The sequence below is a fragment of the Bactrocera tryoni genome, chromosome 5, assembly GCF_016617805.1.
Source record: "Bactrocera tryoni isolate S06 chromosome 5, CSIRO_BtryS06_freeze2, whole genome shotgun sequence".
In the NCBI taxonomy this organism is placed as follows: Eukaryota; Metazoa; Arthropoda; class Insecta; order Diptera; family Tephritidae; genus Bactrocera; species Bactrocera tryoni.
Window position 1 is genome coordinate 9281098 of NC_052503.1, and position 274429 is coordinate 9555526.

General features: G+C 39.2%; 4 protein-coding genes across 5 annotated transcripts; all 4 read right to left on the reverse strand.

The window, feature by feature from the left end:
* Nucleotides 1-9416: 9416 nt before the first annotated feature.
* LOC120777731 (solute carrier family 2, facilitated glucose transporter member 1) lies at nt 9417-15905 on the reverse strand. Its single transcript, XM_040109221.1, has 3 exons — nt 15812-15905; nt 15357-15538; nt 9417-10689 (listed from the first exon to the last, which is right to left on the reverse strand). The coding sequence occupies exons 1-3, from the start codon at nt 15903-15905 to the stop codon at nt 9532-9534; spliced, it is 1434 nt and encodes a 477-aa protein (XP_039965155.1). The 3' UTR covers nt 9417-9531.
* Nucleotides 15906-20328: 4423 nt separating this feature from the next.
* Nucleotides 20329-23255, reverse strand: LOC120777941 (facilitated trehalose transporter Tret1-like). Its single transcript, XM_040109543.1, has 3 exons — nt 23000-23255; nt 21621-21793; nt 20329-21560 (listed from the first exon to the last, which is right to left on the reverse strand). Exons 1-3 carry the CDS (start codon nt 23157-23159, stop codon nt 20433-20435), a joined length of 1461 nt encoding a protein of 486 aa, XP_039965477.1. The 5' UTR covers nt 23160-23255; the 3' UTR covers nt 20329-20432.
* A 5715-nt stretch (nt 23256-28970) lies between these two features.
* Nucleotides 28971-207132, reverse strand: LOC120777811. Of its 2 annotated transcripts, XM_040109348.1 has the most exons (8): nt 206176-207132; nt 198418-201828; nt 54391-54602; nt 46060-46270; nt 43689-43826; nt 33773-33900; nt 31555-31723; nt 28971-30476 (listed from the first exon to the last, which is right to left on the reverse strand). In XM_040109348.1, exons 2-8 carry the CDS (start codon nt 198452-198454, stop codon nt 29917-29919), a joined length of 1455 nt encoding a protein of 484 aa, XP_039965282.1. In that variant the 5' UTR covers nt 198455-201828; nt 206176-207132; the 3' UTR covers nt 28971-29916. The 2 variants fall into 2 exon arrangements, with proteins under 2 accessions (XP_039965282.1, XP_039965281.1); XM_040109347.1 differs by lacking the exon at nt 43689-43826.
* A 10749-nt stretch (nt 207133-217881) lies between these two features.
* Nucleotides 217882-230518, reverse strand: LOC120778782 (protein PFC0760c). The gene is made up of 6 exons (XM_040110767.1): nt 230293-230518; nt 229271-229447; nt 228140-229114; nt 219389-219638; nt 218162-218915; nt 217882-218031 (listed from the first exon to the last, which is right to left on the reverse strand). Exons 1-6 carry the CDS (start codon nt 230516-230518, stop codon nt 217882-217884), a joined length of 2532 nt encoding a protein of 843 aa, XP_039966701.1.
* Nucleotides 230519-274429: the final 43911 nt, after the last annotated feature.

The following is a 274429-nucleotide window of genomic DNA, read 5'->3' on the forward strand; positions in this document are numbered from 1 at the left end:
TGTGAATGAAATGGAAGCTCACACCAGATTGCTCTTCGTTCCAAATCCGCCAATTTTGTTTGTTTACATATCTATTGAGCCAGAAATGGGATGAACAAAATTCGGCTCGAAAACATCGGATCTTCTTGGAACATTTCAGCTTTTCAAGAGTTCAAAGAGCGAAGCGATGCCGATTGCTAAGGTCAAGCGACTTCGGTTCTTGCACAAACAGTATTTTGTATGCTGTCAATTTAAGTTCTCGACGTAAAATATCCCATGTTGTTCCATACGTCAGTCCGAGTTGCTACGAAAAGCACCGAAACTAGTCTCTACGGTCTGCTACGGCTGCTATATTTTCTTCACTGTGTGCTGGACGTTGCATATTCGGTCGAATATTATCCAACAATGAATGCTGGGTTTCCAGATGGGTGATGGTATTGTGAATAGTATGATAAGTACGCCGATTATCTGGACCATAAGTTCAGCGAAGCATGCGTTCTTTACAGAACGTGAATTTTCGCAATAAAGTTAAACGATTTGTACGTTGCACGTGTTCAGGTGTAAGAAAATGTCAGTTAGGTGCCATCTACTGGAAATGAGAAACAATAAATTTTAACGAAAAATAGTTTTTCAGAATATAATTATTTTGTTGGCAGAGAATGTAGGTGTTCTTCTCTGTTGTTGGTAGCAAAGAATCAGAGAATGTTAACGCTGTCAGCTATAATTCAGGGCAATGCAGTTTTTCTATTAAGCATCTGCTGGCCAGTAGTGGTAGTACACTTGACTGCTTTACCGACAGAATTTTAAAATGGAAAGTTAGGGAATTACTGGGAACAGAATTGTCAGAACAGAGCATGTTAATGAATATTATAGAATTTGAATTCGAAAATATTAATAAATTGTCATCTCTCTAACACCTATCTGACGATTATCAAGCGCAATCCTTCATTTTTTCATATAATGGGTTGTCAAAAAAGTCTTGCGGTATTTTTATTGATTTTTTTTATTTTATTGAAATTGAAATGAATGTTTGATGACTCATGCCCACCTCTTGACCGATGCTACGACTCCTACTATGCCGGTCTCTTTCGACCATTTCAGCGATTTTATCGCAATTTTCGATGACAGCCCTTCCGGAGCGTGGCGCATCTTCGACCACCTCTACACCAGAACGAAAACGTTGAAACCATCGCTGTGCGGTGGAAATGGAAACATATTTTATTGGCGGCTTGAGATGCATTTTTGCCTTTATCGTAGTAGTACTGTAAAATATGCCGTATTTTCTCTTTATGCTCCATGTTTGCGACGCTATATCGACAATCAATCAAACACGTGTTAGCGCGTGAAATGAGCTTTCCAAAAAGACATAGCATGACCCGATGCGACGAATAAAACTAGAACTACGCGCATTCAGCGCCAACTAGCGAAAATACCGCAAGAATTTTTTTGAAAACCTAATATTTTCGTCGGTTGGCGAGGTCGACCAGAACGAGGCATGTCTTCAACGACCTCTTGACCGCTTTTGAAGGCTTTGTACCACTCGTAGACTTGTGTTTTTGACAAAACTTAATCACCGTAAGCCTTTTACAAAATTCGCACCGATGTCGCAAGCAAAATACAAAATTTGAAACAAAATCTCTATTCGATATTTTTATTTACATATATTTGCAAAATAAATTCTTTTGAAATATCATTTACAAGGGGAATTTATTTACAATTTCCGGGTGCTTTTTTGTCTGTACTAGTGATCTAATTAAAAGGTGAATTTTGTCCATATCATCTCCTTCAAAGTAATCCCCTCCCGCTGCAATACTTATGCCAACGAATTTTCCAGTTATCACAGCACTTGGAAAAATCCTTCGTCGGGATGGCCATCAGAGCCTTCTTTGATTCAGCTTTTGTTCTCGGAGTGGTCATGTGAACAGCCAGAAGTTACATGAAGGTAAATCAGGCGAATGCGGTTGTTGCGACACGATATTAGTTGAAAATGTGGCGAAATGATCACGAATAACCAATAAAATTTATCTCAGAGAAAATCTGGACAATTCGCTCGCGAAACGCATTAACATTTGCGCCTTCTTTATTTATTAACATTCTCTGCTGTTAGCACGAACCTGACAGAATCACATGCAGATGAGTAAGTAAGAGAAGGCTTTTCTAAAGTCGCGCTTAGCGGTCACCGTTACAGTTATACTCATACATTTTGTGCTAATGTCGGCAAAGTATTACTGAAAGATATGAGAAGTGTTCGCGTTTAATGTACGAAAGGAGAGGAAACTCCGTTGAATAATATGCCGCCCACAAGTTGAGAGAAAAGTAGTAAATGTAGAGCTACAAATTAGCTCTTCTTCCTTCAAATTAGCTCTGTTTAGAGCAAAACTAAAGCATAAAGAGCTTGTATGAAGAAAGATGGAGGCAGACGAACAACTAAGATATTAATAAAAATGACAATCAAATGCACATTCATAACAACACCAACTTGCGCTGAGAAGAAAAGTACAGCCTCTGCCGCACGACAAAACAATTTGCTTCCTACTGCGAAACAGCGTAGAGCAACAACAAACAGCAACAACTCGAAATCGCTGCAAAGAAACCAGACAGCAAATGTCGACAATGCTGAACGTAACTGTTGTTTTCACGAAGAGATTCGCATTACGCACCGTCAATGAACACGAAGAGGCAGTTTGCAACTTCTGTAGCAACAACAAACGCGTAACACAGACTTTTGTTATGCCAAAGCGGAAATAAAGCAAAAGCGTTGCGACAAAGTTGATTCGCATTCAAACAGCAACAAGAAGAAAAACGCGACTTCGCGACGTCCTCTTTGGAAGATACAAACTGTAAAGAGGGGAGAGTATTTGTCATGTGCTAAATGTAGGCGAACAAACCACTTTCGGAAAGGTTTATTGTATAATTAGTGGCCTTGTATAACCGGATTCTCCAGCTATGAGACGCTACCACTTTAACACTGTTATCGATGATCAATATTTCTATTGTTGGCTATCGAAAGCATTTTGTGTTACCTTTTCGCGTATTCAATTTTGCTATTTGCTTAATTTAAATTTTGCGAAACTCGAAAACAAATAGCTTTACTGTTTACTGTCGTGCCCCTTGCAACCGGCTCACAAATATGCCTACGTGCTCGACCAAGTCAAAAATTTCAAAATACACACAAACACATGCAAGCGGAATAGCGGAGCTGTTTGCAAGCTGAGTTTAAGACTATGGAAGACCCATTTGTTTCGCAAAAGTAACTTTGCCGCACTTTCCTTGGTTTGGTTTCACAGAATGCATTTGACAGATCACACTGAAATTTGCTATTAAAATGGCGTTTAAAAATAAAATATACATGTATATATAAAATACGAATTTAATTTTTAAATTTTAGCTGCGGCGTTTGCATTGAAGATTTTGTGAACTTCCGCTTCTAATAATTCAATTATTTAGAAAGATTTGTTTATATGCCAGCATTTGAGCTAGCGGCATTTGTCACTACGACCAAAGACTGCAATCCATAAATTGTCCAATAGCTTTTAAATATTTATGCTAAGTGCTTTCTGGGCTTCTGCATGCTTGAAGAGGTTTGCTGTTTACTTTAGTAACTCATACGCCACGGCGCACAATTCAGATAAGTAAATATTGCAATAGCACAATGCGCCATTCTAAGGCGATGCACAAATAGGTGGTGTTTAAGTACAGTTAGGCATATTTGAATTAGCAGTTGACGTGTTGGACTTCAATTACGAAAAAATTTTAGATCGGATTTACAAGTGAGGACTCTTTCCAAAATTTAATAAATTTAAAGCACATAGAAACATTTGACTTGTTTAATTTTCACGCATTTGTAATACAGCACAATCCTTTGTCATTGTTTGATTAGGTGTCCTTCTTTTTCTTTTGGTGGCATCAGTCACCTTTCCAATCAATTAGATAGTGTAGAGAAGTGTGTGTGTGTGTGTGAAAATGGTTAAAACTTCGGCGCTCGATTACAAGCTCCTCAGTGCACCCTACCGCGGCTTCTACTAGCCGTTGTGTGTGGCTCTGCGCGCTCGCGGCGCAAGTAGCATTGCACCAACTTTAAGCGGTTCCCAGAGGTCAACGGCAGGATAAGAGTGACTTTATTTTTGTTTGAACGAAATTAAATTTTGCACGCAGAATTGCAACGGCTACTCTTGGAGCTGCGAGAAGACTAGCACTGACAGAAATAAATATTTGCCCACTTGCAGTTGGTTGGCTGCCTGCAGGCTAGCTGCTTCGCAAGAGCTGCTGTTTCCGTTTGCATTCGCAAATTTTGGCAAAGTTTTGAACGCGTTTGTTTCCTTGCTGTTGTTGTAGTTGGGTTTCGTTTACTTTTCATTAAAGTGTAAATGTGCCATTCCGCTTTGCGTGATGTTTCTCATGAAGTTTCTTAAGCCTTACTGAAATTCGCTTGACTAAAAGTGCCAAAATCCTTGGCAGCATAGATATAAGCACAGAAGTTTCAATTAGTCCTTGCGAACTCATATCTCGTTATTGCTTTCTAAGATGCTCATTGAGATTCAATCATTGTAAGAGTCAGATACTTTTGATAAATGTTGCAAGATTTCTGGAAAATGTCGCTTGATTTAAGCTTTTGTCTCTTTTTATGATATTTTCTTTCCTCTCACATATATATGCACATACACGTATGCCAGTACTCACGAAACACAAACTTAAAGCGGATAAATAAATAATTTATGTCCTCATTTTCCTCCTATTAGTTGCATAGTGGCACCAATTAGAGCACTAACCTCAAATGCATTTATCTCAAAAATGGCGTACAAAAGTTTTCGCTCTGTGAAAGTGTTGCCAGTTTGTGTTAACGCATGGTTATAAATATATTTACAGTCAAAATTAAACTCGTTTGTAATAAAATTAATATTTAAAGTTGTAACTGTCTCAAACAAATTGAATCAAATGATGTAGATTTTCAAAAATAAAATTTTGTCAACACTCTGGCGGGATTCACAGCTTTTTGCCAGTATCATCAATTTGTAAACATAATTTTGTTACCGAAGTTTTGGGCAGCTATGGTGTAGAAACTAAAATTCATTTACTCACGCTTAGCTACTACTTATGCCCGCTTCATCGGCTACCCCCTCAACCTAAAAGGACTCGGAATGCAACTCCAACTTTCAGCATTTTGTTCCAGTCGAGCAATTTGCTTTACTGTGTACTCTAAGGAGGACTTATAAAGTCTGAGATGAGACTTCAGAATTCGGCAGATGTTGTTGTCTGAAGAGATGACTTCAAAATTACGGCAAATTAAAGACGCTTTGAGCTTTGAAAAGTGTGTCAATTAGTTTTTTTCTTAATTCCATGTAAAAATCTTTTACTATAAAAAGTTGTACCAAATAAGACACTGTTTCGGAGCGATTTATGTAGCTATAGTTGACTGATTTGCTAAACTTTGATATCTCAATTCGCTGAAAGCGTACACTCACACCCACACATAACAAGCCACCAAGCCACCTTGGCATTCAAGCGTTTTAATATCGCCATATAACTATTTGCATCCACTTCAAGCGCTGCCACGCCGTCCTTCCATCCGCAAATCGCTAACAACAGACACTCCAATACATATGCACAGGCGTACATATGTCTGCATATCAGCTCATATGAAAATTGGTATCGATATTTTTTAAATTTTCCACATCATTAGATTAACTCACTCGAGTGAATTTTTCATCTTTCGCGAAAGCCACAAGCGCTCGTCTATATATATACTATATATATGTATATATATCTTCAATGTTGAACAAGTTATAAGATTGCAAGAACTTAGAAAATATTTCTTCTTCAGAAAATATAGATTTTACCTTTGTGGATATGAGCTGCCTTTAACATTTTGAAATCCAAAAAAATAAATGCTACCAATGTTTTTCCAAGTCAAAAATATTTTAATTTATGAAAAACGAGAAAATCTTCAATAGTCTTTACAACTTTCTTTTGCGGAGATTTCCAATAATATCAACTAACATTTATAATCTAAATACGATATATTTAAATATAATAACAATAAAGATCTTCTGATATCACAGCTCTAGACTTTTGCTTGTTGGGATATACTATATAAAGTCTAAAGTCTGTGGGATCATTCTGCATCGATTCAGGCCTTCGATCAAAACATCACGCGTGCCATTTACCAGTTACCAGCTGAAATGCTCGAAATAGTCATCATAAATTGGTCTCAATGGATGGTCAATCTGAGCCGTAGCCGCGGCCAACATTTGAAAGAGATAATCTTGAAAAAAAAATTGAATGCCAAAGAATATTCTTTCGAATAATAACAAACATTCCACAATAAATTTGAAGTTTCTGTATATTTTCTTTAGAAAGGTAGAGAACCTCGAATTTGATCACCCTTTATATAGAGACGTAAATCGATAGAGCCATGTTCGTCTGTCTATCTGTCTGCCCCACTGTTTCTATGTGAAGATTTGCACACCTCCATTTCTCTCCAATGAGCATAGCTTCATTTGTTGGAACCGACGATGTCGGACAACTATGGGATATAGCTGCCACACAAATCGTCAGAACAAAATAAAGTCCTAGTGAAGCGTGTTATAGTTTAATGCCTTCGGTTGAACGTTTTTACTTGTTTCAACATTTTTCGCCTCTTTCAAGTTCGTGCACTCCAGTGCCTTATTTAGAACCAAAGCCAGCTTCGATATACAATTCAATTGTGTTTTAGCATGACTCTTTATATCGTTAAGTTATAATTATTACTTTCTTGTAATGTTACTTTGAGTTAACGCGTAATGGAAGAACGGCGTTCCTGGTTGAAATTATTCTTCTAGCTAACCATACCACCTACATATATACAATCGTATGTAGCTAGTTTATTTCGGACTAGTTTATTTGCCATTTGAAAAATTTCCTTGTAAACGAAACTTTTTTGACTAGTTAAACTCTTTGTGGTTTTTTTCTAAACACCAAATATTTACCGCACATACAATATACATATGTAATTAAGCTTGTTAATCCGAAGCCATCGATTGTTTACTGTTCTCAAATATTAACTCATTTCATTTTCCCACTATTTAATTAAGCTTCGATGGAGCTTTTGCTCAAGTCGATACAGAAAAATACCGTTAATTATTCAGTATTCCCAAAGATAAATATTTTTCCCTACTGCTTGTAGGGAGAATTTTTATATTCCTTCGCCAGGCTTACTATTGTGTGCAAAAGATAGTAAGATTTTTTCATTTGAATTTCTGGCGAAAACCCATTCATCGAAATATTGTTTTTCTAGGTTGATATGACTGTCAGTGACAAATGTCACATCAAAATAATAATTAGTGTTTAGTGTACATCTGTCTCTTGTCCTTTGAAGTACATAAAGTGCATTCGGCGGTTTTTCTGATGAGCCAAATTATTCCATAAAGAAGTTCCATTGCAGTTTGTGTGCGGAATCAAATTCTGGTGTCGAAATATTCCAAACGTTGGAAAAGGCATTCAGTGATAATTGTTCGTCGGTAGCAAGTGTTTTTGTTTGGTACAAATTATTCAAAGAGGGTCGAGAACGAACTACGTCCAGAACAGCCATCAACATCAACAGATGATCAACACGTCAATAAAAAAATGGTGTTTAAGAATCGACGATTCTTCTTCTTCTTAATTGGCGTAGACACCGCTTACGCGATTATAGCCGAGTTAACAACAGCGCGCCAGTTGTTTCTCCTTTTCGCTTTCGACGTTTCTTAGAAGGTCCTGAGGTATTTGGAGTGTCTAAGCTGCTAATCATCGGTTCTACTTCTTCCTCAGAATTGAAATTACGATCGTCATCGCTCAAGTAGTCTACCAAATCATCTATGTCAATTCCAGCTCCCAAAGAACTCGCCAAAATCTGGGTCAGACAAACTGTCGTCGTCAATGTCGAGACCATCTTTACTTGCAGTATCATCCTCAAGTGCATGGCTTATCTCGTTGGTTGCCAGAGTCCTTAGTCGCTTGGCCATCCTATAAAGAATAATCTTATGTAAATATTCGCAGTGTTCATACAAAATTGTTCCCATTTCTGTATGATGTAGCCTAGAAGACACAATCTCTAAATACCACCTAATACAAAACTACTTAGAAAATATGAAAAGAGAGAAGTTTTATAGTAAACTTTGAACACTTACCTTTTTGATTTTCATAAAAAGAAGCACAAATAAACGCAAAAACTATTTTTTATTAATTTCTGTACTTCACCACGTGCTCACTGTTTGAAATATTTGACTTCACTGAAGAAAAAGCTTCATTGGAAAAAAGTAACGGAACTTAGTTTGTTTTGCTTATGCTTGATTAGAGGAATGGAGTGTAGACTACATTCTACATTGCTTGACAAGACGAAAAAAATTACTACGAGTAGAATTTGGGAAGGTGAAACGGTTTGTTGCCTGAAGTCTACCATACGTTATAGAGGGTTAACAGCCAGAAATCTTACTGGCATCGTCGAAATATAGGAAGCTAAGTGAAAACCATTTTGAAAGATCGTTTGGGTTTAAGAAAAGTGAAAGCACGGTAGATTCCAAAACCACTACATTTTTTCGAAAAACAGCGTCGCCTTAACATCTGTGAAACAAATCGACTACAAGGATGTTACTAAACGTGTTATTACTGTCAATGAGTATTGGATCTATGCTTACGACCCTGTAACAGATGATCAATCGGCCGAATATCGTGGAAAATGTGAGCCGAAGCCAAAACAACATCAAAGTAAGTCAACATCAAGGTGATGTAGAAAGTTATCTCCAATTATCGAGGTATGGTGTACTCCATATTCCGTAAACAAGGAATACTATTTTAGTGTTATGCGTCGTTTGCGCGAATCTATTTCAAAAAGGGATCGGTTATGGGCTGACAACTCGATGTTGTACCGTCGCATACAGCATTGATTCTTCGTGAAAGCAGAAGTAGGATTTCGATGAAATATTTTCTTTCAGTAAATATATTAATTTATGCAATAAATTATCTGCATACTTGAGCGCGTTTGTAGTACCTGAATTCGATTTATAATCGACATTTTGAGACTCAGAAAAGCATTTAAATTTTTGGTCGAGTTCCTAGTTCTAAATTAATTGTAGACTCCAAGCCTTAAGCTTTATTAAATGGGGGAATTATGGCATTAGAAACAGTTATAGTGTACTAAAAAATATATGTTTATATTTCCTTTCAGACAGTGGTGAACTGAGTCGAATTCGCCCTCAAAAAACGCTTTTGGGAGTGTTGGTCGTGGTGAGTTGAGCGTGCTTTTCACCTACTAGCTTCCTGCTCTTAACGCATTTTTTGGATTAACTTCGACGTTAAGTTACTGGGATTGAAACAACCGTGAAGTTTTGTTTGATTTTTGCTTTTATTTGCAGAACTGTATTTGTTTGCAATAAAAGCATTTCTAAATAATTAAACTAAATTATCTGCTAAAGTTATTAGAAAGCTTATAACCTTGACTATTATGATAGTAATATATTTTATATTTGTATATTGGCATAAGTATGTGGATCTAACTTACATAAATTCGATTTTATGGCTAAGACTAACTTAAATATATTAAGGAACATTGTTGAACTTTAGAAGACATTCATAAAGCGATGTTTTCATAGTTTCAGGCAAAGTGAATAAAGCTAGTATGCCTAGCAGCATGCCCAGCACGCCAACGATAAAGAAGAAGTGCGGTTCATTGAAATCCGTGTAGAAGACTAGCAAAGCCAGCGCTATTTGCACGAATTGTTCGCACACCACCATCACCGCCAAGCAGCAAGCCTTCGCAGACACGGTAAATGCTTCTGACATATACACACTGGAGACCAACGAAACGCCAGCGCATATGAAAGCCTGATAGCACCACATCAGGTAGACGACCAATTCGAATGTCAGGTGCGTCAGTAGAACCAACGAAATTTGCTCGTAGATATACCGCAGCACGCCGGCCAAGAGAAACGCGCAAGTTCCAGAGAAGAGCAGGCAAATAACAGCGATCCTTCGTCGCCCACATTTGTCCACGCACAAAGCGCCCAAAACGCTGCCGAGCACACCGCAAAGAGCCAAGAGATAAACACAGTTTGTGGCACAATTCAAGCCCGTCATACTTGCGGTGACAAATGTGCGATTGACGGGTAACGACAGCGAAACGGTGCCGTAGCAACGCAGTAACAGCATCTTGAGCAACGGCAGTGAGTTGCTCTTGCGCACCGCCCTCCGCGTTGTCTGTCGGCCCGCATCATGCTCCAGCATCTGTTTGCACTCCTCATGCTTTTGTGTCAACTCAGCGCTGGTGCAGCTGGTGCTCTGCAGTCGATTCATTACATATGTGGCGGCTAAGTTGCGCTCTTGCATGTGCAGCAGCAGCGGCGACTCGAAGCGGTAGAGTGTGTTGCAGGCGAGCGCACACAGCGCCACCAAGATTACCACAGTGCCATGTAATTGATTTAGGTGCAGCGGATAGCCCTTTGTGGGTTCGTATAAGAACCACAGTCGCGTGCAAAACAGCTGCAGACAGATGCCCAGCCAAAGGAAAACGCGCTCACTGGAAACCAACAAGCCACGAATGTCTTTGTGTGCCACTTCCCCGGCTGTCACGAGCCCTTGTACTTGATTGATGCCATAAGCGGAGCCTTCCAATAGGCAACTGCACAGTATGCAGGCAAACGAGGAGGGTGCGCAGGCAAAGAGCAGGCCCCCAAGCAGAAGGAGCGTGCCGCTGGTCCACTGAAAAGATAGCAAAAAACGATAAGCGATAAGGTAAACAGTAAATATACAGTTCACAAGCAAATATAGATAACGGTTCATATGCAAATTTCTAGAATGTGAAGGTATTTTGATTAATTTGAAAGCTCTCCCTCCCTGAAGTGCGTGTGTAATCTATGGGCATTAAATTGATTAGGGCCTACTTAGGTAGCATTATTGGTAAGTACTATTTATATCAAGTGGAAAAGTGAAAGAGATAACGCATTCGGTACATTCAGGTAAACGAGTCAGTAAACAAAATAACAATACTCTAATCAAGTAAGGAAGGGCTATGCTCAGGTACAACCGAATATTTTATACTCTTGCAACTAGCAGGAATTATAGCCAGGGAAACAATTTGAGGAGATAAACGACAATCAGATCGGAACCGAAGCATTTTATATGTACACTAGCTGACCCCGCAGCCGTTGTCCTGCGTGAAATTATGTGTTTTGAAATGAAAAAAAGTTGAAATTATATTGTGTCGAATATGATTTATTTTCGGTTTTTCTACATTTTTTTTTTCTAATGTAGCGCAACTTAATAAACATAATTTTTTGATTTCTGCTCTGGTGCGTAAATATACAGAGAAGATGGGTTTCCAACTCGTCAACACGCGACGTATGTATATCTGGCCGTGTGAAAAACATAGCATTTCCCGATTTCCTTGTGTCCTGTTGATTGTCAACGCAAAGGCAATTTTCCCTGGAAATTGATTACGTTTGAACTAAAATGGCTATCCCATGTGTTCGATAACTGCGTCATAATCAGTCGGGTTCCATTACACAGTTTCGGCGCATGAAGATTGTGAAACGTAATAATGACAGATCTAACTGTGAAACGCAATTTGGAAACTCCACTGGATAATTTACGGTTTCGTCTTCCTTGTCAAGACGATCGATCGATTTATAGGAGCGCAAACCTCCCAGAATTTGACTTTGAATCTTCCAGTTTAAGTCATTAACATCGGTATTTTTGGCAGCTAAAATTGAGCGTGCACTCAAGCAATTGCAGTTACGATAATTTGACCAATGTTCGGATAAACATTCGCGATGAGTTCATCTTGCGTTAAAGTGAATTGACAAAAGGAAAAACTGGAAGTATCAACCGAAATTTGCCCATTTCCAATTCTAAGCGAATACAATGTAAAATGTCGTCGGCAATGTAATTTTTTCGTATCCCATAATTAACGCGAATTTGAAGGCTGATATGTCGAAATGATCTTCGCGAAAAGTATGCGAACTTCAGTGGCATGCGAAGTAACTATCGCATTGTCCTTCGTCTGTTTCCAGTGATTATCATATTTCAGCAAATGCAACTGCTGGCATGCTTCTCAAAAAGTTGCACACACTGTACCATTCACAATACGCAATGGCTTAAATGAAGTTGAACCGCGAGACGCACAACAGTCGACAAACTTTCATGAATTGCAAAAGTAAATATCCTACAAAGCGCTTTATTGCAGTTCACACCCATTCGATACTGCTGATCTCATATCGTTCAAGGCCAATAACCGCTATGTTGCTTTCTTTGGAGACGTACTTGCAAACGTATTTGATCGATTTCACCAATCTGCAATATTCAACATTGACATGAGTTTTGAATGTGAATTAGACAAAAGTGGCGAATATGGTACGATCCATGTGTTGTCAGCTTCGATGTGTTGTTAACGTCGATATTCACGCCTCTAAATGCTAAATGTTCTGCCATTGTCGTCTCGTGAGCGACGCCGATACATTGAATATCCATTATTCCCATTTCCGTTTCCGAAAAAAGCACATGAGTAGTGTTTCGTGAATTTATTGTCAAACATACAAACCAAAGTGGGATTGTAAGGTTCGCAAGGTCCATGAACCATATTGGTTTTCACCACTTCGTATAATTCTGGATCTATCTCTGAATCATGAATTTCCGCTGAAGTGATTTCATCAATTTGATCTGGTGTAAACACCATCCGCATCCAAAGAAGAATGCGTGCGTGCGGCAAACATTTTGTTTGCTACTCTACAGAATACATTCAGCATCTAACAGCACCATATATACCATAGGTTGCTTCAAGATAAAGACCATCAAATATCGCAGCTATTGTTTAATAAGTCGTGCTGTGATATCGTTCCGATCGCTAGCTGATTGACCGCGATCCATAATTCCGCACGGACATATGTCATCGCATTTTGGGAGTACTTCTTGCCTTTTCTTGGGCTGCCATACGTTGATGGCAAAAAGAACGCCGACCAATATTAACGCGACCTCTTAGTGGCTTCGTAACAAATTTCAATATGCAATTGTTCACATTGTGTGAAACACACATACATAAAGTTTTCACTGAATAATTTTAAATAATTTTTCCTTTGGATAGCCGGAATAAAAAAAGCAAGCGATCAAAATTGAACAATTCAAATAATTTACAAATCAAAATATTGAAAAACAAAACAAACAAAAATTGAAAAAAAATGTGTATGGAAAATGTTACTTATTGGAATTGTCCAATTACCCGACTTCTCCTCAATAAAAGTATAAGGTATTCTGTTTCTAAACCTTTCCCGATCCACAACAAACAACCTTTCAATTTCAAGATTGGTTCAACCGTTCTCTTAGTTTTACTAACAAACAAACATTAATTTTTATTGTAACGTTTGTATGGGGAAAGGAAAAGGGCTGTTTTTAGGGGTTTTCCGGAAACTATTCGAATTTTTCTCGCCGTAAAAACCATCTTCGAACTTCAACGAACATTTAAGAAAAAGAATTGGCCAAATTGGTCCAGGCGTTATTGAGTTATGAGCGTACATATGTATATGTATTTTGACGATTCATTTTTATTTACTTATATAGGGTAGTCAAAAAATTCTTTTCGCATTTCTAATCAAACTTCAACTTATTTATTTTTTACATATAATGAATTTTAATGAACCAAATATGTACTATTTTGGTTGACCACATTTTGCCATTTTTCCGCTAGAGACATTATTCCATCAGTGTAAAACTTTTCTGGTTTCTCGGCGAAAAACTGCGACAATTCTTCTCTTGAAGCCAACTTTACTCCATTAAGGGAGTTCTGCATTGACCGAAACAAATGGTAGCCCGATGGCGCAAAGTCAAGGCTATATTGCGGACGCATGAAAACTTCCCAGTTAAGCTCTCCCAGTTTTGCAGAGTCATCAAAAATGTGCGTGGTCTAGCGTTATCCTGCCCTTTCTATTGATCAGTTCTGTCCTTTTTTTCGATTGCTTGCTTCAATCTCATCAGTGGTAAAATGTGGATTCAAAATCAATCGTTCGACCAGGCTGGATCAACTAATAGTGGATGATTCCTTTCCAATCTGACCAAACACTCAACATAACCTTTCGAGGCGTGAATCTTGGCTCTGCGTCCATTTGTTGAGCTTCACCACGCTTGGACTATGACCTTTCTCGCACATTATTGTCTTATTTGATCCACTTTTTGTTTCCTGTGACCATTCGCTTCAAAATGGTTCGATTTCGTTTCGCTTTAGCAAGGATCGCAGATGTTAATTCATCCATTAAATTTTTCACAGACAATTCATGTGGTACCCAAACATCGAGCTTCATTTTACAGCCACCCTTTTTTCAATGGTTCAAAACCCTTTTGATGATGAATGTTAAGTTCGTTAGTAATGTCATGGCTGCTTATGTGACGGTCCTGGTCAATCTTTTCCATAATTTCATCGACTTTTTCAACGATAGGTCGACCAGAGCGAGGTGCGTCTTTCATATCGAAATTTCCAGAACGGAAGCGAGCGAACCATTGTTGTGCTACACTTTTTCGACTACCCTATTATTTTATGCAGTAACTATATGGGAGTTGTGGTAGTATCGATCCGGTTTTATATATTAGCTATTATCATCCCACATATTAATACTCATATACTATTAGCAATCCTATGAAGTAAAGTCAGCCGGATGACCCTGATGTTAGTTATATGGAGACGAGGTTAAGTTTTCGCCCGAGCATATCTATTTCAAACACAAAGATATACTGTTATAAGTAAAATATGTTTTCTCATTGTTAGATATGCATATGGGAGCTAAAGGAAGTACTGACACGATTAAAACCATTTTTAACAACCAGGAATACTATCATAAGGGAGGGATTCTCTCTAAATTTCGAATATATATTTCACACTTTGACTGAAATTGTGCTATCTGGAAAGTAGGCCTAGTCGTATCTCACTATTACTAGAGACAGACAGTCACCCGAATTTCGATTCGTCTCGTCATCGTGATCATTTATACGAGTATATACATAACTCTATATCTATGTCGCCTAGTTTTAGGTGATAAATAGACCCGTTCCTCCTTTAAGGAGCAGGAACTATTTTGTAAAGCATTTAAGTTAAATAATAGGACTTTAATACTTTTTTTTAGTTCACAGCTAATAAAGAGAGTTTATTGCTCATTCTATGGTGGATCGCTGATAATGAAGGTTTAACAACTTATTCGTAGAGGTAACTAAATAAACCAATACAAGCTCCCGCATTGAAGCTGAATTTGATAACGCTAGCTTATCGCCAATAAAGTTGCATTTTTCTTAATAAATGGTTGGTATTTCTGATAGACTAGAATTTAATCAGCCCTGGGTCGTCTTCTAAACAAACAATTTGAGTTGTGTAGGTGTATTTAGGTACGTACATGTGATATATTCTTGCTAACGCGGTGTACGAACACGCCTGCCATGATTGCTCCTGCAGCCACGCCCACAAACCATGCGATCGTCAGCAGATGGGTGTCGATGAGCTTTTGGGAACCGCTAACTGGCTTCTCAAATATACACCAAGCCAGCTTCAAGCCACCAGCGAAGTAAATAGTAGACGCTGTAAGATGAATAAAAAAGTTGATGAATGATGATGATTAGTATAAATCATGTTTTTCATCCTTATTTAAGAATTCTTTTGAAGCGCTAGTGTGGTTTGTGGCCCCTATGGATTTTGTGCTGCCACAGGCTGCTTCGAAATGATAGGTTTAGCTCAAAAGGTATAGAGCATCATTACACTTTAATAATTTATCATAATGCCCGAATTTATTGCGAGATCAAAATTTTCTGCCCGACTAGCAATACTAGAAAGGTGCGTGCAGCCAGTACTCACCCGAAGCCATTGCCTGAAATTGAAGTCGATAACGGTAGAGCATACGCAGCCATGATTGTTTGCCCGGCTCTTCGATACTAGGCGGCAAAGGCATCACGTATGAATCGTCTGCGTTGATTTTTGCTAAGCAGTTTAACTTCCAAACACTTTTAACTGCTACTTTGATAGTTCAAGTATTTATTTTGATTAATTAATTTTACGACAACTCCACCGTAGCTTTTTCGAAAACTACCATTCTGGAGACCGCTATTGAACTTGTGACGGATTACTTCGATCTTTTACGATGCACTCACGAAATTAGAGACACTTGAAATACTTACAAATTCTCGTTAAAGTCTGACTTTGCCTATGATAAACACTTAGCGGACGGACGTTTCGTTGGTACAATGCTTGTTCGACTGACTCGCAACTGGTTTGTATTGCCAAAGAAGCGACTGCTGATAACAAAACTCGTTTATGCCAAAATTACTTTCAACAAGGTATGGACGTATGTGTGCATAGCAGTCAATATTATCGAACGTCAATATTTATCAGCGATAAGATAGTAATGCTATATGCTAGAAAATATCATCATTGACAGATTGCAGGCCGGGTATTTGCTTCATATCAATATAGTACTGAAGAGCTTTGCCGCACTTCTGAATAGATCTTTGGTTTTTGTTAGTGTAAAATACCACAGAAATAGCACATTTCGTTAAGTAGTTTGAAAAGTGGAAATCGAACCAATACCAACCATGTTATAGCCACGCGCAGTCGTATTTCTTACACTGTATACGAGCTCATACGTTGATAAAGCGAATGGGAGCTTAAGGTATGCCATATGAGACAAATTAGTATATACAATTGATAGCTGAAATACATCAAAATTAATATTGTTTAAATATTTTCAGCTTTAAGTTCTAATCAAACAAATAATACTGGTGTTTTGGCTAAAAAATGAAGAGTCTATTCGTGGATACACATACATCCATATGACTTTTTGAAGTGGTTTAACTGGAAGCAGCTTAAAATGTGTTAAAGAGCCCATAACTTGTTACATTGTAGAACTCTACTTTTGCACCCACAATCCATTATCTAATATAAAGTGTATTAGGAGATTTTTTTCTGAATTTCCCTCTTAATCTACAGATCCAGAGGATGACTTTTCTGGTGATGCCGAGAAAAAAATAGAGTCTACCTGTTCTAACATACATATTTTCTACAGTACGGGATTCTGAATATTTAAAAACCCAGCAATAAGTGGATTTTCATTGAAGAAAATAATAAGTAAGGCAACCGATCTGGTAACTTTGACAGCCGCTGAATATGTTGCACACAAACATTAACATGGGTACATATAAACATTAATACCCTGAACAGGGTATATTGAAGTTTGTAACGCCTCCAAGAAAACCTTTTAAAGTATATACCATATGTTATGTCAATGATCAGTGTGACAAGCTGAGTCGATTTAGCCATATCCGCCCCTCTAACTGTGGCTCCGCGACTAGTCCGTCAGGTTTTGAATTGTCGATCTGAAATTTGCACACATTCTGTTCTTCTCAAGAAGCTGTTTATCTTAAAAAATCGCCGACATCGAAACACTTCAGTATACGTTGGGGGATGGAGTCATATGTAGAAGTTCACGCAAGTGAGGAAAGTTCTCCGAGTGCCATTCACTTGGGAGTGGCCAGAAACGATTCTTTTACATATGGCTTAAGCAGCTCACGACTTCCGGTCTAAGACCAAGTATCCTCTGGGTAGCCAATGAATTTCCGATTGAATGCGAGCTAAAGTGAGAAGACGAACCATCCCTCTCCAGGGTAGTGCGCTGAGTTTGGTAACCGCTACGTAAAAAAACGCGGACAGTGAAAGTGAAGCAATTGCCTTGGAAGAGAAACTTCCCTTTTCATGACGACCATAGCAGACGTTTATAATTGCCATCTGTTTTTCTTTGTTAAGTAAACTCAACTCGGAAGAAACTAAGCAAAGAACTAGGCCATTTGATTCAAACCATTGACAGGCAATGTTTTCAGACTTAGTTGTACATATAGTGTTTCTAACATTCCCTGCACCTGTCAAGGGTATTATTACTTCGTAGCAACCGCAGTTAACGTGTGTTTATTTGAAAATGGATAAATTAATAAATTTTCTGCAGTGAATAGATTTGGTTTAATATCTGAGATAGCACCTGAGGGTGAGATGTGAGAGTGGCGTGCGTGAACGCCAGTAGTTATCAGCAATTAATGAATAAATTGTACTTGGTGCAAAGATAAGCAGAACAAAGCAAAGGCTTTGATCGATGTTAAGAGCGATTATGTGCTTGTGTGTGTTGTATTTCCGTTGGCTGGAGCAAATTAAATTTGAGTGATGTGGTTTAGTGATAATATACAATGCCGGCAAAAAGAATCAAATATTCGAAAGGATTAAGTAAGGCAACATGAAAAAGAAAACAACAAATTGGAAATAAGCAAACAGCTAAAAATATCCGCTCAATTTTAAATAACTTTAACGGAAATACAAATATTAAAATATTTACCAGGTATTTATATCATATAAATTCTGTTAATCCTTAAGCCAACTCACCGCGAGGAAAACTTGATTTAATGAGCTCGCTTAAACGCATTGCCTGGAGTGAATCCAATAATCCCGATACTCACTATCATTCGTGGCGTCAATTGTATTCTTTCTATACCAAAAAAAATGGTATATTACCCTCGTGGTAAAAGGGTTCATATTTACGTTGCATGATTTTATGTTAACATTTCTCACATTTAGTCTAGTCTTAAGATGTCCCAATTGATGGAGATGCTCCCCTTTATGCGGCTCATTGCTGGTCTTTGTTTACTTCCTGTTGGGGACTAATTGTTGCTGTCACCATTATTGTTTGTATTGGAAACATGCTAAATGTTGACTTTTATATGTCTTTTATTACCAAAAAGAGGAAGAAGTCATGACCATCGTGCCAAATTAGTAAGCTGTGTTTTTTGGAGTTTTGAAGACAATTATTCATTTGTATTTTGTGCCTTTACAGGTAAAAGTTAAAATATTCGTGATTCGCTTTGTAAATAGAAGGTGTCGAAATGTTTTGCATACAACACACCTTAAGTGTGTTTTGAATAAATCGGAAAATAAATAGAAATAATAAGTGTAGGTAAACCAGAGCTGTCAGCTGATATCTAGTAGTAGCAATAAAGTTTGTACTGTCTATATACCTTACCAACTACATTTGTGGACAGAGCTGCACCAAACCAAACATTTGTTTTGTAGGCTAGTGTTGTAAAGGGTGATCTATTTCGAGGTTCCCTATTTTTTTCTCAAAGAAAAATAGACTTAAATTTTATTAAAATTCGGCTCGAAAACGTCGGATCTTCTTGGAACTTTTTATGACCCCATGGAGCGAAGCCATCTCGCTTTGGCAGGTCGAGTGGCTTCAGTTCAGAACGGCGCCGAATCGACTCTCCACGGTCTTCGTGTACACTGTCAGCTATGGCTGCTTAATTTTCTTTACTGCGTGCTGAACGTGATTCTATTCGTTAGAAAATTATCCAATAATATATGCTGGGTCTCAAGATAGGTGATGGTGTTGCGAATAATTTGTCTGTCTTTTCCTTATGCCCACATCAATTTTGGCCCAAATATTATTGTCATCGTAATATAAATGAAAACGAATGTTTATTTCAAAATTAGAATACCCGTGACAGACATGTAGTAACAATACCATAGGTTTAAAAATTTTTTTTTAAATTTGTGGTTGCTTAATTATATGTCAAATGCTGGCGGGAGAGGAAGACCTCCACTCCGTTGGAAGTATCAGGTGGAGAAGGACCCGGCTTCGTTTGGTACATCCAATTGGCGCCAGGTAGCGAAAAGAAGAAACGACTGGCGCGCTGTTGTTAACTCGGCTATAATCGCGTAAACGGTGTCTACGCCAATAAAGAAGAAGAACTATATGTCAAATCTTTTAATACCAAAGCAGCGGTGGGCTAATTCAAATGACCCTAATAATTTACAAAAGTTATAAATTTTGTCGTTAATACAATATAGGCTTCGAGGGGGCGTAGTATTTGGCATTTGCCTAGGGCGGTAAATTGTTTCGGGGCTGCTCTGTTTATATAGCTATATACATACATGATGGAAAGTTTAGGTTTGTGTCTTTTTTGTGAAGCTTTCAAAAGGCTTGCAACCTTTCCCGAAAGATGTCGCCCAACAAACTTGTGCTTGACGGTTTATTTTAAACTCATCCCCGCAGTCGAACCAGAGAACATTCATTAACATTCTGTGATATAAATATATACTTACATATATGTAGCTAAATGACTTTTTAAGCTTATATGTACAGTATATGTATATAAATTATTGATATTAAAAATGGCACAAGACTTGAGTAATTTTAGCGGGTTTCGTGACTTCTGCCTTTGTGGAAATACCATCATGAATGACATTCGGTTATTGGACTCTTTAACTAAAGTTATGCTTGAGTGTGTGCTAAAATGACTTCGTACGATCGAATCTAACCAAAAAAAGAATTGAATATCTTACTATTTCTATGATTTTTTAATCACTCATGTTGAAAAAAAACTTAATAAAAAATCACAAAGTACTTTATTCATAATGAAATAATATCGTGTTTGAATGACATTCATCGGGTTAAAATGCTTCTGAATTTACTTTGAGCTTCTAGCAAAGAAACTTGCTTGGTCTCTGGTAGACAGAACAAGCTTGAAAAGGAGAACGCCAAATAGAAGACACCAAATGTAATAAAATATGCGGCCAAACTGTCTTTGTCTGGCGTACAAACGCCGATAATAAGTAACACGAGCATCTCCACGGTGAAGGATAGAGCAATGTAGTAGGTTTTCAAGTGCAGCGGAAATGCTTCCGTCAAATAGGCTGAGGACGCGCTGTTGACGAAGCTCACCAAAAGCCCCAGCACAAAGAGCATATACAGCACAGATCCCATTTTCGACGGAATGAAATAGTTGACAAAGTCATTGTAAATGGCGCCAATGGCGATCGCCAAGGCACCGCTAAAAAGTGCGCCGATAAGTAGCATCAACTTGCGGCCAACTGAGTCCAGGCAGAAGGCTGCTATGTAGGTGCCTAGCCACAAACACAACCCGTATATTATCCAAGGCCAAGTGACGAATTGTTCTGCATATACTGTAGACGACCATAAAAGTCCTGTCGCAATGGCTGGCGAGAATGACAGAGCAACCAGGCCGCGGAGTAAGCAAAGCTTAACTAGTGCTGGTATACATTTATCGCCATTCGGGTCGCTGGCTTCAATGTAGCGCCTGTGCTCCTCCAAGCGCTGATATGTCTCCTGGGTTACCACGAACGGTTGCTGCAGACGTCGCAGGCAATCGATGGCCTCATGCTCGTTACTAAGCATCAAATGATGAACGGGTGATTCCACTACAAAGAAGTATGACATGAGAAACGCTAGTACGGCATAGATGATAACGATGGTGCCGTGTAGCTGAGTGGTTCCAAAGGAGTTGTTTGAAGTTGATGCGTTATAACTGAATGAGGACGCGAATACAATTTGGAGGCATATTCCGAGCGTTATACTGCCTGATATGAGGATTCCGGCGCCCAAGCCGCGCTGTCCACTGTTTACCTCTTCGCCAATCAGCACAATCATTGGCACGAACACGAGCCCCACAGCGAAGCCATTTAAATAACGTGCGACTGCAATGCCGCCGTATTTATCAGCCAATGCCACGAAGAATACACCTCCGAGCAGAATCAGAAACGCCGAGAATATCTGAAATGTAAAAGAAACAAAGTCAAAATATTCGATTACTTTCGTTTGTGTTGACCTTACATAAATGAGTTTCTTTGATACGCGGTTGGTGATGAATGCTGAGACTGCAGCTCCGATAATTGCGGCGAGATACCAACATATCATGATGTGGGTATTTGTTTTGAAATCCTGCACATTGTCAAAGCCACAGCTCCAAGCGATATTCATGCCGCCCGAAACCAAAACGAACAGAGCTGAAAATGTACGAGACTGGAGTATGTATACCGGTGCACAAGAATGAAAGAAGAGCAAATAAGTCATTTTATCTTAAATGAGCTTTGAAGAAGGTATTAAATCGAAGGCATTATGTTTATGGATCCTTAGTGGTTTTTTAATAAACTATAAATATTGCTTAACAAATAACTCTTTCCTAAAATAATCGAGCCAAACATTTTACAGCGTCTCCAAATGCTATTATTTTGATTTTCCTATCGGTTTCGAGATATCGTCAGTATCAAGAATCAATCTTCGCCTTATCTGGTAGAAACAAAAATTATTTCAAAATAGAACAAGAGTACCCTCTCCTTACCTCTCTTACTTGTTACCTGTGAAATGTTTAAAAAGATTTGGCAAAATCGTGTTTGTATTATTGGCAAAGTTTTCGGTCAAATTATAAATGTAAAACAAAGTAAACAATTTGAAAATTGTTTTTGTTTATTTTTTCTCACACCTTATCACAACTGTGGTGATTTGATGAATATAGTAGGTAGCTTTGAATTTAGCATTAGTCACCAACGCTAATAAGATAAGCGGGTACAGCTGGTTTTGTCCTTCCAGCTGAGAGGTTAGTGGTATTCTTAAAATAGTCGTAACTTTAAGAATTGTTGTGCGTGTTTACTTTCATGCAACCACAAGCGTTCATATGAAACGAATGTCTCTAAAAAATATTATAAAGACATTGATTTTGTTTAAAAAAATGTGAAAATTATTCAAATTTGTTTTCTACGTTCTAAAAATGGTCCAAACAGTCCCTTAAATAATATAAATTCCCTTTCTTAGTTTTCTGCAAATGATATTCTTCGCTTTCACGTTCAACGTAATGGACAACTTTAATGTCAAACAGTTGATCACAGGCATTTGGCGCGATGACCTTCAAGCATTCCAACTCCATAAAAATGCTGACAGAGTTTTTTCGACGAAAGCAACCGACAATACAGCGTCAATGGCAACAACACCAGCCTTGACGAATAGTGGAAAATCAACAATTCGGAGAAAATTCCCCTTTTTACTTTACTTTTCTTTAGAATGTACTAACGACTTTGCATTTCGTTTCTGCTTAGGTATAAATGCTCGCAGACTTATGGATCCCGTTTTTTCACTCAGAATTAGAGAAGCCTCGAAGTGAATTGTCGAAGACGAATTTTCGTTTCTATCAACACCTAATACTAAAAAGTATTTACCTGCTCCGGCGGAGTTAATTTCCGGCTTATTGGCTCGGTTGCGTGCGAACCAACCTGTTGCTGCGAAAGACGCTTCTGAGGGAGTGGTTTGAGTTCCTATTGTGCCATAGGTTGGCTGTCCAGTCGCCTGGACAGGCGGATATGCGCCACGGTTTTCCATATTCACTAAAAGCTTACTGTCGTTCAGTTAAAAATAAACGGATTAACAGGTAATTATTTGCCAACTGCTTTCTCGTTTAGTCGCGCACATACTGAATTCTCGATATGGGCGATCAGTACGTGCATACCGGCTCTGTGGAGTCTCTGCTTGCATGTTTAGGGTATGTGTGCGTTATACATAGTTGGCGTGATTGAGTGATATCAGCTGATATATACTCATATACTGTCCATCACTGCAATAATTTTTATGCATTTTTGTTGTAAATTAATCTCTCCAACATGCCTACTTATCATACTTTCGTGGATCGCAACGAACATGCGAGAGTGCTATATACTAAGTACAATGCTCGCACAAAGAAAGAGTTTTATTGTAAGCGGTTTAACGAACGGTGAGAGTCGTGTGAGAGACGTTCGTCAAACTGGAGTGCAATATTTCTATATCACTTTTAACAACTGGATTTTTCATCTACACACATTCGTACAAATATAAAATGCTGATATGAGACTCTCTAAAAAATTCATCGATTTTTATTTATGACTAACTCTGCAAATTGGCAACGACATTCACATTCACATTCATGCTGATAAATGTAAATATATATAGCTTTGAGGGTAAAGAGTATAGTATAGAGAGAGTTGAGTATATGATTACTTACGTTACTGATACTGATTTTTTTTTTTCAAATGATGATAACTGTAAATAAAGTAAAATATCCCTTATGTGGCCAACATTATCGTTTAGTATCTAATTGTTTCCATTATGACATTACAGTAAACACTAAGAAAGGAATAACCGATTGAAGAGAGTATTGGATTAGAGGATACAAAAAATTATATAAAAACAAGTAAGGAAGGGCTAAGTTCGGTTGCAACTGAACATTTTATACTCTTGCAACTTGCAGCAATAAAAACCACCGTAATGTGTAAAAAGTTAACTTGAGGATCAAATATATTACATATAATATACATATATAATTCATACAGTGACCGACATAAAGGAGTAAAGTCAGCCGGATGTTCGAAAATCCTGATAACAGTTATATAGGTGTAGGCCAAGTTTCCTCCGAATTTTAATTATTTTAGACACATAAGTAGATACACTATTATGTGTAATTTTCATTGAGATAATTCAAATATTATTCGGCCGCGCTTCAAAAAAAATAACCCTGGTCGGTCCAACACTGGGGTGTATAAAATTCTTTTCGCGTAGAACTCCTTTTTGCGCATTAAATCGCCCGGAAGTTCACAAATCTGTATATTAGATATATGCGGGCTCAAAGAAATATTGACCCGATTCAATCAATTTTTGTATATCCCATACATTGACCGATAGTTTTGGCCAAAAGTCAATTATAGATACTGGGGTCCATATATACGGTACCCAGGGGCTTGAAAAATTTTTTATCATAAGGCGACATACCATAAATGATATACAAGGTGCGTTCCAAAGTAAACAGGACTTAAAAAAAAAAACAAAACAAATGGTTTTTCAGCAAAATCAATTTATTTTATTCAAAATAGTCTCCTTCTGCTTCAATACAGTTTTCTGCACCGTCCAAAAGCATGTCGAACGAGTGTTTTAGCTTGTTGGCCGGTGCAATCCTTTTGAATGGCCTCTACGTCTGCATAAGGCTTTCCTTTCGTGGGTAAATGCATTTTTCCGAAAAGAAAGAAGTTGCCCGGTGCCATATCAGCTGAACACGGGGAGTGTTTAATGGTTAAAATGTGATTTTTGGTCGAATAATCGTCCTTAGAATCTTGGATTCTGAGCAATTTTTGGTCGTCAGACAATTTTTGCGGAACACACCTTTCGTAAGCCCAAATGTTCGGTCAAAATGCGATAAATTGATGTTTTGGAGATGTTCAATTCCATTTCTCTGTATTTCAATGATGATTTCGATTGATTTTTGATGAATTTACGCACAGTTTCGATGGAATTTCCGGTGATCACGGATTTTGATTGGTCCACATGTTGATCGTCATTTATGTATGTCCTCGCGACCACTTTGAAAACGTTAAAACCACTCGTGAACTCTGCTACGAGATATGCAATCCTCGCCATAAGCTTCAATCAATTTAAATGTGTCGGTGAAAGTTTTACCAATTTTAAAACAAAATTTAATGTTGGCTCCTTGTTCAAAGCTCATTTTCGCACCGATAACACAAACACACTGACACTTAAAACGCAATAACTTTACTTCCAATCGAAGAAATGTCATGAAATTCTCACTGGATCGATAAAAATAGCCAATTTTAATGCACAAGTCGACATATAGATGGCGCCATCAGGGGGCGCTAGATTCAAAAAGTCCTGTTTACTTTTGAGTCCACCTTGTATTAATGAAAAATTGTATCCCGTTATACCAATAGCTGCTTAATTTTGTAGTGGAAAGTGAGTCTAAAATTTTGCTATTTGGGAAGTAAACGTGATTGGAGTCCGGTTTTGCTCATTTTCACACAGTGACGCAAGAATGTGAGAAAAATGGTCGGGTCCCGAAATATGTGATTTCGCCAAAAAGGTGGGCGCCTGACAAGCCCGTTGTTTTCACACAGATTCCCATAAAGCCCTATAATGCCATCTCGAAGATGGTATTAAATATTATTTCTGCTATGCAAATTTGGTTGTTCAAACTTTAGTGGCTTAGGTGATATGTACATTAAACTTATTAGAGGGCGGGAACACTTTTTCAAAGTTTTTATGTAATACTAAATTAAGACTTGAATAATTAGACGAGAAATGACAGCCCTCTTGGATTGCAGTTACTTCGCGCGCTACATTTGAACGTTGCTCTTGTCAAAGAGTCCGATTTCAACCAAATTGATTTGCGAGGTTAATGAAATATCGTTCTGAAATTTGGAAAGAATTACTTTCTAATAACAGCGTATCGTTTTGCCTTTAATGGGTGCAATTAGGGTGGTATTTTTTCTAGTTTAATATAAAGATTTATCAACACCTGAAGGTGTTTCCCAGGCTTTGTAAATTGCAAGAGCATAAAATATTCGGTTGTGCCCGTTCTTAGTCCTTCCTTTCTTGTGTTTTTTGCTTTTTTTTATTACAAGACCATTTTTATGGAGCAGTAAATTTACTATAAAACTTTGAGTTTTCCGATTTAAATGACGTTTTTCCGTTGAGTTATAAAATTCATAATAAAAAAAATGACTTTAAATAGTAAAACTTCAACCGTTAATAATTTGAAACTGCTTAGACAGAAAAATCGACGAGATTTTTTTGTAGAGCATTCAATTTCTTACTAAATCCAGAACACCAAATATTTTTTAAAGTAGTTGGAGGCGAGATTGATTTGAAATTAATTTTCTGGCAGTAATAAGAAAAAATTTGAAAACTGAAAGCGGGGGACAATTCCGTTACAATAGGTAGTTCCAAGTTGGAGTAACTTCCATAGAGGTGTTTAAGAACCTGTTTTAAGACTACCAAACGGATGAAATATATTGGTTTTTGTTTTTTTTTTGTTGAGAAACCCTTATACATATACAAGTAAATTGTAGAATTTCTCATTTTTATTGATTAATTTTTATTTGAATTCATCATTGCAGTATCTCTTACGGTCTATTCTTAAAACTATGAGACATTTACAGTTAGGTTGTTATATTTCGTTTATTACAATATTGTAGTGAATCTATTATTACTTAACATATACATACATATAAACAGTTCTCCTATACGCCATTCACAAGCATATATTTGCAAGTGAACATGTCTGACTCTTAAATTACAAATCCAGGTCTTAAGTAATAAGTTTTACACCATGTCCTTCTTTTCAATATAGTAGCAACTTTAATTTACCCATATCCTTATAGGTATTTACAGTTAAATACATATACATATATTTGCTTATGTTAAGAAAAAAATTCTGTTTCTGAGTAATACTTTTATATACAGATCCTGCTCAGTGGAGAATACAACTATTTATTAGAATCTAGGAGGATAGTGGCATACTACATGTATAAAAACACTTACAAATATATTTAACCACACTACAATGGATATATGATAACTAGCTTTCAACAGGTTAACGGATTGAATTCATAACATTTTTCAATAAAAATATTTTGTTTTTGAAAACTTACATAAATGCATTTAAAGATAACTGTAAACTTGTCGCTGTAATGAAATGTATTCGGTTGACAAACTCTCATCATTTTCTTAGTTTCTAACATCATGTACCGTTAGTAAACATTGTACAAATACATATATATTGTTGAAAAATATTCCATTTGTTTATCTGGTTCATAAATGTACTGATGGCAGAAGAAGATAAGAAGATTACTGAGAGGACATTTAAGCCAATGTTGGAAAAGGAATAAGCATGTTAATTGTAAAAATTATACAACAACAAAACTGCTTTAATGACTTTCATAACCAACCCTCACGACTACAGCTGTCTCAACTACAACGGGTTTCTCCCTTTATGATCTTTTCACCGAGCATACCGAACACTTCGCTATCGTCAAAGGAACCAGAGGTCCACATCAATGACGAGACCACAACAACTAGGTGAACTAAGAAGAAGAGAATGTTAATTTCTTACAAGAAAAAAAAACGAAAACAAAATTTATGACAGGAGAAAACAATTAACATCGGTTGCACCGAAGCTAGAACACCCTTCTCAATAAATATGTTCTCTTACAAGAACTCGATTCCGATCGATAAGTCCCTAAGCTATAACAACCCTATCAGAACGATTTCTTTGGAGATTGCGTTCTTATTTTTTCTTGGCGTAGACACCGCTTACGTGATTATAGCCGAGTTAACAATAGCGTGCCAGTCGATCTTCCTTTTTGGCGCCAATTGGAGATTCCAACCTGGTCTTTCCTACGGAGTGGAAGTCTTCCTCTTTCTCTGCTTCCCTCGGCGGGTTCTGCGTCGAACACTTTTAGAGCTTGAGCGTTTTTGTCAATTCGGACGACATGACCTATCCAGCGTAGCCGCTGTCCCTTAATTCCCTAAACTAAGTCAATGTCGCCATATAACTCGGACGTCTCATCGCTCCATCGAATGCGATATTCGCCGTTGCCAATGCGCAAAGGACCATAAATCTTCTTTAGAACATTTTCTCGCAAACTCGTAACGTCGACTCATCAGCTGTTGTCATCGTCCAAGCCACTGTACCATATTGCAGGACGGGGAAGATGAGTGACTTATAGAGTATGGTCTTTGTTCGTCGAGAGAAGACTTTACTACTCAATAGCCCTCTCAGTCCGAAGTAGCATCTGTTTGTAAGAGTCATTTTACGTTGGATTTCGTTGTTTTTGGTGTTAATGCTGGTTCCAAGATATGGGAAATTATTTACGACTTATGACTGTCATCAGTGACGTGGGAGCCAAATCCCGAGTGGGACGACTGTTTGTTTGATGACAGGAGATATTTCGTCTGGCCATCGTTCACTAGCAGGTTCATTTGGTTTGCTGCATTAACCAGTCTGGAGAAAACAGAAATAACTGGGCGGTTGTTAGGCCAATGATGTCAATGTCATCGGCGTACGTCAGTCTCTTACAGATAGGGAGTCGCCATTGTCGGAAACCTCGTTTGGTACTCAAAGCACTCGCATAGGTCCTTCCCGATCCTGACAGAGCTTTTGGTATTGCTCAACGTCGGCTTAAACAGCCGTATTAGATTTATTATTATTTGGATTGCATTATTGCCTTATATAATGAGCCATACCAAATTTCATGAAGATATCTTGTCAAATAAATAATATTCCATGCAAGCACTTAATTCCGATTGCTCAGTTTGTATGGCAGCTATATTCTATAGTAGTCTGATATCGGGCATTCCGACAAGTGAGCAGCTTCTTGCTTCAAAAACTGAGGGACTAGTTCGTATATTTACAGACTGACGGACAGACATAGCTAAATCGACTCAACTCATTCATTTACTACAGATACATTTTATAAGGTCTACGATGATTCCTTCTGGTTGTTACAAATTTGGTGGCAAACTTAATGTGCTCTGTTCAGGTAAAAAAGAATAGACTAAAAATTAGTAGGGTGGCGAGGCATGGTGAATCCTTAAAGAGGTTGTTACGAGTTCAAAAACCAAAAATAGAGCCACATTAAGTGAGCTCCGTTATGAAAAAAAACTAAATTTATTTTAATTTTGATTTATGGTTTCTTAAATGTGAATCATTGCATCTTCGGAAGAGCTCGGCCTTCTTACAACCATGAAATCGTACAAATATATACATACTTACAAGCAACAAACGGATATATATACACATTTATCGCTAGTTACTGCTTACTTCGCAACAAATTATAAATAGTTCTCATTCTTGTTTTATACAGATTTAGTTAGATGCTTATTTAAAGGTATTTTATACCTTTCAGAACATTTTTAGTTTGATAACTTTTAATTAAACTATTTCATTACTGGCATTACATCCTAATCACCGCCCGACGTTCGGCTGCTTATTCAAATGCTTATGTTTTATGTTTAGTTTTTGTTTTTGTTTACTTTGAGCTTGGCTGATTCTACTACATAGATAAAATATACGCACATGCGCATACGTACATACTTCGTAATTAGCCGACCAAAGTTTTATAAATTTCACTACTTGAACTGTTTAAAGTACTTGTGGCCGCATTCGCCCAGTCACCATTGCCGTCACGCCAACACGGATACATATGAATGGCTGAGGCTCACGCAGGCCGCTAGTGCCTTCCGCCAGCCGACTGCGTCCAACTCACCCGCTCTAGCGTTTGTGGCGTGCGCTGCTTTGGCCCCCCTGTCGATTAGTTCATCACCGCGCAGTAGATGACGTTTTCGCAAGGGCGTCAAAGTTCACTGCCTGCGCCGTGCTTTGCCGTTGCAATTGGTCTGGTTGTCGGTGGCCAACGCAGGCGGGGCCGCGCTGCGTCAGTTGTTCGGTGGAAGGTGCGGCTATGCTGTCTACGATTGTCACATTGTTGCAACGCAACAACGCCAACGCAAACAGTGCGAGAATGCTGCTGCCAATTTGTGAGCGCTGATATTTTTGTTGTTGGTGCTGTTGTCGATGTCGTGGCTGGGGCCTTTGTTGTTGCCGGAGTGGCAGATGCTGAGCGCTGCTATGCGCACGAGTGGATGTGCGGCTGGGGTTGGGGCCACGGCGTGGGTTCAGCGCTGCTGCACGCGGACGTTGTTTGCTTTGATCGTTGTTGTTGTGCTGGGTTATATGGCCGGCATTCTTGCAGAGAAATGTGTATATTTGCAATAGAACGAAGGCGCCGACTAAAGCGCTGATTAGCTTGTTCGGCTGGGCGGCGGCGCTGTGTCGAGCTGTGGGCGCCGAGTTGGTTTGCATCGCCTCTGGTCGCTCACCTGAAAGAACATAAAATCAGTTAGACGTCTGGCAAATGAAATCAAAGTAGAGTATAGGATAACTTGGTAAAACAATACTTTTTTTTTCTAATTTGGACATGCGACTCCACATTAGCGCGAATGGTTGATAAACTGTTCTTTTCGTAGGAGTAAACAATTCAAGAATCTTCCACGTTGAAACGACACAAGGATTGAGCTAAGCAGGGGCTTAAGTTAAGCCGAGTCTGTCGCCTCTTTGTAAACACAATCACATCTTTACTTATATAAATGCGTACAGCTTGAAGCTAACGGGCTTTGAAGGATGTTAAACGAAACATCAGGCATAATACTCGCATTAACGACGGTAAGCATGTAGAGTAGTAAAGGGGTACGCTCAGTCGGAATATGTGCGCAAATGTGCACACTAATCTGGGAATTATCTGTTAGCTCTTTTATAAATCTTCCAAATTTAGAATTGATTTCGAAGTTAGAAACGATTTAAGAAAATTCGTTAATTAGTTAGCTTTAACCTCACTTTTAGGCGATGTTGAAGATATAACTTGCAAAATAATAATAATAATTGAAATAATAATAAGTACTATGGTATTTCAGGAAGATCAGAAGCTATATGATAGAAGAGACTGTAGGAACATGATCGGTATACTAACTGGTCACTCTCTGGTGGCGACACACGTCCGCAATATGAGGCTGACATATCGAGAAGGCTACAGGAAATGCTCAGAGCAGGGCATCAGGGAAACAATGGAGCCTCTGTTGTGCACTTGTCCCGCATTGGCAAGAATACGCTGCAATCATTTGGGCTCGCTACGGTATGATACACTGGAAAAGAAATCGATACTGAGGCCGTAGAGGCTGTTAAAATTCGCATCAAGCTACGGCATCTTAAAGGATGACTACTCCTCTTGGACCTGGGAAGTGAACTTCATTTAGTATCGCAAAGAACTAAACTGATCTATACGAACTTATTGGCCTACCAGATTAACCTAACCTAGACTAACCAAATACATCATTTAATCATGGATTAATATTTATTTATTCATAGACATTTTTTTACATCTTCACCGTATTGTGTACATACCCTGTAACACGTGGACCCGCAAGCTCGTTATCTCGGTGTTCGATGGGTAGCAAGAATATTTGCCTGAATCTAGTAGATCGGCATCACTGATTAGTAGAATCGATTTCGTTTCCTCAGATTTGATCGTTTTGAATTTTATGCGACCTCCAGACGTCTCTTCCGATAGCACCTGTAAAAGATAAAAGGACGCATAAATAATAAAAAAAAATATGACTTTTTTCAATAACAAATCGTTTTTCCACGAACACGTACATACATATATGCTCCATACAATATATACATATAAATAACTATATTTTTGCTTTGCATTGACACCAGCGTAACCATAAATGCATTTATGTAAATTTGTAAATGTGCAAATCGGTTAGTGAGCTCGCTTTGTCGTTAAAATGAGAAATTCAATTTTCGCATATAAAATTAGCATTCCTTTCCTCTCGCAAAAACATTATCAATACCGTTCGGAAGTACTTCAGCACCTTTACATTCGCTTCCGCATTCTTGCAAGTCTTTTTCTTTCACTCCCTTCATACGCTTATCCGCGCACAGAAGCCTCATTTCCATAGTGGGAGTTTCTTTTACTTACAACAATATACAGTTATCAGAAATCCATTCCAAACACAACTCGCTGCCCAAGTTTTTTCGCCCAACCACTTCTAGGTGTTTGTTTACTAACTGAAAATGGTCTTTCAAACTGTGTGGGAACATTTCGTTTCGCTTTTCCATGATACATTTGGGTGATAACCATGCCTATTCCCTATAAGGAAACAGTTATAGCTACGAAGCGTGATGAATGTCAAAATAATGATATAAGAAAGTAACGGGAATTAAATATGATCTCATGTGTATCTGTTGTAAAATTCGACCAGGGGTTAGGTCCCGCTAAACAGATGTTATATGTCAGAATCACCGATTTGAACTGCATTCGTCTTGTAAAATTTACGCTATTTTCTCTTCACGTAGATTCAAGGGTGAAATTGGACCACGTTTTCCTTTTGACCACAAATATTTGACCTTATACAGCACATATTGGTCCTATTCTTCTGCAAGTTCGTACAAAATTTTGACGTATTCGAACTGAGCCCATCCCTTCTTGTCTTCGTTTACTTTCGACATTTTTTTCTTTTCAATACCTCGTTGTGTATGTTTTATTTCAATTCTCGCCTTTGGTTTAGTCAGCCCAACAAATGCGATAGGATCTGCTTTTAAAGTAGATTTCCTTGATGCTCCCGCAAAGCACTTGCACCCCCTTGCAAGTTTTGGTGCTGCTTCATGTTTTCCATTGCATGTGGCAATTGCAAGTGGCACGCTCGTTAAATCTGAGGCACGCTCCAGGCGTGCAACGTTCATGTCCTGAGCATGCAGGCGTCGCCGCGTATCAATTGCCACGCTGCCACTAATACAATTTTAAACGAAAATCACCGCCAGCTCTCAGGCGACGATTTTCCTGCATTCTTCGCACACGGAAGTGGGCGTTCGTTGAACGAAATATACACACGCTGTCTTCGATGGTAACTGAAGAGTTCGACGGGCACCGTCTGTGCACATTGCATGCTCCTGTCCGCTTCGACGATAACAAATGAACTGGTTATGTGTGTGTGTGATATTCGATAAAGTATTGCCGCGATAAAAGTTCTTAAAACTGGTTACATGTTTGTTCCCACGCAGCCGAGCATGCGCTGCGCCGCGCCGCTCTGCTCCGCTAGGTTTGTAGGGTTTTATTTTAGCGCTCCGCCGGCAGTGCGGTACTTGAACTCGATAATTTATTGGAGAAATTTTTTTGGTAGCGTGCCAACATGAAAACTATGCGTTCGATGTGAGTGAGTGAGCGAAGGGGTGTGTGTGAACAGGCACCGATTCACCACTTTTGGCAAATATTTTGTGTCGAACATAAGACCCCGTCGAATAGTGAGCGTTAAGTAAATATGCGGCAATATGCTTCGCCTTGTCTTGGCTGTGAAGCTCTTTAATTAACTCCGCTGAGTTCGACTTCCGTGAGGTTCATTTGGCTGGTGCAACGTTTTAAGTGCACATGCAAGGCTCACATGTAGCCAATAAATTTGGAATTTTGAAGTTCTTTAATTATGTATTCTTTCATTGTTTAAGCATCCTTTTTAGAGTAGAAATTACAAAAGCTGCAGATAGTCTTCAATTTATGAAATTTCTCCTGCCTGTTTATTAAAAGACAGTTTTATATATAATATATATGCAACGTGCTTACCTTGTCTTGATGATACCAAAAGATGTGCGTCGGTGGCTCGGGGCTGAACTTTATTACACAAGTCAGGTTGATTGTGCTGCCTTTATCCACGTACAGGTCGGGACCACCCAGTATGCTTGCCGTTGGCACTGTTAACGGTCGGGAGGGAGGCGAGCGGGCAGGCGTCATACCATAAAGAGAAAGACAAATTAATATTCGAGTTAGTGATTATTGTGCATTCATGCAAAACACAGGTAGTTTAGTATGTAACGTAGTACTTATAGGCAGCAAGCACTATTTCCGGTTGTATGCCTCGGCACTACAACAGATAAATTCCATTTGGTCTAATAGCTGTACAGTTGCAGCAGCAGCGCCTATTGCCTAGTTTAGTAGAGCAACAACAATTGGCGGATGTTTAGTAAGAGCTCCAACACAACAATAACAAGAGCAATAATAATAACAACAGTAATAATAATAACAACAACAGGAGAGTTTCGATTATTCCTTTAACTGACATTAAGCGCATTACTATTGGAGCCGAGCGAGCAGCATATGTTTCTGGTATTTTATGAAGACATGTGTCTGCCGCTTTCATGCTCTTACTTGTGCATTTAGGGAAAAGCTTTAGTGAAGTTATTGTTAGCTGATATTAGGGGGGATTTCGCATGCAGTTATTTCACTTAATTTAGCAGCTTTTACTTGTTAATATGTGTGTATAAACGTCCAACTCTGCTTATACTGCGGAGCGATGGACATTTAAGGCTTTTCTCAAATTTACTTTCTTTCTGACTTCTACTACTTTTTACATACTACTTGTACTAATTTTTGTTGTTACTAAAATTTTTTTTTACTTTTGTGTAATAAAGAAGTTGTACTTTTGGAATGGGAATCAGGCACAGCAAATTATTTTACTATTTCTAAAGTCCACTTCGATGAGTATAAATTCATTTTTATGCTTCAAGACCAAGTTTGGAACAAGTGCAAATATAAATTATTTGGCTTCAAATAAAATGTATCCTGCAGCCTAACACTATATTTAACTCTGGTTTAAATATAACCACGACACTTTTATCTCAAAGCAAGAAGGATTCTACAGAACCCGCTAAGAAAGTCCTAAAACCAAGCTGTGAATAAGAAATCATGACAGTCACTATTATTATGGCAGCTGGTGTTTGTCAAATCAATGATCGACTGTAACCCAACGTAATTATTAACTGTTTTATTCACATAACTTTGATAGCCAATATCGTAAAGTTAGCATTTCATCTGATATTTTACTATGCCACCAAAACATAGTCTTCGTTTAGTACTTATTTTATGTTTGCACATAGCCACATCTGACACATAAACGTTTTACTGCCAAATTTGATGCTTCACCAGTGACTAAGTCGGACAAGTAGATGCCCTGTACTCTATATTCTTACACTCAAACTGTTTGGCAAAATCAAAACTGAGCTGTTTATGTGTACAAATAATGGATTTTTCAAAAAAGTAGACCGATGCGTACAGCAAATGGCGCCATATTTTTTTTCCTCTCTTTTAACATTTCTCTTCAGAAAAGTTTACAATTTCATCATAGAAAGATATGCGATCCAACAAAGAGTCGAAATTATTAAAATTTACTATCGAAATTCGACCTAAATCAGTCTCACACGTCGTTCTCAAGCGTTGAACATATCTTTTTCTCTGTTGTGGCGAATTTTGTGAAAAGATCTTGACCTACATTCTTAAATGATCAAATAAGAACTAAAGCCGCTTAAGCACCAGAATCATCGTTTTCTTCGAAAAATCATCTTGAGCGATGAGGCTCATTTCTGGCTGAATGGCTTTGTCAATAAGCAAAATATGCCTTATCGGTAAGGCAGCAATCCTCACGTACTCCATGAGTCACCGTTGCATCCCGAAAAAATTACGGCTTGGTGCGGTTTATAGACCGGCGGCGTCATTGGACCGTACTTCTTCCATGATGATCAAGACCGGCACGTTACTGTGAATGGGAATAGCTATCGCGTAATGATAACCGAATATTTTTGGCCCCAATTGAATGATATGCATTTGGACAATACGTGGTTCCAACAGAACGGCGCCACAAGTCATACAGCGAATGTCACAATCGATTTATTGAAAACCAAGTTCGGTGAACGTGTTATCTGACGAAATGGCCAAGTCAATTGACCGCCTCGGTAGTGCGATTTGACGCCGTTAGACTATTTCCTGTGGGGCTACGTCAAGTCTATGATCTATGCCAAGAAGCCAGTGACGATTAATGAACTTCGTACGAATATTGAACGTGAAATTGTAACAGTATCGGCCGATTTATGATTGAAAACCGTCGAAAATTGGGTTTAGCGTCTGGACTTTTTGTAAAAGCAATCGAATTCCATACATAATGGCATTTACTTTCAGAGAAATAAAGAATTTCACTGATATTCCAAACTGTTTCTGTTTTATTTAAACTTTTAAACACTTTTGTTGCGCTCTTATTGAAAAACCCGTTACAAAGAGAACCACATAATTGATGTTTCCTACTAAAATTAAAAAATCAATTGAAATAAATCCACTTACGTGCCTTCCACAAAGAACTAAATATTCATTCACCTATTCTTGTTTATTAAAGGCACTTATTTGCAGACACTTGCAGACCAATTTGCTGGATATCATTTCGAATGACCACACCCACAGTTTAATAACAATTCATCATATATATTTAACGTGCGTTTTCCACCATTATCTATAACTATTATTATTATGATAGCAAACGCATAATTTGTTGACCTAACAGACAGCTTTACGCTTGCTGATATCGATTTAATTAACCTGATATAATTTAATAACATACATTTTATTATACTTAAAAAGCCCCACAAATACCTCCGACCAGCACTGCGGGACTTTGGTTGTGGAGCATTGAAAATTTTGTTGTCTAGAAAACTGTTTCCTACAAAGTAATGCGCAAGCAATATGTTTGTATACTTTTGTGTGTGCCATCGCAAGTAGCCACGTCGTATACGCAACTTTATTTATGTTGCCTGCAAGAGGGCGTTTCTCGATATCTCCTCTGCAACACGGGCTGTTTAATGCTGCAATAGCAATTTTATTTCATTGTTTACACACTCGCTCCAAGCAGTATTTATAGGCAGTTCGTTTTCAGCATTCCTCTTGGCTTCCCTAAACTTTGGTAAAGATATAGGAATACCCGACAGCCACAGATACCGACTGTTGAGCGACGTGACTTGTCGCTGGCTGACGACACCTCACGGACATGAGAGTGGTGGCATGGTCTGGTTTCGTGGCTGATTAGTTGCTGATTACTTCGAAATACATTAGTGTGGTAAATGCAAATAAAATGCGAAACCGTTATTTGTTTGACTTTGTATTCCGGCTTAATTGTTACTTGCTGTATCAGGGGTTGGCTGTTTTCACAAAACTCCAAAAGCATGTGTGCATTTGGCAAGGTCTTCTGCACATTTCCGGGCGTGTATCAAAAACTTGATCAGCTTTTACAGGACAATAAGTGCACGAAATCAAAATAACAATGTTGTTAACTGGGAAAAGGTTGAAAAACAAAGGCAGAACAACAAAATCGGCGATAAAACGCAGCAGCGTTGGCATTGCCACTTGCGAACCGTAACTGCTCAGCGACGGCGGCCGTAAAAAACTTGTAAAATTGTAGTAACTTTTTGCCAACTGCCAACTGCCAGCTGCGGGGCGGCGCACCGTTGCCAACAAAACAACAGAGCAAAGCGAATACGCCTCAGGTTTGACTCGGCTCTGCACAATTTGCAAACAGTGCGCGAAATGCCTGGTTCGGCTGTGTGCTTTATAATTTTCTGCCAGCCACAATAAACACCACCTACAGTGCGGTTGTGCGAAAGGGGCGGGGCGGCTCTGCTGTTATCAAAATGTTTAAATGCTTGTGAACGCACTTTGGCCCAAGGCAACGCTTAACTTGGTGATATGTGCGCCCAGATACTCGTGTACATACAATAGGAACATCGCACACTCATGCTCTGCAAGGCATAGTTGGTGTTATCACTGGCCTTGTTTGTGGCACACTAGACTTTGTGTGGCACGTTATCTAAACGAGCTCCACCGATTTTGTTGGCATTTACATTTGCCATGTGAGAAACTTTTTGCGCCGTTCGCTTGCACTCCTTTTCCACTTCCCGTTGGATGGCCAGTTTAGCGGTGTTCATTTAAGGTGCCGTGAAAAACGCGGCAATTTTGAAGGCAAACCAAATCTCATGGTGACCTTGACTGCACTTTTAAGGAGCGTGAGAGTACAGGGAATACTGCGCGAGAGTTTTTTCTTGATTCGGCAGTTATTTGCATGAACCCAAATATTCTAGAGGCAAATGTTTGTTAGCAGTCTTTGTTAGTGTCTTGATTGTTTCAAATTGTGTCTTAAGTATTACGTCACCTAAAATGCAAAACAACGTATCATGAAAAAATCGAAACTGAGTTTTTTTATTGCTTACTATTCATTACGCATGTAGCATAAAATCTTTAGCTTTTGTTCTCAGATATAACCTATATATAACCAATATATAACCAATATATAACCAAAATATAACCATTTTATAACCGAAACTCAACTTTTATTTCAATATGAGTGGCTTTTATTATAACGTTCTTCCTTCGCCTGCAAACTTATGAAAAGTGATGTTATGTTATTTTGCCTTTTAGGTGACGATATGTACAACTTTTGGTTAGATATTTACATAGTTTTTGAGACTGTAAATCAACCGTAGTTTTTTGGATTTTATTCAAATGATTCTAAAATATTGACTTAGCTAAAATATAGCCATAAGTAATTGCTCCTTCTAGCAAGTAATTGTGCGTTTATCTATAATTAATGCTTAACGGCAGCAATATTGTCGTGTAGTCGTGAAGAACTGAAAAGCCGAACGAAGATCAGAATCAGTCGGTAAACATATAATCTAGCCCACACTCCATTGACTTGTGACTAAGTTACAGTGTTCAGTTACATAATTTTTGAAATAATCAATAATTTTCTCCCGAAAAGCGCTGAATATTTGATGCTAAGCTCCTCTCGAATTCATTACGTCCTTACTTCTTTAAATTTATGTGCTGACAGTTTTTGGTCATTAAAATCTCATTATCTGCGCTTGTTATTGTTTTGAAATGTACGTGTGTGTATATATATGTATATGTATATATATATGGTAGAGCGTGTATTTCATGAAAAGTGTGGATTAAATACATTAAGTTGCAAGAGTATATCTGAAGCGTGAAAAGTATGAGAGTACTGCAGCTGCTGGAGAGCACTTCGCTCCTTTTGCTGAGCAGCTTGGCCATTTCATTACAAATTAATGTGAATTTGCATGTGATTCGGATTGATAACGGAAGCGGTTGTGCCGCCGTTCACACTTCACTGATGTTGCAACAAATTTTGTACAGGATCAAGGCGGTTTTATGCAGTCGACAACACAGTATTATGTATGATTGCAATTGTCTGCCGATTACTCATACTCGACGTACGCCTCGCTGCACAGCTCGCACAGCGCTATGTAGCTGGCAGTCGCCCATGCACCGAGTGCATTGTACCCAGTGGGGCTCTTTCCGTGGGGAATCGGCATAATTAGATGTTAATTTGCTGCCGACTAAGCATTTGCCTACACACATACACACACTTGCACGAGGATCCTCTCAGCAGCACATCCGTTGCAGCTGCCGTGACAATCACTCGCAGCAACGAGCGGCGCACAACAACACCAAACAACAAAAACGCAGCAGCTGTTCGGCGGCACATGTTCGTCCTCATAATTAATTTCTGCTTAACAAGTGGCAGCGGCAGCGCCGGCAGAGCTGCTCAGCATATCAGTTTCAAACTTTGTCCAGCAAGTGACTGCATCTATTGCTGCATTTAAGCGAGTGGCATGAAAATAAGCACTATTTTGCGTCGTTATTAGTTTCCAACGTTTTGTTTAATTTGATTACAAGTGTAAAAAGTTTTAATTCGGTTTTCACAGTGCTCGAACACAGTGAGTGAATAATTTAATTGAAATTGTACAATCCATTTTTTATTGGCTGGCTAATTATAATGCTATAACGGTAATTACGACGAAGTTGAATTACCAGCTGTTTACTGATGTCATCGGAAGTGTTGAGTGTGGGCAAGTACGGCATAATTACAGTTACATTTCTATTGGCAAATACTGCCATTGCTCGCAGCTTATCTCCAGCAAGCACAGTTATCAAAGGTTATGCGGCATCAAATGACTTTTACTCATAAATTCGGCTCACTCATTCGACAAAACTTCGCCTGAACACTAAGGAAATGACAAGTGCAAATGCCTTTGCCAAGCTGAGCTCATACACAAATATCCGTCAGAATTACTGTAATCAAATCTCTTGCAAATGCAAACTTGGAAAGACAAATAATAAGCGACTCTGTTGACTTTCGTGCAACTTGTTAAAGCGCTTAGCATTGTCTAAATTGCCAACTTATGTCGAGCAGTTGCTTACTTACACACATGGCTGCTGAGCAATGACTTCCGTTACTCAACAATGCATTATAATTGTAATGGAAATTTCCTCCTTCAGCTGAAACTATAAATTTAAATAATTATTAATTACATTGTCGCAGGCAAAAGTGGCAGCTTGGTTTCAAGTAGAGAGTGTGCGGAGGTTGAATCGCCTAGCTGTGCCATACAGACATTTATTTGTGTAACTAAGTAGTTGTGGAATTGTACATCCCTTGGAAGACGGACCTTCTGAAGAGTGCTCCATTTGAAGGTTCCTTACTTTTTTAAAGGAAAAGCACAGAAACTTCAAATTTAATGGGGAATGTTTATTATCATTCGAAAGAACATTCTTTGGCATTAACTTTTTGAAGATTATCTCTTTCAAATGTAGGCCGCAGCTCCGTCTCAGATGGGCCATGCGTTGGGTCCAATTTTGGATGACTCGTTCGAGTATTTCGACTGGTAAATGGTGAATGAAGACCTGCATCGAAGCGGGATTTTCCACATAGGCTTTAGTCTTTACATATTTTCACAGGAAAAAGTCTAACGCAACAGCAAGATCTTGGTGACCAATCGACCGCCGCAAAACCTAAGATTATTTGTTTACCGAAGTGTTCTCTCAATAAATCCATTAATTGTTGCAATATGTGGGAAGTGGCGCTGTCTTATTGAAACCAAATGTCGCCGAGATTACGAGTTTCAATTTCAGGCATCAAATAGTCGGTTATCGTGGGACGATAACGGTCGCCATTGAGAGTTACGTTGTTACCGGAATAATTTTTGAAGAAATATGGACCGATGATTCCACTGGCTCACTAACCACACCAAAACGTTGTTTTTTTAGCATGAAATGTCAGCCCCTAAATCTCTTCAGCCTGCTTTTTGGCCCTAATGTGCCAATTTTGCTTTTTTATTGACCCATTGAGACGGAAATGGGTCTCATCGCTGAACAAAATTTGGCTCGAAAACGTCGGGTCTTCTTGGAACTTTTCAAGAGCCCATAGAACGAAGCGATGTCGCTTGAGAAGTTCGAAAGGCTTCAATTTAAGATCTCGACGTATATTGCTCCAATCCGTTCAATACTTCAGTCCGAGGAACAAGGAAAAAGGCGTTCTGGATCACCCATTTATTACATATACGACATGATTTCGGCATTCGTATCTTTTATGCAAATGTGTGTGTTTAAATATGTCTGCTCCTTCGAACTGAAAAACTCGTATGTTAGTGTTCGTGTGTATGTGTTTGCTTTCAATATAATTAGAACTACAAATAAGCACTAGCAGTTTTGCTACTTCGCTTTTGTTGGCGTTGCAAATAAAACGGGAAAATCTAGTCATCTGTGTGCTTACGCGTGAGTGTTTGTGTGTGTCTGTGTGCAATATGGCAGTTCTACAGTTTAACAACTTTAAGTATGACTGCAAATTCAAGTAATGGCGTGAAAGCATACACACACAGACACACCCAGCGGACGTAGGGCAGCATCTAATTCGGCTGGAACCGGGACTGATGCATATAGAGGGCAAGCCGTGGAAGAACTCTATACGGTAAACTTCTATTTGCCGGTATTTAAACCAAATTTCAGGAAGTTCAAACAGATCAAACATTTCATCTTCAAAGGCTCTGTCGAGCAGGAGTTTGCAAATGGAAAACAAATTGTTGTAATGTTTTCATAAAATAATTACAATTTATTGCACTGGTGATCGAATTTTGAGCTCATATCAGCTTTTAGAGAAAATAGTGACCATAAACGAACAACTTTGTCGCTGAATAAAGTTCAAAAGGGTAGAAAACCAAGTCCGAGCAATATGGCATTGTGGTAACTGCTTGCCGTTGCAGGCAGGTTCAAGAAAAACATCATTGGAATTTTTTGAAAGCATATTAGTTGGAGCGGTTTGAAATTTTCATATTGTATCGCTTGGTCGATACATATCGTCACCTAAAATGCAAAATAATGTAAGATAACTTAGCATAAGTTTACAGGCAAAAGAAAGGATATAACAGAAACCACTCAAATCGAAAAAAATTGAGTTTTGGTTACAGAATGGTTATATACTGGTTATGTATTGGTTATATCTGAAAGCTGGAGCTGAAACCACTCATATTGAAACATATTGCAAAAAAATTTGAGTTTTGGTTACATATTGGTGATATTTTGGTTATACATAGGTTATATATTGGTTATATGTTGGTTATATATATATTATATCTGAAAGCGGAAGCTGAATTATGGTACATATGTATATGGGTATGTATATATAATATGATGTAGAGAATCATAAGCAACAAAAAACTCAATTTCGAGTTTTTCAACGTTGTTTTGCATTTTAGGTGACGATATGTATATATTTTTATGTCTTACTATACTCATTTAGTTAAAGAGCTCGAGGGTTTCAACACAGCAGCTCAATAAGTTCTCATGTTAACACTAATAAAACTGGTCTGAATCAATTTGACTTCACTTAATTCGTATATTTTTCCAAAAACAAAAATGTTAACATTATTAAACTAACAAAATTTTTTAAAATTTTAGTTTAAAAAAATTTATAAGAACCGGATGTAGACCTACCCTAAAGAAGCTTCTCGCAGCATCTGTGCTTAGTGCACATACTTGAGGAGTATTTACACAAGAGTGACTCAAACACTCCGAACCCATTGACGCCGGAGCGCCTGCACAAGCTGCAGTGCCGGGAAGCTCCACTCAAATTGAAGATAAGTCAACAAATGCCGCCAGTGCTCCACAAACACACTCCTAAGCACGGATGTTTGCACAAGTGCTCGAATATATGTGTGCGTGTGTGTGTGGTGGCAAATGCAGCACGACATCATTTAGGCGCACCCACACACACACAGCATTTGTGTATGTGTGTTTATGCGCAGCAGCAAATATTATTTCGTTAATGTTCAGGGAAGCCATAAGCATAAACATATCAAAGCAGCGCTCTGTGCTGCAACTTCAATCAACTTCAACCAAGTCAAAGTAAACAGGCAGCAACAAGCTTTCGGCTACATCAGCTGCAGTGTCTTCGTTTCGGCTCTTCGTAGCTAGTTAGGGAAATGTGTTGGTAATATATATTAGCGTAATTTGTGCATTAGTTGCGGCAACAGCTGTGCGCCGACGGCGCTCGATTGCAGCGTGCAACATGCTACACGCCACACGTCGCACGCGCTCTAATCTTAGCGTTGATCGACATGTGTTGCAAGCACTCATATGCGGCGGCGACCCACATTCGCTCAGGGCGCGCTCACACTGAAGCAAGGCCAAATTCTTATATAAATTTCAGCTGCAGGCAGTTAAACGGAATTGGTGCGCGGCGCTCGAGCAGTTAGTTTCGCCTTTTTGGCGTTGAATGGCTAATAATTCTAAGGGTGTTAGTGAGCGCAGGTGTGGCTGCTCTCAAGCCACGACGCTAGAACACATGATGTGTGGGTATGCATGGAGGAGTACCAACCGGCCACTGTTTGTATGTGCCCGAACATGCCCGCAAACTCGTCGTCGCTGGACTGGTAAATACGATCGGAACTTATGTAAAACGCATCGTCGCTGTAGTACTGCTGCAGCAGGCTGCTCGTCTCGTCGTCAATGGTGTCTAAATAAAAACAAAACAGAACAAAATAAACAAAAAAAGTCGTGCATAAAGTGAGTGCTCCGTAATGGTTATGATGATGGCGATGATGATGGTGATGAGGAAACTGTGTTGATGGCTGTGCCGTGAGTGCTTTCATGGCAACATATGTGGAAATTTCGACTAGAAATTGCCAGCTAAAGTACGAAAATATTTCATGGTTTGCGCAAATAAACAATAAATAAAAGTAATGTTGCTTATGAATTTTGAAAATAAAGGATAAGCAAGAATTCTTATATGTGTGTCTTTTCAATAACGTTTAGCTGAACAAGTTTTGTTTATTAACCGATTGAGTTTGCAAATTCTGCCATGGGTTTCAGCATATGCGATCTCCAAGCGGTCCAAAGCGTTCAACATCCTGCTCTCATGTGTGTATTTCCTTTCGAATTTTCGTTCAAATTTCGTTCTTGTGCAAATTGCGCTTCCGAGCTGCCATAAAAGTGTTAATGGCGAAGTTGCTTGTAACTCTGATACACAGACTGACTGCAGTTGCCATAACCGTTGCTGCTCATGTGAAGCATGATCAACATTGTTGCACATACGCATGCAAATACTAATAACTATGGCAAAAACTTTAATTTAGTCGTCGCCTTAGCAGCGCTCCTTGATTGCAGCATAAACAGCATAAACGCTGTACGAGCAGTAATCAAACTTTACACAGCTTCGCCAGCTTGAAAGCAGCGAGCGTAAAAAGTCAGCTATATGAATTCTAGCGATTCACACACACACACTGCGGCACTTGTCATTGTATTGTGACTTCAACATTTCCAAGTTGTTTTCACTTGTAACTTTATGCAAAACACGCGTGGTGCTCATTACAATAACAAAGACCGGGCACGCTAAGTATATAAATATTATTTATGCGACGGCCCACACAAAGTGTGTTTTTCGAGTTTGCATGTGTGTGTTTTTGTGCTCATGTGTTTGTGTGAGTGTGTGCGTGCGTATAAGAGCCTTAGTTGGCAACGAAACTCAGCTTCATTTCCAACTTTTGCTTGTTTTGCGTCACAATTATTACTTTTTATTTTTATTTTTGTTTTTGTTTTTGCTCTGTGCTGCAGTTGGTCTTTTGCAACTTCATCCATCCCACTGATGATGCTATTGTTGAGAAATGTTCGCTGTTCTACGTGCACTCGTGTGCGAGCATTTAAATATGTATATTTTGTTTATTTTATTTACAACTGCTGCTACAGTCGAGCGCAATTTTCATTGTAAATTTTGTTGAAATGTAATTTTATTTACATTGTTGTTGCATGCGCCGTGCGATGCGGGGGCGAAGTCGTCATCTTGTGTTCACAACGCTTTTTATGGTTGTCGCCTCATTAACCTGGAAATAAAAGTTACTCATACGCCACGGTGTTTCGTTGCAGAAAATGCGGTCATCAAAAGTTTGGCTCGAAGTGCTTGCTGCTTGCTGCATGCAAATACAAACAGAAATACAAGTGTGTTGTTTAAAGCGCGATAACTACAAATGTAATATATTTCAAGAGGTACACGATCCTTTGGGCCCACCCACAGCAAGTTGCGGCGACTAGTTTCGTTCACACTTCGTCCTTCGAAAACTCAAAATGGACGAAAAAAGCATGAATTCATAGTTGCAGCATTCGCGCACGATTTTATTAATTCACAAATTAAACTGTTTAACAAAAGCACACGAATATAAGTCGGCGCAGGATCGATTTTTTATGGCACGTTGCGTCTATGTTTGCTAGGAGTGCTACTGTCTTCATATTGAGTTAAGCCTATATGTAGCACATGCTGATATTTGTTGTTGCGTAATTAGTTCATATGCGCGCAGAGAATTCACAATGTTTATCATATAAATTTGTTTTTGTTTGCCGTTTAATTACTGGCGGCTTTAATGTGGTTCATTTAACATAATTGTTCATTATGGTTTCATTCAAAGAGCATATTTTTATTGGCTCTATTAGCCATGGGATTACATTAACGTTTCAAATGTGTATCACACATAAGTTGGTTTTTATTTAAATATAAAACGCAATTGCTTTTATCATTGCATATGGTGGCGGTGCCGCAGAGTGTGAGCAGAGCTCGATTTTTAAAATCGCTACAATAAATTTATACTCTTTCACATATGTATACACATACATATAGTATATAATATAAATGTATAAATATGCGCATTCGCTACTCATATATATGGAATAAGTTCAGGCGCCATTTTATTGCCACTTACCCACAATGTTTAAGTTAACTGAAAAGCTGCGCACCGGTTGGGTCGATATTTGGCACTCGTAGACGCCGGCATCGCGCTGCTGTGCCCATTTTATTTGCAGAGTCCATTCGTCGATATCACGATGGTAGGAAGTTTGAAACCGCTGATCTGTTGTGTATGTGTAGGTGCCCACGGTGAGGATGTGCAGGTCGCGGTGGCGTATCCAGGCAACCTGAAAGTGAATGCAAAGTGAAACAAAGCATTGGCATGAGGACACTTGGAAAAGCCTGAGGTAAAAATGTAGCAATTGATCAAAAAACGCACTCATTTGTCTCACTTAAAAAAAAAATTGTTGCCCCAAATATTCGTTAAAATTCAACACTCTAACCGTTTTACTGTGTTTATCTGCCCCAGAGTAAACAATCTCTCTGTCAATTAATTTGCATAAAAATAAAACGTGTAATCTGCAGGTAACTAATAACATAGAGTAATCAGAAGTACTCATTGCCAAATTAGTTTCTCTTTTTCTCTCTCTACCATACAGGGAAATTGAATTTCACATACATTTTGTTAAACAATTTTGCAGCAAAAATGTAGAACACTTTCATTGCCAACAACTCAACGCCTGTGTGGCAACCTACATTCAAGTTGAGGTTACGAAAACCGCATTTCTTAGAGTGCAAGCTTATGTAATGCTTCTCACATGAGATTCAAAGCACACACACTGATATCATTTAACGTAGATTAATGCAGTAAAATTCATTTTCTTACTAACAGTACTTTACCTACATGTCTATGTGTGCCATTGTAACACTAGGGCAACACTAGGTCGTTACTAGTTTGCACTGAGGGAATCTTAGCGGGGAATATTTAAGTGCGAAGCATAAATAATTGAAAATCAATTATTTATTAAAAAATATGTGTTTGATAAAATAAAAAGTGAGAGATTTCTAAGAAAAAATATACAATACTTTTGCCTTTGCATTGAATGAGCTTTTGTTTCGCGGTGAGTCGTAATCGCTACAAGTTCTGAAGGAAGGTCGTCTTTCTGAACTAAACTAAACGCTTTCAAAGCAAATTTCTCTGCCACTTCTCGAACGGTGGTGCTTTGATTTTTCAACGCTGTCCCCCAACTTTATGGCAAGAACGACCCTTACTGCATGTGTTTTCAACCTTCCACAGTTCTTGCTAGGTGGTTCATATCCCATGGCACTGTATGGAATACGTCATGAGTGACAGAGTTTTTTTAAGGGCTTACATGGACTTGCGCGTTTCAAAAAATCGATTTTTTTATTATCTTATTAAATTCTAAAACACCTCTTGAATATTGCCCAAAATTTTCAAGTTGATCCGTGTAATAGTTTCGTAGATACAGTCTTGAGAGCTTGTGCGCTCGAGGCTACCCAGGCTAAGAGTGCCGTCTTTAGACGCGTTTTTCTCGAAACTGTGTTTTTGAAGTCGGTTGGCAAGATTTTTGGAGAGCTACTCAACCAGTCTTTATGAAATTTTACACAGGTCTTTGAGATACGGTTCTTAAGGCTGGGCGAAGATCTTTTTTTTCAAATGCAACTACTTCGTCCAAGTTCTAAGTTAAGGTTTTAACTAAAACGTCGCAATGGCCGAGTTTAATTTTTTTTTTTCCAAAAATTTCGGAATTTCTTGTTTATAGTGTATGTTTGTAACAATGAAATTATAATAGAATATTTAGTTTTTTATTAAAAAAAAAATATGTTGAAAGAAGGCTGTTTTTTACCCAAAGGAACTCATGCAACCCGTTGAGTCAAAATCTATGAAGATCTTCATTTGCAGAACTAACACAACAGCACTTTATAAAATCCATACAGAATGGAAGCGATCGTGAAACTAACGAAGCAGTGCTCTGCAAATTCAAACTTGGTTCACTCTCTTCCAAGATTCCACAGATACTAAATTGTTTGGAAACTAAATAGAAAACACTCAGACACAACTTCAGGAAGGAGAAATTTCTTGAAATTTGTTCTAACATTAGTTTCCGCTTTCATATATTAACATACAGCTCCTCTCAATGTCTACTCAATTAAGTTAATTGCTTATATTTTTAGTTCTATTATTCTCTAATGTGCTGTTTGAGTCATGCATGAACCACCCTAATGTTACAAACAAGCCCTGCAAATCCACTTCACTTACTAGAGCACAGAGCGTAATTCTCTGAGATAAATGTGCCGGAGAGCTGATGATATTCGGACAATTATTTATAACCCAAAATGTTTCCATTACAAAAACATACATCTTTCGATAATCCACACACACACGCACGCGCATATGGCACAGAAACGATAGCCACATCAGATTAAACATTCAAGCGTGGAGTTGTACAAGGGCACTTGTGTGTGAAGGAACACCTCCCAGGCTCTGCGTGTGTGTGTGTGCTGAAGGTGTGTTGGTGGCTGGCACTTTCGCTTAGCTGGGCAAAAGTACATGGAAATGTATGTCGGTGCAACATATTTCAAGTGTTTAATGTAATTGTTATGCGAAACCACCAATGTAGTTCGAATGAATTCAAAGAGAATTCGAGAAAAACTATTGTGTGTAATACATGGACTAAATTTTTGAGAATTGAACATTTAAACGTTTTGGTGTGAATACGATTTTGATATTAATTTTTGGTTACATGCTTCTGCATATGTGTGTGTGAGAAATGTCTATTGACATTTTTTGGCTTCTTGGAGTAAAATCCTTTCTCAGGTTGGCAAAAAATGGTATGCCCACGTTTTGTCATTTTTCCGCTAGAGACATTATTCCAGCAGTAGTCAAGTAATTTTCACAGGCTTCTCTTGAAGCTAACTTTACTCCATTAAAGGCACTTCTGCATTGACCGAAGTAAATGGCAGTCCGATGGTGCAAGGTCAAAGCTTTACGGTGGATGCTGTAAAACTTCCCAGCCAAGCTCTCCCAGTTTTGCAGAGTCATCAAAAATGTGTTGTCTTTCTGTTGATCAGTTCTAGCCGTCTTTTTCGACTGCTTACTTCAATCTCATAAGTAAAATGTAGAATCAATCGTTTGACCAGCTCGAGCAGCTCATAGTGAATGATGCCTTTCCAATCCCACCAAACACTCAGAACAATCTTTCGAGGCGTCTATCCTGGCCAAATGGTCGCAATTGTTGTGCTTCACCACGCTTGAACCATGATCATTTTCGCACATTATTGTCGTATTTCATCCACTTTTCGTCTCCTGTTACCATTCGCTTCAGAAATAATTCGATTTCATTTCGTTTCAGGAAAGAATCGCTGATGTTAATTCGGTGCATTAAATTTCTCACAGACAATTCATTTGGTACTCAAACATAGAACTTCTTTTCGTAGCCAGCCTTTGTAAATGATTCAAAACCGTTTGATAATGAACGCTAAGTTTTTAGCGATGACATGGCTGCTCATGTGATGTTCGAGGTCAATTTTTTCAATAATTTCATATATGTACTATACCAGAGCGAGGTGCAAATTTCACATCGAAATTTCCAGAACGGAAGCGAGCGAACCATTGTTGTGCTACACGAACTGATACAGCATAGTCTCCGTTAACTTAACAAATTTCGTTGGTGGCTGCGTGACATTCTTCCCTTTTTATACAAAAATTTCAAAGTGTAGCGAATTTCTTCATTATTTTCGCTCATTATTGAACAGCTGTAATTTTTTTTTCACATTTCCCGATTTTAATTTCGAACAATATATGGTATGACACAATGCAATAGGTAGCTGGAGATATACGACTGCATCGACATCTATTGACAAAATACGAAAATACTTTTTCGACTACCCAATATATTGGTTAGCTTAAAAAAAATATTATAAAATATTTAAAAAATAAGTGAAGAAGAACAAAATATTGTATAATGTTACGATGCCATTGAGGAGCTGCCACCCAAGTCAAAAGACCTTACCATTTCTCTTTTCAAAACAGCTAAGCAAAAACATTTAAAAAATGAATGGCGTGCCAACTTTTATGTATAGAGACCGGATAACACGTGTACTTTTAGGACAACTGTGCAATCACGCCTCTCTTACCCATTTCAGCTAGCTAACATATCCTTTACCGCTACTCGAAAAAATAATAAACAGATTTGCCCACTCACTTGGCACTGCAGGCGTAGTCGCTGGAGTTTGCACAGCTTTCGGCTTCAAGCACCACGCACCGGCGACGAAGAGCATTGGTGAAAATGAGCAGTGCAGCTGCTGACCTGCCAGTGAAAGACAAACGCACACACTTACACTTGCATGTAGCCTCGCACACCTTCGCCTAACCCCCCTGCAGCTGCATGCCAAAAGGCTTAAGACACAAGTGCCGCACTTTATGTCACATCATAAATCTTATACAGCATTCGTGCGCACTTAAGTGCTGGCTGGCAGCCACGACGGCGCTCTTGGCGCTGCCACCCCGCACTGGCTGGGTGCAGCATCGGTCCTGAGTCGCCAGAAGCGCGAACTGCCACACACTTGTTTCGGTCGCCGCTTCGGGCGGTGCGGACGGTGGTGAGAACAAACGACGCCAAGAGACTGCGGGGCGTGGATGCATGTATGCAGCTGAGTGCAGGTGCGAGAATGAGTCCGTGGCAGGAAATGAAGGAAAAATTGCTACAGACTCTCGGAAGCTGCTCGCCAGTGGCGGATCTGTTTGAGTATTCAGTCAACTTAAGGTGATCGGTTTAATATGAAAATGTTTTTGCGACGCACATTAAATCAACGAATCAGTCATGATATTGAGGTGTTTGGAAATAGAGCTATTTCTGGTTCATTCTGTCAAGAAAGGATCAAACTTCAATAAATGTTAACAATAATAATATTATGATCCACCCGAAATTAGCTTTAGTCAAATTTCGCTCTTTTCTCACCCTCTGAGTTTGATAGTTTTATTCAACGACGCCTCTTTTTGTAGCTACTTTCTCAGGTGACAATGTCACTGGCAATGCTCCTTTCTTTAATGGCATGAAGAATTGCTCCGAAACAAGTTGTTATTTTTAGCCTTTTGCTCTTTTTGCACAATTTTCCACACAAACTGGTGTTGTTATTGTTGTTGGGTACGTAGTTGGCACATGTGGTGCGACTGTTGTTTACCTTGCTGCTCCATTGTATTACGATTTGGATTTTCGGCTGTCGATTCTTGAAATATTTCGTTGGCGTTTTGGCAAGCAGCACGTTCTGCTCGCAGACGCTCACCGCTCACGCCATTTTGTATTTGCGTAAACGCGAGACGGCACGACGTCGTGTGTTATTTCCCTTATTCGTAGTCACTGCAAGTTCGGTACAATGTAACGATTGTGACAAATGACACAAAGGGCACGTGATTTGGCAGCCGACGGAAGAGTTTCCGATTTATCAGTGTGGGGGCGCCAAGGTCTCTATTTGGTTGTGTTTTCTATTATTGGATGTGGGAGCAAGTGCGAAATCTTGATCGGATTGTGTGTTGATTCTTTAACAATTTTGAAGCAAGCATTCCAATTCTTTTACACGGAAATCAGTTTTACACGAAAAAGACCAGAGAACTCTTTTCTCATACTCTTTTCTGAAAGGGAATACTTTTAAGGAGCTTCAAATCTTCAGGCTGAGAATAGAGAACATTAAACTTAATAGAAGGAGGGGCCACACCCATTTTTTTTTAAATTTTTTTTGCCCATTGGTGCCGTTTGCTACTACGATCCCCTATGCCAGATTAGATTTTTATTTCTTAATTTTGTGTTTGGTCATGGTACTTTATACTTTTTTGGTTAATGGCGTCCTGTGGGCAAGGCAGAGGTCCGAAGAAGCTCATCTAGGTATTCGTTTTTAATTTTTTGACAAGCAAAAGACAAAAGCGCGTACCAAGTTTGATCAAAATATTTCACTTTTTACTCAAGTTACAGCTTGCACGGACGGACGGACAGACAGACACCCGCATTTCAACTCGTCTTTTCATCCTGATCATTTATATATGCAATTTCAGATAAATTTATCCATTGAACCTGAGAGATCGTTGGTGTCGTTTTGAAAAGACAGTTGGCGCCTAACCAATTTGCAAGCCGGTAGAGCAAATATAGGTATATAGGTTTTAAGTTTCGTCCACAGCTCAAACCGATCCAGCTGCTACGACACTAATACGACTACAACTTCGGAAATAATTTGAATTTCGAAAAACCTTTTGTAGGCATATTCTTGAATAATTAAACTTTAAGAACATAATCCATACAGAGTGATTTTTTCTCCTTGTTTTTGCCTCTGCATGCGAAGGTCGTTTTAAGCCACATTAAATTTCAAATACGTCATGCATTTGTTTTTGGAAAATGGGTATAAAGTGAGCGTGGATTAGTTTTAATCTTTTTGCGTTGAACACCGAAAATAACTTTAAATTAGTTTGTTTATTTTCAAACATGTTCGGCTAACCGGAATAAATTAAAAAGTCAACGAGTGAAAGAAGTAAAACCCAAAAGGTAAATTAAATGCAAATGGAAAAGGGCCAAAGGCCAAACGGCAAACAGACTTTGATGCGCACAGTTTGAAGACGAAAAACCGAAAGGAAAAACGCAGACAAAGTTGGCATACATTTGTGAACTCTCCGGAAATATTGTGGCTCACTTGAATTCTGCTGTAGAGAACACTGAAAGTGCACAATATAAGGCAAGCATGTAATTGTGTATGTAAATAACGGACCGCATAGGTTTCCCGGTTGTTTTTCATTTTTAGTTTGTGTGTAGGTGTGCTTTCATAAAAGGGGCTAACAGCCTCGGCAAATTAAAAGATAAACAAACTAACTTTCTACTTTTGAAATCAATAACAGATAAGACAAATAATGCCATTTGTTACACAAAAGAAAAAAGTCGGACTTTTTATCGGCAATTCTTGGGCAATAAAAACTATTTCCAACTCAGTAAACAAATTTTAATTTAGGTCTCACATGTAGACATATGTGTGGAAATGAAATTATTTAGCACGTTTGGTCAGTACTTGGCTCAAATTTGAACACAACATCAATAAGCAGTCAACCTTTTGTGGAAAATCATATGTCAGTTTATATAAGAATGTTTGGGAAAGATAATAACGGTGTAATTGGAGCGTACAAGCAAGTACTATATAAGGTGCAACATTTTGTAAAAGAATTAAGTATATTTTCTTTCAAGAATATCTCCTGTATGATGTTTTAAAAAGACATCTCAGCAGGATATTGATATTGGCCGCTTTAAGAGAACGCGCTGCCGAAGGCCAGCTCCTTCGGCAGTTTATTCTGTATGCATGTGTAACATGAAGCCGCAAAATTTCTTATGAATCAATCAAAATGTCGCATATACATGAGTATACATTTTCGTTAAGGTAGCGAAATGTGGGGAGGTTGTCACCGAACACAGGCACCCTGCTGTCTTTCTTGGTGCCTGCGCATAAATTAGGTTTTAACAACAGCTTGCCGCTTTTCCTGAAATGTGTTCGGCTTGCGGGCTTTGGTTTGTCGCAGACTCAAAATGTTACATATTTTGTTGTTGTAGGTGTGTTTACAATTTGTTTCTGCGGTTTTGAGTCCTCAAGCTACGGCAACGTTGTCATAGAGGCATATGTTTAAGGGGAAGAATTGTTGCCATCTTTGCTGTAATTCATCATATTTTTCTATTTCCTGAATAATTTTACTTCAAGTTTAATTTCCGGAATTTGCTTTGAAGATTTTTAAATACCGCGCAGTATGTGGCACAAATTTAATTCATCTTTCTTAACAAAGACAGTTGAGTTGAAGTAATTTAAAGTGCTCACCCTCCTTCGAATTGCCTCTGGTCAGGGTTAAAGCAATAACTTTTTCATAATTACTAAAGTGTTGGCTGAAGGGTTAAAAAATTAGTGGTTTTGGTTCTACGTGGTATGATACAATGTGATTGATAGCACTGGAGATATACGACATCTATTGACAAAATACGAAAAGACTTTTTCGACTACCCAATAATATTAAAATAAAAAAATTAAAATTCGAAGTTTCCAAATTTCATCCCTGAAATGTTATTGAAGACATTATTATATGCTTACTTCTAATAAAGAATGCTTCTTCCGTTTAATTTTAAGCCTGCTTCGGGCCTCTTCAAATCAGCCCACTACAGCACCAACTGACCGATCAAACGCAGGATAAAGATCTTTTCATAACCTTTTTTGCTATAAGAAATACACCGGTGAAGGGTATTATAGTTTCGGTGCAGTCAATGTTAACGTTTTTTTTTTCTTTTAAGAAAACTTTGAGGTTGTTAAAGTAGCAAACCTTTTCTGTTTGTCCTGTCAGCATCTGTCCATTTAGGAGTTGTTTGGAAGAGCATTTTATCAGGCTAACAGTTGTTTGGTAATAAGGTGAATAAAAATAAACATATGTACTCACTGTCTTGTTCCCCAAATGTTTGACACGACATCCCAAATATGCTGATTTGCCCACGAGCGATGTTATGTTCTTCGGCATCGTCAGATCAAAAAATGGTTCGTTCCATCTGTGGCCATGCGGGTAGTGCAACGGTGGCATGTGTGTTGGTTTTGCGTCTAAATTATTGTGATTGTTGTTGTTAACTGACAATCGTTGATAGCACATTGTCAGACCTGAAACGAAGACATCGAAAATGCGGCGTTTAGTCGAATGAAATAATAACGAAATGACATTTATAAACGGATATAGCGCCTGTATCATCAAAAAAAGCGAATTTGTGGCTTTTATTGCTTATGCATATGTGTATTAATATAGAATAAAATTTTCAGCTTCGGCTTTTAGGTATAACCAATATATAACCCATATATAACTAGAATATAACGTATATATAACCATTTTATAACCAAATTTTATGCTACATATAAAATTTTCAGCTTCCGCTTTCAAATATAACCAATATGATATATAACCAATATATAACCATTGTATAACTGATACATAACCAAAACTCAATTTTTTTTTCAATATGAGTGATTTCTTTTATCGTGTTTCCAGCAGAATACTTTGTATATATGAATATACCGTTGAGCATGCATACACCTACATATATCAGATGTGCGCATGCACTCTGAACCTCGTAGGACTGAATAGTTTAGTGATGGCTCCATTATTAATGCCTCATTAAGGTTTTCGCAATTTATTTTAATTAAAATTTCGTAAAATATAAATTTGTCGCATATAAAATGTACGAAAAGCAATAAATGTGCATTTAATTGCAAGCTGCCTTTAACTATATGCGTTTGCTAAAGGGTGTTCTTTTTGGAGATACAAGAATTTCTGAAAGAAATGAAATAAGAGACTGAAAAATTAATTAATTAAATATTGCCTTATAAGTTCGGAAATATTGTGGGTCCTGAGAAGAGCATATTGTTGGCTTAATTTTGCAGATAAAAAAAGGAAGATCAGCCGAGGGATCAAATCTCATAACTTAAAAAGGCTTTGAAACCCAATTTGCTGCTCTATGTCGAGACACATTAAACCACATTATACAGTTTTTTCGATCGTCCGTCGATGGATTTTGTTGACCAAAACCTGAAGAGAACGCACGCATATGGTTGAGGCCTGCAAACACATGTGCTAACTCTGACAGCTGTTCTGACATCTATACCTCTAGAAAATACTGCACCTTTAATAAAACACCCTTTATGTAGATATATGTTCAGTCCAGCGCCATGCGATGAACGTACCGTTATCCATTGAGCAGATCATTACAGGCTAAGCAGAACTACTGTTAAACGACACTTTGATACACAAACATACGGATTATCTATGCAGTATGTTCACTATGTGAGCGTGTGTGTGTGTGTGACCGATAGAAAAAGTGTAAAATTATCACATGTCGGAAAATATTTGCATAATTAAAAAACTGACACACGAATGGTTTAAAACAAACATGTTGATGCACTATTAAGCACACACATATCGATGCATACTAATTAGTTTGGTTTAAATAGTTAATTGCTATTACGGTTATTGTCCACGGGTTATGTAATCCTTTGAATTTCATCCGATTCAACTAAATACACATGTATGTGTTCATGTTCAGTTACCAACTATAGCAACAAAAACAATACCTGTAGGCAAGGTAAAAATATTTAATTTATTTGAGGTTTTTTGTTTGTTAAGAAATTGAAAATGTTCGTGGACATAGCTAACCTATAAATCAATTGACGTGGTTAACCCAAACTGTAAACAAAATGACGCATTTTAACTTTTATGTAAAATTCTAATAAAATATAAGTAAGTAAGTAAAACATATAATTATTTATAATTGCTCACAGCAAAAACTTTAGAGTGTGTTTTAAACTTCTGCGAATCATAGATGCCCAAATATTTAGGTATCAACAAAGAGCGAGGCCGCCACCATCACTTTATAGAAACCTCTCTTACATAAACTTACAGTACATACGAGATCTCTAAGAACAAAAATTGTCTATAAATCCAAGAGCTAGTGGGATCTACGACCTATTGGGTATATCATTTTGTACAAATCCAGGGAAGAGTTTCATATTAAAAGAGTCAACTGACCAACTTTGCATGTTATATTTCCATTTACACTAAAGTATCCGAAACCCTGAAAATGTTAATAAGATCAAACTTTAAAAAGTCATATTTCTGATCTTTTTTCGAAAAATAAATGTTCAAACAGAGTAAGCCAATTTCTGCTAAATTTCATTTTTCAATTCTGAGCCCTTAAACGCTAATAGTCATGTTCGGCACGTAGCGTGGAAGCGAAATATATGTACACCGAATTGCACCTAATTCAATTGGTGGAAGCGGCTAGCATAGTTTTAGAGAAATAAGTAAATATGTTCGTGCGAACAGTCACGAGCTGCTGAAAAGCTCCCGTCGGAAAATCAAAACTTGAATGGATTTGAGGATTTATTTGCAAAAATGCCTGGCTGATACAATTTAATTTATAAATATGTAAAGTAAATATATATAAAATATTTAATTGAATAACGGTTTTCAAACAAACATGATTTAGTAAAATAAGGGAATTGCCAAATAACGTTTGATCAGAATTCGTCGATGACTAAACTAAACTTGACAGCTTTTCAAGGCGGAATTATTTCAGGGCCCGGCCTTGAATGTTGTTGTTGTAACGGGAAATCAATCCTAGTTAGGATGGTAAGGATTAGATAAGTTGTTATCGACGTCATCCAACGGTAGGCCCAGGAAACAGGGTCGGACCATAGGAAGAACGGTGTCAGATGGGTAGGGCTAGCAGGGCATGCAAAGAGATGGCTAATGTCTTGCGGCGACTCATTGTACGCTGAACATATGTTTAGTATGTCAGGGTCTAGTCTGGATTAGAAGTTTAACCTACTACAATACTACAGTTTCCAGAACGAAGCTGCAACTTGAGCTCTTCGTCTGCAATGGGTGGTGGTTTGAATCCAATTACGCCATTCACTGAGAGTGAGTCGGAGAAGGTGTTAACGGCTCCACTGCGAATGACGGTCGGTGTATGTCTGGTCGGCATAATGCTTCATGTCGTCGACGCAGTTGAGAAAGGGCCTCTTGATGCTCTTAGGAGGCGATTTCGCTCCAAGCAGTTGACTGCAGGGATGATTTCTTCGAAAGCACCTCAGCAGAAACTGCTTGGAGAGGATGCTCCTTAACTGGGAGCATACGCGCCTCACTGTGCAGGTGTTCGATGGTAGACATCAAAAGGCATCCTATCGTAGTCCGGAGTGCAGAATTCTGATATATCTGTAGCTTCCGCGTCTGTGTTTCACTGCAACCAAGCGACCATATTGGTGCGGCATAGAACCGGCCGGTCTATTGCCTCGTGTGTTGCTAACAACGTTTTTTTTTTGCTCTTTCCCCATGTGCTGCCGGCTAGTGACTTGAGGATTTTGTTGCGGCTCTGTACTTTGGCAAAAATCGCGGTCGTCTGAGGAATGAAGTCACACCTAAAATCTAAGAAACATTGACAGTCGCCATCTGAACCCCATCGACTGCAATAGTAAGGTCAAGTGGATGAAGGTGTATCCAGTTTTTGAGTATAGTCGCTGTGTATTTAGTGGGGAAGAGTGTTAGGTTCCTAGCAGCGAGAAAGCGAGAAGCTTCGGAGGAATATCCGTTTACGTTTCGGAGATTTAACCCTGGTAAAATTTTAGTATAAGGGCTAAAATTGAGCCCAATGCTCAAGTGAGCTAATATTTAGCAATTTAAGCGATAATGAGCAGCCAAAGAATTACACGTTTGTATAATCTGTAAAAGCGTATATACATATGTGAATACATACTGCTTCTATTGCATTGTGAAGTATATTACAACAGTAAATATATTCATTTAAAAATGCTTAAATTCGGCTCTGGGCTTACGTACAAACAAGACAGTTTCTCGTTAGTTTCGAGTCAACCAGTGCGAACCAGAAGGCGATGGCGAAAATCAAGTTATTTTCGTATAATTTAATCTCGCATTTATATTTCTATAATAGTGGAAGAGTCGCAAAATGGCATATTGGGTTAAATGAGCGCCCCGTGACAATATTGCAATAAGTCAGCTGTCTTTCATTAATCGTGCTCTTTTTTCTATATGTATTTAAAGAATTCCTCTTAAGATAAAGAAATAAATCAATTTTATACTTAAATGTACTTAATCTTTTCATTTTACAGCGAAACAACCAAAATGCGAGAAAGGAGTAAACAGCTGATTTTTTTTTGTGACAAATTGCCACGATCTCGCATAGTTGCAATTTTTCGCAAAATAAATGGCGTATGAAAAAAGTGTACCTCTGCTGTGTTTGTTGTAAGAGATGTTTTTGTTGTTTTCGATAGTTTTGGGAGCCAAACGGAGATAAGAGAGCTATGCTGTGAGCACCGCTGCTACAGATAACGTTAGAGATTACTTCGAAACTGTAACGTTTTTTTCTGAAATCCATTTAAAGGATTAGGGATGCATGAAACAAATGGGAGATCCTTTTGACAAACCAACTCTAAGTGCATTTTTTGCAGTTGTCTCTTCGACACTTAAGCCACAAAACGAAGTAGCAACCCTCGTATATAGATGCTTTTGTAATAAAAATCTTCTCGCAACATTATATGTATGCGCATGTCTATGTTAGTGTTCGTGTGAAGCGTTCAATAGCATTTAAACTATTTGCTCAGTCAGTTCTAATGGACATCACGTACACTCATGCGATTTTTATACGCTTCATACGTATCATAGGTATCATAGCAACCAATAAATGCAAACAAATAAACAAGCTGGTCCACATGGACGAGTGGCGGGTATGAGCGTGAAAGCTTTTCTTATTTCCCCACACGGCTATGAATTTGAGTGCGTATGCGTGTTTGTAGTTTGGAAACTCGGATGACATTGCGGAATCAGAGTCAATTGATACTTGGGCACGTGCGACGTTCAAATTGCAGAAATTCTATTAAAACGCAAGCAGAGAACGCAAACAGAGAACAGTTGGTCGGATTTTATTGCTTTTGTTTATCTTTTATATTTCTCGGATTGACTCACGGTAAGCCACACAAAAGCGTTTATGCTAAAGGGCTGTGAGAGTGGTTTAAAATAAGTATGTGAATCGTATACAAAATATGAATTTGCGCTCTTGTCTTAATCAGAAATGTAAACACTGTTTGCCCTTAATTTTTGATAATAATAAGTAAACGAAATGTCAGAGACTCGTGGCGGAGTAAATCTGTTATGTGTCAAGTAATTGCTTATATAGGTAATAAATAAATCGATCAAAGCTCTAAATTTGAACCCAACTGCAGTTTTGACTGTTAAAGTGCTTCCAACAGACTTTTGCTAACACATACATTTAACACCGGAAGTCTGAAAATGAGGTCAACCCTTCGTGCTTATTTATGGCCCGAGCTTGCGACTTATGGCCGAAAATGGCTAACTAAGGGATATTGAAATCAATGGCTTGAGTAATACATTATGTAAATAAATAACGGTTGTGCTGAGTAGAACTCTTTTCGAGGTCGCTAACGAAGATTGCGTTTGGTGGCTTGTATGGTGCGTACACAAACAAACGAATAGCAAATAAACTTAGCCAGTAAAGAGTAAAATGAACAGATGTTATTGATTGCTCTTACATATACAGGGTTTTCCAATGATTTCTTAAAAAAAAAAAATACAAATGTTTTTTTTTTTTTTTTTTTATTCAATATGGAAAACAAACTATACTAAAAATTTCTAAATATAACATCATTCGCCTACACGACTTCTTTTTCAGGAACAAATTCAACGAACCTAATTTTGACGACCTTTTTCCACTAAGTCAAGTCGTATGTATGTCATGAATAGCGATTTCAGAATTGACTTCTAAAGCTTAAAGAGAGTCTGCTTCATTGCCAAAGACCCACGACTCCAAATAACCTCTCAAGAAGTAGTCTAATGGTGTTAAATTACAATTTCTTGATAAAATTGAATCTCCAAACCTTTCTTGTCCGGTAATAGCACGCGTTGTGTGGCAGGTAGCCCTGTCTTGTTGGAACCAGTTGTTGTAAGGATCAACTTCTTCCAATTGCGGTCATAAAAAGTTGGTTATCATCCCACAATACCACTCTCCACTGACGGAGACGGTGTCACCCGCTTCCGTATTTTGAACCAAACCAAACTGTCAACTTTGGTGAATATAATGGTTGTTCTTGAACAATTTGTGGATTTTCTTCTCACAGGAATCATCAGTTTTGTTTATTTACCGCGCCACTCAGATGAAAGTGAGATTCATCGGAGGAGATGATTTTCTTAAAAAAATCATTTTCGTTTTCAATTTATTCCAATGGATGCAAGTCCAAATATTTTCTCAAAATATATCAGTTGTTGGGTTGCGAAAGTCTCAATTCTTGAGAATGTTTTGGAAGCGACTAATTGCGGTATTCAGCAACCCTAGCCTGAGCAGTAGCAATACGTTGTAACAAAAAGCTAACACAGTACCATACAAAAAAATACGGAAATTGTAAATAAAAGGCAAAATATTAAATTATTTATCATTATTTATTCTGTGATCTTCAACGATTTTTCCACTGTTAATTTGTTTGCATGTCAAACTCATAAACCCATGCCTCATCGGCAGTTATAATGCTCTCCATCAATGTGAGATCGGAATTCGCACGATAAAGCATGTCCAAAGAGACCTGTTTACGGAACTCTTTTTGAAAAAAAGTCAGCTTTATCGGAACGAGTCAAGCAAGAATGCGTTTAATACCCAATATATCCACAAAAATCATTCCAAAGTACTCGCGAGAGATGTCGAGCTGTCTTTCCAACTCTCTAACACTTGCTTAACGATTTTCTAGCACCATATTCTTCATCGATGGTCGTTCAGAACGAAACATGTCTTCAACGATCTCTCGACCGTTTGTGAAGGCTTTGCACCATTTGTCGGCTAGTGTTTTTGATAAAACTGAATCACTTTTTTAACATTCGAAACGATTCCGCACACAAAACTTGTTTAGAAATATAAAAATTGAGACAAATTCTTTCTTCGAGATTATTATCCTATGTAAAAGTCGCAATGCACTAAGGTGTACCGACTTAAGCAGCTGCTGTAAAGAAATTGCTTTACAGGTGGCACTCTTATTTGGCATAATAATCAAGGACAGACAATTTATTTTCGTTACTTCGAGCGGTTCTTTGCCTTATTGACTCTAAAACATTATGTGAAGAAAAAAACGCTCGAAATTTTCAATAATTAGGCGAATAGCGGGCATAGGAGGACGATTATTTTGATAATAAAATTGAATGATTTGTAAACTTTGCTCTTGTGTATATCTTTCCATTATGAAGTTGTAAACATTGCTGAAAACAATAAAAAACAGGAAAAAACGTTAACTTCGGCTGCACTGAAGCTAATATACCCTTCAAAAGTGCATTTCTTTTAGTAATTATGTGTTCAGTTTATATGGAAGCTATATGCTATAGTAATCCGATCCGAACAATTTTTTCGGAGATAATAATATTACCTTAGGCAGTAATCCATGCCAAATTTCGTAAAGATACCACGTCAAATGCGAAAGTTTTCCATACAAGCCCTTCATTCCAATCGTTCAGTTTGTATGGCAGCTATATGCCTAGTAAGCCGATCTGACCACTTTCCTCGAAGATTCCATTGTTGCCTTAGAAAATAACCTATACCAAATTTCGTGAATATGTCGTGTCAAATGCAAAAATTTTCCATACAAGAACTTTTTTCCGATCGTTCAGTTTGTATGGCAGCTATATGTTATAGTGGTCCGATATCGGCCGTTTGGACAAATGAGCAGCGTTTTGAAGAGAAAATGACGTTTGCAAAATTTCAAAACGATATCTTAAAAAAGGGACTAGTTCGTATATATACAGACACACGGACAGACGGTCAGACAGACGGACATGGCTAAATCGACTCAGCTCCACATACTGATCATTTATATATGTATATACTTTACAGAGTCTCCGACGCTTCCTTCTGGGTGTTACAAACTTCGTGATAAACTTAATATACCCTGTTCAGGGTATAAAAATTAAGTATCATGAAATATTAAGAATGGCTAAAACGACGCTAAGAACTCATATCATCCCTATTGGAAAACCCGGTATATGACGAATGCATTTGCGAAAGTATTTATGTATTTCACATTAGTTCAAATACAATGAAATGAAATTAAAGTCCAATTTATTGTGCAATAATGCCAATTATACTGCTTAAAGTGGATTATTTATGTCTCTTATTTTTCCTGGTTCTAGTGGTTTAATTCGCTCAAAATGAAGGAATTTAAAGTGTTTAATAGTGGCTTAAAGCAACGAATTCATTTGACGCAAAATACGCATTCAAGGACCTCAGGCTAAATTACCGAAGGAAATTCCCCAGCCCCCCTGCAGCCGTGCTGTTTATTTGCTCCAATTTATGGATATTTAAATCTGCATTGCGAACTACCACTTAACGGTCGTAAATTTCATTTAAGGAAGTTTAACGCATTTAAAAGCTATTTAAAGTCTGAATACATTTTAAAAGGCTTAAATGTTGCGTTGACCAGCGGCGAGAGTTGACAGCATTAACTTATTGCACGTAGGTATTTGTTGGGCTGAACAGCACGTCGTCGCTGTTGCGATAGTGTCGACGACACGAAATCTCCACAAGGCCAACATGCGCGACCGTCGACCGCGCTATTGGCCATTACTCATACGCCGAGTGGTACGCAACCAGAATGAATGCACCGCATACACATTGATACGGCGCGTTTTTGTGCGCACATGTGAAATTTGTGTTGACCTCAAGGCCCCTTGCGCAAATTAATTACCGCAGTCATTAACTTATTAACCTTTTTCAACGGCGCACCGGTGTTTGAGCATTATTCGTCGAAATGGAAGACAATAAAAGCCGAAAAGAGCAGAAAGCCGTGCACACCAGCTATTATAATTATGACATGCTACTTTTGTGTACGTATATTTAAGCGTACCGCTTGTGTATGTATCAATTGTATGTGTGCTTATGCTGCTCTGCGAATGCTGGCTTGTTTTCATTGGAGCTCTTGGATTGAGCTTTTCCCCAAAGTACAATAAATTCGCACTTAATTTAGCTGATGCTCTGCCGACATTTGCGGCAGCCAAATAACGCGCATTTTCAGAGCGGATATATTGAAAAATTAATAGCTTTAAGTCGTCTTTTGTACTTTGTGTTATCCACGAATTGTATTAAAGACAAGTATAGCACTGGTCTGCTGATCGCTTTACAATGCAGCCTGCTCTCGGTTTTAGTAAGCTTGTATGTGTTGACTTAGCGTGCACATAATTATGAACTTCGCGACAAATCACGTCATCGCTTCCAATCAGCCGAAGATAAACTGAAAATCAGAAGCTCATAAAATTAGAAAAGAAGAAACAATAACGGTACAGCAATATCTCATCGTGCAAAGGCAATCGGTTTGATTGAGCTGACTGACAAACAATGCAACTTTTGCTACACAACCGAAATAACTACGGCAAGTCAAGCGAAGATTGACGCCATCAAGCTGCGAAGAATTTCAATAAAACGAAATGTAAACGAAAATTTTGTTTAAAATTTCAACTTTGTGGAATAACTTTTGGCAAACTTTTTGCGAATACACACCAATATAAGTATGATAAATATACAAGTACTTGTATATACTTGTATATATGTACATATATATATATATATACATGTAAAGAGGAGAGGGAAAGCTCAGCAAGGGGGCTGCGAGGACGATGAAAAGCGGAAATAAGAAATAAATACAAGAAAACAGCATCGCATTCACAAAAGTTGTCAGAACATCGCAACCGCAAAAACATACACACATACATTTATGGTGTTTGCGGATGCAAGAGAAGGAGCTAAAAGCATGACAAAAATCCGAAAGTTGTTTCGAAGCGTCTCCGCCGCAAATTAGAATAAAACACAAAATGCAAAAAAGAAATCGAAAAAGGGTTGGCAATTTACAATGTTGTCTTTTACTGAAATATTCTGAATTTTTTCAATTGCGCTGCCAGAAAACGCTGCCGCGCTCATAAAAGAAACATCGGCACATTTTAGCGGTCGTGTGTGTGCACGTGTGTGTATGCGCATTAGACATAAGCAAGAATGTCAACGCTTCAGGGCGGAAAAAAGAAAGTTATTAAAAGCACCGTTACAACAAATGCGAAGACAAACAAACTTTGGAAGACCCACGTTCACGTCCATAAAGCGGCACGCATTCAAGGGCAATTTCTCGCGCTGCCAAATGTCGTGAAACGCCGAGAAGCCATCGACTGCGAGATCAAATTAGCTTGAGCATGTGCACGTGTGTGTGTGCGATTGTGAAAAGTTTTATTTTGTGATGCAACGAGCGTAAAAAGGATTATAAAAGTCTTTTCGCTTCGTCGCCGTCCCGCTGATTTATTGCCGGTAGCTGCCGCCATTTGTGCTGCCATTTTATTTGTGGCGAAATTATGGAAATTCAATGGACGTTTATGATCATATTTATGCTGGCATAAACACGGGCAATCTTTGGTGGCCATCGCAAACATAACTGTACATGAGTGGAGTGTCGGTATTCCCAAATAAAACAGCGGTGATGTACGCCGTTCTCGGGCCAAATGGCCATTAAAGGAGGAACGTCATTTGTTTTATTCTTTATTACGCAATTGTTTTTGTTTTTGTATTTACGATTACGCTCATGTGTGTTGTGTAAAAGCCCAGCGGTGTTAGCAGATGCTCACAACTTTATTGAATTGCGCCAGCTTGAGGTGTGAAGCAGTAATAAAAAGTAAGTGTCGTCATAAGGCAAAATGGCCAAACGGAAGGAATTTATTGAAAAAATATGAGAAGCAATTCCTCAAAATAATATGCGCTTCTCAGAAAGGGTTGAGTGAGAGCAGCACATTGTCATTTGTGACACAATTTCGAAAGTGATATTATAAAATTTTTACCTGAAAAAATATATTCCTGTGTAGCAGGTTGTTCAATAAGTTTTGTCGTTTGATAAGAAAAACAGAATTTTATGATTAAAAATACACTTTGTTATTCTGTATAATCTCCCTGAACATTAATAGGCTTGTTCCAACCATTCTCAAATCTGTGGTTCCAATCCCTGAAGTTAGAGTCCGAAAAGTCTGCAAAATACACTTCAACAGCCGTTATGACCTCTTCATTTGATGAAAAACTCTTGCCACGCATAAAGTTTTTGAGTTGTAGAAACAAATGGAAGTCGCTGGGGGCCAAATCTTGTGAATACGGTGAATAATCCAACAATTCGAACTTTAATTCATAGATTTTAGCCATTGTCAAAATGCTCTTGTGACACGGATTTTTTTCTTCTGCAAACCGGATATTTTTTCACGATTTTTTTCCTTCAACAGGTCCAAAAGAGGTTGCAATAATATTCAGAATTAATTGTTTTACCAGTTTGCAAGTAATTCACAAACAAGATTCCTCTCGCATCCCAAGAAACCGATGCCATAATCTTCTTGGCGTATTTCCGGATGAACTCGCTTCGAAGCCAAACAACCAGGTTCACACGACTCTTTAGTCTCTTGTTTTGATTCAGGATCATGGTGATAGACCCACGTTTCATCCACAGTGATGAATCGATGAACAAAATCCACTTTATCCTTTTTAAAACGCCCCAAATGTTAGCGAATACGGCACCCATTGTGCGTACAGCTTTCTAAGACCCAAAATTTCACTTAAAATATGGCTCACGCTGACTAATGAGATTTGTCGAGCTTCTACTAATTCTCTTCCAGTCAATCGACGATCTTCCAAAACCATATCCTGTATTTTGGCTATGATATCTGGTGTTGATGCGCTTTTTGGACGCCCTTCACGTGAGTCGTCTTCCAGGCTTGGCGTTTAAATTCAGCGACCCATCTTTCTACTGTTCTAATTGTAGATAAACAATTATTATATACTTTTAACATTCGTTCGTGAGTTCCTTTTGGTGCTACAGCTTCCAAAAATAAGAATTTTATCACTGCACGATATTAAATTTTTCCATTGTAAAAAATACTGTGACACGCCGACTCGAAATGGCTTGTAAACAAAGAACGAATTGACAGATTGAGGTGAAACTTCACATACGTTCATATGAAGGGTGCACCAACAAAACCAATTTGGGCTGGTAGCATGGCTTTCTCATATCGAACGACAAAACTTATTGGATAACTTGGTAATTAAGAAGTCTTCGATTACACCAGCAGCTAATAGAATGAGACTATTCCTAAGGAACAAGTAATTTCATATGAAAGAGCCACTTCGGTCAGATGTGAGTTTACTGCATTGACTCCGCTTTCCGTCCGTCACTCTTGGCAATGTAGGTCATGGTCTTCCGCCATAAGCGGAAAGCTATAAGGATAATAGAAATATTCAACCTTCAGCCAAGTGAATGTCCAGTCACAAACAGATGTATCCTCTATAATCGGCACAACGGTGATTAATCGCCACTTCAGTGTCGCCTTAATCAAAAGGAGAGCAACGCGTCAATATTTACCCACGCTTAACCGCACTCGAAGGCAGCTGAACAATTTGAAGCAATAAGAGCGTACACGAGTTTTATTTAAAATCTGTCTCTTGAGCAATTTGACCACAACGCATCAAATGAGGCCAATATAATCCGTTAAGCTGTCAACGCGCTGTGAAAACAAGCGCAAACAAAAACAAATTGCGAAAAAGTGGAAAAATGCGGCGCAGCTGACGAGCCTGAGCTGGCCCATCACGAGTGTTATCCCATGAATGGAAAAGCGCATAACTCGATCAATTGCGGTAAAATTGAATTTGACCTTTTTCAATGTGATGGCAGGGGGGCCGGTGCGCTTCGGACAGTGGCGGCGGCGTTAACGTGTTTGTGTAAATAGTCCCTTTTAGTCCTTTTTTGCAGCACTTTTGTTGTTGGCATTACAACCATTTAGCTTTTTGTGCACGCTGTGTGTTGCCGTGGGAGCGTTTTTTTTTGTTTTTTTTTTTGTTTTTTTTTTTGTTGTATGATGGCTAAACTCATTTATATGCGGAAAGTGATACATATTTGAGGCGGCAAAAAGTGGCAAAAATCATTTGAATAGTGAAGCGGCAATGTAAATATGCCTAACCAAAAGAGAAATTCAATAATCTAGTCCGTCTAGCCTGTGTGGAACAGGAAACAAGTCGAGTGAAAGGGTTTTTAATATGAAGAACGCTCGCTTGGCACACACTGGTTTGAGCGCAGGTCTTTAAGCGAGTCACGGCAGCTTACACAAATGCTCTTGGAGCATTTAAATGCTTCAATTTTATTTTCGATCTTTGCCCGGGTATAATGGTTTCAGCTCCGTCACTGCATGTTGCTGGGGAAACAGCCGTGCTGCGACTCAAATGCCCGTGGGTCTTAGAGGGGATTGTATATTTAAAGTTTTTATCTTACAACAAATACGAGTACTTTGAAAAAAAGTTGTTATATTTGTGGTGTCATGGCAGTATTATTATCGAGAGCTTTTTATGATTTTCCATTTGGCTTGATTAAAGTCATCGGTTCGCGTTAATTTGTTTGTTCGAGTGCGCCTAATAAATTCGCGCCGAAAAACGCTGCCGTCGGCTTTTTTGGGTCCACTTATTTGCTTTAATTAATTTGAATGAAGCGTTTAGTGCAAATTGCATGCCATTGATGACTTTCATTGCTGACTTTCATTGCAGCGCCTACACACACACACGCACACGCATGCATCACACAAAAAAGAGTTAAATACGCAGTTTGTAATTTCTCCTGCATTAATTAATTATGATTGCGTTTTTTGCTGTGCGACGGCAAATAAATTGACTCTTTTTTCAGGGTTAAACAGAATCGCTTACAATTGTTTCTTGTACATACAGATGTTATTTCACATTTATGGGCGTGGCAGAAAAAAAACTCCCTCGCTGGCTATCAAAACAGTTATGTAACCTCAAATACTCGACAAATAAATCATAAGCCGTTTAAAAAATTAAATGACATTTGGAAGTAGTTTACGCGCAAAAAATTAAAATTTCATTATCGCTCATTGGAGACTCAGCGATGTGGACCAATATAATTGTGGCGGCTGTATGTACATGCGTGTGTGTGTGAATATGATTGGTTTTATCGCACGTTTTTTGCCATTACTCCCAAGTGGCCTTTGCTATAAAAAATATTGCTAATAAACCACTTCGTTGAATAATGTTTTTGCCATTAATCGATACAGTCATATAAATACAGCTGCGTGCGAGATATTTTCAGCACTCTTACAAAATTTTTTTTTTTTTTTATTTAAATTATCTAAGCGTTTTTGCCTCACTACTGGTCAATAAGCGACTTGGTTCGATTCGGTTGGCAGCATAACGGAATACCGAGCTCTTACTAGACCACAGAGATGTATTCAATTACCTTATCTAAAATTATCTAAAAGATAGACGGATGGGGCGACAGACTGTGAGCAGCATAAAAACATAAGCGCTGGTACCTGGATTTCCGGCAAACAAATCAAAGTTGTCATATGGACGTGTAGGGAAAACGCCTTCCAAGACAAGCCGCTCTTGTGGAAATCCTACTATACGCATTCAAAAATAGGCGGAGGCTATTTCTACAGCTGCTGTCTCCCCCCGAATGTACTATAAGGTGATTATGAAGATATCCACCAACGAACTAGTTCAGGACGCCCTTCCTACCACGCCAAAGTAAGACACGTAAGTAAAGCGTGCGACGAGGGCATGTGTAAAAATTGACAAAACGCATCCCGACGGTCTGCATACTGGTGGAACGAAGAGACTAGCGCTCTAAGAAGAGAGTGTCAAAAGCGGCTAAATTATTGGAGAGGCTGACCTGCACACGTTTGGAACGTCATCTAGAAGGAGAGCTGCCTGGCTTGTCTGAAAACCCATTTGGTTTCAGGAGACATCGATCTATTATGAATGCCGTCGGAAAATTGACGGACATTGCGGCCAAGGCTCTGGAGAGAACCAGATGGATGCATGGCGATAAAAAATGTTGCGCAATGGTCACACTCTGGAGTCAAGAAACCCACCGGCATACCTGCTAACGATAATTAGTAGCTATCTGTTTGACATACTGCTATTGTCAGTTATTTGCCGATACTGATGCTGGTCCAAAAAACTACGTGGTGACAGGTGGAGTACCGCAGGGCTCCGTATTGGGTCAGTTATTATGGAATGCCCTTTATGACGGGATAGGCGTGCTGCAGCCAAAAGAGGCTCAAATAATTGGCCAAGCGGACGACATTGCTGTGATCATTGCGAAAGAACTTTCTTAAGAACTTAATTGAAAACTTCTTGAATGCGACCACAATACAAATTAGGAATTTGCTCACGGAAACTATGCTGCAGATGGCCGAAGAAAAGACGGAAGCGGTGCGCATTAAAAAAAAAAAGCCAATAACGCAAAGGCCTCACATAAAGCGGCCAGTCTCATATATGGTCTTATGCCGCCAGTTTTAATGGTCTCAGAGCTAAGTAGAGCCTACCAAAAATTTAAAACTATGAATAGGCGTCTAACGGCTGACGAGCGAAAAAGGAAAGACAGGCGAGCTTAGAAGAGTGACGAGGACATTGGGACGTAGCAGAAAAAGGAAGATGGACTCGTAGGCTCATTAAGGACGTGCCATGCTGGATCGAAAATGAAAGAGTGGGTCGCAATTGCGATCCAAGAACTCAGGGTAAGAGAACAACAGCGAAGAAGCTTAATACCAGCGGAATAGTCCCGCAGGGAGTTTGCGAAAGGCATTCTTGCCCAGCTTAGTCCTGCGAAATAATAACTAACTTTAACATCAATCGACTAATGGGATGTAGATCCGTGTGTCAAATACACAATGAATACACAGAGTAAACATGAGTGTAAATACTTAGGATTGGTAACGTCTTCAGCTAAAAAGTAAACGAATTTCTAGTGTGTAACAATACCTTGCAATCAGAATTTCATGCAGTTTTATAACAAAATGAACTCTTGAATTCCCTTAAACGCCACAGTGTAAGCAGTATAAAAATCCAAATTAATTATTATCTTCATTCTGTCGTTTTTTGCGGTCGTCACCTGGCCCACATGATCAATCAATAGAAAATCAGTTAACCATGGTGTGCGCCATTGCGCTTGAGTTGCTATGGACAATGGACAATGGCTCAACAACGGAGCAAACATTGTCGTGATTGGCCGGTGACTAATTAATTTTAGTGCAAGCAGAACAGCTTTGAACCGACTGACACAAATTTGAGCCCAAAGTGTTAACGCCAGCGGTTTTTCACATTCGCAGCCGAACACACCAGCAATGACAGTCCAGTCTGCAACCTACGAACTCACAGGCTTACATTCATGCTGGCTGCCCGGCATGCCTGATATGCTCCATCATCCTTTTTGACAGCAGTAACAGCTCCATCAGCACTAAATGTGTCATGTATGGCGTGCACGCACGTGACCAACGCATGAATTGTCGAATAAATGGAACGACGACCGCTTCGATGGATGACCATATTAATGACAGACAGCCGAGCTGACGTCCAGACTTGGTTCGTGCACGGCGGGGTATGTTGTTAGCCGACGGTTGGGTTTTCGGCTTATCGGTCATCTAGTCAGCCAGTGCCGGCTGCCTCTACGTGTTTGTTGCTGCTGAAATCGCTACTGCCTTGTAGTATTTTGTTTTTCTTTAGAGCTTTATAATATCACGTGGTACGTTGCAATTTAAATTATTTGTTCCGCCAATTTGGGGACTGGGGCAAAATTTCTGCTTGTGTTTAACAAACCATATCGAAGCCTATCGCAATACTTACAGATTTGCAGTTATAATTTGTTTCTGCTCTAACATAAGTAGGATTAGGTTCCACTTTGGTTGCTATTTCCCTAGCAAAGCATACAATTTAGCTTGTAGAAGCGTGTGCGTTTTCTAAGTGCTGGCAAATAATTGCTAATTTTAGTGTTATCTTTAAAGTAGCATTGCTGTTCATTAATAGTAATTAATGCAATTTATCAAACATCAATGAAACACCTTAAGCCATTTTACGAACAAAGCAGAATTAGCAATTTAAACATGAAAGCTGTATGTCATTAACTCAGATTAAAGCGCTTGCTTGGCTCTTTGTGTGATTGGCAATTTGAAAGCCAAACCCCGTGGTAATTACGCCTTCGTTGACGTGTTCACACACTCTCGCCTCCTCCATCGTTTTAGGCAATTCGGAAAGTCGCATTATTTCTCTGAATTTACTTGTAAGCCTTTCTGGTATTGATGAGGCGAGGGAGCCACTCTTCCCTCTCATCCTAAGATGGTAAACCGGTTGTGTATTTGTGTTTTCGCCCAATCTTCTTACAACGCATCAGTTCAATAAGCTGTCACCTGCGGCGCATTTACTAAATACTCCTGCTCTTTAATTCATTTTCCCTATTAATTTTTAGTGTCATAGACTGTGCTGATAAGTAAAGACCTGTGTGGATGTGTATGAGGTTGACTACAATGGCAATTGTCAACGCTCTCTTAATGGATATTACACAACAGAAAGATCTATGTATATAAGTTTAATACGTTTGATTTTAATAATAAATTTTGTATAATATTGGGTAGTCGAAAAAGTCCTTTCGTATTTCTGACATTGAACCAAATATGTACCACTTTGAGCGCCCACTTTTTGCCATTGCTTCGCTAGAGACATTATTCCATCAGTGTAAAACATTTCCGGTTTCTCGGCCTAAAACTGCGAAAAGTAATTTTCACAGGCTCTCTTGATGCCAACTTTACTCCGTTAAAAGAGTTTTGCATTGAACGAAAGAAATGGTAGTCCGATGGTGCAAGGTGAGAGATATGTGGTGGATTCATCAAAACTTCCCTGCCAAACTCTCCCAGTTTTCGTCGTGGCATCAAATATGTGTGTGGTCTAGCGTTGTTCTGATAGAAGACGCACCCCTTTCTGTTGATCAGTACTCACCATTATTTTCGATTCCTCACTTCAGTGTCATTGGTTGTTGACAATAAAATGTAGAATCAATCATTCGACCAAGCTGGAGCAGCTCATAGTGGATGATTCCTTTGCAATCCCACCAAATACTCAGCATAAACTTTCGGGGCGTCAATCCTGGCTTTGCGACCATTTGTTGAGCTTCACCAACAAGAGACCATGATCTTTTTCGCGCGTTATTTTTGTATGAGATCCACTTTTCGTCTCCTGTTACCATTCGCTTCAGGAACGGTTAAATTTTGTTTAATTTCAGCAAAGAATCGCAGATGTTAATTCGGTCTATTACATTTTTCAGTACACAATTCATATGGTACCCAAACATTGAGCTTCTTTTCGTAGCCAGCCTTTTTTTAAATGGTTCAAAACCGATTGATGATGAATGTTAAGTTCCTGAGCGATATCATGGCTGCTTATGTGACGGTCCTGGTTAATCTTTCCATAAGTCCAGCGACTTTTTCAACGATTGGTTGACCAGAGCGAGATGCATCTTTCACATCGAAATTTCCAGAACGGAAACGAGCGAACCATTGTTGTGCTACACGAACTGATACAGCATCGTCTCCATAAACTTCACAAATTTCATTGGTGGATTGCGTGGCATTCTTCCCTTTTTTATACAAAAATTTCAAAATATAGCGAATTTCATTATTATTTTCCCTAATTTTTGAACAGATGTAACTTTTTTTCAACTTCACCGGATTTTGTTATATGCTAAATGAAGCTTAAAATCTCACCTTTGCAACAATATATGATATCACACAATGTGATTGGTGGCACTGGAGATACGCGACTGCAACGACATCTATTGACAAAATACGAAAATACTTTTTCGACTACCCAATATTATTCAAAAGAAACACAATGATTAGTTATGAGTTGAATGTGGCCTTTGGTGTTTGTCTCCTAGAGCTTAGCTTGAATTTATTTACAAAACTCACAAAGTATGGAGTTGCAAATTAAATGAAATTTCCAATTTATCTTAAAATGCCTAATTTTGTTTCCTAATAAAAGATAGAAGTTCAAATTAATGAAAATTTCGATTTCCATGCAGCTGTCTATACTTTGCTGGAGAACAGTGCACATATCTAAAGTAAATTTAAAGAGGTTGAACTGCAAGTAAATGCAAATATGTGGCATGGTTGTCCGGAATAACTTCGATGTCGTTATGCAACTATTGCAAATGCACGCAGATATCGCAGCACATCTGTGAGGGCAGACAACAATTCATAAGCAAACCAATATGCCATGTAATTGCATTGAATTGAAATGCTCACGCACACCACTGCATTCTCGGCACTTGTACATGTTAAGCAATTAAAGTCTTGTCACCTTGCATAACATAACATAATTCATGTCCTTTCTGCAAATATTCATGATTACAACTTGCAAGGACTATTATGATTGATTTGTTTTAAGCCTCCGGCCGCACGCAAGTCATACCTGCACACACACACCTATACACACGCACACACTTAATCACATATATATCTACGTCAGTGTAAACCAAAATGCCAATGCACAACATTTTTCATATACATACATACATGGGTGCGTGTGAGTGTATGTGGACATTAGTTTCGGACAAGCCGCAGCCCTGACTCACTGCTATGCGCTCAGATCCATGCGGACAATTGTGTGTTTCCGGCTTTCAAGTCGTCATAACCCATTCGAAATGTGCCCACATGCCACATGCCGCAGTAAACCACATTGATAAGTGCCTTAAATGTCAGCAAATGACAACAACAGCAACAATAACAGCGACAAGGCAAGCTGTAAACCAACAATAGAGCGCTCTGAGCACATGGCATTTGCGTGCATCCACCGCCACCCCCTTGCCTCATCCCCCGCATTCGTTACGCAAACGAACACGTCACCTAAGTGGACAATAGTCCGGTCCTCATAATTCATTCGTTGCTAATACGAATTTGTCCGAATGCCCAACGCCACAAAATATTTCGCTACATCTCCGGCCCCACGTCTGCTTACGGTACAATGCCGCACGAGCCAATATTCTGTGGTGCCTACATGCATATCGGTGCGAGTAGAGCTTTCGTAGTTTGCTTAGCTGGACCCCCGGCCCTTGTCCTGCGCAAACTGTGGCTTATTTGGTGATGCGTAGCGGTACATACATACACACGCATGTTGCACACACATCGAAAAATACTTATTTACTCGTGTAATTTACATACAACTACTGCCACCGCACTGCCTTCATCCCGTCACGCACGTTGCCAGATTTCGCATATTTTATATAATGCCGTCCATATGTGATTTCGGAATTTCTGAAATTGTTCGAAGGCTAAATGCTCGTAGATATACATATTCGGTGGATGAACAAACATATTTATTGTGAAAATATTAACGGACGGATGCGTGAGCAGACTAAGAGCCAACATCCGCATGTTATTCAATTACAGAGTTGCACCCACGGATGTTGCTACATTGTTATTATTCAATCGAACTGATTTATTAAGCCCGTTTACGTGCTGTGGATGTATGTATATATATGGACATACATTTACTAATTCGGTTTGATTTGAATTCTGATTTAGTAAAATCAAGTTAGATCGGTGGCTCTCATCGTGAGAGTACGGTAAAATCTGACGTCGATAACTATTTCGCAACGGAGTGGAGGTCTTTCTCTTCCTCCGCTTCCCCCGGCAGGTGCTGCGTCGAATACTCTCAGAGCTGGAGTTTTTTCATCCATTCGTATGACATGACCAAGCTAGCGTAGCCGCTGTCTTTAAATTCGCTGAACTCCGTCAATGTCGTCGTATAACTTGTTGAGTTCATCGTTCCATCGAATGCGATATTCGCCGTGGCCAATGCGCAAAGGACCACAGATCTTCCGTAGGACGTTTCTCTCGAAAACTCGTAACGTCCACTCATCAGATGTTATGATCCTACATGCTTCTTCAACATATAGTAGGACGGGGATGATAAGTGACTTGCAAAATTCGGTCTTTGTTCGTCGAGAGAGGACTCTACTTCTTAATTGTTTATTCAGTTCGCTAGTTCGTGCTACACATGTTCCAAAGAGTTGCGTTGGATTTCGAGTCTGACATTGTTGTTGGGTTCAATAATGATTCCAAGGTAGACGAAAGAGGATGGAGACATGTGTAGAAGTTCACGCAAGTGAGAAGAGTCTTCTGAGCTCCATTCACTTCGGAGTGGCCAGAAACTATTCTTCTACATATGGCACAAGCAGTTCACGACTTCCGGCCTTAGACCAAGTATCCCCTGGGTAGCCAAAAATTATCCGTTTGCAAGCGACATCCTGTCCCCAGGGTTGTGCGCTGGGTTCGAGACCCGTCACGTAAAAAACACAACCAATGAAAAAAATAAGTGGACAGTGCTTGTCCGGAAACCATCCAGATCCCTTCCGATTACACAAACCATAGTAGAACCCACAATATTTGTAGCTTCCCATTCGTCGAACAAGTTTCCAACTCGTTACTGCTGCATCGAAGCAATCTCAACGGACGATACACAATAATCGTCAAAAGGAACGAAGGACAATTCAAGCCCTAACCATTTGTAAAACGTATAGCTTTATTGTGCAAATTCTATGTACTTATATATTCTGTGATCGCGGTGCCTTCCTAAAGAGTACGGTGAATCCAATTATTTGACAATCGTCGTACACTTCTTTCTGCCAAAGAATTGGTTTAAAAAATATTTGAGTGAACGCATTAAAAACACTCAAAAAGCCACAAAGAGTTAATTGTTGCCTTCCGCAGCTCCAGCGGCTTTAAAATTTAATTTTACGCAGCGCTCAAGGCTGCCATCACACAAGGGTAACGACTGCCAGCGGGACTTTCGCCAGCCAGAAAACAATTCGCTGTTAAGTGTCGGTGGCAGTAATGCTTCGGCAGTGATAAAAGCATTTTGGCATTTTCTTCATTAACAGTGAAGCCGTGAATATTTCCCACAAAACCATGTATGTGGGTCTGTGAGTGGTGGAAAGCATGTGTCATATCATCCCCACGCCCATTAACTGCAAAACTAACTTTTAATTATGCCTGCCAAATGTGTCGGTATTATTTTAAAAGGCACTGTGACCGCAAGATGAGACCCAAGACCGAGCGTTCATATGCGTGAGCAACTTAAACTCAGAAGCGCCCACAATTTCGCCAAGGTACTACACTTCTTTCTACATAAGGCACTGTGCATGTAAAATGCGGACCAAACCAAATGTGTCATCATGATGTTCAACATGAGTGTCAGCTGCTCTGGGGAGTGAGTGTGTCCTTTGCATATTTCCATTCATCTGTACGGGTGTGTGGGTCTGAATGCATGAGCATATGTAAGCACGTCCACTGGCAAAGTGAAAACATTTATTGCGATTACAGCTGACGGCGCACAGGCACTGCCAGGCGTATAAGGATAACTCTTCGTCCCTACACGCCCCCTCCGGTTTAAAGGCGCTATGACAATGGCCTAAATGTGTTGTTAGCATGTACGCGGCCCGCCTTAATAGTCGCACGCATTGCGGAATGAATGTGTGATAAACACTCAGCGTAGAGTCCTTGGAGCTTACGTCATTACGAGAATATACTCGTATTCATTAGCATTTTGCATAGTTTTTTGTAATTTTATTTCACTGCTACTAAAAAATGTTCATTACTTCGGGTGGAATATAATTCACTTAAATGTATATAAAAGCATTGTCAACTCTTCTACTTTGAATATTCTATATATTCATTTTTAAATCTTAATTTTTAGAGAAACTCCAGCGACTTCTTAGCGTAATTAACTGAAGAGTTAAAACAAATTATTGAAGGTGAAAGTATCCTTAAAACAAAGAAAAAAAACGTTACATATGTTAAAACAATACAAATATTTATATTTTTAAACTCTTTTTAATTTTGACTTGCTTTTGGCTTAATTCAACCGTTGTTTTTGTTGTAACAACTGATTGGAATCAGTTGTCATTATATCGTCACTGAGTTGTCATAGATATACACAGCCAACTATGACAAACGAAAAGCAACTCTTCTACTGTCACTGCAAATTGAGAGGGGAGAACAACTTTGCCGACTTTGACAGTTGACTGGTTCGAGTAGATTTGACGTTTGGCAACAAGAAAAACTGGAGCGGCCAGATTGAAGTCCTGCCAAAAACCATGTGAACGGAGGCATTTGCAACCGACATGAAAGATCATTAATAAAAAATGTAAAACACTAACAGAAAAAGAAGAAGGAGCAAGTGAAGGAAATGCGAGATTTAAATATGTGTGATAAATTGTTTTGTAACCTGCTGCCTTGGGGTATGAATTTTTCACTGAAAAGGACAAAGATCTCCATTAACTGGCAGTCAACAAATTCAATTCTCTTCATTTAGTATTGAATATTAAAAAAAGAACATGTTTTTATATATAACAGAGTTTTCAATAAGAACGCTACAAAAGTGGACCAATAGCGACGGTAAATGACGCCATACTTTTCTAGTTCTATTGACATTTCTCTACAGTAGGGTTTCGCATTTCATCACGGAAAGATTTACGGTCCAACAATGAGTTGAAATGCTTAAAATTTACTACTGAAATTCTTACACAACTTAAGATGGTCGTCATAAACATCCTACAAGATCAAATTGACGCAAGAAATGAAGTCGCTTTACCACCAGAATCGTCGTAAGTTCGTGAATTGGACTAAGCATTAACTTGAAAATCATCCGGATTTTCATCGAAACATCATCTTCAGCGATGAGGCTCATTTCTGGCTGAATGGCTTCGTCAATAAGCAAAATATCCGTTTTTGGTCACACGTGCTTCTTGAGTCAACGTTGCATCCCGAAAAAATTACGTGGTTTGATGTGGTTTATGGGCCGGCGGGGTCGTTGAGCCTTGTCATATTCGACTTATTGAAAACCAAATTGTCAATTGTGACCTGTGGGGTTACGTCAAGTCCATGGTCTATACCAACAAGCCAGCGACGATTGATGAACTTGGAGGTTTAGTGGTAGTTTCTACATTTAGTCTAATCTCGACCTTGTGTTCGGTAAGATATAGATATAACGATATATTATGCCATATGGAGCACCCTCTATGCATTTTCTGATGCAAATTAACTAGCGCGACACATATGTTTTCAATGGCGCTGCAAGCGAACCCTTGGCTATAAAGTAAGCGTGAAAGCAGCAAGACATACACGTTGTACATAATACAATAACACAGAAATACATAACAAAGTCACTTATCAAATGCAAACATATAAAGTCACATGCATTTGCAAAGCCGTGTAATTGTGTTTATATTGTATAATTGGCAGATTACGACAGCCACGGCTAATACAATGCAAATTAAAGGGGATATTTGATTTAAGCTGATTAACTCCGCAAGCTGCGTACGGCGCCATACAGTGACAGTCTGTAGGCAAACAAGCAGCCGTTGCACGGTCAGGTGAAAGGAGCGTCTAATAAAGAAATTTAATTAGCCGACCACAACAGGACACAACGAGCGCCTTCACACGAAGAAAAAACTAATTAAAATTAAATGAGTGAAAAATGAAAAAAACCCAAAATGAAAACGAAAACGAAAACCAGAGAAAAACTTTTTTCACTTTCATTCATTGTAAAAGCGCGGGATAGCAGAAAAAATAAACAAGAACAACTAAGAGGACCTTAATAAACTAAAAGCAAAACAAGAGGAAAAAGACTGAAATAATTTGCTTAACAGCGCGTTTGACAATTGTGCACGCGACGGCTAAACGAGTACGCGGCCGGGAGCGGCTGTCGCTTCGAATTGACGTTAAAATAATAGAAAAACACCGCTCGGGCACGAATATTAATTTTCGTGCGGTGCTGAAGCGTTAAGCGGCTGCCACTTTCACAGTCACTTGAAGCATTCACACCCACACATGCTTCAACACACATTACATGTATAAACATACATGCACACGGAGCAGACAAAGCGAACTTTCTAAAAACATCTGTTTGAATGTTTGCACGCTTCTCTATCTCGTTTTCGCCAGCGCCTCCAACATGCCGCAGAACCTCGTTGCCTTTGACAATCAGAGCGTTGGCAAGCGAGGGCGAACACCGCGCAAAGCACAACCGAAACAAAGTAAGTAAACATGGCAGTAGCTCACATGTTGCGGAACAAACGCAGACTGAGGTGCGTTCGTTTCTGAGTTTTGTTGAATTCAACTAGAGAACGTCAGTCCATCTCCGCTGTCAGCTGTCAACGGTGCGCTCAACTGCAAGGGATGCTCGTATGTGTACTGGCCGTACTAGGAGTGTCGGAAAATATACCCTCTGGAAAAACCAATGACAGGATATAGTAAAAGTTATATTTCAGGGGATGTAGACACTCTACCCAGGGTACGCTTTCGCTTTCATTTAGAATGTGTACTGTTCATGTATACGGAGGAGTTCCACTTACGCTTAGGCTAACACAAATAGGTAACGCAAAGAATATTTTCAGGGCTAAATACCTTGCATATATTCTAAGTATATATGGTACCCCGCAAAGCTAGTTATTTTGAATTTCGCTGAAGATGTTGATGTTTTCCAAAAGTTCGTACGTAATCGTTTTACCAGCTGGTATTTGTCGTATCTAACTTTTTGACCATAATCTTGGAACAGAATCTCTTTAAACTACGAAAAAGTAAGTACATGCGATAAGGCATTCGCTCTCAATACTCCATTTTCTAGCGATAAGGACAAAACGTGAAATTATCTGCTCACCGAAGTATTCTATCAATAAGTCCATTGATTGTTACAATATGCGGGAAGTGGCGACGTCAGCTGTCTCCGAGGCCCTGGAGAGCCAGGACAAACATTTTCGCGCGAAGTGTTTCTGTGATCGGTGCAAGCCGAAAGTGCAGCGTTCGTTTGAACAAAGGTACGCGATTAAATTCTGTGTGAAACTCGGTAAATCTGCGACAGAGACGTTTGATATGATGAAGTAGGATTACCTAGATGTTGCTTTAGCAAAAAGTGGTGTGTTTCAGAGGCAATCTTCCGAGTGGTAAATGGCCTCCTCGCCCAAAAAAGGGAAAAAATTAAATCCAAAGTAAAAACGATGCGCATTGTCTTTTTTTACATCAAAGGCATCGTCCATTATGAATTTGTTCCTCCGGGACAAAAAGTCAAGGCCAAGTTTTTCGTGGAAGTTCTCAAGGGACTCAAACGAAGGGTCAATCGGGTCCGACAAGACATCGTAGCCGATTGAAAGTTGCACCACGACAAAGCGCCGGCTCACACCGCCTTTCTTGTGAATAGCTACCTAAAATTACAACTCTTCCGCAGCCGCCCTACAGGCCAGATGTGGCCCCCGGACTTTGTTTGTTTCCTTGCCTGAAAAGGACGATGAAAGGCAAACATTTTGAAGCGACAGAGGGTATCCAGGCTGTTTACATACCCTTTGAGCCAGACTAAAGTTTAGCTCGAAAACGTCGGATCTTCTTGGAGATTTTCAACCCATACAGGGCAGTGATGTTGCTTGGGAAGGTCGAACGTATTCAGTTCTTGCAAAAGCTGATACGACTCGTTCGAGGCCATATTATTATAAATTAGAGATCAATAGAGGACTAAAGAGAGAAGGTTTGGGGTGTTGATTCCTAGCATAACTGCAGTTATTTACCCTAAAGATGAGGCTTTTTAAAAATACCTCTATTTTTGATAAAAACCAAGTTTTTATTGCCTTAAAGCAGTAAAAGGTGTATCCGAGGTATGTGAGGAAAGCAGGAAGTCGCAGAAATTAATGGAGAAATGTGCAAGCTTAAAGAGAAGAAGAATTGCAAGCATAACTTTTATTTAGCAGAATATTAAAAGCAATGGCAAGTAAATCCAAGCGACGCAACCAATTTGTCTTCATGTTAACCCTGCGTTTACCAACTGGCGAAGCATTCGAAAGATTAGCTGCCTTATTACCTCGTATGTAACAGAACTGACAAATTTTATTTCTTTTGCAATTTTTGCAGTCGAATTTGATCATCGACCTTGGTATATTTTGGACAGAACTTGGTTGGGTTTGAACTACGAGTAGATTCATGAATAGAAGTCCAGCTTTTTGGAACATAATTTTCCTCCGTTTTCCAGCGTTCAGATTGAGTCGCTAGAAATTAACGGCGTCGTACCTTAAGTAGTGTACGACGTCGGCGGGTTAAGCGTTTTGCGTTTGCCTGGATTTGAAGCCGCAAATGACTAAATGCGCAGCGACACTTCCTGCGGCGGGGGCCGTGACTGCACTTGCACTACGCCATCATTACAATATCTCTTCACGCGCCCACACACTGACTGCTGCGAACACACACACGAGCATTAAAATGAAATTCGCTCGCTGCAACGAAGAAAAATGGCGGCAATTGTTGGAGCGAAGGAGCGAGTAAATGCGCCAAACCGAATAACGCTGTCATGGCCGGGCTACGGCAGTGAGGAAGAAGTGCCTCTGTGCTTACCAAATCTCCGGTAATTTTTCACTGCCTGCCTCTCTGGCGCGCGTGTTGTATGTGCGGGGTACTTAATTTCATCCGACCTTTTGCGTGGCTGTTTCCGTTTGTCCCACATCCAGAGATTTGAGCCCTCACATGCGTGCTCGCTTACGCAAACATCCTCGAGAATGCCTCCATGAATGTATGAGTGTGTTCGCAGCGCTCTATGCAGCCATTAACGAGGCGAGGGGCGGTGGAATGTGCGAAGCACTGGCACCTGACGGTGGCTTGTAACTAAATGGCCGTTGTTGGCCATTTATATTGGCGCTCGAACACTTCAACAGCAACAGCAACAGCAACAACAGCAAGAAAGATATGTGTGAATGGCGCGCTAGCTGGCTGAGAATGGAGTGCGGCGCAACAATAGCCAGGAAGAAGGAAATAAAGAAGAAAAAGTAATTTACTCAGGGCATTAAATAAGAAAATAGAAAATCCCTATTTTGTTCGCAGTCTAATGTTGACACGTAACGAGATTTACATTTGCGCTAGAAAAACTTTTGCTAACGGTCTTGCCCACTTGCTCCGTCTCGGCATACATGCATGCGCTCGTGTGTTTGATTTCGCAGGCAAGTATGTGTGTGTAAGAAACGGAATTGTGACACTGAGCGAGTGTCAAACTTTATTTGCGTGCCGCAGAAGAAACAGAGGCCGCAAGTTCTACTTACAACTTTTCTTTTGAGTGAAGTTTTTTTGGGTTTTTGAAAAGTTGTCACTGACGATTTTACATAGCTCACTGGCCAGTTCTGTTGTAATGCCGCAACGGTAATTGATTTTACTTAAGCACCTGTTTTTACACGCAATTTACATGGCTTTGCTTTCAAATGTTAATCAATCTAATGTCAGCAAGTGAGATTATCCAATGAATAGAAGTACCAAGGTCCACTGTGTACAACCTTATGACTTTTCTAATCAAGGCAGTCAAGGCAGTCAAGGCAGCCAAGTCAGCTACAATACTGGTTGCTGTATTTAGAGGTGAAATCATCTTGAAGAGACCAGCGCTAACCTTAGAAAGGTGTTCAGTACATTATAATAGTTATAAAGGCTTTGCCCGGAAACTAATAGGACTGATTTGCTTCCGCCGCGACTGTACTTCAGAGCGTAGATTCCGTAGAGAGCGTTCATAGCTAACAAACGAGTGACTGGTCAGTTATTTCCGAGCAACTGGAGAGTCAGGACAAACATTTTCGCGCGACGTGAGCAGCGTCCGTTAGAGTAGAGGTACGCGTTTAAATTCTGTGTGAAACTCGGTAGATCAACAACAGAGACGTTTGTTATGATCGAGCTGGCCTACCCAGATGCTGCTTTGGCAAGAAGTGTGGTGTTTCGGTGCAGCAACCCTTTTTGAGGAAGAGGTCGCTGATAAAGGCCGTGCTGGGAGACCTGTGACTTTTTTCAAATCAAAGGCATCGTACACCATGAACTTGTTTCTCCTGGACAAACCGTCAACGCCAAGTTTTACGTGGAAGTCCTCAAGAGACTCAAACCAAGGGTCAATCGGGTCAGACAAGACATCACAGCCAATTGGAAGATGCACCACGACAAAACCCTGGCTCACACCACCTTTCTTGTGAACAGCTATCTAACCAAGGACGGCATTCCAACGCTTCCGCAGCCGCCCTACAGCCCAGATGTGGACCCCGGACTTTGTTTGTTTCCTTGCCTGAAGAGGCGAATGAAAGCCAAGCATTTTGAGACGACAGAGTGCATCGAAGCATCATGCACCTCGGCTCTTAAGGCTATTCCGGAGAATGCCTTCCGTGACGCCTTCAATGCCTGCCAATCGCGCTGGCCGTGCTGTATCGCCGCAAAAGCAGGCTATTTTGAAAGTTTCTAAATAATTGTAACGATTTGTTCAAATCGCCTCAGTCCTATTACTTTCCGGAAAAACTCTGTAGCCTTACATAAAGTTTAGATTCCGCAACTCGCAAGGGAGTTTCATCACCGCTACTTTACACAAGTCTCTCTGGCTCTACCAATTAAGTATCAACTCTCCTCATGGACAATGTATGCTCATATATTTATCTTACGCTCACGTTACACTATCTCTACAACAACACCTTTAAGTCGTATACATTACTTGAATGAAGTGCTATCTCCGAAATTCGTTTATCTGCAAAGTTGGGAATGCTGGCGAAGCGCAATTAATCTAAGTGTAAAAACATGCACTTTCGTTAAATTATCTGCCGAAAACTAAAAAAATGCGCTGAAAAGGAAGCTGTGCGTGGATGGCCAAAGGCTAGCGCTGCTGACCGTCGCAACGCCATTAGCTAACTAACTTTTTCAGCTTTTCGAATATGACAGCGGCCATCAGGATAATCTCTTAATGAGTTTCCTGCACAGCGTAATAATTTGGTTAATTATAAACGCGCTTTGGTGGCTTTTAAAGATTTCACTGAGCTTGAGTAGTTTTCGCTTCGTTTTTGTACGCGAGACTGGTCCTAACCAAATTGCGCTTGAAAGTGTAAAGGAAAATTTAAACAAAGTTATAGTGGCGTGCGAAGAAAAAATGGAAATAAACGAGAAAAATAAAGGTTCACTTTCATTTTCACACTGTTGCCGAAAGCTTTGCTGCAGACGAAGTGCGAAAAATTAGTTACAAAAATACTCGTATGCTCACAAGAAGGTCGACAATTGAATGTGAACACGATTGGCTGGTTAAAGCCCGACGTTTGACTGCATGCTAATTCATTTTGCAATTTATAGCCTCGAAAATTGCCAGGTGAGCCGCAGTTGTGAGCCAAAAATAATAGTGCGCGCTGGAAGAAAAGTGGCAAGCACCGGCACCGCCTGCCACTTAGCAACATATCGAGGCACTGCACTTGTCGAAACGCCACGACGCTGCGTCACCACCCTACGACTTTCGCTGCAGCACCAGGACTTGGGGGCCAGAGGCAAATTTAGCCATGCCAGTGCATTAAGTGCAGTAGCTAGGCGAGAGAGCAGCTAGCGCACACTGGCTTACCGGCCATTTCGCTACCAAGTGGCCGCTCAAAGCCAAAGGCAGGTGCCACACTAGCTGGTTTTTGCTGCCGACAGCGTAGTCGCTGTCCGGTTAGTTGGCTTCCAATTGTTGCTACACACACACACACACACAAACTTGCACTTGCAGTTGCAGGGGCTGGTGCGCCCACAATTGCTGCGCTCACACCGAAAGTTTTTCGATTTTCTGCTTGAAAGCCTTTTCCGGAATTTAAATTTGCTTACTTAACAAGCACACACAATGCTCAAACGCACAAACGCACAAACGAGCAAAGCGCAAGCGAGCCGGCGAACGGCTAACGGACAGCCAAGCAAATCTGCCAACGCCTGGCCGAACAAGAGTAGGCTTCGTTAAGCCTCGTCCGCTGGGGCTCCACTTACCGTTACTTGCCTTGCACGATTTGTGCTTCGTTTTGCCTTTTTTCGCTGCAGTTGCCTTGTCGGTGAGCCAGCTGCTTGCATCATTATTGCATTTTCGCTCGACTCACATTACCGTAATGCTGGCGCTGTTGTTCTTGCTTAACATTGTTGCTGGCAGTCGTATCGCTTGAACTGATTGTGCCAGCGCTCGAAGGCGTGCCCGGCGGCAGCGGTGATTTAAGCTCGGCTAGGTGATAAATTTCATTAAAATGACCCATACACACACATATACAAGCCACGCATATGTGTGTGCAGCCAAAGGAGTGCGAAACACGCAAAGCTTTTCATTCTTTAAATTTCTGACGCCCAAAAGTGTGTGTGCCACAGATTTCGGCGCAGGCAACTGGGCGGGCGCAAACCACGTCTGTGCATTTTTGCAAACCGTTAAGTGTGCATGTAGATATTTACCCAAAAACATATTCACTTGCATGTGTCATAGTCTATCTTAAACTTTTAAGCACTGAGGATATATGACGATACTTAAATTATGGTGTTGCTAAGTATCAGCAAAGATTTTAAATTATCTAAGCGAGTGTGTCGCTTAGTAGGGTCAATCGGAACCCTAACTTTCCACAAAGGATTGATTGTGGTAACGAAAAATCGATATTGACATTCTTTCTTTTTTTATTTACTTATTTGAAGAGAGAGCTCAAACCTTCAAAGATAAAAAGCATACATAGACATTTATACTTCACTTACTTTCTTCTCGCCCGCCTATTAGCAGATACTCTCTTAACTTTAAAGTGGCTGAGATATTAGCTTAACTATTGTTGTTGCGGCAGAATTCCGCCGAGTTGACAGTCTTTGGCCGGATAAAAATCCGGATCCGTTCCGATTTCGTAGACCCCACTGTCGTGGCAACGGAATAGTCAGGGTTATTCAAATGAGTTGGCTTGGTTATGGGTTAATTTTGGGCACGGTCACAGTTAACTTCGCATCTTTCTTCGCTTATCATTGCTTAGCATCCTAAATAGAACTACCTTCGTATCAGCCATCTATGTGCATGTATGTATGAAGCTCAGCGCAGTCACATTGAAGTGGGCGCTGCGTCGCAGTTTCCATTACAAAAAGGTCTAGCCAGCAATGCTAAAAAGAATTTTCAGACAATTAATAGCCATTAATTGCTTGAAGTTAGACTAGTGTGAAAGCTTTTGGCGAAGAATTTTGATGCTTAACTTCTGTCTTTTCTTCTTTGCGTTTCTTCACTCGTCAAGAGCGCATGAAATGCCGTTAACGGCGCAAGAATTGGACCGTGCCGTTCTGCACTCTTGGTTCAACGAGGCAAACATTGCCTCGCTGAGAGCTTAAAATTGCATGTTCTTTTTGGTTTTGCGCTTCAAGTGCTGACCTTTATCACTTTGACCGGCCACTAAGACAGTCCGATATATATATATTTTTTGCGGAATTTGTTTCCTCTTACTTTAATCCCTTTGTATTTTGGGTCTTGTCCTTGTACGGCTTTCGCTTTGCGCATTCTCCGTCCATCTTCAAGTGATTGCTTGCCTCTTAGTGACGACGTTGCGACAATGCTGGAAACCGCAAGGTTGCCACGATTCAGGCGCGGAGTGAAAGTCGGGCGAATGGGATAAAGAAAGAGCGTGAAATAAGCGATTTGTTACATATGTACATGTGAAAGTATATTCGGCGTATTTATTTTCAAAAGTCCTTTCAACAGCTGGCCCGAAATTGCAATCGCATAGCTTCAAGTGAAGACCACAAAAGAAAAGAGACATAAAATAAACACACTAACAGTATCACTTTTATTGCCTATGTAAGCATTTCATTTCATAATTTTCTCCTCCCAGTTGCCATTTCCCTCACTTGTGGGAATTTTTATTGCTTTCAGTTTCGTGGAATTTTTCTGGGGCCAATTTAATTCCATTTTAGTTTTGTGAACTACCTCCAGGTTGCTGTGTCTTTTTTGTGTTTTTTTTTTACTTATGAATACATACAAACTTAGTTGTACGGAAGTTCTAAAAACTCTCGTGGAAACACTGCCCTTTGAACATCGTAAATTTACGGAGAGTTCTGAGAATTTGTGGTTCGAGAATGGTTTTATAAGCACAGCAGCAACCACAACATGAAACAGTCTTGCTTGAAGAACATAGTTGCCTGCATCTACACAGCCGGCCTGAATGGGGTGGGAACACCAGGTTGTTCAAGAAGTTTTGTCGTTTGATAAGAAAAACACAATTTTGTCTGCAAAATACGCTTCAACAGCCGTTATGACCTCTTCATGTGATGAAAAACGCTTGCCACGCACATTTGTGGAAACAAAGGAAAGTCACTAGAGGCCAAATCTGGCGAATACGGTGGATACTCCAACAATTCGAACTTTAATTCATGGATTTTAGCCGTTGTGAAAATCCTCTTGTGACACGGTGTATTGTCCTGATGAAAAAGGATTTTCTTCTTCCGTAAATCGGGTATTTTTTCACGGTTTTTTTCCTTCAACTGATCCAAAAGGTTGCAATAATATTCAGAATTAATTGTTTCACCAGTTTGCAAGGAATCCACACATAAAATTCCTCTCGCATTCTCAAAAATTGATGGCATAACTTTCTTGGACGATTCCCGAGCACGAAGTCGTTTGGAAGCTGAACAAGCAGGTTCACACCACTCTTAAGCCTCTTGTTTTAATTCAGGATGGTTGTGGACCCAAATCCCATCCATAGTGATGAATCGATGCACAAAATCCACTTTATCCTTTTTAAAACGCTCTAAACGTTGGTGAGAAAGACGCATTCGAATGTGTTTTTGTTCCATTGTTAGCGAATGCGGCACTCATTATGCACACAGCTTTCTAAAACCCAAAATTTCACTTAAAATATGGCTCACACTATCTAATGAGATGTGTAGAGCCTCTACTAAACCTCTCACAGTCGTTGGACGATCTTCCAAACCCATATCCTGAATTTGGACTATGATTTCTGGTGTTGATGCGACAAAACCTTTTGAACAACCTGGTAAGTTTCAATATTTCGTGAAATCTTGAAAAGTGAATGAAAGAGCAATTTTCAGAAAATTTTTCCCAAACAAACTTTTGAAGAAATATATATTTAGCATTGGACCTCATAGGCATCGAATTAATTAAAACCAAAAACTACACAAAACAATGAGTTTAATTTATCCAAAGGTCATTTCGAAGCATTCTGCCACACTTACAGCCAACACTAACACCAACGAAACCTACTAAAAATACAGAAACAGTGAGCTCGCTTGCAAGAAATCAAAAGCAAATGCAAAATTTATGAATATGGTACAAATATATATTTTTTCAAACCGCTGCGATTCAATGCAATGCACATATGAGTGGAGGTGGGTGGGCGCTGTGCAATAACGAAATGAAAATGCTTTCTTTTTTCATATTTTTGTGCTGCTTTTCTCGAAACTTTAACTGCTGCCATAAACAGCCTTGAAAAAAGTTGAATGTGTTTTTGGGTCCCTGTGCACGGTGCATGTGTGTGTGGGTGAGTGCGTTTCATTGAATGCTGAAGAGAGGCTTTGCTGCATACACACATACAGGTACATGTGTGCTGATGTGGCTGTTGCGGCCGCCGCACCAAATGGCCAAGGCTGAGGCCTTTATGCAACAAAAATAATATTTAATGATGAAAAAGCAAACTGATTATGAGACACAGTCGGGTAAATGCACACCTGCGTGCGCGCACATACACACACTCACACACATGTATATATATATAACTGTATGACATGAGTCATAATGAAGTCTCTTTTTATGCGCGGCGTTTTGCACAGTCGCGTGGACATTTGCTGATGCGGCGCCATGTCAAAGCGCGCGTTGATCAATGGCGCGTGTGAAAATAATTGAAAGCCGTTGCTGACACCGTTTTTTTTCGCTGCTTCATGCGGAATAAACATTTACATTGTAATAAATTGATTTCTTTAGCAGAAAAGGTTTATGCTCATTCAAATTTTTTTAGCATATTGCAATGTCATTTGCTCCGAAAAACTGCCGCACACAAATAATTCATTTAAAATTACATGACGACATACTTACTGCAGTTATTGCATATTTATGAGTCTTTGGCTTGATAACTTACCTGCAAAGAGGAGAAAAAATGTTTCAATGTAAATAACAGTAAAATTAATTTTAGCATACAAAAGCGTTGCCTGTGTTATTTTAAAAAATATTATTTTAATTAATGAAAACATTTGTGCTCAGTTGAACATACTGCTGAATGAGTTAGCGTGTGCCACGTCGTTGACTGCTTAGCGCAATAGTATTGTGTGTGTGTGTGTGGGTACCCACTTGGCCTAGAGTTATTGACACAGCATAGCATGCACTGAGCCTTCTAAACAATCTAAATGAGAATCTGCGCTTGTCAACACAGCCTAAGTCCTTTCTTCGTATCTCTGCTCCTTCATCGAATTCCATTCAGCTGCTGCTAAAGCAACGCAAGAAAAGTGGAACGACAGTGGTTGTCTGATTTTACGCAAATAAATATTTACTTTTCAAAATACAGCTCAGCATCTCATACAAACACTTAGCGATAGAAGCCTTTTGTATTGCAGGTCACTCATACGCAACGTACGCCATTGCCACGTCGAACAGCGGCAGGCGAAATTTACTTAAACTAATTTCAATTTTTCATTTGTAAGCTTCAGCAAATATGTGTCACAAATTTGATTCTTAATAAAATCTGCCACAGAGAGTCAACGCTTATGGCTGGCGCTAAAGCAAAGACAGGCTTAATAATATCCGATATTAAGAATTGAAAGTTTTCTGTGCTTTGAATGCAACAAACTCAAACTTTCTACGAGCTGGAAGCAAAAGTATTATAAAGACGTGCTATCAAAGGAAAGCAATAATGGGCCTGACCTATATTAGTAAGCGAAAATACTCCGAAAGTTCCTCGTTGATAGCGCAAAGAAAGAAACTAAGATGTTTTAGTCTTGCATATTTATTCAAGTAACTCTATGAATTTTTTAGTAAATCTAAAATGCGCCATATTTCAGTAAAATCTTTAACGTGAGTACGTTGCTTGTGTTTAGAAACGCCAAAAAGCTCGCTACATGTACATATGCGCGCAGGGGAATATTTATGCCTGCGTGTGTGCCTTTGATGATCTTTTGCATTATTCAGTGGCGAAAATAGTTATTTGACTGACCTTTTGTTCAGTTGAGTTCGTTCCCACTGTTTTCAAAGTCAATTGAGCGTACGTTGCCCGTGATATTCAACTATGAAAGTTTATCAACGAGCGCACACATGCACACATACACACACCGCCGTGTTTATTTCAATGCGCTGCTGTTTATTTTCCTGCTCACGTTCATGCATTTGCGCTCAGCTGAGTGTGTGCTTGCATTTCCATTTTGCAATTCTAAACAATATTGCCCCGCTTACTGGCGAGCACTTGTAAGGCTCACACGCTCCTACGCACACAGGCTTGCATTCGTTGCTTTGAGTGTTTTCAATTTTATTCTTATTCATAACGGTTGCAATAGGTTGAGTCTAGTTGCCTCTTCATGCTCCGCTTATCTCACTAGTCTCCCCAGTTTTTCAGAGTTGATTTCTGCGCTTTCCACTTAATTCTTGCCTCATTTTATGTTTCTTACTTTTGAGGTTATTCTTCAATGCCCTTTTTTTGTCTCGCAGATTTGCATATGAATGGGTGCTGCGTCACTAAATGTTGTCGACTGTTGTTGCTTCTTTGTTTTTATTGCTATTTCATCTAAGGTTTCAGTATTTGCATATCCTTTTCGTTAGTTTTTCTTTGAATTTTGGTGGAAGAAAGGTGTTACTTGAAGTATCTTTGGTTGAGAGTGTTATAGCTCAAAAAAATTGAAAAATTGATGATGTTTGAAACTCTTTTCCAAGTTTCCCAAAAACTGAATATAAACATTAGCGGTTTTTGGACTTAGCTGAGGATAACTATCAGAAGTTTACTGAATATCAAATACTCCTTACATTGTGTAACTGCTTGGAATGGAACAAATCCCTGGATCTGCATCGTAATCTCTATTTCTAGTCATCGTGTAAGTTCCAACACAGCAAACGAGCGCTTCGTGCGAAACTGTAAACTCCACGCCCACTTGCATTTGCTTAATAAGCGTGCATGATTACTTAAAGTTAGAATCGTTTCAACTCCCCTAAGTAAGTAGGAAACTTTCCGTTAAGCCTTGACCCACCTGTAAACCATACTACTAAGGAATCATTGAATGAAAGCGAAGGACAGCAGACTGAGAGGAGAAAATCGCCGAAGCAAAGTGGAAGTATGCGCTGTTAATACAATTTTTAGCAAACAAGCAAGAAATTTCCTCAACATTGACTGAAGGTCGGCATCGGTTTGCTTATTGAACTGTACATGGCGGCCTTTAGTGGATTTCAAGGTATTATGTGCCTGTAAAACAGACCAATACTAATGCAATTGGTGCGAATCACGTGCAAATTGGCAGACGTTATAAACGTGCGTGTGTGTGCCGAGTGGTCTCAGTGGATGCCACGAAGAGTATACAAAAGCGAAAGTAGCGACAAATTACGGCACACAAAAGGTCGCCGAACAACGACGGGTAAAAGACAAGGTTCGCACAAGTTGGTGAGCACCAACCGACGAACCTACGGATGCCGCGTGGGAACACTCCGAGATTTTTTCGCAGCATTTTTGCATTTCCGTTGCCGCTGCCGCTGCCGAAGCAGGTCAATTGTAAGCCGCTGTGCAGACCAAAGCTCACCAAACACAAACGGATTGCGGCGAGGCAGTGGTGCGGCAGACATACCGTGCGAAGGGCAGAGGTGAGACACAAGGCGAAAAATCGGTAAACTGAAACGGCTCCGCTGAGAATACATATTAAACGGATTATTATATTTGATGGCGACCCAACAAACAGAGGAAAAAAGAGATTTCAATTTTTTGCCCGCTGATTGCCCGTGTACGGTACACATATAATTTTAACATTCACTTTCTGTTACATTCTCACACATTTTACTTTTATATGAAGCGCGGGAGGAGAAAATTTGCACGTTTTGCTAATTCTTATGCGAGAGCAGTGATTTCGCGAAAGGGTTAGGCAAAAGCGATACATGCGTTGGAGATGAAATTTTGTTGAATTCTTCAAAGCGGCATGACTCCGAAATGATCCGAATTTATTGGAAAAACCTTAAAATATTTCAAGCATATTTCTCATGTTTTTAGACTCTTTGAATTCTTTCTTATTTTGCATAAAATTTAATGCTTTTGAGTGATGGAAATAGTCGCCGTTTCCGCTTGTGGCAGAATAGTTATTTTCATTTCTTCAAGTTCACTTTTTTCTTCATTTGCCTGCACTTTAACAAAGGTATTAAATATGCGCGTATTATTGCAAATTGGAAATGCAATACACTTGTGCAACAAAGAAGAAATTGTTGCCGTGCAGCACAAAAAACTTCTACTTGATTCAAAGGCTGAATAGAAGAGCGAAGTTGAGATGTGCCACATCAAGGAGATAGTTTTCATTACGGAAAAACATTGACTTTTTAAAATTGACAGTGAAGTTGCCAAGAGTAGCTGTATCTAATACCTGAATTAAGCTTTATGTTTGAAGATCTCTTACCATGATCTGTTTATGTGCTGAGGAGAGGCAGATTATTCAAAACCGATGCAATATTTCGCATTGGGGTGCTGCATAATTCCTGCACTTTTACTCGAACGAACTTTTCCGAAAACACATGAAGAAGTCCCTCCGCTGTGAAATTTCTTTTATGTAATAACGGGTTTTTCAATAAAAACGCTACAAAAGTAGATCGATAGGGACAGCAAACGCCGCTATATTTTTGCCCGCGCTTTTGACATTTCTCTTCAGTAAGGTTTAGCATTTCATCGTGAAAAGATACATAATCCAAAAATGAGTCGAAATTATTAAAATGTACTACCGAAATTCGGAGTCAATTGTCTCAACCTTAAAATCGCTACGTCCAATTTATCGTCGTCATAATCGTCCTGTCAGATCATCAATTAAGCGTCTAGTGGGAAAATTTGAATCCACAAGTACAGTACAAAATGTTCCCGTGTTAGTGAGGCAAAGAAGTGTCCTGCTGCCGCTAGCGCATCAATTGAGGAAGACCCAAATCAGTCTCTCACACGTCCTTCACAAGCTTTGGGCATCTCTGTGAAGTCGTTGTGGCGAATTTTGCGAAAACATCTTGGTTTACATCCTTACAAGATTCAATTGACGCAAGAACGGAAGCCGCTTGACCACCAGAATCAGCGTATATTCGTGAATTGGGATGAGCAACAACTTGAAAATGATCCAGATTTTCATCGAGAAATCATCTTCAGCGATGAGGCTCATTTCTGGCAGAATGGTTTCGTCTATAAGCAAAATATTTGTTATTGGTCAGGCAACAATCCACACGAACTCCATGAGTCACCATTGCATCCCGAAAAAATTACGGTTTGGTTGTTTTATTGGCCGGCGGCGTCATTGTGCCGTACTTCTTCCATGATGATCAAGACTGGCACGTTACTGTGAATGGGAATCGCTACCACTCAATGATAACCGAATATTTTTGGCCCGAATTGAATGACATGGACTATGAAAATATGTGGTTCCAACAGGACCGCGCCACAAGTCATACAGCGAATGTCACAATCGATTTATTGAAAACCAAGTTCGGTAAACGTGTTATCTCACGAAATGGCCAAGTCAATTGGCCGCCTCGCTCGTGCGATTTGACGCCGTTAGACTATTTACTGTGGGGCTATGTCAAGTCTATGGTCTATGCCAAGAAGTCAGCGACGATTGATGAACTTCGTACGAATATCAAACCCGATATTGCAGCAATATTGGCCGATTTATGCTTAAAAACTGTCGAAAATTGTGTTCAGCGTCTGGACTTCTGCATGCGTGCCGGTGGTGGCCATACAAAATGGCATCGAATGCACTTTCATAGGAATAATTTCATTCATATCCTTCTTTTTGTTTTATTTATAAAAACTATTGTAGCGCTCTTATTGAAAAACATGTTATAAGGAAAGATACATATAGAGTAATTATGCTTATTTTGCAACCCCAGTACTTTGTGTGTGGTTAAAATAATTACTAATCGAACTGTCAATCAAAAAACCAGTTAGCTACATGAGCCATGGGAAACTAACATGGGGTCTGAGACAATGACTTAAAGAATCTTTTTAAGCTCTGTCTCTAAAGTCAAGAACTCCCATGTAAATATTTTCTCAGTCATTCGGTGCCCAATACAATTTATGATAAGTCTAGTAAGTACATTAAGTTTACTTTCCTTTGCGCTTACTTCTGGCAGAAAAGGTGTAAAGGATAAATGTTTTAGAGGATATTGAGCAAATAAGCTCCAAGTATATGCTAGCAAAGCAATGAGAATAACTAAAAACGAATTCAATTTTTACGCCTGCGAATAGCATACATTATAGTAGTACCCTCTGCTCTGTTTTATTTCCTGATGCTTCGGCTATTGCTTAGACTGCCGCCTAGCCGCTTTAGTGCTGCGACGATTTAATCGTTTTGCAGCCTTTGGAAAACTTTCACATTTACACTAACACACACACAAACAGCAGGCGTGACTATTTATGCTTAAGATGTGTGCGCTTGTAACATTTTGCAGTCGTTTTTCCTCAACTTATCGAAGCAAACCGCCCAGCACGACGGTGTCTTCATTGACCATGCAGCCTTTGGCACTTTGACGCTGTGGTTCCGACTTTTGCGCCCGCCTGTGTGTGCTTGGTGTGGCATGTTTTCTTGCAACTGTCACCCAACTTTTGACTAAAATTTTCTTTTTTCTTTACTTGTGTTTTTTCGACTTCTTATGAGTGTGCATACATATGTGTACATATGTATGTATGTTTGTGTACCTATGTACATATGTTTATTTGGTGGGCATAGCAGACCATTTCTCTCCTCAAGACTGTCAGTTTGCTATTCTTCTGTGCGGCACAACCCTTTCACTGTTCGTGTGCGAGTTTATTTTGAAAGAAAAAAAGGGAAAGCTCTTACCTACCTCAAAAGCAAATTCTGTGTGTGTGTGTGTATGTGTGGCGCTCAGATAAAAACTGTAGCTGAAAAAGATGATTAAAATTCAATGGAATAGTAAAGAAACTTGCAGAATTTGAGAAATGGCATTTCGATAAAGTATCTTCTCAGTATGATAAAAAATCGTCAGAGGCCGCCCGGAACAAACACCACTGCAATAGGAAAATTCTAAAATTCTTCAACAGCGGAAATCAAAGGAGACCTCAGTGCGTACTCTTTTCTAATTTCATGCTTCCTAAGCTGAGCTGTTCCATCCTAACTTCAAAAGGTAGACTCAAACTTTTACCATTTGTGGAAGGTACATAAGACTCCCTCACTATCTCACTCACTCCCTCTTATCGAAATGAAGCATCTAGTGCTATTTGCTTATGTTTGTTAATTTATGACTTCAGTGATATCTGAGCAATGGTGCTGTTAATAACGGTACCAGCATTTGTCGATGCTTTAAAACTAAATGTTTGTGTTTAAAAAGTGTCTCGTTTTCCCCGCAACCGCCGTTAGTTGTTTGTGCTTGGGAAGACCACATGACAAGCACTCGCTCGGCCGAGAGTACAGTTGCCAAATATTTGCTTACTGCCCACTGGTGTGTACTCAATTGAGTCATCGCTGTGACAAACGTGGGGATAGCGCAACTCATCCGCACAAATCAGGCGCTCATGCACAATATATGTATGTGTGTATGTGTTTATGAATAAAAGTGGAGAAGAGGAGCCCCGAGGCCGTCAATGCTATCGGCGTCCGCAGTCAAATTCAGGCCAATGACGGAAAACGCAATTTCCATTACACATAAAAACAATTTGCTTAACTGATTGTTGGATTTTAATTGGACTTTATTTTATGATTATTTTAACTTGCGCTGAGTTTGTGTGTGTGTGTGTGAGCGCTTGTGGTTCCGCTACAATGCTCGTGGCATCATTTTGTGGCAAAATGTGTAAATAAAGTTGCATGTGCGTTAACATTTATTTGTGTAATAAACCCACACGAAACTAAATGTGCACACAAGCACACAACTCCCTGCAGCGAGGTACAACTAAAAATTCCCAAAATCCAACCAGACAGAAAAACAGCAAACCCTCTGCGATTATTGAACGAATTTGCTGCGAGTTATTTTACTTTTCTAGTCGTTTTGTTAGGCAATCTTTTTTTTACTTTTATGCAAATTAGGAATCAGGACGACATCGGACCATTTGCATCGCGTAGAATAGTTGCTCGTACAAACCGAGTTCATTGTGGGCGAAACAGACAGACAACTGACCAGTTGAGCCTAAGGCATAAACTAGTAGCAAAGTGGCTTATAACTAGTTGCCCTAACTACAGGGTTCATACTTGGCTGCTGCAAGAGTGTATGCAGAAATGCGGTATTTTAAAATTACCGCTCATATATTTTGTCAGAGAAACATTGTTGCATGTGTTTTGTGGCATGTAGCACGTTCCCATTCACAGACGTAATGTCGGGATCAACACATAAACATGTCGGCAATTAAATTTGTCAAACGCGCAAACGCTTCAACTGAGAGCGCACGCACACAGGCACGCTTGCGTCGCTTCACATTCAATTACCACGAAATAAAAGCAACCTTGTTGACTCTTGTCATTTGGCTTGTCTCGCAACTACACAATTCACTACAATTCGCACTGCACCCTTCTCGTTAGTTTTACGCCGTTAGTGCGAGACATTTCGAGGCGAAAGTCGCTTAAGCCAACATTTCTTCGCTGCTGTTTGTTGTTACTGTCGCATTTTGGCGTTTTCCATTCAAATGCACGTAGGATTGTTTACATTTGTGAATTTTAATTAACTTTCCACTTATCATCAAGCTTATTTTCACACGAAGTAGGCGGATTTCATATTCTATAAACAGAATTTCGTATTCCCGGTGTCAATTTTGTGCTTAAGCCTTGATTTAAATCCGTTGGCTGAAATGAGATTGGTGCCAGCATATCATGGCACGTGGGTAAGGAATTGCAAACAGTTATCTCGCATTTAAATTAAGCTCTTATTGAGTTCCACTTAATTTTCGTTGACGACAGCAATTTTAATCTGAATTATTTGTAATAACCTAGCTCAGCTTTAAACTCCCTCACTTGTTAAATGGAGAACAACGAGAGGCACCTCTAATGGGTTTAATGGTCATATCTCGTGGACTATTAAAGCCACATTAGCCAGATTCGTTTAAGAGAATTCATATATAATTTAATAGCGTGAAAATGGCTGAAATCAGATGATAACATCCCCACGCCCCACTTTGAATATATAACATTACCGTTAAAATCTGCCAAAAGCGCCAGAGACATTAAATTTTACCCCGAGATGGTTAGAGAGGGCATCATACGAGCCGCCAATTTTTAGGTAAAATCACATATTTCATGAACTTCTTAACCAATTTCAACCAAATTCGGTATTTAACATTATTTTGACATTCTCTTAGCTACTGTGCAAAAAATGGCGAACTGAGACTTCAACCACGCCTCCCTCCTCTATAAAACAATTTTAATTTCCATTTGATTTCTTCACTTCCTAGAATATAAATATGTGCACATATAGAGCCTTTGAAGTATGCCACCCTAATTCCTGAAATTATCCAAGTCGGACCAAACTTGTTCTAAACCCCTAGGAACCGAATATGTTGGTCTCACTACTTGTAGTTGACTTTATACCGAAAATATCGGTCAGTACGTGAGATAATACGGGTAATCCATTTTGAGGTTCCCAACTTTTTAAAGAAAAGCAAATAAACTTCAAATTTAATGGGGAGTGTGTATTATCATTTGAAATATCATTCTTTCTCATTTATGTTTTGGAAATGAACTCTTTGAAATGTTGGCTGCGGCTACGTCTCAGATGGTCCATCCGTTGAGTCCACTTTTCGATTATTCGTTCGAACATTTCGCCCGGTAACTGACAAATGACACGCGTGATGTTTTTCTCCAAGGCCTGAATCGGACCAGGACGTTATATCTGACCTTGACGCAATGACCTTAGATTTACATATCCCTAGAGGAAAAAGTTTAACGGTGTGATACCATACGATCTTGGCGGCCAATCGACCAACCCAAAACGTGAAATTATTTGCTCACTGAAGTATTCCCTCAATAAATCCATTGATTGATGCGATGTGGTGAAATATGTTTTCGCGCAATTGTATCTATTTTAGGCGCAAAGATACACTGCTATGAGTAAAATATGTTCCGCAATTTCCATTGAGACTTGACCCAAATATTAGCGGATATATCCAACATAAAGTGACCTAGAAGTTCTAAAATCTTTATATTAGGTTTGGAAGGCTGAATGGCCAAATATTATCCTTCTCTGCGTCTTAATGACATTGACTGTTAAGTTAAAGACTTGAATACATATCGACTTTTAAATAAAGCTAATACAGCTTTTTAGTTGTGGAAGCAGAAAGGATTTAAGCCGCTTGTTGAGGAAGAAATGTATTGACACTATTCATTTATACATAAACGTACATATGCTTTTGATAAAGCTTTTGGAAAAAAATATTAAATAATTTCAGAACAAAATTGTGACTTTTACGATTTTTTTATGGTAAATGATCGATTTAATTAATGCTTGTGAATTTTGTTTAGCTCACTTGCATTTAAGTCAAGATATGGCTTCACAAAATGAATGCCAATTAAATAAACCGGTTCACAGAGGGCATTTCACATATCAATTAACAATCGTCTATGTAAATATTATTTGTAACTACACTTGTGCGGAAGAATAAGAGCAATGAAACTCGCATTTGACGCCAAGAGAAGACCGCAAATTGTGCAACAACTCTGTCGGCAAACAAACAATTACAATTCGGCTTAAACAAACAGCTCAATTGCACATTTGCTTGCCAATCTTCAATAAAAAGCTTAGTATGCTCATGGCACACTTGGAGACACACACTAAAGTAAAGATCAGCAATACACATGCTATGTTTCTACAAAATGCAATGGTCTGATACACCGGACGTTCCAAGAGTGAGAGAGAGAGGAAACGACAAATAAATTATGGTTTTATTTCGTGTATCGATAATGACAGTATTTTTGGTACAGGGTCTACATTTTAGACAGCACTTTTCCAGTTTAAATGACGCTATCAAGAGGCTACATGAATTTATGTGCACTCTGAAGAAACAATGAAAGAAAAGTTAGAGAACAGCAGGAAAGTTTGATAATGAAAGTTAGTATCAAAAGCCGACTAAAGAAATATTAGCAGGAGGTTCCATGATCTGTCGGGTTTACCCTGTATTTATCAAAGCCTTAGAGAGGCACATACATACTTACTCAAGTATTTCGCAAGTAAACTCGGATTTGTTTGGAATTTGGCTGGCATTCAACAAATATATAGTACTGGCAAATTGCATACATATGTATATGTATCATATACGTATATACAATATAAGAATGCATATTATTTGTATTTACAAGAACAAATATTTGCAGTGCGTGTGGGCAATAAATGCGAATCTTTCAAGCGAATCTACAGACTTTTTCAAATATTTGCTTTAAGCGAAAATTGACAATAATAAAGCTGTTTGCTTACAATTTGTTGTTGTCAAAATATTTTCTAGAAAAATGAAAACAATTGAATAAGTTGAAGTCATTACTATAAGAGAACACAAATATTACCAATTGGCTAACCACATATTTCTTAAAGCCGTAGTGAAATGGTTAGATTAGTTATTTGCTCATTTGGAAGAACGGTACTTTGCAGCCACTAGTTTTAAACATTTTTCTTGAAGTGTCTTCTTTACTGGTGTAGACATCGCTTACACGGTTAAAGCCGATTTTACAACCGCGCGTCAGTCGTTTTTCCTTTTCGCTGCTTGACGCCAATTGAAGATTCAAAATATAGCCAGGTCCTTCTCCACCTGGTCTTTCCAACGAAGTGGAGGTCTTCTTCTTCCTCTGCGTCGAATTTTCTCAGAGCAGGAGTGTTTTCATCCATTCGGAAGACATGACCTGGCCAGCGTCACTTAATTCGCTGAACTATGTCAATTGCGCCGAATGTTTCATACAGTTCATCGTTCCGTCGAATGCGAAATTCGTCGTGGTCAATGCGCAAAGAACCGTATATTTTCTGAAGAACTCGAATCGTCCGTTCATCAGATGTTGTCATCGTCCAAACCGCTGCACCATATACAGGGCTGGAACAATGAATGACTTGTAGAGTTTTATTTTTGTTCGCCGAGAGAGGAGTGTACTTCTCAATAGCCTGTTGGCAAGAGATATTCTTCGTTGTATTTCGATGCTGACGTTGTTGATGGTGTTGATGTTGGTAGACGAAATTATTTACAATTTCGAAGTTATGAAAGCAGCTTTGGCGCAAGATGAATATCTGGTCAGTTGTTGATTTTCCAGGTCTAATGAGGTCTATTCAGTTTGTTGACGGTGGGCTTTAATCTTTCACAAAATAGGCTCGATAGAACGTTAATGCAATGTTGAGCAGGCTTATTTCACGGTAGTTGGCGTAGATTGTGGGGTCTCCTTTTTTGTGCATTGGGCATAGCATACTTAAATTCCGTTCGTCGGGCATACTCTCGTCCGTCAAAGAAGCTGATGCATGCTCTTTATCAGTTCTTCACCGCCGTGTTTGAATAGCTCGGCCGGCATTGCATCGGCTATTCGGTCATCTTCATGGTCGGGCAATGGATCATCTGATCCATCGTCACCGATTGGAGAATCGGGTTCGCCAACTCCTGATGTTATGTCTTCACTGCTATTCAGCAGGCTGCAGAAGTGTTCCCTCCATAATTTTAGTATGCTCTGGGCATCGGTTACTGGATCACCTTTGGGGAGTATGCTTCGCTCTTGAAACCTTCTGTTAGTCGCTGCATCTTTTTATAGAATTTTCGAGCATTAAATTCATTGCTTTTAACGAAACTGTGTGAAAAAAGACAGACCAACACCAATAAAAAGGCATCTGTCAATGAACATGAATTGCCCAAAGCAGTTTGAGGTTATATTTACCAATTCATCGGCAATTTATTCGTAAGCTCTTCCTGTAGACGGTTATTTGGAAGTGAAGTGTATGAAAGTAAAGAAGCAAAAAATTATAATAATAAACTAAGAAAACTCAAGTAAAACAAAACAAGAAACACTAAGGCTTACACACATTCTCTGCTTTGGGCATATGCTCTTCATTGTTGCCATAGAAGTGCCGAAAGCACTTAATGACACATTCATAGAAATGTTTCCGCTCAAATCTGAGCCTGTGGGAGATGTCTTCGTCGAGTGGACTGATGCTCATCGTCACCCATGCATGCATTGACATATTTACATATATATTCATCTATGCATACATACATATATACTTTTATACATGTAGAACACCTTTGTATAAGTGTTTGTTGCTGAATATGTTTCTAATATATATGTATATGTGCATGCCTTTAAGCGTTTAAGTGGAACACTTATATACAATGCCAAAGGCAGTTATTACGACAACCATAACTGCCAAAGTGGCATTTGATTACACTTACTCTTTGAATGCGGCATAACTGTTAACTCACACACATAAAATATTTACGCCAAACTTCTCGGAAAAAGTATCAGTTTATAACTGGTGTTCTGGCTAAAAACGAACTAGTCAGAAAATCACCAATCGTTTGCTCACTTCCTAGATCAAGCGCTGCAAATAACTGATGTCAGAATTTTTTGTGTTCTAATAAAGTCACGAGACCAAAATAACGATTGAAAAGAACATATCGTCACCTAAAATGCAAAACAATCAAAAGAATCGAAATTGCGTTTTTTATTCCTTACTATTCACTACATCATATTACATACATACAGGATTGGACAAAATTGAAGCAAACCCCTACTTTGTTTTTTAATGTCTAAATTTTTGAAAAAATTAACAAGACTAGTTAGACAATTATTATACGTTACAATTATGTGTATATATTAATTCATAAAAAATAAAACATTAGTTATAAATTTCTTTCTTCTTTCAAGATACAAAATTTTATACGAAAAACTTTTCAAAAGTATTCAAAAGTATAAATCTGAGTGGACTTAACTAAAGCACCTCCAAATATTTGTTAGGAAAAATAGTAACACGCTACTGTAAAAGTACGTTATTCGTTGAAGACGTTAACAATAAAGACAAATATTATTAAGGCATTTTGTCAAGAGAATCAGTTGCGATTTAAAGTTTAAGAGTCAAAATTGGCGGAAAATACTTATTCAGCCGACTTTACAAATAAAAAAATAAGTGATTGCCAAAACGGTTTATTTCAACATAGAATTAGTTAAAAATATTCGGTGAATAGATCAGTGCTGTTCCCGATTAATAAATAAATTTCAGCAAACTGGCAATGTACTTTCTCAGCACAGCTGGGGAAGACAGCAAAAAACTACAAAAGATTCGATTCATTGATCAACCCAAAAAAATTGAAAGACCAAACTCATTTTAGCGACAGTTCATCTCGATTGGAGCATTCAGAAATTGAATACCATTTTATTCTCAGACGAATTGAAATATAATATGACAAATTGTAATATAAAATTAAAATCAAATGGCATAAGATGTCTGAAAAGGCCGAAAGGACAAATACTCAAACCTAAGTATTATATTGCGACCATTAAATATAGCGGTGGTAATGTTATCGTCTGGAGCTCTTTCTCTGGGCACGGGACTGGACCTATTCATATAATAAATAGAATAAGGGACCGGTTTGTTTACACCGACATTTTTAAAAACGGGATGCTACCGTATGCTGAAAAGGATATGCCACTATAATGGTGGTTCCAGCAGGACAAGGATCCTAAGCATAACTCTAGGCATTGAAAAACTTGGTTGTGAAGTTACAGAGTTCACGTTTTAAATTGGCAGGCGTAATCACTCGATGTCAAACTCATCGAGAACTTATGGGACATCGTTAGTTCCAAAATTCATAGGGAAAACTGTAAAACCAAGAATCAACCTTTCGAACCTGAAAAATTGCTTGGAATAGCATACCGCATGATATATAGTAAATATTTTAATTTATTCTATGCCTAAAATATGCGTTTTAGTTACCCAATTTAAGGATTTGCTACTATTTTTTAATTTTCAGATATTTTTTTCAAACCGATGAAAGGGGTGCTCCAGGTTGTCCAGGGAATTTTTAAACCATAAATGTTTTTGTTGATTTAACTTATTTAATTTTGAAAACTGAATATGAAAAGCTTTATTTTAATAAAAAAATAATAAGCAACCCATTGAAAAACGTCAAAATTTTACATTTATTTATTTTTATTGTATGAAAATAGCTTGTTTTTGAATTCACGAACTAGAATATATTGATAAATTGTCGTCAGAAATTATGGTATATACCAATATTCTCTAACGGGTGGCGGCAGCTTCCAATCTTCTCATAAATTTCGTGAAATGATATCCTAATAGCAATTGTCCAGCATTCACAGCCATCCGAGCACCACTCGAGTTTCGCAAGTGTAGTGCTTTTAATAGCCGAGTGCGTTGAAAGGTCTCAAGGTCAGCTCACATGATTTGTTGCTATATTTATGCAATAAACAGGCAAGTGTTGGCGCTTAAACATTGGCATGAAATATAAAAAGTAACTGTATGCACAAGCATGAGTGGGTGTGACTGTGTTATAGCGGTAGTTTATTAACCCACTTGCCGACCACACCTCGGGAGGCAATAATCCGTTGTAATGGAAATGTTTGACGAAGCAAAAAAGTAATGGAAAATCAATAAAGGACATTTATGCAGTAAAAAAACCATCTCAACTCTTTTTTTCGCGCACTAATCTGCAAATATCGTAAAAAACAAACATGGACCAATGGAGAGCACGGCGTTGCTCTGAATATCCGAAATATCCCAAATATCTAATATTGCGATTTTAATTGTAAATACATTCAGAGAAATATTCGTTTGTAGAAACATCTGGCTGCAACACTTTTGTTCCTCTGCGCTCTTCTTATAAGCTCATGTATTAGATTTGATGTGCTAGCGAGAAAGGAGAATATTCCCAAGCATGTGTGTGTGATTTTAATGTACTTACGAATAATCCTTTCCAAACAGCAACTTTTCAACAAATTTACTTGGTTACTCTGGAATAAATTACCATTATAAAGACCGTGTAAATTGCCACTCACCAACTTTTTAGTGTTCTTAGTGTTGGATGTGTGGCAGAGAGGCAAACAAAGTCGAAAGTCGGAGCAGGCACTCTCAATCCCATACTTAGAAACTACGTATGCAGAAGACAATGCATACAAATGTATGTTTCTGCAAGTCTGGATGTGTGTGGGTGTGGGTATGTGCGTATGGCTAAATGTGAACTTAATGCAGAAACGTGCAGCATTTAATAATATTTTCACACACACAGCTTCACATACTATACATCATGGCATACATATGTATATATGTATTGTATAAATTTACCGATATGTGCATGTGTGTACAGCGTGTGAAAAAAGACAAGCAATGGATTAAGTCCGCAAATGAAGCATGTCACGAACGAGTGAATTAAAGTGAAACGGATTGTGCTGCAACAATTTCGACAGTGTCGTGGAATCAGGAGCAGAGTTCGGCTCAATGCGAGTTTATAAGCACACACAGGGTGCTCGCACCTGGCTCTTGTAGTGTTTCGAGTCCTTCAGTTAAGTTGCTGGTTGACACTTTCACGATGTGTGCGTTGCAATGAATCCATGAGTGATTTGAAAAGACTTAACTTGGAATTTCTAATTAGGCAGAGATATTCATCAACAAATACCAAAATTGTCGTCTCAAACAGTAATGAACTTTTGAGTCGCCTAATTTTGAAGTTTATTCTGACGGCTCTGATGATGCACCTAAATTGTGATCAACTATCTGACACACCCTTTATAAAATGGCATATTCCTGCTTATTTATGTACCATAATACTTGTATGTGCGTGCGTATATCTCTTTCCTTATGCACAGACATGCTTGCAAATTTCGTGGAAAGTTTTTGGCGATTTTCGTTGAGCTGAAACGACGACTGAATTTTAATTTGCACTCAAATTCTGCGAGCGAGTTAAGCCATATAGTCAGGCTCTCATACCCGCCCGTATTCGTACACAGTACCCCTGCCTGCATCCCCTGGATTGCATGCATAACTGAGTTTGCCATCCAAAGTCAACCGCCATGCATCTTTGCTATCGATTTTGTCAAGTTCTTATATAATCCTTTTCGGTTCGTCTGAAAGAGTCGAATATGCATTTTTTATACCGGCATTTTTTATGGCAGCCAAAAGTGTCTGAATTCACTAGCGTATTTGAAGAGTGAGGTTAAGTAGCAAGCCAACTTCAGGTGTGCGTCAATGCTTTGAAAATTTGATCTATAATTAATGCAAATCTATTAAGATAAATCCTGTATAGTTTTTTCCTGCTGGGAATACATATGTATGTTCACAAGAAATTATATTTTAGTGAAAGCAAATGTAAATGTTTTTAGTTTTCGTTTTCCTTTCGTGCCTTTCTTTCATATTTTGCATTTTGGTTAGATTCCCCAATGTTGGCTCATGAACAGGCTAAAACAATTACTGCGGAGGTAAAACTTGGGTGAAACCATATGCTTTAGAAAGAGCTAAATGCCCTTTTCTCAATTGTATTTCCTTTTTTATTTAAATTTAAACATTTACTTAAACATACAATAATAATAATGAAATAAACAGTTATTTGAAAAGTTTGGAATTAAATTGCAAAAGTTGTTGTTCTAAATGAAAATAGCACAGGTGGCTGCCAAAGCAAAGTTTTCAATTGGGGCTGAGTTATTTGGCCGCTTTGTTTTTGTTGAAGCGAGTTTTTATGATTTACTCTGTGCTAATTCCAAATATGTCCGTTCAGCTGTGCTGCGGAATGTGGGAATAAGCTGGTGAATATTATTCATATCAATGCACCAAAAGTGGATTAAAGAAGTTTTGAAATATCGTTGGCGCTGGAAATGGTGAGCAAAAGGTAATTTTCTGGTTCTCCATCACACCCAAGCGGCGTTCATGTGAATTACTCTAACGATTGAAATTTCACGACTCTTAAACTACTTCATCGATTTAAACATCGATCCATCCATTACCACTAGCTCCAATTAATCGAATATAATGATTTTGCACGGGCCTAATGCCATCAATATATTGGTCAGAATATGAGATATATTGATAAAATAGCGTGTCTTATAGTTAATTTGTAGTGATTTTACGGTTGGTTAATGAGAAGAATTTTTATATCCAGAAGAGTGTATATAAAGTTTGCCACGAAATATCTAACATCCAGGAGGAAACGTCTCAGACCCTTTAATATATATATATATAAATCATTAGCATGGCAATCTACGTCGGTTTCGCCATGTACGAAATTTTTCAAATTTTTTTTACTGTCCAAAAAGCTGTTCACATGTCGGAATTGCTGTTACCGGTTCACAGTTTGTCCAACCGCAATTACCCACCGAGCTATGCCCGAAGCTTCTATATGTAAGTTCTCCTGCAGCCAGTAGTCGTCCTGCCGATTTTGTTGCGCAGTTATCAGCGAAGAGGTCTATTGGTGGCAGGTTTAGTACAAGTTGAAGAGCCGCCGTTAGAGTTGCTCTTAAAGGTTCCGTTGCGCACAGCGCAGTGAGCCTCTGAACCCTTTCCATTGGCTTCCGGTAGGCGGATTTCCGTACGCCCATGGTGGACAAGCGTCCACCTGCACGGTAGAGTAGAATTGGTCTAACAATAGCTGTGTAGCACCAGTGCATGGGAGAGGCAGAGAGCCCCCAGGTTGTTCGACCATCTGCCTACACGCACATAGAGCATTACTGGCTTTCCTCACTCGTTTTTCCACGTTGTGCTTCCACAACACTGTGCTGTCCAAGACTACCCCAAGGTACTTGGTTGGTGCGGTCCATGAGAGAGAGTTGTGTCCCATTTATCGAAATGAACCTCCACAGAAGAACTTAATAATTTCTTATGAACACCAGCAGATTCGTTTTTCCACCCCTTTAACTCCGGACCCGGTATTGAGAGTGGTCGTCATAATACTGCTAAAGGTTTGTAGACACCTTACCATTATTAAGATGGCAATCTGCATATGCCACTATCTTAGGGGCTTTGCCTTCCAAATTCATTAGCAGTTTATTCACCACTAATGTACATAGATGCGGAGATAGCACTCCACTGACCTTTGATTTTAGTGTCGTTTGATACAGCTCTTATCCGTCTAGAAGTCAAAAGGCTTTTGTTCCAGCGTTGTATACCGGAATCAGCACCCATTGACTGGATACTGTTCAGAATAAATATCGTAGAGACCTTGTTGAACGCTCCAGGAATGCTTCAAGAGAATACTCCTCATTTTCAAGAGCCCTTTTGATATTAAATAATTGTATATAGAGTGCATGAGTGATGCACTTTGAATAAATTTCTAGGAGGCTCTGCGTCCTAGTGCGCATCCAAGATTTTCTCTAGTGTTTTCAGCAGGAAGGAAGTTAAGCTTATATGCCTAAATTCTTTTGAGTAGGTTGTTTCTACCTGCTTTCGGTATGAAAACAACCTTAGCCTTTTTCCATGAGTGCGGTACTTAGCTGAACTTCATGCATCCCCTAAAAATCGCTTTTAGCTATGACATATAAATACCCAAACACTTATTAACTGGGCACCAAGTGGGTAAGAAAAAATCGTCACTCTGGTTCTCAAAGTAAGAGTTAGACAATGTTGTTATAAGAACCGCCAGAAGAGTAATTTTATTCTTATCTACATCATAGCTTTAATACATACACAGACATATGCTCATTAGAGTATGAAGATGTATGTAGGGGAGAGCCGCGGGCCCTGCTGGCCGTGTAACCCCAAGGGGACATTCGCTTGCTAAAATGTTTACTGTTATTTTCTGCACTCGAAATTACGATTTAATTTGAAGGCATTCGGAGCAAGAGCGTTCACGCTGTCTTGATCAAAAACGCCTGCATCTAAGTGAATAATCGCATCAAAGTTTTTCTATGAAAATCTTTAATTTAAATTTAAATTTCATTCACAAATTGCTTGCGGAAAATTCACAAAAGCGAGCGCACAAAAAGTAATGAAATAATTTATTTCTGAGCGGCAGCAACGCGACGCACAAGAGCACAAATCAAATTAAGAGAAAGCTATTTTTATTCGAATCTTCTGCTAGTCTTGCTTGAGATTTCTGGATGTTTTATGTATTTTAGCAGAATAAATTTAAATTTTTGCCTTTTCCTGCCGTCAGATAAGAATCATTTTCTTATTTCAGCATTTCCTTACACGAAAATTGTATGACTTATTGGCATATGCAAGAACACACGCACACACATGCGCTTCATACGTAGTTCGAGGAGAGAGCAGCAAATTTGCATTTGAATAAGTAATGAATTATGCTGGCCTTGGCTTTAGCAACCATCGAAATTTGCCCTATTCAGTGTTTTAAGTGAAAGCAATATAACATTTGGAAGTTCTAATAAATAATTCAATTCTATGTTGATAGCAAGCAATGAGGTTTATAAAAAATATCCCTGACTAAATTGAATCCCCCGCTCACTCCACTCACTACCCGCACCGGGCCGCAACATTTGCTGTAGCAATTTATTTTATTTGCCGCCACGAAGCGTGTGTGCGAGTGTGCGCGGGGTGGAGGACCGTGAAAATCAACTAGCCGCAGCAGAAATGATTTAAACGCCCACTAACGTGGCGGGGTTAATAGGCCCAGTGTGTACGACCAATAATAATGACAAACAGCATTATGGCAATAACAACATGTAGTAAAATGTGAATAACACGCAGTAAGTGTGGCATATAGCATGTTCACGGGAAGCGCACCAAAGCCGAGCCAGCATGACAGCGGATCGCTTACACTCTCTCGCTAGTCTTTCAGCATTATTTATTCATTCGCCAAAAGTCGCCGGAAGTCGGTGACGTGATGAGCCATTGTCCTCGCACAATCGGAGCGACAGCCTGACTGGTCTGACTGGCCGACTAGCTGGCAGGCTGGCAGGCTGGGAGGTTGTTAGGCCCATTGCTCATTGCTCATTGCCTGTCTATTGTGGCCTCTTGGTTGACTGTTTGCGGGATCCGAGTGGAAGTTAACTGTTGAGTTCATCAGCATATTGTTACCGCGCATCAGCACAGCCGTCGGTGCGGTCGCCCTGCACCGGCCTTTTGGCGCTTCCGTTTTGCCCACCATCTTCGTGAACTCGCGCGCATTTGATTTCAGCGCTTCATGGCCACACTTAATGGCGGTCGACCGGCTGGTTGGTCGCTGGCTTGGCGGCTGCGGATTTTCATGTCATTATCCTGCGTAAATGTTGAATCTTTTCCTTTATTTTCCACATATTTTTCTATGCATCGCTGCCTCCACAATGCTTATCTTCGGCGAGATGGTGTCACTTTGTGGCTTAATTTGTGCTGCGCATATTTGTTCTTGCCATTGTCGTGTTCATGTCTGCTTTTTCTTGCGCGCTTTATTCCGACTTTTCCGTCCGTTTTGGACTGGAAGCGAGCCGCGGGGGAATTTATAAATTTGTTGCCGGCCTCGAAACGGTAAGGTATGTTGGCCCGACTGGGGATGCGTTGTTATCATCATTCTGCCTCGCCGCGGCCTGCTTGATTGCAGTCATTTACTTTTCAGCACGTAAATATGTATGTGTGTGTGTGCATGTAAATATTTTCAAATATGAGTAATGACTTGACATCGTTGTTTCCACTTTTTCTTATGTCTTTTATTTATACTTATTTGTGGTACCTTCCCCCTTTCCAACATGCAGCTCCATTTTCGCAAAATGTTGGGCGTAATTGCGTCGTCAGATTTTCGCGACTCGACAATAAATTAATTTTCGAAACATGATTGAAATAAATGAGTGCGGTATGTTGATATATGATTTTCGAAATTTTGCATCAATTGTTAACGCGTCGCTTGTTGGTGGAGTTGGTGAAAGCTTATGCACTGGCAAATGAAATCTGAGCAGCAAAAATAAAAATTACTCCCTGCAGTCCTTTTCAGTGGTCTTCTGGGAGCAATTGGCCAATTGCAAACGGGACCAATGAGAATAGAGCAAGAAAAAACATTAGCTTCGGCAGCACCGTAGCTGTAATACCCTTCAAAAATACAAAATATTCCTTGCACAAGCTTGCTTTCGATCGTTCAGTTTGTATGGCAGTTATATTATATAGTGTCCCGATGTCACTAGTTCCGTCAAATGAGCAGCTTTTTGGGGAGAAAAGAAATTGTGCATGATTTCAGAAAGATATCTCAAAACCTAAAGGGAAGGGCTATATCTTTAAACAGTTCTTTTTGCATAATTTATTTCACGTGTACCCGTAGCGACATTAGAAATCCTCATGAGAATGAAACTCCTTGTGCCGAAGCACACATTCACAATCGTAGCTAAAGCAAATGTTAATTGCGTGTTTTTCCACTCTAATTACGAGTGTTGTGGCGTTAAATGCGAAAATTCACTCAGCCCAAACGACTTCGGCTGCTCTACCGCCACATATATATATAGTATGTGTTGCAGGAACAAAGGACGTGGAGAGCTAACCCAATTTTCATTTGCAACAAATATGTTTTGGTTGAAACTAGAGAACATAATAAAAAGGAATTGAAGTCACACAACGGACGAACGCCACACGAAACCGAGCATTTACCATCGGGCCGAGTTGGGTCCAGCGAACGCCAGGAGCTAAAAAGGCTGAAGTGAATAAAGCCATTGCTTTTTACCGTTATGCATTTGCGCAGCATTATGGTGTATTTAATGAGTACATATGCACATAAATACAGTTATACAAAAAGGAGTATTCACAGGAGGTATGGGAAAATGTATGTTATTACTTGTGCTCGTTTTACTAATTGAAATAGCACTAATACATGTTAGGACACTTGCTCACATTTAATGTATTTGTATGTGCATGTGTGTGAGTGTGGAGACAGAAGTGATATTCCGGGGAAAAACGAGAAACTTTGCAAAACAAATACCTAAATATCGTGACACAAAGCGCAAGTTAAGCAGGTAAGGAAGGGCTGAGTAAAACGAAAACGGACTGAAGGTGGCCTAAAACTGCTGCAGCCTAGTTGAAAGTTTCTAAAACAACACTTAAAGATTGGATTGGTTGGTAAAGCAGCTTCAGATTCAGATTTGTTACTATTGTCGAACGGCACCGATTTTTGATAATTTTTACTCTAACTAAGACATAGGTTGCTCTTTAAATTTCGGGATTAGAGAACAAAAACAAATTTTAAACAACGAAATTAATTTTGTTATTTTTCAAAATATTCACCAATAAATCCTGTGTATGTACTTTTGCATGCGTTTGCACCACTTGTCGAAGCACGTTTGCCACTCTGATTGAGGTATCTACAAAACATGGGTTCTGAACGCATCAGCAGCCTTTTCAGGTGTCGAAAAATGTTGACCTCCTAGTTCATCATTTACGTATGGAAATAAACACAACTTTTTCAGTCCAAGTCAATACTATATGGTGGATGACTTTGAGTGCTCAAAAATGCAATTGTTTCAGTCGATGTGTGAGAGCTCACATCGTCGTAGTGAAACTGCTTCGGCAGGTCGTTTTCCTGATTTCTTTAAATACAATTGGCAAACAAATGGTTGTATACCACTCAGAATTTACAGTTTTGGGTAGTTCCAGTGGTATGGTTGCGATATATTGAGTTTTTCCAAAAAATAGCGACCATTTGCTTGGAAAAGCTTTGAGCGAGAACAACTTTTGTGGGATACGGCTAATCTTGAAACACCTATAAAGTCGACTGCTTATTCAGGCTCTTTCGTGTAAATCCACGTTTTACCATCTGTCATAATATTTTTTTTTAATTTTCTCGATTAGTCGACACGAACCTTGACCGGTCGACAGACTTGTTGGGATCCAACGTGAACAACTTTTTTTTACAGTCAAAAGTCCATGAAATATCGAATGTATGCAGATAGTTCACGTGATATCTGTTATGCACACCATCAATAGTTTCCAGGACAACAAAGGATTTCGAACGGCCCTCTGAATTCGTCTTGTAGTAATCTATGACCTCGATTAAATTCATCATTCCATCAATAAACCCGTGCTCTTGATAGGCCTTCATCGCCAAAAATTTAATTAAGGTCATCGTTGCACTCTTGTCGAGTTAAACCACGACGAAAATTGTAAAAAATAATCGCGCAAAAATGTTGACGATTTAAGTGGCTATACCAGTGTGACGCATGAAAAATTAGGCGATTTTCGTGAATTTTTTTTAAGAGAAAGTACGCGATTGAATAATTCAAACTTCTTTGAGCGTAATAAAGTATATTTTCAGCTACATTTTAAGAAAAATGTTACAAAAATGTTGAAAAATAACGGAGTTATGGGCTGTCTTCGAAGTTGCAAAAAAAAAAGTGACCCAACTGCTGGCATGATTCCAGCCGAATGAGTAGCGGAAACAAAAAAATTTGAAAAGTTTTTTAAACTTAAAGATATTTCTTATACAATGACCTACAATCTTTGAAAAATATTAAAAATTAACAAAATGACGTAATTTTGAAAAAAAAAATCGTTTTTTTATGTAAAAAATTGTCGTTTTTTTAATGCTAAATTGACAAACAACCAATCAGAAAGATCGTAAGTCATTGTATAGTAAATGTATTCAACAATACTCAGTTCACTTTGAAGTCAATCGGTTAATTTCTCGTTGAGTTATGATGCCAGCAATTTTGAAAAACGTCGTTTCGAGAAAAACGCGTTTAAAGTTTTTCGCTTATACTATATACAGTCAAACCTGGGTAAGTGAGAACTGGATTAGTAAGAAAACTTTATAAGTGAGAGTGAGAGTCAGGACCCGTCATTTTAAGCCCCCAAAACCTCTATGAGCGAGAAACAGAATCCTCTATAAGAGAGAGTCGTTTTTCCTTCATGGACCTCCGTAAGTGAGAATAATACTTATCTATACCTCTATAAGTGACAGTCAAGCTTTATTTATTAATGTATATTATTTAGGAGGAACTATAGTTACAATAAGAATACATACACACATAAAAGATACACACATACACTAACAAATGACAAAACAAACTACAAAATTTAACATCTGCTATTTTATGGCTCATTCTTAACTTTCGTGAAAATTCCTACAATTGTTTTTGTATTGTTTTCTTGTCAATATTGCGCCTATTCTATAGCGTGGAACTAAATAACTTTGTTATTTTATCGCACTCGGGTTAGCGAGAAACCTCTATAAGCGAGAATGAGATTAAGCTCCCTTGAACTCTCGTTTATCCAGGTTTGACTGTACATATGTTTGCACCTCCGAGCGGTCGCTCTTTAGAACGCTATCATCCAAAAACTTTCAAGATACGACCTTGCCGATTTGATAGGATATTTTTGGAAATATAAACTATCGAAAAAGCAAATAAAAACAAATTTTTTTTTGAAAGTGTCACACTGGTATAGCCACTTAACTCCATTTTTTGGCTGAGATAAATATGTCAAGTAACTGTAAACAACACAAATATCACTCGAATGCCAAAACATTCTGAGTATGCATAGCATTAAAAATGTCAAAACTTAATGGTAAATGATATGAGTTGCCAGGATGCAACACTAGGGTTGCCACAACCCGAATATTAAAAGGAAGCCTATGTAGCTATTTTCAAATACTTTGTCCTGTTCGTTTAGGCAAAAAAAGCTGTGCCTCTTGCTTTCAAATATGTTTAGTATGTAAAAGTAAAGTAACAGATTAAAGTAGCCGATTTGTAGGCCAGATTTTGGCATAGAAATGCACGGTCCTTTCCTTTTCCCATTATGCCTAGGAACACACACGTTTAGAAAATTTAACCACAATTTCTTCTGGTGAATTATATTCAGTTTTTTTAATTCAATTAGTAACTGGATTATTGAAGCCATAACAATTCGGAACACAATAGCCGAATGCGTAATTACTACTTGGTGGGTCTCGTGCAGAAGCTCGATTCATCTCATGAGGTTTTCTCAAAGTGCCGACTATGTTATTATCCAAGCTCACAACTTGCAGCAAAATCTGTAAACTACATTCTTGCAGCGGTGTTACTTACGTTACACTTACTAAAAGTAATTTTATATATACTATGTACATAAGGGTCAAAAAACATTTTAGGTACTCCGAAAAATATATTCTTAGACGATTCTACACATACTATGCTATATACATTAGGGTGGGTCAAAAATTACTTATTTTTCGGATAAACACATATCTGAAAAATGCGTTCTAAGACGACTCTACATTTTTGTAGAGCAGTAAATTTCATACAAAGCTATGAGTTTTCCGAGTTTTAGTGACTTTTTCATTAAGTTAAAAAATTTATTATATAAGAAAGAAATTTTTCTTGAAATAATCGAATTTCAACCGTAATCTTTTAAGAGACTTATTTATGGACACTTCAATTTCCAACAACACCTATGAAATGAGATATTTTTTCAAGTAGTTGGAAGTAAGATTTGAATAAAAAAAATTTGAAAACTGTAATTTGGAACACCTTCTCGTTAATATTAAGAGCTACTGCGTGAAGAGATTTTCTTAGATGAGTCTAAGAACCCTTTTTTCAGAGAACTAAGTAAAAAAAAAAATTGTTATACTTGGCCCACCCTAATGTACCCATATATGTGGCAATAAATAAAATAATATAATAAAAACATAAATGCTTTCCAACTTTTTGCGTCCATAAGCAGTCACAGCTAGCGAGGAATGATTTGGATCCGCTTTTTGCACTGTTCCCTGTACCTCCGAATACACATATGAACTTGTAGTTGCAATCGTCCTCAAAATTGCAGATGTAACGGGAGACTCGCGTTTTTGTGCCTTCGTTTTATTTATGCACAAATGTTCAGTTGTGCCTCGCATCTACATATATGTATGTATGTATATGAATACAGAGTGCAAATTAGGCAATTCTTATGCGGAGCACATTTTTAATTAAATAAACTTGGCAACGGGAATGGCACATGTGCAAATATAAATTTGTCCCTTCGCAAGACTTTCTTTGCAAATTATAAAATTCAACGTTTCAGACGCGTATTTAAACTAAAAATATGGATTAAACTACTTTAATCTGCAGGAAATCTAATTGCAAATATGCCGTCTTACCATTTGGCGATGGACGGAAAGTCTTCAAGAAATCAAAGGAAAGCGCCGTCTGCGATACGTGTAAAACTCGTCGCTCCCTTTCGTGTAGTTCTTCCTTTCGTGTTGTTCCCCTTTCGTTCGCAATTTTTATCGTTCCAACAATGTGTTTTTGGCTTGTTATCCTTGTTGGCGTGTCCCATTAGTTGCTTGATAAACTTTTATGAAAATCTCGGCCCTCGGCCTGTGCAGGGGAGTGAAGCGGATTACAGAGCGTCACCGCCTAATGGGGCAAGGATCTGAAGTGAGACGGTGATGCCACGGAATAGTTGTGCCACATTTTGCGGTTAGCCAACTAACAAAGACGGCATTATGTTGGCTTGGATGGGTCAGCTTTGCTGACAAAGCGCCAGTGCTACGGTGGCGGTTATTGTTGTAAGATGACACTCTAGGGCTGCATTTGGATTTCAGTGTCCGGCGACTGATGCACGGCAAGTGGTGAGGAGGGAAGAGAGCGGTGTAAGCCTCTCTTTAGTTGGTGTTGAACATATTCGTGCTGGACAATGGCGTTGGGCAGCCAAATGCGCGGCGGGTGCAGGGTGGGTAAGACTGGTCTGTTGGCATGCAATCGTGATAATATTGTGGTCTTCGCAATGGAATTGCATTGTAATTGTCGGACAATTGCGGTCAGACACTTTCGGATAGTTGCATTTTTATGTATTCCTCATCCGCTCTACGTGTGTTTGTGGTGTGTGGTGTGCGGTGTGCGGTGTTTAGTATGTCAGTAAACTTTCACAAAGCGCTGCTTTAGAAAAAACACATTTGGTTGCTGCGGAAAAGATGCTGTGGTCTTGTAATTGGTATGCAATTTAGGCCAATTGTGTTTTTAGTTGAAAATGGAACAAAGTGATTTTGCAAGTATATTTGAGTGCTTTTTAAGTATATTTAAGAAAGGATAAGAAATAACATTAGTTTCTCTTAGATTAATGTACGATATAGTCATACTTTTCTGTTTGAGATAATTTTATTATTTTTAGTTTAAGAAAAATGCCGTTACTTGATAAATTCTTGCACAGTAGTGTCTTTAAAAAATAAAAATTATTTAAAAAGTCATAAAATAACGGCTTTTCTGTCCGTCTTTGAACTTACTCTATATTTTTATTTTTTTTTTTTTTGTACTTTCCTCAAAGAAATGGCGATTCCAAATTCAATGGATCCACTTTGCTGTGGAAAACTCAACTTAACTCTGCAATCAATTGCTTATTTTGCTTACCAACTTTGTGCCTTTAGCCGCTTTGCTTGGCAGCAACTGCACTTAGCCAACAAATGAAAGCTTTAGCAACGGCACACGACATTTGTGTCCTTCCGCACAACGTTGTAAATGGTTTTTGTGTATTGACGAATATTCTCGTGTACGTCTACGCCTGTGTAATCGAAGCCTCTTCCGCTGGCTCGTATTGAGAGTTCAATCCAGTCTTTGCTGCGAGGCAAGTGGTACAGTTCAAATAACAGTAAAGCCATTGAACTGTTACAACGATATATATACACAAACACGGTTGCTTCAATACATACACTTATATATATACATATATACGTACTTGGTGCTGGCAGTCACTCAAATTTATTGCACAAATATCGAATGGCAAGTTTTCAAGTCGACTAAATGGTCAAACGGCTCATTGCAGCCGCTTTTCTCCGCCGCACGTTTGTTTGTATGTGTGTATGCTTGGGGTAAGCACCTGCCCAAACTACAGCAAATATTACATTTCCGTTAGCGGCTGCCCATCCGCCTGGAGTTAATGCTGTGCAAAATTATTTGAATTGCAACGCAAACAGTCGTCAAAGCTTGGCCGCACTCAAATGTTATTCGCAACACAACAACAATAAATCGACAGCAAATAACCGATAGAAAGCAGCACTGGCGAAAAATCTCCTGAAAACGGAAAAAAAAGGTCAAGTGCCTCCTGCAGGGCTACAAATGCAGCGCAGCACATTTATTCTGCAAACACTCACGCAACCTCAGCTTCTCGAGGCAAATTGCAGGTGAAAATAAACACTTTTGGGGCATTTAAAACTGAAAGAAAGTTGCTCTTATTTGCTCGCTATTTGATTGGAAATTTATTATGCCAATGCATTTCGAGAGCCACTTCTTCGCTTTGAGCGTTTGTGCAAGCGAAAATCGTTCTCAGCTTCTCTAGTGCTCTGCGAGTGCCCAAAGCAGAAAGCAAGTTACAATCAGTAAGACCAGCAGTTTACATTTAAGTAGTCAGCAGAAAGACGTTTCAGAGCTTTATGATTGGTATAAGCTTATGAGGCTTAGATACAATTTCAGATTGCTTGTAAGTTTAAAATTTGAAACATATAATTACTTTATAATTTAAAGGTGAATCATAAAAATTAAAAAAAAAAACACAAGAAAAAGTTCTAATGTTATACGAGGGCTGCTTTATATATTCTGGCCTAGGGCAACACTAAGTGTTGCCAGGTGCAATCTGACATTTCCATTGGAAAGTTTGACATTTTTTAGCATAACATCACTCAGAACGTTTTGCCATTTAATCGTGAATTGTTTTATTTGCAGGGAATTTAAAAATTCATCTCGGCCAAAAAATGGAATTAACTCGTGAACATTTTCGTGCGATCATTTTTCACAACTTTCGACGTGGATTATCACGACAAGAGTGCATCGATGAACTAAGATCTTTGTATGGCTATGCAGCACCATCATATAGCACTGTGAAAAACTGGTACAACGAATTCAATCGTGGCCGACGCTCGCTCAAAGACGAATTCCGTGAAGGTCGTCCAAAAACAGATAATGCAAGACCGTCATGCAACATACCTTCAGATGGAGGCATGCCGTAAAAAAGGTTTGTTCTCGTTGGATCCCGCAAAATTTGACAATCGCTCAGAAAAAGGCTCGTGTGGATTGGTGAAAAGAAATGCTGAAAAAATACGATCGCGATGCTTCAAAAGACGTTTATGAGATCGTCACAGGTCACGAATCATATGGATATATGCGTATGAGCCCGAAACAAAACAGCAATCGACAAAAAAACAAAAAAAAAAAATAAAAAAAAAAATTAAAAAAAACAATTTTCGTTGATAAATATGCCTATTTACATTATTAGGCCAGAAATATATATAGCAACCTACGTATGTATCCAGTTTGATTCCTCAAATTATGGGTTCTAGAAAACGACAGAATTGTTTAAATTTGACACATCATTTTAAGATTTCCAAAGGCTCTTATGAACTAATCGACCAAAAGAGAAGACCGAGATTTGCTTGTTTTTGAGAAATTAAGCAGTTTGGGAGATTACTCTTCATATTCCTATAACGTGCGGAGGAGTCTCAATTACATTTTTGGCTCTAAAGTACTCATTGTCTATTTAGACAATGCATTATTTCATTTTTTTAGAACAACAAAATAACGATTTTCGACTCGACACAGAGTACTCGTCAACAACTCGCTATAAGGGAACTCAGGACCGCTTTTCAAGCTCCTTACTTACCACTGCAACCGGAACCTTTGGCTTTCTGAAAATGCAAACGAAAAGCGGGAACGATGAGAAATGCCGTGTTGCACTGTAAAGAAAGCAGACTGCCAAAAAAATATTAACGAAAAGTTGTAGCGACTGGCACGATATTTCGAGACCGGAGCATAATCTTGTATAACCCTCAGAGGTGATCTAGTGCCTGTGGCCCACAGCATACCGAAATTAGGGAGGGAAAATTTCTCCAGCCTGCTGAATGGCAGTGAAAGCATAACACAAGAAGATGATGAACCCGATTTCACAATCGATGATGATGGAATAGACGTTCAATTGCCCGACCATGAAGAAGTTCGAATAGCAATTACCCGTCTGAAGAACAACAAAGAAACAGGGCCGATGGATTGCCGGACGAGCTATTCAAATCCGTAGGTGAAGAACTGAATGTGGTCGGACGAAGGCATGCCCGACTATTGGAATATAAGTGTGCTCTGCCCAATCCACAAAAGATAGACCCCACAATCTGAGCCAATTACCTTGGGATAAGTCTCTATCTATCGATTGTACTATGTAAAAGACTGAAGCCCACCCTCAACAAACTGATTGAACCTTCTCCGTGTGGCTTCAGGCCCGGAAAATCAACAACTGCTATCTGTGAATTTGGTATCCCCGCAAAACTAATACGGCTGTGTAAACTGATGTTTAGCAATACCAAAAGCTCTGTCAGGATCGGGAAGGACCGCCCTGAGCCGTTCAGTTGGAGAAAATAATTGCGCTGCAGAGCTTAATCGAGAAGATACAATCTTATATAAGAGTGCAGAGCTGCTGGCGTACATCAATGATATTTATATCATTGGCCTCAACAACCTCGCCGTTAGTTCTGCTTTTTCCAAACAGGATAAGGAAGCAAAGCAAATGGTTCTGGTGGTGAACGAGGGCAAAACAAGGTATCTCCTGTCATCAAACAAACAATCATCGCACTCGTAACTTGGCTCGCATGTCACTGCTAACAGTCATAACTTCGAAGTTGTAGATAATTTCGTCTACCTTGGAACCAGCAAAAACACCAATAACAACGTCAGCCTCGAAATCCAAAGTAGAATAACATTTGCGAACAGGAGCTACTTCGGACTAAGTAGTCAATTGAGAAGTAAAGGCCTCTCTCGACGAAAAAATACCAAACTATATAAGTCACTCATCATCCCCGACCTGTAATATGGTGCAGAGGCTTGGACGATGACAACATCTGTTTTTTGTGTTATATTAATGATTACTTTAAACAATCTGTCATATCATCTTTAAGCAACACAATTTTAAATTACTTTGCTCTCCCAGTAACTTCCGGCTTGACAAGTAAGTGGTCCTTTGCTGAAATTTAAATTAAATTACTTAACTTTTACCAAAAGCCATCAATAAAATCAATTATTTCAGCATTCGTCTTGATGAAAGTGAGATTCGATTAAAGTGGGCAGTCGACCGTAGCACTGCATCAAATGTTGTAGGGTTTCGGCAACAACAAATTAGCTGATGGAATGGTACTCACCTGAAAAGAGATAAAACAAAAAGTAAAATGTATTTTAAAGGAGCCACTGGCCAGCGTAAGTTAAAGAATATTGATATGTTTATATGTATGTACATATGTGTGATCCTATGAACGCATGCAAGTTCGTGCGTGTACTTGAGTTCAATTTTGCAACGAGCACTCTTGCGTAATGCTATGGTTTGAAATAAGTAAAGAATATTAAAAATAATTCGAGTTAATGAAAACTTTTAATAAGTTAAATAATTGCAAGGCATTCGGCTAACAACTGTCACAGATATTCCATGTTCGGGCGTGCGGCATACCAAGTGGAGCGCTGCTCAGGTGAACACAAATCGACCAGCGATGTTGCACCAATAAAGAAATTTTCAGTGAGCCATGCAAAAACAAAAAAAAAACAAGAAAAAGCGTTAACTTCGGCTGCACCGAAGCTAATATACCCTTCACAGATTACATTGGTGCCTTAGAAAATAATTTATACCAAATTTGTCACATTGTCAAATGTGAAAGTTTTCCATACAAGAACATGATTCCGATTGTTCAGTTTATATGCCAGCTATATGTTATAGTGGTCCGATATCGGCCGTTCCGACAAATGAGCAGCTTCTTGAAGAGAAAATGACGTTTGCAAAATTTCAAAAGGATATCTTAAAAACTGAGAGACTAGTTCGTATATATACAGACAGACGGACGCACAGACGGACATGGCAAAATCGCCTCAGCTCAACATACTAATCATGTATATATATACTTTATAGGGTCTCCGACGCTTCCTTCTGGGTGTTACAAACTTCGTGACAAACTTAATATATCCTGTTCAGGGTATAAAAACGTACAACCTGCACACGGCTTTGGTCACTGTGCGAGGCAATCAACTGTGGCCGTGGCCAATAAACAAGGATGGCTTTAATTAATTTACGCTTATTACGGTCCTCCCTTTTTAAGTGTTTATAATAAGAGCAGTTGAAATTTCTGTCATTTTTCCGAAGCGAAATACAGCAACAAAGAATTTTCACACAGCAGCCATCGGTAATGGGATTGCGACAAATAAAGGTTTCGCTGCAAAAAAATGCTTTATATTTTACAATCTACTTTCCCCGTTTTTCATTGATACTTGTTTCGTGTTTGTATCGATTTCCGTCGCTCAATCAGGATGAACACGGCCTGCCATCAGCTATCGAATTCTTCTGCGGAATATTTATATCGACGAAGCAATCAATCTGCCATGATGGCAGCGTGTTCATTCACTCGGCAGCCAGCGACCGTGTTGTCCGCATCAGTCAATTGTCAGCTGGGCAGTCGCGAGGCCTCACTGTACACGGTTATTTGTTTATTATGCTGCCGACCAAAGTCTACTTTTTGCTGCGGTTAAATTCATTTATTTCATGATAATTTATGCATTTCCTTGGCTCTCGCTGCCACGGCAGGAGCCGTGGCGTTCGCGTTACATCAGTATTCATGCTTAATTGATGTCTTGCATTGCTGTAGCTATGGCGGTTATGATACTTTTTTTGTTAATTTATTGGCTGGTTTAATTTGTAATGAAAAGTAATGCGCATTTAAAGGTATTGCGTCAATATGCCGTAATCGCAATAAAACTCGAATTATTGCTATTAAACTACTGAAAAATGAAGGCAGCAGCCGAGTGGGTGTACACCATGACACACTAACAGCTTGATGAAGGAAATTCGTTAAGAACTGCGACTCCATTAGTAGATTATTGTCAGGTAAGTCAATGAGGAGAAGAGACGCTGATATTCAAATATAAATGCTCTGATTAAGGTCACCTCACTGGATATTGGCGACATATACAGAAGTAAAATTTGCTGGATCTTTATGTGGTTCCACCCATACTGACTAGTGAATAGATTATTGTTGATATTACAGCTGAAACACTATTACTAGATCGCATCAAATTTATATACATATATCTAAAATTATTGACCACTACTTTATGTCAAATAGAAAACGTATGTTCCTTTTTCGAGTACATATATAAACTAAGTAAATTCCTCCATAAATCAGTCGGAATTATATATATGAATCCATATGGATTCATATCTACATACACGTTGATTTTTAATGTTTAGGATGGGAAATCTTTCATAATATCGTCAGTGCTCGACGGCATCCACTTTTCATACCGCACGACAAGGGCTATCATACTCTGCTGGACTTGCGTAACAGTACACCTACGTACCAAACCCTCAACTTCGACTGCAGTTCACTGGGCCTAAGGGACCGGAACGCCGTTAGCCGTTTCTTCATCCAAGACTGGCTCTTCATGGCTACTTTTCGGGTCTATTCTTCGCTAATTCTTCTGCGTTGTCTTTCGTTTTTTCTGAAATCCTGGAGAGCAATTGCTGACTATATTTGCAGTCTATTCCACACGAATTTACGTTGTAACATGTGGTGCACGATATTTTCTGGGGTCACCTGTTCTTTGATAAGAGTATCTATGTCTGTTCTCTCTAAATCGTATTTTGTACAGGAAAAGAAATGGTGCTGCGCGCTTTCACTGTCATTACCGTAGAATGGACATTTTGTTGCGTCATCCTGTACATACATACATACAGGGTGTGTCATATTTAATATCCGTGCGTAAATATTGAGAATACTTGGAAAAGCCCTCCCCTTTTATATCTGAGATATTTTAATTTGATTTGAAATATAAGCTTTTTTCATTTATATACACTTGCAACATTTTGCTATAGACTATAATAGTATAATCGAGTTAGATATAGGCTTATGTATATATAAATGATCGTGATGACGAGGAGAGTTGAGATTCAGGTGACTTCCTGTCTGTCCGTCCGTGGAAGCTCTAACTTGAGTAAAAATTGAAATATTTTGGTATACGATTTCCATGGAAAAAAGTAAGGACGAGTTAGTAGATGGACGTAATCGAAGCACTGCCAAGCCCCTGCACCAAATTTAAAATGAAAAGTCTTACTAATTCACAATATAATTCACATCTACAGTGTGAAATTGGATGAAATCGGATGATGATCCTCTCACTCCCCATATAACGGTACCATAACTAAGTACGCTAGAGACATTAAATTTTACTCTGAATATGGTGTGAGAGGACCTAATGGAGCCGTGGTCAAAATTGGACAATGGGCGTGGCACCGACCACTTTTAAGTGAAAAGGTCCGGTCAATACTTCCCTTAGCCTAATAACTTATGCCTAATATAAAGGTTTTCGAATTTCCGGGTGACTTTCTACAGCATATATCGGCCAATATGTGAGCTATCTATCTAAATGAAATTGAGAGAACATGTTTTCTTAAAACGATGCATCTTTGTGTTTAAAATGAGTAAACTCCGGGCATGGAGTTTGGGCATGGTTGTGCCTTTAGCTTTATCGTGAAAAAAATGGGGTGAGGAGAAAGAGAATCTAGCCTTTTTTGATGCCTACGTTTGACAGTATGCCTGTACGGTCTACATTAGAGTTTGTTTCCCTGGTTTCAATCTGTTTATTCAAAGGTCTCGGTCCTTAATGAACCTCTTTTTGAATATATCTCGCCCCCAAACGGCAAATAGTTTTGTCAAATGGTGTATATTTCGGCTAATTGTTTCGGTTTAAAGCTTTAAAGAGTAAAACTGCTTTCAAAGTTTTTTATTTTTTATTGCTTACACATCATAAAAGACGGATCATCTAGGATGTACATATGTATATCATATATGTGCTTGTGCACACATTTGTTTAAATGCCCACCTACGTGTCGTTCATATTTTAAGTGTTAATAAAGCAATTAGCTATAAAAATATTATGTGACAACTATTAAGAGCACACATACACACACACACACACACACACACACACACAATAAATTACATGGCACTTAGGAGAATGCTGAAACCAATTAAAGTGTTGGCAATAATTACGCTCGCAATGCGTGTCGAACAAGCGAACGAACGATTTTAATGGCATCGACGCCGAACATAAACAACAAATTTCTGCATAATTAAGCAAATGTGAAGGCAGACGAGAAAGCAAAGAGCAAACGAATTGCTTAGGCGCGAAGAGAGGGTCCACAACATAATTCACGTCACTTGGAAAAACAAGCGACAAATCACTTCTGCCAAATTTTATGGCAGCATACAGAATTTTGTTAACAACACGCATAATGCCCCTTAGTCAACGCCCTCGCCGCCCCACCTCTGTTCCCTCATGTCGCGAGTGATGTGTTCGGGTTTTCTTTTCTTTTTTGTGTTTTTTTTTTCAAGCGCGAGATAAAAATCCGCCATTTGTTGTGCAGCCAAGCGAGTAGCGCGCAAATATTTAATAGACTTCGTCTCTGTTATGATTTAGGTGCAATGTGCTTTGCGGATTGTGGACTCGTATTAGGCGCAAATCTTTGCTTTTAACAAATGCTGTGCACGTACAACCCAGCAGTGACAACTCAAGCCCAAAAATCAACTTCTGAAAAAAATGCTTCTCCGAATCGATTCAAATCGACAATATTGTGGTAAAAAATATAAAAAAGTTTTGATTTGAAATTTTTTCGTTCGAGATGGCGATATTGACTTCAAAGAAATTGCGCAACAAAATTACGTCACGATAGTACTTTACCGAGTCCTTCAAAAGTAAAGACTGCATCGGAGCATGAGAACGATATTTTAGTTTGATAAGTGCCATACTTGGATAATGTCAGAGTTAAAAAGTTGCCACCTGGTTAAAATTTTTGTATAAAAAAAGAGAATAATAAAAAAAAGAACACTCTAAACTAAAAAACGTTTCAGAATATTTACGGTTAAAATTAGTTTCAGAAGTATTGCCAGCTGTTAAAATTTTTTCAATAAAAAAAAATATAAAATTAGTTAATATGTACTAAAAATTAAAAATGTTTGAAATGCTTAAAATTCAAAATATTTTCAAGTAGGGTTGCCACCTTTTGACAATTGCGAAATAAAAAATTTATTTATTAAATGAAATATTCTAACAAGAAAGCAAATGGGATAGGAAAAAACAAAATTCAATGAAGGCCATCCCAGTCGAGGATTATAGCTAGTTTATGGAGAGGAGGCAATATTAAAAATTTGCATTAAAATACAATGAAATGTAGTAAAATTCTTCTCCGAACCGATTCGATTTATTGCTGCGTGAGACCTTCGGCATTAGCACTTGATCTCCCTCAAATGATGGAAGTGACGTCGCGGTCGCTTATTTTCCTATAAATTTATATGTATACATACATATATGTTTGTATAAATGCTCATCACTGATGCCCAAACTCACAACCTCACCAACAATAAGGTCGCAGCATCAGCGCTATAATTAGACTATCTTCTGAGAGAGCGTGTGTCTTGACAGCGAATTCCATTAAAATAAATATGAAGGTGTGAAAAATGTGTGTACGTCAACAGCTATGATTTTAAAATGAAATTGATTAGAGTGCCCCTCCCTCCTGGGGTTATTAGCAAGTCAAGCGATATAAGCTCAATACACCATGATTTAAATTAAAAAGAGTGATTGGGGGCTTAAGGCTAACTCAAGAGATAAAAGTCATCATTTCTCCATCAAATTTGGCTTCCTTTCGTGTTTTCTAATTTACAGCTGCAATTCATTTTAGAAGGTTTCATTTTCAGAGATCTGCTCAAAATTTGCATTGCTAAAGTGTTACAAGCGCTGAGCGAAATTTAAATCAGAAATTCAATTGAAATTCAAGGACTTTAAAGAGTGTATCGTCTCATTAAAGTTGCATAACTGTAATGTGACTGCAACTGGGGCAACATAATGGTCGCGGCTGCACTCTGCATAGCAAATACGAGTATTATGCACTCACATACACACACACACACGTAATCAGATGTGAATACAAAAACGTTTTTGCTGGCAGTGCTTGCTTTTAATCCATGCATTGATGTCATTGCCGCGACATTTTGATGGTTTGCCTCGTGTTTATGTTAAGCATAATATTTAATGAGATTTAGACACATGAAAAGTAAAACCCATTCAATTTGAATGAAAATGTTAACATGCGAGTACATATGCAATGCCACTCCGGCACTGGGGCGCAATCCCCTCTCTTCCATTCGTCCGTTGTTCGGGTTGCAAATGCTCGAGCGCTGCGGTGTGTGATGCCAGGAGAAACTGCCATTTAAGAAAAATTTTAAGTTGAAGTTCAAGCGGGAATAATTTCAACGTGACCTCACACACCAATGAATTAGGAGAGGGATGAATATGAGTAAGTTTCATCGCCAAGGTTTGCCGAAATTTAATTGGATTTGAAGGAATTATTTAAAGGGCGCTGAATAAATTAAGATGAAGGTGCTCACTTTTTACCATAAAATACTAATGAAAAATTCGGCGCTACAACTATGGAGTTCTAAAAAGTATCAGGCTCTATCTAGCTATGATTCAGGGGCACAAACTCACATTTCTCTCAGAGGATAGCGTAGGTTAAGTTCTCGTTGAAAACGGCGACTTATGTACAAGAGTATATGAAGGAGACGCTACTTTTTCATCAATATTCTCTAGGTGTCTAAGTCATTGTGACTGCTTCAGAGTATGTTCAGTTTTGGATTTTTCAGTTCAACTTTAGTGTCAAGCCTTTTGAATGATGAGCGTATTCGACGGAAAGTAGCTCGCTCTAAAAACGCGCACCAACCTACCTCGAGAAATTACAAGAGAGCTAATTTGATGCCCATGTGAAAATATCGCAAAGAACAGTTGAACGCATCTTTTCAGAAAAACTCTAAAAAGCCGCCGTCCAGCAAAAAAAGCAAATTTACCAAGCTAGTGAAAAATCAACAGGTAATATGGGCCTCGCTCCATCAGAACTGCACACAAGTAGATTGGAACAAGATAAACATAAAAAATTATGAACGATCCTCGAAAGTCCCCTAATCAAAGTTACCTTGCTATGCAACATGATTTGTTCTTAGCAAAGATTATCTTCAGCGACGAATGCCATTCAATTTGTGCGACGTAGACCAGGTAATGCGGAGAACTGCATTCTAAAACGCTAACACATCCCCCCAGTGTAATGATTTGGAGCTGCATGTCGGTGGAAGGTCCTGGACCAATTTATTTTGGGAATTTTGGGAACAATGAATAGTGAGCAGTACATCAATGTACTTCAAGTTGTATTTGTACCATATCGGACTACCATTTGTTTCTATCAATGAAGAATTCCCTTAATGGAGTAAAGTTGGCTACAAGAGAAAATTTCTTGTCGCAGTTTTTCGCCGAGAAACCAGAAAAGTTTTACACTGATGAAATAATGTCTCTAGCGGAAAAATGACAGAAAAAGGTTTACTAAAATGATACATATTTGGTTCATTAAAGCTCATTATAAGTATAATAAAATAAGTTGAAGTTTGGTAAGAAATATGAAAAGACTTTTTCGACTACCCAATATTTGGCAACACTGGAACCTCCAATAGCCCAATACACATATATGCAAGATGGGGCGCCCTGCCACACCTACCGACGAATGACTGATTTCCTTCACAATTTGGATATCGATATATTACCTTTGGCAGGCAATTCATCCGACCTAGCTCCATCGAAAACTGTTAGGAGTTTCTTAAATCGAAGATGTATTACCGAAGAAATTCCACAGTAGCCGCACTCAAAGAAAACATAAAGGAAGTGTGGCTAAATGATCCAGATTTAAAAGTAATCATAAATAATTGTTTAAATAGTATGCCTCAAGGAGTGAATGCTGTTATTACAAATAAAGGTTTGTCAACGAAATACTAAAAAAATTGAAGTTTTTATCAATTTTATGAAAAAATGAAATTTCAAATATGTAAATATTATACAAAAAAATTCATTCACATTTCGTAATAACTTTTGGTTTATTTGACTCTGAACGCAAAACGATATGAATAATTTTCCTGGTTTCGAATTTTATTTTGAAAAAATTTGATCACAAATCAATTGTTTGTGGTACAGGAGGGGCAATAATTTTAGCCAACAGTATTCGCTGTACTAATTGCTATTCCGCGAAATTCAATAACATGCCAAGTTATAAAAATTTTGCATCGAATATTGAACTGTGAACACATCATTAGCCCGTGAGCAAGGTTATGTCAATCAGGCAAAGTCATATTAAATAAATGCATTTATGAGCACTGCGCGGCTTCCGTTTAAGCACATAAAAGTTTCATAAATCAATGCAGGTGAAATACAAATAATACAAATATATTTGGACAACTAAGGCATGTAAATAATTAAGTGAGACAATTTTAGAACAACCAAAAAGCCATGCACATTGAATGGGCATTTAGCATTCCCATTGTACATGGTCTTCCAAAAATAACCAAATTAAGCCACAGAAGTGAGAATGTCTATCCATCATATTTTCGTGTTGGCTCTCAGAGCTTTGACGCATTGAAATGCCTTCATCACCCGCAGCTGAAATTTTGAAGGGCGGTGGGTTAAAGGCTAGTTCCCTCACTCCACAGCCACACACATTTTCACGCATTTAAATGGAATTTTATTGAACTGAAATATTTTTGTAATTGTCACACACACACACACTATGAGCAAAATCAATAAATGTAATTTAAACCATTAAATATTCATTTTAAGCTGAAAATGGCTACATTTTGGCTTTTGTAATTTCATATACTTATTGTTGTATTGTTTGAAATAGTCATGTCAATGCATGAAATTTATGTGTGCGGTGCAAAGTGCCCTGCGAAACTCTATTCATTAACCAGAACAGTGGATGATTATTGTTAGGCCATTGCGAAATTTCAAAATAATTGGTCTGTTGCCAACTTTTTGTACAGTTATAAACAAAAAATAAATGAAAATCATACAGGGTGCTTTGCGGTGCAAATAAATTTTTAGATAAAGGTATTTTTGGAGCTTAGGCTTCGAAACAGCGACACAGTGAGCACAATGCCAAGGCCTTGAATTTACGAGATGTTCGTAGGAAACGGTTGTTTAAAGCTAAATGACACCATGTATGCGGCAAAAGTGTATTGTCTACATAATTTATTTAACGTGCTTAATAATTTCAAAATCCATTAGTCATAATTTAGAAGTGCGCGTGCGGGAGTGCATATAATTCGAATGGAGCGGAGTAAATTTCATTCAGATTGATGTTCGTTGGCTTTGCAAAAATGTAAATTAGTAGCCTTGATGAGACAACGCAAAAAAACACGAACCATACAAAGAAGAACCATTATACACAAAATATATGCATACATTTCAACGCTCATGCATGAAAACATATTTTCTATAGGTGCGCTCTCAGTGGGTGCCTGAGAAATTAGCAGTCGCCATGTTATGTTTATGAAAAGGAATTGTGAGGCGCAGCTATTCATGGATATTTTGTAATTTATTGCAGAGCATACGAGCATATATCAAGTCAATTAAGGGTGACGTTGAAAAGTGATTATGTTGCCCACGCACACGGAGGAGCCCTGGCATGTAAATAGATAGTACATTAGCGCACGCACACGAGCCGCAAACGGCTGACAGTCGCCACATTTTATTGATTTAAATTTATGCTATTCATATTTAATAGCAAAATGCGTATTTACACTGCTTTTCATTGAAAATTGCTGCTTTTTGTGGGCTTATCGTTCAGTTCGATGTAGCTCTCGAGGCGCATTTGAGCTGATTCCTTTCGAATTCGAAGAAGATTTGAGAAAAAACCATATTTATTCTTTTAAAGAGAGAGTCAGTCGATCGAAAGACTTAATACGCAACTTCAAACACTATTCAGCCTTTCGGCATGCATATACCTGCATACTACTCACTAGAAAATAATTTAATCATTTAATGTCCAAAATCGCTTAAATGCATATTTCAGCATAAATTAATATACACCCTCAATACATGCGTGTTTCACGTGTGTTTGTCCACACTTCCATAAGTAAATATGCGTGCATTTCCTTTTAATTAAAATAAACTCACAATAGACGATTTATGAAAATGTTTAAAATGCAAATCGGCATATTTGCATAATTTATTGGCCAAGAAGGCTTGTCGTCCATATAAAAACATTAATCAAGTCAAATTTGGCACAAATACAAACACATACATCGCCAACTAAGTGTGAGTGTATTGCACATACACATACACATGCACATATGTAAAGAGCAAGCAATTGCACTGCCGCTTGCTCACACAACTGGCGGTTACTCATACGCCCGCGCGCACACACAGCCAAGCCAAGTATGTGTGATTCGGCAATATAGAGTTAAGTGCCATAATTTAGACCACTCTCTCGGCCACATAGATCAAAAATGCGAAATAAATCTGATTTATTATTTAGATTTGCGGAATTTCATTTGGTTTGCTGGAGCCAATTTAGGCGTTGTTTAAGACAATATAAAAATGACAAATGGCCGGAAGAGGAGGAATGTGCAAAGTAAAGCAAAATGCAAAAAGCAAAAATGCGACGCAGTTGTAGGCAACATATGAGCTAAGTGCCAAAAAGCTGGCAAGGCAGAGCTGGTAAAAGCTAGTAAGAGAGCATTACAATCAACGAAATATGTTGTAAATGGCCGCTGCAAGCTCTAGGACTATTTGCAGGAAATCGTCGAAAGAATGAAAATGTAATCACAATAATCCACCGAGAAATCGTGGCTGCCCCATTATGTCGCATCATGTAGTTATTGTCCTTGACAGTTAAATATATTCGCTTAATGAACTCGAACATTGCTTTCGACATGCTAAACGAGCATGGATGGCTGCGTATGAGGCAAGCAGTGTTCAGTTATGATCAAATTATTAAGTCTCTAACATATGTACTTATATAAAACTTACGGATAACATGTCAACTGTAGTAACTGTAACTGTTGACAAACAGGAGACATAAAATAATATTATCAGACTTATACCTATCTTAGCTCTCCTTGAAAATGCAAAGGTGAGATAACTTTCCAGTCAAATACAATAACTTCTTTATGTCATACAATACTATTTGTACACTAGTGGCCACGCAAACTTTGCCACTATATTTTCTCAAATTTTTTTCGGACTTTTTCGTTCGTTCGCGATTTCCTTCAATTTTGTTTCTTTTGTTCAAATATCAATTTCAATTAAAAAAAATATATTAATATTAATTAATATTGTAAATGAAATTAAATTTGAAATAAATATATATACATATGTAATTTTTTCATCTCATGTCAGTCTCTTACATTTCGAGCTCATTTTGTAAGGCTTACTATCTTCAATTGAGTTATCTATAGCTGAATGTGTTTTGTTTCTAATTTTTAATATTTTTGATTAATAACATATCATTAACTTAGTTCTAAATAAAAAATTTCTATACCGCAAAAAGTATAGCGGTGTGTAAGTAGTAGTCAAATATGCACAATTCTTGAAAATTCTGAGTGGCTCTGTTGTCTGAATATATGCCTATGAGAGACCATAATAAGAAACTAAGGATCGAATCCTGGTTCTTGTAAATTTTCCAAAACTAAAGTTTTTATTTCATCCTTATAAACCGTTATAGGCATTGACTATAAAGCTCTTTGTTTTAGGTTTTACAGCCTAGACAACTAATGATTTGATTCAAGCTTACACATTTTCAAATTTGCTCCGAGTCTCATTAATGTGAATTTTCGTTTTCCTTCATTTTGAACCTGCAAACGGTTCAGTTGCGTTGAGTTAGGTGCGGTGAAACCTAGCCCATGCAAAGAGCTGTATCGAGTGTATGTTTTCCCACGAATTTTCAGCGTTTTCTTGTTGGTCGTGTTCCGGAGAAATAAGGCTCGTGTATGGTTCGTCATCTGCTCAATTGCCACGAGCGTTCGAAAGGCTGCATTGCATAGCCTAATCAACGCTAATAACAGCTCAATAGCAAAAGCAGCACCAGCATTGCCCAGCAGCTGGCCGATGAATTGCCCGTGCAGAAATTATGCATCAGGCCTACAATCTGGCTGCGAAATTCAAGCCGATATAAGCTGCACGCCTGCTAATCAACTCTATTACCTCCGGGCTGGCATTTGACTATTCTCCTTTTAGTCCGTGCTATGAAAGTGCATGAGACAGCAAATTAATCTTTTTCAGTGCGTGGAGAATATGTTGGAGCAACAGTTATTTGAACTTTATATTTGTATTTTCTTGTCTGGCTTTAAAGCGTGAGAACAATTTTCAGTCCACACGTTTTTCGTTATGTCCGAGGCGTAAGAGCCACAAAAGTCACATACACATTCACTCATATGCATGGAATGAAGTCAAAGGTATTAAACCATGTGCTTTAAGGAAATGTACTATGTGGAATGTATGTATGTACTATATTGTGTACAAACACATATATATATATACCCACATGTATTGCTCCAGTGCAAACTAGAAGTAATTACATATGCTTGTGGTGTTGTTGTTGTTTTTGTTGTTGTTATCGAGCAAATGGTTGAAGTGGACACCAGAGGTCACATAGCGGACAGTGAATAAGAGCCACACAAAATTAAAAGAAGCAACAGCAAAACGGAAATCAGACGAATGGATGCGAGGCGGCGAGGTCACATCGCCGTTGATAGCCGCTGCTAGTAAACATTTAACACAATTTGCAGCTAAACAGCGCAGGCACAACAGCGCGCGGGCGGGTGGACGGGCAACCCTGCGAGACAGCAAAGCGGTCAAATGACAGCGCAGTCGATGTGAAGCCGTGGCTGTTGCACGAACGCACACACGGACGGCAGATAAGCACACTATCGTGTTTACATTGTTGCAACGTCGAGGAAATTGCTTAAGTTGTACAACAAAAAATGCAATTATCCGCTTTTAATTAGCAGCGCATTGCGATCACCGCCGCTGCTGGGGGCAGTCGGGGGAGCGCGACAGAGGAGAGCATATGTCTTGGCTGCTACCAATTGAAAGGAATGGCATTGAGACCGGGATTAAAGCAAATTTCATTTTTCCTCGCATTGCACTCTTCTATGCCATTTTATCCAATTCCGTTATATACAATCATACCTAGGTGCATATTGTAAGTACTCGTATGTGTGTATGTGTGCACAGATAAATGTTTTTCCCCTGGTGTTGTGCACTAGTTTGCTGCTGTCTGCTCTTGTTTAGCGGGCCACAGCAATGCCAATACTCATTGCCAGCCACTCGGACACAATGTTTCTGGTAATTTGCTGTGCAGCTAGAGTGAAGTGCCATCGAGAGATTGCGCATGGTTGCGTGAGTGTTGAGTGGCAGAGGCAGAAGTGGGAAGAGCATTTTCGCAGCGGAAGTAAAAATTAAGTGCGTTGAAGCACGACAGCGGAGACGGAGATTCCTTCAATTTATCTTACCTTGGTTAGTGATGTCAGAGGAGCTGTATTATGTTTAGTTGCCACAAGTACGCCATGTAGTGGTGCAGCACTGCGTATGAGCAACCGTTTGCTTGCATTGCTTGGAGTGCAGCCGCTGGAAATTATGCAAGCATTGAGGCACACGAAAGGCTTTTTTGGCTTTGTCAGATTGTTTGGCACAAAGTGAAGTCAGCCGTGGCAGTGAAAAAGCGCACAGTACTTTGTTATTTGAACGGATAACTTCAACAAAACCGTCAATTGTTCATTGCTTCGAACTTTTGCATGGTTTGGTTTCAGACAAGTGCTGTCTAAGAAGCTTTCTAAGTAACTGGTAACGCTAATGGAATTGGCAGCTGCTGATAGCTGGATTAATCACCAATTTGCGCGCTCCTCCCAAATGTATAAGAATGAAAATTTGCAACATTAACAACATGATTTTCTGCTGAAGTGTCTTCTCCTCAGCGCAAGCACTTTCATTAGAGCGACTTAAGCGCTAGCTGTGCCAACTAATTGCATATTTTACAGTGTTGACTGACTTCAATTAGCTTTGAGCTAAACTTGATTAAAGCGACAATTTTTCAAAAGGAATTTATAATGAGTTGCTCAACAAATTATTCGCATAAGTTCTGTTTGCATTAAGATATTTTGTTTTTGTTGGAGGACTGGATTGGAGGAATTGCAAAGTGAGTGCAGAGCTTGGATTTTGGCATTGAAGACATACAAGGTGCATTCCAAAGTAAACAGGATCGATTGTCCAGTGGGAATTACATGACATTTCATTGATTCGAAGTGAAGTTATTGCGTTTTAAGTCTCAGTATGTGTGTGTTATCGGTGTGAAAATGAGCTTCGAACAAAGAGCCAACATTAAATTTTATTTTAAAGTTGGTAAAACTTTTGCCTATCTCGTAGTAGAGTGCACGAGTGGTTTCAACGTTTTCAAAGTGGTCGTGAGGACATAAATGACGATCAACATTCCATCGAAACTGTGTGTGAATTCATCAAAAATCAGCCGAAATCATCATTTAAATTCTTGGAAATGGAATTGAACATCTCCAAAACATCGATTTATCGCATTTTGACCGAACATTTGGGCTTACGAAAGGTGTGTGCACGGTTCGTTCCGCAAAAATTGACTGACGACCAAAAACCGACCATTAAACCGGTTATTCGACAAAAATCATATTTTACCCATTAACCACTTCCCGTATTCACCTGGTTAGACACCATGCGACTTCTTCCTTTTCGGACAAATGCATTTGCCCATGAAAGGAAAGCGTTATGCAGGCGTAGAGGTCATTCAAAAGGCTTGCACCGGCCAACGAGCTCGTTCGACATGCGTTTGGACCGTGCAAAAAGCTGTATTGAAACAGAAGGAGATTATTTTGAATAAACTAAATTGATTTTGCCGAAAAGCCATTTGTTCTTTTTTTTTCAAAGTTCTGTTTGTTTTGGAACAATCCTTGTATATTGCGGAGGTCTTGGATGGGGCCACAACCGTAAAGAAGTTGCTCTTCTGAGAAGTAGCGTTCTCACGCCGCAAAGGACGGTTCAAGAATTAAACCTTAAGTCTGATCTGAATTTCATTTCTTCAATAATTTGTAATAATTTTGTAATATTTGTGCAATATACGATATAAAACAACGCGATTCGCTGTCTGTACAGAATGCAAAATTAGTTTAGGAGGGTGGCATTCAAATGGTGGAATTAAAATTTCCCAGAATTCAAATGTATCAAAATATGGAGGAAGTGTTTTCAAACAGAAAATGAAAAATTGTGCCGAGAATAAAAAATGGACACATTTCTTCTCTCACTTCCGTTGAATTTTCAAAGAATAAACAGTTAATTATGCCGTCAATCAAAACAACACGTGTGCTCACCCCAATCCGCCGAGTTTCAGAATGTGCAGATAGCGTATGTATATGTTAATAGTACAGTACGCGCTCGAATAAATTAACTACTTTACATACTGTATTAATATTTAATAAAAGTCGCAATAATATAATATATTTTTCCATAGTTCGAGTATATTTTAATACCTTGGCACATGAACACATGAACTAAAAAATCTATTCTGGAAAACAAAAGTGAGTCAAAGGCAAACCGTACAAATTTCGAAGCTTTTTAGACTCTTATCCTACAACCGAGCGGCTGCTGTGTTCGAATAGTACCGTTATTCATTGATATTAAAAGTAATAAAAAGTCAGTAATATGTGGGTTAAATATATTATTCCTATAAAAGCGAAAATGATATTCGAAAAAGCCGAACGCCAACAAAGTGCAGGCACAAAAGAAAAATGCAAACGTTCGTGTGGGGAATTTATGTTAATAGATTTTTTGCGGTTCAATGATTTTGTTGCCTGTCATATTTATTATGTACGCATACGATACGAAAGCATGAACACATTTTATTAGAGACGTTGAATGGAATAACGTCGCATCTGGCAGAATTTGTTCATGCAACGAGAGCTAAGTACGCTGCGGTGGAATATTACATACATACACCTGATTACACACACACACATAAGTTTATGCTGTGTTTGTATTGAAGTATTGTATCATATGTTTATTTTATTCATAAACAAGAACAAAACGATGGCAATGTTAGAGGCAGGTTCAAAAGCGAGTATATTGAACATTTTTAATACAGAGTGCGTTGAGTAGTTACCTATCCTCTATAAGCAAGTTAATAGAAATTCTGTCTTTCGTTTATTAAGTAATGGATAATTTGATAATCACAGTAAACATTAGGCACAGTTCAAAATATTCCCTGATCTTTCTTTCCTTTCTTTTACGATGCTTCTTTATTGGAGTTTGGAACAACGCGCCAGTCGTTTCTTCTTTTCGTTACGTGGCGCCAATTGGATATTCCAAGCGAAGTCAGGTCGTTCTCCACCAGCTCTTTCCAACGGAATGGAGGTTTTCCTCTTCTACTGCTTTCCCCGGCGGGTGTCATCGACCATACCTCTGCACCATACAGCAGGACGGGGATAATGAGTGAATTTGGTCTTTGTTTATCGAGAGAAGACTTTACTTCACAAATGTCTACTCAGTCCGAAGGAGCACCTGTTGACAAGATGTATTCCTGGGTTCGATTTCGAGGCTAACGTTGTTGTTGGTGGCTATATTGGTTCTAAGATTTATTATTTACGACTTCGAAGTTGTAACTATCAACAGTGACGTGGAAGTCAAGTGTTCGTTTGATGATAGGAAATATTTCGCCTCGTCCTCTTTCACAACCAGACCCATACGCTGCGCTTCACACGTTAGGTAGTCTCCTTGTCTGAAACCTCGTTTGATATCGAACGGCTCGGTGAGGTCTTTCCCGATCCTCATGGAGCTTTTGGTGTTGTTCATAGTCGGGCCATGGAACGTCTGGTCTATCGTCATCGATTGGGGAATCATTTCCTTCCATAATTTCAGTATACTCTGAGCATCAGTCCCTAGATCACCTCTGGGGGTTCAACAAGAATATACTCCGGTCTTGAAACCTTCTGTTAGTCGACGAATCTTTTCGTAGATATTTCGAGCATTACCCCCGTCGGTCAGCTTGTCAAGCTCTTCGTATTTACGCATTTCGTCATTCCTCGGTTTTCGTCTGCAAATGCGTCCCGCTTTCCTTTTCAGCTCGCGGTACGGATATCTATACCAACTCGCAAGTGTTGTGGTCGATTGTAACATTGTGAGGTAGGATCGAATATACATACCGACACTCTATCATGTGTGTATCAACACGCACGTATTCGTGATGTGACATAATAAAGTCATTGTTTCAATCGATTCTGTAGGCTGTGGCTCATCGAATTTTTTCGACCAGCGTGTTAAAAACATGTTATTATCTATAAATAACGCTGTAAGGTGTATTTCAGTAAATCTATTTTTATGCAGTACACAGAAGCCGTGGGAATAGTGTGCGGTCGTATGAGCTAAACGCACATGTTGAAAATTCGAAAGCTATCGGTAAATAAAGAGGTATGTGAGATTTTTGGTAAAAGAGTCATTAAAATGCAAGAGAAGAAGAGGGATCCGTTTTTGTTAACCGACCAAGGACTGTCAAACCGGCAGAAAACTTTCAAATTACTTCAGGAATATTATCGACCGCTACTTAACAACGACAAAACTTCTAAACAAATACTTTTCTATAAAATCTTTGAACTGTGAATGCGAAAGAGTCCTTTCTCCGAGTAGTCCACAGGACCTGCGGTATAAAAACTGTCTCATTGATTGGCAGTCCCTCTATCCTTTTTCTGCATAAAAAACATGTATTTTTAATGTGGGTAATATACACCTATAGCTTGTTAATATATTAACAAGCATTCACAGAAAGCATTATTGGCTTCGGTTTCATTACACTTCCGCGTTCATGGAAAGTACAAATTTTGTACCCGGCGAACGTACCTAGCACATAAACTCATGAATCCCATAATACTGTGCCATCTTGAGCGCATCTCGATGAATGAGTGTGTACACTGTTGTAAATTTTGCGGCAAATATTGATGGAAAACATCAATAATGCAATTTGCTATCCACTTCAACAAACAATCGCATGTAGACCAGTGCAATCAACTACATGTATGTACATATATGTAAACAAAATATTTGCACGTGAGTCTAAATAAAGTATCAGTGCATACATATGTATATGTTTGTATGTTTGTATGCAGGCAACCTGCGCAGAAGTGGTTGGTTGGAGGGCGGCGAAACTAGACTAAATTGAGAAGCGGCCAGTAAACAATGTTGTAATCATGTATCTCCATGCACATATGTGTGCGTTTGTGTATATTTGAGAGTGTGGCGCTGCGGTCAATTGCTTACATGTCAGTCGTTTGGTTCTGGGAGCGTTCGATAAAGCCACAGTAGCCGTGGACCTGTCAACAAGCGAGTTATTCACTCGACCGAACGCATACAAGGATGCCTGCCACAACGTGCACGCTTCAGCTGGCAAACAACTTGCAACTTCTATTTTGCGTTACGGCTGACCTATTTTTCGGGCAAAAATTCAATCATTTACTCAGGACGTCCGGGCTGCTTAAATAACAACACACACACTGTTTTACTAAGGATTATTAGCAAGCGACGATTTCAGGGTTTTTGTGGCATAAACATTTTTAAATCAATTTCATTTAGCTTATGCTAACCACGACTCTGCTTACCGAATATATTGTGTTCAAATACAACAGCAACATGAACGGAAGCAAATGCACGCATTTATTGCCACTTTTAACTAAAAATAAAAAATATATAAAAAATATAAAAAAATAAAACCGAAATATTTTTCGGCTTCAACTCGTTTGTTAATTACCCTGAATAACTAGAAAACATATATTGTGGATTTTTGGAATTACTTTTGCGTTTAATTAATGAAATAACCGCACCAAATAACGTGAGTGACAAAGAGAAGATATATTAGTATCTGTAGGTATATGTGAGGTCGGCCGAAATGTCGAATAAGTAGTTCTGTAATACTACAGCCGTATTAGTCGGCAGCAAATATTATTATTTAATATTTATTTTTGCACATTATTCCATTTTTTTCAACTAGACAGAAATTTACTACTCAATACAATGGCTTCGAAGCTCGATATGGCTTCCGCAAATACGATAGGCTGCCCTATGGCTGTGCCACCACACGTTGCTTGCATCGCAAGTGCTCTCACGCAGAGTGTTTTGAGCAATGTAAACCCCATTCGAATAAAATGCCAGCACCATGGTCATCAGTCTTCCACTCGTACGCTATGCAGGGGCCTGATGGGGGCTCTTAGACCACGAGTATTTCCGGTCGCGTTCTGATTGCAAATGTTAATGCCATTTTCATGCGCTTCAGATGCAAAATCAATTTGTTGGTACACACTTACGGCAGACTTCTGTGTTATGTGAATACAAGCTTGCATTATTGCTGGTGCTGAGCAAATCTTGTCGCTTTAGTGTTAAAGTCACATCGCCGGACGTGCATATGGAGATGTGATGTGCGTTGTGTTGGGCATACATGATGTTTCATAAGAGCTTACAATTCGAGTACTTGCTGAAGGCAGGAATGCATAAAGCCATACACATAAGAATGTATGTGTTAGTGTGCTCAACACAAAATTTGCTGTAGGGTCTCACTTCCGGCTGCTTTTCTTGTGTTGTGCACTTGCCAAAAAGCATTTTGCGTTTGTTCACAGTTTTCTGGCTCCAAATGAAAACGGAATATACAATCTATTTTTGCATTTTTACATTGTAATTTCATTGCTCTTGTCGTTGCTGCTGTTGTTGGCTGTTGGAAATTTGTAGTTGAAAGCGTGGAGTGTATGCTGCTTGCAGTTTGTAAACAATTTGCTCAAAATGAAAAATGTGAACAACAATGTCCTGAAAATTACAAATCACATAGCCGCACGCCCACATACACCCACACGTATAGAGTAATTCATCCACCCGCACAGGACACAACAGGATCATCCACATACACGGCGGCACTCGTTGTAGTAGCAGCATATTTAAATTGCACCGAATTGCAGAGAAATTTCCCTTATTGCACTCCAATTTGAGTGACTATTGCTGCCTGGCACGCTTCCCTGCCATAAGTGACGGCCCGATTGACAGCGCTTCCAGCTCCGCTCACATTAGAGAGCTCTCTTTAGGCACTTTCGGCGAATTGCGAAACCAGTGCAGCCGCCTCAACTGTAATAATGCGAATGGTGCAAATTTTGGAGTTTACCTTCTTGTGACAATTCCCTTTCGCATCGCTGCTTTCCATGCTTTCCATTGGGATGGAACTTTTCACAGAACTAGAGCGCATACCCAGTCAGCGTTTAGATGGTTTAGTAGGTTACGACTAATTTCAAATAACTCAAATGTACCAAACAGCACACACATTGGTGTGAAAGGTTTCGGAAACCAAAGCAAATTTTTAAGGTACAATTTCACATTTAACACATACATATGTATGTATTCGTCACCTAAAATGCAAATCAACGTAATATCACTACTCGTAAGTTTACAGGCGAAGGAAAAATAATATAATACAAATTACTCATATTGACAGAAATTTTCAGTTTTGGTTATAAAGTGGTTAAATGTCGGTTATATAGTGGTTATGTTGGTTATAAAGTGGTTAAATATTGGTTATATATTAGTTATATATTGGTTATTTATAGGTTATATCTGACAAAGGAAGCTGCAAATTGTATGATACATATACATATGTAATATGATAAAGTGAATCGTAATCAATAAAAAATCAACTTCGTTTTTTTTTGAAGATGGGTTGTTTTGCTTTTTAGGTGACGATATTTTGAATTTATTGTAGTATTAAGAAGAACCCCTCCATATTCCTCAAACCGATTGTCAAAGCTCTTCAAAGTGTTAGAAAAAAGTGCGGCTTTGGTCCGTCGCAGTCACACAACGCTACGAGTAACGCGGGCGCCGCACAATACTACATACCAATTACTTCCAATAACAATAACAATCATTCAATTAATCACCATTTTGCTCGCCGGGTGCATCTGTAATAAAATACGACATGGAAAAGGCTTGGCACTGACTGTCTGTCGTTTTATTTACATCTGCTCGTGTGCATGTGAGTGTGTGTGTGCTAAGCATTTTATCAGCGATTTAAACGCCATTTTCACTCCGCTATGTTCATACAAATGTACACTAACATACAATACCGTTAACTCTACCGCCATGAACCTGTCAGCCACTGTGCGCCAATATGCCAACGCGCGATAATTTCACATGCCAGCAACGACTGCCAGCCGAGGTCATTGGCCCGATGTCGCCTCGGATTATTATTGTGTTAGCGAGCTGACAAGTTGGATTGTTGCTTGGCTTCCTAACTGGATTCAAATCGAGCTATGAGCGTGCATGTATGTGTGTGCATATTTATATACTATATAATATATACAGACATGAATTCATGTGAACGTTAGCAAATAGTTAAGTGACACAATACTCGCAGACAATAAACGTATTAACAGTTTCACGATTTTATTGCCATATTGGCGGCTTTTACGGCGCAAACATCGTGCTCTGCTGGCTGCCAGCGCTTTGAGTGAAACGACGGCTGGTTCGTGTTGGATGCCTGCGTGTGAACAGCCACGTTGGCTGCTAGGAGTCTAAAAATAGGATGTTAACTCAACCACCTACCGGGAAGTATCATAAATATTCTAAGCGAATCGTAGTCACTTTGGTTGCATGAAAATATTTTGATGGACACTTATGAAAATATCAGAAGTTCAGCTTTTGGAAACAATAAAAGACCCCTAAGGAGAACCTTATAGATATTAAATGAGGAAGCCTTAACTGACTTAAAGTAGCAACATATATTTTTTGAACTCTGCTGTAACCGAGTAAGCGGTGTCTATGCCAATAAAGAAGAAGAATACAAGTAAGTATATGCTTTGGAAGAGAAGAGTTGTGCTCTCACCAGAGCAATCAATGATTTTTGCTGAGTTAAATTTCAACTCGTTTGGACTTGAAATGCGTTAAATGCAACGCTTTAAGTCAGTATGACAAGCACTTTTCTCTACAATTTCATATTCCATCTTTCCATTTATGACATTTTTTCTGGGTATTTTTGAAAATACAGTGCAACTTTTCATATATTTTCATATGCGAGTTTGCTAAAACTTTGTTTTGTGAATTTACACATACATACGCAGTATTGTTATTAATCCTTTCGATGAAACTTCAATAAATCCTTCAATAACAGGACATAACAAAAATAAGAACCGTTGAGAAATATTAAGTTTTCTGCTGTCGCATTAGAAACGAAAAAGTAGAAAAATAGAGGAAGGGAAACAAAGAAAAATGCATTTTGTGCCAACAGCTGCCAGGGAGAGAGTGAGCGCAGCGGGTTCTCGGAAGTGATGAGTGCAGGGATAAACAGTAAGTGCAGCAAAGTAAAGCAAGCAAAATATTGGCTCGTAGCTCGAAAACTTTACTTGCAATTTGCTGTGAACTTTTGTTCCTTATTTTAATTTTTGCAACACTTTTCCTTTTCTACCTATTCTTCGCCAAGACTGACGTTGAGTGCGAGTGACGCCAGCGCGTGACCTCGATCATCGATGCGTCGAGTATTCGAATGCTGGCGACACTCCTTGATGAAACAAAACACATTTGCATACGAACATAGCAGCCATAGTCCAAGTGCTATACAGTTGGCAGCGTGTATGCGAGCAAGCGCTGGGGAAGCTGCAAAGGCAACTGAAGCCGGAGCAATTGGCGTAAAGATGGCCTTAATACGCAATTTTACAAATCCTGTAACAATAATCCGTTACATTATGCAAATCCCGCAAGTAGGAACTAAGCCACACCGAGTCTACTGCACCGAGTGAAATGCATTAAATGTCCGGGCGAAGGCGGAAGCGGAGGCGGAGGCGCATGTTTTGCTCCCCACAAAACGCTCATATATATACAGTGTATATATGTATGTATATAAATAAAACAGATTTCTATAATGTTCTTTTCTTTGCGGCATTTTTAGTTAACCCTTGCTCCCTCTTAATGCCCTCTTCTTATGTCTCCATGAAGGCGAGGCAATGCTTGCGAAACTTTGTTTAATGGGAAAACACATTAACTTCAGTCGAAGCGCAGGTCAGGAGTAAGCTCTGCTGATGGACTCTAAGCCGCTTTTGACTGATAGTTTGTAGGAAAATAATGGAATAACAGTATAAGTGTGGGTTACTTGAAGTTGTTGTGTACAACTACTGGCGTACGCCGATTACGTCGATATCATTGGCCTCAACAACCCCATCCTTAGTGCTGCTTTCTCCAGACAAGATATGGAAGCAAAGCAAATGAGTCTGGTAGTGAACGAAGACAAAACGAAATATCACCTGTCATCAAACAAACAGTCTTCGTACTCACGACTTGGCTCCCACGTCACTGTCGACAGTCATAACTTCGAAGTCGTAGATAATTTCGCCTATCTTCGAACCAGCATTAAAAGTAACAACAATGTCAGCCTCGAAATTCAACGCAGAATAACTCTTGGCACCAGGTGCTACTTCGAACTGAGTAGGCTATTGAGAAGTCAAGTCCTCTCTCGACGAACATAAACAAAACTCTATAAGTCACTCATTATTCTCGTCCTGCTATATAGTGAAGAGACATGGACGATGTTGTCTGATTAGTCGACGTTATGAGCTTTCGTGAGAAAGGTTCTGCGGAAGATGTATGGTCCTTTGCGAGTTGGCAACGGCGAATATTGCATTCCATAGAACGACGAGATATACGACAACATTGACATAGTTCAGCGAATTAAGAGACAGCGGCTGCGCTGGCTAGGTCATGTTGTCCGTATGGATGAAACACTCCAGCTTTAAAAGTATTCGCCGCAGTACCCGCTGAGAGAAGCAAAGAAAGAGGAAGACCTCCACTCCGTTGAAAAGGTCAGGCGGAGAAGGACCTAGTTTCGCTTGAGGTCTCCAATTGGCGCCAGATAGCAAAAAGGAGAACCGACTGGAAAAAGACAAACAGGAACTGGGATAATCAAAGGGATCGGTATAGAAAGAGTTAGCACATAAACTTCGCCAATATTCTCGCAATTGTTTTAGTTTCTAGTTCATAACTCTATCGCATTAGTATTTTATTTTGTGGTAGTCTAGAGCAGATATGTCAACAGCATTATGTTGCAGTTATATTGTTAAGACGCGCAACAATTTAAGGCAGAGCAAAAGAGGAAAATTGTAAAAATGTGAAAATAGAAATTGCAGACACAACTAGCAAATATAAGATTTCGCCTTGCGGTCCTACTGCAGCGCCAGTATTCTTCAAACTGGAGCTGACTTAACAGCGGAATGACTAACCACATCGTTGTATGCTTCATCTGCTACCAGCAAACCCCACTTTATGTTTTCCTCGTGGCAGCACAAGATGTTCCAACTCATTGTACAAATATTTCTTAACAATCCGACGTTTTTACATCGTCTTAAACAGGCGCAGAGTCACCGTTTCGCTAAGAGCTTCATATTTTCAATTCGGCTTCATTGGTTTTTAAACCCCTCGCTTAAGCACCCTTTAAATGTAACTTTTCTTGTCTCTATATAGAATGTGCCATTAGTGCAAACAAGCGCATGCAGAAATCCGGTTAAACACCGTTGCCTCCTCCCTCACAACTGCACCTGGAAATCACTGTCTAAGGCAAAATCGTCGCAGACGGTAAGTTTTTATTCACCCTTCTCGATCATTTGTCTCTTTGCAGATGTCGAAAGCGTGTAGAAAAGAAATTGAATGAAATTGACTGCTGCTGCTGCTGGCAACTTGAACCCGCTCTTGTCTTCTTGTGAGTACACATTCGTAATTACAGCGGACGTTTCACGTCGTTTGAGGCTTAAACAATATTAACCGCGCGCTTGACATTTTACGATTGCCGTTCCGCGTCCATTAGCGGCGTCAATGCAAGCAATTTCTGCACTTAAACGGCTTTTGCGTCTTCTTGAATCTGTCCAGTGTATCTATGAGTAAACTGCTTGGCAGGTTGGCAGGGAGATTCAAATCAGGTAAGTGAGCTTTTGCAAATGTATTACTTTAGTCAAAGTTCAGGGCTAGTCTAGACGGAGTCGAATCATTTTCTAGGCTGGATGGACAACATGGTGACAAGCATTTTTAATAATATGAAACAGTATCTGTCTACATAGACATATGTATGTAAGTCGCGAACTCTATAGAGTAGCGAATATTTGCTTCCACAGCGCTGTCCTCAAGAAGGCAATAAAAGTTGCAGTAAATGCAAGATGCAACAAATTGTAGCTCTGCCGGAGTTTTATTTGTGTTCTTCTCTATAAAAGGATGTGTTGCTTCATTGCAAAATATTTTCACACATAAATCTAATTTACTCAACCTTCCGGTTTCGATCGTCACATGGCTGTTATTGCAGAGTCTTACGCACACACAGCCGTATATTATGCGTAAGTCAGAGTGCGGGGGTGGTTGCAGGTTTGGCTATGTTTCAGATAAATTCAAAGCGGAAATTAGACGCCAGCAACACTCAATTCTCGAAGCGCTCCCACTCTGGCAGCCTTACAGACATTCTTGCACATCTTAGTCAACAATATTGATGTAAAAGTAGACTTGTGACATCTGTTTGTATTTATCGGCTTGCGGGGAAGAGAGTGCACCATGCCATAAACATTTTATCTTAAGCCACCAGGAGGCCATCAAAAGAGGTCAGCAGTAATACTAGTAAAAAATGAGTGTTTGTTAACGAAAGTGTATTTAAGTTAATGTATGTAGAATCCATGTACCTCTATTTCGCATTGCCAACATATCTTCCGAAAAGCTGATGAATTTGCCAATACCTGGCACTCGAATTATGAATAATGTGAAAATGAATATTTCTCGTAAATTTCCAGTATTAGTCACGAAGTTCCTGACAAAGTAGCTCTCTATAATATACGGCTCATACACATACACACCAGTTACCAACATAAACATCGGAACAGTTGCAAGCAGCGCCAATTGTGGCTATTGGTTGTATGGTATGTGGAGTGCGCGCCCTGGGCGTCGAGCATAGTTGTGGCGCGGGTGAGGCAGCGAAACCACAACATTGCCTTCCGTACTGCAACAATGCGAAGTCATTGCTAAAGCTGTTGCAGCTCGTTAGCCCTTGTTATGTGCCATGCATGCGCTGTCTGCTGCAGCTGCATTGCGTTGCACTTGTTAGCGCTGTCATCTCTGGATTTTCCGAATATTGTCGTCAATGCGGTTGTTATTTTTAGCAAATGCTCTTGTTCGAATTGTCGCTGTTCGTGGTGCTCCACTGGCTGTTAAGCTGGCGCTGTTGTTGTTGCTGTTGTCACCGTGTTATGTCGTTAAACACATGTTAATTAGCTGCTGCAGTGATTGCCGGCTTTACATCACAGAGGCGACGAGTTCAAATACAAATCTCCTATTTCTTTTATGCAAAAGCAAACGCTATGCGAAAAATCCTCCGAAATACGGTACATTCTATTAGTTCGCAACGGTATTATTTCTGCAACAATGGAGGCTGGAGTGATATTTTGTTTGATATGTTGAAAGGCAAATAACGCCAGCCAAAATTCAAAACAAATATTTCACGAGTTTACAGCGGAAGCAAGAGAGGAACGAACCAAATACATACAATTAATGAAACATTTTTTTTTTAGTTTTAGTTACAAATTGGTTATATCCGATAGCCGAAGTTAATAATTGATGTAATATGTTGTAGTGAATCGCAATCTATAAAAAATTCACATTCGATTTTTTGATGATACCTTGTTTAGCACTCTGGGTGACGCTACACTTGTTTACCGTAAATGAATGAAATTCAATGATTTCTCACCTGTGTTTTAATTATGTGTAATTATAAAATGAATTAAATTTCAAGTCTGCATTTGTCACTTTAATTGTAATGCAGCCAGATGTGTATACATATTTACTAATACCTTCGTATTGTTATTCAATCGAGCGGGATAATAAAATAATTGAGTAATGCAGACTTAATTACATGCTATTCTACTCGCCAATTATTTGCGGAGTAAAATGGGTATCAATGACTAAAGGAAGCTGCACGAATTTGAAAAACTCGCATTGCTCATGAATTGCATGTAATTGAACTCATTTCTAAAAAAAACGAAACAAAAGCTCTAACTTTAAACCAAATAAATAACTTAAAGTTGTACAAAATTATTACAAGTTTGCTGAAACAGAAATGCTTTTTCTGAGAAGCCTTGTTGACAAACCTGAGCAAAGTAAAGTAATTACTTCTGGTTTACGTCTAGAAAATTGGAAAATTTAACTTATTTTTACAAAGCGATTTCACAATTCGATCTCAAGTTCTAATCAGCCGATTTACTCGAAATATCACAAGAAGCAACAAAAAGTTAAAAACTAAAATTTGTTATATTTAAAAAAAATTGACAAAATTGAAAAATTTGTGAACAAATCGATCAATATTTTAGAGTATTCACCTTTTTTTATACTCTCGCAACAAAGTTGCTAAGGAGAGTATTATAGTTTTGTTCAAATAACGGTTGTTTGTAAGTCCTAAAACTAAAAGAGTCAGATAGAGGGTTATATACACAAGAATGATCAGGGTGACGAGTAGAGTTGAAATCCGGATGTCTGTCTGTCCGTCCGTCCGTCTGTCCGTCCGTCCGTCCGTGCAAGCTGTAACTTGAGTAAAAATTGAGATATCATGATGAAACTTGGTACACGTATTTCTTGGCTCCATAAGAAGGTTAAGTTCGAAGATGGGCAAAATCGGCCCACTGCCACGCCCACAAAATGGCGAAAAACTGAAAACCTATAAAGTGTCTTAACTAAGCCATAAATCAAGATATTAAAGTGAAATTTAGCACAAAGGATCGCATTAGGAAGGGGCATATTTGGAAGTAATTTTTTTGGGAAAGTGGGCGTGGCCCCGCCCCCTTTTAAGTTTTTTGTACATATCTCGGAAACTACTATAGCTATGTTAACTAAACTCTACAGAGTCGTTTCCTTCAGGCATTTCCATATACAGTTCAAAAATGGAAGAAATCGGATAATAATCACGCCCACCTCCCATACAAAGGTTATGTTGAAAATCACTAAAATTGCGTTAACCGACTAACAAAAAACGTCAGAAACACTAAATTTTACGGAAGAAATGGCAGAAGGAAGCTGCACCTGGCTTTTTTAAAATTGAAAATGGGCGTGGCACTTATGGACCAAAAACCATATCTCAGGAACTACTGACCGATTTCAATGAAATTCGGTATATAATATTTTCTTAACACCCTGATGACATGTACGAAATATGGGTGAAATCGGTTCACAACCACGCCTTCTTCCAATATAACGCTATTTTGAATTCCATCTGATGCCTTCTCTGTATAATATATACATTAGGAACCAATGATGATAGCGGAATAAAACTTCACACAAATACGGTATTGAGCTGAGGTATCCATTGTGGAAAAATTGTCGTGATCGTATTATAGCTTTTCAAAGTCCCTGATATCGAACACGAAGAACTCAGTTCCTAACCTAACCTAACCTAATTTTTCACCGAAAATATCGGTAAATCTCTCAGACATTTTCATGTAATTCAGAGGGCATCATTTTTATACTCTCGCAAAAAAGTTGCTAATAACAGTATCTCGATTATCACTTTATCATGCGAGAGTATAAAATGCTCGGTGACACCCGAACTTAGCCCTTCCTTACTTGTTTTGTACTAAGAAACTGCTATATCTATCTCACTTAGTTTTGGTTGATACGTACAACCGTTAGGTGAACAAAACTATAATACTCTGTAGCAACTGGTTGCAAGAGTATAACCAGAAATAGACCAGAATGTTCCTTAAGCTGCTTCCAACTCGACAAATATTTTTATTTTCAGCTTAATCTAAGAACGAGATATACTCCAAGATATTTCTAATAGTTGTTTTTGGTTCGTTTTTTTCTCTTCGCCTCTGCTTAAAAAAAAAATTATATATAAAAGCAAGAACTAACTTATCGAGTTAACTTCGTACAAGAGATATTCTCTTACGTCACTCTGGTTACATTACTCTCTCAGATATCTCATGAAAGTGATATGGGCGCTATCTTCAATGATGCCAAGTTTTGTTTTGCTAAATTTTAGCTGATTTGTACTACTGTCAATGGTTCAAATGGCAAATGAAAATACAAACTTCTTTTCTTTTTGACTATTTCAAAACTAAGGCTTAAAATGAACTAAACTAATTTATAAAAAAAAAAATCAAAAATGAAGGGCAAATGCAACAATCGACTCAATCAACTCTCCACTAAGAAAGCATTATAACATTATTGCGCAAGCGTCAGAAGACATTTCGACACAGGGTTCGACAACAAGCGTCTGCAGGTTGTTCGACGCGCCGAAGAATTACGCTTGACGAAACGAAGATATCAAAATCGTATATTTCTCGGTTTTTCGGAAGAAAAAGAGCTTGAGAACAAGCGAACATATAAAACTGTGCTACGCACGAACATATTTTCCAATTATTTGGGAGCGATTTAGTGGACAACAAGTGGACTTATTAAACAAAAAAAATACAATTTGCAAACTTTTTTCAGTTTGAAATGTCTGTTTTGCATTTATTGCGCTAAACCCAACAAATATAGACCCTCATTAGCCACTATACAAGGCTAGCGGTCTGCGTACATACGCACCTACTCAACTTGTGACAACAATCACAGCAAAATAAGCAAATTAATTCAATGTAAACTTTTGCAGCGACAATCTGTGAACACCCGGCATTTCGAGAAAATAGTAGCACGAGTACTCGTATAAACGAATAAACAAAACGACAGCCCACACATTGTACATCTCCTAGTGTACCACTGCAGGTTTGTATGTGCGAAGTCATTTCTCAGCGCCTAATCACATGAATTCCCCTTTGGTGCAAGCCATCATTTGCTATTTTGTCATGTTTATTTGTACGAGAGTGAAAAAAATGGGACCGAGCAATACGAAAATCTGTGTAGCAAGTTAATGTGATTAAAGTGTATCTCTTCAGCATCGTCTGCCCGGCCTTTCGCTCCATTAAACTGACTCTTTGCATTGACGTTGCCGCCGGCGTAGCACGAAAGTAAATAAATAGAAAATTGGCAACTCTTGTACATAATTCGACACGCCTCATGCTCGTGCCACACTAATTACACTGCCATGCTTGACTGCAACTGTGCACATGCCACCCGACGTAGAGCCGATGAGTTTTTCTTTTTACTGTGGTTTCACTTGGTGCAAATGTTGGAAATTGATGCGGCCCTGAACTAACCATCACTACAAATGGATAGAGGGAAGAATCAAAATGTGGTCATGTGCGAACCATTTCAAAAAGAGGCTCGAGTGTGAGATATTCGGTGCGCGCTGGTCTCACCCTAACCTCTTTTTACAATGCGAATAATGGCCATCAACACAACTTTAGTAGGACTGAGGCGACAAAATAGGGAGGGCATTTGGTTGAATTTCCACGTCACGGACGGAAGAAGCGTAGAATGGCAAGATTACTGAAATTTGAACAAAAGAGTACAACAGGAACATTGTTACTACGGAAGGGCTGCATGTCGGTCACAAACTGAGGTATAACTCTTTTCGATTTTTTGCTGGTGAAATTTGACATTTTTAATAGATTTTAAATTCTTACATTCCTGCTTACAAGCGCATCCAAAAACGAGGAGTTAAGTGTATGATAGTGCCTATATTTAATTTTATGGAACAGGTTGGTTAATTCTAGAGGAAGCTTGCAGTGATCTTTGATTAACGTTAACTATCTTATTGGTCACTTGAAAGGAGATTGTTTGAGAGGAAACGTTCTATTGTTTCAGGGGTTCAGAGGGTTGTCCTTGAATGTGGATATATTTAAATAAAATCACGTTCTGTAGAGAATGTATTTCGCGCACTTCGCTCAACTTATGGTCAACATAATCAGCCTACTGACCATACTATTCGCAACACCATCACCCATCTTAAGACCCAGCAATCATCAAGGGATATTATTCGACCGAATAGACCACGTCCTGCACGCAGTAAAGAAAATTAAGCAGCCAGAGAGTGGAGAGTCGATTCGGCGCCGTTCGCAGAAACTCGGGTTGACGTATGGAACGTCCTTGCGCATTTTACGTCGAGATCTTAATTTGAAATTGTACCAAATGAAGCTTGTGCAAGAACGAAAGCCGCTCAACCTTCCCAAGCCACATCGCTTCGCTCTATGGGCTCTTGAAATGTTTCAAAAAGATCCGATGTTTCCGAGAAAAAATTTTGTTCAGCGATACTCCCAATTTCTGGCTCAATGGGTATGTGATCAAACAAAATTACCGCATTTGTGACAAAGAGAAATCTGAACAGATTGAAAAGCTGCCACTTCATTCAGAAAAAAAGGTTTGCTGTGATTTATGGACTGTGTGAACCATCTGTCCATATTTCTTCAAAAATAATGCCTGAAATTGAAGGTCGTGATCTCGGCGATATTTCGTTACAACAAGACGGCGGCAGCTTCTCACACATCGCATCATTCAATGGATTTGTTGAGAGTACACTTTGGTGAACAGATAATTTCACGCTTTGGGCCGGTCGATTGGCCACTAAGATCTTGTGATATCACACCGTTAGACTTTTTCATTTGAGGATATGTAATGTCCAAAGTCTAAGCGGACAATTCCGCTTCGATTAAGGCCTTGGAGCAAATTATTGCGCGTGACATTCGCCAGTTACCACTCGAAACGCTTGAACGAGTCATCGGAAATTGGACTCAAAGGACGTAGCCGCCAACATTTGAAAGAGACAATCTACAAAAATAAATGCCGAAGAATGTTCTTTCGAATGATAATAAACCTTCTACATGAAATATGAAGTTTCTGTGTTTTTTTCTTTAAAAAGGTAAGGAAGCTCGAAATGTATCACCCTTTATAATCCCTAGTATTTTATATATCATAATTTAGTATTCAACTAAAATGATTCAAGCAGAAAAAAGTATTTTAAAGCTTTTAAATTAATGCTCTTCTAAAGGATTTGAAAATCATAGACACAACCGTTATTTGCATACGAATATGAATCATTCATGTCACTGCTTTGCGCTCATTCAACGCACGGTATACATATGTACATATATATGTATGTCAAGCACTTCGATCATAGAAGGTGTTAAAAGAAAATGCTCATATCAGCACAACAACAAAAATAAACTACCACACTACCAATATGTTGCCTACATAAAGATCGGATTGAAGGAGGCTCGACACGCAAAGCCTTTCATTATTAATGCCACCCATGTGGCAACCTTGGAAGGCGTCAACTCCCAATCACCCAAGCGTCTCTGTTTATAACGGAGACGATGGAGCCGTAACTGAAAAAGCTTTCTAAGCCAGCACTTCGGATATTACCGCTTTTATGGCGTACGTGAGTGAGCATTCTTCCCATTATAAATGGCTTCAATACGGCGCTTACGGGCATTGCCATAAGGACGCCTTTGAGTATAGTCAGGCTTCCTGGAAATAATAGTAACCAATTCGGTGTTGTTGTGAAGCTTCGTGGTAGTTTCAGTGAAATTAAAAGGTGACACGCAAATTCGAGCGGTGCCCGGCGCACTCACTCTAGCGCTACGGATGCGATATTTTTAGCGACTCACTTCGGTTAACAACTGTGGAGTAGTGTGAGCGCATGTCTATGTATTTACTTGGTAATTAATTACCACTGCATCAAATCAAACGAGCATTTAAGTGTCAAGTCGTAAACATCCCAGCGCGCCAATGTGACCCGACGCAAATGTTATTTCTACAGTGTTGACGTTGACATTGTCGCATTGCCGTAAGAAGAGTGCGAGCGTACGCGTGGCAATTATTCAATTCGAGAGCGGGAAGCGACTGCTGGAGTCGGCACTAAGCCGTTGCAAGTAAGAAGTGGAGTGTGTGGCACTTCGGCTGGCGATGATTTGATGGCTGAACGGATGAATGAGTCGGTGAGTGCAAGAGCGCGTAAAATGGAGTGAAGTGGCAAATGAGTAGCACCGCGTGCTGACGGTGACCCGCGTGTGCGCCAGTCTTCGCCGCAGTGCGTTGCATGTCAAATATCGCCACACAAAGTGGCTTTGTGTGTGTGGCGCAACAAAATGAAATTCCACAAAGTGTGAAATGTTATGCAGCAAATGTCATTTTAAACAGACGAATTCACAACATGCACAATCCCCAGAGTGTGTGCTAAACAACAACAACACCAACAACAATAACAACATAAGCAAAAACAGAAACAGCAAAAAATTCATGTCATACGAGTCGCGTACAAGCGATTCCGCAGTCATCAGCTTGTGCTTGTGTGTGTTTGCAACTAAAACAATATGGCCTTATTGCTCGGGTGTGCACACGCACGATATCATAATGAAGTCCCAGTGCGAAAGCAGACTCTATGGACGGCAGCACCCGCAGGAATCAAATGAGTAATATTGGCGAGGTGAATGATGACATTAGAATCGGCACAGCAAATGCTAAGAAAGAGCTGTGAGAAGTGAGAAAAAACTATATAATGTGGAAAAATAAATATAATTCTTCTTCTTCTTCTTCAAAGGTATAATTCTAGGTGGCAACTTAAATTAGCTTATTAAACACTAAGAAGAAAACCGATCGAAATTCTGGCGTCTAACTTTTCAAATTTGCTCACTTTGCTATTTGTTGATGACGTCACTTACGGCTAACCGAAGTATGCGTTACTTTTTGAAGAGAGTTAGAAGTTTCATGGAGTAAATGAGTAGCTATTTTAAGCCTAAATACTATTTGTCATTGGTAGCTGGGTCCGAAAGCAGTATTAGCAATGTCCCTCGCACTGCTCCAGCTAAATATACCTCGAACATCTATTTATTTCGAGTATATTCATTCTCTTCTGGGAATTAAATTCAATAGAATTTTTCTAGGTAAAATTTTCATATTCTCAAACTCCTATTTTTAAAATTAGGACTGCATTTTCCTTTGTTCTGTCGCCTACTGAGATCGGTCTCTGCATTCCTTAATCGAAAAACGGAAGTGGCAACTCTGCAGGTGCCGTTGACATTTCACGCATTGGCGCGCCAAGGCCGACATTGACGAGCGCGCACGAAAAAGCTGTAAAGCTACCAGAATACACACTACAAACCATGCAATAATTGGACGACCTGGGTTGGGTGTAGGCGCGTGCAGGAAGCCACCTAAATACTTCGTCTTGCTTTCAAAAGAGTGCTGAAGTTATTTCAGTTATGATTTATGTAAAAATTAATGGCGAAGTGCATTGGAATGCAAATTAATTACCGAATAAACTCCAGCTCATGCCAACGATGTTTAAATCCCTGCAAATGCAAATATATACATATATATATGCATATGTATGCGTGCATGTAATTATGCACTCAAGTGTGTGAACTGAATTACGCCCACCCTGCTCTGCAGCGGCCTTGCTGCATTGGTGTGGGCGCAACGCCTTCGTGTGGGACGCCCACCTGCTTATGCATGTTGCATGCAGCGGCGCTTCTGTGGCAGCTTTTAAAAATAGTTCATATTCATTAAAGAAAAGCCTTATGGTACACAAAATTAGTGGACTATTTACACTGTTGTTGGGTTTGATTTAAAAAGAGCTGAATGGTAAATTTTTACAGAAAAAAAGCTATTGAGAAGAAAAGAAAGACCTACTGGCGTATAACCAACCACCCTAATGTTCTGCGAATTGCCAATAACTGTAATAAAATTGTGTGTAAACAATTTGACCATGTTTATAATTATCGACGCGTTTAACAGCTCCAACGCGAAGACATAAATATAAAGTTGACCACGTGATCGTAAAATGAGACATTACAGGCATGTGTGCACAGACCCACAAATATTCTGAATATAGTGTACCGGATAAACGCCAACCGGCAAAAATAAAATTATCACGTATTAATCACCCACCAAATAATATTATATTTGACGTGCATACTTTGATAAATATAGATTTTAATATTTTGAAATAAATGCTAGTGTTTACTCTATATACAAGTATATACGTATATAACATATACTTGTACATAAATAAGTATGGATGAGCAAAATGAAAAGAAACACGACCGAATTTCCTATGCCAAGCGACGAAACGAAGCTGCAGAGTGACCGCCAACAGAGCCCCGAAGGAAGCTATAAGCTCAAAACCTCAACTGTTCGCTAAAATGACAACGCTTGTATTAAGGAAGAGGTGTTCCTCGACTCGTGGAGAGTACAGCGTTTGCGTTTACAGCTTGGAATTAGTAATCGTGAAAGCCGGCAAACTATCAGAGAGACAATACGGCTTCATAAAAAAAATCCACTATTGACGCCCTACGAGAAGTCATCGATACTGCAAAATGTGCAGTAAGTGGCAAAAGATGGAAAGGTGGCACAAAAAAGTACTGCGCGCTGATTACCCTGGACGTCCAGAATGCGTACAACACCAAAATGGGCACACTTAATCAAAGCCTTGGATGAAATACGCACCCCTGAAGACCTCGAAAACATTATAACGAGTTATTTTAAAAACAGAAGGCTGATTTTTGATACGAACAAAGGCACCAAGAGCTACTCTATCTTGATTGGAGTATCCCAATGCTCAGTTTTAGGCCCACTATTATGGAATATTTTGTATGGCGGGGTGCTAAGAAGATATCAACCAACAAACGTCAAACTAATAGCGTATACGGACGATAGCATGGTGATGGCATAAGCACTAGGGAGAGTGCGAGATTACTTCACAGCCACAGCTGAAGTATTTGGGAGTAATGTTGTACTCCAAATTCAAATTTAAGGAACATTTGGCGTGTTCTTCCGGTAAAGCAAACAAAATTTATAATGATCGATCGAGAATGATGACCAATAGAGGCTGTGTGGGTTCCAGCCGTCGATTCTTAATATCAAAAGCAATGAGTTCAGTAATATTGTATGCGGCATCATTATGGATACAGGCAATGAATATAAAACTGTATGCTAAACAAATAATTGCAATGCACAGGGTTTCCGTAATTCGAATAATAAAGGGTTTCCGGACTATATCAACCGACGCTGCTGAAGTATTTGTCAGAATGCCGCCCATTGACATCCAGGAAGATGAACTTGAGCGATTATATCAGCTATCAGCGTCTAAAACAGTATCAGCAAAGACAGAGTAGAGGAACAAAAGCACTAAAGCGTGACGGGAGCGGTGGAATTTCTCATCCAAAGGGCGCTGGACCCACCGACTTATACCAGACATCCACTCGTGGATAAACAGACGTCATGAGGACTTGAATTTCCATCTGACCCTAATACTTAGTGAAGTTACCTTTTCAGATTCCACAATGATATTTGTCCGAACTGTCCGACATGTATAGAGTATATACAGAGTTTGTCCGGAAAGTAGTAGGACTTGAACCAATTGTTACAATTCTTTAAAACCTTTAAAAATATCCGCGATTGCAGGTATCATGGCATTCTCCGGAATGGCCTTGAAAGCCGAGGTGTATGCTTCTTGGATCCCCTCTGTCGTCTCAAAATGCTTGCCTTTCATCGGCTTTTTCAGCCAAAGAAACAAAGAAAGTTCCGGGGGGGCGGGTTCACATCAGAGTTCTAGGGCGGCTGCGGAAGCATTGTGATGCCTTTCGATGTTTCCCCCTTCCATATAAAAACAGAAATGTATGAGCAAAATACGTACAAACTATGTTACTATTCCTCACTTAAAGCGACAACTCTTTACGAAAGGTCTGTACTCCCGAGGCGAAATCAAAATCTGCGTGAATAATTGTTATATCTGAAATTTAGAAAGCTTCATCAAAATTATTCTAAAAGCTAAAATATTTTAATAAACCTTGAGCAGGATCAGCGTCACATTTGCGAGTGCCCCTCCTGCAATGATTGCCAAGCGCGAACAAGCATAAGCGAGCTATAGAGGAGCGCTGGATGGCAACACGGGGTTACGCCTGGTGTTTGATGCACTCCTGGGTATGGACATATGAATATATGTTCAAATGCAAATGTGTGTGGTGGCACATTTTGGTTCCTGCGTCGCGCGGAGCTCATCGGATATTTATGCGCGTGTAATTTACTGCATTGCGGTTAAACGATTGCCGCGAAATTGGATTAAGTGCAGCACACAATCAACGGCGGTCAACACGAATGCACACTCACACACAGATAGGCACACACATATGCAAATGTTGCGAAAAAGCCAGCATAAAAAAGCAACAACCTCATGCTGATGGCAGGACGACGCAGCGGCGCGCCAATCGGGAGTTTGAAGTAAATTCCCGCAAATCAAAGCCAAAAAGGTAAATATGTGAGTGAATACAAAGGAGACAAAAAAATTTCTGCCATTCGTGGTGAATAAACAAGAGAAAAAATTAAGGGAGCGCATAGCAAAAACACATAAAACCGCATAAAGCCATCGTCATCAGGAAAACCAACAAAAAAAAAATGTAGGGAAAAATGCGCCGCGTTTCATATCACAACATGTGGCATGCCGCTGGTAGTTGTGGCAATCGCCCATGCACGAAGTCATATGCCTATGTATGCCACTTTGCTGATACAAAACACACAGACCCACATACATATGTATGTGCATATGTAGAATATGTGGCGGTTGCACATTGAGTATTGCATCTGGAAGTGCCTGTGCTGCCACATTTAACTACAGTAGTTTTGGCGGTGAACTGCTTACGCCCGGCTTGCCATATCCGACAGCTTACAATGTTATTTATTGCAGAAGCGATCACAGCGGCCTTCAGTGGGTCAACTTACTTAGTGCATTGAGTTCGCACGAATACAAACACACACACACACTTTTCAGTCAAGTCCATACATGCCACACCACGAGTTATATTAATTCGCTAAACGAGGCAGCGCCCGCCAGATTTTCCTAAATGTTTGGCTCATTCCGTTCCGCTGTGCGTTAACTTCGAAAAAAATGTGCTTATTTCGGTGCCTATTTAAATTTATTGTTTATTTTTTTTTTTAATAAATTGCTAAAATTTTATTTTCTTTTCTTGTAATATCTTTCCCGCTCTCTACCCTTTAGTGTGATATTAAATTTAATGCTAAAGTAACCAAAAATACATATTTACTTAACTATAACAACCTAATTGGGTGTGCAGTTATGTTCAGTTATATACCGGTTAGCGCTGTTTTGGTGGAAAAGAAATTCGGCAAAGAGCCAAGCCAAACGGCAACACACAAAAACAACAGCAGTGGCAACACCCACGAGTACAACAATTGTGCATGCAAATGGAAGTAACAGTTTAGCTAAAACGTTCCCACTGCCACACTTTAACGGCTGTAAACTAAAAAGCACAGCAAAGGGAGACAGGGAGAATATGTAAAACAAGGGCCATACAAAGGGGCATCGCGATCAAAGCAGAGCGCAGGAAGCATAAAGAACCGAAAAAAGTGCAACGGTACTAGACTGAAGTGAATTATTATTATGCGCCGTTGCTGAGTTCACAGTTAGTTGGTCGGCCCACAGAGCTCGCAGACCAGCGCCGCATGTCCAACCAGGCAACACAAGCTTCGTGCGACTGTGACAGCCAAAAACTCGCCGAAGAATAAACATTGGCCTCTGGCAGTGCATCGCATGCAAGCGGCCCGTGTTCGTGTTCTTGTGCGCTTGTGAAAGTTCAGTTCTCAAAACACTTGTCACTTGCAAGCTTTACATGAAGGTTGCGCAGAAAGCGGGCAAAATTAACTTTAAAACAACAGCATTTTTTCGACTCGAAACAAATCTAAGTATTTGAAGATAATATAATATATAACGGTCGCAATACAATCTGAATAATTCTTGGAGAAAGAGTTGACAGTAGGCAGTCAAAAAAGAAAAGTTAAGTTCTTTGGAAGATGGCTCAACAGAAAGGAAACATAAGCTCCAATACAACAAGCAGCAGCTAATTAAATAATTGTAGCGCTTTGCTCACGTGATATACTACATATATGCGCATGTATGGACAAATAAGCTCGCCCTCGTACGCTCTTACTCTTCGGCTATGTGACCTGTTCGGCTTTGGGGCTGTATTCCCAAAAAGGTAAATAGTTTATGAATGTTGAGAGCGCCTCGGTGTCAGCGCGCTATGCTCGACATGTGTGCAAGAATGCCTGTGTGGGTGAGTGTGCGCGCACATAACTCCTGCTGCAACACACAACTCGCTAATAAGTAAGATTTTTAATGCTTTGGCAACATTTTATTGTGCCCTGGACAATTGTAGCCGAAAATGGGGCTGAAGCGGGGAAGGCGGCACGAAACCATAATGCTTGCTGGACTACCCGCTGGTAAATTTTCACCGAGGCTTGTATGCATGCAAGACCTTAAATGCACGATGGGCTAAATAAATTGTAGAATATGTGGCATGAGCTAAGTCCTCTAAGTGCACGCTGGACCTCATCCGAGGTTATAGTTGAATATGTATATTTATTGCGGCTTTGAGGTTTTGTAATGGATTGCTGTGCTGAAATGAAATGTGCGGCGCTTTCGTAAAGCTTTGATTAATCGATTCATATAGAATCCTATAAGTATGTAAATATGTGTGAAGAATTAGTATATACTTGATGTGTGCGTGCGTTATTGTTCGCCAATTAAGTCCCTCAAATTAAGAAAATAAAATATATATATTCGCTAAATTCAAGAAAATCTTTATCAATGCTTTAAATGGTAATTTTTCTTTGCGTGGATAAGAGCTCTCTTGGTTTGTTTGGCTTTATGGTTACCCATACTCGATGTAATAACCTAGTTTTATGGAAATGTTTTACTTTGTCTTTAATTTTTCTAAAAACGACAAATCTTATTAGGAATCCCTAATCATATAAAGTACAGTTTTGCCTGAGTTTGTCGACTAAATTAGAATATATGTTTGTGAGTGTTCCGCGCATTTCATGGAAAATATGTTTCATATTCGAAACGTGATTACATTTAAGATTTAAATAAAAAGTTTTTGACGGTTACATGCTTGAACAGTAGCTTAGCTACTTGTCTGTCTTATTCTATGAGTGGATACAAATTAAGGAGAAATACTTCTCCTGCCCCCTGAATGGCAGTGATACCATAACACCAGGAGCTGCTGAACCCGATTTCGCAATCAATGACGGTGGAGCGGACGTTCCATTGCCTGACCATGAAGAAGTACGAATGGCCATTACCCGTCTGAAGAACAGCAAAGCGGCGAGGGCCGATGGATTGCCGGCCGAGCGATTCAAACACGGCGGCGAAGAACTGATAAGGAGCATGCAACAGCTACTTTGTAAAATATGGTCGGACGAAATCATGCCCAACGATTGGAATTTAAGTATGCTCTGACCAATCCACAAAACTGGAGACTCCACAATCTGCGCCAACTACTGTGGGATAAGCCTCCTCAAGATCGCGTATAAGGCTCTATCGAGCGTATTGTGTGAAAGATTAAAGCTCAGCTGGAGAAGAACCTGACTATACCTAGAATCTTGCATTTGCGCCAAACAACGAAAAGGAAGAACGACTGGCGCGCTGTTATAAACTTGACTATAACCGCGTAAGTGGAGTCTACGCCAATAAAGAAGAAGAAGAATACAAAGTACAACAAGTTTGGAAGTCAAAATATTGGGATTTTCTTAAATTTGTATATCGTTTTAAAGACAATTTATGCGTTCAAAAGATATTTGGTTTACTCTTTCTAGTTGCCACAGGCTTTTTAATCTACGAAGAACGCTTTTTAATCTAAAAAAGCTTTTATGTTCCGATGCCTAATTTTTTCTTATTATGTAATTTAACCAGCAAGCTGAAAATTTAAAAAATAAACTCAACTAAGACATAAATACGCCAACGGCGCACAGCTCAAATGAAGTACCCAAATCGCTGCCAGCCACACATGCCACTCATGAAAGCTGGAGCCGACGACGAGCAGACGCAAGCACACTTGCCGGCGTTAAAAAAGCAACCGCTAGTTAATTTTGCAACGCATAAATGCAACTCATTAAGAATTCTGCAAGTAAGTGTACCCACACAGCTATACAAGCGTGGTCTCTCGCCCTTATATCTATAATATAAGCTTAAGTATAATACGGTAAATGCATGCTAGCAGGTCACATGTTCTACTTAACTTCAACTCTCATAATGCACGTGGTGGGCGCATATCTAAGTGACTCTAAGTATGATTATACAAAAGCCAAATTTCGTTCAGAATAAAAACACATCACCATGTTTGTATGTATATTTTGATAGCGATGAATAATACAAAAGAACTTTCATAGCAGAGACACATACTTATATATTTGAGCTTGAGTTATCTTTTTTGTCTATTTGTCTGTCTGTAAGGATCAAAGCTTGACTATCAAACTATTTTAGGAATATGACTTGCTGTTAATAAAGCGTTCTAGGTAGAAGCTTGAAGAATCATTGCTAGGAAAATATATTTAATAAGTTGTACAACATGTTATCGGAAATATGCTCCTTAAAGTTCACCAGGCATGCGCAGATCACTCGCTCCATCGGAACTAGAAGAAGATATGAACCGAAGTCATCGATACATAGCAAGAAGCATCAATGCGTTCTTCCGTCCACCATCTTTGAAATTAACTCCTTGGCAGTGAACTCCGTAATCGGTTACTTATATATAAGGTTATTTATATATAAGGTTTTCTTGTTAATAAAAAAGCTGTATAAGCTGCAATACTAGCGGAGAATTGATAGTCAATACTTCCATCTGGAAAGAAATTCTGAAAAGTAGACTTGATGTGGCGGAATCCAATTCTACTGTGCATTTAAAAGAACCGAGAGATTTTCATATAAATTGTACTCACAATTCATATCACATTCATATATAACACAATACGAGTATAAAATTGTTTATTACCTGCAATTGAAAAGTAGAAGAGCTTATAGCACGGCTACTAATAGGCACTTGCACACTCTCGCTTTGCGCCTGTTTTCATTTCCGGCTCTTGTGCGAAACCCTTGCCACGTATTTGCACTTCATTAAACTTGTATACCGCCGAAGGATGGCTGAGGCCTTGTGTGTGTGTGTGTAAGTAAATTGATTTGTGTGTATTCATGTTGACATTTGTATGTATGTAGGTGTACATATATTGTGGGTTTATTTATTTGTGTAAACATTTTTAATGCGCTAATTGAAAATATGTTTACGAGAAAATAGAAACGGAGGAAGGAAGTGGCTTTCGACTCGAGCTTCCGCCGGTTTCTATTTAATTTTTACTGTGGCTGATAGAAGATATGGTTAAAGATTCGGAGGAAGGAATTGGCTTAATAGTCAGTGTGGCTTGTAGAAGATATGGTTTATACATTTTTTGACTTACACCTACTCAAAACTTATATACTCGCAGTTATATTTGTTGTTACAGAACATCGAAAGGGGTATTGCGCAAATCAAGCACACTGACGATTTAAAAATAACTATATAACAACAATTATATCCTTTACTTAGTTCTTTATATTAATATTAACTGAGAAAGGAGATGCACCAAAAGGAATATAAATTTTCGTCAGACAATTGTACGAGACTACATACATAGAAATATCTTTATTTGCCCATAAAAGTAGAAAGAACCAACAAGTTGCCCTCTCAAACTCTCAAAAGAATGTGTGAATTGCCGCCAGCTCTTCATTGCCACACACATATGTATATTCATGTATATAAGCATTTAAAGTCCCAGTAATACTTGGAGAGCATCCTGTGAGTAATTGAATCTTATTTACATAAAGCAGAGGAGGAAGTTGGTGCAGTGTTGTTCCTTTCGTTGTTGGTGCCGGCTTTAATGAGCAATATCCAAGATTAGGATGCGAGCACATATGAAGTAACAGTACCTAATTATATGCAGCTTGCCAACAAAGTCAACCAAAGCGAACCCTGTGAGAAATACTGCCCAAAATTTAATAGATTATCTAAGTCTAGGTTCCGGCGAGATAAGAGAATAAATGGTAAGGGTATAAATGGAATTTCGAACCAGCAGGTTGCATATATATAGTATATAGGTATATTTAGGAAGATTTTACGTTCGGGACAAACCGAATCCTGAATACCGGAAATAAATTTTTAAGCCGTTTTTCCTACAGGGCCAAGCAAGCTGTATCTGCACACCCGGTCGCATTAATTGGCGTACTTTGTTGTATGAACACTCGCACATATTGTCTACAGGAAAATGAGTTTTTAAATACTGTTATTACTCAAGAGGAAAGTAAGTGCTCGTAAGTGTACGACCTGGGCGCACAGGCAGCCGGTCTAGTGGGCTGAATGGCGCAGTACAATAACAGTAACGAGAGCAGAATGTAGAAAATGTCCAAATACTTTTTAAAGGCAAAGGAGACCAAGATGTCTAATATGGCTTCATCGTTCTGAAGACACTTTTTTCTTCTTACGAATTTAAAGATGTCGTGTAGAGAAACGAATTGACGCTTAACGATTATATAAAATGTATCATAAAAAAAGTTCGTAAAGCTTTTTAGGCACCTGTAAATAAGGAATATAAGAAGCAACAACAACGTTAGCATCGAAATCTAACGCAGACTAAGTCTTGCCAACGGTAGTACCTGTTTGGATTGAGTGGGCAATTGAAAAGTAAAGTCCTCTCTCGACAATTTAAGACCAAACTCTAAAATTCCACTCATCATCACCGTTCTGCTATATGGTCCAGAGGTATGGACGATAACAACATTGAATGAGTTGGCGTTACGAGTTTTCAGGTAAAGGTTCTGTGGAAGATTTATGGTCTTTGGCGCTTAGGCAACGGCGAATACCGCAGTCGATGGAACGATGAGCTGTACGAGATTTACGACAATATTGATATATTGCTGCGATTTTAGATACAGTGGCATTGCTGGCTAGGTTATATCGTCCGAACGGATGAAAACACGGCAGCTCTGAGTGTATTCGACGCAGTACCTGCCGGAAAGGAAGACCTCACTTTCGTTGGAAAGACAAGGTCGAGAAAAACCTGTCTACACTTGGAATCTCCAATTGGCGCCAAACAACGAAAAGAAAGAACGACTGGCTGTTTTAAACTCGCCTATAACCGTGTAAGCCGTGCTTACACCAATAAAGAAGAAAGAAGAAGAAGAACAAGTTAGATGTACAGCCAGAAGTTGGTGTTCTTCCTTGCAATTTCGTTTTAATGAGCTTTTCCTAGCATAATTTATTGCAGTTTTATTTATAAAACATAATAAGTATCAAAATCGAATTAATATAGAATATTAAGTAAAGAGAAAAATAAAGATTTGCTTCCGTTCGTGTTGGTTTCTCTTCGCAAATCTATATTCTATTGGCACTTATTGCCAAGTGGCGCCCCAAATGCCCAAGTAATTGCATATTTGGAGTGGAAGGAGAGAAAGTCTGGAGAAAACAGCGGACGCGCCACATTAAATGGAGGCGCATGCCACTGATTGCCGCGTCCATACAGCGGACACATATCCTTTGCGGAAAACTTTTAACTCTTTCCACAAAAATAAAAATAAAAACTTTTAATGGAAACTCAAAAAGTGCACTTAAATCACAGTCAGACAGCGTGATCTTATGAAAGAGGCGGAAGCGCACATATACATACATGCACGCATACATATCAGCAGGCAGCCTACACGTGCGAGGAATACATGCGTGTTGTGCGAGGCGCGAGGTGCAGCCGAAAGAAATGCAGCGCTCACGAGCACGGCATGGTTGGAGGAGGCAAGAGCTGCGCGAAAACAATTAGTGCAATTCTTGATTGCATTCTTAAGCCAGCGCCACTGTTTGGGCATTAAAAGGCGGCCAACAATTCATTGAATTCATAGGGCCTGTGGGAAAATTTCATGACTTTCAGCTCCTGAGCTCCGAAAAATTTACACTTCCAAGCAAGCTTTTAATGCATTTGTACTTTTGTCCCGTTAGGTCGCTAACGATTGCATCACCGAATGTGCGGTCCAGAATATCGATAAATACAATTAATGCGAAGAACGTACGCCGCTTTTTCGTTTTCTCGTAATATTCGAACATTCGTCGGTGTACACATACACACACGCTTTGTGTATACAGAGCTTGCAAAGAAAAATATAAGTTGAAACTTGGGCAACAGAAGTAGAGAGCGATCAAAAATTTAATGAAAATATCGAAAGCGAAAACAAAATGGATTGTATATGTAGGTGTGTTCAAGGTTGGTTTTATCAACCTTGTGCTGCTATATATTTATGTAATATGGAGGAAAAATTTTCAGGCGAAATTCAACGTTGTGTGAAATGTTCGCAGGTAGTTGATTTTGCATGTTCTCACACACATAACGGTGCCTCTGCAGCATTTCGCAAACAAGAGAAGTGTAAATGAAAGGGAATGCGTCGACAAAATATCCAGAAAATAGTGGATCTTGTAAAGCAGTAAATGCCGTGGGGCCAGCAAGCCGCCCAACCGGTGCCCAGAAAAAGCAGTCTTCTGCTCTACATCTGCGGTAGTGTGTGTAGCCACGTGAACACGGTTTTGCGAATGAAAACTCGCCAGTTCATATGAAATTTTTGTTAACAGAGTTGCTGAAGTATTGATACACCAAAATGGTTGTCTCATTGATCTTATGCAGGATGTGAACAAGGAGAAGGGACAATGCAATCTTGCACTGGTGGAATTTGTGACAATTGAAGCGCACAGAATCGGATCGGATATGTTGGACTAAAAAATGTCTTCTTTATTGGCTTAGACACCGCTTACGCCACTATAGCCGAGCTTACAACAGTTACAGTTTTCGTTGTTTGGCGCCAATTGGAAATTCAAAGTGTAGCATGGTCTTTCCAACAAAATGGGGATTTTCCTCTTTCAGTAGGTACCGCGTCGAATACTCAGAGCTGGAGTGTTGGATTTCGAAGTTGACGTTGTTGTTGGTCTTCCACGACTTGGAAGTTATGGCTGGCAACAGTGACGTTGCAGCCAAGTCGCGAGTGCGACGATTGTTTTTTTGATGCCAGAAGATACTTCGTCTAGCCCTCGTTCATTACCAGACCCATTTGTTCGCTTCCTTATTGAGTCTGCAGAAAGCACTACTAACGGTGCGGTCAATATCATCGTCCTACACCAGCAGCTGTACAATCTTATAGAAGATTATACCTTCTCTATTCAACTCTGCAGCTCGAATTGTTTTCTCCAAGAGTAGTTTGAAGAAGTCGCACGAAAGGGAGTCGCCGTGTTTGAAACCTCGTTTGGTATCGAACGGCTCAGAGAGATCCTTCCCGATCCGGACGTAGCTTTTGGTATTACTCAACGTCAATTTACATAGCCGTATTAGGTTTGCGGAGTTACCAAATTCAGACATAACGGCATAGCGGTGGGTGGTAAGTGTCGATTCTCTTTTCCGGGTTATTTCCAAGATTAGGCGCATGGTGAATATCTGGTCAGTTGTTGATTTTCCAGCGATATATTGAAGAACTTCGCTATGATGCGGATTGCGGCTAGACATTTATCGAGCGGGGAGAATGTCAGTACTCGGCGACGGAGTCTCTCCCACTACGATTCCCGTACCGAATTTGCGCTCCTTTATATGGCCAATGTAGTAAATGCCACAAGGACCTAGTTTTACAAGGACGTCAGCAGGGCTGGGCCTTCCCATTTAATAGACCGGACATTCCAGGTCGTCAAAAGGAGGTATCTCATCCGGTGCTGTTGCTTGGTTTTCATCGGAACACTTTTATGTAGCGGGTCATAAACCCTGCGCACAACCCTGGGGACGAATGGTTCGTCTTCACACGGATATTCTTTGGCTACCCAAATGATACTTGGTATAAGACCGGAAGTCGTGAGCTGCTTGAGCGATATGCAAAAGAATCGTTTCTGGCCCCTCAAAGTGAATGGCGTTGAGAGTACTTTCCTCAATTACGTGAATTTCGACACACGGCTCCATGAACAAAATGTAAAAATTAAAAGCAATTTTAGAAAGTTAAGATAAATATTTTATGGCTCATAATTACCGTAAATATTAACAATGAAACTTTTTTTGTTGTACTAATTTATATAGTAAGGGAGAAGGAAACTAGGTAAAGATTCCAGGATAACACTCGACTGTTATAGTAAAACTTCTTTGGCTGCCGAAAGCAATTAAAGCTCAATCCCACAATCTAGTAGAATCCAGCTAACTTTGACCGGCTCCAACACAGCTATGGCAATACATGGCTCAGTGTGACTCATAATCGCAGACGTAAAAGCAGCGAATATTCTGTGAACACGCACCAGCCGAGTGGGTCACTCAGGAAGCAAAGTGAGGGAATTGCATGGTGTTGGTTATTTGTGTTTGGAGTTCTACATTTCATAAGTAATTCGAAAGCACGTTATCGCCTATTGCGTGACAGATTTAACTTAGAAGTCTTATCAAATATTTACGGCGTTTTAAGCGGCTGTTTCCGCTGAGCCATCAGCGCGTATTTAAGGTGAAAATGAAGTTTTGTTAGAGATAACTGCGCGGTGTCTTTGAGAGGAAAGGCATATTTATTCGAATTTCGCGTAACTGCGTGGTTTAAAGTCATTTGGCTCGCAGTGCGTTACTCGACATTCTTCTGGGCAGTGTTATGCCCTAAATGAAAGCAAAAACCGAGCTAGAGTTAAGCAGCAGCAGGAAAGAGGCAATATTTATTTTGTTACGTTACCAGTTTAAGTTCTAACGGATGTTCGTAATCGAGGAAGAACTAAAGATATGATACGAAGTCAAGAAGCCACTGATTAAGTTATTTCCTCAGCTATTTGAACTTTTCTGTAGGATTTACAAATATGTTTCAAAATTGATCGTATTATTCACTGAACCAGAGACAGAATTTTGTCCGATGCATTTGATTCACTGCCTGCAATCGAGTCACATGAAGTAAATAATTTTACAACAACAGAGTCTCGCAGCGCTCCAGTTAGGAAACTTCCGCTTAACACTTACACGCACTTACCAGGACCACCGCTGCCCACCTATGCTGCTATACTTTTTTCATAACTGCTTTCTATTTCTGTCCGCTAATACTCTGCACTCTAACGCTTAAGTTACCCCTGTGTCCGGTTTGCACTCGTTTTTGCTCATCACTTTTATCTCGCTGGGAATTGAAACTTTTTAAGCGCCAATTAAAAGTTTTCAATTTCGCCGGCGGTTTTTGTTGTCGCATCAACAACCGATTCAACTGCTTGCCGCTGCACATTTGTGGCCAATAAATGCTATTTCATTTTTCAGTTGAAATTTTTTGTATCGATTACGGCTTTCATATTTTCTACCTTAGTTTTTCTCCGAACCGTTATTAGTTACAATAAATCTTTTTCCAAAGTTTAAGAAATTTTCAAATGAAATTGTTTTAAAATGAACCACGACTTTGGTACTTTTAGTATATTTCGATTTGTGTTAAAAAAAGGTGGAGCTTTAAGAATAATTGCAACGGCGCGCCGCTCTTGAACTTGTATTAAACCTGCCAGCTACAGATCTCTTCGCTGAAAACTGCGCAGCAAAATCGGCGAGAAGACTACTGGTTGCAGGAGACTTTACATGTAGAACCTTCGGGTGTAGGTCGGTGGGTAATGGCGGTTGGGAAAACATCGACTACCTGAACCCACCTTTCAACTGTGAAAGAAGGTTAAAAGTAAGCATAAGAAAAAATACCTGGCGTAGAGGTATGTTAGCTACGCGCAACACTGTAAACATCTATACGGATGGCTCCAAAATGGCCGATGGATTTGGTGTGAAAATATGTTTTCCTGAGTTAGGCATAGGCTAGTCTTTTAAGTTGCCGGACCACTGCAGTATATTTCAAGCTGAGGTCTTTGCTTTGCGAAACCACGGAGCTTTCTTCTAATGAACCTGCAGATAAATCCATAGGCAATGAAGTATTTTACGAGACTGTCAAGTATGGTGTACGGCTATCTTCCGAAAACAGGCACTGTTTATACGACGATTCTGTCAGAAGCATGGTAAAGTAAATCAAAACACGATGGAACGAGCTACCTGGGTACAAAACTGCAAAAGTTATGTGCTAAACGGTAGTCTGGTGGTGGCACACGCCCGCAAAATGATGCTGACAGATCGAGAAGACTGCAGGAAATGTCTAGAGCAGGACACCAGGGAAGCAATAGAGCATCTCTTGTGCAGTTGTTCCGCCTTGGCAAAACTACTCTGTAAGCAACTGGGGTCCGCACGGTATGATACACTGGAGGAGGTATCGATAGTGAGGCCGCAGAGTCTGTTAAAATTCGCGTCAAGCGCAGGCATCTTAAGGGATACTACTCCTCTTGGATCTAGCAACTGAACTCCATCTGGTATTGCAAAGGACAAAACTGGTCTATGTGTGTCTTATTGGTCTACCAGATTAACCTAACGTGTTTTAAAAAAAAGAGTTTTGGAACAAAATTTGTCTGTTCATTAAGGCAATGCTACTCCTGGCACTGTTGATATAGGAAATGTCTGGGTTAATACAGTTTCAACTGGTCGAAAACTTGCTTAGTGCAAACAAACAACTATCAGAATCGATACCTGCGGCAAATGGCTTTTCTATGTCCTTTCCAGAAGATAAGATCATATGAATATAAGAAATTAACCTGTGAAGGGTGTTGGAGCTTCCATGCAGCCGAAGTTAACATTTGTTCTTGCTTTCTTTATACTTTTAAAAGGTTTCTCTTGCACGAAAGTCAATAAAAATCCTAAATCAAATACTTGTGTTCGCCCGAGAGGCATTCGAAACCAAAAACATCTCACGGCAATTAAATGCTTCATCCATCTCAATTTGCTATACAAATTGCTTCCTCAGAACTATCGAAACTCTCCAACCACGCCAAGGATATTTATACGGTTAATGCATAAATATTTCATTACATTTCAAATTTGCCAACAAATGTCTTACAATTAATTTACCGAAAAGCAAACTGCACCGCCCGCCCGCCCTCCGGCATAGCAGACTTCACACAACTGCAAACAACACTCTTCGCAATCATTGTTTCACATTGTTTGCGCTCACTCATTCATACACTTGTTTATATACATACATATATATTCTACATTTAGTTAGGATTCTGGCATTCTTGACGGTAATTTATTTGTGCGATAAAAAGCAGTGAAACCCTGAAACAATTCTGCGCGTCTAATGCTGCGCTGCCCATCAGTCAGAGCGGTGAGTAGCCAACGGAGCCAGGGCGCCGAGTGCTAACAGCGATTTATTGCCAGCTACGCGAGCCGAAATACCCCACTCCCTCACAAATAGTATATGCACATGCTTAGCGGTACATACGAGCGCCACGAGGGCCGCGAGGGCCTTTCATAAACATTTCATTTCCATTATTTTGTGCACTCAGCCAAGCAATTTGGATATTTCTCTTTGCAGCGCTTTCATTCAGAGCGCTCTGTGTGCAGGTAAGTAAGTATATTCAAATTTGTATATTTATTAACACCTGAATAAATGCTCCATTGTTGCTGATTCTGGTGCTGGGAGCGTGAATGGACAGCTCAGTGGAAGGGTGACCACTGGGAAAATATTAGAAGCGGATAAAAGCCCTCAAGCGCGCAAGCTAGAACTGTTTATATATTTGGGGCAGCGCTGCCGAAACTGTGATTCTACCCTTCTGGCTTCTGGTAAATTATGAGAAATAAATGCAAAAATATTTGTATTAAAGCAGCTAAAAGCGTTATTTAATGAGAGCGTTGCAGTTAGTAGAAGAATGTTGAATGTTTGAAGTTGTCCGTTGGAAGATTTATGGGTTTTTTCCAAATTGTAATGGATAATTAATTGCAAAGGGGCCTTCTTATTGGCGTTGGGTGGTTTCGAACATTCGAATAAAGTCATACATATATATTATTATATATGTATGTATTTATGAACAGACAAAAAATATCTAAGATGCAGGCTCTCTTCCAATAAAACAAATGAAAAACTCATTTTGTGGGCGCAACTTTTTGTTTGATGAATTTTCTGCTTTAATGACAACATTTAAAGCCAACGACTTCAACATCTATTATTTAGTGTCAACGGAATTTAAAATTTTTATTTCGAAATTCAGAAAGCTCCCCGCCGTCTATGTAGCTTCCGCGCTGTAGCTAAAAAATTTCACTTACTCAGGTGAATGACAAATGTACCTCATCGCTCCCTTTACGTATTCGCTTGCACCTCACCTTTACCGTTGCTGGTTTACGCTCAAATAACGCCGACGACGACGAAAATGCCATTACGAGCTTTTTATGTGGGCCAATAGACTTTTGTGGCACAGCGCCATTATTTTGCTAACGGCGCCGACTGTTGCTTATCGTAGACTTTAACATCTCTATTTGCGCCATTGCAGACCAATGTCCTTGCCAGCTTGCACTTTCGAATTCGCTTTCGTGCTGTTTCCCGCCAGCTCCCCTCCACTTTCGCTTATGAAAGCTGCAATGTTCGCAACTGAGTGAGTCTACTTTGAAATTGTAAGTGTTGAAATTGCCTTCCTGCTAATGGCGTTGTTAAATTTATTGCCGAAAACTCACTGCGTATTAGCCAGTCTCACTCACACTTCCATCACTCTTAAATGGCGTAACCAGAAAGGTAGCCGGCAAGTAGCGTTGTGAAATTGTAACACTCGGATATGATAGAGAGTGACGAGTCACTCACCTCACACTTATTTAATATTAAATTTCTATTTATGGACTTCATATGTTTATACCTTTCGCTTTATTAGTACTTTATTGCACTCATGGCTAAATGTTAAGTATACGCCATGTTGCTCGTCGAGTTTTGTGGTAAAATAGCCCGCCTGATATTCACTTCGTTTAATTTAGGTGTGTTCGAGCAGAAGTGAATTAGTAATATAATAGTTTATTAAAACCTTTGGAGCTGATTTTATTTAGTATTTCCTTTAATAAGAATTTAATAAGTAATTAAACCCAATTTTTTGCAATTATTAGGAGCTGTGTATGAATTTCTTTTGGTTTAGTTAAAGACTATTCCATTATAACCTTCAATTCTTACACAGATTATCAAACACTTGCTTTAAGCTTATTGAAATTGAGTGGAAGGCGAAGAACTAGCGCCGCTATCTGGCGAGTTAACACCGAAGTGCTTTTAATTGAAATCATAAAAGCCAAAATAAAAAATAATTCAGTGAAATGTTTTACTTTGCTGCAATATTTAAATTCAGCTTGCTAATTCTTTCCACTTTTTGTTGGCAGAAGCAGCTTTTGCTATTCAAATGCGAATTTAGCGAAGCAATTAAAGTGGCTAAACAAATTAAATGTTAGCAAACGGGTGAATTTAAACAACCTAAAGGAGAATTCAGAGTTTGCTGAGCAGTTTGCTTTTTCTACAAAAACTCAGGACTGTAGAATGTTAAAATGTTAAATTCCCGGCAGCAAGTGAAACGAGCTTATAGCTGACTTGCTGTCTTGAAACCGTTTGGGATCCTATTGTGTTATAGAAGAGCTTATTTTCGAAATAGAAGAGAATTATATAAGCGTATTTGTTCAGTATCCGCTTTTCACTTTCAAGCCACAAATAAGTTTGCGTTCAAATAATTAGACTACGTCTAGCACGCAGTGAAGAAAATATAGCAGCTGTTGCTGAGAGTTAACACAAGGATCGTGGAGAGTCGATTCGGCGGCGTTCGCAGCAACTCGGACTGACGTACGGAACTATTTGCCGCATTTTACGGCGAGATCTTAAATTTAAAGATACAAAATACAGCTTGTGCAAGAGCTGAAGCCAATCTACCTGCCCAAGAGACATCGTTTTGCTCAATGAGCTCTTGAAAAGTTCCAAGAAGATCCGACGTTTCCAAATTTCAAAATTTCGTTCAGTGATGAGGCCCATTTCTAGCTTAATGGGTATGTAAAGAAACAAAAATGCCGCATTTGGGATGAAGACAACCTGAAGAGAAAAGCTGTCGTTTCATTCAAAAAAAACACAACGGTTTGGTGTGATTTGTGGATTAATGGAGTCATCGGTCAATGGATTCATTGAAAGAATACTTCGGTGGGAAGATATTTCACGTTTTGGGACAGTCGATTAGCTACCAAAATCGCGTGATATCACGGCATTTGACTTTTTCTTGTGGGGATATCTAACGCTTAAAGTATATGCGAACAACAATTACCAGTCAAAATGTGCGAATGAGTCATCAAAAAATGCATTCAACAGATGGACCGTCTGATACGTAGCGGCGGCCAACATTTGAAAGAGATGATCTTCTAACAATTTTTACTATTTTTTAGAAAAGTAGGGAACGTCGATATGGGTGATCTTTTAGAACCAAAAAATGTATGGCGAAAAAGTCTTTTCGTATTTCTAATCAAACTTCAACTTTTTTTTATATTTATAATGAACTTTAATGAACCAAATGTATTTATACCATTTTTCTCGGTGAAAAACTGCGACAAATAATTTTCACAGTCTTCTATTGAAGCCAAATTTACTCCATTAAGGGAGTTCTGCATTGCCCAAAACCAATGGTAGTCCCACGGTGCAAGATTAGGGCTATATGGTGAATGCATCAAAACTTTTTAGCGAAGCTCTCTCAGTTTTTGCCGAGTCATCAAAAATGTATGTGGTCTAGCGTTGTTCTGATGGAAGACTTTCTGTTGACCAGTTCTGGATGTATTTATTTCGATTGCTTGCTTCAATCTCATCAGCTGTTGACAGTAAAATATAGACTCAATCGTTTAACCAGGCTGGAGCAGCTCATAGCGCATAATTCCTTTCCAACCCCACCAAAAATTCAGCATAACCTTTCGAGGCGTCCTGGCATTGCGACCATTTGTTGAGTTTCACCACGCATGAACCATGATCTTTTTCCCACATTATTGCCGAATTTGATCCACTTTTCGTATCTTGTAACCATTGTCTTCAGAATTGGTTCGACTTCATTTCGTTTCAGCAAAGAAACGCAGATGTTAATTCGGTCCATTAAATTTTTCACAGACAATTCATGTGGTACTCAAACATCGAGCTTCTTTTTGTAGCGAACCCTTTCCAAATTGTTCAAAACCGTTTGATGATGAATGCTGAGCTCCTTAGCGATGCCATGACTGCTTATGTGACGGTCCTGGTCAATCTGTTCAATAATTTCATCGACTTTTTCAACGATAGGTCGACCTCTCACACTGAAATTTCGAGAACTGAAGCGAGTGAACCATTGTTGTGCTACACGAACTGATACAGCATCGTCTCCGTAAACTTCACAAATTTTATTGGCGGCTTGCGTGGCATTCTTCCCCTTTTAATAAAAAAAATTTCAAAATATAGCGGAATTTATTGAGTCCCCAACTACTATGAAATATACTGCTGACGCCGGTTTATTTTTTCTTATTTTGTGATATATGAATATAAATGAATTTTCTAGTTTCGCAATAATTTCATAATAAGCACTCGTGTACACATGCATTATTGCTATGAATTTGTTCGCACTTATTTCCAAATATAAAATTAGTCCAACGCCTCCTGTAGGAAATCTTCCATCCTCATGCAATCTTAGGTATTCAAACCTTAAGGAGTACATTACATAACAATTTGTTTGTTTTGTCAAGTTAATACTGGATAATGTTTGTGAGCATATTTAATCATTTTTTAATATTATATTGGATATTCTTATTTTTAACTTTATTTCAGCAAAGATTATTGTTTATTTTTCCATAGAATAGTTGTGAGTTGTAAAAATTCCAAATTTTTCTTACAGGCCCTTTGACCAAAACTGCTCATAAAATTTGTTTCATTTGCAGAGTTTACCGTTATTTATACACCTATGAGAGTGTGCGCTATCATACACGCATGTGCCACAATTTGCCACTTTTCGGCGTTTGCGATTGGTTTGAATGCGAAATGAACGCGGCATAATGTTCGCTCTTATTTGTGGGCATGCCGATTTTCTCACGATTTGAATCATTTGTTATGGCGCCTTTATGGCAAGCTAATGGACTACTTAACCTTTTTGATGAAATCAAATCATGCCCGTGTGGCTTGTGGTGTGAGGAATCGAGTTAGACAAATTGTTATTGCTGAAGCATGCTGAGTCTCTTAAACATTTTAAATACAACTGTAAGCATAATATGGACAACATTGAAGTACCACGGAATGTTCGTAGAAATTGAAGTAATTCCCACTCTTTTCGGCCTTACAATCGAAATGAAAAATTAACGGTTTATTTCAAAGAATTATAAAAAGCATTTTCGACGGATTTCTCAAAGGCCCCCAAATTTCTGCCCATGACACTTTCCAATTACAGCAAGTCCATTAGACAAGAGCGAAGCACATTGCATCAAAAAAATGTTTAAAAGAAGGCTGAATGGCAGATTCAACAACACTGAGAAAAACCGACTGAAAGTGACTGACCCCATTTCGCCGAAAGGCTTTGAGTGAATCCAAGAGTCAAAGGAAGAAAGCGTGTAAGCCAGTTTGATTGGCGCTAGATGAAGAGAGGTCACCGGAAAATACATATGTTGCATAACTTAGGTATAACAGAGTAGAAAATGCATCAAAATACATCGTGACAAAAAAGTCCCCGGAAATTGTAAATAAAACGCAAAATATTTAATTATTCGTCAATATTAATTTTGTCGCCCTCAATCCTAATCGCCTAGGCCCTACGAGATTTAAAACACTTATGCCAACGATTTTTCCAGTCGTCGAAACACTTTTCATAAGCACTTTTGAGATGGCCTTCAGCTCCTTCTGCGAATTTTGTTTTACCTCTTCGATCGAATAAAAACGGCTTCCAGAGAGCGGCAATTTCAGTTCCGAGAACAAGAACATCGCGTAAAATCCATGAATTGTTCTTCCACAATTCCGGCGGTTCGCGACGTTTGTTCTCACTCAAACGCCTTAATGCGGGCAAATATAACCGTCTGTTCCTTCGGAACAAATTCATGATGCACCAAACCATGAATATTACAAAAAAAAAACAATAAGCATAACTTTGATTTTTGAGCGTCTTTGGCGTGCATTTTTGGTTCCGGTTCGTCCTTTTCCCTCTATTTCGATAATTGTTGACTTGTTTGCACGTCAAACTCATAAACTCATGTCTCATCGGCAGTTATAATGCTCTCTATGAATATAGGATCGGAATTCGCACGATCAAGCATGTCCAAAGAGACCTGCCACGGTATTCTTTTTTGAAAAAAACCAAAAAAATCAGATTTATCGGAACGAGTCGAGCAAGAACGCGTTTAATACCCAGTATGTTCATCAAAATCATTCTAACGGACTCGCGAGAGATGTCGAGCTGCCTTGCCATTTCTCTAACACTCGCCTGACGATTTTCAAGCACAATATTCTTCACTTCATGCTATATTACCATCAGTTGGAGAGTTCGAAAGTCGTCCCGAATTTCAACGATCTTCCTCTATAGTCTTTGAATGCTATTGTACAACTGGTAGACTTGTGTTTTTGATATAAATTAATTACCGTAAGCCTTTTCCTACATTCGCAACGATTTCGTCCAAGAAATTTGGTTAAAAATACAAAATTGGAGACAAATTCTTTGTTCGATTTTTTTGTCCAATGTAAAAATCGCAACTCTTTACTGAGGAGTACTCATATCTGGCATATTAATTAAGGACAGTCCTACCCGGGGAATTTAGTTACAATTTCTGGGTGCTTTTTTGTCACAATGTATATAATTGCATGTGTTCAATCATATGTGTGTTCAAACTTAATCACAGACATTTTGAGCTTCTTCCTTGGCAGTTCTTCTTTACTTAACTTCGTTTAAGATCAATAGGAATCCGGCGGTATTTCAAGCGCAGTTGGGTGCAGATATGCGAGAGTTTAAATTGCAATTGAAGAGCTTTGGTTCTTACACACTTTGAGAACTGAATGCAGACACTATCATGCCTAGGTATTATAAGTTATCAGGTCTTTTGTGTATTTCTAGTACTACATGGTAATAGAATAAAGATCTCTACGTCTGCTTTGCTTCATCTTGATAAGCTGATTGGCTTCCAAAATATTCAACTTAATTAACTGAACCAATTTCACTTATATCACATTTTTAATACAAGGACTAAATTTCAAGAATTTTCCACATATTCTAAATAATCAATAGACTCTCCATACCCAGATACGCCGAATTTTGTATTCAATATTTAATAAATCGCTATCTTAAAAATTGGTATTTTCAATAAAATAAAGTAATTGCTGCAATTAGCCTATTGATGAAAAGCCGGAATCAGCACAAAATTTACTAAAATTTCTTTTTTTCTGAATTTTGAAGAGCTCGCCTCCGTCGATATGCATTAGCAGCATCTATTTCGCATGTACATACATGCAAACTAATACACCATTAATACCCCTCTCCTCTGCCGCACGAGGAGGTGACAACAAGACGATATGAATTGACTGTTGGACGAGCTTCGGATGTTAGTTCAGTTGTTTACTCCTTCGTTTTGTTCTTTTGCATTTTTTCTCATCTCGCAAGCAAAATTTGTTGTTAATATTTCCCTGTGTTTGCAGTACTTTCGCTTTGTTGCATCTGTTAACAAACGCTGATAAAGTTGAGTGCTCGTTGTTGCATCCACAACGCATTGCCTCTTCATAAGTAAATTGGTGAATTGCTTGCTTTGCTGCTTTTGTTGTGCTTAGTCGACGCAGGCACGAAGTCTCCACTTGCCTCCGCTTTGCGCAGTGTTTCTTTGCATTTCATTTTGTCTATTACTGGGCTCCTACAAATATCAGTATATGAAATATACATATATCAAGAGCACGCACCAATACGAATACATATGTATGTATATACGTATGTATGTACGGAGAAGTGAGAGTCTTCAGTTGCAAATCGAAATAAGAAGCTCCCCTCGCCCTACAGCAGGAAGTTGTGTAAAATTTCAGTATTTCGGAAAATATATTCTTTGGATTTGTTGGTTTGCTTTCGCCAAAAGTTTGCTTTCCTTCGGCGTTTGCTTGTGTGTAATGCAGGTAGTTCAGTTTAATATTTACAATGTGAGAATTCAACAGGAATTGCCATGAAAAAGTTAGTTCTTACACAATATAGATACAATATTACACAGGGAGTGTACCGGAATTAGAACCCCGCAAACTAGTAAACACATCGCTATATCTTTTGTGCGGTCAGCTTTGTTTTTATGCATAACGAAATTGTATAACTGTACTTCATTCATATACTCATATCGTGCAATATTCTTGCTTCGCAGCCATGTGAGAACTAAAACTCACAGATTGAAACTTTCCCAGTTAAATCAATACTTTTTTACATAGTTGCACCTATCATAACCTGGTCCATTACTATGAAAAGCGCTGTACGATGGGGTGGTCCGATTACCGCTGCCAAAAGAAGCACAGGTTATGCAGACGACAATGCCGTAACGATCGTCATATCTGGTCTTATGACACCAGATGTAATAACCTCTGAGTTAAGTAGCGTCTACCTAACAGTCGACGTGCGCAAAAAGGAGAGAAAGACAAGTTTTGATGAGTGGCAAAAGCCATGGAATGCGGTCGATAAAGGAAGATGGACATATAAACTATTTAAAAATGTAACGGCCTGGATTGAAAGGCAATACGGTGATATAGAAGAACCGACACGAAATTGAGTCACATGCTGCGATCAGAGCTGGCGTGGGCTGATATGAAATTGTGGGCCGCAATAGCGCTCCAAGAACTCAAAATGAAAGGAAGGCAGCGGAGAAGCATAAGACCACATAAATAACCCTAGAGATAAGATGTGAAGAGACATCTATTGTGAGTCCTGTAGGTCCAAATACAAGCTACAGCAGCCGGAGTTAAGGGTTTAGTATATAGGTATACTGTTTCGCAAGTGCAGCATAGTTATTTAATACTGACTGGGTGTGGTCCTGGAAAAGGTGTACTCTAGCGGACAATATGAATCGTGAATGCTGCCAGTTTCACTCCTGCTCTTTTCTATATTAAAAATCTTTGAACCAGCTAAAGTCTAGCTCTATATGATAAAACTGAGCCAACGATGATTTGAAAACAGAAAATGTATCTTTCGATAATCTACATATATATTCTGACTTATTTTAACTAGTTAACTTTAATGTAATCAAATCAGCGAGACCTAAACAAGCCTCCGAGTAAAGGTTATAGGAAAAACAACATGGAAATAGTTTATTTAAATGCGCCGTTAGCTGTTACTTCGCTCGAGTATATCAAAAAACAAAATATCAATAATAGTAAACCGAAAGAGGGCATGAAGACAACAAGAAGAATAAATCCACCTCCTTACTTGCCTGCCATTTTAATTTGCGCTCCATTGTGCTCTAGGCCTAAGGGAATATAATTGTTGAAGGAATTTGTGGTATATTTAGATGAATGAGAACTCTTAACCGAGCTGTTGGATGAGAGTTGGAGTCCCAAATAAATCTCCACTCGAGACACGCTTAAGCAATGCTCGGGAGATTTAAAAGCATGGGCATTATGCAAAACGCTTAAGTTTCACACTGAAATGAGCGCTCACCTGGCATTCCATTCCATATTCATACCGATTTGCACAAATTCAGCTTCAGCTTCAGCTTCTAAACTACGTCAAACTGCTGGAAATGCGCTGCCTTATGCTCTTCGCAGCGGTTTGCTTGCTATTCACAGCTTTCGGCCTCTACACTAGTGTATATCTGTGCGTAGCTGGCGCGGAAATGTATGGCGGACACAAATTTGCAAATTACAATTCCGGGTCCGCAAATGTGACAGGATTCATTCCTCCCTAACTGCCCCTCGCCGCCTCGCAGCTCACTTCATTATGTGCGCTCGTCGCCACAGTTGCGCAACAAATACATAAATTACAATCATTTTGACATATTTTATTATTGTCAGTGCGTTATGGCGTTTCCAGCAAACAACAAAGGTGACGACAACAAAAGCAACTAAAATTATGGTGAAGAGAAAGCTGCAAATGCCACCCACCAATAAAAAAATGCACCTTTTTAACATTTAGCTACTTAATTTCTCTTGTCATTTCTTATTCCGTTTCTGCGCTTCTTCTTTATTGTCAGCCATGTTTTGGTCTTATTTTCTGCTTTGTTAGTTCTTTAAGATTCGTATAAAAACGTAAAGGAAATGCGCAGTTCAGGCTTTCACAGAGACACTTCAAGCGTAATGCATTACACGTGTCACTTCAGAAGGAAATAAATGGAGCCGGTCCTGACTATGAGTTCGTAAGTGTAAAATGCTTGGAATTGTGAACTCCGTGGCAGGCGAAACATTTCTACATATTTACTTGTGAGTTTATAGTGCAGGAGTATTGGACTAAGCATCAACCCCTTGAAGACGACCATCGTCCAGTTTATGAGACGCAGTCTCAGCCTGACCTCAGGGACCTAATAGAGATAGAGATGACTAATATATGATCTATAAGTACCGTCAGCAATCGGCTTGCTAGTAGATCCTGGGGTTGGAAGCCAAGGGTTGTCAGGTGGTTGTACACCATAATCGAGCGATCGATTATCACGTATGGAGCATGGCTTGAGCTCCAAAAGAATCGCAGACTTCGTTCCGACTTCAACTATCGCAACTGCAACAAAGGTATAGTCGAGAATGAACTGACTGATGAGCTTGTCCGCTCCGCAGCATCCACCAATATGATGGGACCGGAACTTTTCATTGCGGTTGGTCCCCACATCATAAAGAAGCTGCTTCGCAATGGTGGCGCAGTGGATAGGGAGACGCATTGGCAATAACTAGTAGGCATGCGCCATCCCAAGTTATTAATGGGTGGTTACAACCCTAAAAGGTTTAAATAAATAATCAACCTCCCAAGGGAAAAACTCTGGCTACTTGTCGTCTTCTATACTGGCCATTGCAAGCTCAAGAAGCACTTATTTAACACGGGCTTAGCTTCTTGTGCGCCGGTCCTGCGACTTGGAGTCTGAAATACCAGAACAAGGACTTTTGGATACAGCCAAAGTAGTCAGCAGCCCAAAAAGCTAAATCAGAACCTGCTGATGAACCTTCCACAATATCTAAGATCTCTTGTACATTATTTTCAAAGAAAACGACATTCCTTCTGCAATGCCGCTAAAGCGCCACTCTTCGATGTAAAAAACTAATTTAAGGCTCTCGCCAATACATGACTCTTATGTAAAAGTGACTCGTGTTCTCGTGCAATTGCTTCCCCGCCGTATGCGCTTTTCATTTTATTGCTCGCTTGCTGGAAGTTTGCTGCGCTACGTCGTCGGCCGCGTAGTAAGCGGCAAATGTCGAGAGCACGTCTGGGAGAGTGACTGTATGAGCAGTTTATGAATTATGCACACCTTCACACACACACAAGCGCCCGCATCCAGGGCAACATCTTTCTAACATATTGTAATCGCTTCGCTTTTTGCAATGCGGCCTGCCAGGCAATGTCATAAATCGCAATTTAATTGAAATTTAGAGCAGCTTTGCTAAACGCGATTACACGTCCTTTATCTCAAAACTCCTGCTTGCATGCACTACTCCGCCACCCCCAACACGTCTGAGGCAGGTGAATGTACACACTTACAATATGATTTCAGGCAAACATGCTTTCATTGTCTGTGGAGCCACGTTGCATAATTCATATACTCACATATACATCTATAGATATATGTGTGGACATTATACATGCTATAGCATAAACCCTCGCGCTGCAGGTGGTCCCCGTATTGCTTTTTAATAAATATAACACATATTTAGTTTGTGAACGGCAGCTGATGAATATATAACATTACAATCACGAGCTTATGACTCATAACTCAGGTAATATGTTGCGATATTAAAAGGGTTTTGTTTTTAGGTGCTCTCCTTTATGATGTCCAAGGGTGGTTCGTTTGTTCACATGACGACTCTTCGCATAACCAAAAAAAAAAAAAAAATGTTGGAAATGAATTCGCAGATTTCAGAATGGCATGCGGTGCTGATTCGTAGGATATTTCGAAGCTTGGTGGGAAGGTTGGTGGAGCGTTCTACTGTCAGGAGCATTCTATCAACTCCAGTTTCAGATTTCCTGACTGTGTCTTCCAGGCAGTGTCCTCCAGGCCGCCAACCATTAAGGTAACAGTAAATTTACTACTCCGGAGTGCAGCCTCTTTCAGAGAAGTGACCATCCACCCAGTTAACAGAGCGGCGATACTAGCCTTGAACTCATTTAGAGTGCGTTCAGGGCTGGTCAAAGGGTGCCTAACCTCGCAATCAATAGCATCGAGTGTCTTTGTTATAAGATTGGTATGGGTGTCAGGCTAGAGCGGAATCGCAGGAAACTGTAAGGCTGATGAGCTAGCAAGGAAAGGCACCCTAGAGCCCCTATCGGTAGAATGCAAGCGGATCGGTGCTCGCGTATCCTCTTGTGGTCTACTGCTAAATAGCTGGGCTTCGCGGAAGTTTGGTCAGCGCTCGGACAAATCGGTACATGCGCTGTCGCAAAAGCCTTTTGGCCCAAGATGGCAAAAGATCTGGTGATCTCTTTGCTCTCAGTGGTTGTGGGGCTTGGACCCTTGCGCTATTGGCGTTCAGCAGTAAGGCTGAGAATCCTACCAGGCGTCATCTGCAGAAGCTGTATAGAATAAGATGAGGTGGAAACAACTCAACGTTTCCTTCTTGACTGTCCCGCGTTTGAGAGGCCAAGACTGAAACACTTGGGAGCGCATACGTTTTGCTAATTTATAGCGCGAACACAAGATTTCTTCTTTTTTATGGCATCACAAAGGACTACATACTATATAGTAGTCCACGTGCGAGTTTGATCAGCCATCTAACCATCGTATGAAGCCTATTACTCAAACTCGTCATCTTACTTTAATGCCTTCTTATCTGTACAAATTTGTATGTAAATAATAATCAAGAAAACTAAATTGATTTACAGATGTTACAAACTTTACATACATATGGTATATACCGTTGTACGTACATACTCATGCCCCTCACGGGTGCCATTAATTTAACTTTCGGCGCTGTGCAAAATTTTCAATTTCAATTTGCCTTGTTGACAATTCAATCAAAGGAAACTGATAAGCAAACACACAAATAATCGTAATGGAAGGCAAACATAAACACGCGCCCACACATACACACATACGCACAGCCATTCACATGCATATGCTTACTTGTGGCACATTAATGAGTACCGCCAGTAAATCGATTAATAGTTTTATTAGTGAATAACCGTTAGCTTAGCTCATTACAAGACGAAGAAGACAAGCAAAAAGAGAAGAGAAGAGGCAGCCTCTTGCAGATGAAGCTTCTTTAATCAACAGATCTTGCCAAACTCTGCCAATCCATCTCGGTACAAAAAAGGCAGCCAACTTCGCGCTACGCCACTGACAAATGGCGGCTTGGCTGCGAAAGGAATGGCGCGCAATTTACCCAAGACAGATGTACCGTTGTCTGTCAACTTGATATTAGCGTAATTGCAAATGTCATGACTGACAGTAAAAGTAAAACAATAAACGAGCTCACCAACACACACAGACACCGCCACGTACATATGCCATATCCGCTACGCGAGGGAGATGGCATAATGGAAGTTAATTGGACAGGGCGCGCCTTCCTGTGTGTAATTCGCAAATGAAGCTCGCATTTAACAAATTGCAAATCAAGTACAGTGGGTTCGTTACAAAGAAACGCTGCGCAAATTCCGAAATGTTGATTAATTAGATCAGCGTATGAGGAAGGCAACCAAAAACCAGGCAGCTTTCGAACTTTTTCAAAAGAATCCGCACAGCAATAAAACTCAAATGAAAGAAGCAAAATAATGCAAATGCCTTTTCTTGGAAGGAGGAGCGACTGCAGAGGCAGCCCACGGTCAAATCACCCAACCAATTTGTCTGATGTTTATTACTAAGAACGCACATACAAGCCGAATGAGTTTGCGATTTCGCTCAGCTCCCTTTGACTGTGAGTTGGCTATTGACAGCTTTCTTGTTATTTGTTGGCAATTTATACACTGCAAGCGGCTTTTTGACTGTTTTTATGGAAATTTTTGAATCCTCGAAGAGCTCGCTGCAATGAATACAGAAGCTCGTGTGTGTTGAAATTCCTGAATCGGGCGAAATCATACAAACTGACGTCGCTGATTGTTATATTGTCACATTGACACACACTTATTGGCAATATTTGGCGAGGCGTGATAGTCACATACTCAGCTCACATTCATTTACAGCTTGGGAATTCAATAGCGTGCGACAGCAATTATGCTAAGCTCAGGAATTTCAAACACTGACGCTAATAGACAAAGCTCGACGCGCACACACATGTGTGTTCCATCACAAAGCTCGCTGGTATTTTTCACAAGATACTGATTTATGTTAGCATGTGAATGTAGTAAATTAGCATTTGTGAAGCAATGAGCAGAGATATTTAGAGGGGCAGCTTGATTGATCCTACAACTCCCTTTTTGAAATAAGCTAAATATGTTAAAGCTCCTGAGCTCTTCTCAACCTACTAGGGGTACATTTGTCCTCATGTTTATTCCAAAAAACAACTCTTTATAATGTAGAAGAATATTATATTGGGACAAACGTTGCTAAGGAACCCACATCACTACGTTTACCTTCAATTCGCCTTGGAATATTTGCGCCGTCCGTTGGACGCTGCCTCTGTGATTGATTTGCCGATACATCAAAATTAATTGAACAAAAGGGAAAAATAGCCAGAAGTGACATGTCATTTTCGTTGCCTTCGCTGCGACCCTACCTCTTCGGAGCTCGGACTCGTGCCTCTAATGTGAAGGCAAAAAATTGTCGCAAAATGTTGCTGATACGCCCTGTCAGCACCTTCGTCGGCTTAACATTGACTGACAGCATTCTATTAACTAGGCGTACAACAACAATAAACTTCAGCAGTTGAAAAGTAAATTTATTGCACATGAAATTGAGACGATAATTTTAATTTTCGTAGCCGTTGGGCCAACGTAAGGGCAGGAGCACATGCAGCCACACATAGCGGTCGAATAATTAAATTTTATTAATTAGACGTTTAATCGGCCGAGAGCCAATACTTTTCGACGAGGGTTCGACTTCTTCTGCCTAAGCAATAAAGTTTTTCAACAGTTGTCAAACATGTGCCATTTACTTAACCGATTAATTAACGCATTCAACAACATCGGACACCGCACGGGTCGCTGGGTCGCTGGGGTTGGGATTCTTCGCATTACGCAAAAATGCTTGCAAGTTCTCACAACTATTGCCATGCAGCTTAATGCTTTACGGAGAAAAGCAAATCACAGTATTTGACTTGTAACAGATGTGAAAAGGAAAACAAAAGCCAAAAGGCAAAAAACCGAAAATGGAAATCAATGAAAGCTAAACAAAAAGGCACTTCCAAATGTCACTTCGGAAATGAATTAATTATATGCCTTCGTTGAGGACATTTTCGTTCAGCTCCTGCTGGCAGCTGACTCGCTGCCTGGCTCCTCCCGCTCGATCTCCTCATCCTGTTCACTCGAAGTTCTCAGAACAGTCGTTGGTTTGAAGCGGCGCAGATCTTTTTGGCTTAATGTATTTGGCGCTGGCAACGAAGTGAGTGAGACAGCGTTAACTGAATAAGCAATACACGAATTGGGAAAGTAAATAATGAAATCAAAAGAGAATCAACATCGCAAGTGATATGGGTAAGTCAATGGCGACAATGGCAAGCACGCAGCTCAAGCATTTCCATACATATTTAATTGCATGGTGCCGATATATACGAATGCATTCCAAAGCATTTTAGCCCGTGGCACGCTCGGAAGCGGTACTGAGCTGGGACTCTTTCAAGTCTTATATCGAAAATGTAAAATTCTATTTATATGCTAATTACGGTTTACGCTTCACTTTTTCTATTACGATTCGTGCTTTGAAAACGCTTTATTTTTCTTCTTATGCCGAAATGATATACACAAATAATAGGCAATTAACATTTTAATTACTTTTGGTTTACGAACGGCCAGGTGCTCCGAAGCAGTTTTTCATGTAAATGAGGCGCCAACATTATAATTAGCTGTAGACAGGTACATATGTGTGTCATTGTGTCCGTTATAGCCGAAGCGACGTGCTCGTAACTACTCGCTCAACGGCACTTCGGAAGAAGCTTAGCACCTGCAGTGAAGTATAGTTGTTGAAAATCTCCTCAAACATCTATAATAAGCCATTTTGAAAGCCTGAATATTTTCTAATATTTCTCGTCCGGATAATAGATGCCTCAGCTTATTATATAATATTTATGCAGTAATGCTCCAGCAGTGTGGTCTTTATACGACAATAACTGCAAAATTCCATAATCTGAATAATTTCAGCAGCGGGGAGGCGGGAGGTGTGCGCATATTAATTGAAATTATTGAAATTAACACACAACTGTCAAACGGATATTTATTGAACTAAAATATTGGCAAATAGTTGAATTCATTTCTATTCCAGCTTATCTGTTGCAGCTCAAAGCAGTAGATTGCACTATCTTTTGCATTAAAATATTAACTCACATATTCCAACATAGAAGTAGAAAAGCTGATAATATATCATTAATACAGTGTGAACGTTTTGATAAATTTATTTCGTACTTATTGGCACGTTCATGACAGATAAATTGTGTGCTTCCATGTGGGCATGTGTGCGTTGGGCCGTGCGCATATCCTAACCGTAAAATCAAATTCATTTTAATCATCTGAAAACAAAAAGGTAAAAATATGAAATATTCATTTGAAACTCGTTTGTGTTTACGACCACATCACTGCACATAAATCAAATGCTTAATTGCATCGCCTGCAGTTATACGAGTATTAGAAAATAAGTACACAAATTATGCTACTATTTAAATTTATGTCTAATGCTAATGTAAATATATACACTTTTTGAAAATAGACAACAGCAAAGCTCTATAAATTGGAAAGACTAATTAAAGACAGCAATTTGATATTAAAAATATGGCTTTAGTTGTGTCCATGAAAAGTGTGACAAAAAGCACGCATAACTCTTAATTAAATTCGCCAGGTAAGCGATATTTAAAAAACAAAAATGGATTTTGCTAAGTTGGTAGGACTGTCCTTAACTACTATCCCAATTACGAGCGCGATCTCTCAACCAGTTTACTTACAGAAGCTGCTTTGGTCCGCATATCTCAGTAGTGCGTTGCGATTTTTACAATGGATGCAAATATCGAACAGAGAATTTGTCTCAATTTTTTTTCTAACCAAACTTCATTATCAGTGTGATTAAATTTTTTCAAAACTACTTCCCTATGAGCGGTACAAAGCCCTCAAAGACGGTCGAGACATCGTTGAAAACATGTCTCGTCCTGTACGACCTTCGATCACTTCTACTTATGAAAATATTAAAAAAGTGAACAATATGGTACTTGAAAGACGTCAAGCAAGTATTAGAGAGGTGGCAAGGGAGCTCGACATCTCTCGCTAGTCCATTTGAATGATATTGATGGATATTTTTGGGTATGTAACGGATTCTTGCTCGAGTCGTACCTATAAAGTTAATATTTTTTCAAAAAGAGTACGTCAAACAGGTCTCTTGCATGCTTGATAGTGGGATTCCGATTCCACATTGATGTAGAGCATTATAACTGCTGATGAGACATGAGTTTATGAGTTTGACGTGCAAACAAGTCAGCAACCTTCGGAATGGAGGAAGAAAAGGGACTGAAACCAAAAAAATCTCGTCAAAGCCGCTCAGAAATTAAAGGTGAAGCTCATTGTCATCAAAGGCATCGTCCACTAACGTCAACGTTTTACGTGGAAGTCCTCAAGAGACTCAAACGAAAGGTCAATCGGGTTCGACAAGACATCGCACCGCCTTTCTTGTGAGCTACATAACCTAGCCCAGCATTCCAACGCTTCCACAGCCGCCCTACAGCCCAGATGTGGCCCACGGGCTTTTTTGTTTCCTTGCCTGAAAAGGTCGATGAAAGGCAAGCATTTTGGGATGACTGAGGGGATCCAAACAGCATGCAACTCGGCTGACACAGAAGGAGCCTATTTTGAAAGTTTTACAGAATTGTACCGATTCGTTCTATAAGTTTTTTTTTAAATCGACTCAGCCCTATTACTTTCCAGTCAAACCTTGTACGCTACTCAGGTCCAACCTAGACTATTTTGGGCGATTGTAGCAATTGAATGTCGTGAAGATATCTTACCAAATTAACAAGTTTTCCATGCTAAGACTTGAGGTTGACCGATCAGTTTGTATGGCAGCTATACGCTATAGTTGTCCGATCTGAACAATTTCTTCGAAGATGATAGTAAGACCTTAGGTTATATTCTGTCTTAAATTTCGTGAATATATCTTGTCAATTAAAAAAGTTTTCCATACCAGAACCTGTTTCCGAACGTTCAGTTTGTAGATGTCTGCGTCTCAGACAAACAAGCAGCCTTTTGATAAGAGAAGAACTTGTGGGAAATTTCGAAAACTGAAGCCCTAGTTCGGGCATGTGTAGACGGACTAATGAACATGTCTAAAACGACTCAGCTTTTCACGCTGTTCACTTACATACAAACTTTGTTGAGTCTTCGACGTTTCCTTTTCAGTGTTACAAACATCGCTGAAAACTTAATATACCCTGTTCAGGGTATAAAAATGGAGTAGGTATGCTGTCGCCAATCTGGAAAAAGTGAACTTGACTTTTATATTCATTCACAATAAATATAAAGAAAAGTGATCCAGATTTAATATGTACAACCACATGGAGATGATATGTTTGTATACAAATTAAAATACCACAATTGGAAGAGAAACGGGGGAATTGCTTTGTCTTGTTTCTTGTGAAATTTTGCCTATTGCTCTTTTTGCCGCCTATTGTGTTAAATATGATTTATGTTATATTTCACACCAAGAACAAACACATACACACACACGAAAATAATGAGAATTCACACAAAGGCCTCGGGAAAGCTACGCTGAAAGCGGCTGAATGTCCTAAGCTTGTGTCTTTCAGTTGCGTTTGTTTCTTTCAATTTAGCTTCCATGCCACTCCTTGGCGGTTGTATTGCTGCCACGCACTTCGCACATGAGTCAGCACTGCGTCGTCATGTGGAAGCCGCTCGATCCGCTGTGATTTGTGTAACAACATGCCATAATGTAATTTTCGCTCGCGAATTACTGTCAGCAATGAAATTGGGAAACAGACACATTTTGGATGGAGCAATCCTCTTCGCTGCCAACTTACATTTATATGCAAATATGTTGCGAGTTGCGAGCAAAGACACATGAAAATAAATCTTCCTTGGTGTTTCAAGTGTTCGAAGTGTTCAAAATCACTAGTGCTCCAACGTACGCTCTCTAGCGGTACAATTACTCCAACTTTCATAGACACTCCTCCTGCACTCAACAATATAGTCTCGCAAGCTATCGTATAATCAGTCTATCGAAATCTCGTTAACCCATCGTTTGGAACACATTATGACCTCATAAAACGCGCTTCGCCGAATGGTCTAGCCGAAGGGCGGTCATAAAATAATATTAATGAGGGCAATTCTCTACTTCGTTTAGGTCACGCAACAGTGAAAGAACGAAAGGTCAATATTTTGAGGAAAGTAAGTGTTGCCATCATGAGGGTGTACGCGAGTAGAACTTTCCGAAATTGAAAAACAGTTATTTAATTATTAAAATACTCGCCTCATTCCTTAATCGAACGAGCTCAATGTGCGTATTTATGAAAAACTTTTCGGTCTTCGATAATTTCAAATCGAATAAATGAACTAAGACTTGAGTAAAATTCATTCTAATACATTGTAGATACACAAATGAAAGCTAACGATCAGGGCAGTTCGAATATCATAATAACTTAAAATACCTCTAGTTGTCCAAAAAAGAAAATCATTTAATTACATAGGCACACACACAGTACATACTCATTTGTCTAGCCGACACTGCCGCAGCCTTAAGTGGCACAAATCCGCAATGCTCGAATTCACTCGACTTGAGTGTGTGTATGCTTTAATCGTATTTGACTTTTTGATTGTCAGGTAAGTCGTTACAACAACCTTGACTAAACAAACAAACAATCAAATCAACTTTAATCACTGGGGTTCGGTGGGCAGTGCCAATAGCGCACCCCCGTTTACCAATACAAACACACCCACAGCTGCGCCTACCGAAACAAAGTTTCGCAAGATTCCGTTAAGAACACCCGTTTTCTATTGTATGGTAATAGGCGAAGAATAAAAGTTACACAATTTCGGTTGACATTTGGCGAGACGATTTACGCTTGACAACTATGTTAATTGCTTTGCGCTGTCTGTCACCGAGCTCACGTTAATTGGAGCTGGAGTTTTGTCGGGAGGGTGTGCGTTTATTTGACGCTGACACAAATTGAATTCGGCGTGTTGGGATTAACTCTGTTTGATCATGCCATGCCTGTGAGTACTTAAGGAAACGCTGTTGGAACACCTTTCTCTCGGTTGATTTTTGTAGCACTGAACAAAATTATAAGACTTTGTGAGCATAACACTATAAAGAATAAATAACAGGAAATAATAGGAAATGTTTATACGAAGCAATAAAATTGAAACCGAGAATTATCATAAATATTGTAAAGCAACTATGTGATAAAGAAGGGAGATACGAGATCCTTTTCAAGCCTTAAATTCGATTAGCTGTCCATTGCTAATTAATGAAGTAAAATATATACATAAAAGATAGAAAAACTATACTAATATGAGGGTAATGGAAGTCACAGAGGTTTGAAAGCCGAAATTATATGTTCCCGACATCTTTCGCTTGCTTTCTTGGAAAATATTTCCTGGGATTCTCTTTAAACTAATACACTACTCTCCCACTGTTGTACTTTTGTAAACATTCATACATTGTAGGAAGCTTTGCTTAACCATTCCGAAATGGATTTTGTAAATAATTGAGTAGACTTTGGCAATTTATTAGTTGGTTACACCAACAAAAACAAAAAATAACAAATTCTACCAGAAAAGCGAAAAGTCCTTTAGCAAAAATCTTCTTTTCGTTCACCTCAACTGTATTTATTTATGAATGTACAAAGATTCTCGAATATTGATTCCGCGCTTATCGCACGAACAAGATGCCAATGCGCACACCAGCGACCAGGAAGAACCCCACGTCTCGGCGGACGCTTGCCGGAGTGGTTGCGGCAACAGGCTGTAACAGAAGGTGTGCTCCTACCGCCAAGGAAATGGGTAAGTTTTTGCACGGAAAGTGAAACAAAATGAGGTTACAAATAAGGTAAACACAAAGCGCAAATTTCGTTACGGAAACGTGTCAAGTGTCGCTGATTTGACTGACAGAAATTTGCGTTTCCTAATATTTTTTGTTAGCATTTTTCAACAACTTGCTGGCGTTTATAAGCTCGCCGGAGCGAATGTGCGAAATGTGCTTATGAACATTCATTTGTTGTTGCTTTTGCATATGTGTGTATGTGTCAAGCCGCATTTCTCACTTGTCACCTGCGAATGCCAGGCCAAAGGAGAGCAGCAAGTGTCAGCGCGCAATTTGATTTTGCTCTTTGCATAGAATATTCGAAGTGAAATGGTGAATGGCGAAGGCTGCGAAAGGAATCAGCACGCCGGCTGATCTAGAAATGAAAGCAAGCACCGAAAAAACTCTGTCTCGTCACTCCACTTACTTAAATCGGGATAGAGCGTTCGGAATGAGGTTACAAATGTCTTTTGTGCACGAAAGTCCACACAAACACCCTCAGAATGGCATAACGTTGCAAACGAATAACGTATGAATATGCATGTTAATGGGCACGTTTCTACATTTATTTGCCTGTGGCTCTGTGATCTGAATTTCTCGCATTTACTCCAAAAACAACAACAACAGCTACGCAAGCGGTTGGAAATGACTTTTCCTTTTTTGAATTCTTAAAGTTTTTCAATGCAAAAAGCGCTTTTAATCTAGTTTTTTTGAAATATCTTTTGGAATTTGTAAATAGAAGAGTCGGGAGTGTGCTAATTACAGAGAAGAGAAGATTAATTTAGACGGTTTGGAATCTGAAAAAATAAGCTAAGCTAAACGAATAAGAAACGCGAAACAGTATTAGCTATTTCGAAAAGTTTCGAGAATAACAAAGGTTTGATGAGAGTGGCACAAAATCATCTCATAATCTCTTCAACTACTCGAATGATGTAGTTTAATCTGGCAAGTGTTCTTCCCCAGGATTTTTGTTCATTTTTTAAATCACTCAAACATGCAATAAAGCTTCAAACACTTTTTTGAAATGCCTCTTTCCGAGGCCTCTAGAGAACTCGAGTTTCGATACAGTGTCTGAAACAGTACGCTTGTGTATATGGAATTAAAAGCTAGACGTAAGTCCCATAAAGAGAAATTTCACTTTTGATATAATCATTGCCTCTTGTCAACTTAAGCAAACACTTAAAAAAGTTTCACAATTTCCAAAATTGGCACAACTGACCTGTCAAACAAGCGAACAAAATACGTTCATAAAACACAGTTTTTAATTGCATGCCAACAGACGAGAATGCCAAAAAAGAGAACCTTAAGGGTTTTGATACCAAAACGAAATGAAAACAAAGCATTGTTGTGAATTATGAGTACACCTTCAGCTAAACAACTCACGCATGCACTTATTGCAGCAGCAAAAAGTAGACACAGTGACTGCCAAAATTGTATTCTTACCTTTTGGAAATCCTACCGTTAAGTAATTAATTATTAATACATTGAAAGTTAGAGGAAGAGAAAACTGAAGTGCTCAGAAGCCTAAAGGCATTGGGGTCCTTGTTTTTCTATATGCTAAAGAATTGAAAATTTCATTGATTGGTGATTTGTCGGCTTTCGCCACTTCCAACTTTTTGCAAAAGACAAAAGATTAGAGCCAGCAAATGCTACTTAGATTCGTATTTTCCTCTTCACGGCGCTAATAAATGCATTTACTTCCATTCTAGGAATTCCAAGTGACTCAGATGCGGTTCTCGAATTAGCTAGCTGTTCCAATAGGAATTCGTATTCAGACCGATTACACACGAATCCACAAAAAGGGAAACCCTACAATCTGTGTCAACTACTGTGAGATAATTTTCTTCCATCATCGCATATAAGATTCTTTTGATCGTACTGTGTAAAATACTGAAGCTCTACCGTCTGAAAAATCTACAACTGACCAGATATTCACCATGTGCCAACTCTTGGAAAAGACCTGTGTAAAGAGAATCGACACTCATCATCTCCTCGACGATTTCAAAGCTGCTTTAGACAGCATGAAAAGGAGCTGCTTTAATGCCGTGATGTCTGAATTTGGTATCCCCATTAAAACTAATACGACTGTGTAAACTGACGTTGAGTTATACAAAAAGCTCCATCAAGATCGGGAAGTACTTCTCCGAGTCGTCCGATACCAAGCGAGGTTCCAGACAAGGCGACTCACTATCGTGCGACTTCTCCAATCTACTACTGTAGAAAATAATTCGAGCTGCGGAACTATATCGATACAATTCGATAAGACTGCACATGATACTGTCAAAAAAGTCTTGCGGTATTTTCACTAGTTGGCGCTGAAAGCGCGTAGTTCTAGTTTTATTCGTCGCATCGGGTCATGCTATACCTTTTTGGAAAGCTCATTTCACGCGCTAACACGTGCTTGATTGATTGTTTATTTAAAGTCGTTCGTGAGTTATAACGTCGCAAACATGGAGCAAAATAAAGAGAAAATACGGCATATTTTACAGTACTACGAGTACTACGATAAAGGCAAAAATGTATCTCAAGCCGCCAATAAAGTTTGTGCAGTTTATGGACCCGATACAGTTTCCATTTCCACCGCACAACGATGGTTTCAACGTTTTCTTTCTGGTGTAGAGGTGGTCGAAGATGCGCCACGCTCCGGAAGGCCTGTCGTCGAAAACTGCGATAAAATCGCTGAGTTGGTCGAAAGAGACCGGCATAGTAGCAGCCGTAGCATCGGTCAAGAGCTGGGCATGAGTCATCAAAAATTCATTTCAATTTCAATAAAAAAAAAATCAATAAAAGTACCTCAAGACTTTTTTGACAACCCATTATAATTGGCTTTAACATTCACGCCATTAGTCCTGCTTTCTCCAGACTGGATAAGGTTGCGAGGCAGATGGGTCTGGTAGTAAACGAGGACAAGATGAAATATCTCCTGTCATCAAACAAACAGTCGTAGCATTCGCGACTAGTCTCCCACGTCACTGTTGATAGTCATAACTTCCAAGTCGTAGATAATTTCGTCTATCTTGGAACTAGCACCAACACCAGCAGCAATATCAGCCTCGAAATCTAACGCAGAATAGCTCTTGCCAACGGGAGCTACTTCGGACTGAGTAGGCAATTGGAAAGTTATGTTCTCTCTCAACGAACAAAAATGAAACTCTACAATTCACTCATCATCCTCGGCCTGCTATAGGGTGCAGGGGCAGTAGACCCCCACTCCGCTGGAAAGAAATGGAGAAGGACCTGGCTTCGCTGGGAATCTCTAATTGGCTCTACCTTGCGAAAAGAAAAAACGACTGCTGTTGTTAACTCGGTTAACACGGTCTCTACGCAAATAAAGAAGAAAAAGAATTCAGATCGTTTAATTGGATTATGATCAGATGACAAAAAAAGTTAAAGCGCCAATCCTACATAATTATAAAAACATGGTAGGCAGGATCGGCGAGCAATTCGGCAAGTAAGTGTAACCTCAAATTTGTGAGCACTTTCCCTTCCACATACCAATGCACATACACAATGCAAAGCCAGCCCACTTTGAAAGTTGCGCAATAAAAGTTTTAATTTATGCGACACTCTCGGCCACTCGACACAGTAGCTGCTTTGCTTTCAAACTGTCCAAAAACAATGCGCCAGCAACGATATTGCCATTGTTGATGCCATTGTATTGCGGGCCATGATGCTGCTCGTGTGGCAAGCCTTTGGCTGATGTTGCTGACAAAGTTTCATTTGTTTTTACTTATACCGTTATAATGCGTCGCTTCTTTGTTGTTTGACTTCTGCACAAATTATTTGTTTATTTTCCTTTTGTGGCTTGGCTTGACTCTCGCAAGAACCGGCGCCATTACTTCACTGCACAGATTTTTTAAATGGCAATCGCATCGCCAGCAGAGTTGCATTTTGCAAAGTCGTCGCTCCTCGCAGTGGTCGGCGGCAGCGATGTGGATTGTGGCTGCTGCAGGGCGTTCGCGTTGTTGCTATTGCACGGTGAGCGCAGCCAAGGCAGAGCTCTGCCAATTCTACATACAAAACAGCGCGTTCGGCTCACTCACACAAACGCATGTGGTTGCCAAGTGTTTGTGTGTGTAGATGCCGAATAAGCGCACACACACATTGTCAATGAAGGGTTGCCGCATATCACTTGTAGTGTGCAACCTGAGGCGACATTTAAATTCGTTGCAGGCTCATGTGGTTATTGCTTTTGTTGCTGACTATATATTGCCATTGTCGCTTTCACTTGCAACACAAACAACAAACTTATTGTGGCAGCGCTGATACTCTGCAATACACCTGAGTACATGCGGAATGCAGAAGGGAACCTGCGTTGTTGTTGTTGCACTAACCTAGTAGTGTGTGGCGTGCCGCATGCTGCAAAGCAGATTTATGTGTCGACGCAGAAGCTGTGCAACAATGCCAAACACCAAATCGACGGAGAAGAACAAATTTGGCTGAGGTAAAATTTAGGTGATTGCCGAATGTGTGCGCGAGTGTGTGTGTGTGTATCTAAATTATTGAAGTGGTTAACGGAGATGTCTGTGCGCGGCGTTTGAATTAGTTCACACAACTGCGTGTGACCAAGCAGCCGAGCGGAGCCGCTCGAACGTGCCACTGATTTGACCGCAATACATTACAAGTGCATGTACTATAATATCTATATGTGTGTGTGTTTCTACGCATGTATATGTAGGCCAGCCCTTGCTACCCGAGCACCACTTGCCACTGCTGTACAATTTATATGGTGCGACAGCGGCCAGGTAATGCGTAACGACGCGAGATTGCGACTCTCGCATATGTGTGCGTAAATAGAGGACTGTTTTCGCTGAAAATCCGGATAAATTATAATATAACGACCGCGCGATAAAGTGGCATTGTAATGTAGAAGTGGCGCAAGGCAGCAAAAATTATGGCATTTCAACAATCGCCACGCCAATAACATCAGTAATGGTTGCGCCCATTGTGCCGCAGTTAGACCGCAATAACCCATCAGCTCGACCGCCAACCCATTAACGCTAAGTTTGTTACACCTATGGCCACAAGCAACGCCTCTCGAGTGCGTGATGGTGATAAATCGGCGGTCGAATGTTCCGATTATTAGTGGTGTTGTCGCTGCTCTGGGTTCGACTTGCCGTTCAATACCCTCCAGTTGCCCTTCTAATTCCACGGCTTCCGTGAATTTTGGTTTCCTTAGCATTTGCTTGAAAATTTTGTATCGCGCAATAATTCAGCGACTGTGGAGTGCTTTCGGTTAAGTCAAGGTTACCGTGAAAATTAAAAAAATTCAACTAACCACGGACAAATTACTCGTTTGAGAGTTTGTTTATTAAAAAAAAGGGATTTGTAAAAAGGTGTTGCGAACCCACTTTTGTGTATGTGCTGTATTCCTCAGCATTCAAATTGCTAATAACAAGCTCTATATAGGATCTAGTAGTACCAGAAAGCCTCGGCATAGACAGAGCAACTTATATCTACGAAACATATAGTATACTCTGTGTTAAGGATACTGAGAGATTGAGTTATTGGATTATGAGGATGGGATGTATAGTTTCAGTTCAAGTTTTCATGCCGCAACGATTTACGAAGTGATGTTTTATATACTACGGATTTTTGCCTTTTGTAGTAGACAGCAGTAAGACGCATTTATTGCTTAGTCATAGCGTAATTACGCAAACTCTTCATTTATGTATTATGCAGCTTAATGGAGAAGTTATGAATACTTGACAACCAGATAGAACAAGACAAAGGCCTGACTAGTCAGCCGATACATTTTCGTACAGGTCCATCTCAACTAGAATAACCTAACCCAAAAGTTCCAGGATATCAAAGGAAGTAAGGAATATCAAATAATAATAGTTTATCGTCGAAAAGATTCTAAACATGACTCAAAATATTCCAATTTCAGATTTTGAAATAATCATCTCGATTTAGAAACTGTTATTAAGAACAAATGGAATCCTAGACCTTAGCTTATCCAAGTAGTGGTACTTTTTTCAATAGCCCTTTTTCGACAGCTGTAATGTTATGTTATTTTTGTTCAGTATTTTGTTTCCATCGCTTCACTCCAAAGTTCCAAAAATAACCCATGTTTTCGCGCTGAATTTTGTTCAGCGATGAGACCTGTTTGTGACTCAATGGGTATGTAAACAAGTAAAGTTGCCGCATTTGGGACAAGAGGAACCTTAAAAAATTCTAAGGCTATATGCTTATCTAGAAAAAATAACGGTTTGGTGTGGTTTGTGAGCCGGTGGATTTCCTCAAAGATAATACCGGTGAGAACGTAACCGTCAATGTGACCGTTATGGCGCCATGATAACCAATTATTTGATGCCTGACATTGAAGCTCGGGATCTCGGTGAGATTTGGTTTCAACAAGTCGGAACCACTTCCCACACATCGCATCATTCTAATAAATTGCCGTGAATTGTGATAAATTTGATGTTCTTCTGACTAGTTCGGTGCCAGCTCGATATTTCTTGCTAGGCTTCTAGGTTATATGCAAATCACCGGAGTATGTGCTCAACAATGTGTGTAGGTGGTCGGAATTTTGTCATATCATCAGTTTCCCATCAGGAGCATTAGCGAACGGTATGCATTATAAATTGCAACCAACACATTCGTACACATCCTTTCTTTAGACACTCATTATATTGCTTTGTTTCTCTTGTTCTTGCTGTTGCTGTTATTTCTGTTGCTGCTGCTGCCTTTCTGTCATTGCCTTGTCTCTGATGTTGTATTATATCGTCGGATGATGCTTTGAAATGTTCCATAATTTCAATAGACTCACCTGCTGGCACTGCTCTTCACTTCTTTTCTTCGCTCGTTCACTGGCACACAACTAACTAAGTGACTCGGCTATTGTTCGAGTTCCAGCTGCTCGCTTCTGTCTTTGCCATTCTGTTTGTCTATTGTGAGCATAATTTCCACATTTACCTGTTACTGCCGTGCCAACCATGCGACGTATGTGTCGCCAGCATTGCCTAAGTATTGGAGCGCTGCACATACTCGTGTGTGTTATCGGATCACATATTCAGTCACTCATAATTACATACACATTCCTTCTTTGCTTCTTCACTTCTTTCTGCATTGCAGTCTGGAGCAGCAGAAATTTCCTCATTTAATTTGCTTTGTGCTCGTCGATGCATTGCCTTCGCCTTCCGTCCCTTTATGCTTAGATAGTACTAATAAGTATACTGGCACAGAGCACACACAACCAATGACAGCCTTGAACAATGCGTATATATGTAAGTTTATACAGAAATAACTTTGTAACACAACATTTCCTTTGAAAATATGTCTTTTCGCAGCCTTCTGAATATCGCCGTGTCTTTGTTGGTCGTCGGTTTATTAGGTGCCTATTAACTAGCTGTAATGATGTATATGGTTGTAAAACTTACACCCTGTGATATTAGTTCGGGTCTATTAGGAAAGAGATTCATAAAAAAAAGTATGCTCAAAACTAAAAAAAATATATTTGATCTATTAATACCTCTGCATTTCACTTGTCCAATATTCAAAATTTCATTTAAAAACTCAACGTAAAGGACTACTTACTTGTCATGTAGAAGAACAGCGTCAGGAAGGCGATCATCTTGATGTGCAGCTCGTGAGCTAAATGCTCAGCTCGCAGCAGCAATGAAACAACCGTTAACCGTTATTGTTTGTTGAGGTAACCGAGCTAGCGCCTAGGTTTCCACGAACGATTTTTATTTGTAAAAATAATTTTCCACTGATGTTAAATATTCTATGCGTTTAGAAGCACAAAAACACTTCACTTCAAAAACTGCAAAAAATATCCAACCAAAATGCACTCACACACGTTTACGCGTTTATAGAAGCGGCTCTCTGGCCACAAGCGCCCAATTGCATAATCTCATTCACGCGTCAAAATTTGAGTGCGGCAAGTGCCACTCACCGTGAGTGAATCAAAAAAACAACCCGAACAATGACGAGAATCGCGCACAAAATCACCGACAGACAAACACGCAAGCGCCTATGTAAAATTGTTTGTGTGTGCATGCATTTACATATGCAAAGTGACCGCGCCAAGTGCCCAAATTTATGTTTTTGAACCCGCTTTTTAGGCGTTCGTTTTGGTTTTTCTGTTGGCGGTTGCACAGTTTCGCGATTTCCGCTCGGCCAACGAGCCTTTTCGTCGTAAATTACCGTTGTCTGCACTTCACTTTTATTGCATTTATTGGGCCGTTATATTTCACTTATTTACTATTTTTCACACTTTTTGTGCAATTCTGTTATTTTCGCGTTTACCAGCTTTATTTAGTTACCGCCACTCAGTTTCCGGCATCCGGCTTTGCATTCGACTAGCGCCTGGGCGTATGCGTATTTACAGGCGTTCGCCGCCCGGTACAGTATACGGATTTGTTTTTACACTAGCCGACCCACTTACCCGCGTAGAGCTTGGTCGGATGGTAGCGAGTTTGTAACGGTCGATATGTGGCACTGTTTGCCGACGCGCCGCAATTCACTGCCAATTTTCACACGCGACCCCGGAAACGCTCGCTAATTCGACGCTTCGACGAAAGTGTGCTCGCCTACAACAGACAACAACAACATTCGTTTTTATTGCTAATCCACGCTTTCGTACGTCCTGCTTTTGTCTGCAAAATTTGGTGCGCTTAAACGACGCAGACACTGCTTTTTATTTGCGGCCACTTAAACGGCCAGCGAACTCTAAGAAGCGTTGCTTTGGACTAAACTTGATGTTATTTTCACTTTTGTGAGTTTAAATTGCGCAATAATCTGAATTTTTTATTATTTTCAAATATTTTTTAAATAAACAATTACTCGAAAACTGCTTGCTTCACTTTAATAATTTTCTGTTTGGGATATTATAAGGAATCTCAACATTTTTAATAAACCCCTATTTTTACTCTGAAATTATTTATTCAAATTTTTTAAACGCTTTTTGATTCAAAACCCATTATATTATTTCTGTATTATTTCCTCTGAGTCGGTTCTTACCTTTCATTAAGAATTACGAATTTTACGAATTTTTGTTTATTTATATTTAATCAATTTGACTTTTATCTTTCGTGTTTTGTTTTTAGAAGCTCAAGCTCTCCGCAATCGATTCACTTTTAAATAGACTTCCGCTCCGGTTTCGGTGTCGGCGCCGATTGCTTGCAATGTGACGCGTCAATCAGGCAGATTTTGCATATCTCAGCTTGCTGTATATCCGTGTGGTCTATTTTTACTTCACTTATTCAAATATGCATACAGCGCCACGGTTTCTAGCACAATCGAGCAATTTTTCTATCGGCGCGGTTATTGATCATAGTTGCCCAATTTGTTGCACACTCGGCGCTTTCCGGTTTCAACGTCGCGGCTTTTCGCCTTTTTCTCCCTTTTTTCGTTCGCTTTTGCTTTTGAATCGTGTTCGCAGTTGTTTGTTTTACTCCAGTTTCCGCGCTGTTGCAGAATTTTAATTAAGAGCTTGTGTTAAAAATGACGCTTTATTATTTTGCTGTATTATGCGATTTTTGTTGGTATGTGTGGGTGTGCATAGATACGTGCAGCAAACACTTTCATACATGCAAATAAAAGACTCACCGTTTTTTACGGTACTTCGTGTAAAATTCTATTTTTTACTTTAAAGTTGTGGTGAGCGCGGAATGCGGCGCGGTTTGCAAGCGTTTTTGCTGCTGCAAATATTTGCGATATTTGTTTGAAATTTAATTTTTTAATATTTGCTCGCGCAAACAATTTCGCGTTGTTGCCACATGACGTGCGCGTTGGCAATTCACAACGAGGGAATTACGGTGCTTAATTACTTAACACCGAAGCGCTGATAGCCTTTTATTTCAGTAATAATGGGCGCTAATGCCGCGCGGCAGCGCTGTGCAGTCGACCACATGAATGCCTGCCGGCTGTGCCTTTTTCACTCGAACTCGGTCGGGCGTGCGTATGCGGAAAAGTTCGACTGTTTGGCAGCACTCAGCGGCACATCGTTGCTGGTGGGTGCTTTGTGGCGCCACAAACGCACAAATATGCGCAGTTCTCACGGCAGATTTCGCAGTTGGCGCGCCCACAAATCGTTGTTGTACTTTCGTTTGTTGCACTTGTTTTGCTTTGGGTTAGTTGGGCTTTTTTGTAGGCAGTGAGTATGGTGGGCCGCGTCAGCTATGCGTAAATTAACTGCCAGCAGTGCGCTGCCACACCACTGATTAACCGTTGTTACGTGGCAATTTTAGTTATTGCAGTTATTGTTGATGTTGCCAAAGCCTTTAAGCCGCAACAATTTTCGGATCGAATGTGGAAATTGAATTTAATAAAAGCGCATTTGCATTATTTGGTAACAGTAAGCTGTGGCTTTGTTTTGTAAGCACCCCGAGTCGGGCACAAATACACTAAATCACTCATACGCCGTGTCGTGCCCTATAAATTGTACATATGGCTGTATTTTTGTCGGCTGAAACGCGCGTTTTTAACAAATGGCTTTGACTCGTTCTTATGGCCGCACTAGAAATGTCAAATTTCAATTAAATCATTACCTTTATGGTTTCACTTTCGGTTTCATTCAATTACCGCTTAATATCGCTTCGTTGCGTATTTGTGTAATAGTGTTTATTTGTTTATTTTTCTGGCGGCTGCCCAGCACCAGCTGCCAGCATAGCTGTCACAGCACAATAAATGGAAAAATGACTGGCCATTTATAAACCTACAGCCATTTGTGTAACCGATTTTCTTCTATTCCCTCACCCGCTTAGCCACTTATCATTTTTCACATTTTTCTTCATTGCTGCTTTGGCACTATTTCGTTTCTCCGCACTTATTTGATTGAATTGTCGCTTTATGGCTATTGTAGTTTTGCCTTTCTCTGTTACTTGAATGGCCTTTGCGGTTAATATTATTGCTTACTCACTTCCCTTCCACCGAAAGGTCAACAATACGTTTGTATGCGGCGTCGCTTCTTGAGAAATTGTTCGAATGGCAGACCACAAAACACTGCAATTAAACAGAAACATAACGAAGTTAGTTGAGCAAAAAAAACGTGAGGCTTAAAAATAGTATTTAGACCTAGAACTAATCACTATCTTCAAAAAAGGTTAGTTTAAGGGATTGGAGACTACTTATTTACGCATACTCGAATTCCTAATAAACCACGCTCTGGTCGACCTATCGTTGAAAAAGTGGATGAAATTATGGAAAAGATTGACCAAGACCGTCACATAAGCAGGAATGGCATCGCCAAGGAGCTCAGCATTCATCATCAAACGGTTTTGAACAATTTAGAAAAGGCTGGCTACAAAAAGAAGCTCGATGTTTGAGTACCACATGAGTTGTTTGTGAAAAATTTAATGGACCGAAATGAAATCGAACCATTTCTGAAGACAATAGTAACAAAGGACGAAAAGTGGATCAAATACGACAATAATGTGCCAAAAAGAATATGGTCCCAGCGTGGTAAAGCTCAATAAATGATCGCAAAGCCAGGATTTACGCCTCGAAAGATTATGCTGAGTGTTTGGTGAGATTGGAAAGGAATCATGCACCATGAGCTACCACAGCACGGTCGAACGATTGACTCCACATTTAACTGTCAACAACTTATGAGATTGAAGCAAGCAATCAAAAAAAAGCGGCCAGAACTGATCAACCGAAAAGGCGAAGAGAAACCAGAAAAGTTTTACACTGATGGAATATTGACGGCGGAAAAATGGCAAAGAGGGTCGACCAAAAATACTAGTCTTGCCGTATGTCTTCATGTAGTGCAGATTGCCAACTCGCACAATTACCTTAGAAATTGAATAAAGCCAATCGCATTTTAGTCAACTCTCTTAACACTTTAATATCTTTAAGGCGCTTTGTTTCTACTCCATTGAATTCCTTGCATTTCAATAGTATCGGAAATATCGCTTTCGAACGCTAGGGGCTTGCTTTCGCGCCTATCAAACTTCATAGCAAAAAACAAAAGAACATGTAGCCCTGTTTGTATGTTAGTTTGTGTATTCTTCTGTTTTGAAATATACTCTGCAGCATGGACCACTTGCGTCGCCCATTGAATTTGCGCTTTACATTTTCAATTTTCTACGCTCCATCACTTTCGGTTGTCATACCTACCCTTCAACGTCCTGCCATATTACACTCGCTTAGCTATTTCGGTGTTCAATTTACATACATAGACATGCACAGTTAGCTCTTGAAGGCTGAGGACTGAAGGCTGCACCCTTACCACAGCAGAAACTTCCTGCTTCTCTCCTGGTGTTCGCGCGAAGAGCAAATGGTCAAAAACCTTTCAGCAACTCATTACTTGAGAGAATATATACATACGCGTTTACATGTAGCTTAATATATTCTCGCGCTGATGGCAATGCTCGTTAAAAAGCTGTCAATCAATTATATTTTGCTTTAATTAAGCTGCGCGTAGCTGGTTAAAATAGAAAAATTGTTGCTTTAAACTTTCTATTCCTTTCATTTCTAATTTAAAATTAAGCAGTTAGGCCTGCAGCTAGCTCTTCCTTATTATGCATACGTAAATATACATTATGTATGTATATCGTCACCAAAATAACGAAAATTGATATAATAAAAACCACTCAAATTGAAGCAAAATTTGAGTTTTGGTTATAAAATGGTTATATATTAGTTATATGTTGGTTATATATTGGTTATATCTGACAGCGGAAACTTGAAATTTTATGCAAAATATATGTATGTAATATGATGTAGTGAATCGTAAACAATAAAAAACTCAATTTCGACATTGTTTTGGATATTAGGTGTCGATATATAATTCTATATATATCTGTTTGGTATATCTGTTACAAGCAACCTTTGGGTAAACAAAACTACAACTAACTAATTTTATAAAAAAAACCTTTATATCGCTAAAACATTATTCGATTTTTCGTTCTAGAGATATTTCAATGAATTTGCGTTTTCGATCCGACTTAAGCATTCGTACAATCGCTGGCTTTCTTCATGCCTTTCTAAAGCCTCTAAGGATAGACGCATTCGGCTCTCATTTCTCGCAGTGCATCAGCAAGCGTCTGTCAGGCAATTGCTGAAGAACATTCACTTTGTGCTTTCATACCCAGGCTTGCCACTCGAAAGTGCATTGCCGCTATATTTACGAGAGCAGATGCGATGTTGCAAGGTTAATACTAACGTTATTGCAGCCAATATAACCAATTTATGCATACGGGCACATGTCAAGCTCTGTATCTGTGCAATTGTTGCTTTCATTTGCATACTCGGCCGTTTTTCTCCATGCTTGTTTTATCTCTCAGCTCGGCTCAATGAATTCAAAATGTCAATGATGAACTTTTCATTGACAGCGTCAAGCAGAAACGTCGAGGCCGGTTCAATAAGCGGCGATGAGTTTTTCTATTTCTGATCCTTCCAATTGACATATAATGGCGAGATTCATTTCCACTCGTGTGTATGCATTGGCACTTGCTTTCATTAGATTGGATTGAAAGCTCATATGTATGCATATAAGTATGTTTATGTAGATGAGTGAGGGCGTAGAGCTAAGTGGTTCAAGTGCACGGACGAATGATGCACGAGTTCAATTAAATTTAAAGTAAAGTCTTAGTGATGAACGTTGTACTAATTAGAAGCATATTGGAGAAAATGGGTATGAGATGACTACGTCGTTCAAAGGTTGGCTTAAGTAGTTCTTAATGAAAGCAAATAAGACTGAGATTTCTTATTCGGAAATGGCTTTAAAAAATTCACAAAAAAATTATAAGTAGGTTAGCTTAAGTAGTTCTTAATGAAAGCAAAAAAGATTGAAATTTCTTATTCGGAAATGGCTTTGAAAAATTCACAAAAAAATTATAAGTACATAAAAAAGTAAAAACTTGGAATAGTTGAATGTAGATAAAGTAAAAGTAAAGCTATTTACGATTGAAGATACCCTTGAAATCAGCATAGCTGTTTTCTATCATTGAAAACCTTATATATGAACAAGGAGGATCATTTCACAATATTATCAGGCTGAGAAAGCAGGTCTTTGTTATTTGCTAAAAATTGCCGATCTTGGCTTATTTTCAGTAATTAATTTTGAAATATAAATTTTGAAAAAGTATTTTTCTTCTCACAAATTACTACTCTCTCAGCCACTCTCACTAACTTTACAAGCATTGTGCTTTCCAAGCATTGCTTTTAGACTGATATCAAAGAAATATAGCTGATTTTGACAATTAATTTTATGCCAGTGCTATATGTGCAGATCTCTTCACATTTTAATCGGAAAATAAACAAACTAAAGCACTTGAGACATTTTTTTCGTAGCCATGCAAAAAGCATCCAATTACAAAACAATCTTTTAAAAGCATATCAACAAAACACTGACGGCGTCGAGCCAAGTGTGAAAAGCTAGACGCCAATGCAGAATCGGCAAAACATAAATTGTTTACGTTAACATTGATTTTCACGCTTGGAGAACACAGAACAGCAAGTGCATAAACGGCAGGCCTTTGGTACGCCTGTCAGCGGTGCTATGTTTGGCGCAAAAACAAAAATAGAAACGAAAACAAACGTTCTTCTACACATGCGGCCCCAGTTAAGCACCCTTGTCGCACCCACTCACTAAGTGGATTTAGATCAAAGTGACGCTAAAGCGAGATGAGCAAAGCAGCCGCATTAAACAGACATTACAGCATTGCTGTTGTTGTTGTTTTGGCGTTTCATTTAAGTAGTATTTGCTGATAAATATTTATGTCAAAAAACTACTCACAATTTGTGGCAATTTAAATGGTTTCGTAGAATAAATGGAATTCTTCAATGCTTGGCGTGCTCGCTACGAAATATTCTTTAATTAATCGGCATATTTTTCACGCTTCGGATATGTGGAGGCAGCCATAAACAAAACAGGCTTAAAAATTAGAAAATCTTGTCAAGAGACAGCTCAAAGAGAGCTTAACGCAGGTAATAATTATGATACTCTTATCGCAGAAGTAATTCGTTACAAGATTCAGCAAAGGATCGTTTGTTCTTAGTCGGCAGCGAGGCTATCTTTCGAGCCATTCGGGGTATATTTCTTTCGCAGAATATTCTAGCGGACTTTAACAGCAAAATGCCTTACATAGCTAACCCAAATTTTATAAAGATCAATTCATTTTCTGCACTATAATAATTTATTCTATTTCTGAGGAGGTTCAATCTACTTAGAATCCAGTGCTGTATTTATAAGTAATCTTAATAACGTTGGGTATTAATACCAATCAAGCGTCCATCCCACGCAAATTTCTTATCAATAATACCTGATGTTATTTGGATTTGAACTTTTTATGGGCTTTCTTATTAATATTTTACAACACTCATTGGCTGCTCAGTAAAAATCACCTTCACTTTTTACAGCATCTTCGATTATCTATGCCTGCGGATGTTCGTGATGTTATGATCACAGCCCCGGCCTCACTGTGCAAATACCAAACCATTAGCGTTCAGGGGAAGACGCAATGGACGCATTGTTGTTGGAGTTGGTGGCGCTTCTATTGACAGCCAAAACAAAACACAAATTTTTTTACGCGTTCATTGAATTTCACGTATTTGCGTATTTAATGGCACTTTTCACTTTTTAAGCACGAGCCTATTCTTCAGATTCTTCTGCTTCTTTATTTTTGGATTTTTTTTTAGTTTCGCTTATCACCTGCACAAGCTTTTAGCCATCACCAACACTCGACCGCCAATATATTTACATATGTATGTATTTACATGGGTTTCCATGCTTCGCACTCCGCTTTCGTCTAGCTATATTCGTTCTAGAGATTTTATCGTTTGGCTTGTACGTGCCTTGGTTAACAACAAATGCAAATTGGCGGTTGAGCGAAAAAGGGCAGGTAAGGAATTTGTGGCAATAGGAAGGTTCAATGAGCGCTTCTTCCTTCGAATCTATGCCACTTTGCACAACGCAGCTACGTTCAATCGCGCTGTCAGTCACACTGTCACATTCACTGTCACTGCCTCTGCCTCTGTCACTATCACGTGCGCGACGGTCGCTACGCTTCCGCAATGCAATTGACGTTTGACACGCGGCGCGCGGTTCACTACTCACAACACTACTCTGGCGCCGTGTTTGAGGGCAACACACTCGTTAAATTTCGTACCAAGTAGTTCGATTCGATTCAAATCAATACGATTCGCGACTCAGTCTGTGCGTCGCGCACATCAGGTGTTACAGACGGAGCGTTAGTCGATTCACTTGCTTGCGTTCTCAGGCGCTGTTGCACTGATACTGATTGCGACGCGCTGTTTTTCCGATTCGCCACCAGCCTGTTGGTGTATGTGCGTCCGCCACTGTTGGCTGTGAGCCTTGTACTTGGCGCTTTGACATCCAGCAGCGACAATTTTAGCGCCGAGCAGCGCGCCAGCAGCTCCATGCAACACGACAAAGAAATTGGCGAAGAGACGGCACAATTCGCTTGCCGAGAGCGCAAAAAGCGGTGCTGGCTGAGTTTGTTAGCATATAGCATGGTCTCTGTGTTGACTTTTAGAGGCGCACGAGGGCAGGCGACTCTCTGTGCCGCACATAGCCGAAGAAGGATTACGGCTGATGGAGCTGCGCTCACCTAGAGCTGTCGATAAAAGCATAAATCATCTCCTATCAATGGCTATAAGTCTGGATTAATATTAGATGCCTAGATTGTTATCACACTGCAGTATTGAAGAAATTTCTAATTCAGTACTAACAAAATTAGATTTTTACTATAGTGTAAATTATGATAAATTTAGCTATAAATAATACTGTATGTACTGCATAATGAAGTAAAAAGTTTCTTTACAAGTGTTAACTAATTTTGAATAAGAAGAACAATGTTTTGAAATTTAAAAAACAAAAATATTGACATTTTTTCAAGATTGGCTTTTATAGAAGTCATTCCAGTGATATTAAAACTAACCATTGTAGAGAGCTTCGTCATGTCAAATATTATTATAAAGGCAGCTAAGAATATTATCCAGCTTAACCTTATAAAACCCAAAATAAGGTTAGTTCATTCATAGATTTGATTTAATATAAACAACTCATTTGCTGCGAAACATAGTATCTCAATAAATCCATAGAGAGCAGATTTAAAAATTAAAAATATTTTCTGTAACGCTAATAATAATTATTATTACAATAATGAAGCATAATAAATTTTGAAAATTCAAAAATAGCTGTTTATTGTTATTGCACATATCGTTTCTATGCTAAGAGTATTAAGAGAGCGCATGCGCAGTTGTCGAAGCGCATTGTTCTCTTTTCGTTTGAAAACGAGAAATGAAAGCGAAGAGCAAATTTGCGGCGATTTCACGAAGTAGTGAATTTGTCCTACATTCGAGGTGCCGATTTTAACGGTTCCGAATTTGTTTTGCTGGTGTTATTCTTTCCTTATGCATTGTCGCCTTTGTTTTATTGCATTTATGTGTTTCCATAATTACCATGTAAGAGTGCGTACGTATGTATGTAACGCCTTTCCAGAAGAGATTGTGTGAGATATTGTGACAAAATGAAAACAAGAAAAATCTTACCGCCAAATTAAATAATGCGAACAAGTCGACGCGGAAGTGGATAATTTGCCGTTATATGAAAATAACTATGAATGGAATGGATAGATTTATATAGAATATCATCAACATTTTTTTAATTTCATTTCGGAAGTCAGAAGGTCTTGACTAGGCAGTTGTCAATACAATAAGTGAGGTAATTTAAATACTGTGGGCAAAAAATAGTAAGACTTTTTTTAATTTCGCGCGAAAACCCATTTGTCGACAAATTTTTTTTAGGCGCGCAAATTATAATCTTGACTAAAAAGTGGAAAACTCCAAGCGTGGAAAGCTCTTAACTTGAACTTGTTACCATATTTTATGATCTTAGCCGATTTGGAAACATCATACATATACCATAGATTAGAAAAAAAATTATGAGATGTGAGCGGGATATTCTCCAACTTTAGTTTCTCACTAAAGCATAAAAGTTTAGATTATACTATTCTCCGCTTCGCTAATAAACAATACATTTTAGTCTCTGACTATAATAATGATTGCTCATTGCCCAGTATTTCGAGCCATCAACGAAGCCTGTTCCGCATATAGTTTTGTCGACTACCAAACTGACAAATGCTTACATAGTATACAAGATTTTTTAAAGCAATTTACAATTTCTGTAAATATTGTGTATACACAATAAATGCTAACAGTTTCAAATATTCTAAAATTGTCCTTGAAGTTGAGCCGCGAGGTAGCCATGAAAAATAGATACCGCAATAAAGTGCTCTCCACAGCATAAAAGCAAACAAGAGAAACTTGTTGCTTGCGGCCTAAAACAGATAGCAAAGACGACATGAAATTTCAATATCGAATAGCGCAGGCAAAGTCAAACGAAATAATGGAACGAATTGCCTATAAAATTATTAAAGAAAAAGTTGACATAAGGAAATAAGGGCACAAATTATGGGAAATGAAACGCCAGCGGCTGCATGAAACAATAATAACATTGCGTTAAAAGCAACTGTAGGCTAACGAGAGATAACGGTATCAAATTTCTTTACAGGCGCATAGGCTACGATGCTATTACACACATACATATATACTAACATAATTTTGCTCTACTAGTTTTTGCATGTCCCTTCTATCATTAGAATTTTTACACTAATTACTGTAAAGTATTGCTTTTCATCGAAAATTCGGCAGTGAAGGTCAGCCACGCGGACAACCAATATCACTATTTTTTATATTCAGCAGAATTGTTAGAAGGTGGGGACATTGTAGGCGGACAAAATTGATTTAATTTTTTTGTCAACAGATTTTTTTTTTAGGGTACATGTGTTGGAGCTTCATTGCCTAAAATTGAATCAAGTTCATCGATACACGATTGCTGAGATAATCTACGTCGAAATTTAAAAAAGATGAGAACTGGTTGGGAAGAATATTTGAAGTTACTGTAAAGAAAACAAATAGCACTCGTTTGTCAAAATATTATGAGTATGCATAAAATCAAAAATGCCGAACTTTACGATGCAGTTGCGACAATAAGGCCACCAAATCCCGACACGTAGAAGGCAATCTACGTAGAAACCTTATTTCTTGAAATATTTCCTGCTTTTTTCCTTTCATTCCTTTACAGTTCATATACACACATATACCCATATTCATGGTGGGGAAGATCTACCAGTTATTTCTTCTGTAATTTTTTTTTCCAAAATACATATGTTAATAGACCGTAGTATATTCTTTCTCCGCAAGTTTAGCCTAATTGCCTCCATATATGTAAGTCTAAATAATTGGTGTTCTTCGCCCAGACGAATCATATTTAATTGGCTACGCGGACGATATAGTACCAGTAATCGCAGTAACCGAGACATAGAGGACGCCCGAAAAAAACTGAATCAGGTCATGATTCGGACACAAACGTAGCTTTACTCACATGATCTCCAGCTCGCAACAGAAAAAACAGAGCTACTACTGCTGAGGAACAAGCACATTTCTCTTGTAATAAGCATGCACACGACTAAGCATATTCCAAGGACACAACAAGCTGTGAATTACCTAGGCCTAAGACTGGACCCCACTTTTATCTTTCGGGTACATCCCATCTTAGAAGACTGATGGCCAACAAAGAAGGACCCACATAAGAAAAGAGAAAGGTCATGATGTCAGCAACCACCAGCGTCTTACTATACGGAGCAGATATTAGGACAGATGTGCTAAAAAAGGAAAACCGGTGTAAGGTAATGCAGCGCATCACAATCCCCAGAGTTGCAGCAGCTTGCCGAACTATAACAGGTAATGAAATATTAGTCATAAGTGTTAATGCTCCTATTGACCTTCTAGCGCACGAAAGAAAAAAACTGTGAGAGCCAAAGAAAGCAGATGAAAATAACAAGAGCGTAATTGACTGAATAAAGAAAGACACTATATCAGCATGACAATGAAGATAGGAGAATGAGAGGCACGGCAGCTGGACGGCCAGATTTATAATAGATTTAAACTTATGAACAAGTCGCGAATTTGGAGAAGGCGACTTGTACATTCTTTAAAAGTGTGCTATAACAATGGGAACGCAACGTCTTCTACGCTTGGCAAAATAAATGTTGATAATTTAATTAGTGTATTGCTGAAGGTTGAAACTGGGGATTATCCAGAAATACTCAGCAATTTTGCTACTCTGAAATAAGTGGGACCTGGACTTCAATGAGAAGAATTAAACACCACCCTCAATTAATGCAAGCGCGGTTACAGGGTTGGTGACAGTTCCTTAGAGGGAGGTTTTTAGTGTCCTGCAAGTTGCACATACAAACTTTGCCTTCTGAAAAGATTCATCAATACTTTTTAGTTGTGAGGGCCTAACCCTCAAATCATTTTCTTGTGCAAACACATACAGGAATAAATCTAAATAAATGATTGCATCATATTTGAACACATTATTTAGTTCCGCATTTACCATAATTAGTAAGTTGGAGGTTTCCTTGTTGCTCAGTAATATAGTTAATCCACAGAGATTTCATAAATTATTATACTCTGAACAATTGTTTTGAGGTTTTATTGCTTATTGTGAGGCTAGAGTAATTACTTTAGTCCACTACCGGTACATTTAATGACTTTGTATGAAATTGTTGGTTAAGAATGTTCGAACTGGCATATTACATGACAAAATATATTTATCAGAGCGTGTGTAAAAAGCTAAGAAAAATATAATCTAGTACACGTATAACATTTGATATTGAATAAATCGCCAAAGGTTGGCTTAAAAGTTGTCGGACGCCTCACTGGAGAGTACAGATAACATCAATCGTTTCATATACATGCGTCTAAGGTATTAGGGTGATTTATAGTTATAACGCTGAGGGATTGATATTCTCATACTCGTTAAGTTCGAAGTTTTTTTTCGGGTAGAAGCTAATTCGACGTTGAACATAATTTGAACTCACGTTATTTACGCGGATTGAATACTTTTTGCTTAATACTTCTTCACACTACTATGTTTTAAAGTGAAAATTTGTGAAATTAATGTTTCTTATTTAGAAGATCTGATTTAGTTTAACTAGTTTATTCTTATACCATATTAATTATAAGAAAAAGTCTATAGAAATTCCAAAGGCAAATAGTTAAACTATTGTTTCTACTTAATGCCATTATTTTATCTGACTTCTCACATATAATATCAATGATCTAGAATAGTGACAGTGAGTATTTTTTCAGTCGAATTTAATACTCGTTTATCTGCACAACAGTTCCTAATCCGTTTCCAAATACTTCACATATTAACTTTTTATTGTATTTTCCCTTTTCATTCTTTAAACCCAACGCAAAGTTGTTCTAAGTGCAATATTCCTTTTGAATTTGAAAAATAAGCATATATGTACACTTGTATGTGAAAAAAATCGAATGAACAAATGAAAAAACTGGCAAAGGAAGAAACCCATAATTGATAATATGGTATATTGAAAAATGACTCCAATTTTCGGAATTTCGCTTTATTAACAAACTCTTTCATCAATTATGTGGCCATGAAATATGCGTTGGGTATAAAGGTCAGTTTTTTGGGCCACAACATGTGCTGCCAGTTAGTGTTGCGTTAAATAGCCACTTTTTTGGGGCAGTGAAAGTAATCTACACGTACGTCCGCGTTGAGGGGTGGAGTGAGGCAGTGCGCTTCCGCCAAAGAGTGTTATTTATAAATATCCATTCAAGTGAAGTGTGTATGTGTGTCGCAAACATGTATGTATGTGTCAAGGACGATATGTGTACATTATAACTGTACATAAGCACATAAGCACATTCATAGGAACACACAATGCTGTAAGCACAAATTTTGTGTGTTTTGTTTAATTCCATCGTTGTTTTTGTGTCGGGCTTAGTGATTTATTTCCGTTTTGCCAAATGTGACTTTCATTAAAAATCCAGTCGTCATATGGTGGTCTAAGCGCTTGAATGCCAGGAATGTGGTATTTATGCTGGCGTACAAGCGTGCGAACATAAGCGCGGGTGGCTCATGGTACGTGTTGCCGAAAATATATAAACCTTGAAAAACGACTGCTATGAATGAAAGGACAAACGAATTAGAAACGCGTGAAAATTATGATGATGCAGCAAAGACTGGCGCAAAGTGCCACGCTCGCCCGCCACAGCGACGTTGTGGAAAAACATGTCCAAGCATATTTAATATTTGACCAATTTAGTAAAGTAAAAAGTCAATTTTAACATTGTCTTCCTTGTGTGAATGTGTAGTTTTTGATTTTTCGAAACGAAATTCTTACAACGGTTCTTTAAAACATCGAACAAAGTCATAGTTAACCAGAAATATTAACTCTAGCAGTAAAATACCGCAAAATTAAACCTTTTGGTAAACGTTTGGGAGTAGGAAAGTGGCGTTAGAGGTGAAAATTCTTCATGATCCTGCCAATTGCTTATGCCCTATGGAGTGCTTGAATCCATCGTTTTGCATTCATAGCCTTGTGTGACTTCAGTTATCCCTGCACCGATTTTTGAGCACTGACTCTTCCAACTACAGCTGGATTTAACTGTAATAAGTCTACAAGGAGCTTTCCAAAGTAAACAGGATTTTTTGTACCTAGCGCCCCCTGGTGGCGCCATCTATATGTCGACTGGTGCGTCGAAATCTGCTGTCTTTATCGATTGTCCAGTGCAAATTTCATGACATTTCATTGATTTGAAGTGAAGTTATTGCATTTTCTGTGTCAGTATGTTTGTGTCATCTGTGCGAAAATGAGCTTCGAACAAAGAGCCAACATTAAATTTTGTTTTAAAATTTGTTAAAAATTTGACCGAAACGTTTCAATTGGTGAAACAAGTTTATGGCGATGATTGCGTATACCGCAGCAGAGTGCACGAGTGGTTTCAGCGTTTTCAAAGTGGTCGTGAGGACATAAATGACGATCAACATTCCATCGAAACTGTACGTGAATTCATCCAAAATCAGCCGAAATCATCATTTAAATTCTTGGAAATGGAATTGAACATCTCCAAAACTTCGATTTATCGCATTTTGACCAAACATTTGGGCTTATGAAAGGTGTGTGCACGGTTTATTCCGGACAAATTGACTGACGACCAAAAATTGCTCTCTTCGATCGACCCTTGTGACCGATTATTTGACCAAAAATCACATTTTAACCATTTATCACCCCCCGTATTCACCTGATATGGTACCGTGCGACCTCTTCCTTTTCGGAAAAATTCATTGCCCATGAATGGAAAACCTTATGCAGACGTAGAGGCCATTCAAAAACGAGCTAAAACACTCGTTCGACATGCTTTTGGACCGTGCAAAAAGCTATATTGAAGCATAAAGAGCCTATTTTGAATAAAATAAATTGATTTTGCCGAAAAAACCATTTGTTTTGTTCTTTTTAAGTCCTGTTTACTTTGGAACGCACCTTTTTTATAGTAGGGAGAAGCATCGTACGCCGCAGTGCGGAACTTTAATCTGCCAAACCCAACCTACTCCTAACTCAAGACACTCGCACAAAACCGCCTGATGCGGTATTACTTCATGTGACGCGTATTATTTTACTTCTACTCTATGGCACGAACGGACTGATGCCCATTCTGCTGTAACTGTCTTAATTTATTTAGACGGAAGTTGATGGTTTGCGACTTTGTACATCGTCAATATAAGATTTTTATTACAAGTGGATATGTAATTTAGAAAAAATCGAAATTTTTTTTGCATATTTTGAATGTATATATATTCTAGAATATTGCCTGTAACTTTCAAAATAATCCGTAAAATAGTTTCGGAGTAATGAGCGTATTTGTAAAGACGTCTCCGAGCGTTTGAAAGTAGGCGGAACCGTAACCGGGAGTAGCCAAAATGCGTTTTTCCGAAACGATGTTTTCAAAGTCGGTGAGGAATATTTCTCTGAAAAAGTTCGGCCGATTGACTTAAAATTTTCAAAAGATGTTCTTAGATACTGATCGTAGGAATAAAGTTTCTGTTCAAAATTTCTAGTTTTTAAGTCACTTTACAGTGTAAATTTTCGTGCAAAAAAGATTTTTTTCTAAAATCAAAATTTTGGCTATTTCTTCGATCATTTTCGTATTTATCTATCCTAAAAGTAATCCTTTTGTTTTTTTTATTTCAGATAATTTGGATCAGAGAAACTGCTGACATTTGACTACGAAAAATAAAAATTAGTATTTTTTCAGACGCTGAAATGAAGAACTAATTTAAGTTTTATTCTGTGAATTTTAAGACGTCATATACATATATAATATAAACACTTACCTTCGAAAGGTAATACATAGAAATGTTATCAGCTTACGCATAAGTTATTTGCATCAGTTAACCAATAATGAGTGTCAAAACATAAATTATTGAAGTGTAGTTTAGTTTCCCTCGTAGGCAGTAAACGAAGTGACTTTACACTCACACAAATTTCATCCAATTATGCATTTTATTGACACACTTAACAAGCATGTTAGATAATATGTAACTTATATACACATTTCAATTATACCCCTCAAAAGTAGCTTTTTGTACTTATTCGAGAGTGATGTCATAACGAACGTCATACCGGCCCTTTAAATAAATAATTACCACAATGTTGCATAATTAAGGCATGGTTGCTTGTATAATCAGTAGAAACTATTCTCGTCAAATTTCGGGCTCGTTGGTGTCCTTGCTCTTTAGTAGTCACTGGTGAACTCTTGATATTTAACACTTTGCTTTATCGATTGGCAAATCACAAGTTTCACTCGTTGGCGGTGTGTAATTTGAAGACTCTGAAGAGCGCAATTTATTACGGATATGCCCATTCAATAAAGTGGCTTGCAAGGACAATATTCGACACATTATCATTCGCTCATACATATATGTATTCTTCATATATCCGTCTATAAAATTACATGTCATGCTTTAAGTTATCTGAAGATCTGAAATAACAAAATATTGTGGAATTTATGATACTCAGAAATTTTTTGGATGAAGCGTTAAAATACACATGAAACAAACCTAAAATTTTGCTGCGTATATTAATAAGAACTGGTTCAAAACCCGCTTCCAAATTATTTTGGGTTTATTTCAACCGTGAACTCCGCTAAATAAAATAACAATGGATTTATGGGAAACTGCGAACAAGAACTTTAAGTTTTCGTTTCACCTTTCCATTTTGGCTCTTTCACGGGACTTATTCAAGGGCAACTCAACAAATGCATGCATAAATACATATACATATACATATATGTAGAATGAATATATTTCTCAGTAAACAGATGCCAGTATGCAGATATATGCAGTTTCTAGAAGTACAGATATCAACACTTTTTGTACATTGCTCATATTTATTTACCGCACAACACACACGAAACTGCAGTTTGCGGCAGTTGCAGTCGAGCTTTTGTTACTGTTGGTCTCATTGTTCGCGCTGTATGTGACGCACACCCCATAGCGCGTATGGATACCGACCGGACCCAAAACCAAAAGTTCTTGAATATTCAATTTATTTAAAGGTCACGCACGAAGTAAATTATTTCTGTGTGAAAAAATGCAACGCGATACAGGGAAGCGAAGTCAGTTGAAGGCCAACATGCGCGCATACATGGCAGATAAAACAACTAAAGTTGCATTTCTATTGACTTATAGAAAAAGTAGGTAACATAATATAGACAAAAATAAGGGTGATCCAAGTAGAGGTACTTTTTTCTATAGCCCTTTTTTCAGATAATGCGTAAGTCGTGTCAAGCTGTTAAGTCACTTTTACTCATTCGCAGCACCATCAATATCTTGAGATCCAGCATTCATTATTGGATAATATTCGAACGAATAGACCATGTCCAGCTCGCAGTGAAGAAAATATTCGCCGTTAATGAGAGTGTACACAAAGACTGTGGAGAGTCGATTCGGCGCCATTCGCAGCAACTCGAACTGACGTATGAAACGACTTTGCGCATTTTTCGTCAAGATCTTAAACTGCAAGCGTACAAAATCCACCTTGTGAAAGAACTGAAGCTGCTCGAACTTCTCAAGCTACTTTTCCTTGCTCTATGGGCTCTTGAAACACATATTTGGGACGAAGAGCAACATGAAAGAATTCAAGAACTGCCATTCCATCCAGAAAAAGCAATGGTTTGATGTGGTTTGTGAGCCGGTGGAATTAGCGATCCATATTTCTTCAAAAATAATGCAGGTAGGAACGTCACTTTCAATGGTAACCGTTATCGTCCCATGACAACCGACTGTTAGGTGCCTGAAATTGAAGTTCGTGATCTCGGCGACATTTGGTTTCAATAAGACGGCGCCACTTCCCACACATCGCATCAGTCAGACAATCCCGCTTCTATTCAGGCCATGGAGCAAAGCATCACCCGTGTCATTCGCCAGTTACCAGTCGAAATGCTCGAACGAGTTATCGAAAATTGGACTCAATGGATGGACCATCTGAGGCGTAGCCGCGGCCAACATTTGAAAGAGATCACACTTTATAAGCTTACCACAGAACCAAGAAGCAGACTGGCTTGTATTCCATTAGTACAATGTTGCCAAAATTACATAAAATTAGATAGTTATCTGAATTTAGTCACATTATTCCAACTTCCAACTCCTGAAGTGAGTTTCACGAAGGTTAGAAGAGAAAAAAAACTGATCTTGTATGTATATATGTCAATAGCTTTTTGAATCTCTTCAATCATAAACAAGAAAACCTTTTATATAACTCACGTTACGAGATAATCATTAAAAGGCAAATACAAATTAAATGAGGATTCATTATATTTATTGTAAATTTTTGTCTATAAAATATAGCAGGATCTCTACATTACTAAAGACAATTAGCTTCAAAGGAATAAATTAAATAAATTGTATAGTTCGATGACGAAATAAACAAATGCTGCTAAATAAATATACCATGAATAAATAAATAATAAATTAAGGTCAAATATTTGTAAATACTTATAATTAACAAAATTAGAGATAATCTCGATTACCATTCTTACGAAACACGGTAGAACTATACTGCCGACCTAAACTTTCACCGACCCGCATAAGTACCTCGCACCCAAATATTTGCGTAAAATTATATATAATTAACTACGGAGCCTGGCCGTCATCTATAGCCTCACTACTTCGACGCCTTGGGTTGTGAATAGCGACTCGGCGGCCAATTTCAGCTTTTCGTTAACTAATTTGGCGATTTTCGGTGTGCGCCGCCAAACGAATTCGCGTGTACGGTCGTGATTGTCCTTGCTCTCCACCTCCACCTGCCAAAGAGAAAGACAATAGAACATTTAGCACAACTAACTAGACAGCAGAAGAAGGCACTATGTGCCTAGTCTTTTTGGGTAATAGTTAATACATAATGGGTTAAAAAAGAACTCAATTTCATCTCACCCAACCAACCTGCTTTGGCTGCTGCACCTTGATGGACATGAGTGTGGCGCGATCATTGACGACGCCGAATTTGATGCGGCCAATCATCTCGTTGGTGCGCGCTGTAGCGCTCTTCACACTGTGCACACTGCCGCGTTTGAATGACTTTTCTACGCGCAAAGTCAGTGGACCCAAAGTGAATTTGGCCTTTATGGTTGAGTTGGAGCCTTCCGGATCGGCGACCACTTTCACATTGCCCACACGCTTCAACGAAGCCAAGCCGGAGAGGCTGCCTTCGGCTTTTTGCAGCTTTTCAACTTCTTTGCCACTACCAACGGCCCCATGCGCATTGTTGTTGTTTTTGTTGTTACTATTACCGTTATTTTTGGTATTCTGCTTTAGTTTCGTGCCAGCGTTGCTGTTGTTGTGGCTGTTAGCATTGCCCTGACTTTTTTTCGTGTGTGTCTTATGTGCTTTGTTTGAAGTTTTCTTTGTGCCGGCGCCGCTGGCGCTGGCCTTGTTGGCCTCCCCGTTTAATACGGTGCGCATTTCCGGCAATGTAGCGGCCGCGTTGGCAGCGTCGCCGACATTTCCCGCTAATTTAGCATCACCCCCATCCACTTTTTTCTCGTCCGCGACTGCTTTGATGCTTTGCTCTTGCTGTAATTGTAACTGCTGCAGTTGCTCCTGTAATTTGCTTTGTGCCTTAGCATCGCTCACTTCCATGCGGCGTGGCTCTTCATCCAGGGCGCGTGGTTCTGATTTGGTGTTTTTCCTATGGAGACAAAATTGGTAAGAGTGGAAGCAATCGAGTTGAAATTGATTTCAATGGTGACAATGTCCTTTGTAAGCGACTTTAAATTGTCGCTTACATACACATGCATACATATGGCCACATTGAGAGTTACATGCGTGAATCAAATACGAATGAGTGAGTGTAGGCACACTAAGTACTCGTAATTGTAAACAGAAAGGTATTTTACTGTGTTTTTAAGACCCCTAATGAAATTATATAAATTTAGCCCAACCGATTCAGGAGTATATTAGCAATTTCAGAAAATGGCTAAAAATCGACTGCAAAATCGATAATGAATGTAGGTGGGAAGGCATCACAACATCGGCTAAGCCCCACACTACTTAGTGGCCATATGTATATATATATGTGTGTGTTAGCTTTGCCACGATTCGGTGACTGCTCTCAATCAGCCAAGCCATTGAAGTCGAAAAAGTGCCAATACAAGTACTCACAGTTTATGCCTGGTTGTCATGGATGATTTTGCCGGCTTCCCCTTCGTCACCGACGCTGCGTATCCTGCTGAGCTGCCACTGCCGGCGCCGGTTTTCTTGGTCGCTGCTCGGGCGTGCAAGCGCACAACAAACGGATCGTAGTTGTCGGCCACAATGCGATTGATGCGCGAGAATATCGAATCAATGAATTGGTTGTGTCGCTCCTGGAAGGCGTCGTTGCTCATTTCGATGATGTTATTCTTCAGGTTTCCTAAATATCGACGACCAACAAGCTGATTAGTATGGCAAATATGTAATCATTCAATTTAATATATGGGCTCATGTACCTGCGCTACAAATAACTCATAACTTGCGTTTGTAAGCTAAAATTAGTAAGCACTCATTGCCGACGTTCACCTGCTAATAGCCACTTAACCTCACTCACCAATTTAGTATTGACTTAAAGCATTGCGAAGCCACTAACCAAGCACATACTAAGCCATTGAACAGTTTATTAATTAAGGAGTGATTAGTCTGGCGCCATAATTGCGTATATTTGGCAGTATGAAGGTTATGATTAATACCCACTTAATAACTAAGTGGTTAGCCAAAGTCTACTGGAGAGCTTAACAAATTAACTTCCACTAGTTTTTAGCAAACGACATTTTTAGTATATTTTTCACATAAAATAATTTCTATGCCTCTCTAAAATATATACCGTGACCAAATTGATGCATAGAACTGTAAGTAAAATATATTTTAAAAATTCCTTCAAACTAAAAGCCATCTGCGCTGCTTAAAGACTGAAATCATCCTTTAAGGCTAACTATTCGCGTTCGAACCATATTGCCAACCCCATAAGCCGCTGCTCATTAAATTCATTATGATAAGCACATGTTTACACCGGCAAGCAACAACATATGCTAATGCAATGGAATCATTTAGCCTAAGCAGTTTAGCATGCTATCCTTATTAAAAGGATGCTAGCCACTTTCCACTACACACTTACGCGCTGGCGAAACTTCGTCCAACCACCCAGGTGTGTGTGCAGTTCGCTCGCTTCAGCACAGCTGGGGGCCAGCAGCATGTCAGACTCCCTGCCTGCGACTGACATTGTGCAAATCGCATTATTATAAGTAAATTAGCTACAAAAATAATTAGCTGCGAACCTGCGTATAAACAGTTACAAGTATGTCGTCTACACGCACACACACTCTTATAAATTGACGTGTTTACATTGGAATTGTGTGTTCAATACCAGCGGCTATCTACACATAGGTTATGAAAGTGAATTACTAATGAATCTAAGCGGTGTTCTAACCTAAGAGTTGGAGCAGTTACATAGACGACATCATGGAAATCTTAACTCAATGCGTCTGCGATTTTCTACGAGGAGAATGCAAATGACTTCTGTATTTCTAGTTGACTGCAGTTTAAGCCTCTACCACGTTGCTGCCCAAAGCATTCAAATATCGGTATCTTCGGTAGCAGGACACATATTGTGTAGTCGAAAACACATATTGTGTTGGAAAGTTGAGATTTTAAGCTTCATCTAACCAAAAAAGATTAAATTCGGCGAAGTTGAGAAAAAGTTACAGTTGATAAGAATGAGTGAAAATAATGAAGAAATTCGCTATATTTTAAAATTTTTGTATAAAAAAAAAAATTGTGAAGTTTACGGAGACGATGCTATATCAGTTCGTGTAGCACAGCAATGGTTCGCTCGCTTCCGTTCTGGAAATTTCGATGTGAAATATGCACTTCGCTCTGGTCGACCTATCGTTGAAAAAGTGGATAAAATTATGAAAAAGATAGACCAGGACCGTCATATAAGCAACCATGACATCGCTAAGGAACTTAACATTCATCACCAAACGGTTTAAACCATTTACAAAAGGCTGGCTACAAAAAGAAGCTCGATGTTTGGGTGTAACATGAATTATCTGTGAAAAATTCAATGGACCGAATTAACATCTGCGTTTCTCTGCTGAAACGAAATGAAATCGAACCATTTCTGAAGCGAATGCTAACAGGAGACGAAAAGTGGATCAAATACGACAATAATGTGCGAAAAAGATCATGATCCAAGCGTGGTGAAGCTCAACAAATGGTCGCAAGGCCAAGATTTACGCCTCGAAAGATTATGCTGAGTGTTTGGTGAGATAGGAAAGGAATCATCCACCATGAGCCAGAACTGATCAATAGAAAGGGGCTTCGGTTTCCTTCAGGACAACGCTAGACCACACACATCTTTGATAACTCGGCAAAAACTGGGAGAGCTTGGGTGGAAAGTTTTACTGCCTCGACCGTATAGCACTGACCTTGCGCCATCGGACTACCATTTGTTTCGGTCAATGCAAAACTACCATAATGGAGTAAAGTTGGCTTCAATAGAAGCCTGTAAAATTACTTGTCGCAGTTTTTCACCGAGAAACTAGAAAAATTTTGTACTGATGGAATAATGTCTCTAGCGGAAAAATAGCAAGAAGTGGTAGACCAAAATGGTACATATTTGGTCTATTCAAGTTTATTTAAAAAAAAATAAGTTGAAGTTTGACAGGAAATGCGAAAAGACTTTTTTGACTACCCAATACAACCCCTTTGAAGTCATTAAAGGGTTGCAGAAGAACTAGAGAGTACAAGTGTCTAACCTGACAACGTCATATTCCTCAAAATTCTGCTAAAATGTGCGCACAGATATAGGAAGGAAGATTTTTTGTCAGTGTTTCCAAATTTTCAGAAGCTTTAGTCTAGCTACGAAGACCCACAGCAAATATTAATTAATATAAACTAACCTTAAACAGAAAGCTTAGCACGCAATAACGATCAAATCAGCCATGATATATACTATGATATACACTATAATATGAATGTGCTTGTATGTTTGTATGCATAAAATTAGATTAATGTCTTCTCCCACATTTAGATGTTTCCCCACTTCGTATCTCTTTCAAGCAGCAACAACAGTGAATGAAAACGAAACGCTATTGAAGCAGTGATATGCGCTTGTTAGCCCGCCGTGACCAATTGCCAGCACGGAAATTGAAACTTTTGATGTAATTATGAATTATTTTAATGCTGTCCATGTGTTGGTGTGCGCGAGTGAGTGTATGCGTTAAAGTCATTATGCGAATTATTTTGCGCGCATTTGAAATGCGGAATTAATGTCGTTTTTGCGTGAGCGAAACGGACAACTAATCCTGCTGAGCTCCAACAAAGCGAGAGTGAAACTTTTAATATTCATTTGAGTGAAGCTTAAGCAAACCCAAGTGCATTTATACGCACACACAAGTGTAGTGGGAAAATGTGAGATTCATGCTTTAAGTGCGAGGAATATATTTGACGCCATTTATGTTAATAGTTTTAATTATGTGAGATATTTATATACATACATATGTATAAAGTGCTTTCGTTGGTTTAATAAATTAATGACATACGTTTAGTGTTACACACAAACACATATGGAAGGAAAGAATTTATGGGTTTGACACATAAGAGATTTATTTCAGAGTTGGAATTGGATTATTGACAAAGGTCAAGGGCTGCTTCGAACAGTTCGTGCTTGTTATCCCTGTTTTTTGAACAAGATGTAACGTCGTAAGGCAAATATGAAGGAAGTTTGTGCAGTGAGTGGTGCTTTTACACGTACTGAGTGTCCTCTTGTGCCCGATTACTTTTTAATTTAAAAAAAGTTCTTGCCCTAACAATAGTTAATATTTTTCCTAGAGGTGATTTAGCGCTAGTAAATATAACCTCAGCCATGTTAAACTATATAAGTCATCTTGTCGTTAAGGGGTTACATGGGTTTAAGAGTTTCAAATAATCGATTTCATTTTATTATCATATTAAGTTCTGCAATACCTCTAGAATTTTGTCCTAAACCTTCAAGTTGATCTGAGTAATAGTTTCGGAGATACAGCCTTGAGAACTTGTGTCCTCGAGGCTAGCAACGCTAAGTGCGCCGTCTTTAAAAGCGTTTTTCTCGAAACTGTGTTTCTAAAGCCGATTGGCAAGATTTCTCGAGAACTACTAAGCCGATCTTCAGGAAATTTTACACAGATCTTTGAGATACAATTCTTAAAGACTTGGAAGATTGATTGTTTTTCGATTAAAACTGTTTGAAAAAAAAATCGCGAAATTTTCACTGAATTTTTCTTTTTTTGTAAAAGTGTCTAACAAAAATCCAATTTTCAGTTTTTTTCTTTCGGACAACTTCAAAGTTAAGGTTTTATGTAAGTAAACCACGTAGTTTTTTCATTTCCTGATGATTCTCTAAGGAGTTTCTTGCCTACGCGGCTGCATCTTTCTTCCGAAGGATTACCAGAAGTGGCGCCGAAATGGCAAGTTTCAAATATTTTTTCCAAAAATTTCAGAATTTCTTTCTTTAACTATTAAGTTTGTAACAATAAAATATTATATCAAAATATTTTATTTTTTATATAAGAACAAGTAAGGAAGGGCTAAGTTCGGGTGTCACCGAACATTTTATACTCTCGCATGGTAAAGTGATAATCGAGATTTCATAATACGTCATTTACATATTTTTCAAATACCGTATTTTTGTAAAGTTTTATTCCGCTTTCATCATTGGTTCCTAATGTTTATACTCGTATTATACAGAGAAGGCATCAGATGGAATTCAAAACAGCTTTATATTGGAAGAAGGCGTGGTTGTGAACCGATTTTACTCATATTTCGTACATGTCATCAGGGTGTTAAGAAAATATTATATACCGAATTTCATTGAAATCGGTCTAGTAGCTCCTGAGATATGGTTCTTGGTCCATAAGTGGGCGGCGCCACGCCCATTTTCAATTTAAAAAAAAAAAGCCTGGGTGCAGCTTCCTTTTGCCATAACCACTTCTTTGCCGTAAAATTTAGTGTTTCTTCTGACGTTTTTTGTTAGTCCGAGTTTATCACTTTTAGTGATTTTGAAATTATAACCTTGTGGCTATGGGAGGTGGGCAATAGTTATTATCCGATTTCTTCCATTTTTGAACTGTATATGGAAGTGCCTGAAGGAAACGACTCTGTAGAGTTTGGTTGACATAGCTATAGTAGTTTCTGAGATATGTACAAATAACTTAGTAGGGGCGGGGCCACGCCCACTTTCCCTAATGCGATCCTTTTGTGCCAAATTTCACTTTAATATCTATATTTATGGCTTAGTTATGACACTTTATAGGTTTTCGGTTTCCGCCATTCTGTGGGCGTGGCAGTGGGCCGATTTTGCCCATCTTCGAACTTAACTTTCTTATGGAGCCAAGGAATACGTGTACCAAGTTTCATCATGATATCTCAATTTTTACTCAAGTTACAGCTTGCACGGACGGACGGACGGACAGACAGACATCCGGATTTCGACTCTACTCGTCGCCCTGATCACTTTGGTATATATAACCCTATATCTGACTCTTTTAGTTTTAGGACTTACAAACAACCGTTATGTGAACAAAACTATAATACTCTCGTTAGCAACATTGTTGCGAGAGTATAAAAAAAATTGTGGAAGAAAGGCAGATTTTTATCCGAGGAAACCCATGTAACCCCTTAAAATACGACATAATAATGGAAGCTATATATGTCATCAGTTGTTCAAAATAGTAATTATGTCACTCACGAAAGCAAAGAGATACACTAGAGCAAGAAATTTCGAGCGACTTACAGCCGTAAAATTAGCTTTCCTTTGCTTCACAAATTCTTTCTCATTTTTTTATCGTTTACGAGATGTTTGTACACCATCCTTAATGCATGTTTCTATATGTAAAGCAAGATCTGAGCATTTGATGCCTCATCTTCATTGGCAGTTGTGAGAAACTTTTAATTGCTCCTTTTCAGTCAGCAACGATGGCATTTTTACTAATAAAACAACATTGTTGCAACACGAAAAATTTTCTAGCCATGGAAAACTTTACACAGCAATAAAATTTGCAAACAATCAGCAAAAGTGCAAGTTTTCTTAAATTTCCATTTCAATTGTTTGAACTTGTTCAGCGCGCTATCGCCAACTTCTCGCAAAGAATTTTTAATAACCAGAAATTAGAGCCAACACAGGTTGGGCTTGTAAACATGGTGGTGAGTGTCGGCTTTACCTGTTTACAAGTTGGTTCTGTGCGGTGTGGGAAGGTGTGCGAAAACAATTGGAGTTTAGCAATACTTTTCCACTTCTGAGCGGGTTAAAGAAAATCTTCCAATGGCCGGCAAAACGGGACAAGCGTAAAGCTTTGATAATAACATGTGCCAGTCTATACATATCATACGAGAATAACAGAGCAAAAAATTAATTTTTTTTTTATAGCAATATGCTAAAGTGGCTGACAGTATTTCGAAAGTGGAGTGACTTTGCTGGGTCAAGATTGTACAATGTCTTTCGCAGGCATGAAGACGCTATTTTTCGTGTGTTCAAATCTAGTTTTTTTATAAACATCGTTAACCTTGTTAGTCCCAGACCACTTAAAACTAAAAAGCAAAGGGTAAACATAATAAAAACAATTACAATTACTGTTGCCTAACACAAATAAGAATGAGTGTTGCCAGGGTTTGATGTGGTGCTTACTTAATACTTACTTCGTGTTTGCCTAAAGCGCGTAATTTTAGGTGAGATTTACATTGCTAGCATTTATTTACATTTATCAGATTACTTTTTACACTTTTCATACTTTTTACAGTTACGTATAGTAGGAGGATAGCAAAAGTCTTTAGTGAAAATCCATAAACCCCGAGAGAAGTAAGAGAAATCAAACAAGATATTTATAAAGAATAAATAAATAATTAAAAATAAAAATAATAAAAAAGAAAAAAATTATTGTTAATTTTCAATTCACCACAGCTAATGTCTCACCACAGTGCCGTTGGTGGGTTCTGGCGCCAATCAAAGCTTGAAATCAACTCAATGTCACGCATGCAAGCGTACCATAACATACATACATACATACGCAGCTAGGTGAAATAAAACGCAGTTTTTTTTTGTTTTCTCGGAAGCGCAATACTTTCAGTTAACTTTTATTCACTTTTCTCCTTATTCCTTATAAATGAATTCTGCGTATCTCATTTCGTAAGACTTGCTCTATTTGCAGCTGTTAGATAATTGACTGTTTACAGATGATACAAGTATTTTGTTTTTTTTTTGTTGCTTGGGAACCGCTTTGTGGGGCAATGTGCTGCGCTCGCCTGCTATGTGTGTGGATATGGGGTCTACTACGATTTAAGGCTTCTTTGCTTTGTAAATAAAAAATTTTATTATTTTTCTTTTGTTTTGTTTTTTTTTTTTTTTGTTTGGTTTTATGGCATTTACGATTTTTTTTTGAGATGCATACTCGCGTGCAAGCCCGGTCGGGTATGTATGTACACATGTAGGTACTTGGCATGCTCTTTGAATTTTGTTCTAGCGTTGTCTCGGCATCAGAACCAACACCGCACTGCCACCCTTCGTTGATTTACTAAAATATTTACGCACTTCCATTGCATAACCACAACGCTTGTGGCTTACCTTTGGCATTATTAGAAAGCGTTTTGTCAGCAATAGCTGACGCGGGTGCGGGAAGAAGCGTGTGAAAGTGTGAGCAAGTGAAAGTGATAGGTTTTCTTTTTAGAGTAGAAGGTGAAGCCCAAAGAGTGTGAAGAAGCCAGCTAGACGAGCGCAGAAAGATGTATGAAGTGATGCGTTTCTTACAACAACCGTTGTGTAACGGTTTTTGCTATGAACTTGTTGATGTGGGTGTGAATGCATGAATGATATGTGAAATAGTTGGGAACCAGTACAATTTTTACGATTTACACAGAGAGATTACAAACTACAGTCACTATTTTTTAGTATTTTTTTCATTTTTAGTTTAGCAAATAGACAGACAATGTGTACTTAAAGGCTTAGAGAGGAAAAACAATAAATAAATAAATTAATAAATAATTTACAAAAATAAATAAATTAACCTACGAACTAAAATATTACACTTTCTATTTTATGTATTTTAGGTTTCTTATTGTTTGTTGGCGCGGCAAAGCGACTAACTAGCAAACACTGGTGGCTAAACCAATGGCTCTTAGGCGATTTGCCGCCATCCATACAAATTATGCGCTTAATTTTCAATTAAATTTTTTGTTGTTTCTGTAGCATTTTTACAATGTTTCGTTTAAGCTGGAAACTATTAGTTACACATTATCATAATTGATTTAATTTTTTGTTTTTGTTTTTTTTTTTTTAACAAGTGCAGTGTATGAACAAGCAGCTCTTTAAATGTCAACGAAAAATAAAATCGCAATTTACATTAAACAGTTTTGTTGCCGTTACTTTTTACAATTAAGTGTATTTTTCAATAGTGAATTTTGAGCTTAGCTGGCTGCTGTGTAGAGAATTGTGCCATTGTGCAAAGTGTTTACGGTTAATTTGACTAGCACCAAACGGGAGCAGAAACAAAACGGAAGGTAAGTTCTAAGCAAATTTGTTGTTCTAGAATTCGTAATGCGACAAAGTGTAACAAAAATGAGCTCAAAGCCAAGAGCCGAGCGACCGACTGTCTTCGCGTGGTTTATGTTATGTTTCGATTTCGTTAATTTCCATAGCTAATAATTGAATAGAGTTCTTTATGTATGTATGTGTATGTACTCAAGTCCTTTGTCATTACTTTTGTTTTCTAATTAAATTCAGTTAATTACGCTATATTCATTGGCTTGTCTACTGTTTGAGCGCCTTTTTGCTCTTCAAAGCACTTGTTGATTTTTTGGCCTTAGCTGATGCTACGTGTTTCTTAGTGGCTGATTGATTTTTAGACTCACGTGCTTCGCGTCTTGCTTCAATGACATTCTCGCCGATGATGTCGTCGTCGTCATCATCGTCGTCGGCCTCGTCGTCCTCCTCCTCGTCGTCACCTGTTATGGCACCTGTAATTTCAGCGACTCCATCATCAATATCATCATCATCTTCCTCATCGTAATCATCATCATCATCATCCTCAACATTACTATTGTTATTCAAATTCGAGGCGGCAGCTGCTGCACCGGCCGCTGGATTGGCGCTTGCTGCTGCCGGCTTGGCGGCGAACGCAACGCTTCCTCCGGCCGCATTGGGCGCTGGCAGCTGTTGCTTCTTATTTGCACTACTACTACCACTACCGTTTGTTTGTTTTGTATTAGTTGTTGGCTTTGTTATTGTTTGCGTGGCGGATGTTGCTGCTGTTGCTGCGCTTGCTTTTTTCAGCGAATTTTTTTTATGAGTATGAGTTTGACTGAGTTTCTGTGGCGTGGATGCTGATATTGGTGATTGACTGTTATGGATTTTTGTATTTGTATTTGTATTTGTATGATGCGGTATGAGATGCGTATCTGTATTGGTGATGTGTGCGGCAATATTGGGTGCAATATTACCATTACTATCGCTATCGCTAACAACATCGCTACCATCAACGACACTACTTTCAAATTCTTCTTCTTCTTCTATTATTGGCTCTAAACTACCGCCATCTTCTACAACATTACTACTTAATTCTTCATCGTAAAAAACATTTTGTTCACCTTCGTTGTTGTTGCTGGACACAGCATTGGCATCGTCGGCCGCATTACCGGCGGCTACAGCATCGGCAGCATTGCCGCTTTCGAGTGGTAGATCAACACCATCCGAGATGCCGCCACTGACTGCCGATTGGCCGACGGGTGCGAGGTCCTCTATGGGGGCGGCTGGTACGGGCGCGGCGGCAACGGGTGCGCTGGCAACGGCGGGTGTATCTTCGTCGTCATCGTCTTCATCATCGTCATCTGCAAGAAGACACGTGCAAAGAAGTTTAGTGAAACCAGTTCATTTTAAGTATTCGCTTTTAAGTGTGAAACAATCAAAAAAAATTATATGTAGAAGTATATGACTAGACTACTACTATACTTCTAGTTGTATATATGTATGTATGTTGTACGCACCTCCCAAAATATCATCGAACAAGCGGTCCAAATAATCATCATCATCATCCTCCTCATCATCGTCGCTGGCAGCAGCGGCAGCTGGCGCCGCCTGACCCTGTGGCGTGTCGTCTTCCTCATCATCGTCGTCCTCCTCATCATCGTCGTCGTCATCTGAAAGCCCCGAAAGAAATACAACTGTTTTAAAACACATACGAGAGAAGAGAGAGCGCGAAAACACATGAAAGAGAAAAAACAAAATGGTTTTAGACAAACAAACAAACAGTTAATAAAATTCCTTCAGTCAATGCCAACCAAGCTAAGCTCTGCAAGACGTGCGCTTGGCTTGCGCTCTCTGCGCTTTGGCTGCTTGACTGTCAGGTGGCGGTGCGTGCTCATACAAATCGTGGCAGTGCTGTGACCGACGCTACATACATACATGCATAGAAGTAGATTTGGTGCTGGTGGAAATGGTGCTGATGCTGGTGCTACACTGCGCTGGTTAAAGCTTGGTGCGGTGCGGTTCAGTTGAGTTGATTCAGTTTAAAGTTGAAAGTTGAAAGTCGAGTTGACAATGGCACACAATCAGTGTGAGAATGAGCGAAGAATAACAAGAATAGCACGAGAGAACTATTGTGGCAATGTTGCAAGTGGTCATTGCTTATACAATGCTGGCATTTGCTTACAACAACAAAAGTGGCAAAACCAAACACAAGCGAAAACAGAAAACAGAAAAGAAATCGAAAAGCGGATAGAAGCGCATAAACCAAACGGTGGAAACAAACAAATCAATTTACGAAAAGTCAGCGAAGTCGTCAGCGGTCCTCACTGCAGTGTTGGAGAAGAGGTGACGAAGAGGTGCTAGAGAGCTGCAGTAGAGTGTCCATTTGAGAGGGTGCAGGTGGAGAAAGCGCAAATTGCTAGATTCAATTTGCTCGTTTGCTTAGCCGAAAACTAAATACGTAAATACTTGTTTGTGAAGTTATTGTGTGTGATGCGAAAGTGTGAGACTAATGAAGAGACTAGCTTTTGCGTGCACTTACCATCGTCATCGTCCACGAGATCGCCTAGATCGGGCTCGTCATCGTCATCATCATCATCATCGTCGTCATCATCGTCATCATCGGCCGGCGCGGCGGCGGGCGCTACATCGTTGACGGCTTGCTGCCGCGCGATGGCGCGTTCCTGGCGCTCGACCAGCTGGACGGGGGAGGCTTGAATTTGTAGCAGCACAGCGCTAAGGATGCACAGGAGTAGGACGAATTTCATGGTGCTGCAAGCAGAAAGAAGGAAAATATATTTAGAAAAGTAGCTTATACAGAAGTAGTTTTTCAAAGCGAGTTTTGAGTTGGTCGTGCTATTTGAATTGAGTTTAAGATTTTATATAAGCTTGTACATTGGAGCTCTTTGAGCTTTGAGCTAATGTAGCATTATTCTCACCCGACGCATTTAAATTCAATACCTTACAGGTGTACCGTTTAATTTCTGTTATATAAACCACCCATCCACCCTTTCTCTTTTATGCATTTCACAGCGCGGTTCACCGATTTCGGCTTGCGATATTCTGACCTCAATAGCACGTTTTAGAGCTCTCTGCCTCACCAACGATCAGCAATAAATCCGGTCACTTGTGGAATGCCATTGTGTTTGACTCTGCGTCATGTCAGCACACATCCCAACTCATGTCTGTATCATTTTACAATATTTGCTACTCAGGCAACTGCTATAATATATCGCTCCAAGAACTAGTGGCTAAAGCAATGCCTATTGTTGTGTTTAGAGTTGCAGACTTGCATTGTGAGGCTTCAAGGAACGCGCGCATACTTCGGGAAGTATCAATTGTTCACGAGTAAATTTTCGCTCAATAATTTTATCGCACACCTCCATCGGCGCTGACACACATTTGCCGCTGCCACTTGGCCCAGTGCCTCACATACCGCACATTTGACACACACACACACTCACACATGCATTGGGTATGCGAGTAGTGCGCTCCGTGTGCAGTCGGGCGACTTTCTTTTAAAGCAAGCAACTAAATAAAGGCAAACAAGCGCTGGAATGTGAGTGTGTGTGTGTTAATGCATATTGCCGTTGCAATGGTTTTGCAGCAGACGCTGCTTGTGTGTGGAAAGCAACAACCATAACAACAAAAAGCGTTATGTTTTCATTGGCCGTTGGACGCGGCAGAGAAGTGAAATGAAAACCGTAGCATTTATCAAATTACAATTGAATTGATGTGGCAATTAGGACTTAAATATGATTGGCATTTACATAAAATATGCTAACACACATTTGCGCATACGTCTTCATTCGACCGCAACTCGTTTACACTTTCAGTATGGTGAGCTTCAACGGCAGCATAAATGCTTGGCAATGCTTACAACTATGTGCCACCATGCACCTATGTGTGCATGTACAGGTGCGTATATATGTATGTGCATAAGTGACATGAGCGACTGGCTGAACTGGCTTTCGTTGTTGTTGTTTATGTTCGATGTGTGGCTTGAAAGAAGTGAAAGTCCAACAGTCAAAAGCGCGCTTATTGCCTTTGGTGTTTGTTGTTTTGTTGTTTACAGACGGCAGCGATAAGAGAAAATCGTCGTCAACTACAAAGTATTGAATGTTTTCGAAAAGCCGTACGCGTTTACATTACCATTTACATACAGGTATATCATATTATGAGTGAGATCTTAGGCTTGCAAGCCAATTAGTGGCAAATAATTTCACCTTGTTGTTTGTTTTGTTTTTGCATTCTGAAATACAGTAGTTTGAATGAAGTCAAATTTGCTTCGAAATCGGAATCCTGCTATTTTGTGTGTGTGATTTCGGTTAAATATGAGTTTCGAGTTGGATTATATGAAACGTTCCACAAGTTCAGTTCACTTACAAAACCTTCTGTCTGCGCACTAGTTTATTTGTATGCCAGATTTTCCATCTACATAAATTGAATTTATAAAAATCTACAACGCTTCTGGCAGCGAAAAACGGTACCAACATTTTTGTTAAATTTAAGTTTTCGGCGATGGCTTCAACGCATTTTGGTTTATTGTGTTTTCTACAAACAGCAAAATGTAAGTGCGTGTGTATCGCATGCTTTCACGCCGCATCTTAAGCTAATTGACAAAGTTGTAATACCACTTTTGAACTTAAGCGCGCACACACACATACATATGTATAAGAACATACAACAATATGTATTAACACACATACACAAATTAGGAAATACTTCACCGTAAACAAAAGTGTGTGTCACGAGTTGCTTGCGATGCCATCTTCCACAACAGCAGCAACATCAGCAGTTTCAGCAAAACAGCATACGAAAAGCCAAGTACCTACTAAAACCGTTAATACTACAATATATGTGCTAACACAGTGCCACACGCACCCTACAAAGCGTTGCAACTGCATCTTCGATGGGTCACGAGACTCCTGCGACTCCCACCACCGGATGCTTAGGAAACTTAGCCAACTGTTACCACTTACTGAAACTTTCCTGCGCACTTGTGTGCGTGCGTGGGTGTGCGCACATACTGCACATTCGCTATCAGCGCGGATGCCAGTGGCATGCTCGTGTGGAGGCAGCTGCAGTGGACAATGTGCCTGACAACTTCGCCGTTTGTTTTGTATCAGAGACTCTTAATAATATTGCGTGCAGTTCAATATAAAGTGCTTTACTACTCAAGCATCTGCTGGCGCATGTGTTGGTGGTGCGGACCGTTGTGCGCGACAGGCACTCTTTGCCATGTTTTAAAATAAAAGTATATTAGAAAAGTTCACCCAGCCAGACTTGCGGTGCGAGCGCTGCTGGCACAAGTGGCTCAAGCGTTTGTTTACAGCTATAAAATTCGGAATCTGCTATTGACTTGACCTGGAGCACTGAAATTAATTGATACAATGGCAGATAGCGAGTGCGTCTGTATAGGAAAAGAAAAAACACAGATATCGCAGATTATAAGAAAATTCTAACAAAATCAAAATAAGTTCACCCTTTAATTTAGCTACGTAATTCACTCATAATGATGGATTTTCAAGCCCTGTAAGGCTTTTTCAAAATTATTTTTAAAAAATTATGAATTTTGACTTTAAATTGCAAATATTGGGTAGTCGAAAAAGTATTTTCGTATTTTATCAATAGATTTCTTTGCAGTCGTATAGCGACAGTGCTACCAATCACATTGTGTCATGCAATACAGTATTGGAAAGGTGAGATTTTAGCCTTCATTGAATCAAAAAAAAAATTAAATAGGGGAAGTTGAAAAAAGTCGAAATCCGCAGGCTTTTTATAAATAACGGAAAAAAAGCCCTTAGATGCCACTGCCACAAATTCTTCGCGCAAAAAGCCACAACAGAGCACTACATCAAATGAAAATGAAGTTGATGTTGTCTCCTGCAAAGTATGTCAATATTGGCGAAACTTTTTACGGAATCGTATCATGTGATGCCTGATGTACTCGAAACTATTTACAGAACTTTAAGTCGCGCACTTGTTAACAGCATTGTTGCCGGATATTTATTTTGAGCGCAGTCACACGCCCCGCTCTTTCAACTTATTCCTTTGTAAATAGCTAGCGAAGGACTTATTTTGCAAATGCTGGAGTGAAAAAGTCTGCCTTTCGCGGTACGCCCAAGAACCAAGGTGTGGCGTGGCGCTAGTAAATGGCACTTAAAGTGGTCGTGAATAAAGACCAAATGCAACTGGAATCGAAGCTCAATGCGTTGCCCCTTCGATAGTTAAAGCGACCGCGTCGCCGGCGCTCGTCTTGGGTTGATGGAGCGCGCATAACGACAATGAGAATGGCGAATGTGGTGAATCGTGGCTACAGCGACGAGTTCGGCGCCTGCAGAATTTGAAAATTTGCTAGGGGCCACCGGCCGTGGCCAACAGGCTTCGCCAATGTGTCGCTTGTCAACTGGTGTCGGCGCTCGTTGACGACACGGAATGCAGACACACGTTGCGGGAATTAAGGTGAAAATCGCTGTTAATGTGTTTGCTCTTGTTGTTGGCTTCTATGCTGTTTATTTCTGTTGTTTTCGTTCCGTTTTACGTTTATTCTTTTAGCCTGTGATGTTGCCGTTGAGACTCTTACGCCACTTGCAAATACCGTAAATGGCATGTTGCAGGCGTGCACTGTCGTTGCATGCATCATTTATAGTCCCTTGTTGTTTTCATTGTTGTCGTCATAGTTGCTGAAGCATAGTGTAAACACTATAATTAAAACAACAACAATTTGGAAAGTGCAAGCGTCGATTTGGGTGTAGATAACGCCACGCTCGCACACACACACACACACTTGCTCACTTGAAGCAAGTTTATAAGCTTGTTTGTGCACGGACGTATGCAGAAAAGTGGGTTAAACAAGTCGGAATCTGTGTACGTCCTTGCGAGTGTGTGCGTGTAAATGTGAGTGTGTGCGAAAATTGCACAAAACCCAAAAGAACAAAATCAAAGTGCTGAAAATAAGACAAAGAAAACTTTTGTTACACAGTTGGGACACTTGGGCGTATACGCAATGTCAGCACAACACCGCCGCCTCAGCAAAGTTTCGTTTCAAATAAGCACAGTGCGGCGTTGAGGATGAGGGTGCCGAGTATGGAAGCGCCTGGAGTGCCGTGTATGGTGTCTGTGTAAGAAGCGTGAATGAAACTGCAAATTGTGCTTGTTCTTTACTTGTTAAACTTAAAATGCATTACAACAACAGCGTTGGTGGTGAGGAATACAAGTGAAAAATAAATAAATGCGCCATTTTACTTGCGAACAAATACAGACAGTTACATACCAATATATTAGCCCGGTTGTACACATGAACGCGTCGCCGGGGCAATGCAATTCTTTGAAGAACACTCAGCGCACGAATTACCGATGTACATTGAAGAGGTCTTGAGTGTATGAAGTGAGCAAACTACTGTTATTTAGTCATCTTCCCACTCTAATACTTCGCTGCCGAAATATTTACTGCGAGACAGTCTTAACGCTCAGTTAACATAGACTTCAAGTCAAGTACAAATAAGACACACCCTAAAATACCTTCCATTGAACCACAAGAAAGTTGCCGCTTTCTTCATTTAACGCCAATTCTTCTCGAAAAGTTGTTCATTTTATGCAAGTTTTTGCCCGTTTTGCTCATTAAGCTTCTGAAGCGCTGCAAAAAATGCAGAAGAACCACAGAATTTCGCGCATTTTTCCCTCACATGTCTACTCATTACCCCCACACTAGCGCTCAACAAAAGCATCACAGTTAGGGTTATATTACACGGCATATAATACGCAAAGTGTCGAATTTCGTATGCCATGGAGCTCGCTGCGACGCCCTGCAGCTTCTTTTTGTGCGCGGATGCAAGTTCAAATTGCGAAGCGAGTGCACTTAATACGAATTTTCCAACACACCTCCCTGCACGCGATCCGGCGATAAGCGAATGTGCGCATACATTACATTCGTTCGCAAATTGGGTGCATAATAAAGCCGGGAAATGCGCTGGGCCCCAGGAATTGTGGCTGCAACAATTGTAGTTCCTCAGGTATGTGAAGGCATCTGTAGTCTATACTTCTATTGCTAATCACTGAAGAAACCATAACGCTGTGTCCAGGAACTTCTCTTAATCAAACGGCACTTCGGGCTTGTGACAGACCTCGTTGAAGATCATCGTCAAGAGACAAAAGCGCTGTAATGGAACGAATTTCTAAAAAAAATACGAACAGATGATATGATGCCAGTTGAAGTATTTCTTTTTTGTTGAAAGGAACTCTCTTTGCCACAACCAGCATCCTTATTTACTTGTACATTTGATCGCTTCACTGCCCAAGTAAATCGCTTTGTTCTATGGCTTCGCTAATGAAGACGCTGAAACTGCCAAAACATTAAAATCTACACCGCACACAAGCCAAGCGAGCGTGAAGCAAGTGGGAGTGGTACAGAATCGCACAGCGATGAAAGCGTTGAAAGCTACTGACGTGCATGAGTGTGAGCACTTTTAGCTAACTGCGCGCTGACGGAAAAATTCTTAACTCCGCACTTGAGTGGCAATACAAATAATTGTAACACATGAAAAGACTGGCGCTGCTAGATTTGTACTTTCACGTCTGCTTTTACATAAGTGTGTGTGCGTGTGTGTTCATGAGGCCATATATACACTGTTTAAATGTGGGTCAATTGCAACTGCACACGACGACGAACTAAAGTGGCAAAAATAAAAGAACAACAACTTAAGAAATTGAATTGTCTTAAGCCGTGCGAGACGGACGTCATGAGTTGAGGCTTGGCCATTGTTTGTATAGCGAAATTAAGTTGACTACTTATTTCGCGCCCTTTTGGAACAAATACGAAGAAGCGGAGGAACTTTTAATGCAAGCGCTAAAAAATGAAAAGTACATTTGCAGAGCGGCTGCTAAGTGCAAGCCCGGTAGTAAGACTCGCGGAATCTGTTGCGCACTTAAGCGCCTGCATCAAAGCACATACCCATGTTAAGGTGCATGGTGTCGAAATTCTGCTTAAAAGGCATTTTCGCCAATGCTTCGATTTTTTTAGTTCTTTAAGCCCCCTTCTGCTCCCCTAATATTTAATTTTAAGACATTTGATGTGCCAGAGTCACCCACTTTAACTACTTATATATATTCGTATACATTTATACATATATTTACGTAGACCTTACCCAGTCTGGCTCGTGCAAGTGCGCTGTGAACGATATCAATGTAATTAACGCAACTCTTTAAAATCCATTAAATACGACAATAATACGACACACAAAGAATTACGAAAACAATGCAACTTTGTGAAAAGTGGGTCAGTATCGACAGTCAGCCCATTGACAACTTCGTCCACTTGCCGACAATGGAGTTATGGGGCGCTGTGATTGCGCATGCTCAGCACGCTAATGGGCTGAAAGCGCGTAAACTTGCACACGAACTTCATATAAGCAGAGACACGGTCGTACACTTGGACTTGAGCGCTGAAGAGCATTTCTTTCGGCTATCGAACCAGTTCGAACACACCCAATTCGTAACACTTTCTTCTGACATTACAATTCGTCTTTGTATGAGCATAAATGCGCACACTTCTGTGTGTGTGTGTATGTTTGTGCGCATGACCGTTTCGGAATTCCTTTTCACTAGGTTATTTACGAGCGTTTTAAGTATATGACTTGAACGTGGTCGAAAGTGCCTCCGGCGTGAAGTGCACATATGTAGATGTGTTCGAATTTACTGTTGCACGTGAAATATTGAAAAGTTTCTCTTCAAGAATTTATTTTATATTTTTGGGTTTAATTGAAGGTCTTCTTTAATAATTTTTAGACCGTGTTCGGCAATTTAATAAAATTGGCAAATAATAAGAAAAAATCGATATGGACCACCAAAGGTTTCTAATTCAGCAAAGTCGGCAAATAATAATTAATGTTATGTTAGTAGTCTTCATCTTTTTTAGCACTTCAATAAACATTGTGTTTTGAGAAGCATTTCCAAAACTTTTGAAAGCAGTTTTTTTATATGTATTAACGGTTTCTCTGTCAAGGTCTTTTCACTCACTACTTTCAGTAACTTTCTTAATCAGCGCAAAATGTTATAATATCTACCTTTCTCCTAAATGGGTTTATTCAAACTCTGTATTAACGAAAATCGTCGATCTGCCGATTTCAAAACCAAAACTTCCTTTAATTGAAAATATGATTCGTAAAACGTTTAAACTTCGGCGTAAGAACACTATTATTTCTGTTCAATATGACTTTAAAGCTTATCACTCGTGTGTTTTTTGAACACTGTTTGCCACCTTTGCCACAAACACTGCACTCTTGGCCGATTGCCGCACGACTAACGTCAGTAAAAGTTTTCTCTTACGGTTTTTACCGCTTTCTTATCCAACTGTGCTGGCACTGCGACTGCGCAGCTGGTTTCCGCACAGTATATATGTGTAAATGTATGTGTGTGTGCGTATGTTACAATTAGACTTTCTTGCTGTCGCTGCTGTAAGTATGTAGCTCTTTACCTTTCTTCGGGAACTGGTTACCACAACGATCGTGTGTGTTTTGTGCGTAGTAGACGGCAACAATATCGCGTGTGTATGCTTGTGTTTAACGTAACGCGTCTTCTTTTCGACGCTTATTCGCTTTTGAATTATATCCAATTGGCTACTTCAGGCTTATCGTTGGTTGAGTATTCGATTTGTTGTTAGCGACGCGACGAGCATGCGCACAACTGTTCAACACGAGCTTAAGTCTGCAACTGATCGCTGTTCGTGATTTGATTTACCATAACACCACGCTCGTTGTGCCTTCAGCGCTGCCAAGGTGTTGATTTTCTTTTTCGCTTGGCGCGCTTCACACCTTTCCTCAGTTTGGCCACTTGCTATTTGGGTTCGTAGCAGCGTCTGCGGCGGCGGCAGCGGCAGCGGTGACTGCGGCACTTCGATGTAAATATAATTGGCTTTGCGACTTGGCGTCGGATCAGCAACATTTTACAGTTAAGTGCATGTTGAGCGCTGTAATGGCGACGCGTTCAAGTTGAAAACTTCGCAATGATGCGGTCTTACACCGGCACCGACACCGTGGGAACTCTGTAGCACACAACGACATGAGAGCATGATAAGTGCAACAAAGCTGTAATCTTATTTCATGAAATTATTCTTTAGGGAGCCTCAAAGTGTTTCAATTTTTTATTAAGAATTATTTATGCAACCTTGTATGAGCCCTTACGTATATTCTCCAACCACTTTCTCTTCCATGGTATTTTTTGCAATAATTGCCCAATTACAAATTAATTAACAGAAACATCATATTTACATATATTCAAGATGAATGGGTTTCAAGGTCAAGTACACGGGTACATAGGCATATAGCATGATACGAAAGCAATTAACCGTCTGAAGAACAACAAAGTGGTGGGGGCCGATGGATTGCCGGCCGAACTATTCAGATACAGCGCCGAAGAACTGATTTGTAGAATATGGTCGGACGAAAGCACGCACTACGATTAGAATTTAAGTTCCCACAACAGTCTCCGTAACCGGAACAGATCCGAATTTTTATCCTGCCAAAGAGAGTCAACACGGCAGAATTCAGCAAGTACAACAACAACAATCTGGGGTAACTACCGTGGGTTAAGCCTCCTCAACATTGCATATCCCGTTAAGGTTCTATCGAGCGTGCTGTCTGGAAGATTAAAACCCACCGTCAATAATCTGATCGGACCTTATCATTGTAGCTTTATGCCTAGGAAATCAACAACTGACCAGATATTCACTATATGCCAAATCTTGGAAAAGACCTGTGGAAAAAGAATCGACACACACCACCGCTTCGTCGATTTCAAAGTTGCTTTTAATAGCACGATCCGCGACGTCCGCGATGTCTGAATTTGGTATTCGCCGGAAAATTATTACGATACCAAAAAATCCGTCAAGATCGGAAAGGACGGCTCGGAGAGGGTTCGGTAAAAAGTAAGGTTTCAGACAAGGCGACTCCCTTTCATGCGACTTCTTCAACCTACTCCTGGAGAAAATAATTCGAGCTGCAGATCTGAATAGAGAAGGTACAATCTTTTAATGGCTTGTCAAAAAAGTCTTGCGGTATTTTTATTGAATTTTTTTTTTTTTTGATTTTTTGATGACTCATGCCCAGCTCTTGACCGATGTTATGGCTGCTACTATGCCGGTCTCTTTCGACCAATGCAGCGATTTTATCGCAATTTTCGACAACAGGCCTTCCGGAGCGTGGCGCATCTTCGACCACCTCTACACCAGAACGAAAACGTTGAAACCATCGTTGTGCGGTGGAAATGGAAACTGTATCGGGTCCATAAACTGCACAAATTTTATTGGTGGCTTGAGATGAATTTTTGCCTTTATCGTAGTACTCGTAGTACTGTAAAATATGCCGTATTTTCTCTTTATTTTTCTCCATGATTGCGACGCTATAACTCACGAACGACTTAAAAGAAACGACAATCAATCAATCACGTGTTAGCGCGTGAAATGAGCTTTCCAAAAAGGTATAGCATGACCCGATGCGACGAATGAAACTAGAACTACGCGCTTTCAGCGCCAACTAGCGAAAATACCGCAAGACTTTTTTGACAACCTTTTATAAGAGTGTAAAGCTGTGGGCGTACGACGATGACAATGATATCTTGGCCTCAACAACCGAGCCGCTAGTTCTGTTTCCTATAGACTGAATAAGGAATCGAAGTAAATGGGTCTGGCAGTGAACGAGGGCAAGCCGAAAGATATTTCCTGTCTTCAAACAAACAGTGGTCGAACTCGCGACTTGGCTTCCACGTCACTGTTGACAGTCAGGCTAGGCTGGACAGGTCCTGTCGTCCGATTGGATGAGAATATTCCAGCTCTGAGAGTATTCATAGCAGTATCCACCGGTAGAAGCTGAGGAGGAGGAAAAACTCTACTCCGTTAGAAAGACCAGGTATAGAAGGATTTGGTCATGCTTGGAATCTCCAGTTGGCGCCAAACAGCGAAAAAAAGAACGACTGGCGCATTGTTGTAAACTCGGCTATAACCGCGTAAGCGGTGTCTATGCTAATAAAGGAGAAGAAGAAATGCATATCACTTTATTTGTGTGTATGTGTACATAAGACATCGCGCTCTGCCATGAAATTGTACATATTTACAGATGACCACAATTACAACAAACATCATAGTCATGGCGCCAATAAACAAAGTGAAATCGTTGGCTTTCGCACTTGCGCGCGTGCCTTTAGCTTTAAAGCACCATGTGTCAAGACTCTTTCCATTTGCATTTTCAGCAAGTGTTTTCGATGGCTCTATGTTACGTGAATAAGTTAAGTTCCAAAAAACTAGTAATACTGGTATGTGACTAGAGGTCGCGCAATTCTGGACTTGAGTATTACTTCAGTAACGTTCACTTCTTCGAAGCACTGAATGCTGAATAAAAGTAAAAGAAAAAGCTCGGTCAAGCCCTTCGGATCTGAGATTCAAGGAAGTTTTTTTTCATATAATTCCGCATTATAATTTTTACAGTTCTACAAGACATATCAAGGTTTTGATAATAAAAGAGCTCAGAAATTGTCAGCATTGACAAGTACATGCATTCCAAAACGCTCTTTAACCATAAGTTGACTAAACGCTCCCAAATCAATTGAGTACAGCACGACTTGTAGCAGTAGATGACTTGACTGACCCGGTTATTGGCGGATGCCCAGCTAGCATTTTAAGTCTTCCTCTGTTTGCGTTCAACTTTTTAGACATTTTCATAGGAGTCCAACAGTGGGCTTGTAGTGCTCAACCACCACCTTTAAATATATACATAATGCATACGAAAGAATCATGCAACTAGACGGTGGCAAACGAAGCATAGGCGCGCCTCAAGTGCGGATTGTACGCTTGACGAGCAGCAAGCAGCCAACTTGCAAGTTCACTGCCAATTTAAGGAATGAATGGCCCTGCAGAAGAACAAGCGAATGCCCACCCCATCGCCCGACAGCAACATGACGGCTTCGTGAGCGCTGATGTGTGATGGCATGTCTACTGCAAAGTGCAGTTATTAAAATAAAAGTCTGCTTTCCCATGCATCTTTGCTCTTTACGCTTTGCCCACTTCTCATGAACAATGTTTTGCTTTGGCATTTTCTAACACACACACACACACGCGCGCATATTGTTAGGCCAACTCATGTGATTTTCCTCTATTTTTAGCAAAATTTGCAATAAAACATGTTTTTCTGGATTGAAGCACTCAATGGCCTGGCTCATTGCTCTCCGCAGGTACTGCCAGCACCAACACATTTGCATAAGCACATCTACATGTAGTCTTTTGTTCTTGTCATGCTACTTTCTGCAATGCCAATGCAAGCTTTTGCCATTTAAAGTATTCATGTCAAACGACAGGCCAGTGGGTGAGGCGAGGGTTCACGACAGCAATTTCAGCAAAACCATTTTAACAGTTTCATGCAGTCCCAAACTAGCAGCGGGTCAACGGGTTACTTATCAAGTGCTAGTCCATTCTATGTAGTAAATGCAGAAAGCGGCTTTTGCATCCAATTTCGTTCCCTGGTGGAAGTTTTCAGCAATTTCTTGCCAACGTTTTTTGGCTTCAGCCAGTTTCACGTTGGAAATAAACAATTTGTTAAAGGCAAAACTCACTTCATAACATTTTATTGCTCTCATTACAAAACCAAAACGCTTTACAGCATTACACAACCGAATCGAAACGGTAGCTTGATGGTCTCGCGTAAAGTTTTCTACTTTCATTGCCGTCAACTGAACGCAATTATTTGTAATAAATTTTCGGTGTTTCAGCGAGATCATGTGGCACGCGTGTGGGGACAACAATTAATTGTCATTAAAAATTATTTAAACGCTGCTGCATTAACTTCATCTCACTTTCCATTATTTAACTAAACGCTGAAAGTTGATTCTCGCAGTAACGTGATACGGATGTGCACATGTGTGAGTGCATGCTGTGCTCACAGGTTTTCTTATTACCAAATCTTGCAGTTTCAAGAACGGATAGTATCGGGAAAATTAAGATTCCGTTTGGTTTGGAGTTGTAGATTCAGCATCCTATTCAACTATTTTTTTTTTATATCTATAATGAACTTATATAAACCAAATATGTACCATTTTGGTCCAAAACTTTTTGAATTTTTTCGCTAGAGACATTTTTCAATCAGAGTAAAACTTTCTCGGCGAACAACTGCGACAAGTAATTTTCACAGGCTTTTCTTGAAGCCAAGGGAGCTCTGCATTGACTGAAACAAATGATGGTGCAAGGTCAGTGCTATATGGTGGATGCATCAAAACTTACCAGCCAAGCTCTCCGAGTATTTGCCAAGTCATCAAAGATGTGTGTGGTCTAGCGTTAATCTGTTGGAAGACGAAACCCTTTCAGTTCACCAGTTCTGACCGTTTTTTTCCGATTGCTTGCTTCAATCTCATCAGCTGTTCATAATAAAATGTAGAATCAATCATTTGACCTGGTTGGAGTAGCTCATAGTGGATGATTCCTTTCCAACCTCAACAAATACTTAGCATAACTTTTCGAGGCGTCAATCCTGGCTTTTTGAACATTTTTTGAGCTTCACCACACTTGGACCATGATCCTATTGTCGTATTTGATCCACTTTTCGTCTCTTGTTACCATTCGCTTCAGAAATGGTTCGATTTCATTTCGTTTCAGCAAAGAGTGTGGTACCCAAACATCGAGCTTCTTTTTGTAGCTAGTCTTTTTTAAATGGTTCAAAACCGTTTGATGATGAATGTTAAGTTCCCTAGCAATGTCATGGCTGTTTATGTGTCGGCCTCGGTCAATATTTTCCATAATTTCATTGCGAGCGAGGTGCATCTTTCACATCGAAATTTCCAGAACGGAAGCGAGCGAACCATTGTTGTGCTACCCGAACTGATACAGCATCGTCTCCGTAAACTTCACAAATCTCATTGGTGGCTTGGGTGGTATTCTTCCCTTTTTTATACAAAAATTTCAAAATATAGCGAATTTCTTTATTATTTTCACTCATTTTTTAACATCTGTAACTTTTTTCGCAACTTCCCCGAATTTAATTTTTGTCTGTCTAACTGAAGCTTAGAACTTCACCTTTACTTTACTAGAAGTGGAGATATACGACTGCAAAGACATCTATTAACAAAATACGAAAAGACTTTATCGATTACCCAATATTATGATAAGAGAACTATTTCTATTACATTACCAGAGTGTCTTATGGAATTTATAAATGCAATAACAGTTATTTTTCATAATTCATTAATGATTACGAAACCGTACTTCATTTCGTGTGACGAAATTTCTCAATTCATATATCTGTTTCGGCCCGCAGCCGACGCCAACTGCCATACAGTTACTAAGATTAAAGTTGCATTTAAAACCACAACAATTGTGCTGGGATTACAACATTTACGCTTCTGTTCTGCCATTCTCTCTTATTTCTAAATCCGTGCTTTATACAATATATTTTATTCACACTTTACTCTTCATGGCATTCGTTCCGGGAGAAAAACTGCGGTAATTAACCGCACAAAGTTAGTGGAGATGTTTGTGGTGGCGATGCCTCAGCCTCAGCCACTACCGCCGCCGCCGCCGCTGTCGCTGTTGCTGGTGCTACTAACCTACAAAATTGTAACCGCCAGTCAAACGCGCTCCGCAATCTGCCACCAAAATCAGCGGAGCGCGGCGAGCAAGCGAGCGGGAAAAGAAAGAATTGTGTGTGTCACTGTGATTAAATTAATTAGTAGAAATGACTGACTGCCACCAAGCAGTCTGTCAACTTACGGTTCAGTGATTTATTTACCCTAAGCGGGAGCAATAGTAGCCGGAGAATTGAAGATGATGAAGCGAGCGCTATGACGGGAGCAGGTGTCCTGGACTTGGCAGTCATCAAGCAAGCCGTTGCCGCTGCTAGATGCACACACATATGCAAACATGCTTAAGCGCACACACACAGTCGTTGCCGTAAGCGGTAGCCGGCTGGTGTAGATAACAAATGCAACAGGCTAAAACTCGGAACGGTAATGCTTACCACGGAGCGCGGAATTAGCAATGGCCGGGAGGGGGTCAAGCCATTTCAGCGTTTGTGCTGATTTATTGGGTCGTTTGACGAGCAGAGCGTGAAAAGCAAACAGAAGGCGGAGACGTGAGCTCCGATGCCCGTTGCACACAGACTTTTGGCTGGTAATTAAAATTAAACCGTTTTAAATGGATTTTGGACCCATCCATACCCACCCATAAGCGCGTAAATTGCCGACTGTGGATATCGCCTTCGCTCCCTGCTATCTTTAGTGCGGTTTCAATCAGTCGCTGCTTGCCTGACTTTGCCAGTTGCTACTTGCATAAAGCGATATCACTTGGATTTGCTTCACATATACATAAATACATATATAACAGTAACTTCAAATACTTTTCGGGGTATCTTTTCTCTTCTTTATTGGCAGAAAAGTCCAAATACTACTTAGATACGCATATGTTTAACGAAGCCACTAGCCCGTTAATATGAAGTTGAGTTCAGCAAGAAAGGAGTGAAAAACACGCTCGTGGTTGGGCGTTTTGAGTTTAAAATTTATGGCAGTCATTAGCTGCTAACGAGTTGTAAAGTTGTTAAGATTAAGCGATTATTTGCCGTTACTGCCACGAAACCCTTTGTGATGATATTCAAGGCAGGAAACAACTAATACACAAGAGAGGAATTTTTTGAATTCATACACATGTGTTGTTGGAAAAGTGTATAATTAAAAGCTTAATAATAACTAAACTTGCTGAAATACTTTTATTCTATTATCACCAAAATTATTTGTCATTTAGGTACCAATTCTTCATTAGTTAGGAATACCTAAAATGCAAAAAAACGAATCATCAAAAAATCGAAATTGAGTTTTTTATTGCTTACAATTCATTACATCATATTACATATATACATATGTATATGGATGTATAAAATTTTCAGCTGCCGCAGTCAATTATAACCAATATATTACCAATATACAACCAATATATAACCATTTTATAACCAAAACTCAAATGTGAGTGGTTTCTATTATATCGTTTTTCCTTCGCCTTTAAACTTATGAGAAGTGATGTTATGTTATTTTTCTTTTAAAATAGTTTAATCAAAAAAATTTACTTAAAGAAGAAGAGACCCCAAGATTCACTGATTTTTTATGCTCCATAAGCTCATAAACTCATTGCTACATGGTCTCATAGGTCTCCGTCGCATTCAAAAATGCATTTTGCAGAAAAAAAAAAACAATGTATTAAATGTTGTTGCACAAACATATATACACACATACATATACATATGTATATCTATTGGACACAGGAAAACCGAAAATTCCACTGTCTTCCAAATATGAAGAAAACGAAATTGCTGAATTTTAGGGCACTTTCGTTTGCCCATAGAATCTGCCAATACGACAAGCAAAGCGCTGACAATGTCAACTGTAAGCGCGCTCAGCGACGTTCGATCGAAGTCGAAGTTTCGCCAGCCGCAGCATGAATAGCAATGAGCCAATAACAATGAACCGAAATAAACATGTAAGCGTGCATATACACGTGCGTGGCGTTGAATGTGCGTACGTCTGGATAGCGGTGAATTGCGTTGGAAAGTTACTGCCGCTCATCAATGGCTGCTGCCGTCGCCATCAAAGTCGGAGGCATTGCCAAGTGCATTCCGGTGTTGCGCCATTATCTGACGGTTGAACGTGAATGAATTCCGTAAACATGGCAAACAGCCGAAGATGCACACACACACACACATGTCAATTGCACAGAGTTTGCCGCTTACATTCATTAACAATTTATTTGTTTGAAAACTTTAATGACCAGTGAAAACAGCGAATACCTACTCAGGTGTATTTGGATTAATTTCCAAATGAAACTTGAAGCCTGTTTTATTGGATGCCACATTAGAGACTCAGCAGTGGCATTGGACCGTTTAAGCGCTCAGCATTTGCAGGCTTGTTTAATGTAAATCTGCATAAGTTTTATTGCATTTAATTAAAGTTTAGCAGCAAAACTGGGCTAGAGCACTAGCACTGCAATCAATTTAATTGTATGCCAGGCAATCGAGCGGAAGTGGCAAATACCAACACGGCACTTTATTCGCACATGTGTGTGTATTTGTGAAGTGGGTAACAAAACGCTGCCGTCAAGTAAAGTAACGTCAATTGTTTCGGCGTACATAAAGAAAAGTTTCTATCTGCAAAAGTTTTGCTGCGAGTCTACTAGGGAAACATAAAAATAATCGCTCATATTATGCTGCGTTGGCTTAGAATTATTTTATTTTTGCACTTTATTGAATACTTTTGATATTTCAATGTCGTTTTTAACTCAATTTTGCCATAGCTAGTTTGATTGTTCAACAGGTTTTGTATAAAATACGATTTAAATCGGGCAACAAGCTCATGAGGTATACTTTCGGTTAGGAATTCCTTAGGAATTATAAAATTTTTCATGTCCGTCCAGGTTATTTTATTTTTAAGTGATATCTTTTAGTTTGACATTATATAATTCTTTATCTAAATTCAATATTTGCTGTAAGAGTTATTGTTGCAATATATTGGATAGTCGAAAAAGTATTTTCGTATTTTATAAATAGATGTCGTTGCAGTCGTATATCTCCAGTGCTACTTATCACATTGCGTCATACCATATAAATACAAAAAAAAATTTGTTGAAGTTTGATTAGAAATACGAAAAGACTTTTTCGACTACCCAATATATAACGCAGGGGTAACATGGATTTCATCGGGTAAAAAAACAATATTTTTTCAACAATTTTTTTCTTATAGAAAAATTAAATATTTTATTAGATTTTTTTATTGTTAAAAATATACACTACTCGTATTAACACAGAAATTCTGAAATTTTTGGAAAAAAATATTTTAAACTCGGTTATTGCGACGCCATTTTCGTTGACATTCGCGGCATTTTTTTCAAATAGTTGTAAGTGAAAAAAAATTCTTCTTTAAGTCTTCGAAGTATTTGAAAAAAATGCCGCGAATGTCAACGGAAATGGCGCCGCCGACTTCAAAACCACAGTTTCGAGAAAAACGCGTTTAAAGACAGCGCACTTAGCCTAGTTAGCCTCCAACACACAAGTTCTCAAGGCTCCAAAACTATTACACGGATCAACTTGATAATTTAGGACAATAGTCTAGAGGTGTTGGAGAATTTATTAAGACGTTAAAAAAATAATTATATTTTTGAAACAACTTAAACAACAACGACAACTTTTTAAAATATATAAAACTCCATTTTCAGAATTAAATTACTTCACACATTTAGGAATAACATCATTTTGTAGACCTGCAAGGTTAAACGAGGCTGATCTGCAATACCCGCCTCCGCAAAAGTCATATTCGTTTCATTTCAAGCCATTGAAATTCCCACTAAGATTGCCTTACTAAGATGGACAAACAAAAATAGTTCAAATTTATAAAGTGTATATTTGTGGACTGGGCATCTTCAGTATGCGTAAACTCTTACTTATTGTTCGTGTCATTGCGATTTGTCGCACACACTTAAGCCAATCGTTGTTTTGAACACGCATACCTACATGCGAACAATGCGCATGCGCCCATACCCCACATAACATCCGACACACACCCGAACGTACGTTAACACACCGAGCGACGAACGCAGCTAACGCCTCGACGCAACATCGAAGCAGGCAGCAGACAGAGTAAACACTCATTTATTCAGCTGGTGTGTAGTCAGGCAAATGGCATTTGGGCAAGCGACAAAATATTCGAAAGAAAGTTTTGTCCCTTTACTGGCATACTTCAAGCATATTTGTGCCAATCCGCATATTAATTGTGAAGTTTATTGGCCACATTACAACTAAAATACCTTATAACAGAACTGAAAATTATCGGTCAGATGCCGTCACCATATAAAACGCTGGACGATGAGCTGTGAAAGATGCACGCCATATATTTGCCGAGAATAAAACGAATTTAAGCTTATAATTTCTTAACCACGCCGGGAGCCAGCAAACTCACAGCGCTCTGGTGTATCTCAAGCGTCAGGGAAAATCTAAGTTATTCACACTTAATACACACACACTCACACACACATTTCATGTGCCTATACCGAAGCTAAGTCACTTAACGCTTAAAAATCACTCTGCCCACAGGCCAATGGACGGCAGGTGTGGCAAAGAAAGCAAAAGTTATTGAGCCAGCTTAAGTCGAACGCAAAATGAAGAAATTGAAAATTTTAAAGGGAGCACAGCAGCAACAACGGCGGCTGCAAGACAAGATTCGGCGGTTTCCATAAGATTCGTAGACAGCAAAGCAGATGAAGAAAAAATGTACATTCTGAGGAGTGAATTGATAGTGAACGAAGACACAAACAGAGGCAACGTGAAAACGAAACGACACTGAAGACGGCAACACTGAAGGCAACACATGTGCGTGGCTGAGTGTGTACACCATGTGTATGTGTATGTGGGTACGCTCATGCGTATGCATTTAAAGTAGTTCGAAATCGAAGCGACTACAAGTTAAATTTATTTAAAGAAACCTGCTGGCGGCACTTTCTCTTTCTTTCCCTGCCGATGAAAGTGTTTTGTATGGCAGTATGTTGCCATGTACAAATGGACAAATGTACAAAGCCATCAGTATTGGATGTGCATACCGATGTAACAGCGCATGTAAATAGAAGTGGTCGCCATGTGATGTGATGTTAATCAACCAGTGGCCAAAGCCGCATGTAAAACGAAGAAGATCTCTTCTAGAAGCAAAGCATATTTATTCATATCGTACCTTATTATTAACTATTCAATTCTTATATTTAGACATTTTAATATGATCCACTAGTAAAAACACAGTAATATATATGTGAATATTTCTCTCAACTCGGATATAACCGCGTAAGCAGTTTCTACGCTACTAAAGAAGAAGAAAAATAATTCTTATTTTCATCTTTACAGAGTGGTGTACAGCATAACCCATTAGTAGTCATTTAGCACTTCAGCACAATACACGTCACTCGTTATTAATGGTTCTTAGCCTTCTTGGACGTATTTGCATTCGATTAGCATCAGCTTTTACTTTGAGCTCTGTAAACTGTTTCGTAACCACAAAAACAATGTTGAAAACATTCCAAACTGCTTCATCACAGATCGCAGTTTTTGCTTCAGTTTAAGTGGCTCAGATGGCTCTGAATCAGCACTTGGCATTTAATAGCTTCCGTTCAACCAATAGTGGCTCCGTTTGACCGCGAAATCTGCGGAAATAAACACAAATGGCCGGCGTGTTTAAATGCGGTGACAATTTTTGTGATTCCCAAGCGCTGCTCTACATAAGTGCTTTGATGATTTGATGTTTTCCGAAAAGCTAGTCATCGAATACAAAGTGACTTCTGTGAAACTTGGCTGATGATTGACAACGTACGAATTATCCAACGGCATTGAAAACGTATTTGCATTTATTCATGTGCACCAACGTTTTTTAATATGGTTATAGGTGAAAGTATTTAATGCGAATTGTTGTTCCGAATCAGGAGCGTCAATAATAAATATTTATGGAAAATGGGCCAGTGAATATTTCAGAAATTCGGTAGTAAATCTGTAGGCGGGGAAAATTAAGAACTTTATTCATTTGGTTTTTCAACATTGCTTAATAGCGGGTTTTTTAATAGGAGTACATTCGATGCCATTATGTATGTAACTCGATTTCCTTATATTTTAGATGGGTTTCAAGCATAAATCGGCCGATACTGCAGCAATTTCACGTTCGATATTCGTACGACGAAGTTTATCAATCGTCGCTGCCTTGTTGGCATAGACCATAGACTTGAAATAGCCCCACAGGAAATGGTCTAACGGCGTCAAATCGCAAGACCGAGGCGGCCAATTGGCCGGGTCATTTCGTGACATAACATGTTAAGCAGACTTCGTTTTCACTAAATCGATTGTGACATTCGCCGTGTGGCTTATGGCGCTGTCCTGTTGGAACCACATATTGTCCAAGTCCATATCACCCAATTCGGATCAAAAATATTCGGTTATCGTTTAGCGGTAGCGATTCCCATTCACAGTAACATACCGGCCTTGATCATCACGAGAAGTACGGTCCATAAACCGCACCAAACCGTAATTACTTCGGGAAGCAATGGCGACTCATAGAGTACGTGTGGATTACTGCCTGACCAACAACGCATATTTTGCTTATTGATGAAGCCATTTAACCTGAAATAAGCCTCATCGCTGAAGATGATTTTTCGATGAAAATTCGAATCATTTTCAAGTTGTTGCTCAGCCCAATTCACGAACATACGACGATTCTGGTGGTCAAGAGGCTGAAGTTCTTGGGTCAATTTGATCTTGTAAGAATGTAGACCAACAACTTTTCGCAAAATTCGCCATAACGACGTCACAGAGATGCCCAATGCTTGAAGACGAAGTGTGAGAGACTAATTTGGGTTTTCTCAATTGATGCGCTGGCGGCAGCAGGACACTTCTTTGCCTCACTGACACGGGAACATTTTGTACTGTACCTGTGGATTCAAATTTTTCCACTAGGCGCTCAATTGTTGATCTGGCAAAACGATTATGATGACCATAAATTGGTCGTAGCGCTCTTAAAAATGAGGCCACTGACTCCGATGCTTGTTAGAAAATTTTAATATAAATAAAAAAATATCGTGTCGTTTTTGAAAAACCCGTTACTAACACTAATTTACAGTAATTTGGTGACTGTGATGTTAGAGGCTCTTTCTTCCTAATTTAGGGTTACTAAAGCCGAAAATGATACTAAAAATTTCCTAACCCACCACCATTACTAAAATGACAAAAATAGCAGTGCATGATGAAAAATGTTTGGAACTCAAATTCATAATCAGAACATCTTAAGGGGGTATTCTGGTCTAGAAATTTAAAAAAAATCGATTTTTTTTATATTTTCAAAGTTTAACTATTCAAGAATATGTGTACAAGAGGATTTTTCAAAATTCAAATTATTTTCGGAGATATAGGCATTTTTCTGACCCGGCATCCAAACTGGTTCGGCCGCAACTAATCGAACAAAAGGCTTGACGCGAAACTCTAAACGCGTTTTTTTCAAAACTGACTTTTTCGGAACGATACCCATGATTTCTCAGGTTCTACTAGACAGATTTACTTGAAATTTGTATAGAGTCTTCTTTATAGACTTGTCTATGGTTGGAACTAGCCCCGTCCCCAAATTTTTATTTTTATTATTTTTAAAAAATTCGAAATAGTCAGAAAAAGTGATCCAAAAAAACTTTTTTTTCAGGCAGTCGCCATTTTGTGAAAAAAAAATTTTCCCACTTTTCCGTTGTTCCGGCCATTGCGACATTATTCTAGATTAATAATCTTTTTTTTTTTTTGGTTTCAGATAACTAGGAGGGTTGAAATCATGGGTATGGTCACTTGGAAATTTTTAGAGACCCCCCACTTCGTCAGCTCATAATTTTTGTAATTTTTTACTTTTTTAGTTTTTAATTTTTTTCTGTACTCTTCTGAAATTAACAAATATGTAACTTATGAAAAAAAATGTACCTATAATAAAAATATTAATTCGCTTTTTTTTACGACACTTTAAAAATGACCTGTAATTCATGCTTCTAAACCAGAATACCCCCTTAAATACCCCAAAGACCTCTCAGCACATCAGTCACAAATTTTTTCTTCAGGTTTCTTCATTTCCTAGCAACCCAACATAGATTTTTAAGATTAAATATTGACGATGAAAGCCGTTTATTATTGCGCCTCGCATACTCAGATGAGAGATAATAAGGGCCACATTCCGAAAAATAAAAAAATTAAAAACTAAGCCAAAGCCAAAGAAAAAATATATGAAACGTAATAAAGTAAACAAAATATCTTTTGAAATATACATATATGTAAAACTCCGGATCTCACCCTACGAGAGATATTGTTACTCAAGCCTTCAAAGCAATTGTTAATTCTATTTATTGCATCCAGGATTTCATTTAATTTCAAAAGCAAATAAAAACCTGCCCACAATTTTAGCACGTACTTAATTGTCATTATAGTAGTCTGAAAGACTACAAGTTGCAGCTGTGAAAATTTTACACATCACTGATCGTACTTTCCACAAGTTCAAGCATAATTTTTTGCATACTTTTAGGCATACAACAACTACACGGCAAGAAACGTCACTTATCAATTGGCGCATTAGCTTCGCTACAATATTTCTTTGCTTATATTGTAAGTATCACGCTTTAGCATGTATTTGCACTTAAACAACAGAAGCTATAGAGATTTTCGCTTTCGAATTGATAAGTAATGTCAACAATTTATTTATTCCCGTTTGCCATTGACATTTATATCCGCATCAAGTAAGTGCCTTGTGCAAATCCCAGAATTTTGCGGCAATGAAGGAAAGTGGCATTAAAATGCGGTAAACAAAACTTACAGAAGCATTTGCACCATCCAACAGACGACCGAATGATTGCACGCAGCACAACAATAACAACTGCGGCAAATCAAAATCGTCCAGGACGCAGCGTCAGTGAAGCTTCATCAGCGTTCTGCTACAACGAATTGTTTTATGAAAACACCAAGAGACAGCAGCTCAGCGGGGGCGGGAGAGAACATCATCAGCGAGTCTGAATGCAGAGGGACACTGTGACAGAAGCGACCAGCGTTGACCGATGGACGAATCGACTTCGAAAACAAGCAGGCATTATCACAATTCCTTCAAAAATATTTTGCGTTATTTTGTCATCTGTTTGCCGGGCTCCACAGCGTGCATCTATAAATGGACCTGAATACTTCCACACTATTTGTCTATATGTGTGTATGTGTGCGTGAATGTTTGCGTAGCTAAACTGCTCGCAGTAGTTGAGAACTGGTGCCCCTGGTGTGGCCGAAGAGCGCCGGTAAAGTGATAGCAGCCGGTCTAGCACGTGCCGTCGGCGCACAAGAAGTGAAATTCAATTTGCATTTGAAATGGAAAATTACTAAAAGCAAATAATTTTTTCCTTTGCTTCCATTTAACAGTTTGCGCTCCTCTCACTTTCCTGCAAGATTAATAATGTTGCAATAAAAAGCGATGAATGAAGTGAATATAGATGCAGATCGATGGAAGCAGCGCGATGAGGCAGGCTGGATGAAGGATGGCAACGAGTGTTTTAGCATCTCGGTAAACTTTTGTTAAAGCAATCATTGCAAAATTATTAATTCAGATTTCGAAATCCTTGAAAAGCCGTTTGTTAGCTGCTTTTAACTTATTTCCACTTACTTTTCATTGGCGTAATAGAATCTGCGTTAGAAACAGCGGGAAGGCAAACTGAAATGTCTCCTTCTACGGTGGGAATGAAAGCTGAGGAAATTTTTTAAAGTAAAATATAGTTTGGAAAGAGTAATTTTTTTAAGCTCTGCTGCTTGGTAGCATTAGTTCAAATTATTGGAAGTAGTTTGATAGCATAATAGAGAAGGATGTCAATAGTTCTTGAAGCCATCCGACGAAAATGCCGATGTATGAAAGAAATGAAATTGGTGGAAAGAACGCGAGTTAAATCGAGAAGTGAAGATAGTTTTACGGCAGTTTTAGCTGAGTATCGAATTGTATAATGATTGATTTCAGGATTAGCCGCATATGGCAGAGCTAAATTTTCAAATCTTTTCACAATAAGGAGCTCATATAACTACCGTCCACTGATCCTGAAATTTTTTTCTCCTTTTCAAAAAGCGTTTTAACGATTTCGTGTGACAGAAGAGGGTAACACATGCCGCCAACTGAAAACGTCGCCATTTCTTTTCTGATTTTGCCTTGTGGACCATACGCTGGGATTATTTGAGTCACCGTGAAATGATTTTTGCTGCTGATAATCGTAAAGGCAAAAGCCAACAACAAAATAAAAAAAATGTTAGCACGGTATCGACTACAGTAAATTACATACACAAAGTCACACACAAACATAAATGCTTGCGCAATTGATATTTGGTGAAATATAGTTTCCTCACAGCTATCGTTGGAGTCCTGCCACTAAAGTCAACATAAGAAAACTCGATTTGAAATGTCTCTCTGTTCGGTCTTTGATTACAATCCAATTTTCCTCTTATTTAAGCACAGTAAATAATAATTAGATATGCTTGATCCATGTATTATGTTTATGTATATGAACTCCCATTCTAGATGTACACACACACATGTACACATGTAAGTGTATGTTCTGATATGAACAGTAATTTTTGTGTCCACATTCAATGCCAATTGCTGGTGTCCCTTTTAGCCCACTTTCTGTGGCACTCTGCTGTGTTTCAAAGCAAACGATTGTGTATATATGTATGTGTGTGCGGTTATTTTTCGTAATTACACTCAAGTCCATTGCTCGAAATTGGCTTTTTATGTGAAACTCTTTTCCTGACATATATATAAAGATACTCGAAACAAACACATATGTATGTATTTGTATATTGGTTTTTGTAACGACAGAGAACAGTTCAACATGTCAACGAAGGCTTTAAGTTGATCTCTCACGAGTCTAAGCCGGGATGCTGAACATTTGAAGAATATTTCCTAAACGGCATTTGCAATGAAAACCTAAACTTAATTTTTAGATAAAAAATAAACAAATATTTACCTTCATATTATCAAGAAATGATCTATAGGCGCGTGTATCAAACGTATGAAATATGGAACCAGAATTATGACTTAAACAGTTAATACATAAAAGAGAGGCATATTTCTTTACAAACTTGTTTGCATGTATATGTGTACTCTTACCACTTCGAGGTACGAATAAGCACCAAGGCTAAGGAACAGACTCTATACTCGTACAATGACTTTTGGATTGCCTTTGTACAAGCCGCACCGTGCTGCTAGTCAAAAACGTGGACACATTCCGGCATGAGTTCAATAAGCGTTAAGTTGGCTAGGGATTTCATAAATTACACGATTTCGTTTGCAGCAAGCAGCGATGGCGACGCCGCTGCTCTTGACCATTACCAGTCAATGCTAATGCTTTTTTAAATGACCTCCAAATACCGTTACTGCTGCGTCCGCAGAACGCTTCATCGCGCTCGCTTGAGTTGCTGCCAGATTATCGTTAGTTTAGCATTCCGTTATCCAACTGTTTTCGGGCATCAGCTGCTTTCAAATGTTTGGACATACATACATATATATGACAGACTTCATATTTATATCATTAAATATATATTTATATATACATATATAAGAATAGCATACATAGTATATAAGATTGTTTTGGTTTTATTTGCTCAAATATTCACCAAACATTTTTCCTTCATTGCATTAGTATTTTGTACTTTAAGTTGTACGTCTTATGTACGTTCGTATACAAGTACATAGACCACTCGGTCCCTAGTGGTTTCGCGACAGAATTCAACGGCGTCGCAATTATTCTGTGATTTCATTTTATTTCATAATTAATATTGATCGCCTTTTGCATTGCATTTGGCATTGATGCGAGTTACACTTCGTCTTCATTTTATTTACTTCTCAAATAACGGTTTTTCTAAATATTCATATACTTTGATATTTTGAACTGAGGAGGTCGAGTGAGACGACTAACGCCGGAGGAATTTAGAGATTAAAGAGAAATGTACAGTTTTGAGAGTAATCATGCTTGGGCAAGTACAGGGTTTTTTCGGAAAATAATAGGACTGATTTTCTTCCGCGGCGACTTCGGACTTCGAAGACTCCTAACTAACGAATTAGCGGCTAGTCGGTTGTCTCCGAGCACCTGGAGAGTCAGGACAAACATTTTCACGCGACGTGTTTCTGCGAGTGGTGCAAACCGAAAGAGCTAAGTTCGCTAGAGCAGAGGTACGCGATTAAATTCTGTATGAAACTCGGTAAATCTGCGACAGAGGCGTTTGATATGATCAAAACGGCTTACCCAGAAGTTGCTTTAGCAAGAAGTGGTGTGTTTCGGTGGCACCAGGCCTTTTTGAACCCTAAACCAAGAGGCAATCTTCCGAGTGGCACACAACGGCGTCTCCTCGTCCAAAAAAGGGAAGAATGAGCAAATTTGTTCCTCCTGGACAAACAAGGCCGGCATCCCAACGCTTCCGCAGCCGCTCTATAGCCCAGATGTAGCCCCGGACTTTTTTTGTTTCCTTTGCTGAAAAGGCCGATGAAAGGCAAGCATTTTGAGACGACAGAGGGAAACCAAGCAGCATGCACCTCGGCACCTCCTCAAGGCTATTCCGGAAAATGCCTTCCGTGACGCCTTCCATGCTTGGAAGTCGCGCTGGCAGCGCTGCATCGACGCAGAAGGAGCCTATTCTGAAAGTTTTTAAAGAATTGTAACGATTGGTTCAATAAATTTTTTTTTAAATCGACTCAGTCTTACCCCCGGACAAACTCTGTAAAACTATATTTCTAAAACATTTCCAAACTCCTTGAAAAATTCAAAAGTAGACGGTTATGACATCACAATTGATAATTCAGTCACTCTATTTTGTAGTGCTGGTAATTCGTAGAATTTGCTATTCGTTTACTTTTTTCCTCGATTAGGGCTTTTATTCCTCTATTTATTTGGCATTTCAGTTTTATGACGCTTCTCGTTTGCAAAGTAATTTAAAGATTTTGGCATTTTCTCAGCTTACTCTATTAAGAGCCAAGAAAGCTTTGCGCTCATGTTGACAGGGTGCGCCATTATAAAAGACGGAAAGTAAACATGTTTGAGAAACTTCTGTTCATACAGAAACGACGAGCCATATCACGAGTTCTCCTACGTTCCCATAACAGTCGGGCCTGCGTAATCGGAAAGGACACGAATTTTTATCCGGCTAGGGACTGCCAACTGACAAAATTTCTGCCGCTATATCGTCACCACGAGTACTCCGCTTGATTTCCTTTTATACGATTGTCTACAAACGCTTGACGAACTCATGGCAACATCATTGGCTATGCTCGATGGAAAAGGTAGCAAAACTTATTGGTTTTATTGAGGCAATAATAGAAGTAACCTGTTTCATTGTAGAAGAAAATTTTTTTAAATGAAGAATAAAATATTAAATATGAAAAAAGTTGTAAATTAATTTATTTATTATTTATATACCGGCATAAAAAATGAGGCACCCTGTAACTGTCGCCAAAACCTTAGAATGTACACAATGCTGCTAGGATTGCATTGAATTTGAACGGAGAACATTTAGCGTTGGTAACTTATTTCAAAATATTGGTGCGACATAAAATGGAAATGAATCTAAATTGAAAATTATTCAGAAGAATGAAAACAACAGTTATACGAATGCTAAGGTAATGTGTCAGAAATGAGTCACCTATAAAGTAAGGCCAAGCGATAACAGCGGCGTCTTTCTAATGACACACAAATTGTCTTTTCCAGCCGATTTACTATATATTAAAAAGTCAAATATGTCAAATTTCGCCACTTTGTCAATAAGTCAGCGAAGCTCATGTAAACGCTTACTAGCTTATGCGACACACTACAGAAAGTTTTCTAGCGGATTATCACAAGCTTTGGCCTACACTTGTATTTATTGCAACCACTCACGAGAGTGGTGGGCCAGACGTAAATTTTCGGTAATAAATTCGAATTGTTGAAATGCGCCAAAGTTGCTGCCTCCAGGGCGTATACGTCATTTGCATTTGTCCCATTAGAGCTGCTTATAATACACACGCACTCACATCAAGTTCAAATATAATATTCGCAATGTTTAAACATAATTCTGTCGACTTTCAAAGCACCATTTGGTAGCTAAGAAAAACAGCCATAAATAATGCTCTTAGCTTTGCGAGTAAATATATTAGAATGTGTGGAAAAGAAATTGCAATTTGCTATATGAAAAATTACTATTGATATTTATTGCATTGAAAATTTGCCGGCATACAAATTGCATTAAATCGACTTCAACTATGATGCAAATACTATACAGTGCATTAGTACATAGGAAAGTGAGGTTTAGCTCTCGACACCAAGCAGTAAATCGTAAAGGACAAATCGCACAGGACAATTGCTGAAATTATTATATTTTTCTCTTCTATGATAAGTGTTTTTGAAGGAGGCAACTGGACTTAAGGCGGCTTTGCGAGATTAAAGATTTCAAAACTCTTGGGATCTTACTTATTCAACTATTCAAGAGAACTAGGGAAAATAGGTTAAGTGGAGGTAGAGAGAACAGGATAATGGAGATTCAACTGTGCAATAGAATACTGACTTTGCAAAAGACTTGTGTATTGGAGTCCCAAGGTCCCAAACTTTCGCCGCAGAACAAAACGCATAGTAACCAATTTCAAGCAAACATTAACTGCTTCTATAGCCAATAGGTTGTTTTGCTCAAATAGCTTAAGAATACTTTCCACCTATACATACATATTCATAGCTTTTGCACTGCTGCAGACGCTGCCAATGGCTCTCTAACGGTTGCATGTGAAACAGCTTGTTAGCATCTCCAGCCAACACAAACACACACACACAAATGTAAACATATCTGAGCTCACACACACATCCATAGACGTAAATAAAATTGTTGTTGTTGTCATTGTTGTTGCTGCTGTCCTTTCATTTGTTGTCATGCATAAATTTACATTTTTATTTTAGTGCGACGAAAAGAATCAAGCAACTTGTGGACTGCGTGGCACGCTGAACGAGTTGAAAAGCGAGCATTTATTTATGTCATCCGGTTTGTCAACATTGCAAATCATTTTGTCAGTTTCCGAGTTATATTTGTAACAAAGTTAAATGGCACTAACGGCAGCAAGCGACACATGCTCGACACTCGCACGCACACACTCGCGCTTATGAGAGTGTTGCACGCAAACGACAAACGCTGTGGACGGCATGTCGTTGTAATGGTGCGACATGCAACGCTACTGCCGCAAAGACCCAGAAAAATGCAGCCCGCTTCAAGCAGCGCCTGGTTGCAACTGCAACAGGAAGGAGCGCCACATTCCGCTCACCCACCAAAGTTGCACTGGCACTCATTACACAGCTCAGGGAGGTTCATACTTATGACAACTTACTATTGTGCCTCAGTATGCGCGCTTGTATGTATGTGCATGTTCGATGCCGTGCCAGTCTGTCATTTATCCAACTGCAGCGGCGGTAAATTCTTGTGGCAATCCATGCGAAAGCAATGACTGGAGAATTTCTTGTGACAGCTGAAGCGTGCGATTCGAGTGTTTTGGGAAAAGTAAACAACTAACGGCATGTACACATGTGTGTGTACGTTCATGTCAGAGCTTATAGATCGCAATGAGCTTACGGTTAAAGATGAGCACGGCAAGCAAGCTTTGATGACATATTCTAAGAAGGAATTTATTAGGGGGTCCACTTGATCGTTTGTGGTGCAAATATTAGCGTTTTCATGCTTAAGCTTAAAATGGAAATTAAGAGACTGTAGTAACCTATGTATAACTTACTTTATATCATAAGGGATTACTAATTGTATGTCTCGAGCCGCATAGCTCATCAGCAACATTTAGAAAGCTTTGTTTAAAGAATTTTTTTCATCTGGCATCTTCTAACTCAAAGCCACGCATTTAATTTGAATTCAAACAACTATTGTTATTGTAAATAAAGAAATTTTTCACAAAAGTAAGCCAACTTGACACATCTTCACATTCACCAGGGCACTTATGTTTACCACACACAGCACACCAAGCGAGAAAATGAGAAAAATATGCATACAATGCACACACACGCCCGAACAAAATGCGTCCAAATTTAGTGCACACATTGTGCTCACTGACCTGACCGACCGCCGTTGTTGTAAATAAAACAAAAATGCTTTCGCCCCCCTCGTCAGTAGCATAATTAGATAAGAAGAACAAAAGCCGTGTGAAAGCCAAGAAAAAAGGGGTTCCCAGCTGCTGCAATGCAGAGTGTAAATATTTTCTATTGTTTTAGGCAGTCAAAAAAGAAAATTGAATAAATCACTCTGTGCTGCAACAACAATAACTACAAGGTAAACAGCAACAAAGTGACAAAATTGACCCAAAACTGAGCGGAGCCATTGCTTGTTGTAAATATGTATGTGTGTGTTTGTGTCTGTGTCTGTGTCGGCTGACTGCCCAATTGCTTATTAGATTAGCAAACCTTATTACTTGAATAAGCACGTTGCCTTTCTCACTTGGAAACCACTGCAGGGACCCTAATTGTGTCTTAACTTCTGCTCGTCTGGTGTTTATTTGACAAGGGTCAAGCACATGAGTCGTCCAGTTCGCCTCTGCCAGGAAGTATGTCGTCAAGCTAGTGTTAACGTTGCTTGTGCTTATGTGTGAACTACAGGGAGGGTCGAAAAGAACAGTTAATGCAAAAAATAGTCCTCTAGTAAATTCAGAAATCAGAGCTCAGTCGTAGAAAAGTGACCAAAATTAAGGTTGTAGACAAGACTTATAGATCTATTAAAACATTTAGCCATTTCTAAAAAGCTTGCTGTCAAATACGAGGCAGATACACTTTAAGAAATTCCTTAAAATATCTCACATGTCGAGAGCAAGTATTATTTATTGGTACTTGGTTATTCCAAGAGGGCCGAGAACACCTTGGCGAAAAACCACGCCCAGGACGGCCATCAACATCAACTGATAAGCAACACGTCAATAAAATAAAGAAATTGGTGTTTGCGGATCGACAATTAACAGTCAGAGATCTTACTGGCTTCGTTGGAATATCGGAAGGATCAGTAAAAACCATTTTGAAAGCTAATTTGAGCCTAAGAAAAGTGAAAGCACGATTGGTTCCAAAATCCCTAAATTTTTCGAAAAGCAGCGTCGCGTTAACGACTGTGAAACCATGCTTTCCGGACCACGATGTCGTAAAACGTATTATTATCCTCGATGAGTCTTAGATCAATGCTTGCGACCCAGAAGCAAACGATCAATCGGCGAAATATCGTGACAAAAGGTAGCCGAAGCCGAAAAAACCACATCAAAACTATATGAAGCTATTCGTAAAAAGAAGCATGATTTTTGCAGCAGGATAAAGCTCCGTCGCATCCTGCGTTGATTCTTTGTCAGTTTTTCGCCAAACTTACAACCAAACTACCGTATTCTCCTGAAATAGCACCGCATGACTTCTGGCCATTCAACAAACTCAAACGACCGCTCCGGGGAAACCGTTGAAGACATTAAATCGACTTTAACCGTAGATCGAGCTTTAAAAAAACTTCATAATTCCAGCTATGTATCAATTTTGATACATACTACAGTTCCTAGGAAAAAAGTAGTTATTACTTTAAAGTTTTAATTCATTTACTTTTATTGATAAATTTCAGGCAAATATAATTAAAATAATTACATGTTTATGTGTTATGAATGCAATCTATGCAAATATTTTTGGCATGTCTGTCGTTGTAGCACGGCTTTTTACATAAGAAGCAGAATGACGATGTTCACTTATTTTTATGTTCTTCAGAATGACTTATCATTCTTTTGTTTTTTTGATGGGCCAGCATCATTATCACTAGTGTCAGGAATATTCTGGGGTGACAGTTTGGAAAGCAGCGCCAAAGATAATTCGTTCCTTGGGCCTTTTTTTCGTTTTTCCATATAGGGCTTTGCCAATGAAATTGCTAACTCATGCAGGAAACATTTACGTTTTTTGTGCTTTTGAGTTTGCTTCCAATTCGGATCAATATCGTTATACAAAATATACGAATTCGAAGCGGAAATATCGATTATGTTGGAAAATACCTCCATAGTCCAACGATTATTTTTACGTTTGCAAGAGTAACAACTCAAAATTTTGTCAACCGTGTCCACGCCTTCCTTCGTTGAGTTATAAAAAGAAATGATTTCGGGCAACTTTTTCGACTCATTCTCAATATTAGGTGCGTGATGCAATGTGCTCATAACAACTGTACATTTGTTCTTATGACTGATATACGAAACGAGAGTGGTATCAGGAGTGAAAGCAAAAGTTGATTCATATCGTGGAACTTTCTTGCAATTCAGTAGCTTCGGAGGAATAGACCTTTTATTTTTGCGCATAGTTCCAACCATTGTTATTTGCTTTTGTAATAATTTTTGGCCAAGGCTGTGAGATGAAAAAAAGTTGTCCATGGTGACATTATGTCCTTTCAACCCATCAACTAAATCGAGAACGACTCGTTCTCCTTGATTCCTCTCAGTGTTTCCGGTTACGCCTTTCGCCAAGTATGGTTGTATTTTCCATACATGGCACGTGCGTGAATCAACAAGTAGCCAAAATTTCAAACCGTATCTCTCGGGTTTCGATGGAATATACTGCCAAAATTTACAACGACCATGAAATCCCAATGATTGTTCATCCACAGTAACGCAATCATTAGGATTGTAGAATATAGGAAGCTGTTCAGACCACTTTTCCCAAAGGTTTCTGATTGGTGCGAATTTGTCATCATTTCTTTGGCCACGTCGGGTGAGCACATCATCAAATCGAATGATTTTGTGGATATATAAAAATGTTCTCTCAGACATTATCGACCGAAGTATAGGGCGTCCACAGTATTCCTCAAACAAATCATGCAAAGTTTCATTTTTGGATCTGATAAATATATAGTAAGAAGCATTTAAATTTTTTTTAAAGCTCTTCTCTTGCAATACTTACTTATACACACCGTCCAGTAATAATATGCCTAAGTAGGCATGAAATAATTCCTCGTCAATTTCTAGGTGGTTGGATCCATGTAAATACTTTCCGTTGTTGTTCGAATTTTCAATTATAATTTTTGATAGTGAAGATGGAAAAAGTAGCAGAAATGAATCCCGAATGTTATTTACCCGGCTTGATGCAAATCTTGTTGCACCTAAAAACCAAGTATCATAATTCTACAATAATTTGGTAAACAATTGTTACCAACCTGGGCGCAAGTTGAAAACATTTTCTCTCCCCAACCGACCAGTGGCGTAAGGCTCGCAACGCCAAGTAGTACCATCTTTTGCAATATACAAAGGATCATCAACTGAACCACTGACAATAATGTCATCCGGTTCAGATAAACAGCTTTCAAACGAACTACTTTCAATTTCAGTATCAGGATCGGAAGCATCTTCATCTTTTTCACTCTCATCCAGTACCTCATTCACAATTTCTTCAAACGTCAAGAACCGTGGACGAGCCATTTTTTCGAACGCGTACAAGAATTTAAGAAAATAACATAATATTCAAAAAAGAAGCACTTCACCTAATAAAACACAACACAAATATCAAAAATAGCGTCGCAAAGGACGTGCACCGCACCAAAAAACGTTTGAAATGCTATATGTATGTATCAAAATTGATACATAGCTCGAATTATGAAGTTTTTGAATTTCTCATGGCCTACTTGCAAAAGTTTTTCAAATTAAGGCTTAAAATAACGACAATGCGAAAATAAACAAAGTCACAAAGAAGGCGGTATCTAACTTTTTTCTTTCCAAAAGTTACGGTACTACAAACATCGAAATGTATCATTTCTGATACAAAGGTCGATTAACGGTTAACAACTGTTTCGAGGGTTGGAAAAAGCGTTGGCACGAGTGTGTTGTTACCAAGGGAAATTACTTTGAGGAAAAAAACAGAGACTTTGAAGAAAAGTTAAGAATTTTAAAATTATGAACAAAGTTTTACTATTTTTGGCCCATAGGTTTATTAAAGACCAATCCCAATATTCTACAAAAATTTCTTAAACCTACAAAAGGTTCGATTAACTTGTAGTTTAACTATTACTGTTAGCAGCATTATTATTCTGAGTAACGGTTGTCTCTCATCACTCTCTCTAAATATAAACACAATATTTATTCTATGAGCACAATTACCACTTTTATATTGAACGACTTTTCGACTAACCCTCGTAAGCGCAGAGTTTAGCAGGCACTCGACGCAGTTGTGTGTTTATTTCCGTTGAGCCGAGTCGTCCGAGTCGGAGTCAATAGGAAGGTCAGTTAGCCCAAGAAAAGTCTAAATTGCCGGCAAATTCATCACTTAGCTTTACGCTTTCATTGCAGTGTCGCATTCAGTTCAGCACCGCACATACATACACACTTGTCATGCTCAGAAGCATGCAAGACAAAAAGTTTTGAATTTGCCATTGGGATTTTACTAGCCTCAAAGCGTGTATTGGATTTTCGAAATTCATGCATTAACAAGGTCTTTTCTCGTGTACAAATCTATGTGATTTATTAGTGCCTCCAAGAGAAGAATGTAGCGCTCAATCACATCAATCCCATAACATAACTACACCTAAGTAGTATTTGCAAATAGTTACATATGTATAAGATCATGACTGGATAAAAGCTAAGGTCAATAGCAATGCGTGAACTTTGCACTCTAGTTGGAAAATTCCTGGAACCTTTTTTCTCCACCGCTCGGAAAAAATAACGCTCAATCTTCAAATTTTCTGAACAAAATATGAGAATAAAATATTCCTAAGTAGTACTCGTGTAACCTCTAACTCAATTGGATGCCTAAGTGATGTTTTCACATATTCTACAGACATTATTCTGTAATTTATTTTTATTGGTTGGGTTCTTTTCCACATGGTCTTTCCAACGGAGTAGAGGGCTTCCTTTTCCTCTGCTTCCCCGGCGGGTACTGCGTCGAAAACTTTCAGAGCTGGAGTGTTTTCGTGCATTCGGTATTCGCCGTGGCCAACGCGCAAAGGACCATAAATCTTCCGCAGAACCTCTCTCTCTAAAACTCGTAAAGATGAATTATTAAATTAAAAGTTCCGATCCAACATTAATGAAGAGCATTATAACTACCGAAAAGACATGGATTTATAAATGTAAAGAAGTCAATTATCATTGGAACGGAAGGGAAAAACGAGCCGAATCCGCTCAAAAATCAAATTGATGCTCTTCGCTTTTCTTCGATATTCGTGGTTTGGTCCATCACGAATTTGTCTGGTGGAACATACGGTCAATAAGGAATTCTATTTGGCCGTAATGAGACGTTTGTGTTTGAACATTCTTCGAAAACGGCCGGAATAGTAGAACAATTCAAGGATTTTTTACGATGTTCTTGTTACCCAAACTGAAATTTCTGCTCCGTCGAACCCGTTGCCAGTCGATCGAAGAGATAAAACCAAATTCGCTGAAGAAGCTAAAGGTCATCCAAGAGCTTATGAAAAGTGTTTTGAAGACTAGAAAAATCGTTGGCATAACTGTATTACAACTGGTGGGGATTACTTTGAAGGCGGCAGGCGTCAAAATGAATATTGATGAATAATTAAATATTTTGCATTTGCTTACAATTTTCGGGTATTTTTTTCTCATAATTCACATATACTATTCAACCGACCCAAATTTTTAATTAATTCTATATTATTAGAACATGATTCTAATGGCCTTCTTCTCTTCACTGCCAACTAACGGAAAAGGGAATGAAAAGTGAATCAAAGAAAGTGGCCAAGTAGAATCACCACTGTGGCAACTACTCAACGTTAAGTGCTGCTAATGGGGAAATGAATGAATTTCTCGCTAATTTTACGTACTCGTGTTTCCAGCAAACTATCCTTCCGTCAATTACTTCGCTGATTTTTCCATTTCCAGTAATTTGCACACTTTCCACTTGCAATTCGCTGAGCGACCTAACTTCATTATTTAAATGTTGCCATTGGAGCCTGTCTTCGCCGTCGTTTTGTGCGAAATGCACGCAACAAGTAAAAGTGAGGCGGCAAAGCAGTTTTTTGTTTAATTTTCTGAAAATATTTGAAATTCAGTTGCGCGTTACATAGACACACACATATACACACACACACATTTCGAACTGTAGCTAGATGTCAGCTCCTTCTAACTCCATTAGTTGCACGATCAATATTATTTCACCGTTATTTCGTGCATCTCATCCGCAACTTCTGCTGCGACCATTAAAGTGTCTAGACCGAGCGAATGTTGCACAATAAAACAAAAGATGGCAACGTCCTTCCCGCGCATTAATGAAGTGTTAAATGTCGCTGATTAACTTCTTATCGACAGTCGGAGCAGCTGTGGCGGTACGTGGCAAAGACGACCCTCATTGTATGTATGTTTGAGTGTCTGCCACAAATTGAGTTTTGCAGGGGCAAAATGAGCTTGAGAAGGTCACGTGTGCAGCGGCGTGTGGCATATAAATTTATATTCGCTGTGCATTAATTTCGCCCACACAAACCGCACAACAGCAATTATTGTCCTTTAATCCGCACCAACACAAGTCATCTTCGTGTCTATTGAACTGGTTTAGTGTGGTCATGGTCTTACTCGCTCCCCGCGGCCATGTTCGCTTACCGCATAGTAGCATGCCACAACGCATTTGCAACCGTTAATTGCGGAAATGGCTTCTCGAGCGTCGGTATCGCCTTTCACTTTTTTCTACCGCGAAGGCAGGATAGCAAGCGAGAGAAGGTAGGCAGCTAGCACAGGGTGCCGTGAAATTAAGTTTGTGTTTAGTAAGTAACCCTTAGGTGTACATATAAAAGTCTTGCAAGTACTTTAGAGAAGGTATAAGGTATGGTATAAATAAATGATCACTTCCCTAAAACATTATGAAAGCTAAGGTTTTGAAAACTTATTATTTTCAGCAAATTTTATTTAGTACAATAATTTATTAAACACCCTTTATTCGGATTGAAATACCGGAAATGCAGAAAATATCACGACGGAAATGCCAATGAACTGCATGTCAAAAATTGCCTTCAACCTGTAGGTTGATTAGACATGCCCGTCAGCGCTTTTTTAATAAGACACTATAATAGAAGTGCATTAATTGTGGGTAGTTTTGGTCAACGAGTACTTTTGAGCCGGAAATTACTTATATTGTATTAATGGAAACTACGGTAAACGGTAGAAGATATGTATATTGGAACCTAAAGGGTGTTCCTAAAAGTGGACTGCTTAAACTCGGTTTCAAAGCAGCGTTTTTGATTTTAAACTCAAGAGCTCCTAAGTTTAGGTTTGCCTATCATTGTGTCCTGAACAGTGTGACAAACTGAGTCGGTCTGTCTGTATATAAGCGAAATATTGGAAGATTCAAGTAGAGGTACTTTTTCAGTAGCCCTATTTTGATGGATCACGCGTGAGTCGTGTCAAGCTGTTATGTTATTTTTGTTCAGTATTGTTTGGCATTTCGTCATGGAAAGACTTACGTCTGAACAACGCTTACGAATCGAATATTACGAAAATTCACGTTTCGTGCACTTCGCTCAACTTATGGTCAACATAATCGGCCTACGGAGCATACTATTCGTAACACCATCACCCATCTAGAGACCCAGCATTCATTATTGTATAATATTAAACTGAATAGGCCACGTCTAACACGCGGTGAAGAAAATACATATAGCAGCCGTAGCTGAGAGTGTACACGAAGGCCGTGAAGAGTCAATTCGGCGCAGTTCGCAGCTTCCCAGACTGACGCATGGAACGGCATTTTACGACGAGATCTTAAATTGAAGGCGTATAAAATACAGTTTGGCCAAGAATTGAAGGCGCTCGACTTTCCCAAGTGATATCGCTTTGCCCTATGGGTTCTTGAAAAGTTCCAGGAAGATCTGACATTTCCGAGCCAAATTTTGTTCAGCTTTCAGGCCCATTTTTGGCTCAATGGGTATGTAAACAAGCAAAATTGGCATATTTGAGAAGAAGAGCAACCTGAAGAGACTCAAAATCTGCCATTTTATAAAGAAAAAACAACATTTTGGGTGGTTTGTTTGCCGGGGGCATCATCGGTCCATATTTCTTCAAAAATGATGCCGATGAGAAGATAACCGTCAATGGTGACCGTTATCGCGCCATGATAACCGACTATTTGATAGCTGAAAACCAAGCTCGTGATCTTGACGCCATTGGGTTTCAACATGATGGCGCCACTTTCCACACACGTTGTTGGCCGTTCGATTTAGCACCAAGATCGTGTGATATCACACGGTTAGACCTTTTACTGTAGGGATATATAAAGTTTAAAATCGATGTGGACAATCCTGCATCCATTCAAGCCTTGGGGCAAAACATTACGCAGGTCATTCGCTCGAAATGCTCGAACGAGTATTCGAAAATTAGACTCAACAGATGGACCATCTAAGATGTAGCAGCGGCCAATGTTTGAAAGAGATAATCTTCCAAAAATAAATGCCAAAGAATGTTCTATTGAACGATAATAAACATTTCACATTAAATTTGAAATTTTTGTGTTTTTTCCTTAAAAAGTAGGGTATCTCAAAATTGATACCCTTTTATGCTATAAGGAATGCACATGTGAATGACATTATAGCTACGGTGTTTGTTTTAAACTTTAAATCTATCTATTCGATTTCATTTAGTATTTGGGGGAAGTAAATTGTGCATCTCCACAATCGGATAATTGCAAGACTCATCAAGTTAACAAACAGCCGTTATTTCGCGGGCAGTAAACTCATGCCGCGGCACTTTATCTCCTTTCCTACGAGTACACACTTGCTGCTTGAATTATTACAGCCAACCTGTAGCTGGTTCGGGACCGTGGAGTAGCCGCCAACACTGCTAAGCCTCGCGCTTCATCGGCGCATTGTGCCAAATAACCGTTATCGATAGGATATGTATGTGCGTGTATGTGTGTGTATGTAAGTAGGGTTAATGTACCGTTCATACACATGTACACAGCCCCATCGGCTATTTATATTTGTTGTTAGAGCGCATAAAAAACAAAAACAAAGCCTTAGAGATGTGTTTGAAATGAATAAAGTTTTGTAATTTGCCAAAGTTGTTAGAATATCGATTTTGATTTATAGCCAAGTTTGTCAAGTGCTCCCTGCGGCCGGTGAAACAGCGTGGGCCGACTTAAAAATTTACAAACACATGCACACGCGCGAACGTTGTGTGCATTTGTGTGCCGCTAAATCTATTCAACGATTCTGCTGAGTAAAACAATAAAACAGCGGGAAAGCGGTTGCTCTGCTGCGCGCGGCTTTAATCGCTCGCTCGCGCTAACGTTCGCGCAGACAGCAAAAACTTTCGCCGGCCGTTTGAGTGGCTTTTTCTGACCGCTCGCTTGTATGTACGGGCGATTAGGTTACTCCACAAAATATGGGCAAACATTCTCTGCGAATGAGATGAAGGATAGGATGATATTCGGTGGCGGCACGGAAACTCTCAGCGCTCGTGCTATCAACGCTCACATACAGACATGTACCGGCGTATGACTCTGCGCGTAAGTGTGTGTGTGTGTTCACAGCTTTTGCTTGTTGCCGTAAAGTTTGAGTTTAAATTGTAGCGAGCCCACTTAGCCAATATTAGGTTTTTGGTTGAGTTGAATTTAGTTAAGTGCAAGTTATTTATACACGTAATTTAATTTTCAATTACATTTATACTCGCTCTCTCAGTTTTGCCATTGTTCTAATTTGTTTTTGTTGAGTCGAACACGAGCAATAGTTGCTGTAAGCTTCTGCATGGCAACAAAAAAGATTAAGACTCTTTATTTCGCCTAAGCGTCTTCAACAACGGCGTACAATTATGAAATAGCTTACCAAAAATGTAAATGGGGAAAAATACCACTTTTGTGTTTGCTGGTCCGCAGTGAAAATTCTCTTTCTAAGTCCCTGCCAATAATTGGAATTGTGCGTGTTCAATTTTATAGCATTTAAAAGCAGTAATATTGAACTGGTTGTTAGTAAGTCTATCTACAATTCCACTAATTACATAATTACAACAACTGCTAACGAGTTGCCTTGAACGCACGACTCCATTTACCGTTGCAGCAGCTTGCAGCTCGGATTCTAGCATTCCCACAGCAATACCGGGCGCAGCCAACGGAATCTCATTGGATATTCAGACATCAATGAGCTGCAGCCATCAGCCACTAACCACTAGCTACCCAAATGCTTGGCACATCATTAGCATGCCCGGCCACCTGCTGGCAGCTGCCGCCCTGCAGGTGATCCGGTAATGAGTTAAAAAGCTGTAAATTAATTAATGGCCACACGAGTGGACGGACCACGGACCACGGATCTGTTGCGCATTTTGCTCTTTTTAACTGTCGGTGCTCTCTATGAGTAGACGTATGAAAGATAAGCATACTCCGTGGTCTCGCTTATGCCAACGAGATATGTATAGTATATGCGTGTCTACGTAATTACTTTCAAAGAGTAAGTAGTTGGTAATATCGTTAGATTGTGTTTTCGCATTCAGCGGTGAAACTAAATATGTGAAAAGTGAAACAAAACTTTAGTCCTCAAACACATGGTTAGACTCAGGCAAAATTTAGATGACTATTATTTTCATTTCATCACAGAAATTATTAAGGCATCCTTTGATTTCTCCACCTCAATTATTCTTCTTCTTCTTTACTCGCGATTTTAATCGAGTTAACAAGAGCGCGCCAGTCGTTTCTTCTTTTAACAATTTGGCGCCAATTTGGGATACCAAGTGCAACCAGGTCCTTCTCCACCAAATCTTTCCAACGAAGTGAAGGTTTTCCTCTTCCTTTGCTTCCTCCGGCGGGTACTGCGTCGAACACTTTCAGAGCTGGATTATTTTCGTCCATTCGGACGATATGACCTAGCCGCTGTCTCTTAATGCGATGAACTATGTCAATGTCGTCGTATATATCGGACAGCTCATAGCTCCATCCACACCGGTGTTCGGCGTTGCCAATGCGCAGAGGACCATAAATCTACCGCAGAACCTTTCTCTCGAAATCTCATAATGCCGACTCATCAGCTGTTCTCATCGCCCATGCCTCTACACCATATAGCAGGACCGGAGTAATGAGTGACTTGTGGAATTTGGTCTTTTTCGGGGTGAGAGTAATTTAGTTCTCAATTGCGTACTCAGTCCGAACTAGCACCAGTTGGCAACAGTTATTCTGCGTTACATTACGAGGCTGATATTGTTGCCGTATCAAAAGGGGGGCAAGGCTGTTGGGTCTTTTTCTTTAGCAGGGTATTTTTTGTGGTGGGTCGCAACCCAGCGCACAACCCTGAGGAGTGAATGCTTCGCCTTCAAACGGATGTTTTTTGTCTACGCAGCGGATACTTGATCTAAGACCGGAAGTCGTGAGCTGCTTGAGTCAAATGTAAAATAATCGTTTCTGGCCACTCACAAGCGAATGGCGTTCAGAGAACTTTTCTCGCTTGCGTGAACTTCTATACATGGCTCCATCCTCCATCCTGAGCACATTACAGTTCGCAAATATTTGGGCAAAATAGATATTGACTGATTTTGGGAATATCTTACAACTTTTATCACTCTCCTTTGCACATATAAGACTGAACCGCAAGAAGCCTACCGTCTTTCCTCTTTTGGGCATACTGCTTGGTACATTTCGATTTGTTAAACTTGATTATGATTCCAGTTTTGTCTATTTGATTTTCAATTAAGAAAGTATGAGAATTGAATACAAATCTGGAAGACAATGGTTCCTCTAAAATTTGCCTGGCGCTTGTGGGTTGCTTAACACACATTTAATTAAGACACTTGTATTTGGTTCATTCACGTGTTGCACGAATAGATAATTTCGTCTCGCGCAACAAGCTGTTAGCGAAAGAAGCAGGCTTCACACCTGAAAGGTGAACACGTATACGTACTTATGTATGTAGGTATGTATGTGAATGGCTGCAGTTTATTATTACAATATTTTGTAAATTTTGTGACAGAATGCTGAAATGTAATTAACTTCAAAATCATGCTGTTGACATATTGTGGCAATTTTGGCCACGCTTCATTCTGAGCCAACGCCGTGCCTTTCCTTTGGAACTCTAATTTACCCTTATCATACCTGCTAGCTGTCTGATCTCTTGACCGAAAGTGTTGTCAACCGGTGGCTATGCATATGTAGTTGTGTGTGTGTGTGTGTGTGTGTGTGTGTGTGTATATTAATGTAGCCTAATCTCATTGCTGGCAACGAAAGTAGAGCGATTTGGGTAGGCTTTTTGGGGTTAAAACGAAATTAATGAGTCTGTCATTAGATGGAGAGATGTGTAATCAAGGTTACTCCAGCTTTTCCTAGACATTGATTTATTTAAATTGCGGGTCTTTATGCCTTTCAGCTACCGTTTCTTTGACGAGGTGCCCTTTTCGGTTTGTTTCTTTTTGCAGATTTATAAGCATCCAATTTAATTATCACCGTCAATTGAAACTTTCTTAACAAATTGGATGTATTTCTGTGTGAAAAGCTGTTTAATTAGGGTAAAATGCGTAGCGGACAAGGAAACCTTATGCCAAGTAATGCGGGACTCCAGCGATGATTATTACTTGTAGTACACGAGTTGTAGCTGTAACGGTTGTATTTTAAACGAAAGAATTAGCTCACGCTTTTAAATCTTGTGCAAAATGAGTTTAAGCTTAAGACACGATTTTTGAAAAAAATAAAATTTTGCCACTTGTCTGCTCCGCTTAACTATTGCCATCGCTAAGGAGACACGCTTACAACTTGTAAAATTAATTTGTTTCTTGATGTTTGTATGTGTGTGTGTTCGAGAACAAAGTTTGTCATTCGTTCCCTCGGCACATTGCTGTTTTACCACGAAGACTTTCGCGCGACAAGTCAACTTTCTGGTTGCATTATTCAGCAACTGCACCACAAGCACCTGCATATAGACCGTTAAATGAATACCTGCCGCTGACCTGTACCGCTGTAAGTGTAGACGCCCCCAAGCAGCGAGCGTAAGCAGCAACAATGGACCAGCGACCGAACGCAGCGAAGGACCAACTTTCTTTCGCGTCGGTTTCTACAAAGGCAGAAACCGTTACCTTGCAATCGCTCAAAAATTTCAATACTCGCATATATTTTTACAAGTTAACAGTATTGCTCTGCTATATATCGCCATATTTTGTGTCACACCTGCACTCCACGGAGACACCTCAAGCGTTTCGCACGCAGTTCGCTTTCTTGCTTCGTATTCTCGCTATGAAATATACAAGTACTATACTATATACATATGTATGTAAGTATGTATGTTCGTCCCGCATAAGTGCATAATTTGCCGCTCAACAAATTTACTTGAGAGTGGGCTTTGAGGCGGTATTACCAGCACTTACCAGGTGAGTAATATTTAAGAACTATTCCAGTTTGCGTAAGTGAGTTTGGTGTTGTGTTTCACCAGTGATTGATGAGCGGCCGTTTCTAGGTGAACTTGACCAGCCTTCAACCTTTTGACTTATTTGCCGCATTTGTGGAAAAAATATCGTGGAATTTATAGAGAGGTGAATTTACGTCTTCTCGAATAACTCAGTTAAAGAAAAACACATTCAAACACACACACACACACACATGAGAGAAAGGCGTAACTTCAAAGTATTTCCATTGTTCGAAAACATGAGCAAAGCATTCCGATTCGATTTAATTGTCGCTCTCATCTTTTATGGTCCCGCGCAAAATTTCTCTGTGTCTTTCATTGAGACTAGAAGTTTCCGAACATGGAAATCTAAATAGAATTCATGGCAGTCTTCACTCCTTGCATGTCGCATTCAGAAGGTAATGTACTAGTATACCAATTATTTTGGAGAAGTCAATGCGTGATATTCAAGTACTGTTATGTGGCAATTGTTTAGTGAGTAGAAGTTCTTCAGCAGCATATTCAATGGTTTTAATTTAGTAGTCAGCAACCAAAAGGAATTAGAAGTGCATAGCAAAAATGTCACTAAAAGCAATAAAGAGCCATTAAGCGAAAGGTAGGACTGAATCGAAGGCATTGCAATTTTAATGAAAATTTGTTGAAGAGAAATACCAATGACGGTGAAACTTTAAACATTTTTAAATGATGATTGAAACCGCATTTCAGTTTTGACTGCATGGTTTGCACCAGACAACATCAATAAATATTACAAATCCTTTATGTTTGTAGGTTTAGATATCTATAATTGTGAATTTAATG

Bases quoted from the DNA above. Each gene is read 5' to 3' on its own strand.
- LOC120777731 (XM_040109221.1), bottom strand. From the start codon at position 15,905: ATGCCTTTGCCGCCTAGTATCGAAGAGCCGGGCAAACAATCATGGCTG. The intron at 15,539-15,811 runs GTGAGTACTGGC...TTCATCTTACAG, and splicing joins ATTTCAGGCAATGGCTTCGG to CGTCTACTATTTACTTCGCT. The intron at 10,690-15,356 runs GTACGTACCTAA...CTATCTTTTCAG, and splicing joins TTAGCAAGAATATATCACAT to TGGACCAGCGGCACGCTCCT.
- LOC120777941 (XM_040109543.1), bottom strand. From the start codon at position 23,159: ATGGAAAACCGTGGCGCATATCCGCCTGTCCAGGCGACTGGACAGCCA. The intron at 21,794-22,999 runs GTAAATACTTTT...GTACATTTTCAG, and splicing joins AATTAACTCCGCCGGAGCAG to CTCTGTTCGTTTTGGTTTCG. The intron at 21,561-21,620 runs GTAAGGTCAACA...TTTACATTTCAG, and splicing joins TATCAAAGAAACTCATTTAT to ATATTCTCGGCGTTTCTGAT.
- LOC120777811 (XM_040109348.1), bottom strand. From the start codon at position 198,454: ATGATCGCCTTCCTGACGCTGTTCTTCTACATGACAA. The intron at 46,271-54,390 runs GTGAGTACATAT...ATTCACTTTCAG, and splicing joins AACATTTGGGGAACAAGACA to GTTGCCTGGATACGCCACCG. The intron at 33,901-43,688 runs GTTGGTACTCCT...GACCGTTAACAG, and splicing joins GCACATACAAACAGTGGCCG to TGCCAACGGCAAGCATACTG.
- LOC120778782 (XM_040110767.1), bottom strand. From the start codon at position 230,518: ATGAAATTCGTCCTACTCCTGTGCATCCTTAGCGCTGTGCTGCTACAA. The intron at 229,115-229,270 runs GTGCGTACAACA...GTCTTCTTGCAG, and splicing joins GTTCGATGATATTTTGGGAG to ATGACGATGATGAAGACGAT. The intron at 218,032-218,161 runs GTGAGATGAAAT...TCTCTTTGGCAG, and splicing joins AGCCAAAGCAGGTTGGTTGG to GTGGAGGTGGAGAGCAAGGA.